The 243,793-nt window shown below is 39.7% G+C and overlaps 2 protein-coding genes and 1 long non-coding RNA gene across 5 annotated transcripts; 1 reads left to right on the forward strand and 2 right to left on the reverse strand.

Annotated features, from left to right (window-relative positions):
• Positions 1-76,194: 76,194 nt before the first annotated feature.
• Positions 76,195-178,814, reverse strand: PHEX (phosphate regulating endopeptidase X-linked). Its single transcript, XM_013183854.3, has 22 exons — positions 178,204-178,814; positions 173,905-173,973; positions 171,618-171,779; positions 157,034-157,120; positions 155,811-156,037; positions 152,586-152,654; positions 149,791-149,907; positions 146,815-146,898; positions 146,382-146,527; positions 139,737-139,830; positions 135,260-135,388; positions 132,293-132,394; positions 113,348-113,425; positions 111,493-111,596; positions 104,788-104,846; positions 92,956-93,010; positions 89,671-89,738; positions 88,802-88,932; positions 85,711-85,776; positions 85,480-85,584; positions 83,836-83,912; positions 76,195-80,321 (listed from the first exon to the last, which is right to left on the reverse strand). Exons 1-22 carry the CDS (start codon positions 178,313-178,315, stop codon positions 80,219-80,221), a joined length of 2,244 nt encoding a protein of 747 aa, XP_013039308.3. The 5' UTR covers positions 178,316-178,814; the 3' UTR covers positions 76,195-80,218.
• Positions 114,255-132,299, forward strand: LOC106037794 (uncharacterized). The gene is made up of 4 exons (XR_007157549.2): positions 114,255-115,179; positions 124,005-124,107; positions 124,417-124,503; positions 132,059-132,299. It is a non-coding gene; the product is annotated as an uncharacterized lncRNA (long non-coding RNA).
• A 15,333-nt stretch (positions 178,815-194,147) lies between the features above and the next one.
• On the reverse strand, positions 194,148-243,493 carry SMS (spermine synthase). Of its 3 annotated transcripts, none has more exons than XM_066980866.1 (11): positions 243,284-243,493; positions 228,238-228,358; positions 218,062-218,155; positions 217,231-217,295; positions 214,537-214,712; positions 212,545-212,701; positions 211,539-211,626; positions 210,406-210,520; positions 209,743-209,822; positions 199,985-200,100; positions 194,148-196,987 (listed from the first exon to the last, which is right to left on the reverse strand). In XM_066980866.1, exons 1-11 carry the CDS (start codon positions 243,333-243,335, stop codon positions 196,957-196,959), a joined length of 1,095 nt encoding a protein of 364 aa, XP_066836967.1. In that variant the 5' UTR covers positions 243,336-243,493; the 3' UTR covers positions 194,148-196,956. The 3 variants fall into 3 exon arrangements, with proteins under 3 accessions (XP_066836967.1, XP_066836957.1, XP_066836946.1); XM_066980856.1 differs by lacking the exon at positions 243,284-243,493 and adding an exon at positions 242,937-243,206; XM_066980845.1 differs by lacking the exon at positions 243,284-243,493 and adding an exon at positions 232,353-233,214.
• Positions 243,494-243,793: the final 300 nt, after the last annotated feature.

Here is a 243,793-nt window from a genome sequence, read left to right on the forward strand (position 1 = left end):
AATGGCAAATCATGCCTGACCAATCTGGTGGCCTTCTGTGATGGAGTAACTGCATCAGTCGACAAGGGAAGACCAACTGATGTCATCTACTTGGACTTCTGTAAGGCCTTTGACACTGTCCCACAGGACATTCCTAAATTGGAAAGATATGGATTTGAAGGGTGGACCAGCTGGTGAATAAGGGATTGATTCAATAGTCACACCCAGAGAATGGTGGTCAATGGTTCTATGTCCAAGTGGAAGCTGGTGACTAGCAGTGTCCCTCAGCAGTCTGTCTTGGGACTGGTGCTTTTCAATATCTTCATCATTGACATAGACGATGGGATTGAGTGCACTCTTAGTAAGTTTGCAGATGGCCCCAAGCTGAGTGGTACAGTTGATACAACAGAAGGAAGGGATGCCATCCAAAGGGACCTGGACAGGCTGGAGAAGTGAGCCCATGTGAGCCTAATGAGGTTCAACAAAGCCAAGTACAAGGTGCTGCACCTGGGTCAGGGCAATCCCAGACAGTAGTACAGACTGGGAGAAGAAATTGAGAGCAGCCCTGCAGAGAGAGATTTGGAGATTGTGGTGGATGAAAGGCTCGACATGAGCCAGCAGTGTGTGCTTGTAGCCTAGAAGGCCAATTGTGTGTTGGGCTGCATCAACAGAGGTGAGGCCAGCAGGTCAAGGGAGGTGACTGTGTCTTTCTGCTCTGCCCTCATGAGGCCCCACCTGGAGTACTGCATCCAGCTTTGGGGCCCCCAGCACAAGAAAGATGTGGACCAGTTAGAGTGAGTCCAGAGGAGGGCTACAAAGATGATGAGAGGGCTGGAGCACCTCTCCGATGAAGAAAGGCTGAGAGAGCTGGGTATGTTCAGCCTGGAGAAGAGAAGGCTCTGGGGAGACCTCATTGCGACCTTTCGATACTTAAAGGGGTCTTATAAAAAAGATAGAGAGCAACTCTTTACTCAGCTAGATAATGATAGGACAAGGGGGAATGGTCTTAAACTAAAAGGGAGGATAGACTTAGATTAGACAGTAGGAGAAAATTCTTCACTGTGTAGGTAGTGAGGCACCGGCACAGGTTTCCCAGGGAAGCTGTGGATGCCCCATCCCTGGAGGTGTTCAAGGCCAGGCTGGATGGGGCCCTGGGCAACCTGATATAGTGGGTGGTGTCCCTGCCTATGACGGGGGGGGTGGAGTTAGATGATCTTTAATGTTCCTCCCAACCCAAGCCATTCTATGATTCTACGATTCTACAATTCTATGATTCTTTACTTTGAAGCCCTTATGAATTAAAAGTTGTGGCATGTGGAGGATGCTCTTTTCCAAAGGTTTAGCTGTGTATAATTCTCAAAAAGCTTAACATGACTAGAAATGACCAAAATAAAGAGAATAAAGCTTCACTTGTAGCCTGTGAAAATGGCTGCATTCATCCCAAGAGATGGGGGTATGAGTCCTTCTTATCTATCTTCAGCTGCCTAAAAATGATGTCTCTGGGCTAAACAAGGGAGCTCTGCTCCCTGCCTAGCCGGAACAACGGACCTCCAGAAAACAGTGCCTCACTTCAGGGTCTGTCTGAGGACAGATTAATCACTTTCTTTCCTCTTATTAGCTACAAGGACAGTCCAGGTCACTCACTACACAGTGTTCATACGTAGACTTTGCAGGAATACCTTTACATAAGAAAAATATGACTCGGATGTACAGACTTTTTGATTATTGGACTACTGATTAACTGCAGTCTTAACTAGAGTTTAACTTAAATTTTAGCAGCTCCATAAAAGTGAGAATCTTTTGAACATCTCATTGAGTGTAATAATTAAATTCTAAATTACTGATACATTAGTAGAAAGCCAATCTGAAATATAAAGCCTGAAGGGGATTCTTATCTTCTGTCCAAGCCTGGTGGATTCTTGTAATTCTTCCACATCTTAAGGTACTGATGAAATTAAAAGAAAATTGCTATATACTTTCTGCCTGAGTTCTCTCTATATACAACTCATAAATAAGACTGCAGACACTAAGAGTTCTATCTAAATTGTTAGAATTCAAATATACATGATCCATAAACACGAAAATTAACCATTTAGAATGTTAAAGTAATCTTTATCCAAAATAGAAAAAAATGCAACAAAAACATACAGAGGAATAGTAGAATAGACAATTCTGAATATACCAGCAGTCTTCCAAATCTTTTTGAGAAGAAATCTTGATAATTCTACAGTCTTTTAATGGACTGAAAAATAGTCATACGCCAGTTCAGCGACTGAAGCATGTTTCAATATTCTCCATTATAAGAATGTTTAGCTTCTAGAAGCAAAATCTAACAGTTTAATGTAGCCAGTTCCTGTTAGTGGATATTAAAAATAGCAAGACATTGTTTGGGCTAGTCTTCTAAATCTATCTTCTGCTTTCTGCTGGAGAACTTGTAACTACTGCAACTAAATATATGAGCTTAGAATAAACCAGTCATTGAAAGGGGTAAATTTTTTTACCTTGATGGTGAAAAAGATTATTTGACTCCTTTTAGAGGCTTCCAAGGCTCCCTAGTAAATAGTACGATTGTGCAACATATAGGAAACCCAACAGCATTGATCTTAGAGGCAATATTACAGGTTTTTATGCCTTTCTAAATTTTACATATGTAAATACTTCCCCAAGAGTGTCTGCAAAGGAGTACAGTCTCTATGTCAGTCAAAAGTCAAATTTAAGCTTACCCACAGGTTTTCTCCCCTACAGCCCCCACCTGGATCAGCAGTACTGAAATGGTTTTGCCAAAGAGGGAGACAACAGAGGACCAGGCTGAAACGGCCAAGATGTGGAGGCATCAGCACCATACAGAGTTTGACAGGGCATCTTGGTGCCACTCACAGGCATGAAGACCTTGGTGCTCTGAGCTTTGCTTCCCCAGAGGCAGGCAGGTTGGCCCGTGAAGACAGGTTGTGGCTTGTGGCAGCAGCTGTGTTTTACTTTGCAAGATTCACACTGTGATTTTTCACTGAACATAAATAATGCTTTTGAATCACGGTCATTAGGGCACTGTAAAAGTGTTTGATATTTCCCCCTGTTGTACTTTTGCTTTAACTGCAAATAACTGACAGCAGCAATTTTGTTTCTCGGTACAGTCCTAACTTGATATAGAGTCCTTCGGATTAGTATCTCATCACTGCTCCCTCGACATTACAAAAAGAGAAGTCTTTATTGTATGTTTTATGGTGGTTGCGCTTTTGCTGAGCTTTCTATGTTTGTCCTATGGAGACTACTGGAAACAGCAGTCAAAATCCTTAGCAACTTTGCAGTTACTTTTCAGTGGAGCAGCAGCTTCAATGTTTTACATGCAGGGACCTAATATGAGCACAGAACAAAAATGGGAGACCCCCTCCTCACTAAAAAGAGGAATAACCCTGGATAGAGGGTTATCTCCCAGCCTTAGGAGAGAGTATACTTCAAAGCTGCCAGTCAGCTTTTCCCAGCCATACAGCTACCATATGACTCTCAGATTTTCAAAGTGATCACTATAAATCTAACGCAGCCATTCTGTATGTTTTGACATGTGATATACTTGCCGTAGCCCCAGGACAGGGAATGAAATTATATCCTCTGCCCAGCACCACAGATCTTCCCTCCCAGGAGCTCCCATTCAGTTGCACTTCCAGCATGCTAAATAACTGGGCTACTGCGTTTTAGAAGGAGGCTCCCAAATTGCAAAGCTCTTCCCAGCAAGTGCTGACACTGTTTTTTATGTGCAGGGATAGCTTTGTTACACCAGTCTTTTGGATACAATTCCTGCTTAGCTCTGCTGACCATCTGCTAGAAAAGGGCTTACCAAACTAAAAGGAATAATTGGTTTCTGTCTAAGAATTCTTTCTGCTCTACTCTGTTAAATATCTACATTGCAATGGTATTTTTTGAATTCAATTTTGAATTATTGATCAACCATTCCTGCATATGTTTCATGCAAAGGATTATTTTAGAACCACAGGGACAAGTGATTCCTTTGCTCCTGTTGGTGCTGAGCACTGGTATGTTACTGGAGTCAGTGCTGCTGACAGTCTCCCAGACTGCCTGAGTTCAATTTTGTTTTGTGAGCAAAGCCTCCCATAAGTGCCCCACTTCCAGCCTATAGTGCAGCTGGGCTTTGGGCACCCCACTGCCCCTGCGGGACCCCCTGTGCAGAGATATCCTAATGATAAGTCCCCTTATCCAGGAGCAGATGGGCCTAGGATTGTCTCTTTCCATCAGTCTCAACTACCATTTCATAAAATATTAATTGCCTCTTTCCTTACTGCAGTTTGGCCTGCAGCCTGGTGGTACAGAGCATCCTCTGGGAGAGGAAAGGTGGCTTGGCACACTCTCAGCCTGAGGATGGTATGGGATTCAGGTAATTTGTCTCCTTGGGTAGTGCTCTAACTTCCGCACTAGTGTGTAAAATGTGGTTGCCTGTTGTAGTGAAAGTGGCACAGGCTATATATGTGCTTGGTTCAATGCTATTGCCTGTTTCAAGTGTACCCCTCAAGGATGTAAACCATAGGCACCACTCTGCATCAGTTTCTGAAGGACGAACCAGCAGTAATTTTATAGATATTACAAGAAATCTGAAAGAGGTGAGGTTAGAAGAATCTTCTGGCTACGTTTCCCACAGCACTGTTCAGAATGCATTTTGTTTATGTAACTTGTGAAGAAAAAAATTATCTGCATGCTATTTGTATGAAGCATAACTCTTTTAGAAACTATGTGGTGAAGATGTCAGGCCAGAAATATTCCAACATATGTCAATCAATTGCAAACCTTTCTCACTCTTATCAAAGCATCCTAGAAATACTTCATTTTAAATACTTCGTAATGTATCCCGGCATGAAGAGCTGCACGAGGAAAAAATGGGAGGTATTACTAGTCATGGGTCCATTTATCATAGTAAGATTAATCTTTATGTTCTCAGGGTACACAGTCTGAACAGTGTGCAAGGCACCATTTAAATAGACCTCTACTAGCTTTCAAAAAATTGAAACTGCTGTCCCTGAGATGAAAGGTCTTATTCATAACTGCAGCTTCCCACATTAAAAATGAAAATGCCAGGCTGACATGTCATCTTAAATTAAGCAGCAGTAATGTTCAGACATGGCCAATCCATCTAATTTGAAGTCAAAGAAGAATTATTTTAATTTCCAAACTCATTTAGATTGTATCTAAAACAGAATTGTTTATTTTTCAAAGGATATGAAGCATATTACACTAATTCTGCCAGACTCATTACTTGGAAGAAGGACTAAAAGTTTCAGACATTAGGCAAATCCCCATTTCTTTTTGACATTTTAACAATTCTCCAGGTTTGCATTCAAGGCAGCAATCACATTTGCATTCTTCTGGTCAGCAGACAGTAAGTGAAGTTATCCCACATCTTTTATTATTGAGTGGTTTTATTACCTTGTACATGCAGGAGACTGCTTAGTTTAAAAATGGCTCTGTTAAAATCATCTGGTGATCCTCATTGGAACAGGATGGACTTGGTTTGTTGTTATTTCAGTAGCAGCAGCAGCAATAGTAGTAGTGTAGTTGTGTTGTAAGAATGGTTACCTGCTTTTCCCCATATTTAGCTTAGATGATAAGCCTGATAAGCCCCTGAACACTCTCTGTCTACTTCTGCCACTCAGAAGCCATGCTGCTATCACAGCCTCTGTCAGAGTTTGAACTGAAGGTTACCGAAGTTATACTGAGCGAGCAATGTAAGCCCAGGCAGAGGAAAGGATTAATTCAAGCCTGAAAGGTCTTTGTGAGCTGGGGAGGTATGTCAGGAAGGTGTTCAGGGCAGAAAAGGAGGTCCAGTAGGGAGACATTAAAGGGGAGCCCTGGCCCTGGAGGAGCAGGGAGGCAGGAAAGGAGTTGAGGAGGAATGGGGCAGTGGCGGTGCTGGCTGCTATTTGTGAGGAGGTACTGAAACCATGGGAAAAGTGGGGCTGCGGGTCCAGTTCCCTGCTCTACCAGCATGCAATGAAACAAGCATTAATGGCATCAGAACTTCAAAAGTTTTTCCCCCCCCCAAATCGAAGCCATTATTTACACTGGAATCCACTGATGGACAGATTTTGTTCAAAACTGTGTAAGAAAAATGATTTTGAAAACTCGGGTTCTGTCTCCAAAACACTTCAGAGAAAAAGACTTTGAAAAAGTAGAAGAATGAATTGAAATCTTGCTCTTTCTACCCACAGTGGAGAAAGACTGTCTGGAAGCTTCCTTCTCATGCTATTTCTGCATTTTTCTTTGAAGCCCTTAGGGTCTAAAACTGTAGCTCTATATAAGAGAAAATGAAAAACCTATCTGAATATATCTGCCATAAAAACAATAGGAATGCAGAAAAAAAAAGTGCCTCTGGCTATGAGAATCTGGAAAAAATGAGGAAGGCTACAGGGAGCTCTTTGAAAGGGTTGGTACTGGTGTTCTGTGGATCCCTGGAGGAGAGAGTGCTATATATCTGTGGAAGGAAACAAAGGAAAACATGCATATTGTGAATAGACTTACATGTACTAGCCAGAAAATTGTACCTCCATTTCAAGAGTTTTAACAGTCCACAAGAAGAGAGAGAGAGTCTAAAAACCATGACTACTCAAGGCTATTTGAACATAACCTTTCAGTCTTTTCTACTATTGCTCACAAGCTCCATACAAAGGCATATGTCCCCATATATTCTGCCTGTAGTTTAACTCACGTATGCTCAGTTAACACCTAACTGGTGTAGACAGCCCTCCATTCACTCAGAGGAATGAGGAGAGAGGAAACAGGAGCAGCAGATGTTGTTTTTATATAAGGCTTGCTGCAAAAGTACTTTTGCAGAAAGTAGATGATACAAGTTCTTGTTTATCCTCCCTCTGAAAAGTATTGAGACATACACTTATCTTAATTTACATGTATCTTAATTTGCTACAGGTATTGAGATGCTCCTATGGTGGGAAGAAAGGAACACTCCTGCCTTCTCATGTACAAATGTTAAGGATGCAAGCTATGCTGGAGAAGACCAAGACAACAGGGCAGGTATGCTCCTAAATTATTAGGAGTTGCATGAAAGAGGCAATTTCTAGCCTTTGATCCTAGTCTGGCAGGAACATCTGCATCTGGGAGGCAGGGTCTTGAGCCTGTTTGCACATGCTAGCCTCAGACATTTATCAAGACAGTGCCCACATTTAGAAATCTTTTTCACAGTTTCTGGCACTGCCCTCCTCTTAGTTTTCTCTTTGGACTGGTTGGATATTGTGAAGTTGGTTATTGTGAATCCCAAAAGAAATGTATTAACTCTGCCCATTAAGTGTGCAGGAAGCACACACTTAAGCTGACAGCATCACAAATTTCTGACATGGAGTACTGTAAGTTTAAGGCTCTGCAGCACTGAGTGTCGCAATGCTGAAGTCCTTTTTACAAATGGTTTAAATCAGTATTGAGCAGCCATTAAGTCTTCATGGATACATACTGAGCATAAATTTACATGCTTTTATCACCTCAGGTCCTTCAAAAGTGTTATCATGAAGCACAGTGTGACTGAGAGTTGCATTTGCCTCGTGGTTTAACAACAATAAGATAAACATAATCAGGATATCTCAAACTGATGTAATTTACTTAGTGGTACATCCCTTTATTTATTTATTTATTTTTTCCCCAGCTTCTATGTGAGTTTAATTTCGAATTGACATTTGGCCTTTTGTCTCTTTGTGGCAAAGCAACCGGAATAATATTTAATTACTGTTTTTGTGTTTAATCTATCATTTTATAAATAGACCAGAATCAAGTTCTGCAGTACTTTTTAAATAAGAAAATGCTCTCACAAAAATCATGTTAGCTTGAAGAAAACATTCATATCATCATCTCAGTGTTTCCTCAGTGACATAATTAGGTTCCATAAAACTTTCATGATTCATTCTTTGCAGCAAGAGAGAAGAAATATCTCCTCCCATTGGGGAGGGATAAAGATGTCCTCCCCTGACAAATCAATGTTGTTTGCACTCCTGCCTCTCTCTGAAGGGGTTGTTTTGTTTTGTTTTATTTTGTTTTGTTTTTCTGGAAGATAATGTTCAAAAACTGGTTGAGGAAATTATTTTATTTTGGCTGTAAGTGTGTCCTTAGATTTGTCACTTCCTCAAACCAATTTCCTTCAAACAGACCAAAAGCTCTCCTGGATACAGACAGCATTTTTCACATTAACTGTTTCTAGAGTCCCATTTTAATGCTTTTGGAAGCCTATTGCTACATTGGTAATGGATTTTCTCACTCTGCCAAGTTATCTGACAGCTAGTTGATAGCCAGTGATAAGCTAACATACATATGCTAGACAGGTGCCTGTGTGTGATTGAATTAGCATTGTCTGCATTTAAACTCTGTTTTTCACATACTTCGAGTACACAAGGAGGGAGCAATCAGCAATTACAGAACCTGAGATGTGAAACGCTACAATAGGTTCTCAGTTCCAAGATCTTCCTGAGTTGGCAGCATGTTTTAGGTTATCAAGGCTGATAAATATGGAAATTCTGCTGCCTGATTTCAGGTGACTCAATAGGTGCTATGTCTCTGAGACTTTGCAGTCTGAATTGAGTTTCTCACTAGATGCTGGCTATTCAGATAATTTTGGGGCATGAGAAACCATATTGTCAATGTCATAATGTGCTGCTGAAAGTCTTAGGGATTTTCAGAAACATATTAATTTGGCAATTCCTGATAGTAACCCAACCCCCTTAAAGTCACACTTTCCATATGTTTTCTACAGACCTACTGATCCTCATCCAGAACCTTTCCTTACCCCTTCCTGCCCTCATCTGTCACAACTCACCTTTGGAAAATATTGCATCTGACCATAAACAAAGTCAATTTCCAGAAAATTACTAGGTCTTGTTATCACAGAAAGCACTCTGCTGGGTTGCCAAAAGGGCACAGACCCTCAGGCCAACAAACAAAATACTTTACTGACAAAAAAAAATGGTGTGGGAGAGGATCATTACAGAAGATCAGAACCTGTGCTGACCCAGACACCCTTCAAGCTTTACCTGAAGTCCTTGTCTCCCTTCAGTTTTATGACTGTACATGTCCAAGATCCACTATTTTAAAGACACAGCTATTTTGAAGTACTTCTGAGAAAGTTTTAAGGATCTGGTCATTTTCTCTCTCACGACTGTTGGTCAACTACACCAGTTTTTCATGTTGTAAATTCATAGCAGAGTCTTTAAGAATACTAGTATGTGTTATGCTTCTTTGTTTACATAAATTTGTCTTGCATTTTGTGCCTTTTCCCCACCACCTTCTTTTCTGTCACATGCCAGCGTGTAAAGCTGTTTCCATCACTCAGTAGCATATTTATCTGATGCAGCAATAAAAGGATGTGCTACCGTCTTTTCAAACTGTCATCAGCTTAAAAGAAATGTCAACAGTGCCAAAGCCTGCGATGCTCATCACAGTGACACTTCAGGGGTACAATTAAATGACTAGATTAAGACCCACGTGGGTCAATTTTTTCATGCATTACAGCTAAACGAAGTTGAGTGTTGCAAATGGAAAATGCCTCTTACTAAGCACTTAACATAATCTCTTTCTGTTAGCTCAGACACCTACAGAGAGCACATACCTTGCATTAACTCGCTGAAGTACACTCCAAAGGTCCAGGAAAATATCACATAAAAGGGCCAGTGCATGGGTTTTTGTATCAGTGTGTAGAGGTAATTCTCAGCGCAGCTGTGTTGGGGAAACCTGGGGAGAAGGAAGGACGGAGATGGATTTTGGATGTCGGAAGAGAAACACCTAGTGATGCTATTCAGAACCCAAACTGTACCTCCTCAGCCCAGGTATTCTTTCTGCAAGCAATTCACAGAAAGCCCCAAAGAAAGTTACTGAGAGAAGCAAGATTTTACTCACCTGTGAAGGCCTAGTGGCAGTTTTTGTAAAGTTGGGTGAAATAGTGCAGGCACTGTTCTTACTTTAAATAATAATAATAATAATAATAAATAAATAAATAATAATAATAATAATAATAAAAAGACTCCCTTACATCTCCCAGGTGAAGAAAATCGTGAAATATAAGCACAGGTAGTAATGAAATCCAGGATGGGGAGAGGATTCAGGTGACTCTTATAAAGGTTTTGGCTGTTGAGAAGAGATCCTTGTCTCACACATTCGCTGCAGTAATGATAATGAGAGAGTCAGGAGGCTCGTTAGCTCTGAAGTTGCACACCTTAGATTTATAAGTCTAGGACATAGATTTTGAATTAGATATTCTAACAATATAAATTTCTGTATCCAAGAACAAATCTACAGGTGTAATATTTTTCTGCAAATGTATTATTCTTTATCCTCTTTTATTCTCTTTGACTGAGGTAGATACTTATTTGAGTATCTCACCTAAGGTTTGGTTGCACTCTGACATTTATAGCATTCTGGTTCATTTACCTTTGAGGTTTACAATCTACATGCAAATTTCCTTGTATGATAATGCAAGTGGCAGAAGGGAAAAGGGAGCGGGATCTTACTGTATGACAAGCAGTAAACTGTTATGGTAGTTGCAAACAATGGTGACTCAAAGCCAGCTGGAAGAAAGACATGAGAGCTGCCAAACATTAGCTGAAACTATTGTGGAAATTACTCTGTGTCTTCTGAGGAAGCTTTAAAGCATTGTGTCTAAAATAAAAAATCTGCCTTTTGAGAAAAAAAGGGGGAAAAAGGAAAAGAAGGCAAGCATATGGTGTTCCTCTTGGAGAATGTGACTTGGATTTAAATCTTACAGAGAAAAGTGAGATTTTTGAGGAAAAAGTAGTTATTTTATTTTATTTTATCTATTTTTTATTATTTTTTTTAATCTCGATTTTTTGGACTAGTTGAAGAAGCTGCATTGACAGCATGGAGAAAAAAGTAGCATCACTCCACCTTCAATAACTGAACGCATCCAGCACAGACAATATTCTTTGTACCAGTCCATGACTGTGTCTCAGGTCTATTGAGAAATGATCACTCCTAGGGCAAGAAATTATGAAGATACATTATACAGTCCAGTGCAACTATCAGTGCTGATTTTATATTGGCCAGCTGGGTACAAGCTATGACAGTACCGCACCACTTTTTTGGCATCCACAGCAGACCAGAGCTCTGTGAAAGAGAATGGCTGTTGGTTGCACCCAAACTAGATGAACCTGCACTATCTTAGGTGCAGCTGCACTGCACCAGCCTCCCATGTGGGCTACACCTTCATGTGAATAGCCTGAAATCAGCCTGGTGGATGGGAGCTTCTTTAGCACTGGGTTTTCTCTGGTAAATCAATGTGGCTCCCCAAAAGCAAGAGGGAAAGGAGTGGCAGGCCAGGCCCATAACCCTTGTCTCTGAGGACCTCGTGTCTCAGTCTAACAGATTACCTTTTGCAGCTCACTAAAACCACATCATTCTTACCAGACCATGGAAAAGAAGCACCTTGGCTCCTTTGTTTTCTGAAGGAATCTAGCATCCAGAGTGAGTCCATGTCCATGAATTTGTACCTATCATTTATTTGAATCAGAGCCCAAATGAGCATTTGCTATTACATGGTCTTTATGTGACTCTGTGAGGACAAAAGACATGTGGAGGGAGACAGGCGTAACAGAGATGGAAAGTAGTGACGCTAGTAAGAAGAGTGTGCCAACAGGAAACATCCTTCAAAATCACTGGTATGACTCCTTTCCACAAGGGGCAACCAATTAGTTAAAAATGCAAATTATTCATCATCAGAGAGCTAACGATATAATAAGCATTCTAAAAGCTGTTTGCTGACTTGGTAATCTTGGTGGGGAAGTGGATCATCTGCACCTTCCTGTAACCTAGCACACCGCCTGATTTTGAAATTTTCACCCGAAGTAGAAGTGGGAAAGACTTTTGGAATTTCTAGTTATAGTATCCAGATAAATAGGAGTAAATTAAAGTTAAGGTACTCTAAGATACATCACCTGCGTACAATAAAACTCAAATACTTGGATTTTAATTCCTGTTTCAGGAAATAATGCTATTTATTTCGATGTATTCCTAGAGAATACTTTCTCTCACTATTCATTTTCTAAAAGTAAACATAAATTAGGAAACGTAAAAATATGAAATATAATCGAAGTGTAAGAAAAAGTGTTAAGAAAGAGCAAATGACATACTGGAAAAGAAAACACTTTCTAGGTTATATCTGAATTGTAGGGCAGAGCTAAACAGTGTCCTTTAGCAATTTCTGCTTGTCCAGCTAAGGCCTGCTCATGATGGGAGGTCCCATTGGCTCAGGTAACAACGTATATACCATAGAAACCAGGATACAGGGGATCCATTTTTTTCTGCAGTTTTGGAATAACCTACTGAGAGTGCTGTCAACATTTTTCAGTCCTACACTCTCTGGAGTCCCAATGCCACATTTTATCCATTTTTAAGCACATATAGGAAGATATTTTATTTTATTTTATTTTATTTTATTTCAATTTTGAGATTAAAAAAGAAAAGAAACATCTGTAAAAACAAGTTTGGTCGATGGGAAACAGGGGGCTGTGTTTGCAACGTGGATGTGCTTGCTGGGATGCAAGTCCACCCCTGACATCCGTGGTTCATTTAGCTAATTCTGCAGAAACACCCCATGACCCCATTGCTAGATGCTCTCCTGGGAGACTTGGGTGGAAGAACCACTCTGCATCTGGCTGGGAAGATAACTCACCTTTATCTTGCCCCAAAGTCATTCTGTGCAAAGCTTGGACACATTTTTCCCATCAAGTTCTCTCCCATTGGGCTGAGCTCACTCAGAGCATGGCCACCAGGCAGGACCCTGAGCGCACAAGCTGCAGAAGAATCCTTGGGAAATCCTTTTGGGGTTTAAGCTCAAGCTCAGAGCCACCCTGCAGTCAAGACTCCTACGGTCTAACCATCCTACCAGCAGAAATATAGGCATGTAGAGGTTTTTACTGAGAGAGAAGATGGCACCAAGGCTTTTAGCTCTCTGAAGAGCAGGCAATGTGCCTATGGGCACATAGGTACAGAGTGTCAGTGGCACCTACAGCAAGGAAGTCTGATGCCTAAATGCTGTCACAAACGTAGTGTCCACTTACAAACAGTTGTACCACTGGCATACAGGGCAGGGTTAGTGCTCAACAGACCCCAGCTCTTGCATGCATCCGGAGTCAAATGGGAGGCCTAGAATAACACCCAGCTGTTTTCTCCTTGCGCCTTCACTCTCTGTTTGCCGTGGGTGAAAAGGAGCACCTCTCATTGCTCTGCACTGGCTACTGGCAAGCATGAAACATGAATTCCCGGGGGTTTTATTACATAAGAAGCACATCAGCAGAAATTAAGTTGCTCCTTGACAGAATCCATGGTGCTGAGTGTCACTTCTGATGGAACAACGATCGCCTCCATAAGCTTCATTTAAAAGTGACAGGAACTGATTGTGTGGGGACAGCAGGACATTCCAGCTGCTGCAGATTAGACAGGTCACCTTCAGCACAGTCTGTATGCCAACCTGAACAGACAGAAAAAAAGAAAGTGGATGATGAAGCACGGCAAATTTGCAAAACACTTAACCTGTATGCAATTATCATATATAGTGCCTCTAGCAGATCAGCTCTGCCACTTGCTGCTCTTACAAAACAGCAGAGCCATGCTGGAGATCACCACAGGACTATAGCTTCATGCAACTGGATTAAAATGTAGGATGCTGTGTAATTTTCTACAAACCTGACTATTTAATCGGTGCCACCAGAGAATACAATACTCCTCATTTCCTGAAGAAGTTGGAGAAACACAAACAAAATAAAAGAGCATTTCCTTTATAGGCAAAGATGATTTTTGAAAATATTAGGGGTGAATGGGTGGCACTGAATTTTTGCTGTAGTTTTTATATCAGCAGGCCTCTAAGATCATTAAATACTGATGGAATATACTTCCTATTGCACAGCCAAGATTACTAATAAATCAAAGCTGTAAGGGTTCAGAAAGTTGTAGTGATTAGAGTTTTTTATAAAACTGTTCTCTGAAGTAGTTGCTTTAAGGAAGAACAAGTGGCTTACCTGAACCATAAATCAATTTATTATTTTTTTATTTATTTAGTGTATGAATTAAAACAAATTGGGTGGAAATTGGATAGTAGTTCTTTTCCTGTTTTTCAAGGGGGGTTAAAGAGCACACCCTCTGATATTTCAGTTGCCTTTCTGTTTTCTCAAATGCCCTGTTTTTCAGCTGGAATGATTTATCTGTAGAGCATTCTTCATCTTGTATACAAAAAATACATAAGTGCATGACGCTTGTATTGGCTCTAAGTCTTCAGTCTGGAGACCTGTGAATTGCAGAAGTCCTGCAAATAAACTTCAGGTCTGAGTTATGTGTTTACAAACAACAGACATTTATTAGAATTATTCTTTCCTTCTTTTCCTCCATCTGAGTTGCCTACAGGCCTTTTTTCTTTCCTGACTATCTGTAGCCATTCTGGGACAGCTACGTAAATTACAGATGCCCTTTTGGTCCAGCTGCAATAGAAAACCCTGCCCTCCTAAGCTTTGATAAATGCCAGGAACTGAAATAACGCCTGTGTGGGGAATCCTTTTCCAGCTAGCACCTCCCACGTTGGTAGCCCCAAGGAGCACTGTGCAGGTGGTGCCCATTCCCGTATTTCCTTCCAGGAGGGGGGCACATTTCCAGAAGCCATCATGTTACATCGATCTTCTGGGGGGAACTGCAGCCCTGTGGACTGTTTTCTAAAGTTTGCTCCATCTGCAGCAAGTCTCATCATTTCTGTCAGAAGAATGCAGAGGAAATCTTCAGGGGGAATGTCACAAAAGAGAGTTTTGGCTCATAACTTCTTGTGCCCACAAAGGTCTTGGCCAGGACCTATACAGCAGAGCTGCATGCCTGCCCCACAGCTGAGATCTACTCATCCCATGTGTGAGCGCAACAGGTTGTGCAGAGCTTACTGAGCAATAAGTCCACGGAGCTGATCACACCTTGGCCTGTAGCCGTCACACATCTAACCAACATCCCATGGCTCTGCTGTTCATCATGAAGGCCCCCATCTGCTCCTCACACCTGGGGGTTGTCCTCTATTTTACAATTTTAATATCTTGAATTCTGTAGCTCCAAGCATTTCTTAAATGCAGTGCAAATGGCCTCAGACTTGACACAATAAAAATTGTTTTCTGTATGGTGATAAAGTGATGCCCCTAAGGAAAACAGAGATATTGCACCTCCCTCTGTCACAACAGATTCCGGGTGGATTGTGTATCCTTTGCATGAAAAATAAAAAATCCCACAAGTGGAATTACCACAAATGTCAGTTATACCAAGGAGGATACCCTCCAGCTATTCAGGTTTCCTGCATGAATTTTTCATTTGTTTCTGCTTGTTCCTCATTGTGGTGATGAGACACATATTTGGGCTTGCAGGCTAAAGGGCCCGGGCATCATCATTAAGCGGGCTTGCGAAGAAATGGTACATTTGCCAGATAATCACACTCAGGCTTAGCCTGGAAATCCCGCTGCAACTATTTAACATACACAAGGAGCTGGCAGAAGACTAGCTGGGTTTCATCTGAGGACTTTTGTCTCTTGAACCGTATGAAGCAGTGGCTGCCTCTGTGATAATTAATCTTCTATTCTCTTTTGTATGCCTGAATGTTTCATGTATTTATTCTCTTTCATAAGCTTCTTTGGCTGGCACATGAAATTGAGGAAAAGAGGGAGAATTATTCATTCCTATGGCCCAGATATGAAACTGAGTTTATGGGGGGTTCTGCCAGAGGGTTCACCAAGTTTAAGGACTCCTATGTGAATGCCTTATCACGGATGGGATTTCACTCTGCTTCAAGGTAGGTAAGTTTAGGGCTTTTTTTCAATCTTTTAAGCACTGCTATGTAGTATTTGTTTGGTTTCATTCCTGTCAGATAATTTATGAATTTTGGAGTCTTCAAACAGCAGAAAGTTAGCTCTTCTGCCAGTTTTACCATTCTGCTTCCTCCACCCAAAATAGATAACGTGTATGTCTCACACCCAGAAGTGTGGGTGTCAGTCTAGTGACAGCTCCTGGCCCACATACGAATTATCACTGGCGGCAGCTTTCAGGAGTATCCGAACGAGCTAAGCACCACCATATGACTCCTCCATCGCAAAACAAGTCCCTCCCTGCTATGCTGCTCTGCACAACACTGTGGTATCGATAAGAGTGCTGTGTGCCTGGCTGGTCTGTGCTTGAGACCAGAGCTCAGCTCCTATGGGCTTGCCTGCAGCTTTCTGTGCTTGAGGACCAGTGCCTATAAGGCACCTCCCTGTAAGGGGCAATGCCTATAGATTTTCTCTGGTGCTTTCCAAATCGTCTTCTGGAGCGCCATGTGCACCATGTAGTGAGAAACCTTTCACAGAAAGAGAAACTTCTGCTCAAGCCAATGTAGATATCAGTCCTTTACCTAGCAGTGAAGCCTTGCCTATTTTACAGGAAGAGCTGGAAGCTCTGGAGATTGCTTTTCTAGTCTAACAGATGAATTTCTGGGAGAATTAAAATAATAATAATAATAATAATAATCTATCAGGTCTCTAGCAGAATATCAGCTACTGCTATTGCAACCTCCAGGAAATGTACCAAACTTGCCATGGCTGCTTAGTACCGTCTCCAAGCCAGGTCCAGAGCTGCAATTATGTGGTCAGGTCTGGCCCCTGAGTAAGGTCCAGAATGGTATTTCTTCTGATGCTGACTTCTGTAGCTACAAAGTCTCTGCCCAACACCACCACTCTGAGTCATCTATGTGTCAAAAGCAAAAAGGGTATTGTATATATCTCATGGCAAAAGAGGTCCACCTCTTTTGTCACAAGCTTTCCTCCTGACACAGTTCCATCACGTTACAGGAAGATGGTGAGCACAAGCAGAAGTGAACCAGAAGTATTTGGTATGAGGAGACACATTGGGCAGACCAAAAGGCTAAGGAGCAATAGTCACTAGCAGGAATGAATCAGAAAAAAAAAAAACTTGGCAAAGTAAAAATCAATAGTCAATAGTGAGTCAACCAGCTGACACCAGTAAAGACCATATGGGGCTGAGGGATGATAGTCAGTAAGTATGTCTCCCCAGTAGTTTTTTGCAAAGACTCTTATTCTCCAGTCATAGTGGAGTGGATAATACCTTCACCATTTTTTCAATCAAAAATGGAAAAAGACAGCAGGTCACCTTTTATATTTATATTCATCTATCTCTTGCTCATGAATCCAATCAACCTCCCAGCAGCTTTAAGTTTTGATGGCCCCGGAGCAGAAGAAATACTTCCCTCGGTATTCTGATATGCTCTGAACTCTAGCTCAACTGTGCAATTACCTGCCTAGTGCAGTATCTCCCTGCCTATGTTAACAGTCAGATATTATCACAGTACCACCATATAACAATGCTATAAACATTTACTCTAATTTTGTAGCCAAGAAAGAGCAATGGTAATTTGCCATTGCAATAATGTTTGCAAAGTTTTCCTGAAAAATGATGGGCAGGAAAACAAGAATAATTAGAGCTAATGGAGACAAAAATCCACAGTTATAAAGATACATGGCACTTTAGAAAATTGATTTAGTACCTCTAGCCAAAAGCAGAAGGGAGAGCATAGCACATCCATTCGTTCATAATCTACTTATCATGAGTCTTCCTGATCAAATTGGTACCGGTATAACTCAGGGAAGTAATATAATTGATACCAGTGGTGCTCCACTGATACAAAGTCAGAATCAATTTCAAGATCTTTCTTTAAAAAATTTGAGTTACCTTGCTGCATGCTCCTTGGTAACACATAAAAATTTGTGAGAATTTTTAAATCTACACATGAATTAAATCACAGTGGGATGTGCAGCTCTTGTGTCAGGACTGGCTAAACCAGGAAAGTTTCCTTAGCGTTTGCTGTGAAAAAAAGAATCATATATAGGATAACAAATGTCCCTGCTAATTCTGCCACTCTGAAATCAGTATGTTTTCGTTTGAAAAGAGTGTTGTACTTTACATTTACAAAGTATCACTTGTTCATATACATTTTTAAAAAGAAAAAAATCAGTGTACTTGATCTCAGAAGGAAAATATAAGTTTGTTGACACACAATCAAAACTTTGAAAATATTTAATACAGACCTCAGTATTCAGGAATCTAATGAGGGCAAAATAAGGAATATAATTTAAGAGATTACATAATAGATGGCTAGTGGATATGCTGTGTTGAATCCACTCTGCACTCTTCCCTTGAACCAGAATTTCTGACTGGGTCCAGAACACCTTATGCTTTATCTGCAAACATGTATTGTTAAATGCTTAAAGTTTCATTCCAAAATACTTGAACATCTGCCTTCTTAACATTCTTTATTAGTCTGGGTGTTGCTACATATTTTCTACATATATGCACAATTTGGTATTTGACCCCATGAATGTTGTCTTAATTTATGCAACATATGGCTAAATTAGACAGCTATTTTCTAAACAAGCCCTCCCAAATGCTACAAAGGCCAGGAGGTTGGTAGTTCAAGCATTTTTTCATTGCATCAAGGGATTCCCTTTGCCAGAACAGTTCTCCATCTTTTTTACTGAAGTTCTCTGAGGAATAATAAATGGATTTATTGGCTGATAATAATGGATATCATGACTGGTACCCCTTGTGCATTTAAAAGCTGACATATACAACAATTTTTCTCCAATCAGAAAATGAAAACTGTTTTGCCTAAAAACATTCACTTAATAAGTATTTATGAATTTAGGGCATGCCTGTGTCATCTCTTTGAGCAGGAGCAGAAAATGCTGTTAAGCTTGGAGTTCAACAAGAAATTTTTGCATGTATATATTGCTTCTCCCATGGAGTTTTCAAAAATGTACTTGCCTTTGGTGATTTACAACAGAATTGTTTGTTTCTTTCTTTTAATGTCTCTCAGAAGATGTTTTTCTGTGTCATCCTTCTCGCAAGAGAAATTTGTCTTAAACTAAACATGCCTCATAGGGAGATTTGTCATCTCTAACGTCTCATCTTCTGCTGTCAAAGATAGCAAAAGCCAAGAAAAAGAAACTGGGAAGGAAGAGAGCTTTTTGGTCTTTTACCACTGAAAAACCACTAAGTTTGCTGTACAGGCTTAGGAGAACAAAGATAATTCAAGAAAAATTCATATGAATCCATTACTTGTGTATAATCCACATATTTCAAGGCAAGACTGAGAAACAACTTCTGTAAGAAGTCAGACTTGCAAATAAAACAAACTACAGTGAGTATACAGTTCTTAAAATGCAACTTTTTAAGGCTTCCATCATCTCCAACACAGTATTATGCCACTGTCTTGAAATTACATTGTTAATGTACATAAATGAGCACCATTAGGAAACTACACAGGAAAATGAAATAAAATTGCCTGGAGAAAATGACTGTAGTGACATCAAAATCCCTCTATTTATTTGTTCTATTTTATTTTTATTTTTCTTCTGAGAGATGTTATTTTTTTCCTCAAAGTACAAGCTGACTAGCTGTGGCGCTTTAACAACTGATGGGCAGCTCAGCTCCACCACGCTCTCTCACTCCCCCTTCTCAGAAGGACAGCTAGAGAAGATACAGTGAAAAAAAGGAAAGGTTCATGGGTTGAGATAAGGAGCAGTTAAATTAAAGGGAAAGATTAAAAAAAAAAAAAAAGGCAGTGCAGAAGAAAAAGAAAAAAAAAACAAATATTCTCTACTTCCCATCAGCAAGCAATGTTCAGCCATGTCTTGGGAAGCAGGGCCTGAAAATGCTTGGTGATTGCTTGGGAAGACAAATGCTTTCCTAACAAGAGCCCCCAGCAGTGTGGGGTGCTCTGAGGAAAGTTAGCTCTGTTCCAGCCAGACCCAGCATACTAGAAATAGCATGGGAATATTCCATGACCCTGATTCATCTAATTTTAATATGCTTAAGTGGTGTACCTGACTTTGAATTGAATCCCTTTTTCTCTCTATCCATCCACATATGTATTGGACTTCTTATGATCAATGGATAGGAGCCTAAAGTTTGGTAAACAGAAACTGTTTTTCAGTGTCTAAAACAAAGCTCTTTCACAGGAAAAAATATTCATCACAGTGCTGCAACTGTGTTGTCATTAGACATCTGTTGTAGTAATTGTCTATTGGGCTTGGTGGTCTTCTGGTTGTATATCAGACATTTGTCTGATGAACTGCCTCTGTCTTAGATCTGCAAACCATTATTTTCTCTCTTGGACTATGACACTGTTCTGGAAATGGAGTGGTATGTAGCTAGCAATGCAACGTAGTGATCCTTAACAGTCAGTTTCATCTTCACTATCAGTCTCCTGACATGAACTCAGGGCTCATTAAATAGTTGAGTGAATGACCTGCCAATCCTAAACTCATTCATGGCAGGCCTACTAACATATGCCAAGCTGTACCCTTAGCTGATCTGCAAGCACACTATAAGCCTGTCTGTATGGTTAAAATAGACAATCATGTCTTAGATGAAAGACAGTAACCCAAGAAGTGAGAACTGGTGATTTTCATACCTCCTGTCAGCTGTAGCTCACCACGTGAGCATCAATAGTAGTCTGAATTTATCAGCCTGTCTTTGCCCTTGATTTTGCTCACAGAGCTAGTTGATGTCTAGCACTGGGCATGGTACCATACATCTATGCAGCACATGGATGTACCTGTGGACTCTGTTATCTATTATATCTACTCTGCATATTTTCATTGTATTGTTTTTTTGCGTATATATTTTGTGTAGATACAGAAGTTCTGTGTAACTTGAAGATGACTAACTGTCCTAAATCTCACTTTCTGTGTCCAGCACCATAGACTCATTCAAATGGGAAAAGCAACACTGTTTAAGGGAAACTGCAACTGTATGTACAGAGTAAATAGGCAGATAATCAGGGAATGGACCTGAGTGTCAATATCTCTCTCCACCTCTATGTTCATCCCTTTTTATTACTGTCAGTTTTGATAAGAAATTGTAGAGGGAAAAAAAAAAAAAAAAGATAAATTCCAATAGTTTGTGCATACCCTCTCAGATTATTTTTTTTTCCTTTGTCACTTCCATAATAAGTAAACCATTTCTCCAGTGTAATCATTAGCTGATTTTCCTCCAGAGGCCATCAGTTGTGACAGAGCACACTGGTCTTTGCATTAGCACTTTTAAACAATACCCAAATGGTATCTTTCTGTTAAGAGTCAACTGCCCCAAATCCAATTTTTTCCCAAAATTTTAGAGACTTTAGGTCTTTAGTAGGTGATTTAAAACCCATTTGTGCAACATTAAACTGTATGGAAACTTTAAAATCAATAAATTAATGGCATTCAAAGGTCAATTTTTAAACAGAAATCAGTATCAAGCTATTCATATGGCTACGGGCTGTGCATGCAAGGAAGAATAACAGGTACAATAGCACTTGAAGAATGAAAGTGTATTTATCTCTTTATGTAAAACAAATACAATAACTTGCACGATATGATTGATTAGAACGATGGAGCTCAGAGTGGGTGTCTAATAGATGATGGATATACAAAATATGAAACTGAGAACAATTTTCGTGTTCATTTAACTTCTTTAAAGTGTTTTAAATGAGCATTAGAAACTAAATCAGGGAGAATTGTCAGGACTTGGTTGAATGATGCTCGCTCAACACTGATTATCTATCACTGGGCTACAGGTTATTTGTTGAACTAATGATCTAAAACATGAGCTAATCGAAAATAATATAAAACCAAAAGTGATCATAAAAGAATCTGATAGCAGTATGACAGACAAATCACTCAGTGGAAACAAAATAAGCATGACCTATGTGTATGAGGCATTAGGGGGGTTTTGCAGGCACAATTTGTCATTGGATTCCTGCTTCTCACAGATATTCATAATTAATGGTAAGCCATTTTCGGCTCCTGGAGTCTCTGGATAGAAAGTAAAATCTCAGATAAAATCTTCAAATTAAATAGAATTGGATTTAGCCACCACAAATCAGATTGAAGAGGATATCGTTGTTGTTGCTCTGTTCCCATTACAGCTGGTGATGTCACTGAAGCAGCAGAAGTGCCAGTAGGATAGAGCAGGAACATCAGCCAGTGCAGAGCAAGCAGTTGCTCCTCTAAGCCTCCCGTTGGATGTCCCATAAACCAGCAGGATGCTGCTGCTTCCTTTGCTTTCCAAGGACGCTGGCACAGCCACTCTTTGAAACGTAGGGAGGGTAGGGTTTTCCTTGCAATAGGCGAGAGGAAGATAGGAGCCGAGGCCTCAGGAAGGGCAGACAGACACATCTGTAATAAGGTAAAGACTTTCCACTCCTTCTCAAGGGCAAGTTGAAGCACCACAGCCTTGTGGATCTTAAGCCACCCAGAGCTGAAGTTCAAGCAAGCTTGACCTTGATATGAAATTCCAGACAGAAGTCACTCAAGGCATATTGCATATCCTCACGTCAGAGAAACCAAGCAAACGGCATCTCAGAATAGTTTTGGAGACTGAAAATCCCTTCTTCCTTTCTCTGAGCCAGTTCTTGGTAAACTAGATTGGCTGCTGCACCCCAGCAACCAGTAATACCCGTAGGACACTTGCAAAGGATTTTATTGAACAGGTCGAACAGGTCTGTTGACACATAATTGACTAGATTAATGATTTTTTCTTGTTTGATCTTCTGTGACAAAATTTCCTGTTTTGTCTTGGATACTTCTTTGGTGTTGTTTCTTTTTTTTTTTTTTCATAAGTTTTTTTTTTTTTTTCAGACTTGGTCATAAATCCTTCTTTTCTAACCGGTTGCAGAAAGAACAGAAAATATCTGCTTTTCTGGGGAAACAGTTCTAGAAAATAATTTGAGGAGAGGGATGGTGGAAAGACATAAAATTAAATACTTCAATAGCTTTTAAACTTCATTGTCATGCCGTTTAAAGTTTAAGTTTTCTTTTGGGTGTTTTTCAATCATGCTTATATTATCATTTTCACAAGAATCTCAATAAAAAATTATAGCTTGTAATTTGTTTTTCAAAGGCAATGCTTTTCCAAAAGCCCTCTTTCAGATGTATTCTTTAATTGGTAGAAAGGATAGATATCAGCAGGTTTCTAAAAGCATTTGACCTAATATTATTTGCTTAAAATAATAGCATTATCTGAAATAAAATGCAACTTTTCATAAACGGATTGCAAATGGACTGAATGATGCATCTCAAATTACAGGATTAACTGAAAAAAATTATCACCCAAAAGGATTACTATCCATCAGATCATCCACGGGTCTGTTTTTAGCTGAGTGTTAATATTCTCCTCTATGACATGGAAGAAAACATGAATCGTTGCTGGTAATGTTTTCAGATGGCACAAATATTAACAAATTGGGAAATAACTGTAAGCAGAAGTGAATTCTACAAGCTGATTTGTATCATGGTAATCTGGGTCCATATAGATGGAAGTCTTCCGTAAAGAAGAGCTGAGGGCCTGTGGAAAAATCTATGGGGTTGCAAAACGAGGTGCCAAAAAGAAAAGTTATGAGAACACGAATAAACCTGTCTTGAAAGTAAGATTGTATTGTCTGCAGTAAATAAGGTGTAGAATATATACTGAACAATAAAGGGAAAACAAAGTGCCAAAAACTATCCATAAGTAAGCACAGTCTATTTTAATCCACTGAATGAGACAGAGGTCTTGTGAAAAACTGTTCTGTTCCTTTAACATAACTTTACGGTTTAAACCCATCAGATATGGTAAATTATGAAAGAATCAATGTGTGGATATTTTCATGAATAAGACCCTATCTCTCTCTGACTGAAAAGGCTTAAAATATTGATTAATCACAAGTATTTGTACTGTTGTCATGCGCTACTAAGTTTGTTTCAGTTGACTAATTTCCCAAATTGTAGGTATTGATCCAAAACTGATACCTGAAGCTCATTATTCTTTACTGTTCTGTTTAAAATATTTTGATCTTTTACTCATAAAAAAGGAAACCACCACATTTAACACAGATAACCAGCCTCAGTGTGAAAAGCAAATCAGTCATGAGCAATGCATCCACCGAAAATTACTGGCTGAATTATTAGGTGGCTATTTACAACCATTGTATTGATTCAAGAGGAGTGTGTCTGGTTTTCAAATGATTCATTAACCAACAACTGGGATGAAAATGTAAGCTCTATAAATGAAAAAATTATCTAATAGAAGTGCATGCCTGCATGTGTGCAGATTTCTTTCTGCACCAAGGTTCCTGCGTCTTCAATAAGAAGAACTGATTTTAAATGAAGCAGCAAAACAGTTCATAACCTATTTCTGAATTATATGAATCATAAGGAATAATAGTGAAAGCTGTTCTGAGTTTTCAAGGAGAGACAAAGAATGAAAATTACCTAAGCCCTTTTAAAAGGAGAAAAATAAAGGTGTTAGCACTGAAAGGTTTGATTCGTCTTTCTTTTCAGATGAGTCTTGCATTTAGAGATCTTTTCACAGAAGACTATTGGCAGAAGGCAGAAGAGGAACAACGTGATCTGGGAGAAGTGTCCCTTATTGAATTATAATGAGTGTCAGGGACAGAAGATTGTAATCAAATAAATAGAAATATGCCAACAAGTTAAGGGGAGAGACTTAGATGATCTCTCTGTGTTCTCTTGTGTCTCCAAAGTATACAAGACAGGTGACCAATCTGATGAAGACATCTGAAATGCAAGGGTCATTCACATCACAGTTCACTCTGGGCTTCTACATATTTATATATATATATATATATATAGCCTATTCCTTTGCAAAATGAACGAGGAAAATGTACTTCCATTTGCGCAACACCAAAGATGCTCTCATGCTGAGCTCCACAAAGAAAATTAAATAGATGAAAACTCAAAGAGTTTGGGGCATGGATTTGCAGAAAGTTACACAAAATTCATCAATTTGACTTTAAACGTTACAGTGTTGAAATAAATAAATTAATTAATTAATTAAAAAAAAAAAAGAGGCAACAAATCTCTGGTAATAATCCATTCTTAAGAACTACCACACTATTCCAAAATATTTCCGTGTGGCACTCAGTTTGCTACCCCTGATGGGTGTCAAGCAGGATAAGGGTGTCAAGAGGAATAAGCTTGACTTCCTTCAACTCCCCAAAAGAAAGGGATAAATATACTGAAGCCCTTATTTCCCCTTATGGGTGTCAAATGAAAACAAACTAAAAAAAAGTAAAAAAAAATAGAACACTAATGTAGATGAGCCTGGTTTGTGCAGCTGCAGGTGCAAATGGCTCTGACTGCCCAACAGGAGCAAGGAGAGACACGTCAAAGAGATGTGCAAGAGTGTCCCTGAAGAGCTCTTAGCCTACTGTTAATAAACTCTTTCAGAAAGATTGTGCTCATAACTGATTTGAAAACTGACATTACGTAAATGTTTATTGCTCATTGTCAGCTTTGTATGACAAGCATGGTTGAAAAACGAGGGCCAAGAAAAGTGACCCTGGCAGGTGAAGGTTATGTAGATCAAAGGCGTGTACTGCAGCCAGAAGTGATGGGAGCTGAAATGGTGAATGCAGAAGATCACTGTCAAATATTTTGACTAAAAGCCATCACAGAGCTCCATAAATGCTATTAAAAATCTAGCTCCAAGTGTATAAGCCATTTTTAAACGTTCTACAGTCACTCAAGATCTCTAGAAAATATTACTCTGTATTTGAGGGATTTTTGTGTTTGTGGAGCATTGTTGCAATTATACCCTAGCAGCAAGTTTAAGCCAGCCATCCTAGTAAGCAAGGGTTTAGAAAATCTCTGCATGGAATGAAATCGCTCCCTAAGGAAAAGCACAACACACATTATGGCAAAGAAGTGCTTCAGTGTCATTAACATGCAGGTCTGTTCAACTCCTTAGACAAGCATTGCTGTATGTGTGTTTTCTTCCTCTCCACTGACTGCATCAAAATTCAGTTAAAGCATCGTGTTTTGCCAGCCAAGCTCAGCATAAAAGAAAACGATTGCCTTTTGTACAGCACAAAATTATAGAGATCAGATGCTGTAAATATTGTAATGCAACAATAAAGCTACAAGCACCAAGTACAGAGCATACTTTTAATGCTTATAAAATTATAGAGAGAGAGCTCAGTACTTTAATGGTAAGGAGAGGTGTGTTATAAAATAGATATATTTATAAAATATCAGCAGCGTAAAGAAAATTCCTCTTCTTTTTTTTTTTGTTGTTGTTTGTTTGTTTTTGTTTTTTTTTTCTTCCCCCTTCCTCTCCCCCCTTTTTGGTGTGTTAATCCATGGCATTAGGCAGTAAATTAAAATTACATTCATTATGCTTGTCAAAGTTATAAAAGTATAACTTGACCTGTAAAACTCTACTTATCCATTTATATTGGCTAGTATTTTTCTCTGATTAATGAACAAAATGTTATTAATCTGTTTATTTTCCTCATCAAAATACATGAAAAGCAAATATAATTTGCATTTGTATATGTATATTTGCAATGTTGTTTTGAAACATGCTATCAGAAGATATCTGATATTAAAAATATACATATATAGCTTTCCTTACAATGAACCATTACTTAATAAACACTAAATTCTTCACAGTGATGGAAAATCTTAAAATATGCACAAATATTACATTTTTCTTATCGGATTTAGCTGCAATGTGAAACATGGGACGTGAAATACCCTTTTACTTCTCCCTACCACTGGCCATGAGTTAGTAGGGGTAAAATGCTGTTGCTGACACTCTTGTTTGTGTTTGAAACACAAAGACCTTGGAGAGTGCAGGGAGCTGTTGCCCTGAGGTCTGGAAATGCTTTTATGTATCAGATGATACAGTAATATCATTATAGACTGCAAATTTATGGGTAAATTGTGATTTAATATTTCACTTCAATGGCAAAAAGGAAACACCAGTCCAGGATCAGGCAAACCTACTGGGGCACATTCAACCAGAAGCATTTTTCTTAAAATGCAACAGACAATTTGACTGCAAATTCACAGAAAGGCACTAAAGTATTCATGATCAGATATAGAACAGCATTTCCCATAGAGAGTCATTTAGACTTGAAGAATATGCATAGTGCAAATATATTTCCCATTTTATCTGGGCCTTCCCAGTTACTATGGTTAGAGGATAAGACATATCGTTTTGTGCAATAGAATTTTTTCTGTTTATTTCGAGTCATCTGAGTCCCTTGGATTTCTCTGCTTGATGCTGAGTTTTATCAAGTGTATTGTAGAATGGCATAGTGGGGACAGATCCAGGCTGCAAAATATCTGTAAACTGGGTTCAAATGTGAAAGCTAGGAATGGCTAAGCCTAAAATTTCTAGTAGTATTTCAAAAATTTTAGTATGATCTTATTTCTCTTTCTGCCCGAAAACTGAGAAGGAAACACAGAACAAACTTCTTGTTCTAAGGAGCATCCAAACTAAGAATTGAAAATGACCTTCACCCACCAATATATGTTAAAACAAGCCATTACATAATTTATAAGATAAGGAGCAAAATATGCAATGTAGACATTTTAAACTTCTATTCATCTGAACTCAGGTACTTAATTGTGTTTCTTTGAATGTAATGTCAGAGACTAAGCTCAGAATTAGCATTTCCATGCCTGTATAAGAAAAAAGTAGTCTGTATTTTCTTTTCAAGGCTTGAAACTAGTAGTTGAAAAAAGGACAGCAATTTAATGACAGCAATTAAGACTAAATCCTGCTCAGAGGTTTTGCAGCTCTATATAGAAGAATATAGTCCCCTCTGATTTCAAATAACTTACCAGGCCTGGCTAAAATTGAAAAGCTGAGGATCATCTGGTATAAGTGTGTTCCAGCAGCTTTTTGGTGGTGTATGAGAAATACATAATGGTACCAGTCCATTTTCTAATAGATCGTGGCTCTTAAACCATGACTGTGGTTTTATGCATAGAACACACTTGTCATAAAAACAACAGATTAAACTGTGTTCTCACCTTCTGTCAGCATGGAAACCCAGAGCCCAGACAGCCTCAGGACCGTGTAATGCAAGTGTCAGTGCATTGCCTGCTTGCAGCGTGCTAGATTCATTCCCTAGCATCTAGGAATGATCTGATGGCTGTCAGGATAAAGTGAAATGGAAAAGAAGCATTTTGTCAAATGCATGAAATGGAAAATAAGTGTGGAAAAACTTGAACAGTACGTCCTCTTCACTTGTCAATGCTTTTTCTGAGTAAAGAGTTACAGTAATGGGGGGGCTTCTTTGAGCTGACACTGATGTTCATCCAGGTGGGTGGTGAGAGATGTCCAAGGAGCTGATCTGGCCCCAGACTGAGCACTGCTTCATTTTGAGAGTTAGGACTCAGCTGGATGCTCTCCCAGTACCTGTCTGGTGCTGGGCTGTGCTCCAGTCATAAGCACAGAGCACGGAGCGCCAACACAAGAGGAAGGTGAAAACACAGCAGCCCCAGTTGCCAATTAGGCTGATTTACCCTGCTGTGGCTGTCACTTGTGGCCTCACCTGGAAGAAAGGAGACCTTTTCCCAGTTCATCTTTCTAGGCAGTTCTAGTGAGTTTATGCTAAATAAAATAATCCAGGAAACTGGAGCTGAAACCCAATGCTCCCCACCATTTTATTAGCCTCTTTTTTCTCTCAAAAATACTGTAGTTTTACACTAGCAGCTCAGAAAAGATGCCTGAAAATGATCCAAGTCAACACACACAGCTCTCCAGGACTTTAAATTACTAACTTTGTTGCTGTCAAAGAACAGGTTTTTCTCATCAGTAGGAAGAAGTCAACATAGTTTCATCCCATTTGGGGAGTAAGTAAAGTGAAATCCCCGCCCTGATGTAGTCCTTGGTTCCTTTTTCATGTTCTACACAGGACTTCAGGATTTCTGCCAGCAACAACAAGAACAAAATAACTGGGATTAAGCACCATTAACTTTATACTTAATGGCTGTTGTGTTTATTACTCAGTCTTCTCACACCAAAAATAATAAACGTTATAGGGGTAATTTTTCCAAGAATTAAAGTGATAAAAAGAAAATAAGCATGTGAACTTTTGAAGGATCATAAATACTGTTGGCTTTTAAAGCATTTTAAAGAAATATGTGTAGTTACTGTGTTTAAATCAACATAAATAAATCAGTAATGCAGAAAAATAGGTTACTTATGACATTCATTTTTCCAATGTATATTTAAGCCCTCAGGAAGATCCATTTTTTGTGTTCAGACCTCGCTGGTTCTTTGCAACTCTTTCTCTAATTTCCTGAAGACTGTGTTTCCACAGACATGGAACTATTCTGTAAAAATGATAAATCGGCCTGTTAGAGATATTCTGAAACTCTATTCTTCATGTCTATCTATAGCGCTGCAGTGCATGCTTCTTGGAAGCATTAATAGCTGCATTTCATTTTACTATATAAATATTTAAGGTTTGTAATTTCTCTGTTGCTGACAGTGCCAGTGCCAATGCAATGCAATGTTTCATTATCAGTTCCTAGTATACACATAATCTTGTCAGACTTTGTTTCCAATAAATACAGCATGATATATTTTGAATATTTGAATAGCTGAGTGCGTTCATATTGCTTTTAGTCATGACCTGCTTACAAATTCCCAGCTAAGAAGTACAGCTACATGGAACAATAACCTGCAAGTATTGTGCCAATATATTTTCATTAGTCAGTGACACTTAGCTGGGGAAGAAAAATAAATAAATATATAAATAAAACTTACATCCTTCAGAAACGAATCATCTTGGCTTATGGACCCCTACATGAGTATATGCCACATGCAGGACACATATTGTTAGTTTCAAATTTGTAAGTGGGTAGTTCAAATCTAATCTGTCCATTTCCATTCCTTGTTCAGTGACTTGCCAATCTCTCTCCATTTTTTTTTTTTAGTGAGTTTCCTCTTGCATGGATATCCAGGAGAAATGGGGAAATCAGTCTGAGAACAGGTTTCAGTTCATGAGTTCATGGTCTCATTTTGAACTGGCTATGAATTTTGTATTATTCTGCACCTTTCTAAAACCTGCAAGGTGCTTTATCAAATGTGAAGATAATTCGGGGGAAGGTCTCTCCTTTCATGCTAGATTACAGAAAGTGTAATTTTAGGTAATATGGGAGCACTTTGGGAGACTTCACCTGCTGCATAAGTACGTTCAGATCTACTGAATTACATACAATATATAGTATTGTGTGAATAAAACAATATTATGTGGGATGCACCAAGGATCTAATTCAGGGGAAAGGAAGCAAAAATGCAAGTAAAAAATTAGATTGTTATTCTCTAGGTAAAGCATCCTAAACTGTGATGAATAAGAGCTCTGTCTAACCTCACAAATCAGGGGTCCAAATCCAACTGCATCCTGCCTCCCACCCAGACAGCTGAGAGACTATCCCCTTCCTTTTCCCCTTGCCCACTGGGCACCCTGTGTAGCTCCTGTGCACCAGGAGCTGAGGGGACGCAGCCAGTGCAGCTGGCCCCACAAACCAAAGGGCTATCGTATACCATATGAGGTCATGCTCAGCAATAACAGCCAGGGTAAAAGAAGGAGGAAGGGGGGGATGTTCAGAGTGATTGTGTTTGTCTTCTGAAGAAGCTATTACTATGAGCCCTGCTTTCCTGGAGGTGGCTGAACACCTGCCTGACGATGGGAAGTAGTGAATTAATTACTTGTTTTGCCTTGCTTGTGCATGCGTCTTTTGCTTTACCTAGTAAACTGTCTTTATCTCACTCCATGAATTCTCACTTTTTTACTTTTCAGATTCTCTCCCCCATCTCACCTGGGGAGAGTGTGTGAAAGGTTGTGTGGCGCTTAGCTGCCTGATGGCTAAACCACAACAGTGATGATGAGGGAACACTGTCAATGAAAAAGGTTTCTGGCTTGCACCATGTTGAGGTTGTGAGGGACAACAATTAAGAAATATGTCCTACATGCTTCCTATGAGATGGGACTCCCAGAAGAAAAATAAATAAATCTGAATGCTATTTTTAAATTTCAGGATTTTGAACCCAAACACAGAATTGTTGAAGTGTGATTTGCACTTTTTAAATGCTGGGGATTTTGACCATGCTGTTCTTATGACAATGTCCTTTTTGAGAGTTTGTAGGAAAGTTTTTGAGAGTTTTTGAGAATTTTTGAGAGTTTGTCTTCATTATTGCCTCATCATTTTTTCAGTCATTCACTTTTTTTCATTTCATTTCATTTCATTTATTTATTTATTTATTTTCACCTGGCAATTTTCTTCACACGTATACTTTTCTCATTTTATAGAGTTTGTGGACAGTCTGGCAGTTTCAAGAAACTGGACTTACTGCTTGGGCAAGAGACAGTGGCCTGTTGCCCTGTAGCAGCTCTGGCAAGCACGTGCATTTCAGTTAAGTTGTTCATAGGGGGCCCAACAATTCAAGGAGGAATCTATCCCATTCTGTGTCTGAGCTACACTGTCCAGTCATGCATGGTCAGAAAATCTGACTCACTGGCAATATTAGCAGCCTATGAAAATGAATGCTTGTAGATCCGGCTCTAAGCACAGAGTAAGACTCTGTATACCCAAACTGTCCCTCCCGTACAGTCCTCCCACACTTCTATTTACCCACTAACTGGGTAGTTTGGCCTCAAGAATTACTGATTGGCTTCTGTTCATTCTTTTTTGACCTCTTAAATATGGCTGGCCTATGGAGAATTTGACAGTTTCACAAGAAAAAAATACAGAGATAGTTGTTTGCGAAACTGAAAAATTTAGAGAACTCCAAATTTAGACAACTCCAAATTTAGACTACAAGTAGATCCCGCTTAAATATCCTATGTCCTCAGGTAGGGGCATTTCCCAGCAATATACGTCTTCCACTTTCCATGCATTTAACAAACCACATCCCAGGGAACGGGTTATAAAGGAGGCTGTCATTAATGATAGGTGTATTTGAGCAATTGGAGAAGTGGACCCTACTGGAAGTACAGGCTAGTTAGGGTTTGGTCTCTGCGTAGCGCGTCATGGTTCATGGTCAGGGACCCATTAACACTGGAATGTGGGATACTCAGGCCCAAATCCCTCTCCATTCTCTGGAGTTAATATTGATTTCTGTACATTTCACAGATGAGATGAAACTCCTTTTTCCTAGGTGAAGTCTCTAACCACCGGTACCACCTCTTTGCTGCTGGGTTTTGTGCAAGAAAGGAACTATCTAGAGTTTGCACTGGATTGTTGGAGACAATCCATTGCCATGTATACCTAGAAGGAAATAAAAAGCCTCTCCCAGCACTGTAGAAGTCCTTTTAATAGCAAAGATTTCTAACTCTAAGATTATGTACTTTAGTACTTCATTCTCTTAGTACTGAAGTAGAGATCAGCCTAAAATACTAGGTTTGCAGTCAAATTTACAATGTTTACCAATATTATACAAAACTACCCCTGAAGCTCTGAATTACGCAAGCAATCTTTTTTTTATTATTATTATTTTTATTAAACTTTACATTGCATAAGCATCTGAAGTTCTGCAAGAACAACTTGCTTATCTTACTGAGAACAACTTACAACGGGGAAAATATCTGTTTTGCACTACATAACTCCCCAGGCAACACATAGAAGGAGGATGGGCAGAGCAAATGGAAAAAGAGTCCTTTGTGATGACTATTCACTTGCCATGTAGCCACCTGTAACACACACAAACACACAAAGAACATCATTTGCCCTTCAGAGCTCTCCTTCACCATCTGGAGGACCAAATTATGGTCCTTTCAGTCTGCTATGCAGCTTAGGTCCTCTCTGCTCTGAAACCAACTGGTCTCTTACAATGGTTTTTAAGTGGGTGTTGTGGGCTTTAGTAGGCAGGCTGCTGAATACAGATGCTGTCACATAGTAAGTGACAATGTCTCCTCTAAAGGGTCATACATGAGTTCCATTTAGATCTACTACAGTGAAAGGAGAAGCCCCTCATAATCATATTAATGTATTTTGCAATTATATCTCAGGTTTATCATATGTTTTGTTGAAACCCAAATTAGTCAGGAGTTATCCTCCAAATTCAATATCCTTTTAAAGGCTCTGTTGTCAGTTTGTACGTTCTTTGGAGAAAAAATAAAAAATGAAAAAATAAAAATGTGTGCATGTATCTCCCATCCAAAGAAAGATAAACTTTCTGTCCCAAGGAGCTTGACCTCTTGCCAGATGAATGTGAATGCAGGTAATGATGAATTAGGGAAGATGCACAGATGAAAGGAAATAGAGTAGAGATGGTGGTGAAGAATAAAAGGTGTGGAACTCTCAGAAAACCAATTCAACAAGGACTAATGTGTAATATGATGGGGAAAGGAGCACAGGTCTTATTTTCAACCTAGGACAGATGCTTTATTTTCACTTGCTGCATGTTTCAGTTGGTTAAAAAATTTATTGGCCATAGTATTTAATCCAAGCCTTTTTTGCTAACCAATGAAATTACACAAAGAGCTGAGTAACCTAACCTCTATGCATTTAAAAAGCCAACCCTGAACTCCTTCCTAGCTAAGGGAGGAGGTCACTTTCCCTTCAGAAATCCTGATCGCGTTTTTATAAATCATGAGTGAGTGTGTGGTGAAGCAGTGCCTCACATGGCAGACACCCACAGCTCAGAGGTGTCATCTTAATTCACCCCGAATCAAATAAAAAACTCATGCAAAAAATACCATAATAAGAAAATAAGATATGGGGGTGGACTCAGCCATTCGGTTGGCTTCAAATGCTGAATTAGGGAAATCATCTTTGTGCTTCATAGCCTTCAGGTTTAGTCACAGAGATATCATCATGATATTGAAGGTCTTTTTGTTAAATCCACACAACACTGCATAAATAGTGTCATGACATGCTGTTGTGGTTGACAACTGAGCTCAGGGAATGGTCTCATCACTTGCTTTACTGTGCCCAATCTGGAAATGTTCTCTGCAACCTCAGGGGATGGGATCTCCAGTCTTCCTATGTCTTCATCTAGGATTATAATGTTGCATTTCAAATCATCAAAAGCTCCCCTGCCTGAATGTATATATATTCCGAATCTGCATTTTCTTGGACTCAAGGATGTCCTGGTTCACCAGAAAGCAAACATAATTTTGAGTGTGAGCCTGTTTCAAGTTTAAACCCATCCCTGGTTCCTTCATAGCTTAACTCTAGGGGTGGCCTTGGGTGCAGATACAGCACACATACTATTCTGTAGAGTAGGAAAAGTTATTGGTAGGAGGGCAACAGAGTTCTGTTTTGACAAGTAGCATTTCAATGGTGTGAAACACCTTTTTGTGAACAGCGTTGTCTATGAAGCGCTGATATGAGAAGTGCAGCACCAACCAGCAACATTCACTCAAGTGCAGCAGTGCAGCAGCTGCCTAGGACAGATCTGATCATTAGTCAGAAATGCTGTATCAAGTACTAATCAATGTAATTAACATAGTTATTTGAACTTTTTGCTTACAAAGTAATTGTCAGGGTGACAAAGGAAAGCTTGTGAGAAAATTATGTAGAGAGCTATATCCTATAACTATAATTTAATTTAATAATTTAATTTAATAATAATAATTATAATTTTATTTTTTTTCCAAATGCAGTATTTATTGCTTTCAAGAGCCATTCTACATCACTGAAGTGGAAAACTGCCTATCACTGCCTCACTGGTCTCTGTGCAAGGCTGTATGCACAACAGGCTGATCTGGTCCTATCTCAGCATTGTGAAAATGGGAATTAGGGAATTTGCGAAATTTGAAAAGATTATAGGAGATGAGATATGAAATGAAGAAAGGATGTTTTCAAGCCAAAACCTACTCATTAACTGTTAGGAAGCTGGAGATAAAAAAGGCAGGCTGTGAGTTTTCTTGGCATTAAACTCTATAGATTATACCTGCTGTGTAAATGCTTTTCAAATTAATGGCAAGCCAAAAAGAACACATTTTTTAAAGGCTTTTTAAAGGACCCATGGATTCCAAACATGACTTCTACTTGTACATGCCATTCACTTGACAGTGCAGGTCTTTCACAATTTTTTGTTAATAATTTTTATAGACACAAACTCTTACATGTCTTTTAAAAATGGAGCACAGCTGGATTTGTGTATTTACATCTATCCTCTACGCACAGCTCAGGGTGAAGAACCTTTGTGTGCTGAAGCAGAAATCATGGGAATGCCTCTTTGTAAATTTAGCTCTTATCGTGAAGAATCTGAATGAACAATGTAGTGAGAGCTGGGTAGCATTCATATTCCTTTTCTGGTTGTTTGCCTTAAATTCCTGTGGAGATCTTAAGCAGCTCTACATCATCTTCTGTCCTTTAAACATCCACAGTAGTACCATTTTAATGGTCTCTGTGAATGTATGTGTTTCATTTAATGGAAACAAAATAATCTCTATAGCTGTGCCAGCTTTCCAGGTGCAGCCTGGAAGGAATAAAGGAGGACTGACTCCTTTTGCCACTTAGCAGACCACTGGATGTTGTTATCATACCCCAGAGTCAACATTGGGAATCACAGCTGCGCATCTTAACATATCTAATGAAGTGCAGATGGGAAAATTTACATGATAGTCTTAACCAAAGCAAAGAAAATAAACTAAAATTTCCAGTATTGATTTGCTGGTCATGCTGATGCAAAACCCCTGTAGAGTTTGGGCATGAGCTTTTTCAGCATGGGCTTTATACCTACTGGGGCTGATCCAAAGCTCTTTGCAGTGAACATTTCCTCCACTGACTTAAAAGGGGTTTGGATCAGGTCCATAATGAGTTATTGCTTAGGATATTCTATAGGTAGGATTAAAATTGTAGGAAAAAAAGGAAAAAGAAAAAAAAAAGGAAGGAAGAAAAGAAGGTATATTGCAAAAATCTGTCACTTGATTTCCTGCTATAAAATTCCCTATTTAATAAATAACATTGATTCAGGTGGCAAACAATTGCAGTCTAATCAAATCACTCATTCATAAAAAGAGTCCTTTTCATGTCACTCTGCAATGCCTGGGTTTCATTTTTAGGGGGTAGTGATAGTGGTGTGGTGCACTTTAGACTGTCTGCTGGAACTGACTGGGTTATGGGGACACACCAAGGCCTACATCATCACAGTGATCACCTGCATTTAATATACTGAACTGAATAGCTATAGCTCTGAATAAAACAGAAGATATGTCCAAACTCCAAAGGATCTCATTAGACAATGTGCTATATCTGGCCTAATTAATAGCATCTTACTTGTGAGGATAAGTTTCTCCTTTTTATATTTCTTTCAAGTTAATAGGATTAATATTACCATCCATATCATATCTAAACCCTTTTGAAAACATGTGAATATGGGACTCATTGCCTACTAACTATTGCTCTAGACAAATTAGAATCACATAGAAGACAGACCATAGTCAATGCACTTAACAATAATAGAGTGTGTCGGGCCACTGAAATATGCTTTTCAGGAACATTTAAGTTCCTGTATTTAACATTTCAACACTACAGAAATTCTCATCTAATCCTAGATTTATTCAGCATGAATGCAAACACATAGCCAGATAAGTCCTGAAAATACTCCACTGCTCTCTTACACAACCTGACATCCCAAACATTGTCACAAAATAGATATGCCTGCCAGAGTCTTACTGTGAGAGGAAAAGCCCTCACTGTTCAGAGTAGTTATTGCAAGTAGGTATTAAATTAACAGATAAAGTAGAGTCCTTTTTTCTCCCTTTCCTGCCTCTGCTTTTCCCACTCAGGAGGGTATGTGTGCTTAGGATGCAGACATTCAGCCTCACAGGTGGCACCAGGCACTATCTGCCTGACTTGAGGTAGCTCTAAACATAGACCTGAGGGATGAAACAGAAAAATTTGTTCCTCATTTTTTTTCTGTTAACCAGGAAAGGCAGCTTTCCCTACAGTGTGCCAGCTGCTCTGAAAGGTGCACTTTGGTACCTAGCCCTCTCACTTGGGGCATGAAAGAGTAGGTACCTAGTGCAGCACCTGGGAATTCAGTTAGGCTTAAACGTTAAGTGTTGCTGCTCTGAATATCACGTTACTTAATTCCTCCTTTGGGAACACCTATCTAAAAGTGTTGAATTTTTACTTCTGTGGTCTAGAAGGAAAGACACAGGTCTTCTTCACCGCTCATAGCAGTGACCAAATGGGAGGAGAAATCTCAAGTATTGCCTCTTTATGCTGAGCCAGTGATGTCCTCTTAGCTTGTGATAGGGTTTTGCAGTGCATTGCTTACAAAGAATTTTTGCTTAAATTCTGCTAATATGTCAAAAGAAGCTTTAAAATGGCATTCTTTCTTTGTAAGTGCTCTGCATACTTTTTGGGTTAGTTTTCAAATGGAAGTATCTAGCTTTGTCCCTACTGCCATTTCTGTTAGTTTAGCTGCAGATCTGAATATCAAGCAGTTATTCTGTTCCTTGTGCACCATCGGCAGTAGTACTGTTTCTCCACCTGTAACCTTGTTAACAAAACTATTGATGGGCATGAGTCAACATGGTAGTCAATTCTTTCCCAATCAGCTGAATTATTCCATTGGTTTTGCAGGAAAAGGGTGTGTTTGGTGGGGGAGCAAAAGGTTAGTTGTCAACTGAAAAAACAGGATACAGGCACTAAGCAGCAGATCCCCCAAGAGAAAAGGAATTTGACAACCTTGAATCCCTAAGAAAACTCCAAAAAGTACCCCAGGCTCAGAAAGATGTTATCAAGGGTTATACATTAGGGAAGCACTCCACTGTTTCCAAGGGAGTGACAGTGATCAGTTTAACAGCTAGTGGCTTCAGAAGAGACACAGTTCTAACCCTCAGCTGCAACCAATGCACTCACATGTATTGATGCTACCTGAAGAGACGCTCTGTAATTTACCCTGCTATCTGAGACAACGGAGTTTCATGTGTGCATTTAATATCATTAAATATCTATTAAATATCTATTTACTTGGTCCCAAAAATAAAAATAAAAAATAAGTGTGGAACAGTATCCAAAATTTAACAAAACAAGAAGCATATAAAAATGCTGTTTCTACCAATTTCATGAAAACTAGTGGCTGGCATATTTAGAGACACTGTAAACATCCCCATGGATGGAGAGTTGGCAATCCACACAACCTGCTGACCAGGCAGCAGAAAAGCCACACTGAACAGGTATGCTTGGGGGGCTCCAACAACCTCCAGCCACTCAAAGCTTAATTCTGCTCTCACAATGTACTAAATGTTAGAGCATGTTACTGCAGGTGCAATTGGAAGAACCCAGACCACATTTTTGCTGCTTCTTGTGGCAATAGGTACTATCTTTTGTGTTTATAAAAGAAATCTTGAAAAGCTTGGCAAAAATATCTGAGAGGTGTGATTTTTCCCATTCATCTCCATGGACTATTAATCCTGAAATCTAAAAGTGACAATTTAATTACCAGTGTTAATGATTTCAGTGCAAACAATTTTCATCAAAACATCCAGTCATTTGCTTGTCTGACAATCTCCAACTGCTTTATCCTTCTGTACATCTTATTTTTGCCAAAAAGTCTTCAACTTTCCAAAACTTCTATTTCTCCCACCTTCCATAACTCACAGCCTACTTGAGTTGGAAGGTACAGATTATAATATTTTTGATTTGCAACCAGTATTAATAGCCTAGGGTGACTGTGATGACTGTTGCATTCACTGATTTTTAGTCTGCCACACCAGAGCACAGCAGAAGCATGGTCTCAAATGATGGGATGCAGAGAGCTCTGGATATGAGGCTCTTCTCAGGGCAGTCTGCTAAGTGCTTTTTGCCATCTTATAGGCAAAGCATTTAGAAATTCATTTTACCCAGTATGAAATTTATAGTCTGCTAGGAATTTGCCTTTTTTTCCATCCAAATTTGCTATCTTTCATACACACATATAAACACACACGTACTCCCACACATGCCTGATTAATTTTGATATATTGTTCTCATAATGAAGAATTGCTCCCTGGGAACGATTTTCAGAAAAAAAAAAAAAAAGAAAAAAAAAAAAAAACAATGCAATAGTATTCCCAGAATTCTCTATTGCCAGCTATGGCTAGAACAGGAATCCGTCAAATAGACAGAAGCATCATCATTTTCCCCAAACATTGTCAAGTATGATCATCACATCAGCCTTTCATTTATCATCATCCAGAAACAAAGATTTACTCCAAATCCAGCCTTTTCCCATAAAAAATGAGTTATTTGCCCCTGTCAAATAGCTGTGGGAACATTAAAGCTGTTAGCATTTTCCTCCCTTAAACTCAGTGCATGTGACTTTACTTGAGGATATGACCCAGTATTTCAAACAGAGATGTGTTTCATCTTCATTGAAAAGAAATTAGTTAAGTTCAAAGTTAAAATAGTGGTTTCTTCAACATAATTCTGTGATGAAAATTTTGGCCTGAATTAAATGTCATTTATCACCATTAAACCAGAAAATGGAAAACACACAAGCTAATTAGATATTTTCTATAAAAATACTGCTATTGAGCAAGTAAAGTTAAAATGTTTTACTGTCATAGTGTGCCTATTTAAAATTAAGGTGAAATCAATGCTTATGATAACTCGAAGAACATTATGATTGTATTTCAAGCTTTTGGGAAATCATCCAAAAAATCTTCTTGTTTTAAAATATTTCTTCAATGTGTTCTTGTTAATGTAGAAATGGTTGAGTGTCCTGGAGTTATGGGATGTCAAGGCATAACTGAGTGATATGCTCCTTTTTTCTTGAATTGGATCAATGAACGGCAAATTCCTCTATTAAAAGCAGAAAAGAAAACAACAACAACAAAAGTAACTTCAACACACATTACTTTGAATTAATGAATTTCACCCTGAATTGAGACTCTTCCTCAGGTTCAGAAAGAGTCAAATAACACATAGCCCATCACTTTCAGCTGTTATATGGCTCAACATCCTTGGGTCACAAAATACTGTGAATTTCAGAAGTGAGCCACTCCGTTAGGATTTCTACTGAAAAAAAAAAAAAAAAAAAAAAAAGCAGCTTGGATCATTCATGCTAATCTGAGCAAAATCTCTAGCCTCGATTTATGACTGCTTCTGTTTGTTTACAATTTAAGACTTACAGAGAGATTATGTTGATGTTATATTGTTTCAGGCCAGCCACAAGCCTTGCTTTTACCCCCTTTCTCTTTCTCCCTCTTTACCTCACATGTGTGTCCACAGGATGACAGAAATACGTGTTGCTCATTACATCTGCTCTTATGCACTAAATCCTGCAAAGCTCAACCACTCTTCAAGAAATGCTGGTACAAGTCATGCACAGTTCCAGCCCCTCTGTCATGTCTCTAGTAGTCAACCAGAGGAGGCAGTAACAGTCAAGGGGATTTTCCCTTCATCTGTTAACATTTTCCTAGTAAGTTGTTTTATTCAAATCTGATTTTATTGCCTATTACAAGTGTGAAAACCTGGCTTCCCACAGGCTGGATGCAGCCCATGTCTCCATTACAAATGATATACACAGTATTAGTTCTGTTTTGTTGTTGTTCCCATTCCCCATTCCCAACCCCCTACTCCCATTACTGTCTTCTGAACATTTACTATTTATTACTCTTTTCCCTGAATCAAGGGTTGCTGGAAGCTTGGAAAAAACATTGTGTAAAATCCTCATGGTATGTTTCTTATTTTCTGCAACCTTTTCTTGGGCATATTCAGAAACAGATGAATGGTCTTTCAGTCTTACCCACCACGTCTATTCCCAAGCCACGGAATTATGTGTTAGTTCATTGCTCACAAAAGGTCTTTTTGGTCTGCAGCAAAGGAAAATTTCCTCACTCCCTGCTCTAGAGGTGTTACTAGACGTATCTATATGTAATGCAATATATAACTCGTCCTTGGACTAAAATGCCAAGCTGGTGTCAGAGGAGTCTATCTATATATTCTGTGTGTATTGGGAAAATGAATACATGAATGACTTTTTGAATGAATGATTTGTTTCATGGGAAAAGTGGGCAGAAGAATTAACTACGAAAATGGCACTTGGGCAGCAATAACATGTTAAACTGTAGGTGCCAGTGTGTATGACAAGAAATGTCACTAGATGCAAGGCAAGACATTTAGTAACAGAAGAAACTTTTGGAATTGGGAAACCCAGGTGACAAACATCCTTCCAAAGACAGTATGGCAAAATGCTGCAGAGAGCCTTAGGCTGTCAGAGATTTTATGGGAAAGGAGAAATGACCTGATAAGAGCTTATAAGCAATCATATTTCCTGTGTTTTGCTGGAAAGCACTGCTCCCATACTGTTCAGATGTGCTGTGACACCTTGTATAAAGTTACAGAATGAAAAAGAAGAGAAACCTCATTACCACTTTAAGCAGCACAGTCTCTGCAGGGGGCTCTTTGAGGCATCCTTCAGAAGCTTTTTTTTCTCAAAGGGGATTCCCACTGACACTGCATTTGGATAGTAACTGGTGGAGGTTAAATGACCTTCACAAGCCCAAAGGACTCTCCACTGATGCCAGTGCTACTCAGAGCCTAAACTCTTTGCCCCTATACACAGAAAGTCTACTTGTCCCTGCGATAGACTCAAGACCTTCCAGGTGATCTAGAAATGTGCACATTCAACCATGTTTTTATTGTAAAGACTGAATCTGGAGGTGAAAGTGGATTCCCTTGAAGGGGCCACATCTGCCAACATGGATAACATGGACCATTCACATTGCAGTTTCCATCTTTAGCTCTAATGTATACTGGTGGACCTCTGCTGCCCACGGTGGTTTCAGAGGGGAGTCGTGCAAGTCGGAAGACAGAATCACTTGAATAAGTCTCCTCTAAAGACTCCATCTCCTCAAAGCATCTACACCTCTCCAGGGAGTCATTCCATGGCCTGAAGATCACCTCTGACTGCCTGGCACACACAAGAACAAAATGTCAAATTATAATGATGACAAAAATATTAAAAAAAAAAAAAATCCAAGCATTGTGTTCTGGAGGTCAGGACTCTTGGACTAATAGGAGCAATTATAGGACAAGTTTGTAGTATCATACCATCACTGGCATTTTTATTCAAGGCAGAAAATATGGTTTGACTGCAACAATCACTGCCCTTGGAAGAGGACCCTAATTCTAGTGTGGAGAAAGCTCTGGCTGGATTTTGGCTCTGATACCTGCACAGCAATCCCAAGGGGCATAACCTCATCACAGTGCACCTTGGGCTGGAACATTCCCAGTGATTACCCACTGCAGTCAAAGAGCTTTGCTCTCCTGCAGGGAAGAGGCAGCATTAGACTCAGGGGATGATAGGTAAATAAACCCACATAGTTGGAAGAATAATCTCCCTATTCCGCTCAGCACTGGTAAAATCTTGACTGGAGTTTGATTGACCAATATTCAGCATACATCAGTAAGACTGCGGGCTCTCTTGGGAGGCTTTACTGAGCACTAGAAATGGTTGCCTTACATAAGATGCTCACATTTATTTGTTTCAAAACAGAAAAGGCTGAAGGGAGAGTTGTTTACTATTTTTGGCTATGCAGTCAAGATACAGGATCAAAGTAAAAAGGATTTATTTTTTTCCCCATCCCTAACAGGGATAGGAAAAGCAGCAGTGAGCTAAAAAAGCAGCAAGGGAAATTTAGGCTAGACTTCAGGTAATCCTTCCTGATGAAAAGGGCAGCTAACCAATCCACCACTGAAAGACTGTGAAGAGTAAGTTAGACAAACTGATTATGAAAGGCTAAAGATTCTTCCTGGGAAAAAGACAGAGAATAGGGAATGTCTTATGGCCCTGTTTTTTAAACTTCTATCAATTTTTGTGAATATCTCTGTCGGACTGCCCTTAGCTGCTTTAAAATGTTTTCTTTGGCAAGCCACAAAGCAAAATCCCAATGACAGTGTCAATCAGCAGAGACCATAGCTGCAGAAACTAGACATAGTGCTAGAAGATGCCCAAGTCTGGGACTTTACAGCAAAGGAATGACAACAACAACAAAAAACTTGTCCTGGGATTTAAAAACTTAATTTCTGAGCCTCAATTATTCTAAAAGAGTAGTTCATTTTTTTTGTTTGTTTTCCATTACACATATGTACAACTATTACAACTAAAAAGAAGGAACAAGCAAACAAGAGTGTTTTTGTGCTTTATACTATTATTGTGCTTGCACTCATGGGAAATACAGAGATGCTACAGTGACTGCAGTGCTGGACGGAAAAGGCCATTTATCCTGAAATTATCTGAGTCACCTGTCCTTGACCCTCTCTTGACCCTCTCTTTCCAGGAAATCTTGTCTGGCATTATGCATACCAGATTTTTAGCTGGCTATCTTTTATGTCTAGTAATTTCAGCTCATATTGAAGTCCTATATTCACTAATTCCAGGTTTCCCCAGGTTTTTCTTTGTACAAACGCCCGCCACCCCACCCCCCCTTTTTTTTTTTTATAATATTGCTCATATTATAAATTGTTTTCTGATTCACCATATAGCTTTCAGACAGCTCTAGAGAAAGAACAAAAGGTGGCTTATCAACATATTGACATTATCAACTCAAGTTCAACATGTTTCCAAATCACTATGCTTTGTTTTCTGAATGCTTTTAATTGCAGCTTTTGCTCTTTTGGAAGAGTGGGTTTTGCCTCCCTCCCTCCAAGGGGCAGCTCTATTTCTCCTAACACTTTGATTCTCTTCTCGTCTCCCCTGGCTATCTGAGTACCTACAGGATCTTTGTAACCATCCAATCCAGTCACCTCTCGTTTCTTAATGATGTTATCTCTCTGTCTCTGTCTCTCTATCCTCAGCGATTCAAGGACTAGGGCTATATCTATGAAGGTGTTCTGGAGCAGACTCAGCACCATACTCAGAGCCCCAGTCACTGAGTGTGCACCGTGGACCAGGTAGATCCATCGTAGCTTTACTCCATGGATGTTGGGTGCATCTAGAGCTGGACCAAAGACAAAGAGAAGTTTAGATCATTTTAATTTAGGATTTGGGGGAGCAGTGAGGGTCAGGAACACCCCCAGGTCCTTTAGCAACTCTAGCCACTAGCAAGTGATATGCCCTAACAGCCAGGAGAGCAAAGATGGGTTGGAGGGAGGGGCTTTGTCTCCTCCTATCCCATTCCCCTTAGGAGCATTTTCTTGCCATACTTCCTCAGAGACAAAGTTGATTCAGCCTCACCAAATGTACAGCTATGTTTCCTAGGCAATGTACCAATGGAAAGGAAACCTACAGTTCATTCTCACCATGCTCCTGCAAAGTCAAGCATTAGTTTTACCTATTTTTCTTCAAAAAAGTGGTGGCCTCTTTGCAGGCAAAACAGAAGACAAAGTAGCCAGAGGCATTTACGAAGCAGCCACAAGCTGTTCTTCACAGAGCACTCTTCAAGCAGTATGACTAGCAATGTGCTCTGTAGGCTTACAGTCTTTCCTATGAAAATTAGCATCAGCTGATAAACCTAAGCATTCAGCAATTGAATAAACCATAAGTAGTCTTCTCACTAGATATTATTCAAACTAGATGTACAATTCACATCAGCAAACCTACATGGAGGTGACAATAGTCACAGGAGGCTCATGCTGACCACTGAGGTCAAAGCAATGCACTTCAAATGTACACAGCACTGCACAGATGTTAAGCACTGTTATTAACATACTCCCCTTCTCCCCTCGTCTATCTCTGGAGCACCATGAAATGTATATTTTTGTAAGCTAATTAAACATGCTTCCCTGATAAGCATGGTTTTTAACTTATTTTTTCTTTTCCTCTTCGATGGGCAGGAAGGAATGAAGGAGCTAAGAAAGCCTCACACACAGTGATGTAATCAAGCATGGGAGAGAAAAATAAAACCCCTCCAGCACTGGGTGTCACCTAAGCAAAAGGTGAACAAGGCAGGTAGTTGATTAGCTGCTCCTGCGCTTCCTGGGCCGTCTTCCTCTCCTTAGATTCGTAACTTGACGGACTGTTAATTGCCCGCTTCCTCAAGAGGCAGTGCTAAAACCTGTCAAAGGAACTCGCTGTTTCTATTCTTAGCTTCCATATCTATTGCAGAAGGAGAGGGGTGGGCTTCTTCTGTTAGCCGAGACAAAAAAGATCCAGCTGCCTGCGGGTTGATAAAAGCAAAGCTGCAATTTCCATTTATTTTTGAGTTTCATATATGCTATGTTGGGCTGCTTCAGCTCCTTGTCACTGCAAGATGTGGCTTATATTAGGAAATCTCACTCTGGGGGGAGCAGCTGTAGGCAACAGGAGAGCTACCACCACTTTCTTTTTAGATCACTTCCAGGCAAGAAATAACCATCTCCTGGCAATCACAGCAGTTGTACGCCAGAAGCATACAACAGGACAAGAGATGGTGTGTTTTAGAGGGTTCAGACACGGGCATGACACTAAACTGAGGTGGTTGTTTTAGAGAGAGGAGGTGGGGATTTCTTCTTTCCTGCTTATCCGGATCAAGCTGTAGGAGAATATGAGCTGCAGGGGACAAGGCCATCGGTGCTCCCAGGGGGTTTCTGCTCCTGCACCCCCAGTCTAGCAGCACGGCTCTATGGAGGCAGCTGCTTACCTCCGCTGCGAAATTGTGCAACTGTCTCTCTAGCAGAGCAGATCCACGCAGCCCAGGAAAACTGACAGTGCAACTCTGAGTACTTGCAGGAGAGAAAGTCTGGGCCACACACTGTCAGAATATATGATGATAAAGTTGTCTAATGATCTTCATGGAGCTTGCCTATGACCCTATGCATTTGACAACCAGGAGGAAAAACTCCCTCTGCTCCAGCTTCCCGGAGGGCGGATGCAGGTCACACAAGAATGAAGACAGCTATTTCACACTTGGCTTGCAGAGGGCACAGTGTGCATGTCTGCAGAGAGGGGATCAGGGAGAGGAGGAGGAGGAAGGAAAACAGTGTGATGGGACCAGAATCTGTCCTTTAATCATTTACAACAGTGGCTGGAACTAAATACAATTTACTCTTTTTCTAATCTTTATAACGTCACAGAAAGATTGGAGCTTTTATCAATGGGTGATTTTGTTTTGTTTTGTTGTTTTTTTGTTTTGTTTGTAATTCTTAAGTCTTTTGTCCTCTCCCTTTGGCTCCATACAGTTTGACACTGCCTAGTTTATCTCTGAGTCCCAGGAAATCCCACAGACTGTCCTCCCTTTTAAAGTTTTGAGGTCGCTTCTTAAGAAATGAACAAACTAGATTCATTTGGCAATGACCACCCAAGGCACATTTGGAAGACAAAATCGAGATACACCTACCTCAGCTCACACATGCTGTCCCTGATTCTGCTGTACAGACCTTTAGGCTATAGTAAAAGACTAAAATTTATCCCAAGATTTTCTCAGATAGAGAATTGATGAGAATTATTTGTCACGTCTCTTGGTAAGCATGATTACAAGATATGATACTTGCTTGCATGAAACCAGAGTCATGCAAAGCAATCTGGGTGTGTGAAAACTGCCTGTTGGAGGTATTATATTTAGATGTATTCACAGCTCAGGTTTCCAAACTTTCCAGAAAGAAACAGAATTGATGTTCTGGTTTTGCTGAGGAAACAAGTTTTGAATCAAATAATCTATAAAGATTTCCCACAATTGCACTTATTGGAGAAAAAAATATATATTCAGAGGGGTGGAAGAACATTCTTAAAAAGTGATTGAAGGCAATGAATGGATGCAGATGCATGGTTTTATTCCTTTTCTGCTTTGGGCTCAAAAACACGACTTAATATGAGTATACTCAATCATACAGAAAGGTTCCCTGAGGATACAGAGCTTGTGAATGCATCTTTTTAAGTAGGTTATGGTCACCGCCCTGAGAACTGGTCACAGAATGGTTTCTTGCACACTTTGGCACAGGAAAAATAGCTCCAGGGGTGGTAAAGTTACTGACACTTATTCGATGTAGACAATGTTAGGAAGGCTGATGGACTTCTCCTTCCCAGGGCCTCTTCCACCTCCTGCAGAGTCTGGTAGCCCTGCTTCTATCGGGAACACCCTCACTGGGGCACGTATCCATCCCTGCAATGCTGTATTTACAGCTCAGTGTATCAAAGCCAACCCACATTAATTTTAATTCCTGTTACTATGCCAAGCTGTAAATTGAGGTGGTTCATGAATGATTCAGCTGGGGAGGCAGTTTCCAGGAGAGAGGCAAGGTGAACAGCTGTGACAACCAAAAGTCTCCGACTGTCCCAGGTTTATCTTATCCCTCCAGGGCAGTATTATTTACTCTGCCTACTGCAGTCCTGCAAAGAGAAAACATTACTGCTTTCCCACAGCTTCCTCAGCTTTTCTCCTCCCAGGAGCTACACAGAGCTGTCAGCTCACCGATTTTTGTCCTTAACCAGCTTCAGATGAAAGGAGAAAGGAAAGCTGAACAGCTTCAGCTGTAGCTTGCTGGTAAGAGAGCCCAAGGGAGAGAGCTCATCTCAGCACCTCTGGCAATAATTGGTAGGGACAGGGACAAGCGAGGGCAGAGAAAAGCAGCTGAATTTTCCCTGGGAAACCTCGCCAGGGTGGTATCACCAAGAGATTTTCCTGAAAGCTGGGGAGTAAGACATTGTCTTTCACTTTCTTAGTCAAGGAGCAGTAGTACACAGAAGAACTCGTGCTCTTTTCTCTCTATGGGGAGCATGAATAGAGGGAGGAGAAAATGTGGGACAAAGACGGGATGTTGCCTCATTGTTATATTATGTGGCTCGCAAGCTAGCTGCTCACTTCCACAAAGAATCAATCCCAAACTGCTTTGTAAAGATTTTATCCTTAAAAAATCTGCCTAAAGAAATCACAATGCCTCGTTTCCCAGTTTCCCAAATGCAAGAATCTCTGTCTTCCTCTGTATCCAAAAAAAGGAGGGCAGCTTCATCCCAGGCTGTGACGCACAGTGCTTGACAATTTGTGCAGGGCTCTTGGGGAGCCCTGCTACTCCCCTGGTAACTCAGTGCTTGCCTGTCTCCTAATCCCTGAAACATAAAGCAGACATCCTCATAGATACAGTGCTGGGAAAAGCTTTTGGCGCAGGGGATCCAAGAGTTCATTGGTGGTAGCAGGGACCAGTTCTCTACTAGTTGTCTGGAGCCCAGTAGCCTGGGGTTGTTCGTGGACTCTCCTTGGTTTCCTAAGCCTTAAGCAAAATGTGAGGCATAGGTAGGTACCCAAGGAGTGCCCCAAACTAAGTGCCTGACAAGGTCATGCTACTTCTGAGTCCGTTCTGCAGTATAGCAGGAGTCTTTAAAACCAGTGAAAAGCTGAGGGAAGCCTCAGAGTTTACTTAATTTGCATTGTATCAGTTTATAACTACCTCAGAGGGGAGCATATAGCCAGAATTGCTGTTTCTACCATTAAGATAACACTGGCTTTGCATAGTAATAAGGAAAGAGTGAAAGAAAAAAGAAAACAAAGTTATACAGTTGTGCTACGTCTCTTGCAGTTTAACAAAACAATCCCCTGTTTTGAGCTCACGAACATTTACTCTGCATATATTTTATGGACTTTGGATAACTCTTCTCAGTCAAAGGCTTTTTCAGCACATATGGGCTTCCAAATATAGTGAAACCAATTTGCTTTGAAAAGCAATAAATCTGCTAAAGGGAAGTTTTATTTTCCTTTAGGTATTGCACATCTTTTATGCACAGCAGGATCCCAAAACACAAAGCCCACCAATTGGAGACAGGGAGAGACAGCACACTAAAACTACTTAAAAACTCTGTGACATATTTTGAAATCTCAGAGGAGCCCAGCCTTGAACATCTTACAGCAGCTATTCCCAACTATTCAGGCTCCTGCCAGCACTTAAGCAAGAATGAGCAATCACCATTTTGCTGGCTGTATCTCTATTAAACAACAACAACAAAAATGTTTATACATCCAACAAGTTGTTTGTAGATGTTTCACAGACAGCACATTTGACATTGAATAAAGAAAATCAGGTCTGCCAAGAGTTCTGATGAGCAAGACTGTCAGAAACCTTCCACCACACCTTATGTGCTGCCCCCTTCACCCCTGCCTGCCCCCACATGAAGCTCTGCTCTCATGAAGAACTGAAGTTTGTTCTTTCTCTTGCTGCCATCTCCAGGAGCTAAAGCCCAAACCTGTAATCTGGGGACATCTGTGGTCTAGGTGTCACATCCAGTTGGCTGAGGACATCAAGAGCCAAAAAACCCTACAGTCTGAGAGGGAAGTCAGCAAAAGTTTACCAGTGGTAAACACAAGCAATGAGATCCTACTGGCAGGGTAAGGTACCTAAATGTAAGCATGGTCTGTTGTGTCAAGATGTGAGCTACATGACCAAACTCTAATTGTAACAGGTGAAGAGACAGATTCATGTCAAACTCCACAACATCAGCTCCTGGTTCCATCTGAGACACCAAAGGGTAGCCACAATGTCTGTGCAGGGCTGGCCAATGGGATGTGGGACTTAGGGGAGACCTCAGCACCGTGGAGGGAGGCAGGACATTACACCAGAATAACGCTGCCTCTGAGCAGCTGAACCTTGACCCTACTCATTCCAGTCTAAAAAGTCAAGGGAGTTCACCTACAGGAGACACCAACATGTGGCTTGAAGAGTAGTTCTCCTGTCTCAATTAGCTGTATTGACAATATGATCCACTGACTGTAATGGGACCATTGCTGCAAGGTTCTTATGTAGAGAGCTACATATTGATGTGTTAAATTGGTGCTGGATCTTGCCCTGAACATAGCCATGCATGTGAATTCCTAATCAATTCTGGAGCATAGGTGCCTCCATCCTCTTGGGAGCAGAGTGGATGTCCTCTGCAGAAGGTACATTTATAACTAAATATGGTCCAGTTTCCTTAAACTGGTGATGAGGATGGAGTAGATGCTCTTCTTCTGCAAAGTGGTTCTCATGCAGAGCCAGGCATGGAAAGGCCAAGAAAGGACAAGAAGATCCTTCCTGTCAACAATTGTGGTGAACGCTCCCATGGGAAAAAGGATCTGGTTCCTGATCTGGAATTGTGGGGTTGGGGCTTTCTTGATTTTGTTGGTTTGTTTGTCTTGCAGAGGAGGGGGCAGTTGGTTGTGGATTGGGGAAAAAAAAATAGAAAAAAGTCATCAGTTCCTGCAACTGGAGCCAATGTCTGACACTTTTTCTCCCCACGTGACTGTCTGAATTAATCTAGAGGGGCTAGAGAGCTTGGCTCTTACCCTGTATCAGCAGTAGCCCTGTCTTCAATGTGCTGCAGTGGAAAAAGAAGTTTTGCAGGCTACTCCTTTCCTGGCCTCACTGCATCCTGGTCCTGTGCATTCCGCATTCACAGTTACACAGTGAGGAGGAAAACCTGAGGGAGCTCATTGCTGCTTAAGGATCCCTATCTGAAGAGACTACCAGGATATGGAAAATGTGTGTTTGCTGGCAAGGGGATTTCCAAAGTAAGCAGTGCCCTAGTCCATAGGAGGACACAATATCCCCCATTATAAATAGAGCATAGCATGTAAGTAGGGCCCATGGAGTAATATTGCACCAAAGTAGTATCCTGCGAGGATATTCAAATATTTGAATTACTATATTCTGAGAACCACTCTATAGGATCTGGAAAAGCTTCTCCAACCACTGCATCATTCCAGGCCACAAAGATGGCTTTTATATCATTATCAAATGCTGACAGAAATGGCATCTGCCATGCAGGGTCTCCATGGATGAGGTCTGCACCACTTCCATCAGGGACAGGTCTGCCTGGATTGCTTCCAGGACATTAAAAATCCTCTAAATTTTAGCAACAGCTCTTGTCATCCACAGTATTTTGACCTGCCCTCATTGTGGGCAGATATTTTATTACTATTCAATAGCTGCCACAAGAAATCAAACTCTGTATATTAACAAGAGACTTACAGTAAGTTAAATATCAATGGAATAATAAAATGTAATGGATAATGATTTCTAGTTAACATAAGCACTTGTAATTTTATTGCTTGTTTTAATAAACAGTCCTCAAATAAATTTGTGAGGTGGGCTTGTACACTAAATACCCATTTTCTGCCTTCCCTCCGCTGCCCCATTTCTAAAAGCACTGTCTGGTGTCTGCTACATGGTGGCAAGCTCCTCTGCATATGGAAGCGAGTGCTCGCTAGTTATCACAGCCTGACATTCAGCAGCTTCGCTGATGTGTAGATAATGTCAGCCTGGAAAGGTGGCAGGCAGCATTTTGTCCAGCCTTCCCTGTGGTAAAGCAAAGATAAGCATCTCCAGCTGTCAGAAACCTTCTCCTTCCTCCTGTATGCAAAACTTACATCCCATTTGTGGCAGCTGAGAATGAGAGATATGCCCTTGGTTTAACATGCTTTGCAGTTAATCCTCTCCAAAGTGTATTCTAAAGCCAACTGCAGTAACTCAGTATATTAAGGGATTTGGTCAGTGACCGTATTTTAACGGCCATCAGATTGAGGGTGCACCTCTTTATATTCTAATTCTCCTGTGATACTTATGCATGCACTGCATGTACAAGCAAAAAGGCAGGGGGGGATTTAATAAATCCAGGGATCTGAGAGAAATCCAGAGCTGGCCAGGAATAAAACATCCAGAATTTCATTAATTTTAATATCATTAACCATCTCGATTTGCAGAATCAAGCTGTTTATACTTGTAACGAAGGAACTGATGTACGATGGTTAATATTTTAAGTGCTCTACTTTAAATAGCACATGATGATATAAGCTGGAACTGTAGTACCTGATCTGGACAGTGGCCTGACACAATGTGAAGTAGTGGGGTGTTGCAAGCCCAGAAACAAACAAACAAGCAAACAACAAAAACAACAACAACAAAATACCACCACCACCACCAAAAAAAAAAAAAAAAAGGGAAAAAAAAGAGAAGGAGAAAAGTCCTTGTCTTATTAGACATCAGAGAAACTAAAAAACTAAAGCAGCATGGCTGCTGCCGAACAGACCTTGGCATATTTGCTGCTTGCATTGCCCCAGCACCTGGCACTGCCCGGCCCACCCGTATGCAGCAGCTGGAAAGCAGCAGCTGGATTTTAAACTCTGCCAAGCACAGTTATGGTCAACAGCCCAAATGCACAGGGAGTTGCCATGCTGGTGCTTGGGCCTAGGTGGGCTGTGGGAGAAACAAATCCATGGAAAATCAGTGAGATGAAAGAAAGTGCATCTGACTTCCGGGTCTAAGAGCTGGTTGCTTGTGGTCACTACAATAGCTGGACGCTGATCACTCCTGAGTATTTCAGTGCAATCCGGCTACAAACGCAATGACTCTGAGCTTCTCCCCACGCCCACCCCACATCCTGGCATGTCAGTGGGAAGACCTTAAATCCCTTGGAGCAGAGGGACACATCTTTCATCTGAAGACCATCAAGTCTTACACCCAGCACTTCAGATGTGTCTCACCAGGGTTGAATCACCTCCACTGACCTGCTAGTGATTATCTGTCTAATGCAGCCCAGGGTGCTCTGATCCTTTTTGCCACAAGGGCATGTTGATGGTTCATGTCCAATTTGGTGGTCACTTTTTCCTGCAAAGCTGCGTCTTAGCCACTTGGCCCCCAGCATGTGCTGGTGCCTGGGGTTGTTCCTACCCAGCCACAGGACTTTGCATTTCCCCTTGCTGAACTTCATGAGGTTCCTGTCAGCCCATTTCTCCAGCCTGTCCAGGTTCCTCTTGGTGGCAGCATGGTCCTCTGGTGTATCAGCCACCTTGAAAGTAAATTTACAGTTCTGGGAAATTTACAGATGAACACCCATGGTATGAATTGCCTCGGGTGTGCAAGCATGGAGACCATGCCCTGAGTTTCTTCTGTGTAGCTTGCCTTAAACTGTTAATATCTGCTTTGCAAATACATGTCTGAAACTGTATTTCAGCTGAACTACCTGCTGTGTGGAATCTAACCGCTATTTTGTTGTGAGACCTGATGGATAAAGCAGAAGTCACACTCCTACCCCCAACACAAATGCTTGCCTCCCCCATCCTTATGTCTGCTCAGGCCCAACAAATATCAACTGTCTTACACTGCTTTTTCTACCGGTAGCCACCAACAGTCAGTATGAAAAAGAAATTAGTGGAAAAAAATCGTGTTGTGGTTTAACCCGGCTGGCAGCTAAGCACCACACAGCCATTCGCTCACCCTCCCCCCTCCCCCTCTGGGATGGGGAAGAGATATGAGAAACTGAAGACTCTGGTTTGAGGTAAAGACAGTTTATCAGGACAGATAATAATAATAATAATAATAATAATAATAATGTGTACAAAACAAGTGATGCACAATGCAATTGCTCACCACCTGCTGACTGATGCCCAGCCTATCCCCGAGCAGCCGGCCCCCCACCCCGGCCAGCCACCCCTATATATTGTTTAGCATGACATCAGATGGTATGGAATACCCCTTTGGCCAGTTTGGGTCAGCTGTCCTGGGTCTGTCCCCTCCCAGCTCCTGCTGCGCCCCCAGCCTGCCCGCTGGCAGGACAGAGAGAGAAGCTGAAAAGTCCTTGGCTTAGTGTAAGCACTGCTCTACAACAATTAAAACATCAGTGTGTTATCAACATTATTCTCATCCTAAATCCAAAACATAGCACCCTACCAGCTACTAGGAGGAAAATTAACTTTATCCTAGCTAAAAGCAGGACAACTCAGAATCTGATAATTTTAGGAATGTACTACTAATATGGGTGTATTTTTAAGGCAGCTACATTTGACTGAGTTCATGCAGCCAGAAAGGAAGGTAAATAAAAATACAGTTATTTTGTTGGCATTCTGACTGTCTGTTTTACCTTTCTGCAGGCAATAATGGGTTGGTTCTGCAGCAGGTTTTGCCTGAACACAGAGGATTTCAAATGAACTTTTACTGCAGAGGGAATAAGCAGGAATAATGGCAGGAAAACAAAACTGCAAATGTGTTTGGGGAAAAGCTAGGGAGAATGAGGAATCTCTAATCGCACCCCTGTCAGCTTGGTTGCTCACAGCTCAGGCGGCAGGACAGTGCTCTCTAGGTATAATGGAGGTCTATAAATAGCTGCATCATTATATAACTCAGCAGCAGTCTCATTCCGTTTCTAAATATAGGCTGCAGCAAAGGACAGTCTGGTGATATGTTGCTACTGATACCGATTAATAGCATGACTCACACTGCCCAGCTAATAAAAATGAAATGTGTGCCTTGGAGGGACCGTACTGGATAGGGCATATTTATAGGAGAAAAAGACCCCATATTAGATTTGATTCTGTAACCAGTGGAGGAGAAACTAAAATCTAAGTGATTTCATAATGCAGGGGAATATTACATTATGTTTCTCTACCAGAATAACTTCAAAGAAATGTGGAACTGTCATTAGTGAAATGTTTAATGTCTTGTGTTCTGTTCATAAAAATGTGTTTATTGCCTTTGAGTAATTAAAGCAGACTCATTTTGTGGTTCATAATAATCTTTCATTTTGCAGGTTAACTTGGCTGGCATTCAAGGAACAGGAGTTCAGAGGTGGTCACATTCACTCAAGACACAGCTGCAGAGTTCCCGTTGTCAACCAAGGTTGCACGTGAGGGACGGTTTTCTGTAACATATAAACATTCTTTATGTAAGAGCTTTGAGATCAATGCAGCAAATCACGTCCAACACACCCTTTGCCCTTCAAACTTTAATTGTCACAAATAGCAAGGCGTGTAGACACTTGTTCAGTCATGCTGCCTGTGTGCCCCTCTCATCCAGTCTGTGCAATCGATATTGCCATTTCTCACTCAAGGATTATACATCCACCTTTTGTGTTTCCCGTTTGGCTGCTGTCTCTGGTGACGCTCTTGCTGTTGTCTTCAGTTTGTTACTTGGGGAAGGCAAATGTCTCGCTCCAAGCTGTGATGGCTTTGATGGCAAGCTCTGCAGAGGAGTCCTCTTATAGCTCAGGATGTTGGTCTTTGCTCAGGAATGAAAGACAGCCTTCTGCAGCGAAGTGCAGCATCATTTTGTTCTATGGTCTTGATTGATCTATCCATGCTTTCACGTTTTCCTTTACAAACAGCTAGGTTGTCTTCCAGGGGCCTCCTTGTGAGGAGTAAAGGTCCTGAATTGATGTAACACCTGTTACTGGAAATAAATTGCTTGGGGAATTGAAATAACCCCTCTCCACCCTTTGCGTTGGCTGGGGACACAGGGAGGGCAGCTGGTCTCAGCGCTCAGTGGCGGTGGGGCTGCTCACTTGCTGCAGCACGGGCCTAGCGCTGTGCAGCTGCAGCCCCCAGCAGCCACAGGAGCCCTGCTGCTGCACCCCTGCTGCTCCTGCACATCTCTGAGGTGTCCCTTTGCCTCCCCTCTGTTGGCACTGGGGCCAGAAGGGCATTTCTGAAAGCATCCAGCTGGTGTTACTTCCCAGCAGCACTGGTATAACCCAGAGACAAAACCACACCGACCCCTGCCACAGCGGGAACCCGAGTGCTTTGGCCACTGCATCACCTGAAGCTTGAGCCTTCCCTGAGGTATTTTATGCACTGCTGTAAGGACAAAGATGCTGCTCACACCCGTTCTAGGAAGAGCCTCTTCACGCTCCAAGCTCTGCAGTTCAATAGTAAATCGACCATTTCCTCACAGCATCACATTGCATTTTGATGACAAGAGTCTTATTAGGTTTGCAAGGACCAGAGAAGGAGTGTCGTTAAGATCCCTTTTGCACAACTTCTCCGGCTTTTCCCAGTCTCTTTTTTTTCAAGCAGGTAGGTGTTCAATTTGCACCTCCAGCACCAGAATTGTCAGTAAATCCTAATTTAAACAATTTAGCTGAGTTTCCCAGCAAAACAATTTTTTTTTCCTCTTTTCCCTGAGGGTGTAGAGCTATGCTCCAGCTGCTTCCCTCTGACAGATTTACAGTAATAAAAATACATAAATAAATAAATAAAACCACGAACCTTTGGCTTTCAAACACAAATCTTTTGTGACAGATTAGACATGGAGGAATAACCTCCCCGGTCAGAGGAGTCAGGTATTTATCTGCAGGAGTGCACAGCACTATTCAGCAGAGACACGGTACCAGCAGCTTGATCTAGGTCATGTGAGTAACCTTAAAACCTTTAAAACCCAGGGAAATGTTAAAGCAAAGCTTGATGAGAATACACTTAGACGAGCTTTATCTGTCAGGAAGGTTTCTGCACCAAGAGTCTGGTCTCTGCCACACCGTCTCAGTGTCCCCACTGCCCCAAGCACCCATGTGCAACTGAGGCAGCATCATGGGCACTGGCAGCCTGAGGCTGCCAAATGCCCCACAGGATGTCTGAAACCACCAAAATATAGCTTGGGGGTCCTCTAGGCTCAAGAACTATCACAAATCTGAAAAACACTGCATGGTAAGGCAGGGCCAAAGAAGAAATCCAGGCACAGAAAGCACCTATCTGGCAAAAAGTTGCTCACATCAAGATTTTCTGTGAAGTGACATCTTACACTGGTGACACTTCCGCATGGGACAGTAGGAGGATACTGTCCCTAGATGCCTGTATCAGGTTTGGATGGGCCTGAAGAGTTTCTAACCCTGATGGATACCCAGGCAGAAGATGCCTGTGGTCTCTCTCACTCCCCTCTCCTTGTCTGTAAAACTACCAGCCATCGGCACCCACACCACCTTGGTGAAGCTGCTGAACTAATTTATAGACCCTTCTCCAGTTAATTACTTTGGAATGAGTAAGCAATCATTAAAACCCAGGCCTTTTATTGATAATTTGCAAGTGGAGGCAAAGGTTCAATCCTTGGAATTGATCATTTTTTACAGCCACTTTCCCCGCTGCCGTACAAAACATGGCATTTGGTGCTTGGATCATCTAGGTTAGAACTGCAGCTAGGAAGAAAATATGCCTCCCTGTGGTATGCTGTGAAGAAATCTTGTCTTTTCACAAAACAACTGCAAGAGGAAAGGAAAGGAAAAGAAGAAATATGCTGCCTAAAAATAATATGTTTGTGCTCCTGTGGAGAACGTAATGGTCTTGCATTATTAGCTGCAAGAAAAAAGGCTAAGGTGCAGGACAGCATGGTGATCCAAGCCTCATAAGCATGGACTGGAATATGCTGAATCTTCCAAGTTAATATACAAAGAGCTAGGCCAGAACAAAGAGATCCACAAAGCTAAAATAAATAAATAGATAGATAGATAGATAGATAGATAGATAGATAGATAGATAGATGGATAATCTGGCTTAGTAAAAACTAATCTACTGAAGCTGGAAACTGTATATCCACCTTGCCCATCCCTCTGTCTCACCAGCATCCAGCTCTGTCTCCAGATCCCCTCCAGGTGTGAAAGTCTCTCAGCTCCTGGCCTGTTTTTGCACCATGTGCCTGGAGCATGTCTGACCCCAAGGAGCCCAGAGCATAGGGGGTTAACACGGTGGGCTGACAGACAACATGACTGTACTATATTTTCATGTGACACAAATCCCTTGCATCCCCTTTTATCTGATTGAACACTGGAGTAGGAAAGTGTGGAAGAAAAGCAGACAGGAAATAAACAGTGGAGCTCGTTTGTGAGGATGCCTGAAAGGCTCTCAAAGGCTACAGGCACTGTGCCACTGCCAAAATGCGTGTTAGCTGTGTAACATGGGCAGGTCAAAGTGTTTTCATGTACTCTCACCTATCCTGCATGACTCTTCACACTGCAGTGATGGCAGCATCCCACCTGGGGTCATTACACCTCCAGTCATCCTTCTCCTGATGCCTCTCACCACTTACCCACTCTCTGCCTTGCTTACTCTGTGGATGGTCTCACACTGCCCTCCGCCCAGAACATCCCCCTGCAGCCCTCCAGCCAAACAACCGCCACTCCCAAACCCAGTCCCAGCAGGGTAGCAAATGGTGCCAAATATGAGTGAAGATAAGGGATGCCATGCAATCTAAAGCAATAGCTCTGAACATCACATTTTCCTTCTGTGCTTAAAAATGGAATTTCTCTTTTTTTGGCAAAGACAACAGCCTCGATGCTTCATGTACCAAAATTAATACAGTAGAGACCATGTGCTAAAAGGCTCTAACCAGACAAGCAACCTTAGAAAGGTAAAGCTGACCATTTTTCCTTCATGAGCAAACCATCACAGGTTTTGGAATGTGCACTTGAATGCTGGATTTAAAATATTTGATGTAATGAAATGAACTGTAAATGGGTGCCTCATTAAATGGATATATGCTATGCCAAATCCACTGCTAGATCTAAATTAATGTTTAGTTTATTGTAATAATAACAACAAAACCAGAAGCTCTAGCATACATTTGGGGTTTGGATGTACTAATGCTATAAAGATGCCGCTAGTGCTCGCACTGTAAGATGGTCCTACACTGTACAGACTATGCATTGAAGAGAGAAGAAAAAAGGAATAGTTAAGCAAAGATTTTTCACCTTTATTATATGGCTGAGGAAAAGAGGCACAGAGTGATTAGCTGGCTTGCCCATAGTACTACAGGGAGGTTGCTGCAAAGTCTAACCAGACCTAACAGGATCTGGTTGTCCCTGACCACTAACTGCACTAACTGCAGTAACTATCCCTGCTCTAACTGCACTGCCATCTTTCTTCAGTAATGCAAATAGTTTATTTTAAAAGTATATTTTCATTGGCATCCACTTAGTTAATGGACTCCCCAGTTCTCATAGCTCAGTCATACATAAAAGTTGAATGACCTTTGTTCTTCTGGCACAGATGAATATTATGGACACTACTACATAAGTACATTGATTTACAAAAAAACACTTAGTCTTCAGTATTTGAGGAGAACATTAAGAAAATATCACCATTAACTCTATGTGTTCTTATACTGTCCAGTGACAGGCATGTGCATCTGCACAATACTTCTGTAAAAAGCATGAGATTAAAAGCATCAGTAATCTCTCTGACATACAACAGAAATGTAATAATGCAGGGCACACTGTTCAAAATCCATCTGACTCCAAGTGACTACAGTCAGAAGTGCACACTCTGTAAAGACACTGCTACATTTTGCATTTGTTCCCTGGTGTTTTCCCTTTGCTGAGGAATTCTCCTTCATTGATGTGGACAGAGCACTCACTGCCTGCTCAACTTAATTGAGAAAAATCCCTTTAATAATAGACTGTAGCAGGATAAATCTTCTTTTGTGCCAGTTGCTTTGTTTACATAACCCTGCACTAACATTTCTGGTGCTTATGTATTTTATCAGAATATTCAATGGAGAATGAATGTAACATTGGGTGCAAGAATTGCAAATAAAGTAATGGTGCATTAATTATTACCTTTTGCCTAAGCTGCATCCAAGCTCCTTAATGATCATCTAGTTAAGTTGGGAGGATGACAAAAAAACGTGACTCACTGGGGTTTTATGAGCATCTGGTAAGGAAAGGAGTGGTGGCTGGGCATTGTGAATGAAGCAGCGGGAGAGGGACATGATGCTCTGTGTGGTCTGTCCTCCTATAAACCAATAGAGGGTAAAGCAACTGCTTCTCTGCAGCAACCCAGGAGCTGTCCCAGGAATAAACACACCCAGACCCTGTGTTATGTTGTGCAGACCCTATTTTATATTGCAGACAGAATCTTTTCCTGAGCCTGGAAAACAGCTCTCCAAGGGATTTCCTACTTTCTAAAGCCTATCCACGTGGACTCCACTAACAATCGTTGCTCTTCATAGATGAGTCCAAATCATGGCTGACACCAAAGTTGGTGTCAAGACTGTGTTGCTTTTCCATGGCGCCAGGTTTTCTTCCCATGCTTCTGTTTTTGTCCCCCGCATGCTCCTAAGTTGCAGGAGCAGTATCTGGTGTTGATGCCCAACAGTAGACTGACAGAGGATGGGCCTAGGAATGGTCTCTTCCCCTCCCACAGTGATTTTACCCCACCTCTACTTTCTCACATTAGCTGGCTACAGTATTTGTGAAACAAAATTAATGGCCCAGGTACAAGTGATTCCAAGTCTCATCCAGATAGCTGGTTTTGGCAGCACTCATTTTGAGCATCAGGGGTTCTGCTAACTGGTTTTCAGCTTCTAGCCCTCTCCAGGAGGAGCTAAGCCACTGTCATCTTGTTATATGTCCCATATACAGAGATCCCAGTGAGGTAAAAATATAGTTTTTCATCTCAGAAGAGATGCCATCTCTCTGTGGCTTCAGCAAAAAGGCACAAGTGACAGATGAAACAAATCTGGGCAGAACAGAGACAAGACAAGATGACAACAGAACTCGTTGTTTCTTCCATTTCCCAAACAGCTCTGAGAGCTTGTCGTGACCTATTTGCAGCACCTACCACACCGCAAGCAGAGAGTTCAGGGGCACCACTTATGCTCACAATATTAGTCAGATGAGAATAATTCTTGTCAGATTCTTGCCCTAAGTTTCATAGCCAATCTTCTATTTGCAGTAGACGTCTCTGCTTTCATGAAATTGTTTTTATTTTTTCCCTCTCACTAGTCATAATTGTACATAAATCTTTATCACAGATGTTTGCTACTCTAGTGAGACCACTTTCTGCAATGTAAAGAGCTGAGAAACACATAACATTGTTAGTCAAAAGGGCAGGAGAAAAAAAGATTTGAGATTTCTAACTTAATTTGAGCTATTCTGTGCTTGTGTTCTGTGATAACGTTAAAAGTAAAGTGTGGGTGGATACTGGTTTTATAGTGCATGAACATCTCCAGGCCCTCTTCCCAACAACACTGCAATAATTCACTTACTGTACAAGCTACCATGCAGAGAATGACATTATGTTCTAAACCTGGGGGGGGTGGGGGGGGGGAAAGAAAAAAAAAGTTAATAAGGAAATATGTTTTCTTCTCTTTGTGTCAAGGCTTGAAGGCCAATAGATTTTTTCAGAGAAGTCAAAAGTAATACATATCTCTTCAGTGTTTTGAAATCCAGCTCCACCGATGCTTTTTCTTTGTAACTGTGGCAAACACACTGCTTCCAGGGCTCCCATGACATTTTTCTTCTGTTGCAAGTGAGGTTGCTTCGTTATTTCTAATGGGAAAAAATAATTGCTGGGGGTATTGCACAGCTGGAGAAAAATCAGATGGTAGCATTTCTCTACCATCTTCAGAAAGCAATCTAATCATTCACATTTGCAGAAGGCTGGAGTTTTAGATTAACATGCACATCCAGAGAGGAACAGAGAGATCTTAGAGTCGGAGGGCAGTGCAGATCTGTATGAGGTAACACCAGTGAAGTGGAGACAAAAACTTTGTACCAAAGCTTCTTCCTCTTTAGATGTCATTTGGATTCCCCATGGTACCTGAGTCTTTTCTTTGGGTAATATGTGTTGCAGCGTGAGCCAGGACCATAGTGGCTGGGTGTCCACTACAATAAAGCTCATGCTGATTTTCAAGGTAGGATTCCCTGTGTGGGCAGTTTGCCGTCTGCCCATGCAGACTGTTGCAATTTTAGATCAGACTATCAGAATGGAGTGTGTGTGAATTTTAGTTGTAGCTAAACCATAAAATCAACTACTTTCTCTTTCAGTTGTTCTATGCATAGTGCATCCTCCAGTTTTTAGTGCCAACTAAAATGGTGCTAATTCAAGGTTATACTTTGAAATATGCATTTCTTCTTTAAAGCTTTTCCTCTTTTCCAGCTAGGTGGCATGACAGGGCCCACAAATCTCTTAATATTCTAGCCTTCACCACACAGCTTTTCCAAACAAGGTCATACAGAACAGATGAAAAACATATAATTAATAATTATCAAGACCTGCTGCTGTGTGGGCTTCAAGTCCCTGCTCAGAAATTAGAACCAAATGATTTCAGGCTTTAAAAAATGTAGTTAAAATATTCAGTGTACTTAAGTTAACTCCTCTGAGGCAGTGCACCAGCTCCATTAACTCCTGGCATGTGCTTTGTTCAATACTAACACCTACTGCACGCCTCAAATCACAGCAGTAGGACTTTGCACTTACCTCACCCCACACACAGGACGAAGTGTCTTTCCAGTTCCCCATGCCTTGTCTCCTTCACCCCCCATACACTACGGCCAGTTGATCTGGAACAAACGCATAGATTAGGCAAAGCAATACAAAAAGGGAAGAGATTTAGGGCAAATAACTGCAAAAATAAGTAGGGCAATCCTAGCCACATGAGGAATTCTGAAAATTGGTTTCAATTCAGATTGGAATAAGGGGGAGCTAATAGGCAACGTAAACCTTTATCTCAGTTATTTCTAAAGAACTTGATTGAAATGGTATAGGATGATGTTTAGTATCAGAGTCCAAAAGTTAGCCAGTGAATTGTTAAGTATGCACAGATTTTGAGACAAGGATGCACCTCAGCTAACTTTGTGCGTAATTCTGGCTATTGATTTGTCCCACATTCCCCTGGAAAACCCAGTAGTTTATAATTCTGTAAGGAACTATTTTCTAGGTAAAAGTGTGTAACAATTTAAGACTTGATAATTTATCAGTGAATTCCAGAAAGAAATTTACTTTGTGTTTGGAAACTTGAAAAATTGGAGTATATCCCATAAGAACGAGATGGACCAACACAGTTCTGGAGAAGCACTCCCTGGGAAACTCTGTCCTCTACATGGAAAGGAGGACCCATGCCTCTGATTTTATATGTTTGCTAACCAAATATCATGTTTGTCTTCTGCCCAGAGACAAGGTCTGTGTTTTGTTCAACAGTACTTCAAAGTCATCCACTTTCTCTTAGTAAAACAATAAATTAATGACTCTTAAATTGTGATATAAACACTTTCACCAAGAAAATAATTACTTATGTTCTTCTGAGGAATTATAAAAGGGAATCAGATTAAGAGCATTTATTACATAAATAAAAAGTAAGAGTGTATCCAAACATCTGTCACCAAACTGAATGTTTCTGCAACCCAGATCCATTTGTTAATTGTTCCTCTTTGCCTGGAATGCAGCTGTTTAAGTAATTTCTGAAGCAGCATCTCTGTCATTGACAGACATCTGTGCAGGATCAGTGATGTGCAGAAACTACTCTATTTATAGAGAGGCAATCATCCCTTTCTCTTCTTCCCTCCTTCCACCCACAGTTCTTTGCAGTGATATCAAGGGAGTCCCAAACCTGGTATTATTTCCTTTTCAGATGAAATACACCCATAAACTTTAGTCAAGAACAAGCAAGTCAAGTAGAGTAAGGATCTTTTTTTTTATTCTGAGAAATATCTTTAGATGCCGACTGTGGAGATTTCCTAATGCTAGAAAAGAGGCAGTATTTGTTGAAACAAAAAGAACAATAAAATAACATCTAACAAAGAGTATAACATCTATTATTTATCATAATAATCTGTCAGTAAAGGTCCAAAGTAAAGTGTGACTTTGGAGATGAAACAAAAAGAAGTAGCAATTATTTTTTAAAATATTTATTTATTTAATTATTTTCTTAGTGAAATAATTTTATTGAAATATAGCCTTTACATAAAACAATCTTTTTGGGGGGGTGGGGGGGGGGGGGTGGGGGGGGGGGGTGAGGGGAGAAAGCTTTAGTTCTTTCCAAATGCTCAGGCTTCTAAAAGAAAAAAATAAAAATCAGTATGTTTAACAGATGAAAAGCAGATATAATGTTTTGTGGAGAGTCCAGTTCTCCTTAATTATCCATGGCTTTCTATGGAGCTAGTATGCTCCAGTTCTACTGCAAACATATTGTTTCATAATCTTGTCACATAACAGTTCTTGTGTTCCAGCCCCAGAATAGCTGGATTTGATTGAGTGCTGCATAGGAAAAGGAGTAGGAAAGCTCTTGAGAAACTTTGTAATGAAACATATACTAATTATAGTATTATTTAAGAGCAAAATGTTTCAAAGTGTACTTTATTTTACACTTTGAGGGACTATTCAAATATTAAAGATCATATATTATTCATTTATGAAGAAAATGAGTTATTAGTCTGAAATGGAACATACACAGCAGGGTAGACATCTATGTCATGACATACTTCTTTATTACCCACTTTTGCCACTGAAGAAGGAGCTATGAATTTTAAAGCCTTCTAGCTAGTAACTGTTCTGTTTCCAACAAACCAGTGCTCAACAGGAGGTTTTACATAGGAAATGTCTTTAACACTTGACTCTACAGCTCCAATGTGAAAGTGAAATTAATTGTCGTTCTGCTTACCATTCTCTTCAGAGTAGTATTTTTACCCAACTTTCTACATTGCCTGAAATAAGAAAATCCCATACTCTTTGGTCCAGAATAGTGAAGGATCCTAGGATAACCTTGTGGAAATGTACTGTGTAGCATGGATCTCATGGCCTTCCTGAGCCTCAGCAAAGGACATTGCACAAAACTAGTTATTTTTTTCCCAAATATATTCAAAAGTTTAATTTACACCCGTGTTATTAATGTGATGAATTTTAATGTGCACAGTCTATGCTAACAGCCACAACTTTCAGAAGGAACATTTCAAAATAATATAAGAAAATTAAAATAATTGAGTGATATAATTTTTTTTTATAAACTGCTCTTCTACAAAATATCTTGGTTCAGTTATGTCAACGTTAGTGTTGGAAGTATGCAAAATATAGCCAGCTTATTAAAATGACCATTCTTTTACACAGCTGAAAACCTTTCTGCTCCACAGATGGGGCAACCTGTTGTGTTTTTCTTTCCTAACAATGATATCACAACATCTAAAAATGTTCCCTATGGGACCAGTTCACAACTAAGGCTACAGTAAAAGACAGCACACCACCTGACTTTTCTGTAGACTCCCTCCTTGTTATTTGTGCCAAACATTTTTGAGTCTCATGCAAACAGGCTCTATTCTACAGCTACTTCTGATCACCAAAACATCGAAACTGGACTTGCATAGCTAATCCCACCAAGATCTTACATCAACGCACAATAAAGAGTGATTCCTCTTTGCAACACTGACAAGATATCCAGCAAACTGACCGTTATTCCCCCAAGCTAAAAGATTACACAGCCCAATGTGAATTCTTGGGGGTAAAGTTGACTAAAAGTACTAAAAAAGCTTAGGCACTGCTTTGCAAAGTCTAAAGAGATAGGTTGACAAAGGCACTGCTCACAATTACTACCGCTCACAAGAGAGACAAATGCAGAGTCCCACCAGACACCTACTATCTTAAAAGCATTAATTACAACAAAATATTGAGGGCAGCTAGATTAAAATGTTGATATACCCCTAAGAAACTGCACAATTTCTTTTCTGCTTTGAGACAAGATTTGTCATTTTGCCAGGTCTGTTGGAGGGCTCTAAATTCACACAGCCAAAAGACAACTGCTTCAGGCTTAGTGATAGGCCAGTGTATTGAAGGGACATGGAAAGGAAACAAGGCCTTTAGCCACAAGCAGTGTTTTCAGACTCTGTCTTTGATACAGGATTACTGAAATACACTGGAAAAAAGTTACATGAAAGCTATGTCTATTTCACTACCTGTGCCCATGCTGTTGTTGCTGAATTTAATTTAATGGAGCTGGGCGCAGTATTAGGGTTTATGTAGCCCCCAGCTGGTATGCCCGCATGGCATAGCACATCACAGACAGAGTGCTGAGACCCAAAGTAGCATTGCCCCAGCAGAAAGAGCATCAAAAGCCATCTTGCAGGGAGGAGCTTGAGGCTGAACTCTGTGATAATGTGCTCACCTGCCTCAAACTTTTCCTTTTACTGAAGCTTTTCACAGCCACTGTGCTTGTCAGTGCCATACACAAATGAAATGCAAGATAATCAGGATGGAGATTAGTGGAAAACTGGCCAAGGGTTGCTTCCTAGATTCAGTCAAGCCTTTGCATCTTGGAGCAGACAGCTTCAGTTTTTAAAAGCAGATATGCAAAACTAAGACCACATTCATGTCCCCTGCAGCAGCCGGAGACTCTGCCCTTTGCCCCAGCCAGGCAGGGTTGTCTTTCTGGCAGGGAGCAGAGAGAACCTCATTTAAATGAGCTGCTTGGCTGCCCACGAACATCTGCTCCACAGCAGGCCAGGAAAGTGCCACACCACTTCCAAAGGCAACTGCGCTTGCATATGATGAAGGACAAAAATCTGGTTCAATGTGCTGTTCATGTGTACAGCTTTCTCTGGGCTTCATGTCTTTCCTCCTGAATGATGAGGCCACAGGTGTATTTGGAAGCCAGAGGGTAGATAAATGAATTTGCTGTCTCCTTTTTTTTTATTAAGTTTTTGTCAATTTTTCAAATTTACTTTATTTTTTCAACAATCCCAAGGAGGAGTTTACTAGCTGACCTTTCTTAGATGTGTTATTACATGTCTGGAAATAAATTATTAGAGCTTTCTGTTGTCTCTCTCTCTCTCTCTCTCTCTCTCTCTCTTTTTTTTTTTTTTTTGGTAGCAATTTGGAGTGTGGGGGCTGAGGGAGAAAAGTGATGTAGGTTTGCTGGACTGGCACAAACGTAACTGGGTCACAATTTATGACTCAGACCCTTCGTGGCAGATTGAACACTCTTGAAATGCTTAATGATTTATTGCTGATGTAAATTGTGATACTCAGTGTGCCATTAGCAAAGCCATTATCTCTGTCGTGAGAACTTAGGATCAATATATGTCAAGAGAGACAGAAACAATGTTGTGAGCTTGCTGATACAAATGGTTTTGGGAAGAAGCACTCTAGGGTGCCGTTTGACACAGCCCTTTGAGAATTTTGAGGACAGCATTTTTATGAGTGAAACTCCTCAAATCATGTGACTGTGTCCTGTCTTTATTAGCTATTTAATTATGTCCTGGCTACATCAGCTCCCTCCCTCAAAAAAAGAATTTTGTACGTAGCAACAAATCTGATTACCTAAAAAATTAGCTTTTGTAACATGACATGGACAGCCATATTCTACCTAAGACTATGCTGAGACATTATTTGTGAACATCAACATATGTTCTCAGAATTAATTGCTTTCATTCTGCAATTAAAGTAAATGTGTTTTGTGGAGAAATGCAGTACTAATTAGAGCTTTCTGCCAGAGAAGAGTATCAGCACCGTACATTCAGGTCACTGAGTACAGACTGAGTGCCGTACTGGACAGTCAAACCTTCAGACTAAAGCCACACTGAGCAACCCACTGACTACAGTCAGTTTGCCATAAATAGCTACACATGCTAATTATTCAGAGTCAGTTTAAAAATTACTATACTTTTGTAATAAAAATCAGTGTACTTCAGCTGAAAACACTAAAGATTAACTTCACCAAATAAACTGTCCTTTACGATTGTTCGCCCTGCTGTGTTTTTTGTTGTTGTTGTTTTTTTGTTCTGTTTTTCAGGAAGACCTATTTTGTAAGAAAGCACAGCTGAAAGAACCACTTTCCCTTTCTTGAAGGTACGTGTTAGATCTGGAGTTGAACTTCACTCAGTGCTCTGGAGCATTTGATATGGCATTTAGCACTGATTTCTTCTCTCTGGTGACCAGAGATAGATAGGACATGAGAAAACGGCATGAAGCTGCAACAGGGGATGTTCAGGCTGGGTGTTAGGAAAAGGTTCTTCACCAGGAGGGTGGTCAGGCACTGGGACTGGATCCCCAGGGCACTGGTCACAGAGCTGAGCCTGCCCGAGTTAAAGAAGCCTTTGAAAAATGCTCTCAGACACATGGTCTGATTTTTGGGTGGCCCTGTGTGAGCCAGGAGTTGGACTCGATAATCCTTTTGGATCATGCCAACTCAACTTTCTATGGCTCTATAATTCTATGGTTCTATTATTTGGTCAAGCTCACTCTGGAAACTGTTATAAGCCATGAAATGTTGTTTCCTCTAGTGAAGGGTGCTCAGCTTGCTCACTGGTAATTATATCCACATGGCATTCACAAGAATGTAATTATTTGGGATTCTCTGCAAGGATCTTAACAGCAGTACAGTCACTGTGCTTGGTCCCTGTATCAGTTCTTTCTGCTACCTGTTGCAAGGCTGCCTTACCTCATTGAACAAATCCCAAAGTGCTCTTGCATCTACACCTGCAACTAAAAAGTTGTCAGTATTCCCATACTAAAGTGACTGGGAAAAAAAAGTGTCTCTGATGGGGTCTCTAATTTACCCTCTTCTAGTTTCACACAGTGTACCTACTATAGAACTAACACTGTCAGAGACTCACAGGGTAATTCAATTTGGAAGGGAGCTCTGTAAGTCTCCAGTCCACCTCCCACATAAAGCAGGACCAGTTACAGCAGGTTGCATAGGGTCTCCAGTTGAGGCACGAATATCTCCCAGGATGGAGACTCCAAAACCTCCCTGGGCATTTAGGCCAGTGTTTGACCTCCCTCACAGTAGTCCCAAGTATCAACCCCTTAAGACCATCATTATTCACTGGTGACCAGATGAACACAGCACCATTGATTACAATCCTTTAAATCCAGCAGTCAAAAAAATTGTCCATCTACCTTGTTGCTTATAGTCCACCTAGCCAAAACATATTTCACTAATTTGTTTGTCAGAATACTATGTGAGATCACATCAAAGGCTTTGCTAAAATCAATATTGACAACATCCACATCTCTCTCTTCACTGAGAGTCAGTTACCTCATCATAGAAGGCAATCAGTTTTATCAGACACAATACAGCATTGGTAACTCCTTGTTAGTGGTTTCCAATCATCTTTCTGACATTCATGCACCTGTACAGGAATTCCAAGAGGATTTGCTCCATAAACTTTGCCATAACCTTCCAAAGCTGATATAGAACATCTGCACAGTAACATTGGCCAGCAATTTTGGTGTTTCTGGAGACATCTCAGCTGGTCCCATAGGCTTGTAGATATTGAGTTTTCCTGAGTGCTCGTTAAGTCTGTCTTCATCTACCCTTGTTATTGCTGCGCTCCCCCAGGCTTTGCAACTGGGTTCAGTGGGGTAGGAGGTCTGAATGCACCCTTCAGTAGCAAAAAAGGCAAAAAAAAGCATTGACTACATTGGGCTCTTCCATGTCCTTTGTCCCTCAATCTCTAGCTCTACACAGCAGCAGGCTCACAGTTTCTTTAGTTTTCCATTTGCAGTTCTGTAAGAGAAGTCCTTCCTCTTGTCCTTCAAATCCCTTGCTAATTTAAGCTCCAGCTGCTCTTCTGGTATCTCTATGTTTTCTTATATTACAGACAATTAGTTATATTCATCCCATTGGTAGGATGACAAACTCTAAGGAAGAACTCTCCAGAGTCATTTACATGAGGGAACTAGTCAAATGCACCTAAATCTTTCAGGATTTGGAAGCAGCACCCAGATGAAAGGGCATAATTTCCAGATGTCAACCCTACATGGAAAATTTCAAATCCTCAAAGAAAACAATTCATAGAGAATTCATCTTATGAAAGACATCAGAGAGGGAGAAAAATCACTGTTCTGTTTTGTTACTATGCATCTGAAGGCCTTTCCCAAACTCTGACTAGTGATATATATTTTTTATCTCACAAGGCACATTAACTACCAATTATATTATAAAATTCTGGCAGCACATTATAACTATTTTCACCTGGAAAACTTTTTTTTTTTTCCCCCATGGGGCACTTCTGTTAAGTGTGAGACATCACTGTTTGGAAAGATGAAAGACAGCTCTGAAAAAAAAAAATAAATCCATGATTGAGCACACACTCAAGGAATAAAGCACAAAGCTCTGTGCCCTTCAAATCCTTGCTCCCCAAGGCCTTCTTAGGAGAATCTTGGTGCAAACACAATTTGGAGTTATATTCCCATTTTATTTTGCAATGAAAACTGATGATGTTTCCAACATGCAAATATAAAAACCCTAGGGGAAGATAAAATGTATTCTTTCCTGGTCTTTTCTTTAAAGATTCCTGTTTGCTGCCAGGCATGAACCTTCATATTGCATGTGAACTATGCTGTAGCTCACGGAGGTTTCAACAAGTTCATGCCTTTGCTACCAGAAATTTTTCATAAAATACATCTGGTGTGAAAATGGCATGATGGGAGAAAAGCGATTATCAAAGAAGGTGCTGCCTGAACATCTGCCTGTTTTTTCAAGTGACTTTCTGGCCTGAGGCTGTCACTATAAAGCTAAGAGAAGAATTGGTATGAGCTGTCTTGCCAAATAATCTTCTGTTGCCTTTGAACTTTTTGCAGTGATGCCTAAGGGAAGAGTTACGGTTTCACTTCATCTTCCAGTAAAAAAAAAGCACACACCTAGTCACACATTTACATCTGCTACTTGCTGTATTAATGCCCAGTCACCCTGGCTTCTCCTTTAGCCCCTGCCTTCAGACAAACTGCGCTTTCCATGGTAGGGAACTGGGGCAACAGGTCTCCTCCAGCTTTGTTCCAACTTAAAATGGCAAAATGTGCATTGCTTTGAAATTGTCCATTATTGATTGTCATATGAAAGCCTCTTCTGAGATGCTATGGATGTTATCTTTATTTCCTACACTGTGAACTTTTCTTTTAGCTCTTGCAGTTTCTTCTCACATCAGCCTGAGAATCACCTTTCTGTTTCTCATTTTATGTGGTATTTTGCCTGATGTCCTCCTGGTTAATGATTATCTAAACGTGTTAGTCAAGGTCTGGGAGCACTGCCTGGCAAATGAAGAAGTTTTCATTGGGGCTAATTTTAAAACTTCCTGTATTCTTGCTGCATTTTTTGTCTAAAATCCCACCTGAGACCTGCTTTCATAACCCTTCCTCTCTTCTTCCAGCTTTCAAGAGCAGTCTTTAAACCCTTACTTTTAAACACTCATGAGCTCTATCATGGATTAGCCTCTGGTATCTCACTTAAAGTCATTCTGCTTGTGTGTCATCTTGACATGGAGAGCAGGGTTCTTCCAGTTCCTGTACTATGTAGTCATAGTTAATTCCTGCTAGGATTAATTGAAAATTGTTAAAAATATCACATATTTCAAAACCAACTATTTTCAGGACTAAATGTTCCTTCCAAATAGTTGTATTTGTTGGTGGTATCCACCCTCTGCAGAAGAACTAAGTCTTAGATACTCTTTGGGTGCCCTCTGAACTTGACATCCCTCATATACTCCTTCTGTCTTGCCAGATGGTTAGGATCGAGGTGCTCTGGAATTGCTGTATCCACCAGTGAGCTGGTTGTCATACTGAGGTTGGCGGAAGATAAACAGTATGTGTGTGGCCCCCATGCAGGCATAATCTCGCCCCTACCTAAACTAAACATTCCTCTTTGGCACTTCCAGTGCTTTTGTGCAATGAGAACACTTAAATAACATTGTGAACATCAATCCATGAAAAGTTAGGTCTGAAAAGTTTTGACACTGGAGGAAGGCTTAAAAAAAAAAAAAAAAAGCACCTAATTTTCTAAAAACACCTGTCTATACCTGTCTCCAAGTCTTTTGTGTGGAAATGTTATTCTCTGTAGAAAAAAGGAAGTGTGATTTTTCAAACACATAGAATTTCATAAATAAAATTATTCCCCAAAGGATAAAAGAAGGCACAACAGGACTTAGTCTTTGGTTCATTGATTTTAGGGCCATGAGGGACCATTATGATTATCAAGTCTGAGAATCTGAATAAGGCAGGCCAAAAAAATTTCAACATTAATTCCTCCATTAAGTTCCTCTTGTAGTTGAGCAATAGAAAAGGCTTTAGCCTGGCATCCAATTTGATCCATTAGCAAATGCCACTTGTTTCTCCAATTCCCACAAGTAATTCTCTCTCTCTCTCTCTCTCTCTCTCTCTCTCTCTCTCTCTTTTTTTTTCCTTTTCCCAAAGTATACTTAAAGCAATTTGAAATCTTTTAAAATGAGTGTTCAGTTTCCCATCATGGTTGGGCTATTTTTATACCTCCTAGAAGAGATCATTTGCTGTGAAGAGTAAGTACAAGTGCTCAAACTTGGCAAATTGATAAGGGAGGGACCCCTGTTACAGAGAACAAACCTACTCACTACCACTTGAACACAGGTTACCTATGAGAGCAGGAAAAAAAATTAAGGAACCGTTATTATTGGTAGGAAAGATGGTGCTAAACTTTGAACTAGAGTTCACTATCTAACACAGTGCAGAGCAAAAACGGTACATTATAGGGATAACTCCAGATTCCAGACATAAGGCACCACTTTCTCTCTGTTTATGGTCAATACTCACTCCTAGACCTACAAAAGAAAGCAGAGAGCAAAGCTGGACCTGGGCAACCCTAGGCAGCACATGAAGTCCCACATCTGAAGGTTTCTGTGGGCCCTTGCTCACAGGGAAGTGTCTGAAGCCTGGTTACTCCTTGGGCACAGCATTGGGAAGTGGCCCTGTGTTTGCACCATGGAGAAAGGTCCTGTGGGAGGTTGGCTGTGGTAGGGGCTACATGAGCCGGCAGTGCTCGTGCACCATATAGGGCAGGAAGGTTTGAGAGGAACCAGGCCTCAGCCCTGAGGTGGGATGGGAAGAAGGTGTTGCTGGTGCTTTTCCTGCAGGCCCTGAGGTGTGCGCCACTGGGGAGAGGTAGAAACCTCCCCATCACACTCCCCTATTGTTTTAAGGAATGCTGTCAGATCTCCCCCAGGTTCAGCTCCACTTTGAAGCTCATGGCCACCAACTGCAGGCTCACAATGGTGCAGAGAGGTGTCCACCAACAGCAGTGAATCTCCATGCTCCTTCCTTTGCTGCGTGTGCACAGCCTGTCTCAAAATGGTGGCACTGGAGGGTGGCTTTGCACCAGGGACAGTGAGCAAGGAGGGAGAAAGACAAGAACATCAGATCCTGAAATTTAGGGTAAAATTGCAGCAGAACTGCTAATCCCACTTTAAAGAATGGGCTCGAGTCTAATTACAATTTTTTTCCAATCCAATAGGAAAACCATTACACTGATGACAATTGTATTGGTGCAGCCATGGCAATCTTGAAAGCATTTAGGATATTTTGATTAAATGATACAGTGGGCAAAGACTGAAATTGCTTCTCTAGAAAAAGCCCAGCATGGATAAATTTTTAATTAAAATGAATTAATATGGCATTTTTATTTGGAAAATCACATGAAAGGGAAAAAATAAAATTGAGGGGTATGAGAAAGGGAAAACACCCCTTTGTTTTCTCTTCTGGCTGATTGTCACCACACTTTTAAAAATCCCTTTGCTTCCCTGTGTAATCAAGTTGATTAAAATCCTCTAAAGAAATAAAACAGCTGCACAAACCTTCAGAATCACACTCTCCGCTACTGTGTGTGCATTGTCTTCTTTTCAACAGCTTTGTTTTCAAATTATTCTTTTCCCTTCATTGCCTCTGAAAGCCTATTACTGGATTTATTAAAACAAAGCCGAATAAGCATGCTGAATACAGACATAGTGATTGCCTCAACACATGTTGTTCTTGCAAAGAGTACTGTGCTAGCAGGTCTGAACTGCTGTCTGTCGCTGAACTGAAAGCAGAACAAAGCAAAACCCAGCTGAACTAATGAAAGTGTTCACTAAACGAAGACTCCATATTTTGCCCTTTCATCACATGCTGCAGAGCTAAAATAATAATTATCACGCTGAAGTCAGACCATGACATTTCCCTTCAGCCCAGGCTAGGCTGCAAAACCTTCCCGAACCAGCTCTAAGATGACCTGACACCTTCTCCCCACCTCGGGCTAGGACCAGGCAGCTGCTACCTGCTGTTGCTGCAGCTGTGTCCTTCAGCCTCAGCCTGCCTGGGGTGTCTCAGGAAGGAGACACGCTGCTGCCCTCCCACTCCTGCTTGGGTTTCTTGTGCCTCGCTGCAGGAGGCAGAGGGGATGAGGGGAAGGTGGCGGGCAGGATGGAGGAGCACTGCAGACACACACTACACATATGGACACTGCATGCTGCACACGCACACTGCACATATGCACACCCCAAATGTGCATTGGACATGTGCACACTGCACATTGTGGCAGTCCACCTGGACAAGGCAGTGTGGGTGGCTCACCATGACCGGGGAACACTGCTGAGAACGGCGGCAGGGAGAGTTTGGTCCCTGCACGCTGCATGACATCTACAACATTTGAAAGGTAGCACCTAACAAAGCAGAGACATCTCTCATCCCAGCCAACACATTAAGTTTCCTGGATTTATTTTGAAGATGCAGTCTGGAAGGAGGTGTTGGCCTAATATTGGTGGGACAAGTTTTATTCTTGTCCTGCCTACTGACTTTGAGGTATTTACTTCAGCTCTCTGCAGCTGTGTTCCCTCATCTGGCAAATGAGATTAGTGCTAGCTAATGCCTTTGGAAACCACTCAGTGGACTATGAAGGAAAATTCCTGTGTAAGACACTAGATATTTTATTCTCAGTCTGACTTTCTCTCTCATCATGGAGACCAGAAAATCTCAATGCCCTATATAAGCTTACACTTAGATCGATAGGACATATCATGTTTACTTTCATAGATAAAGGTCTATTAAACTTTAAATTCAACTTGGTATCTTTCATGAAAAAAAAAAAAACTGCACAAATCTGAAACAGTGACAATGTAACTTTTAAAGTGTTTACAAAGATGAAAATATAATACCTGCAGGATAAGAGTAAACAGAGTCAGTCCTATGCAAACAATGGTGGACTGGGCCTCATTGTCTTAGAAGAATCCCAAAGACTAGTTTTTTTTTATTATTATTTTTATTTGTTCCTGGCAAGAAGAAAATGTGTCCCCCAAACAGCTTTAAATCAGTAAATTCTATGTGCTGTTATACAGATGGAGTAAAATGCTGGCCCCACTGATGCTAATGACAAATCACCCAATGAAGTCAGTGGGGTCAGAGTTTTACCCTGAGACTCTATTTATTTAAAAATAACTCATATTTCTGACATTTTTATATACACTTACATAACATAGACTTGCAGACTTCCTGTGCTGTGCCTATATATATTATCTTTTATAGCAGTGCCCTTGTACTAATGCTTTGTAAAATCTTTTCATGATTTACAGCACTAAAGAAAAGATTTTTTAATTTCTCTTCATCATACTATTCAGAGGTCACACTGTATGGTGCTCTTCCCTCTCCAGTGCAAACCACTGAAATCCCACTCTAGCAGAATGACATGCAAGCATATGCTTTGATTTTAAGTGTCTAATCAAGAGCAGACACAAAACATGCCAGTTTCTTTAAAATGCAGTGGCGCTGCATTGCTTTGCAGCATCGACCTATAAAGGCACCATATTTTCCTTTAAAATGCCATGATATGATATAAATTGATTAATTTTTAAGCCTGTTATATGTGTTTGGGGGACTAAAAGGATGCAGGAAAGTAGGAGGCAGTGGCAGAATTACAGATCCCCTAGAACCATCAGACAGCCCATCCAGTCTCCTGGACGATGCAGCGAGTTCCAGCCAATGTGGTGCTTAGCCCCCACCCAGGTACTGAGCTGCAACACCCATGTATGCATGCCCCAATGCCCAGTCACAAAGGCCAGCAGGGCTCCTGCACTCCCATTTTTCTCCCAGCAGGAATGATCTGGCAAGTTTGTGTACCATTTCCCAGCTCTGGTGGGTCAGCTGCTTCTTCTGCAAGAGTGATATTTTGATATTTTCAATTGCATGCAGTGACATATATTTATTTTCCATATTTGCTGTGTATGAGATTTTTGTTGCCGGTGGTTTTACACAAATACTTTCCTAGTGTTGAAGCAAGAGAATGTGACATCATATTTTTTCAGGTTCCTGTACCAAAATCTCTGCTACTCACATTTCAGAAGGGCACTATACATTGGCCATGCAAAACAACCAACACTATCATTATTCAAAGAAGTGTTGATATCCTGAGTAAACTTTGTGGTAGAAATAAAAAAAAAAAAAAAAAACCTTTTGAAATCCCCAGGCTTTTTTAAATAGGTCACTTTTCACGGGTTCAAAGCCTAGATAGGGATGTGATACATTTTTTAGGTACATTTTTGAAAATCTGCATTTAGGTTCACACCCACAGTTAATATATGCATCTGTGTATTTGTCTAACCTTGTACATAAAGCTCTTTCAGCTGTGATGCTTATGGATGATTAAAATTATATCATTATATCTGTTTCTTTGATGACAAATTAGTGTAACACATTATCTTGATTCTCAGTAACTTCCAGCTTTGATGTTATATTTAATAAAACATGGCGCTGTGTTGGAGAGTCCCTAGGGAATCTTTAATTTCTTTTCTTTTTTTTTTTTTTAATATATATTACTTTTTAAATGGGATTAAGTTGTCTGATCAGTGAGGCAGGCTCTTGCTGTAGCAGATAAACCCTGAATTCCTCAGGGCGATGTGCAGCCACTGTTAAAGCCTCTTTCCAAGACAGAGACAAGCTCAGCAAATCCCGCGAGAGTTGAGCAAAATATTTCCCTCATGCCGAGGCTGGTTTCACACTCCCACCCCAACATTTGCTCTGCTCATTCATCTTCTGCCGCACAAACACTACTTTTAGGTACACAGGTAGCTGTTCTCCCACCCCTTGTTATGACTCAGAGGCTTCACATTGGGGCAGTTCTTCTGCCTTCCCCCCTCCGCAGTTTCTGCACCATCCATCCCTCATCCACAGTAGCTTGTCCTATGTTTATTTTAATCGCCTCCAGCGGATTAGCAGGGGCAAGTGGAGCTTAATAAACTCTGGCTGGAGATGGCCCTTCTTTCGCTGTCAAACAATAACGGTAGCCTTGAGAACCTGGGGCCATGTCATTATGCTCTTTATTACATTTTATAAAGACTATATATTACAGAAGTAACATTGCAGAGTTGGACAGTTACAGGACAACCAGATTCTGCCATAGTGCATGCATACAAAAATTCTTCATCACTTTGGCTCTTATTGGCTAACACAATTGTCTTTGAAATACTCTGTTAACTTACCATACAAGAAGGAAAATTAAGAAGTAGAATAGAGAGAAATAAAAATCCAGATTAAAAAGACACAAACACAAAAGACCTTTTAACTCACTATGGTTTTGTCTCTTGAGTCGTCAGGTTTTTAATATTTATTTGGAGACAGATATATATATTACATTGCTGTAAGACAGACTTCTATGCTGTAATTTGTGAATAATACTCAGGAAAAAGTTACACATAAAACCACCTGTTTATTTCATAAATGCTTCAAACATTTAGTGTCATGATAGCATTCTTATGTGAAGAATGCTGAAGTCCCCTTGCACGAGGCTCAAGGCAGAGCTTTATAATGCAGCTGGGTTTTTTGGTCCTTTATCACCAGGCCCCAGCCTAGACATCATTGACATACCTAAGTGGTTTACACAGGTGAGTAGCACAACTGCCTTTTCAGAGATCCACTTGTGTAAAGCTACTCTTTCACAACAGGATCAGCAGAAATACTCACAGTGTACGAGGTGGTATTATGGCTTTCTCAGGGTCAGGGGAAAAAAAAAAAGTTTGCATAGTTTCAGGACCAGAAGAAGGGGACATGGGACAGGAGTAGGGGTTATTTCTCTATGTCTATACAGTAGAGAAAATCTCTTCAAATTCACACAGGTAAAATGTGTTGCTTTTTTTTCATATCTTTCCCCTCCTGACCACTGGAAGATAAGAAGATTACTGACCCAAGAGAAGGAAACATTTTACAATGTGCTTAAGGCAAAAAGAGTGTTGCAATAATTACTGGCAATTAAAAAAAATATATCAATATAGAAGTTCTAGGAGTAAAACATATATGATGAAGGAACTGTTTGCATAGATGCAGTAAGTGAACCTGATAGTAATACAGCAAGACATTACTAGCACAGACCAGGGAGGCACAGTGTGAAAACAAAGCAGGGCCAGGGAATCTGTTAAAATAGAGGCAATGTGAAGGGACCTCGCATATCATCACCATTTTTCTAGCTAGCTTAGGTGACCAAATTTTATGAATGTGCTTAGTTACCTTCTGCTTTGCCTTCCACCTGGCACCTAAATAGCTGATTCCAAAGTGAATTGTAAATTGTGCAATCAGCTCTTCGGTTGGTTGGAGGTAAGAAGCAGGCAGGTAAGGTGGGACTGGCTCCTTGTGCTAACACAAAGCTGTGCATGCTGCCGTATGCAAGACCTAAGCCCAAGGCAGCAAACACCTGAGTCAACAGCAAGATTGCCCAGACTCGGATACTACTGATGAACGTGCATGTCAGCAGCAAGGACTTCTGGTTTTCCTGGCAGTACATAGGCCTCTTCTCAACTTCTAAAAGTGGGGTCCAAAATCTGGCCATGCCCCCTCTTCGTTCCTTCCAGTGCATTGTCCACAAGCCCCACACCTCCCTGCAATGCCCCCAGCCCAGGACCCGTCCCGCTGCCCTCTGTAGGAGACGGGTGCCTGCCCTAGCAAGGATGAGATGGTTTCGCAGTGGTAGCTGTGATATTGGGAACATCCATGGCACAGTTCAAAAGTCTTTGGTATTAAACATGAAAGCCCTGAGCCTAGCAAGTGTGACATAAGGCATTTTAGAAGAAATCACTATCCAGTACAGAGTTAGACCCCCCCCCCCCAAAAAAAAATACAAAATGGCAGGATCTGTCCCACTGGAAAATAGCCATGAGAGAGAAATTCTTTCAAATGCATCTCTGACCCAAGAGATAAAATTAGAAAACTCCAAGCTGACTGTTGTGAAAACATTCTTGCCTAGGCCAGTAATTTAGAAAGTTTAGATAAGTGTTTGAGTCGCTGTTCTGACTTCTTTGAGGACAATGACCGTATTGGTACTACCTTTAATGAGGCCAGGATTTCACCCCTGAACTTTGTGCTGTTGATCCAAAACAGCCAACATCAAGTTGTCTCAGTACTTGTATGAGAACAGGAATGAAATCAGGACAGCACTCAATTTGTTGAGGAACTTTCCCATTAGTAGGCAAACCCTGTGCTCAAGAGCCATTTTGCTCAAGAGCCATTCCTACTTGTCTGAGGAAAGTTCTTATGAAAATACTGTCATCTAAATAGTTTGTGTGAAAAATATCTCCAGGAAAAAAATAAAAATGTTAGTGTCATCTCAAAAAATAAACTATGTTCCATAGAACTAAGAGCTGGCTCAAAGGAAGAAAAGTGCGTTTGCTCTTAAGAAAAAAATTGATTTTCTTCAGGGGAAAATTAAAAGAAAATCCTAGCCCCTAAAACATAATTTTCTGATTGTGGCAACAATGACTTAAGTTTAGGAATGACTTAAGTTTAGTTCCTTCACTCTGAAAGGTAGTTTGAGGATCTATTTTCTTTTATGAAGTATGTTTCCATAATGTCTCCCTTCTTTATAAAGAAACAGGAAACTAACCCCATTTGCAAAAACTTAGCCTCAGTTGAACCTTCATCCACCTTGACTGTTAGAAAATATTTGATCAATCCTTGTAAAAAAATGTATCTTACTAATATTTATATACTGATAAAATAAAACTTAAAAAAATTAATAGAAGAATCTATATTTTTTGTATATATATATATAATATATACACAGACATATAGATTTGCAGTAATTAAATCAATGTAAAGAAGCTCTCTCTCCATTTGAAATGATTCCACAATCCAAAAATGAATTAATGCACAGGGTATAAATAAATACCAGTTAAATATGTATCTTTCTGTTAGGGAAGAAAGGGCTATCTTAGTTTTCTTCCCCCTTTACTAATAATTTTGTGTTAAATATTTTCTGCTACTAAATTTTATTTTTTTTTATTTAATATCGTTAGAAATCAGATAAAAAACTCAACTGGCCTGTGTATATGCTGCATTTAAAAGTCCTCTACTTCTAAACTGATCTTTTGACCCAGAGAAGTCAAATGCTGCTGGCACTCTGTTTTTCAGTCACATGTTCTTCTTTCCTTAAAACTACAGGTAATCTTGCCCTGTTCAGAACATGAGGACAAACATGTACACTACTTATATTCTTCTGTAAATCTCAGACACTAACACATACTAAAATTAAAACTGCTGTAGTATTTCAGGCTTAAAAATAAATGTAGGTGAAACCATCTTCAGCACAACATAAAATTCAGCCCATGGGGAAAAAAACTGCCCACACTTTAAACAGGAATAAGTGCTGTAATAAATCTGGGTATCATGATGCTGGGAAATCCCTCTGCAAGCCTCTGTTTTTTCACCATACATTGATTTTTGTCATAAGCTGTTCTAAAATTAGAAAAGGACAGGATCTGACAAGTATCCTTTCTATTTAGTCCTAGCAGATGGAAACCATGAGGTGCTTTCTCAGCTTGAAGCTCTTCCAAAACCTAAGGCACTAATCTGGCATATTAAACCAAATTTATATAAAGTCTTGTGCCTTTACATCATGCAACATCATTTATGGCGTGCTGGGCAGTGACAGTTTAAGTTATGAAAATGCTGTATCACACAGCAGATCAGAGCTGGCTTTATAGCAGGTCTCATGAATTTCTTCATCCAAAAAGAACAAATTTTGTATGGGAGCATTCTGCATAGCACCCCTGCAGAGCAATAGATTAAAACTGGATTTTAGCATTTACCTCTTGCTCACATATAAATCAGGAATTAGAATTGATAATGGCAGTTACCCATCAATGGCAATGCAACTGCAGATGAACAGGAGTTTTATGGATAAAAGGAGTGTCCATATAGTTCATCCATATGGATGCATTAGAAGTAACACCTCTCCAGATTGCAGAACGTTATTCTGAAACTCTAGTGGTGGGCATGAGCTCAGATGCAGCAGTTCACATTGCAGACCCCTGTTGACAAAAGACCTGTGTGGGATGTCTACCACAGCCGGCAGGATTCTGCCCCTCGGTTCATATTCGTATTTACTGGGCAGCTGAAAGCCTTACGGAACTCTTCAAAGTTGCTCATGGCACCAATAACTCTGCAAAGAGAAAAGAAAAGTTCTCAATAGGCAGGTTATATTCTGTCAAACATCACAGACCTGTGAGTGTTTCAACATATTCACTTCGGGTTGAATTTTCAGGCTTCCCTTGTCATTTCTCCAGAAATAAAAAGTTCAGGAGAAACACTCCCATTTAAAGCTAATGTGAAGACAATCTTGTTTCATTCAATGCTTTGAGAAACGTCATACTTTGCTAGAAATTCAACTGAAAACAATTGCTTTTTAGCAGATACCATGTCATTCAGAACGATTTTCCAGTCTGAGCCTTGGCAGGAAAGGTGGGGGGACGTCAGCAGTAGCCTTGTGTGGTGGAACCCTTCTTCCAGCAGCTGCCAAACTGCTGCAGCCCAGCACACAGCAGTGTGTAAGCACACACAGGGGTTGTGCTGGAAGTGGTTTGATTTGGCTCATGCCAACCAGGTTCCCATAACAACACCCCCTACCCACACACACAAGCCACCTCCCCAAGACTTTGCAGCCTGAAGCTGGGGTGACAGACTGAGCCTCTCAGCCAGCTCAACCTTGGGCATCCCAGCCCTTTCGATATTTTGGAAATCCATTTTCTGAAGCTTCTGACCTGACCAGCTCCCAAGCTCTCTTGCTTCCACCCCAGATGGCATGATAGTGAAAAAGCAGCACTTCTCCTCCTCACACAAGCTAGACAATGTGTTTGAATCCTAGACCGGCACCTTCAGGTACACGGGAAGAGCTCCTGTGTGCAGTCATCTTTGGTTTCTTCTTCCATGTCTGTACTATTTCATGCTGTCAGAAATGATTATTTTACCATTGCTAGATTGGAATTGTGTTGTTTGCAGATTTTTCCTATGCTTTTAAGCATCTTGGAGTTTACTAACCTGAAATTTGAAATGGTATTAAAGTAAACAGCAGCCTGAGTTAAAAGCAGAAAGGTATCTACTGAGATATTAATTGTGTGTCTTTCTGCCCTCCTTCTTATGCAGTGGGAAGACATTTTTCTCCATTGCAGGCAATCAGCTTCTCAGCATAGCTCAGCATGGTAGAAAACATTCTTATTACATTGGTTAGACTTTCTGTGGGTAAGAGAATTTGCAGTCAGCTGGTGCAAAAATATCTAAAGGTCAGTTTTGTAGGGAGAATTACAAAATGTTGTTGGGCTTCAAATAAGATATACAGCTTTACCGTAGAAACATCACAAATACCTACTCAGGTGCTGGAACAGAAAGAGCTGGTCATGCTGGATTGCTACTTACGTTGGCGGGCATTCTGCCTGCCACACCGGGGAGTTCACTTTGAAATCGGCATTCAAAATAAGTGAACTCCCATGCTAATATGGAAGATCTGCCACTTAAATAAAACCAGAATCTAGTCAGCAAGAGATCTTTATGTGTCCATTAATATGACTTTTCTATGTACGGTTTGACATTGCCATGTTAACTGTGGAATCAGAATGGGCTGTCTGGATTTCAAATCACTGACCTACAGCAGAGACACCTTCCCTTGAATGGGTCACCGTGGGCTCTCTTGACTGTCAATAGAAAGGCGTACTTGCAGAGTTGAAGTAATCCAGCTTATTTATTTACAGAATGATATGATACGCATTCAAAATACCTATTCTTTTTTGACTGAGAAGAGAACTGGGGGTGACTAGCTCAGATGCACACACCTATGCTCAAGATGTGTGTTTTTCATTTTTATTATTTTATGATTACTTTTTATAATTACTTAGAAAAGTCTGTTTGGGATGTCTGGATAGCAAGTACTGTCATTTTGGAAAGTAGCTACATTGCTGCTATAATCATAATGGTCTTGGGACATAAATGAAACAAAGCTGGGGGAAACATAATATTATTCCAGTTGATATGACATGGAAGAAGAGACAAACCAAAATTTCTCTTAAGTTCTGAAACAGAAGATTGTTCTGGCTATCTCACATAAAAACTAAGAGAAAGATTTGTCTATATTTTCTAGACTCAAAATTCATCTAACCTTCTCTGTAATTGTCTTCCATAACCTGACTCCTTCAGCTCAATAAGAGTTTTTCCTCATGAATGCATTATCCTTAGGTTTCTCTGCATATTTTGTGTTTTGCACCTTCTCATAGAAATGTAGCAATGTGATGATTTTGTACATAGAGAAAGGTAAATAAATCTGAGGACTTTTAAAGCCAAGAAATGGTTGTTTTTATCAAAATGTGACGTGTGAGTTATAAAAAATATCACTCTGTAGGCTGAAGATCAGGTGGATACTGCAGTCTTCATTGTCATAAAGTATTTTTCAATTGTTAAAAGGCATGTAAATTTGTATATCATAGTTGTTTTACTCAAGCTGATGTGGCAAGTATTGCTAAGGTATGCTACTGCACGTTTAAGTGCAGAGTGCAGAAATCTACCAAGACCAGGCATATTCATCTGCATTGTTAGCTTACATTACATTTGTGCTATAATCTTTCCAGCTCCATTATTTCTTAACTCATTCTGGTTATAAGTACCCCAAGGTGTGCTATGCATACTGTGTTTATATGTCCAGATTTGGTATGGCTATGTCCAGGGAATATGTCAGAGTACCTGTACCCTTTGGTCCATGAAGCAACCTCACAGCTCCCCTGTGAAGACAGTGTTGCTATTTTTCCTTTATCAAGAGAGATAGATATGAGGCAAAGGGAGCTCATAACACCTAAATTTAGCCAAGGAAAATCCCAGCTTCCTCTTTAGTCAATAGAAAGTGGTAGGAAACACCATAAGATAACCTGACTGAGAGCAAATACACAATTCTTGGTGAAGTAAATGCAAATGGCATGAATCCCAGAAGAAACAAAAATTGCCCTTGGTTATGCAGACTCTGTGGAGATACAGAGAAATAAACATCGGCTTCTTAATTCTTACATAGTCTTTAAACCTTCCTCCTTTTCCAGTCTCTCCTTCTTGATGTTCAGTGGTTAAGAGAGCCTGGCAGAGGCCTCTTGGGCAAAGAGGTGGACATGCTGTTATGGCTGGACTACCACAGTTCCTTTAAGAATTGCGTCTTGGAGTTCAACTGAAGAGTTCAGTCTTGAACTGAACCGATGTGGCATGTTTTGCTTTGCTTTTCTACCTGTTCACTATTAGTATAATTCAAGGCACTCTCTTTAAAGCTTTAATGAACTCAGGCAGTTTGAATCAAGGACCCTCCTAATATTCATTGTTTTCCAAACTAGATTGTCATAGGAAAAAGAAAAAAAAAATGACAGATGAGACATTTCATATACTCAGGTCTTGATTATAGAACATCACAAGGATCACAGTATGTTCTGGTTCAACTGCTTTTGAGGGTAGATGCAAGTCCGTCATTTTTACAGAAGAGCATTTGTAACAGCAGAATATAAGCTAATAAGAACACTTGACTTTGAATCTAGGCCAAGACCATAGGCAAATTTTGTGTTTTTTTCTTAACTTCTCTTAACATGCTAAATTTCTGCTCTTGACTGCTGCAGTGATGATTCTGAATGTATACTAAGTAAATATATTATTTATACTACCTGAACATAGGAGGGCTGTGAGCTCCAGCATATATTTGTTCTCTTGCAGATTCTGATCTAAAGGAGTTGCATCTTACCTAATAAAAGATAAAAAGAAGAAATAGGCACATCATTTGGAATGACCTTGCAAGTTAAAGTAGAATGTAACATCACAGTTCTTAAGATGCTTGTTACGTATAGAATGTACAAAATGGAAAGACACCTCTAACTCCTATTTGGTTTCACCTTTGCTAGCTTGCAGCGTTCTCCTGATATATTCTCCTGTTTTTTGAAATCCCTTAATGGATCCAGTCCCCACCTGCTGTTTTTCTCCACCCACTCATTCCCTTCATCTAATCATAGCCGCTTTACCAGTTCTTTGTTTGATATGCTCTATAATTGTAGTTTGATTTTCAGCTTGTGCTGGAGCATCTCACACCTTAATAATTACCAAGGATATTTCTTGGTCTCAAAGCTATGTAATGTGTAAAAGGTACATATAATGATGTCTCCCATCTCTAAAATTGCAGCTGTATTACCTTACATTCGTTCCACATTGGAAAGGCAGTTTCTTTTGAAATGAAACATTTTTCGAGTTTCCATTAGTGTTCCCCAATTCACTATTCCTAACACAATGCTTGGCCCAATTGTAACTGACCACAAAACAGAGTAGAGAGAATATTTGCACAACTGAGTAATCCCTCTTATGCTGTATCCATTGCATGAAAAACCTCAATCTGTCAGTCCTTACCTTACCTAAGCCCGTGTTGAATATTTTCTATCAAAATCCTTTAAGCCAGACCACATATAAAATACATGTGCTTCAGTATAAACTACCAAAATGCAATCTTTTCATCAGTTAATATTGTCAAACTTAAGTGGTCATAGACCTGTACACTGCTACCTGTACCCTTGGCAGAGAAGTGCCAGGGTAGGTTTAAAACCAACGTTGGTTGCACTGGGTCCTGTTTGTTCAATTTTCGATGATTCATTCCTTCAGGTGGCTGATGCAATTTTATAGCTCTACTTTTACTCCTCATATAGGGAGTTTGTCCAGGTCTTTTATACAAATAAATCATTTCTGATTCTCTCCCTTGTTTTTTACAAAAACTCACATCTTCTATCAAAGTTTTACTACAGGGTGTCCAATGTACAGCAAACAAAGGTGAGAAAAAAAGAAGCAAATATTTTCTTCACCACTGCTTAGTTTCACCGAACAATCTGCTCAGTAACAAATGGTGGTGTTATATTTGCAACAGGAGTTTGTGGTGGATAAACTGCAGGTGGAAAACAGTCATAAAATTCTGCACACTTTAAGCACCAGAAAACTGGGATGCGAACATAGAAAGAGGTTATAGAATCAATATGTGCAAGACAAGTTTTGCAGTGGATGGAAGCAGGAAGAAGAAAGCAAGCTGCTGCGAGAACACTGTGCAAAAAAAAAAAAAAGAATAACTTCAGCATTTCTGGTACCATGGATAGGTGAATGAGAATGAAGAGAGAAAGAGAAAAGAAATACTAGTCTTGTGAAAATAAGTCTCTGTTTATATAATTAAAAGTATGGATTTGGTTGCTATGGATTGTTGAAACAAAGCAGCCTCATCTCTGTACTGTACCTTGTGCAGGTCAATAGATGGAGACTCAAAACACATTCATATTACTCACATGGGCATAACTCAGAAAGAAAAGCTGGTTGTGTGTGAAGTTAAGGCCTGGCAGTAAAGGTTCTTCTTCTCCTCCTCTCTTTTCTCTAATCCATCTCCTGTATGCCTGATAAGAAAGAGATAAAAAGTGTCTTTCAGTGACATGGAACCTAAACAGAACTGTCTTTCTCTCTCTCACTCTCTTTTTTTTTTTTTAGTAATACCATGTTCCAGACATTTTTCGTATACTTACTCTGAAAGCCTCTCGCAAACCTCCATTATCTGCAATGTTTTCTGCCAAAGTCCTCTTGCCATTCACCTGGCAGAATGAAAGCACTTCAGTCATTTGACCTGTTTCTGAACTTCCTTCTTGATCAACTTCAAGGGACAGGGAAAAAAATAAAGGAAGGCAAGGACAACCTCATCCAATTTCAGCCATCATATCTCTGGTTAAGAAAACTGGTTTTCGTTGTGAAAACTGTCAGTAAATAATCCTCTGTTATGAGTTATCCTGGCTCTTTGCCTAGATCTTTGTAGCAGAAAATGTAGTAGATAAAATGCACTCAAAAATCCTGTCCCTGATCTTTGATCTGAGAATCAATAATTTTCCCCTGAAGATTGTTTTTCTCTGGTTACATGTGAGATCCAGTAGCCCCCTTTGTAAACTTTTATCCAAAAGCTTATATTTGTTTCTCTACATAACTCTTTATATACTCCTGGGATGCTAAAATGACTTTTAAGTCAAAACATAGAAGAGCATAATTAAAAATAACCATCAGAGACAGAATTGAAATTGATAGTATATTCAGTGCTCTAAAAATATCTGTGAAGGAGATTCATGTTGCTTTTCCCCAATATTGATTACAAGAGCAAGAGCGATGGAAACAAGAATATGTTGTGAGAAGCAGTGCTATCAGAACTTTCTGAAAAAGCCAGTCTCCTGGTATTACAAAGTGCAATATCATCATGGAGAAATCCTCATTTCTGCAAGTACAGCGTTATCTCTGATCACCCAGCTGATAGGGTCTTAGTGCTACCAGACGGTATTTGTAATTAAGCAGTTTTACTCTCTGTTATGCCTAAAATGAACAATGTAATGAGCACAGTTTTGAGCTGAGCTCTGAAGACCAATGCTGACTGGCAAATCTTCCAATGCCATGCTCTCCCATGGCATGGCGGATGAGCATAGGAGGGTCTGGGTTCAGGACCCACTTTATTTTCAGGTTGGTATAAAAGGAAAAAATGGGGTAGAAAAGGTAAAAGGGCTCAGGAGATACACAGGCACATGCACACAGTCCCACCACTGAGTGTAGATGAGCACCCAGGTCAGACCCAAGGAATCTTGCTTGACACCTAGCAAGGGCGTAACAAGGAGAAATGGGAGCAGTAGAGGAAAGAGCAGACCCTTTCCTACCTGTCCTTCCTCCCTTCAGAAGTCCAGAGATGGAGATAGGAGGGAGGTTGTCAGGAGAAAAGTTGCTGGGACACCAGGGAACATCCATATGTATTGACTGGCTTTTTTTTCCAGCCTATATCTTCACACATTTTACTTGTGGTTATCTTGTGAAGTAGACTGATTTAGAGAATGAAATGAGAGTAAGCTTGCAGTGGCATGTGAGCCATAGGTCATTTTAATAAGTGGAAGAAGTCCTTCCGCTGATCTCAGGAAGCTCTGGGTCAGGTATCTGAGACTAGTGGGTGCAGACAGGTCATGACAGGGCTCAGAGACCACGATAAGCCCTTTGTTTGATCAGTTGAAGCTGAAGCTATTTCTATATACACTTTTTCTTTCATTACCTTGCTTTTCTGGAGACATTTTTATTGTAAACTAAATGAGAAAGAGGAAGAGTAAATAGGTTTCTTGATCCATGTAAAATATTCGTACAGGAATAAAAATACCTGCAGAATGTATGAATATTGATGTAAATGACAGGGGAAGAAAAAGCTCTTTGCATGCATAGCTCTTCATACAGAAGCTATGAAATACATCAGAAAATACTAAGATTATTCTTCTATCCTCTAAATAGTGCTTTAGGTTATCCCACAGAAATAGAAGGCAAAAGCCTCACATGACAAGGCTGCAGATAACAGGATCTCTTCATAAGCCCATCCACCAGCTTCAAAGATGGTAACTGTACTGGAAGGGATAACTCAGATCTACCCCATTTCAAGAGACACCATAGAAAGTAAAGTGGATGGTGGAACCATTGGCGGGAACATTGGAATGACTCTGTTTGTTTCTTAGGGAAGGTTTTAATGACCTTCCGTAAGTGACATTTTTGTATTGATAGTTCTTGTCCTATAGACATTCAGGAACAAGCCTGAGAATTGGTATTTGCAAATTACTTTGTATGAATTACTTTATATCTGAGTTGTTGAACTTCAGATTGGACTACAATATGGTCTTGTTATCTCTGAGACAAATATAAACAGCCTGAAGAAAGTATTGCAATTATTGCTAAGCATTCAATGCAACTTCTCTGTTCTAGAAAGGCAAAGAATTTATTGTAATTCTGCTTCTAAAAAGGTAAGTAGAGGTGGCGAAATTGAGTAGGGGGTTGGGTATGTGTTTTGTCCTGAATATTAAGATTAAAATCATGTCCTGACCAACATCACCAGAATTTTAGCTATTGACTTTTGAAGACCTGGGTTTTATCCTATTTATTCTCTGTTTGGGACACTTACATAAAGTACACATTTTCAGAGAAGCCTATAGCTCTGATAGACAATGAAACAGAAACAATTGCCTTGCACTTTCTTTCTCAGTTGTTTTCTATGAGCTACTGCTATCATACTCCCTTCATTTGGGATACAAATTTGGTCTGTGTGCACATATGGAAAAAATAGCAAGAGTTGAATGTGAAATAAAGTAGGGTTCATGCATCTGTTTTCATGGCTGTAATAAATATCAAGTATAATTGCTAAAGGAATGCACAAAACATGTTATTATATTCTTCTTTTTAAAAACAGTGGCTGCTCAGATTTCATTACTGACCTCACCTTCAGAAGACATTTAACATGCTCACGGTAATTGACCAGCCCTGCTGAGTGGCTCCATCCTCTTCTTCTGTTTCCAATATGATATGATGGGGAGAAGAAGTTTAACCCTGTCACCAGGGTATGGGTACTGGTATTTGACTGGACTAATCAAATCTGACAGACAATTTTAATCACAATTATTCATTTCAGAAGATGATTCGTTGTGAGAAATGAAGGCGGTAGCCTAATATCCCAATATATTGGGATTTATGAAAAGATAGATTAAAAAACAAAACAACAACAACAAAAAAAAACAAACACACTCCTAATATACCAGTGCTTTCAATCACTTCTGTTTTACATACATGTAAGCCAGCTCTCTTCCAGTAGTAACTGCTGTATTGATTAATCATGCATTTTGTCTTCTCTTTAAATTTTTCTTCAGAGCCATTTGTCCACCATGGGTCTAAATTTCCATTTTTGTCATATTTCCGACCTTAAAAAAGAAAAAAAAAGAAAGAAAACAAACATTTCAAAAGGAAAAGAAAAACAAAACAATAACAAAACAATAGCAAAATGAAACGAACAAAACCCATAATTTTCCAGTTCAGGAATGTAGCACTTCCATAGAAGTTAGAGGTAAATGTACTCATGGAAGTGTGTGAACAAAATACTTAATATCAGCAGACAAAATCTTTACCTCAGTCAACTCAGTAGTAAAAAGCTCACATTCATTTTATAATTATGTAATGTAAGAGGGATACAAGCTTTCTTGTGAATATAATTGTATTTTTCATCCTCAGCCTATATGTCTTTGATTCTGCAAACCTGGTGACAACTAATTTATTACTTGACAAGAAAAAAAATAAAAAAACCTGTGTCATAGAAACTTCTGAAGTTTACATTTTTTTTGTCTTGGAGCAAAACCAGAACATTAGAACTACATTCATATAAACAAGAAAAATATATATGTCCCATTTCCCAGGTTGGTGGTTTAAGCAATGGAGACCAGACCACAACTCCTTGGCCAGGTTCTTACCTTCCCATTATAGAACTGAATAAAACTTTAGGGAATTTGACACCTCGAACAAGACAGAGCCCTTCAATTTTCTTCACACAATTCAGCATCGTTAAGGAAATAAACAATAAAAGAGCTAAAGTACACACACGTCATCTTTCTAATCTGTCAACTGTAAGGAAAATAAAAGTTATCAACATACAGACAAACACTCACCATTATTATCAAACCCATGAGTAAACTCGTGGCCAACAATTACTCCTATAGCACCGTAGCTTAATGACCTGTAACACAAAGAAGCAGTGTTCTCAGAAAGCGTCTACACACAAAAATCAAAGAACAGAAGACAGAAGATCAAACCAATTTGTACCTCAGGAAAGATCATTATTAAAATTGGGAGAGGCTGGGGGGGGGCTGGGACACAAAATCATAAGGTACAATTTTGACTTAAGGTTTTTGAAAGTCTGAAGGTTAAATCCTTACTTGTTTAAAAACAATCCTCAATATAAAATTTCAAAAAGCATTGTTGTGGCTCACTCTTTTAACCAAATCATTTATTAGCATTATCTGAGCTCCAGAATGTCTCCTGCAGCTGATTTTATTATGTATATTTTAACCAAGAACAGGAAAAAGTTATAGATAGTATTATTCTCTTATAGTCGTGAAAAAAGCATAGATCAAAGGCTGCAGTGGGCTTCTGTAATGCCAGGTCCAATCATTCTTCACTGGCATGCAACAAACAGACTTGCAAATGACTCTGTAATGCAAAGCATTTAACAGATCTCCTTTGAGTTTTCAAAATAAAGGTCAGACAATTTCCTTGCACCTGCACAGGGATAGGGCATGATCTGCAGTAACATAAATGCACTGGAGAACCAGAATAGACAGAAATATTTTGTATTCTTGATTGACAATAAATGATATTCTCCCTGTTATACCCGAATAAACATGCACCTGGGAGAAATAGGGATGAAAGTTTCAGTACGAAATGCAATGGGTATGGGGGGGAGGGGTGGGTGTTATCTGCTAAATGCATCTTTCATTTGTTAAGTTGTTCCTTGTGATTTTAATTATTTCAGTTATTGAGATGCCATATTTCAAAGTAGCTTAGAGTATTTTCAACAGATTGTATTGAAACAGGAGAAAGGCTGAGGGTTTTGAAGTAACATGTTATTACTGGACCTAATGATCCATAGCACACTAATTGCTCATCTCAGTCATACCCAAAAAGTATGATATGATTTAATTTCCCCTTCTCCCATGGCAATTCTTCACTTTGGATTTCTTTCTTTTTTTTTTTTTTTTTTCATTTCCTGAAAGGTAACTTACATGATTTACATGTGATATTGCTTTTTTTGCTTTTTTCTTTCTTTTTTTTTTTCTTTTTTTCCCCACTACTATTGCAAACCATTAAAAGATGTTGGTTAAAATTGTATATTTCTGCAATGAAAATATCACCCTTTTGTGTGGCAAATTTCTAATCTTGTGTAACAAATATTGGTAATTATCCATACTTAATGTACTATATTAGACTTGTTTTCTACATCTGAAGTAAAGTGGTTACACAGGATCTTTTAAAGAATAGCGTGCAACTTATAAAGAGTTCAAGAAGAACCAATGAGATCTATTACTAAATGCATCTTATTAATGATAGGTAGCAGAGAAAGCAGGCTGGTTCCCGGGCATACCCAGGTCTTTCCCCAGCTCCAAAAGACCTGTGCGGAAGTTTGGCATGAATTTTGTCCTTTCCTTCTATGAACCCCCTACAGCATTTTGTCCTGCTCAACAACCACTTTGCCAGAAATGCTCCCAGGTCTGCTCGTGCTCTTCTCTTTTGGGACACAGCTAGACACAAATGGAGAGGATTAGATCAAGCCCAACGGGTACCATATTGGAGAGGAATGTTCTGGGACTGGGGAGGCTCTGAGGACAGCAAGGAAGCTACTGACTCAGCCTGATGTCTCTATTTCAATAAATCTGGCATTGAAGACTCATAACTATGAATAATGGCATTTGGATGGTATTTTATTTCACGTACTGAGATGTAAAGTGACAACTTCCCTTTATGCAAATAGATGCAGCTGTTTTATAGTCGTTATGCTGGAACTGGACACTAGAACTGCACTAAATGTTAAATATTTGCTAAATCAGTTTTCCAGCAAGTGCTGATGATTTTTTGATGATTTTTCTGTTCCAGTGCCATGTACTGTTTCTTTTAAGCAGACAGAAAACAGATCCAGAATATTTCAAGGACAAAAGCAATCTGTTGTCTGATATAAAACAGCTACATTTGTTTACTAAATTTCATTTTGATACGTACTCAAGCAAAACCAATTTAAGCTAAGGTAACCTTTAAAGAAGAGAAATGAGCAAAGTACAAATCTTTGAAAGAACCATAATTTTATCACTATGGCAGAAGGTCAGGGCACGGAGAAACCTCTTCAGCAAGTAAAGCTGGAAAATGATCTGCAACAACCACAGCAGAAAATAAGTTCTCCTTAACCAGAAAGGACTTTTCTGTATCCCCAGTTACCACCTAGAAAGTCACGTGCCTCGGCAGAATTCTTTTTGAATGGAAATTCATTCGTTCCTAAATTGAATGCATCTCTCTACACGTACTGCCAAATTTCTTGTTTACAGGGACACATCCAGACTGGAAGATGGGAAACCAAAAATATTTTAAAAGTTTGATTTTATTTTTTCACAAATATTTATTAAGGACATGTTTCACTTGTAATTGACTTTCTATAACTACAAAATAACTTTCAGAAACTGGTGTCAGAGACTTTTCCTGGTCTGAACCTGTCCTAAAATAGAAAGATATTGAACTGCATAGAAGCAGTCATCTTTCAAAATTAAATATATGTGACCTGTAATTACTCTTCCTTGTCTATAGTAGCACATAAACCTGCTCAGACAATCACTCTTGCACATAGAGGTATTCTCATGCACCTCAACAAGCAGACCCACTGTTAATCTTAGATTTTAGCATAAAATGAGAAAAAAAAAAAAAAAGATAATGAATGGCTTCTCAGTATATTCATTTCTGTTCAAGGTGTGTTGGTCAGCTGATTTACAATTGCTTTTAATACTTGCCATATGCACACTGCTGCATCTGCGTACTATAGCATTGAACCACTTCCACTAAGGTGCACTTAATTAGCAATTCCTGTGAAAAATCAGTCATCAGTTTAAGACAACAGCAACACCCATACTGCTCCCCAGGGTAAGAAAAGTTATCACAAAAAGCAGTAGTTTTCAGATATTTTTTTTTAAAACTATTGCAAAATCAGGACACAGCAGGGAAAAACAAGGCAACCCAAAGGCTGAGCTTACCCTACACAGTGACAAGACAGCATTACTGTGAACTACTTGTTGGCTGTCTTTAGCAGTATAGCCTTTTTTCTCTATGCCCTCTTCTTTGTCTGTATGTATTTCTAACACCTTTACTTTCTATTCCTTGCTTTCACGTGTAAGAGGTTCCCCTGATGCAGTACCTACCTAGGATACTCTGTTCCCCAAAAGAAAGGCTTTTGCAGTTCTCCTGCTGGGAATCCTGTAATAGCAAAAAATGACAATCGTGAGATCCCTAGATAAATATAGCTGAATTACAAAGTAAGTCACTAGGCCCAACAGTCACCTTTTTTGTTTAGTTTCAGAAGATTTTGCTAGGCAAGCTTTCCCTCAGGTGGTACTTTCAGAATATGACAGAGAGGATCTTTGAGAAGAAGTGGAGATCTCTCTCTTTCAGGACCCCAATGAAAACCAGATGCTGCATTGCAAGAACTTGATTTTCTTCCATGGCTATATGTGCATATATGTGTGTTTGTGTATTTGTTCCCATGAATAAACAGCTAGCATTTCTCATGATAAAGAAAAAAACTACTTGATTGCTCTCGGATGCACTGGCAGATCAACATTGAACATATAGGCAAAAACCGACAAGAATTATGAAATTGTTGGTTTAGTGAAGCTTCAGTACAGCAAGAGACATACGAAAGTGATATAATGTAAACCTAATTGTAGTCTGTGAAATCAAAGGTAAAGGAACATACTTAGGCACTTCAGTAAGGAGCTGTAGACAGTAAAGAGCTGTAGAGCCAGTCTAGCTACAGGAATTACCTGGCTGCTGGTAAACTAACCAGCAGCCAAAACACACTAACAGTGTAGGCACTCCAGTGAATGGCGATCTACTGACGTTACACAAAGAAGCCAAAATAGTTTCTTCATCAAAGTCACGGGTCTATTTCTAATTCCTGGATGACATTTCACTGCCGTGATTCTGAAGACAATGGAGCAGGCCATGTTAGCAGTGTAACAACCCAAATAGTTGCCAAACAGACACCTATACCAAAAGTTTTCAAATGCTGGTGAAAACTGTAGTTCGTCTGGGTCCAAACGCAGAGTTTGGTGACTCACATGAAGAATTCCTATTTACAAAACATGGGCTTACGTCTGCTTTGAATGTTACCCCACATGGACTTCTCCTTGTCAGTGAGGAAATGGTTTCCTCTGATGATTCACTTGCTTTCCCGGGAATCTCTGCTTCACCTTACAAGGCTCTCTGCAAGAAATCACCTGGCCACTCAGATCAAAACAAACAAAAAATGCATTCACTTGATTTTGACCATCTTCAATTTTTCACTGATAAATAGGACATAGATTTTCCAATAAATTTTCGGGCAAAATTTTTCCTTTCCTTCCAAAGTCATTAAATACAATATCCTGAGGGTAATTCACATCAGATGATGTAGCAAGTGTTATGTCCTCCTGACTGCTTTTTTTCACTGTTTTATCCTGGCTGCCTTGAATGCCTATTTGCAATTAGTTTAACAAAAAAAGTATGGATTGCAAACTTATTTTCTGAGTACTTTTTTCTCCTACTTCTGCAGATGCTGTTTTGTCCTTTCAAGCTTGTTATCAATTGCTTTCCCAGTGCTACAAAACACAATTGTACCAATGTCAAGGACAAAGTTTTCCTGATCTAATTCTATTTGCCTCCCAGCACACACAGAAAAGTATTGAGTGTTTATGGTTTGTGTTTTTAAACATCTCACAGTAATGGTACACTGACGCATCCTGTTGAAAATTGTTTGCTAGTACACTGAGTTCTTCCTAAAAAAAGTCTGATAAGTTTACAGAGGAACAAATCCATCCATTAGCGCCCGGTCCAAAATATACAGAGGCCAACAGAATTATCCCTGGGCTGGACTGTGGCACATTGATGTAAGTAAATGGCACTCCCCCATTCCACATTAGAGCATGCAATGTTCCAGCAGGTTGGTTCACATGACACCTGAACCTTCAGTGTCCTGTTCACATGCATTTTGTGACTGCTATATGTTGTAATCAACTTTGTGTGCTAAGCACCATAAGGTACTAAGAGTTGGAAATCTACCCTGAACTACATTGCATGCTTCCTTCCAAGTTCAAAACTTCAGAAAAGACTTTTGGACATGCCAAAGATATCATTTAATAAAATAAATGTTAGGGTCGACTAACCCTGAATGATCCTTTCCCCCAGCAGCAGATGAGAGGAACTGTGGACAGAATGAAGAAATCATGTCTAGTGGTCACACAACCCTGGCATACAGCCATGTAGCTGCTAGCACACCGAGATGCTATCAAGATCTTGTAAGCAGAAGAAATTACTTTGCTTATGTGTGCGCTTCTATAGTGAATTTGCACTTGTCTGTGCTCCAGTAGAGGTATACATGCATTTTTTTCAGTAAACTAGATGCAAAGATTCACTCAGGTTCACCCATCTAAGTAATATAATCTAAAGTTGCCTTCATGTGACAGTGCTGAAACAGTCAGGTGTGAGTTAAGCCATGAGATAAAGTTACCACTCATTATGTGAAAGAATGGGAAGAAGCTCCAACCATGAGTCAATTCAACAGGTTGAAAATTATTTTACTCTAAGTCAGGATCCATTTTAGATAAGACATGCCAAATAATGGAGCTTGTTTAAAGAGTGATTTCTGCTTGTGCTGTGTGAAACACCTTTGTAGTTCAAATGCACCAAAGCAAGCTTAGGAAGTATTTTCAGGCCAAAGTGAGTCACTGATCTAAGACCCATTTATGGAAAACTCATGGAACCCAATAGGGTGTTTTTGTTCAATAAAATTATTATCTAGTTTTAAAAGTGATTCCTGAGCAGCTAATAAAGTGGAGGTGTCCTATCCTCCAGAGATTAGTGATACTAAATGATGAAGGGTGCTTGCCCAGTATTGCAACAGTACTAGGATACAAGGAACAGCTTTGGAGCTGGCAACACAGGGCATCCCTCTAGAAACAATGTCTCCCTAAGGCAAGTGTCAAAAAGATTGTCCTTGGAGGAAACAAGGAAAACAATGTCCTAGACCTAGAATCTTCTCGAAATTATAACATGAGATAGATCACCTGACAGTTTCTTATTCTGTGCTGTTTTGAATCCCCTGAGTTAGGCAATTCCCTTCTGAAGCCTGTTTCTTGCTTGCTTGCTTGGCATATTGCACCTAAAAGAATTAATGACAAAACTCAGAGAGCTCATAGTAGGCTGCAGAAGCAATAAATACTAATAAGATTATTTATATGCCACTGGAGTTCAAGCGAGAAAAGCACTGATCTGGAGAAGTAAGTCAGGCAGACTTCAGTTTCACATCTTAAAGAATGGATACAGGCAATGAGTAGGTACTTACAGCTAGCACTTCACCACAAATTTAGCCTTTAGTGCATCTTTACATTCTTCCTCCCTCTACATGGTCCAAGAAGAGGGATATAGGCTGAAAACCTCTCTGTCAGTTATGTGTACAGTTTACCGCTAGTGCTGGCTTGGAACCATACTCATCAGCAGCACACAGAAAGAAAACTGTGCTCTCTTATTACAGACCCCCAGACAAATCCCTTTGCCATAGGTATGACCTGGACTTGCTGAATCTGCCTGGCCTACTTTCTTATGTCCTACCTACTTTTGTAGCAACATTGCAAGACTGCAACATCATTCTGAGATGGACACTGGTGTAAGATGACATGAGAGCACTGGAGATTTGTGGACATCTGAGTTCAAGCTATCAGAGAACAGCATTAGTACTGTACATCCAAGCATTTTAGAGAAGGCAAGATGTATGAGCTGGGTCATCCTCCAGATGGACTTTGTGCCACTGATCACAACCCTTTAAAGCCCAGCAGCTATGATCACAGCCTTCTGAGTCCAGCAGTTCCACCAGTTTTCAGTCTGCTTATGAATGTCTGCTTATGTAGTCTTTACTTCATCAATTTGTCTTTGAGAATATTGTAGGAGACAGTGTGGAAAGTCTTGCTCAAGTCAAGATAAATCACATGCACAGCTCTCCCCTCATCCCCAAGATGATGATAGAAGGTTATTGGGTTAGTGAAGGAAATGGTTTCCTGGATCTCTACTTTAAACCCCATCACATACACAGGGACTGAAGTGAGGCTAGCCAGCCTGTAGCTCCCTGACTCTTGTCCTTTTTGAAGACAGGAGTGACATTTGCTTTCTTCCAGTCCTCAGCAACCTCCCCACAACCTTTCAAAAATAAATAGGAGTGGCCTTGAAATGGCATCAGCCATCTCCTTCAGCTAACAAGTTTGCCTTATCAGATCATGGACTTGTGTCTGTCCAGTTCTGTTTATATATTTCACAATCTGCTCATCCTCCAATGAGGATAAGACTGTTTGCTCTAGACTTTCCCTTTGATCTCAAGGGCCTGGGATTTCTGAAAGTCTGTTTTACCAGTAAAGACTAAAGCAAAGAAGGCATTGAGTACCTCAGTCTTCATAGTGTCATTTGTCACCAGGTCCCCTGAGACATTCAGCAGTGTGTCCACATTTTCCCTAGACTTTCTGTTGATGCTAATACACCTGCAGAAACCTTTCTGATAGCCCTTCACATCCTGCACCAGGTTCATCTCCAGGTAGTCTTTGACTTTCCTGACCCCTACGCCCACACTCTTGGACAGTGACTTTTTGCTGAACTTTCCATCTTACTGCTCTGGAACACAGGAGCATTTCAACCAGTGATGCACATCTGGCTTACTTTAAATATTTCACTCTGAATTTATGCTGATCTTGAAGCTCTGACAGCACTCTTCACCTGCAGAGAACTACTTTTAACTTAATTGAAAGCATCCAGCTTCATTTTATCCATTGCATCAATTTTAAGCCTCTTTCCCCAGCAAGATGCTATGAAATTTGTTGGAGTGTATTTCAAGTTTGAAACACATTTTTTTTCTTTTTTTTTTTTTTGCTTTTTTTTCCCTCTCTCTCTCTCTTTTTTTTCTTTTCTCTTTTTAGTTTTACAGTGGCTTTACTGCAATTAATGAATCAATTTACCAGCTGATACCATGTTATTATACACATTTTGCAGATGAACACCCTGAAACTCAGGGGAATAAAGCTACTTTTCCAGAGAGACACAAACAATGACATTTCATCTAATAGTTCACTGTAACTATGTAAACTAATAATGGATGAAGTAAACAAAAAACAGGTGAGATGCCTGAACATGTCATAAGGAAACTTGGAGTTCAAATCTCAATATGAATTCTAATTCCGTAGTTCATTTACATTGCATGATATTTTTAACTAAGACAAGATCTAGTAAAGCCTCATTCAAAGTCAGTGCATTTACAATTTCCAATAATTAGCTGGTTTGTTTAAAGCAACTTCTGACAGGCTAGTGAATCCACCACATAAATAGCAGATGTGGGAGACATCTGTGCTAAGCTGTGTGACTTACAGGGTACTCTGCTGATTGTCGTACTGGCTATTTACAGATGTCTTTAAAAAATGCAACCTGTTTTCAAGTGTCATTGAACCAATTCATATTTAGAATTTTAAATGGATAAGACATAAGCAGAAGACTAATTTCTGGTCAGTAAGCAAAGGATTTTGAATTCATGTAAGAAATTAAACTTGAAAACTATGAGGATGTTGTTTAGTTATCTAAAAGCTGCGTGAAGGGCAGGATACATTTCTTTAAAATGGCTCTATAGACTTTAAGTTGTTTGGATAACTGAATCTCTTCCCAGTGCCATTTGAGGTGCCTTTGCATGTCCTGCCTGGGACATGAAGTGCCACTCCCAATGGAATGAGTTCTCCTGTCTCCAGGGTCTCAGATCTGCAAGATATGACGATGTACTAGATGCTGCAAAGAATCCCAGACAGCTTTGATCTACCTATATGAAGGCAATTAGGATCACTCTGTCGTAACATTGACCTGAACCCTACACCTTATTTCAAGTTCTATCCTGCAGACAATAAGGATGGAAAATATAAATTGTGTGAGGCACAGTAACTGTTTCAGACTGTGCACGAATACAAAGCTTAACTTTCTGAGTCGTAGTGAATACATTAATTAACAGATAAAGAGAAATTATGGTCTTAAAGCAGAGGACTCAGCAACTTTTGGTTCAATTCTTGGCTCAGTTTCCATTTCACCTTACAAAAGAGGGTCTTTGCTGCTCATGAAACAGAGAGAACCTCAGTGGGGCACAGTGAGGAGAAATGCATGATGGTTTGTGACAAGCTAATGAATAAGTGTGCTGAGGGATTAAGAAACATGTTTTTACAATAAATTTTAAGCTTTATTTTCTGAAGACAACAACTCTCTAGATTCCCCAGATAAAAGGAAAAGCACACGGAAAAAATCCTCCTATTTTAAACATTTATACATAAGAATTTTAGGAAGAAGAAATAGAAAAATGTGTGTAAGGATCATGTATCATCTCACCTATAACTGTAAGTAAATAAAAGAGAATACTGTCCATTAGTAAATAGGAAAAAATGAAAACGAGTGCTCACTTAAGAACACTTAAAGCTTACTTAATAACAGGGCTCAGAAAGTATTCAGTCCAAATCTGTTATGTTCATTAACCTCCTGGAAACTAATGGAGCACTTGAAACTACTTCATCAATAACCTTCCAATTAGTCCAGTTCTTAAGGGAAGAGAAAGTGCTGCTACGAGGAGTCCCCTGGTCCTTCCCCAGCCACGGCACCATGTGCTGTTTGCCAGTGCTTGCCTGGCTCCTGGTGAGATAAGAGTTCTCCTTTTCAACTCACAGCATCAGCCAGCTGCCAGCATCAATATCTGCATGCCACTTTCTGTAAAGATGATACTTACTGCCTAATATAAGCTCTCATCTGTAGTTTTCTCTATGGATGCTAATTCGAACATAATATTAAAATTCTATTTTAGATTATATCTTCTTCCTGTAGCATGTAATGAAGCCGCTCTCAAAAGAGGCCTCTTGACTTTCTAGAGAACTGCAGTACAAGCAAAAATGACTTAGAAGAAGCATAGGTATAAACTTACAGAGATAACATCAACAGGAGTTAATTATCCAATACATCTATTCAAGCTCATACCTCATTGAGTGTGTTGCTTATAGTTGCCTCAGTTCACTGTAAATCCACTTTTCATTACTGTTCACAACCCACAGATGTTACTTTTTTGACATATTCTAGAGGCAAATATATTGACACTTGGAAAGAAAATTAAACACACCAAATGTCTAATGAGCAGTTCCCTTCTACCCTTCACACATTCAAGGGCCAATATTTTAGTGTTGTAATGAAATAAAACCTTTTCTTGAAGAGAATTATGCTAGCATACTTTGTTCATCACTTGTATCTATTTTCATCACGTACTTGTTGGCTGCTCTAGAGCTCATTAAAATAAAGTCTCTTTTGGAAAGTGTTTTTGTATTCCAGTGATCATAATTTAAAAAGATGGTATTCATGCTGCTTAGGTTATATGAAGTGTGCTTAGACACATATGTAGCATCTAAAGACAATTATATGTACCTGTTATCCTTGTTAAGTACCTATAATTGAACAAAAATTGACTAGCAAATACTAAGAAAAATCCAATTAGAATTTAAAAGTGATTAATAACCATTGTAAAGATGCATGGTTGTTAATCTAAGATGCTTTGAAGCATGGAAAAAAAAAGAAAAAACAGGAAATAAATAAAACTAAAGTATAGAGATCATCAGGAGCCAACTTTAATAAGATAAATTTTATACACCATAATTAATAAATTTGCTTTTTGCAGCACATCTTACCTTGATACTTACTTCTTTTTTGGAAAAATTAACAGAATTGTTGTCCATTTGAGCAATTGATAATTTACTAATGAAAATTAAATGAAGTAATAGCAGCCATAAAGGATGTTTGCACTGAAGCAGAGCAGAATTCATTACAATATATGCACATTGAAGTTTTGCTTTATTCTCCCAAATCCAGCCATTTTTTTAATCATCTAGTTTCTATTGTCTATTAATTTTCACTTTTAGTGAAGAAAAGTCTTTTCTTGCAAGCAATTCAGTAGTCAAGATGCCACTAAAAACAGTAACGAATTTCCCTTATATGAAGATTGCATGGACTTGCATGGAGATTCTAGCAATTTCTTGTTTAACACTTAAGCGAGCAATACAGACTACAGTGACAGGAGAATTTATAGACCTTTCACTGGGAGAATGCCAGAGACTTCCCTGTGCTATGGGTGCAGAAAGAAAAGGCATCTTCCTAAAGTTAAGAAGTGATCAAGGACCACCATGTTCCCCTCCACTTCTGCAGGTACCTGATGACAACTCCTTTTCAGAGTCCACAGATCAAGGCACAGATGATGCCTTTTCTCTAAATTGTTTCATGAAACCTTCAGTGACTAATCGAGTTTGGAGTTGCTGTGGTTAAGCTGATAATATCACACAGTACATTTCTGTTTCCAAATTGAGTGTTCTTAATTTTTAGAATCAACTTTAAAACCAAGTCTTTTCCCGCTAATGTAGCAGCTGCTTTCCAGAAAGAATTTGCTTTATACATTTTAGAATTCAGTTTTCCCAAATACTCCTTCTTAGTAAATGCATTTACCAAGAGAATAAATAGATGGGCCTTGAACACACTAAATTCTAGTTTGTGTACTGAAGAGCAAGAACAATCAAGAAGATAAAGAGCCGACCTAACCCATTCTCCTCTCTGTAGCAGTGACCTGTAGATATCAGTGGAAAGAGCATTGGGCATCTATCTGTGAGGTAGTTCTTCCATTAATACAACTTTTGACCTTCCAGCAATCAGTAGATGAGGGACATGTCCTCTTGAAACAGAGTTTATCCTCCTGGATCTAAAACTATGCCTTTGTTCAAGACAGAACACCCTCTTTTTCTGATCATCTGCTAACAGAGTGACCAGCACAGATCCTTTGGTAACACACCCCTCCAACTATTCTGAAAACAATGAATTTGTTCCTATCTCCTTTTCTCATCTCTGATTAGTCATTAATTTCTGAAAGGATATTCTTTCCTGTCTCCTGACAAATTCCAATTAATAGTATTGGGAAAGAACTTCATGAAAAGTGTTCCACGGAAATAAACGTAACATATCAAGTTCACTTACATGCTGAATTACAAAAAAAAAAAACAAAACAAAAAAAAAAAACTATTAGACTAAGGAAGCGTGATTTTTTTTTTTCTAAAAGAGAGCAAAGAACAAGTCACTTTGACTCTTCCCCATTATTTCACATATTTACTCATTCTTGTCTTTGTTATGGTCAGTTTTCTTCACATAGGTGCTAGAATACTGCATATAATTATATCCCTCTGGATGCTCTTCGAGAAAAAAAGATCTGACATTTGCCATACCCATTCTTCCCATGCCATGGATGGTGCAAGTGATAACATACCAAGGCTGGTTGGTTGGCAACTTCTAAGTTCCTTTGGAATATCTGAGTGAATATTATCTGGTGCTTATATTTGTTCCAATACACTTTATGAATTTCTTCTAAAGCATCTTCTATTAACACTATGTGTGAGACACTTCTTGGGACTTAATTTCCATAAGAAAAAGCTTGAGGATAAGAACCTTCCAAACTCTTCCAACACAGAGAATTGTATTATTTTTATGTCTTAAAGACTGTCCTTTTTCAGTGTATTTGGAAAAAAAAAAAAAAGTTTTATTATTAGTTCTTATATTCTTAGAAAGTTGCTCCTCCAATCTGTGTGGGCTTGTTATACCACAACTTTACATTTAACCTTCTAGAGCTCATGCTCATTTTTATTCTCAAATTACGTTCTTATTTGTAGAATTTTGACATTCTGTTTTGTAGAACTTTTTTTCTGTTGTTTAACTACACCTTTGAAAAGGACACACGTTTTGTAGCACATCCCCAGCCCCTGCAGAACTTGCTGTGATTACTACTGAAAACATAGCTATAGAGCAGTAAGGCAATAATTCCTGTGTGTGAGATTTGCCCAGAGATACAGCCCACAGCAGGAGTATGCTTGGGATTGCAAAGTTTGGTCTAACACGGTACAGTTCGTTCCCAGCAGCATTACTGGGAACTCAGTAGCAATATGACAAATATTTATCAGCAGCTTCAGACCTGAGCACGTTCCCTGCACATGTCACAGGGGCCACATTCCCTGCAAAGCACATTGATGGAAGTCAGCAATGGAAGATCATTTTGTGCTGTGCCTTTCATCAAGCCTCTTCTCCTTTTGCACATCATTTTGAGTGTGAGGTTACATGTGTAACTCTCTCACTCACAGGTAGAACAGGATTTTGTTCAGAAAGAACCACCTAAACCCTTTTGCTCTTAGGAGCTTGCTTGTCTTAAAAGGACAGTGAGCAGCACTATCCAAATTTCTAGGTCAAATGCCAGCAATACAAGACGGTCAGCAGTTGAGATACAAAACACAACCGCCCCTATACCCATGACGGATAGGTTACATTTGACAGCCCTCTGCTTCGTGACACTTAGACACAGTGAGTGCACAATTCAGCTTCAGTAGCTCCAGCCTCTCCATTGCAGCTTTCTCTAATGTGCCCTGGCGGAGAGGCTAGGAGAGCTGAATGCAGCTGGAACTTGAAAAGACCCAATATTAAAGAAGATGTAACAGCAACAGCTCTCATTTTGCACTGACTGAGCTTCCTCTCTGTCCACACAATACATCTGAAAGAGCAGCGGGGGCCTGTGCTCAGTTTAGTGGGAAAACCAGATGTCGTTTTTCAGATGTACTTTAGAGCTCTGATCAACCTGGTGAAACCTGCCTCAAGCATACACTCCAACGATCAACAAAAATGTGGCTGCTTAATGATGGCAGATTTCTAATTAAAGTGGAGCAGTCTAGCTCTAGAACTAATTTTAGTCAAAAGACCCACCTAATTATCATACTTGCTTTACAAATGAGCTCACTTAGATACAAAAGAATTTAGATTTGGTGGCAAGAAATTATTTACAGAAATAGGCAAGAGCAGATACCAGCAGACCCAGATCGCCTGTCCTCTGCTGTAACCTCTTCAGCGGGAAACATTCATTCTGGGCCTTTCAAAAATTGTTTTTCTATTCGATCAAAAGGGATTCAGGAGAAAGCGGGGGAGTCACTCAGTGATTTTTGACAAGCCTGTCTCTGGGGACCCAGATCACAGAGGTTGCAGCACTCAGCCTTCCAGGCCCTGGCGGCATAAAACTGGAATGGCTGATTTAACTTGCAAAGCTAATAGCAATGAAGAGAAGTGTCAGGGCAAAGATAACACTATTATCCACAGAAATACTGGTATAGACTTTTAAAACCAGTTAGAAATTTTGCATGCAAAGTCCCATTAAAGCAATTGGAGCAAACATCCAAACCCATACGTATCTTTGGAAAATCTCAACAATTTTACCAAACCAGGATTTATACTCACTAGAAACAACAAGGAACTAAAATTAGTGCAAGACAGGTGGCACTCTACATACAAGAAAATTTCATCACACTATACAGGCAAGAGTTTTAAGTTACCTACAGATACCGCTTCTTGTCCTTGTAAGGTATTGAACAAATCTGCCGGACACCATTTTTATTTTATTTTTTAAGTCACAATCTCCTATAACCATGGTTTTTGCTACATATCTATTAATACTAGCAAACTGAATTGCTGTCACTTAAAGTGTTAGTGCATATTTATGGGGGTATATGTGCACATGTTTTTGCTACAGCAAACAGAAAATAGAAACAGTAGTATAAACTTTAGTAAAAGTGATTTAAGCTAACATTTTTGTTCATATTTGCAATGGACAGACTACACACAAGCAGTTACTGCAACTCAGTTTACTCAGGGTAATTCACTAAGCAACAGTAATTCAGATTTGTTGGAGCCCTTGCTTTTCCAGAACTATCCTCTAACTAAAATGCCTCACAGATAAATTATGTTTAAGTTATGTTTGCAGTTCTGATTTTCTTCTCCCCAATATACAGTCACACACACACAAACTGTACAGATATTTTCTGAAGCTTAATGTAACATTTGCCAAACAGACATTTTAAAAACAGGCTCAGAAGTCAGATACTCACTGATTTGATTGGTAGATGCACTATAAAAAGCATTGACAGTAGTTGGGCTGGTAAACCACCTGTAGTAAGAGCAAAAGCAATCATCTGTCAGTACACTAAAACAACTTTATGAATAGAATAAGCAAAGATTAAAAGTTCACTCAGTGGAAAGAAAAATGTAAAAGACCGAGGATACATTAAATTATTTCTCCAGTTCAGCTCACAGTTTCTGGAACATCGAAGTCTATTGTTTAATGGCTTTACTTTAAGTGCACTTACTCAATGATTGTTCAACAAGAGTGATTGTTAAGTTTCCTATTACCTAATCTGTTGTATTTCTAAGTGACATTAGTGCTTGTGAGGTCTTCCAAGCTGACAAACTGAAGTCCTGACTTCACCCAACAGAGGTGCAACACTGATAGCAGCTGTGAAAACTCTATAAGATTTTATTATACCTGTCTTTCAACCATGTGCAGAGAAACTCCCTCTTGAAACTAGAGAGCATTTTGAAATGACTGAAGTGGCTTCAGACTCTTTGCTGAACAGGCACTTGTATGATTAGGATGATGTTAACAACATGGGTAGGTCCTTTCTGGGAACCTAAATTTGAAATAAACAGCTTCACACTCTGTACTCTACTCAGTGAGCATCAGTGTGCCCATAAACAAATGGACATCCTTAAAGCAAAACAAATTTTACAAGGAATATTACCATTTCTTCTCGTGTTTAGATTTCTCATACTTCCAGGAACCTAGATTTGAAGTGCAAATAGGATTTATGAATCTCCTTAGCCTAAGCTCATCTATATTGGCAGTGGTTTCACCCATACGAGTGGAAAAATCTCAATAAGTTTCAGCAAGATCCAAAACCCCTCTGAGGAAATTCTGACTTCAGTGAGTTCAAGATTTCACCTTATGCTTTTATAATGAACTGAGAAAAAATTGAAGTAATTAATAAAGATGATGAGAATTTGTAGCTAATTCATAATAAATTAGAAACAACTGTAATAAGCATCCAAAAAAGGAAAATCCTGATTTCTTTAGCAACACATTACTCAGAAGCTTTATAAATCCTGAAAGCAATAAAAATAATGCAATTGCTTTGGAAAATTCCTTTCAAAGAGAAAAGATAGCAACTGCAAAACAAGGAGTAAGACAAAGGAAGATCTATCAGAACATGGAAAATGTGTGATGCCGGTGACATTCAAGAGCATGATTTGTGTTTTAAAATAGCATCATCAAATGAAGGAGTTATCTGCAGAGCCTGACTGTTGTTCTGACAGTTGATGTCCTCACATAGACCATGTAACAAAGGGGAGAGGTTTATGATGGCAGCATTCTGTCTTTTATCAATAAGTTTATCTGCTTCTCTCATGTTCAAAGCTGAACAGCTTATTTTATAATGCAGTAACTAGAAAAAGTAACCAAGGAAAGCCAAGAGTGATGTCTTGTAAATGTCTAAACCATCCATCATATTATACTCTCTAATTGCCACAGATAATTCTCCCACTTTTGTTTATTAGGAGATGCTGAATGGGAGGAGTAGGGGGAGGTTGTTTATTTTGGTGTTTTCTGTTTCCTCTGTAATAAAGGCATGAAATGCAAGAGATAACATAGTGAGATAATGGAAAACTGAAGAAAGAATGCTTATGGTGAAGGGATAAAGAAAAAAAATTAGGGGCTCTAATTGACCACATTTTATTTTCACATTTGTTGACATCACTGATGAGCAGAAATATTTTGAAGGATTCAAGCCAGCCACTTGTGCAGTGATACTGCTCTCCCAGCTTAGCAGTAGCTCTGAAGGACTCTGTCTCAAGGAGACAACCCTGGAGGGACCCACTTGAAATGCTCAACACTATAATTTGGATTTTACTGGAAGTTTGAATAGACACATAGCATTGCAACTTCTACCTCACCCTGTGGGTTTGCTCCACTTAAAACATCCTTTCTATTCTCTTGAACAGCAACTTCTAAGCATGAAAAAGGCTTCCAAACAACAAACAACTCCCTTTTTACAAATCCTTCTTACAGTGTGTGTCTTGCAGGGCTCCCTCATTTCCAGGCACAGGATTAAAGGCCTGAGGCAGATAACTTACACTTCAAAACAGACTAATGTACTTTGCTCTCTTCCCCATCCTCTTTGCTGTTGCGCTCCCGGGGCCACACTGAGCTCACTGCAACCAGCTCTTGATGGGAAACACCACAAGCAGTGGTTAAAGAGTTCCTCAAGTACAATCAATGCCTCTCTAACAGCACAAGTTTTCACCTCTTTTTCTGGGTGAGGAGCTAACCATAGCGATGCACGTATTTGTCATAACAGAAACACCTCATTTGGCCTGAGAGCAACCAACACCGCACCACTGCTGGCCACACTTTCATGCCTAAGAAGTTACCTCATTGCTTGTAGACAAGCTGCTGAGTCTCATTACAACCTCTCTGTCCTGTTGCTACTCCTTTCTTCATGATCTACCACTGCAACAGCAGAGCCCATCTTGTCTTCTGAGCTTAGTATAAACCAGACACCAATAGCAGTCTCAATTTTCTCATTGTAAAACTGAACTATGTTCTTTCTAAGTCACTTTTTCACAACAAGGCCTCAAGAAAAACCCAGTGTGAAATTTGTTATACTTTTAAGCAGATAGAAAGAGAAGACTTAGTAGCTGTAACAAGGAGTCACAAAGAAAAGAGTTTTCTGGTGACAAGCAGTGTATACTGCTGAATTTTATATTTGACATTTAGAGACTCTGGCAAGGAGCATATTTGCACTCCAGCATTTTGTTGTACCATTGCAAGCCACTCTCAGAAAGATTTAGAAAGCATTTTCCACAAAAGAACAGAAATAACTGAGACTGCTTCTATTCAGACTAGATGAACAACTTCACCTCACATTTGTCAGCCTCTTTCAGTGAGTGCCTTGAAATGATTGAGTCTTCAGTGACAGACCTTAACTAATAATATATCAAATTACTATATGAAGAGCTATAATAAATAGCTGTCAATGTTAAATTTTAAGGTGAAGCAAATTTAGAAATAGCTCTCACATTCCTGTTTGAAGTCTGGTTGGTCATTTGCTCTAGATCTGGTTACAATGTCAGTGTATTTGACTCACTATCAGGACAGAAAAAAAAAAAGAAAAAAAAAGAAAAAAAAGACAAGCATAACAAAATCTAAGCTCCCTTTAATTACAGACTAAATAATAAAACTAGAATTGTTTCTTCTGTTTCTATTTCTTAGTAGCATGTGAAAGAGGAATAGCTGAGTGTAAAACGTTACCTATCAACTACTGCAGCAGTCAAAACATAAAGCTGTGGACTTGATACTTTTAAGTTTGATATCTCTTGCAAAGAAAATCTTGTACTGAGATAACAAGTGAGGCAGATGCTCTAATAGGTTTGTGTTACAGCTATCTCCACCATATCTTACTTCCTGAGTTAAAAGCATAGTGTGTTACAACGGCAGTCATGAAAAGTGTTGACTGGGAATGATTACAATACAAGGAAAAGCTTATTTCTTTAATTCTCCACAAAGCATGAACTGAAGTTACAATTTGTTCTCTCAACTTTTTGAGTTAGAGGAAACACTTAGATGGAGCAGAACTTGATGTGCAGCGTCCCAAGTAAAAATTGTGTTTTTGTTGTTGTTGTTGTTGTTGTTTGAAGACTGCAAAGTGCACCTCCTGTGGCTGTGGTGACTGCAGGGGAACCAGGCCCCTGGGGACCCCAGTATCAAGTCACAGCTCCTCGGCACCATCTGGGTGCGAAAGGTTTCCAGGTGCATTCCTCCCATCCATGGCGTGATCAGCATCGCACATGATGCCCTCCCTACTCCTTTTCACAGAATCATAGAATCACAAAAGGGTTGGAAGGGACCTTAAAGATCACCCAGTTCCGATACCTGCCAGGGACACCTCCCACCAGACCAGGTTGCCCAAAGCCCCATCCAGCCTGGCCTTGAATAACTCCAGGGATGGGGCATCCACAGCTTCTCTGGGAAACCTGTTCCAGTGCCTCACTACCCTCACAGTGAAGAATTTCATCCCGATATCTAATCTAAATCTACCCTCTTTTATTTTAAAGCCATTACCCCTTGTCATATCACAACACTCCCTTTTTGCTGTAAACCAGACAACAGCTAGGTCAGGAGGGAGCAAAACACAGGACAATGAATTTTGATAAATACTCCTGGTTTGGGGGATTGTTTCTGTTTCTTAGATTACAAAACCATTGAATCCCCAGAATAACTATTTCCACTTTCTTATCCACATTCCTCTTGCTTTATCAAACTCCTTTGTCTTGTACCTCTCAGCTCCTCTGTCCCCTGATAGTGTTTCCCTGGTGTTTCAAGTGAACTAGCACATTGTTTTTCCATATAGTTGACTATGCTGATGAAAGTGAGTCCAGATTGAAATAATATTGCTGAGAAATCTGCACCATCTGCTAAATGAATATAGTGTTTCACATTTGGGAGTAATATTACAGTACTATGTGATAACTTATTTTCTTATATACTTGTTTTCTTATTTATCTTTATCAGTCCACAGCATGGACCATCTTTTAATATATATCTCTAAATATAAATATTTTGCTAGAAGCTACTGAACTAAAGAAAAGTAAAAACAAAGAAAATGGAAACAAACCCCCAAGGGTAATTCTCTATTAACACAGTGCCAAGCTTCAGTGTAGGCCAATGATCTGTGGAGTTCAGTGACAGATAAAAGTTTAAAAAAAATAAAAAATAAAAAAAATAAACAGAGAAAGAAAAGAAAGAAAGAAAAAAGAGAAGTAAAAGCCTCAGAATGCAGTGTTCTGATAGCCAAAATGTGGCAAACACTAATGCATTTAAGACCATCCTTGACATGCCTCAGACTGGTGGGAATTATTTGTATATTATAATAAATTAAAACACAGGATGGTATTTTTACTACAGGTGACAATGGCTTTCTGTGCCTTGGTAGTCCTCAGCTGACACAGCAACAGTGGCCAGTGTAAGGGATACCACCTTCAGATCCCTTTTCTATCCCTGAGCAGGTGCAGAGGCAGAATAATCCCCCAAGAGGAAAAACCATGGCTGAGGGCTCAGACAGGTTTACCCCCAGCCCCGCAGGGAACAGAGCATATAGTTGTGCTGACAGAGAAAAGATATTGAAAATCAGGTTGGGATGCCCCAAGCCAGACTGTTCCCCAGTGAGCTGCGCAGAGTGAAGCTGGAAGGGTCTGTCCCCTGCCCTATAAGTATGCACACATGGGGACAGTAAACCCACCAGAGGTTCCCATCTCCTCTCTTATGCAGCAGCCAGTACAGAAGGGGTCATTTTTTCCTTTTTACTCCACCTCCTGTGGATGAGCTACTTTGTGACCACATATGGACACTAGACCTGTTTATCTTCCTATTTTTTTAAGCAAAGGAAAGTGCAAAAGCAGACTGGAATAGATCTACTTAAGGGCAAGACAAAGGTGATGAGGAGACTGCTGTTAAGTAATCCTCAAGATAAAAGGACAAAGACAAGGAAGAGAAAGTAGTCAATCTTGTAGTGGTCAGTAGGGTAAAACCTTCAAGTTTTTGAAGTGTACCCACATGAAGTGACAGTTCTCAGAGGTGACAGCCCTTGAGGTGTGTATTCAGGGACTACCTGCCCATTAATTTCCCTGCAGGGGGTATTTTCATTCCTGCCAGCAGTCTACTTAGTCTGTGTTAGTGCTGCCTCAACTTTGCTCACAGGATGAGGGCTGCTGATTACAATTTCTGTGGAGAGGCAAGCATTATGTTTCACTGGGATTAACCATTGCAATGTCAGAAAAAGGTGTAATGAGCTTAGGTTAACTCATCATTAAAATGAAGCTATAAATAACCCCCTGAAAATATGCAGCCAAACTATGAAATTCTAACCAAGCACGGGCTGCAACTGCCCTGCTGGCACCCTCTTCCTACCTCACGGACAATGCAGAGCCATCCTTGAAACAAGGTACAGTTCAGTATGAGAAGGAATTTCTGGAACCATAAGGAAATAGCATCACAGGAGCTAAGCAGCAGCACTGATTTCAAAGGCTCTGTGCAGAAGGAGTCATTTTTAAGTAGCGTGATTAGAGTAATTAAGTTCTGTTTAGGTTATAATTTGCATTTTAAGGATTTGATTACCCACCAGTAAGAAAAGAGACTGATTCTTTTATGTATTTGATGACTATATGTGACACAATATGTACTCTCAGGTTTACAAATAAAATATAACATATGTAAATTAAATCATGTCTTAGGCTGTATCACTGCAATCAACAGCAGGTAACTAACAACGCTTATTGCTATCATTAATAATATTATCTCTTGATAATGGCTCCATTAATAGAAAAAGTATTTCATAAATCTCTGCTGTATCATTCCAAATTCTAACTGTGACCAAGAGACATAATCCAGTTTCAATTGAGATTCAACTAGTTCTTTTTTTTTTCATTAGATTAAAAGTTTAAACTGCCAGAATATGTTTATTGTGCATCGGAACAGGGGTACCTAGAACTTAATGAAAAGAGTATTTTTAAGATAAAAATATCCCCAGGAGTTCCTGAATAACTGTGGGTTTTTTTGTTGTTGTTTTGTTTTGTTGCCCATAGGCTTTTTTATTATAAAATGTTGCTGTGTGTATAATTCTATTACAACATAAATTGTATAAATTAAATAATGTAATTTAAAACATTGTTAAAAGATTATGAAAATTTGTCTTTTGTCTACTCACTCTGTTTTTGGAACTTCTTTTCTAAGCCAGTAGAAATCAGACTGGGCTGCGTATTTGCGAGTTTGTAATACATTGCCAAAATAGTCACTTTCTGTAAATTTCAGCTGTATAGGTAAAGCACAGATATTTTTAAAACATGTCCAAGGAATAAAAATGATAATAAAATAAATAAAACAAAATAAAATAAAATAAAATAAAATAAAATAAAATAAAATAAAATAAAATGCTGACATAAAACAATCAGAACTTTTAATTTAAACAAAATAACTGCATAATTTTTTTAGTCATTATCAAACTAAGTAAAATTTCCGCATTTGGTAGGAGGAATAAATATTTTTTAATAAGTATTGATGTAAGTTAAAAAATGAAGGGTGAAAGGATCTTTGCAAGGGGCTGGTGGAAAGCTCTTGCCTGTGCAGAGAGAAACTGAGGAATTCAGAAGTACCCAAAGAGAAATTGTAGACTGCATGTTTCTATGGCTATTGTTAAGGCAGACTCTTTTCCATATGGAAATAGGTCTATCCCTGTTTCTAAAAGTCCATTTTAAAACTGCTTTCAAAACTGTAACAAAGCCTCTTGTTTTTCAGCTTGCTTTGCATTTCATTATAAATACTTTGTACTATGTGCCCTTGGAGGATTCTGCTGCCATTTTTTACCATTCCTCACATTAAACACAGATGTATGGCTCCACATTCCCATATGCCTCCAAATCTATTAGCAACACTCCCCACAACCAAACATGCAAGAAAAAGGGATGTTAATGTTTTATAAATCCAGATTATATCCCTGCCAAGAGTTTCAAGTAATCCCAGGATTTGTGAGTTACATTTCAGATTATATTTCAGATCACAAAATTATAAAAAGAATATAAGAAAAGTTATATTTCAAATTTAACTGGGTTTTGCCACTGTGATTAACAAGAGGTTTTTGCTAGACATTACCGTTATCTGGGCAAGTAACTTCATACCCTGAGTGGTAAAGTTGGTCACTTCCTTCATCTCGTTACACTGGATTCACAGCACTGTCTCGTGCCACTCTTCCATGAACAAGGAAGGAGTAAGCTTGTAGAGCTAGTTCTTCAAAGGTTTCTCAATTAATCATGCCTCCTTTTAGTGTACTTTCCTGTTTTCTGGCATAGTGACTCTATCACTACTTGGATTTTAATGGTTCAGGATCGAATTTGTGGTTCTACTTTGCCCGCGACTTGCAGTAATACAATTTTCCACATACACGCCACAGTTACCCCTTTGAAAAATAACAAAATATCTTATTCTTTATCATCTTCTTTCCTGCTGTAGTTAGGCTGAATGGATACCATGTCAGGAAGGAAGCCTCCACAGTATCCTTGTCCAGCATCTGTAACAGTAGGGCTGTACAGTGGTTAGGGCCTCCAGGTATGATGAGAAACAAGCATAAATAAAATTTGTAGCCTGGAGAAAGGGGGTAGAGTCTATACAGGCATCATCAATTGTGATAATTCAGAGGAAATATGCATTCGTTTTTCTGGAGGCCATTACTTTGAGGAGAAATGGTTTTGTTTTCTTCTGTTTTTATATGTAAATAAAAAAAATATATCTGGTACTTTTAACCTTAAAAATGTTTAATAGCGGGCAGGTTCTTTGCATCCAGGCCAATTTCACTCCCAGCAGGCCTGGAGGCCATCTCACTTAGACATGTTAACATTGACACTTTAGACACTAGAGCTAGCATACTTAATTCAATGTTTAAAAATAAGCAGGCAAGCAGAACTCCAGATGCGGGTAAAACTAAGGAGCTTTGGTTTTAGACAAGGGTGAAACAAAGCAAAGAATGGTCACAATATGTAAAAGAAGAAAGATACAAGTCTAACACTTACTGTTTTGATGTCTTCATTAATATATGTGTCATTCATTATAAACTGGGGATAACCCACTTTTGCCATAACTGCTTTTGCCTTTGAAAAAGAAAAAAAGAAAAAGAAAATAAAACATTGGCAGACATAACCATTGCTCAATGTATGACACTTTTTTCCCCATTCTTTTCTCACTACATATTATTATGCCTCCCTGAAGGCATCCTAATTCAATTTCAAACCAACTTGCCTACAAGGTAAATTTGGTGCCACAAATGAGTTTCACATCACAGTGTGGAGGGTCTAGATTCTGTTGCCAGATTATCACGGTTGGTCTGTTGACACCTGCAGAGTTTTTACAGAATTACAGCAATGTGAGTACGAAAATCTTTCCTACCAATTTTTGAGATAATCAAATGGTCAAATGGTTCCTTTTATAATGTTTTCCAAAAGACACCAGGAAATGACCCATTTTGCTATGGCACGGTACACATCCAACTGTTAAATTGATTTAGTTCAGACATATGGCTGACCCTGCATCCCTGAAAGGGCAAACTGTCGTGTTTCCATTGAGGGTCACTTCCATTTACACTTGAGGCCAGGTGCACACTTTTCTGAAGGACACTGTACTTCCCTAAAACCCCATAGCTGACCTTTATATTGTTCTCCACTTTTATCCCTTTGCTTCACAGTCTTTCCCCTTTCCCTAAAATTTAAAGGTGTTAAATAAGACACTTCACTTTCCATTGACTTTGTTTTTTTGTTTTTCAGTCATGAACTGGTCCCATTGTTTATGTGAAATCATTGTAAACGTGCTGGTGTGGATTGATAGTAACTGTAGATGAGTATTGCCACTTCATAAATCATAGTATGAGGATATAAACAACCTTAGCAATGTCCTCATAAAAAACAGCAGCAGGCCACCCAGACACCCAGCATCACTGTGGAAACAACACATTTCAAAAAGAAAAGCAAGAGGATACAAAAGGAAAGGGTGACATAGAAAGAAGTAAAATATGACAAAGCCTTAGAATAACTTAAAGCCATGATGGACCAGGGTAGCACAAAGATCGTACTTTGTATGTTTTTGGGAAGCTGAACATAACTTCTCCTTAAGCTTTTGGAATTATCCTCATGCCTCAAAAATAACTCTTCTGGAAATACTGTCCTTCAAACGGAAATGTTTAAATCCAAGTGTATATTGCAAGATATGAGATGCAACAAATTGATGGGCCTTTGAACCGACTACAGCCATACCAACCCTACATTCTGTCTGCCAGCAGACCCCAGACCTCTCTGGAGGCCCCCTGATTTCTATTTCTCTCTTGCTGCATGGGGTGTTTGTTCAAGGGAAGGTTCCCCTTCCTCCACAGTAAAATCCTTGCCCTCTTCTCCCCCTCCACAGCATCTCAAACAACAGGGCTTTGTATGAAGATCACAGACAGCAAGAACTGAAATTGTTATTCCACAACTGTAAGAAGGAAGCTGATAGGGGATTGCCTTAGTTTAACCAAAATTATTTTGTCTCCTCTTTTATTTTTCAAGAAGAAAGACCTCTTTGCTACTCGAAACTCCTTCTATTTTTCAATCTCATTTCCAACCCAAAGTCATAATCCTCCATTTGTGACATCACAATTAATTGCAGTTGAGATAATTATGATGTCTCAAATAGAAAATTACAACTTCAGGTGGGAAATTAGCAGCAGGAGCAGATGAACTCTTAAGCAAGAAAGATCCCATTGTCATGCAAATATCCCTAGTGGGGGGAGAAAAAAAAAAAAAGACAAGTGCTGAAGAGGAAATATGAAGTGAGCCAAATTAACTCTCAACAGAATGTTCTCTCAGTTTTCCAGAAGGTACAGCAGCCTTTCAAGATATCAAGATATTTCAAATGCCTGGGGAGAAAAAAAGGAAAGGGAGCGGAGCACAGTTCATCTGCAAGTTTGTATGTAATCAAGAGCATCTATTTTTTGTTGCTCATGGTGCTGTCAGGTCCAGCTGACTGAACTTTTTCAGGGGACTGGAAAATTTCCTTTTCTATTTCCAGTGCTTCAGTCCTAGTTGTTACCCTGCTCTAGATAAAGTGGAGTAAAACTCATCAGATTTAGTTTCTACTCAGTCAGCTGCTTAAGCAAGTTCAGTGAATCTCAAATGATCTGCATGTGTTCCAGCCATCATCTGAATTGCTTAAAGTAGCCTCTGTGTTGAATTTACTTAATTGAGTCCCTTAACACTTTAGATTTTATATCTATTTAATCAACTTACATGATAGAGTAATTCCTTTAAAAGCAATTTATACTGCAACTTGCAAAAATCCAACAATGATTTTTAAAGAAAAAGCAAGGATTTACTGTGTTAGTACAATGTCATTTCACTCATGATTTAGCTAGTACAGTGTCAATCAAAAATTGTTGATCATATTTTAGCACATAAAAGAACTTTTTTTTTTTTTTTTAGCTACATTATATACTTTAAAAACACTCTTACCTCCTAGGCTGCCTTCCAAATGAAAGCAAAAAGCATTCACACCTCACTGGCTGTAAATGCAGAAGACTACAAAGCCAGCCCAGGTCTAGCAGTGCTTCTTTGCTGAAAGGTGTGGAACATGGGCCCTGTCCTCAGACCCACAGTGTTAGCTGTGTGGTCAGGACCACAATATGCCCATCTCCTCTTCACCACATGGACATTTTGGGGTAATTGTGGAATATCTGCCACATCCATCTCAGTCTCTTCCAAGCAACCCAGTGAGAGCAGCATCATGGAAATGACAGTTTTCGGCCCTTTTAAGCCCCACTCCTTAAGCAAATGTCTCCAACAGTGAGGATGATTCCTTTTCCAGGCTGCTTACTAGCAGATCTGATATAGGCTGACTGAAATATCATGTCCATAACTATTATTTAATATTAATTTTATATTTGAGTCATATTTAAATTTGTTAGTCTTGTCATGGCTCTGCTGCATTAGAAACAGAAGATGGGAAGAGTTCTCCTAACTGGACTACCTCAGAACTGCTGGGCTCACTTATCAGGTTACACAGATTCTTGCTCTGAGCCTTTGACAACTGATGTAATGAGCTTTTGATTTCCATGCATTGAGGAAAAACGGTCAGATGCTTCTGAGATATTTCACAGTACAGGCTACATAGAATGCTAGTAAATAACAGAATTTGTCTCAGAATATTTTGAAAGTAAACTCAAAATGTAATGCTGCTCTTAGTGCTTTAATGTTTTAACAATTTGTTTTAACAAATTCTTACCACAACATGAGCGTTGTAGAAGTCTGAGCAAATAGGAAAGACAACTATATACTCCTTAATAAATAAACACTAACTAAAGGTAGATCTTACGAGCATTGCTAGTAATTCTGGTGACTTCTTAAATGTTCCACCAATCAACTAGGATAACAAAGATTCAGAAAAGCAGGCTTTGTTACTACAACACCAAGTTACTTTGCAGGAAGCCAAAAGGCTGTGGCACACCTGTAAAGCCCCTGATGCTGACAGTGAAGGAAGCGGGACTCCTGGTGGAGGGGGCAGTGGAGGGGGCAGCTTCCTACAACCAAAGCAAAACCCATGAGAGGATGTAGGAAGCTCTGTGAAGACCCTGGGAATTGCTTCACCAGGTTTTCTCCCAACAGCTTTGCAACAGGTCCAAGCCCTTTCAGCTGAGCCCAGGACACAGCCCAACTTACAGAATCATAGAGTCATTAAGGTTGGAAAAGACCTCCAAGATCATCTGGTCCAACCATCCCAAACTTATCTACCACTGTCCAAATCATCCCAACTTATCTATACAGCAGACAAGTTTGAAAGCATCTTGTTATGAGCAGGTTTCTAAATTTGTACATTGGAAGTTTCTTGCTTCATTTTATACCTTTTATTTTCACTTGAGTAATATTTAAATGGCAGTTTGAAGACTCCTTATTCATAAAGCACAAGAAAGAAGAAAGCTCTCCTAAGACTGGCATGCTCTTTGATAATCGAGTCAGTATTTTCCCCTTGATAAAAGTATGTTTAAAGGACCAGCCTTCCAGGAGGCATGCACACCCATATGGGCGAAGCAAATGAAATGTGACAAATGTACAGGAACCAACAATGTGATAATTGCACATGAATCCATTGTAAATGCACCATGCACAACTTCTTATAGTTTAAAGGCTCATTTAATTTATCTAATTTGCATATTAAGTAACCATTTGTACAGGAAGAAAAGGAACGATGGTGTATTTCCCCTAGCCACAGTATTCAATATTCAGACTGGCTTAGGCTGTCAGGTAAATGAAGAAAAATCATCTTCATGAGCTTCCTCTCCTGCCACTGAAAGTGAGAGGCTCTGGCAGGGGGTGACACAGAGCAACAGCAAACTTTAGAGTAAACTGTGATAACTGTTTTCTATCCAAGCAGCCAGAGAGAACAGGCTCCAGGGCAGAGGACCTGGTGTGCAACTGCTCCCTCTGCCACTGGTTAGGCCAGGAAGCTTCACCGCTGACTTCCACAGGGTTGGGATTTTATCATACGTATGTCCTTCTCTTTCTGTCATGAGAGCTTTGTATGTTGTTTTACTACAGAGACAAAATAATAAAAGGCCTTTCACTCTTGATTTAACTTGATAAGGTGGAAACAAACACATGCATTTAAATGTTACAAGGCATCATCAGTCAAGTCAAATTCTCACTTGACACCCAAATGTAGCACATGAGGTTTCCAAGAGCCTTTTTTGCCCATTATAGCCAGATCTGGATACTTTGTAGGCTTGCTAGCGAAACCAAGTACTGACATATTGTATTCACTGTTAAATAAATAAATAAAAATCTCTATATATCCCACACCCAACAAAGTTTTATGAGTCTGACATAGATCTTCTGTATATCAACTAGACTCACAATGACTTTGTGAAGATCATTTTCAAGCTTCTAAAAATAATAAAAAAATAATAATACAATTACAGTTCACTGAAAAATTAGCATGAAATACATTTTGAAAGCTAAAATCATTCACGGCAAAGTAATGTTCCATTTAATTACAAAGATTAATTCAGCCTTTATGTACGTGTCTGGTCTTTTCATTTTTCATTGAAAACAGATGATTCAAGAGCCATCTGGTAAAACTGCTGCATAAATATCACTGCATCTATTTAGGTTTTATGTATAGAAAAACTGGGAAAAAAGTAATGGATCTTGGAAAATCATTGAAAAGTTTCATCACAGGGCTAAAGCCAACTCCTACAGATATCAGTAGGAAGTGACGCATTATCTTGAGTAGGACCTGGACTGGGCCCACCTTAAAAATGTATTTTATTTACACTGCAGAGGCTACATCAAATGTCAGGGATTTGCACATCATAAACTGCAATCCAATGTGAAGTAGCAACTCAGGCATGAACTCTTGGCCTGAAACAATAATTTTAAGAGTACTTGATCTGCACTCAACTGACAGTTATACATACTTCAGAATATAGCTAATCATCAAATTATTTATTTATAAACTTTGCTTTAACTTTCCTCCTACATTTGTGTATCACAATGCAACCTATGTAGACTGTGCCTATCAAACATACTTTCCAAGATTTTTAGAGCTAGTGATACATATAATAAACAACTCTGATACCACTCCACACTCCATCACTGTGTGATGTTCCCCACCCATATTTCAATAATCATTTTGGAAGTTTTAAATTAATCTGTTGTGACGATGGAAAATGCAGCTATGGCTTCATTCTTGTAATAGCTTGAGTTCAGGAGGTAGAAAAAAATCTATCAAGTGACTTACATGAATAATCACACCCAGCAACAAAACGGATTTTAAAGATTATGGCATCAAATACACTTACAGCACTGTGGTTTGAAAAGTAGCTGAGTCCATTTAACAACTATTTACTACCAAATGAGAAAAAAAAAAAAGTCCTAGTCCTTGCCTTGCTCCTCCCATCACTGTCCATGATTCTGCTCATGCTGCTGGCAACCACAGGCTCTGTGAGCTGTCTCAGGTCCTTGCTGCATCTTTCTGCAAGATTATTTAGATCATTATCACAGAAGAAATCGACCTTTTTTCTTTTTTTTTTTTTTCTCCAAATATTTTTCTGCCAGATCAGTGAGCTGAATCACTACACAGAGAGCCAGCAAGTGCTGGAACTAGTGCAAGACAAGTGCTGGGAACACATGATGTGGGAAAGAAGAAAAGGAACCGCACTAGGATTATGTGTTACATTACTTTACCCCTTCCTCTGAATCATCTTTTGAAACCAAAGCCTCATTCAAAGAAAATTTCCTGACAAGAAATTATTACCTAGTACACATGGGGACCATAATATACTTTACCATCCAAAGGAAAGGAGGGGAAATGGGACACAAAATTTTCTAAGCAAACAGTTAGTTGGAATTATATTATTACTCTTAATATCCAATAACTGTTACTAACCATAAAGTTACACCTAGAAGTTTATTAGGACAGCCAAACATAGAAAAGAGTCAGAAAAAAAAAAATACATCACAGTGACTCTTTCCTGTCCTAAATCCCTTTTGGTTCTGGATCTCTGAAAGGCAAAGAACTTGAATGTTCAAGCATTCTAAAACTAATTTCATTGGAATTAAATTTTCAGTTTAAACTAATCCTGCATTGATTTTTTAGCAACAGAACCAAGCTAAATAACAGAAAGTCTGAAAGAGTACATCTTCTATAAACATACAAATCCACTGTGATATTTTCACAAACATAACTCCTTAGTACAATGTAGCAGTATAATTATTATACCTACTCATAATTTCACCTACCAGCTTGGTTCCAAACTCATTCTGCTGCCATGGATGCTTTAATTTTACTAAGAAAAAGAATTCTTTTGTCCATTTTGTTTTAATTCCATTTTCCATTTGTAACCTCTGCATAACAATTATCATGATTTCATTATTTTATGCATAGAACACTATATATGACAGGCATGAATGCTGTCTTCCATGAACAGAACCTCAGCTCTGTAAATTAAACACATTTCTTTTTGGCACACAGCAAATATCTTCCTCTATGCTTATACAATACATAAATAATTAGATGTATCTCTTTCATAATTTTGAATGAGAGCTTAGTTTGACTCCAGTGAATCAACAGAATATCCAATTATACAATCAAAACCTTAAACCAGTTTGTTACTTCCACAAGTGACCAAAAAAAAAAAAAAAAACGAACAGAAAAAAAAATCATTGGTGAACAAGAATTTTGAAAATGCAAAGGCTACAGAAGGTAGATTTCTTGATGTTGTTTCTCCAACAACTCCAATAAAAGACTTCTGTTTACAGGCAGAAAGTTGTGGAGGACTGGGGAGAAGGCTGAGGTGGGGGGAATACTTCCAAAGAGATCTCAATTAGCAGTTAATGATGGTCATTATACAGCTTACACCCACATGAGGCAATGAATACATATGGACAAAATTTTAACCAAAACATGCTTCAAACAAAAATAAAATAATTATTGTCTTCAAGAGAGATGAGCAATGCCAAAGCTAAGTATGCTTTAAAATTTTACTCTAATTTTATATACCAAGCAGAGCACGTTGCATACCAGAGTACTTTCTGGCTTTAAATCTGAAATACTTTCTACAGTTTAAGAGTAGGTATCACCAGAAATAGTTTGTGGTTGCAGCCTGATTGGCCACTGGCCTTCATTTACCCAACCCTTTGACTTGGCTTCCCAATACAGAAAATTGGAATAATGATACTTACTTCATGCATCAAGCACAGTAAGTGCATTTTGGTTTTCTTTTAATCCAGGAGAAAAAAAAAATTAAAAAAATGAAAAAAAAAAAAGGCAGGATAAAGAATACTCCAAATTGAACATAGAAACAAACAAAAAAATAGATTTCTTTCATTATCTCTTCAGATTTTCAGTTCTGCTTTTCTACATCACTTTATTTTCTTTGTCTTTTTCTTTTAAATGAGTACAGACTAACACTGTGATTCAACCTGAGCAAGACAGAAAGGGCTCCTCCCAAGAACTTTGGTGACGTGGCTACAGTGGGCACCCTCAGGTGCATCTTTCCTAGCACCCTGATAATCACAGGCAGCACTGTGATGTTTTCTCACGGTAGCTGATGTCTGTGCCTGGCCTCCCCATGGTGGGTTGACTTGCTGCAGTGCTGCACATCTGGGAAGTGCTGCTAGGTGGAATAGGGACAAGGAGCAAAAGGCATGGTTTCGGACTGTACCAACTCCTAGACAGCTTTTAGGCATGATTCAGGGGACAACACACATCAGGAACCACTCCTGACAGTATCATTGAGGTTGCACCAGGTTCAATTACCTTCACAGTCACCCAACACTATCCCAGACAGTTATGCCTCCTTGCTTGTCACCTCATATCACATTCTGGGAAAGACAACACATCCTTTAGATCTATAAAAACATTACCTCAGTAATCTTCAGCTTGGCCTTCATTTTATTTCAGACTTTCTGAGCTTGGAAAAACCCAGGAGGTTTATGTCTTGGGGACACCACATGGGCCCAAAGGTGACCTAGACAGGTGCTGTGTAATATGAGTGCAACCAGTTTCTGTCACACAAATTTATAGCCACATGATTTCAGTATAAGGAGATTTAAGTACAAGGACTTCCAATCACGCACAATTAGACCAGGGCAGGCTAATTCCCACAAAAGAATCAGGGGAAAATACCTCATGTCAGTACCTCTCCATATTAGCACAACTGAGCTATGTAGCAAAGGAACTATTTAACAGCAAATCATCACTGTACAAAGCTCCTAAGTCAGTTTTAAAAGTCTCTGGGTTTTCAGTGGAGTAGGGATCATGCTTGTGGACCACAAGAAAGGATGGTGCACAGATATGCACACTGACTCAGCCTGTGCTATGTCCAACTGCAGCATCATGTCACCATGCCAGCAGTGACAGGTCCACTCTGGCACAGGGATTTTGGCTGTGTCCCTCTAACACACCTTAAGATCACTTAGGGTGTGAATTCAATAATGCATGTGCAGCCAGCCGGGAGCTCCTCCAGCTGCATTTCAAACAAGCCAGAAGCAAAAGCGTTCTGGTCTGGAAGCATTTGCAATGCCACAAAGAAAGAGACACCTTTGACCAGGATTTGGCACATTAGCAAGCTGCAGAAATTACGTTGCATTTTTTGTAGAAACTCCCTGGACTCGATTCACTGCTCACCCCCTGAGCTCCTCATCAGCCAACCTGAACTCCTGCTGTCATGCCACTTCTTGCTAGAAACACACCCACCCAACAGAAAAAGCTTTTCTGCTGCTTTTGTTTTAGCTCTGAGGAAACAGCAGTTTTACCAAAAAAACACTGTGCTGCCTGGCAAAATAAAAGTCCCCAAGGCCCCAGTATGCTGAAGAGATCTCGGGCACTGAGTGCTGTAACACCCTCCTTGAGAGAGGCAGCCCAGGGGCAGGGAAGCCCTCTCCCCATCACGGCTGTAGGGGAGATGAGTTACCACACTGCTTCTTTTGGCAGTTTTACTCAGCAAAACACTTTATAACCTGTTCCAGAGGGGGACAACTTCTGACCTTAGCCTCTGCGTGCACGAGTTTATATGCATTTAATATTTTCAAGGTTATCTTTGCTTAGCAAAGGGTGCAGACCTACTTTTTTATTAATGAATAATATGCAAAAAATTCTCTTTCCATTTCTAGCCACAAATGAGCATCAGACCAAGTCTACACACATCCGAGACCAGACATGGCAGAGACTCATTCCTACATTACTCTAGGTCCCCAGACCCCATTTCAGTTTTAAACACAAACATTGTTTGCTTTATATTTAACTCAATTCCAATTACGTGTTTAATTCCAAATTGATGCAGCTCACCCCTTTCCCAGAAGAATGAGCACAAGACACTGCACAGTATCTTTCATGAAGGAGGGCAGCTAAGGAAGCCTTTATTTTCAGTGAAGCATCCTGGCTTCTGAAAAGCCAGTAAGGGAGCAAATTCCTGGGTCCAATGACCTCCTTGTTATAAAACTCCTCTAGAAGTAATCTCCAGCAACACCACTACCTGAAGCATTTTGAAGATCCATTTAACATTTCACAACTTCGCTTCCATGATCAGTGCAATACCTGAGCCAGCTAAAGTGCTGCTAAGACTCAACAAGAAGGCAGCTTTCCTCTCTGAGGCTCAGGCAGGCATATATAGGACATGTAAGTCACCACAGCCAGGAAAGATAGGAAAGACAGGTAGATACCTAAGCTTGCCTTTGGACTCATTGTCCAAGCAAGACAAGGATATCGCATGCCTCAAGAATCTATTACTGGTCAGCTGGAGGACTATAACTCCTTTGTAACTGTTCCTCTACAGAAGGCAATTTTGCTTGGTAAAGCAACAAAGCCAATGAAAGTTAAAGCTAAAATTGTCCAAGACTTCCAGGGGTGATGGAAGATTTCCTGACTTTTGGAAGAATTAAGCTGCCTTTTAGCACACATATGCTTTCAGGTTGCATTTCTGCCACAAAATCTCCAGATTCACCCCAGTCCCTGAACATCAGAAGATGGGTCCATCCACCTCTGTCTCCCTCCCTCCGTTTCAAGCATGAGATTTGTCACAGATGTTTTGATGTCACACACCCATTCGGGTCTTATGCAGTTGTGGCGGAGTCTGAAAAATGACAGCTGAGAGATCAGGGTTAAATACAGTTTCCTCTCTCTTCACCTGTTTTCCACTATCTGTTTGCACAGTGCTCAGTTTATTAATGGAACTGACATCCCTGCACAACTGAGTGAGCAGTAGCAGCAGCCACATAACAAGGGAGAAGCTGACAGCAGCGATCTAACCCCAGAGGTAAGAGATAAGCAAACATGCCATGGCTATTAGTTTCAACTCTGGCCAAGGGAGAAGAACATCTCCTGTGGTTACTGAATAGAAAAGCCCAGTCCTCCTGAAAAGGTTAAATTAAATTTTGGATGTGAGAGAGATTATTCTTTGAGTGTGAAAATCAAAGTTTGTGATGAGAAATAAACATTTGACTTCTAAAATAGAAAGTGTTGTTTGATGATCTGATGCAAAGTGAGGGTTTATTTTTATTCAGGGAAAAGCATGGAACACTTTTACATGGAAATGAAAGTGTCATTCATTCTCTTTATCTTCCAGGTGAAAAACACTACACTGAATATTAGCATTTTCCAAATATCTGTCTCAGGGATGGTGAGATATTCTACTGTCCATATTCCAGACTAGGTAAGTACAGCAAGCTTTCCAAATCCCCTGCAGCATTTCTGAGCTACGCTATTTCACCTCCTGCTCCCTATCGAGTTCTCCCTTTCTCTTCACATGTCCATGTTTAAGTTAGGATAAAGATGAGTTACACCATGAAGGTAAGCTCCTGGTGATATATTTAATGCCCAAGAGAGCTGCAGAATGTGACTCTGACTATTCTGAACTCCAAACCATGTTTCAGCTGAATCAGAGACTTGCTCACTGCTCCCTGCAATGAAACTGCTACAGTACAGGCAGAACCCTAACTTTTCACATCAAAACACTACCCCAGACAGAGACTACCCTCATTTCAGGAAGTTAACTTCTACAAGGGAGTAGTATGGCCAGGGATGAACTGGCATTAAGTAGAAGTATGCTTTCTCATTTAAAAATGACAAATTTATTGCAAAAAGATCTGAATAAAACTTTCTATTAAAAACATCAAATTTGGAAGTAAGAACCTGCCTCCCTTGGCTTTTGAACAGAAATAAAGTGTCTAAATGCAATTAGAGCCTTTGGAAAGTTCTCCCTTTTACTAGTTCTTCTGAAGCAAGTCTGGCAGCTTGTGAGTGCTCTGAAGCAGTCTTACTCTTTGTGAAGTTCTCTGAAATCCTTGAAACAAAAATATAAAGTCGTCTTAAAAGAACCAGTGAAAGGTGTCTTGGGATCTTCGGTTTTGGAACTTCCCCCTCCTTACAATTGTCATTCTGTCAGTCTTGTGCTGGTCTTTCTTCCAGAAAAAGCTCACTTGAGATGTGGGAGGCACTGAGACTCAGGACTGGTTGCTTTGTGATGTTCTTGCATTGTTTTATATAGGTTCGCTTCACAGACCCCACAAGGTACAGAAACACATATTTCTTTCTGCACAGCACCTACTGACCATTCTCAAGATTGGAAGCTTTGTCATCTTTGTGCCAAATTGGCATGGCATTAGGCAAGATTAATTTCAGTTCCTGGAGCTGTGGTGTCTGGCCTCTGCCTGGATATGCCTAAGATGTTAATGAAAAGTTATTTTTCAGAACTGTATCTAGTGAATGTCTTGAGCAGTCTGTTTGAATACTCCCATACTCCCTGCATGTAATTCACAGAATCACAGAATGGCCAAGGTTGGAAGGGACCCCTGGAAATCACCTGGTGCAACCCCCCTGCCGAGCAGGTTCACCTAGGGTACATTGTACAGGATGGCATCCAGGTGGGGTTTGAATATCTCTAGAGAAAGAGACTCCACAGCCTCTCTGGGCAACCTGTTACAGTGCTCTGTCACCCTCAGTAAAGAAATGCCCTCTCATATTAAGCTGGAACTTCCTGTGTTAATGCGCCTTCATGTGCCAGGGTTATATGCAAAGACATATGGGCATAATTAGGCAATTAGATGATTCTCTGTTTTCCCCAGTACAAGAATGTAGGAGGAGCAAAAGACATTTTCCAGATAAACAAAAGGAGGTGCTTCCCCACACAGAGCACAGTGAGGCAGTGGAAATCATTTTCATGGAAAGCTGTGGATGATAAAAATTGTCATGGGTTCAAAAAAGTCACTAGACAAACTCACAAGAGAAAAAACTGGAAAAATACAAAGACACCAATTCTGGCTCAGGAAGCAGCTGAGCTGCAGATTGTCAGAGGCTGGGAGAGGATGGCAGAAAAGTATCCCTTTATGCTTGCCCTGTCCTTATGTTCATCTCTAAACATCTGCTACTGTTTGGCCACTGTCCGAACTAGACGTTGGGCCTCTGGTCTGAGCAGTATGGCCATCATGTTCTTAGCGAAATCACCCAAATGTGAAGAGAAAATGACCACAGAGAACAGGGAAAGATGGCGGGGGCTCAGCTAATTGACCAGAGGGCTGGATACAGCCAGCAAGTTCCAGATGAGATGCGAATGGCTTCAGTGGGATAACTGATGGACACCTACCTCATCTAAAGTACCTATACATTGTTGAATCAGGGCTTGTGCAGATGGCTCTTGAATTCCTCGGGGCTATTGGTCTTAATTGCATTACGTTGTCTAGGGAGGTTTGCTGTAGCTCTCTGAAGCAGGAGAACAAACCCTGTAGGCTAAGCTAAGGTGCCTAACACTTCCTGAGAGAGACATAAATAGCTAAGCACTGTCCTTACATTTTCCTGTGTTTCTCTTGCCTCGGTCTTCAGACAGAGCGAGATGCAAAGAGAACAAATGTTGCGTATATGACTTCCTTAGAGAGAAATAAAGCCAAGCAGCAGGCAAGTTCAGTAGGCAAAAAATGATTGCACAGTGACCTTGGGATTTGTGCTCCATGACCTAAAGAGGTTAATAATGTTACAGAAAAATCTTATTACAGAAAAACAAGCTTTTTTTTGGCTTGTCATCTATGCTTTAAAAATAGTATTGCAAAGCAAAAAAGATAACTTCCTACAATACAGCCTACTTTACAAGATTTGCAAACTTTCAGAGAACAAGCTTTTGTGTAAAAGTCTCTTTTTCAAGCCTCCAGTTAAACTCAAGCACAAAGGGCATTTCAGGAAGGAAAAAAGTGATTAATAAAATAATGGCTCCTGCACAAGATAGGAAATAATTTTACATCTCAGTGACGATCTTCCAATGAATTATCCTCTGAAGAGCAGCAGAAATAAATTACCATTTTAAAGATGGGAGCACTGATCACAGGAGCCAAGTCAATGGAATTTCAGTAGTGGGTTTCCTCTTGTCCCTGTGGACCACCATTACAAACCATAGTTGTCCATACCATTTGGCTGACAAAGTGGACTGCAATCTGCACCCTCTTTGTCAGGGAGACAAAAGCCTCCCCTCTCTCCCTCACATCCTCATTTGCCATCCTTCTTAGAGGCTGCAGGGTGGCTGGGCAGCTGTTGAGGCATCTTTCTGCAGAGCTTCTGCAACTTGCAGACCATGTACCTGAAGACTGTGGCCAGACACACCTTGCACTCATTTGAATATTTTATCTGCTCTTCAAATGAGGGCAAAATTTAAGGCCTTACAATAGGGAGAGGAAAAAAAGACAAGAATAGGAACATGCTTTCTTTTTCTTTTTCTTTTTCTTTTCCTTTTTCTTTTTCTTTTCCTTTTCCTTTTCCTTTTTCTCTTTCTCTTTCTCTTTCTCTTTCTTTTTCTCTTTCTCTTTCTCTTTCTTTTTCTTTTTCTTTTTCTTTTTCTTTTTCTTTTTCTTTTTCTTTTTCTTTTTCTTTTTCTTTTTCTTTTTCTTTTTCTTTTTCTTTTTCTTTTTCTTTTTCTTTTTCTTTTTCTTTTTCTTTTTCTTTTTCTTTTTCTTTTTCTTTTTCTTTTTCTTTTTCTTTTTCTTTTTCTTTTTCTTTTTCTTTTTCTTTTTCTTTTTCTTTTCCTTTTTCTTTTCTTTTTTTTCCTTTTCCTTTTCCTTTTCCTTTTTCTCTTTCTCTTTCTCTTTCTCTTTCTTTTTCTTTTTCTTTTTCTTTTCCTTTTTCTTTTCCTTTTCCTTTTCCTTTTACTTTTTTTCCCTTTTCCTTTTTCTTTTCCTTTTTCTTTTCCTTTTTCTTTTTTTCCCTTTTCCTTTTTCTTTTCCTTTTTCTTTCTTTTTTCCTTTTTCTTTTCCTTTTTCTTTTCCATTCCTTTTCTTTTTTTTCTTTCTTTCTCTCTTTCTTGCTTTCTCTCTCTTTCTCTCTTTCTTTCTTTCTCTCTTCCTCTCCTTCTCTCTTTCTCACCTTCTTTTCCCTTTCTTTCTCTCTTTCTTAAATCGGAGATCTCCATCGAAAATTCGGGAAGTTAACAGGCATAATTTAAGCAAATTTCTGGTGATAGTCAACTACAGATCAATAAAGTAATGCTTGCACAGGGTGGAGGAGGCAGGACAGGGCATAAAGCAGAGCATCACAGCAGAGTGCCAAACTGTCCTCTGCGATGCAGAGCTCCTTTAGAAGCAGCATGAGCTCCATCCAGAGAATTAGGTGAGAACTGCACGTGAAGACAGACCATGGCACCTAAGCCTGTCAAAATCTGATTTTGTAAGACTGGCTTTCAGATGGTCTGGTTTAAATCCATGTTTCAATCATCTAAATACAGGAATGGAGGGGGACAGGAGAGAGGGAAATTACCAGCTACTTTCTCATTATATTGCTCTAATACAGACAGAAAGCCAAACATTAACTCCAGAGTTTACAGGGACTGAAAAGATGATTCTCAGAAATCAAGCATTATAAGAAAAATGTTCTTTATGTCACATGGCTGTGTTGGTTTGATCCTCTTAATACATTTTAGGTTTATCAAATTAGAGTGAACAAGTAGTGCTAGGTGTCCTTTCTGAACAACTTAAAACAACAGAACAGACACACAGAGTTATAGGCAAGAAACATTACAGTGATCAGATGGAGCTGACAGGCTGCCTAAAGCAAAATCCAAGCATCAATTCCTACAGAAGACCTTAAGTCCTTCAGAGGTTGATGGTCCCTTTGATTGCAAAGTATTAGGTGACAGCAAGGTGTACAGGTGACCTCAAGATGTACTTGAGGCAAGTACACGAGCAAGGTGGGGATCAGTCAGACAACAGGTAGCAGACACCATGTAAGACTGTATTGTGAGAGAATTTGTGGTTAATTCTCTTTAAAGCCTGCCAAGTCATTTGCATTAGAGTGTTGTCATCTGAAGATACAATCACAGAAGAGACATCTGAGTAGAGATGTTCATTCAGGAAGGTTTACTGTGCAGACATCCAGATCCTGCATTTGATCTTGTTCCTCTTTCAGGAAATTGCCAAAAAGTTTGCTAATGACACAATTATTTCTGAAGTTAAATAAAGGGCTAATTACAAAATAAACTGTTCACACGAAGTAGGCCCAGTAAACAAACAAACAAACAAACAAACAAAAACAAACAAACAAAACAAAACAAACAAACAAACAAAAAACACTAGGCTTCTACAGTTCTTCTCTTTCCAAAGCATTTAAGAACAAAATGAGATTAAAAATATGGAGGCAATGCTAAGTATATGGACCACTGCCCTTTCCATATAACATACAGTTTTCCTGTAGAACTTCAGGCATCAACTCTACTCTGCCTCACCACAAGGGACAATGTGCCCAGGTGGCTACAGAAGTCTGAGAGTGAGAAAAATAGGATGGTATTTTTGGCCTCAGCTCTGTCACTGGGCCAAGCTACTCTTGTGCTTTGGTATCTCATCCATAAACTGGGAATGAGGCCCAATCTCCTTTGACAGCTACTGAAGAAAACATGATAAAAGGCCACGACATTCTTTATCTCACTAATAGCTCCCTTTCTTTACTTAATGGATAATAGAAATGATCAGGTGCCATCTTCTGTTCTGGAAACAGAAACAAGGAGAAGATGCTTGCACAGGACTTGAAATTCATTTCAAAGAAGAATATCCTACTCTAACAAAAAAAATTCCACGGAGGGTTTATTAACCACAGAAAACTAGAACAGATGTTTTATGTGTTACTGGGCTCGGTCCAGCAATAATTGGCCAAAATGCTACAGTTTGCCTATATTAAAGCAGATCAAAGCAGAGGGTCCTTTCTGAAAGAAAGTGCCTTTTGTCCGAAAGAAAGTGCCTCCAGCACCCCACTATGCTCTGTCATAATGCTGGGTTCTACTTTGCTCCGAAACAAAGAGTAAACCTAAGAAGCCCCCCAGGATCAGACAGTTTGCTCTTCTTCAATTCAAGAACAAAGCTTCTTCCTAACTTTTGAAATCCATGGCATTTGCATTGTCTTCAAGACGCGGATAAAAACTGTCAAACTGACAGAGAAAAGTCTCTTTTATAGTTCTATATAATGAAGCAATACTGTTGTTTTTTTAAACAGCACAACAACCCCTAGTCCAACATTCCTGTTGACTTTACTGTTTTGTTAAGGGATAAGTATTAAAAAAGTGACCACATAATATTCTGGGCTCATGACATTTTAAAAAGTAACAGATTTTGAAGGTTTTGTTGTATGATATATCATAGATTTCCACAGTGAATTATCTGTCTATACATGTAATGAATACATTTCTTAAATAAAAAAATGCCCATCCAAATGTTCTAGCACAAATCCAATACCAATCATTAGCAATAAAAGAGTATTTAATAAACATGCATAAGGTTCATGTTTGGAAATCTACCAAAATGCCATTCCAGGTTACTGCAATTTCTAAGTCATTATGTAGCACTTATAAGCCTGACCTTGTTTCTACCTCAGTAAACGATAAAATTGTTGCTCAAGTCAGTGATAATGGATTTAAACCATTTGCTATGCATAGTAGCATGGCATATAGTAATATTTTTATTGTACAGCTTGAATTTAGTTTGTCATGCACTGTTCAGACCAAACTCACCTCATTAGCTTCAGAAACTTAACTGAGATGCCTAAACTGGGAGCAAGTGCTGTAAGCTTCCTAAATATGTCAATGGAGGGGAAATGGGCATCTCCACCCACAAAAGATTTAACCTAACTTCTGAACACAGCCTTCCCTAAATTGGGAAGAGAGATCTCTTTAGGGAGTTTATTAGTTTGTGGTAAAGCTTGTATTGTTTCTCTGCTGGAAGAAAGGTAGACAATTTTTAACAAAAAGTTTAAGCCGATTGTTTGCTGGAAAATAAACATATGACTTGTATATGGCTGTAAAAGTATATAGAAACATCTCTATTAAGGAAATAAATAGAAAATCTTCCTGCTCATAGTCTACATCAAATTTGTCAAATATCTAAATTAAAGATCATTATGCTTCTATGGGTATTTCTAGTAAACAAACAAACATCACATCCACTAAGAAATAATAATTGTAACCCATATATCATCAGGTTAGCAAGAAATAACCTGCCTCTTACTATCCTTTGCTTGCTATAGAGTTTATTGGTCCATTTATGCAGCTCAGTTTCATTTGTGCATCTGTGAAGGGCATTGCTGTAAAAAAATGTAAATAGACTGTATATGGAATTTAAAATTTTCCACCAATAAAATGTCTGAATTGCCTTTTCTACAGAATTGGCAAAAAAAAACCAACTTTGAACTCCATGTTTGTTTTTAAACCAAAACAATGCTATTTTCATTCAATCACAGTGAGAAGGAACAGTGAAGCTGCATTTGCATGTCACATTATTCAGAGAGGAAATTTACTAATTCACTGATATCCCATTGCCTTCACAAATAAGGATGCAGTCCTACACATTTCCCTTCTCTGCCTCATTTATGCCTCTTCCAGCTGCTGCTCTGGGGCAGAGCTCTGGGTTTAGACAAGCTCCCTTGCTGTGTATCTCATGCCATAAGTACATGAGGAGTCCAAAAAGGAGCTTTCAGTACCTCCTACCTTCACCTTTACCTCCTGCATTTTATGGTCACACCACCTGAAAGTAATCATGACAGGTAATGCCCACCTTGACCATAACACTTCATAACTAGCATTGCCCTATCAGGAGATGGCTGTTCAGCTGGTGTGGTTACCATGTTCCTGGAAGGTGGCTTCCAATGTAAGCCTTCCACCATGACTTTGGAGAAGGTGAGAAATGTGGACGCTTCCACACCGAGCACCCTCAGCTGTCCCACATGTTTTGGACACTGTTTTCTGTTTGTAGGTTGGTGAACCCCTGACACCCCAGTCAAAGCTGAAGTCCTTATCAAGAAAAGCACTGCACAAGTGAATCTGAAATGAGCTCACGGTCTACATCAGCCAGAGATGGACCGGGAAAGATGGAGGCAAGGGGAGGAAGAACAAGGCAAAGCAGGTAAGGCCCACGACATTGTGTTCTCACTCAAGTCAAATCTTCACTCTGGCAGGATTTTACCCACCCACCATTTATATTTGTTACCTTCTCGTAAGCTTTTCTTTTTGTTTCAGAGTCCATCCAGTCATTTTCCTTTTCCAACATGTCGATAAAAGCCCAGCGTATTCCTTCAGTCAACTCCTCCATCTGGAAAACAGTTAGCAAACCCATCCCCAGTAAGCTATGGCATGGCAGGATCATTATAAGAAAAGTTTCAATGCATGATGGATTTGGTAAGACCATGAATGATTCCAAATCATACAGTAACTGCTCGTGCTTCTTGAAGATTGATTTCTTTTTTTTTTTTTCTTTTCCTTCTCGTTTCCTTTCCTTCAGTTGTACCAGACAACTTGTTCATTGCTGATCCTTTCATGTCACAACTGTGAGAATGCCTGCCTTAAAACCGTAAAAAAAAACACTGAGAGAATTGCAGTGATTTGTGGAGATTTTTGTCTCCTTGATCCTAGATCACTAATCCATACAGAAGAGCCAGGTGCAAAGCATTTGCACAGATAAAGCCTTTTCTGCAGAGAGCATCTGTAGCCTTGCTTGGTTTATGTCACTGAGATGCTCCTTATTAATACTGCCAAAGAACTGAATTTGGGCTGACAGTATCACGATCCAAATACAAAGCAGCATCCAAATATTCAGCCAGCAAGCTGTGCTTGTGAAGTACTCTTACCCTTTGTGTACTGCAGGGATAGAGGCCATGGCTCACAAGACTGAGCAGCCCTTACTGCTTCTCTGGTCCTGAACTTCCAGTGACAGCCTGCATCTGTACAAAGCTATGAAGTCCACAACCATTTTAGCTTGGCTGCTTCTTTACGGCTTCAGTACAAACGGTGGTTTGGCACATATACAAAGCCCCAGGCGTATCACAAGCAAGTGAAATAATAATAATTGAAGTGTTCAATGAGTATAAACATTAAGAAAACCCTGAAATGAAGAGAACAAGGAGTCTTGCGGCTAAGAGATGCATTGCGTTGGTCTAAAGAGCAGAAATATGCTCACACCTGTGCATTTGTCTGGCAGTGCAGACCAGAAAGGTAAAGGCAATGAGCTGCTTCTATTTGTATCAATAGATGAACCTTGTGACAGATGACCACGGAGAATACTGTGAGCATCAGGCATTTTGGATGATCCAGTAGTTGTCAGAGGACTTTAGCACAGTCCAAACCAGAGATGAGACAGTACAAGACATGACAGATAATCATTGTATGAAGACTTACTGGATCTTTTTGTTATCAGTTATGTTACATTTAAAAATAATGAAAATATCAAGTACCAGAATTTTATATAATTTTATTCCAGTGGTTAATAAATGAATGTTGTTATTATTATCCATTTTATGTCTGGTAGCTTTGAAAAGTCATTAAAGATGGGGACTAAACTCCAGAAAGTAATGTTACCTTCAGCTGAATTGTCATTTATGTATCAGATGCATATTTTAATCTGGAACAGATCTTTATTTGTGGTGGAGCCAGATAAAATGCAGCAATGCTCCTTTGATTATTCATTCTACCTTTTTCACCAAAAAAAAAAAATCTTATTTTTTTTTATTTTTAGAGACAGTATGGGACAACCGGAACTGTTCTAGCATTAAATATGACTAAACAGTCAACATTCACAGAAAACTGCATTCCAGGGAATAGAGTAACTTAAAGGTATTGATGACAGAGCACCAACTCAATTAACTTAGTGCACTAATGAGGTGAATTCCCTGTATTTGGAGGTTACAAGTTCAAACTCAAGCTCTACAGCTGGGCCCTGGTGTATAGTTAGGCTTTATGCACCAGCTGTATCTGCAGGGGGCAGGAGGAGAAACCTATTCCTGCTATCAAAGTTATTACTGAAACTGCTCAGGCATAGCTGTAAGAAACACTGCAGGCACTCTGGGTTAGAAACAGAGCTATATTTAGACACAAATAATGTCTTTCTTGATAAAAGGAAGAGAGAAGGATCTAAGGTATGAAACAACAGTCACAAAACATGGAGGAAAAAATCCATATTATATATAACTCAGAATTACCTTCTCATACACATATTCTATGAGTCAGGGAAAAAAAAAAGGAAAAGAAAAAATAAAGAAATAAACTTTTATAAATAAGAGTGCTTCTCTCAAAGGCTTTCTAAATACCTAAGAAAGAAAAACAGAACTGAAAATCAGTGAAATGAAAATGATAACAAAAATGATCAACTAGAAAAGCACACTTCTAAATGGATTGCAACAAATTTCACCTGCATCCAATTTTATCTCCTATAAGCCTGAATCTTGTGATTTATACTAAAAAGTATGTATGAATGTCTTGCTACGGGTGTTACTGTGAATTTAGACTTGATAGTTTTTCAGAGACTTGGTCTGAAAGGAATTTGCATACTAAGAAAGGTTTTAATAAGGTCACATTTCAATAGATAACCACTCTCCAATGGCTCATCTCCCAATAAAGTGTGTAATCTTACAGTCCTTCACACAGACGTCATACTATCTTATATCCCAGAAATATGTTTGCCACTAAATTGCCAAATAACACATTACAAACTCAATAAAGAATTAGGGAACTGGAAAGCTGGATCTCAGAGAGGAAACTCCAGATGAGAGCAAGCAACAAAAGAAATGCAGAACCTGAGAGGGAAACACATGTAAAATATTTGTAGAAGACCAGTCAGAATGTTGGTCTGTCTAAAATGGAGTCCCTCCCTGAGAAAGCAGTTGAACTAAACAGGGTCAAGCAGACAAACCAAACTGACCCAGGGCTGTGCAAGGCCATTGCAGAGCTGTTGTTCCTACACAGGATGCTGTTTCATGTGTTTCTTTAATGGTTGTACCTCTCTTGTACTAGGAGCTAAGTTTAATAATTAAATTAGTTAATTTTAAACTACCTACTGTTACAAAATCAATGGCTGGAAAAGCAGATACTGGAAAACTCTATGAAAAAATTATGCATTGAAAATAAGTCATAAATGATTGTGCAGGGAAATTAATCATTTGAATATGCTATTAAGAGGACTCACCATCTCTTTCTTGTCTTCTTGAAAATGGGCATTCACAAACATCTTACCAACAACGTAAGGGAGTGCACTTTCAACAAAGTCCACACATTTATCCCACTGAGGCAGCAAAGATGTTGTTCCATGGATCACCTGTTGGCAAGTGCATGCAGGAAGTCATAAAATCATATTGTTTATAGAACATCCACATACATCCACATACAGTATATTTTAAAGTATATTTGTCAAATAGCTACAAAAAAAAAAAAGAAACAGTAATATTTTACAGTTAATTCCATTTTAATCTAGTGCTGTGAAAAATCTTTTCAACCCCACAAAGTAGCTGTGAAGTTTTAAATTTAATACAATGGTAATGACTTAGACTAAACTGAGAGGATTTGTTATGAAAAGGTTCTCACAAGTGCTCATTTTAGATTAATCTTGGTAGTCTTCTTGTTTTCAGTAGAGAGACACCTCCCTCTAGAAAATGCCTGCTCTGACATTTCTCCTGAAAAAGTTTCTCTGTCTTCACCAGTTAGCTGGGAAGCCTAAGGAGATCATCCTCATGGAAATAAGGTCAGTCCTTATGAAACACCTCCTACCTCAGGGTAGTGAAGGACTCTCCACTTAACTGTGCTAACTAATATCTAACACTGCTGGGTATGAGTCCACGCCTTTTTGCCATTTACTTGTCTGCTTACTCCTGCCACAGCCTTACTCCTACTTATCACAACACGAAATAAATCTTTGCATCCCAGAGTATTTTCAGGAGAAAACCTGTTTGAATCATCAAGAACACTGAGTACATGTTTGTCCCCCCAAAATCCCCCTCCATGTTATGGCAGAAAGGTATTGTTAGAGCAGCATGTGTATTTTACTAAAGGAATGGTGGTTAAACAGAGATTTCAAGGCTCTGGTGAAGTTTCTGCACCACTGTATACAAGCTTCAAAAGAGAAATAGTCAAGAACAGTCAATGAACAAATAATCAAGGCAAAGTGAAGCATAAGCACATTGTAACTTTGGTTTGCATTGCTGAATGTTGTTACTGTGGACACTTGGCAGATAACATTACTTTTTCTTGTCAAGGTAGGAGTTCATTAAAAAAAAAAAAAGTACACATTCAACACAAAATACAAGATGTGTCCATGTAAGCAAATAGCAAATGCAGTGCTGATTATTTTATTATTTTGTTTTATTTTATTTTATTTTATTTTATTTTATTTTATTTTATTTTATTTTATTTTTTCAGATTCGAAGAGTTCTCTTTCTACTTCAGGAACTTACTAGGCTTGCTCTACAGAGAATAAGCAAAATTCCAGTCCAGTAGTTAACACCTGTCATTTGTGTAATAGTGGAATACAGTCAACACCAGGCCAGGTCAGGCAGGATAGGATTTTGTCCTCTCAAAGATTACACAAGCCTCCAAGCACTGACCTTGCATTTATTCGGCCTCTCCTTTTCGCCTATTCTCTCTTCCTTTGAGCCCAAGATCAAATTCATAGCACATAGCACAACTGAAGGGGTTGGATTTGCTGTTTTCTCAACAGGAAAAGATTTCATTGGAAAATTCCAGATTGGCTTAACCCTCAGCTATTGACGGTCATCTATTTTGGAAGTTGAAAGATTGATTTTCTCCATCATATTGTCTGTAATTAAGCTTAATCAATGACTCATACTTAAATACACCAGAGAGTTGCATTTTCAAATGCTTTTTATTAATACTGTATGTGCACTAATAGATTTTCAATGACAGAAAGAACACTGCATCTGTAAGAAAGTGACATCAGGCAAACCGATACATAATAAGGTAACGGTTTCCTATACAGAGCTAAATTTGAAAATAAACTCCTTTTCCAAACCCTTCAACCCTCATACATGATACATTTTAATAAATAAATAAATAATAAAAAGAAAGGGAAAAAAAAATATCTCCGTGCAAAACCATAACGGAGCTTTTTCATGATGCAGGGGAAAAGGGGAGTCACAGTATTAGTCATCAGAGCTTGAAATTCTTTCCAAAAGCTCTGACTACACATCAACCACAGAAAGAGCCAGGAGACAGAGCTGGCTTTTAGTGTGTGATACATTATTACAACATAATAATCATTATTATTTTGAGGGAGGCTTGACTGTAAAGAGGACAAAAAGGCAGCACAGGCTCGGAGACCAATAAAACCAGAGCTGAGAGGAATAGATTATATCTCACAGCTGTTTTATTGATATTTATGCTACAGCAGCCACCTAGAGCTCCCTCAAAATTGTCCTCCTAATATTGTCTCACTCTAAAATGCAGTACTCCAGGTAGTAACAATGACTTTAAATAGCAGGTTTCAAGCCCTCCCAGGCAGCTCAGCGCTCCGCAACAGAGGTAATTGAGCTCTTCCCCAGGAGCCACTGCATATTTGCTAGAGCTCAAATAGCCAGAGCAGAGGAGCTGCTGATGTTTGCTGATTTTGTAATCAAAACACTTTCTCTAGAGTCAGCAGGTTTGTCCTATTTTTCAAACTGAAGTTTTTCGAAGTTTCATCACTTCTTTTCTCCTTTCTTTGCAAAATGCCTTCCAGTTTAAGTGTCTCGATGTCAAGATTTGTATAAATAAGATGTAAAAAACACCAGTAAAAATAAGAACCTGGTGGCATAACACTACACTTACAATGGGTGAGGCTAACAAGAAATGAATGAACAAATAAAACGCAACCTTCACTTTAGGGGTCAGTGATTCATCTCATGGTCATGTCTTTGTATGAAGTATTAAACTTTTTCTTCATTTATCAGGCAAGAGGTTAGTGGGTTCTTTTTATGATCCCAAAGGACCCATGTGGCTTTAGTCCTGCAGCCTCTGACTGGACCAGTCTGCTAAACAATAGCTTTGCCTTGGACTCCATTTCTCCCATCATTTCTGCTGACCTGTGAAAACTGTTTCCCTGAGCTGTTCAGTGCACTTAACCACAACTGTTAACTATTAGCTCTTGCTGTTCACTGCACTTAACTAACTCCCCATGTCCAGATCCCTGGGGCAGATAATGCAAACAAGCTGCTGGCTTACTCCCTTTACTGTGCTGCTCTTAAATTTTCACAACCACTTACTTGAAACCTTTAAGACATTATTTTTAATAAGCTTTGAACCAACTTGAATTAGACTTCTCCCTAAGCTTCTGGAGAAAGCACCCTGAGAAGTGACAGCAGCTAGCTAGCATATCCAAAAGCACAGTATCTAAAGCTTAATGTTTCTTTCCAGGAATTTTCCTGACCATAATATAATTCAATGTTATGCTGCAGACTGGTGAATGGTCAGCAATCTGTTCTACCTGGCTAGCAAGAAATTGTCCTCACAAGGGGACACCCCCGCAAACTGGTCCCTGTGGTTCTGACAGGCAGTTTCTCACATTTTTGCATAAAGAAAATGGCATCTCTAACAATACTGATTCTGGAGCATAAGACAGTGCCTTTTCTGCATAGCTTCATCAAGCTATTGGAGTTTACTTTTAGATGTGTGATCAACTCGTAGCTACTCCAGTACTACTCAGGAAGGCATTTTGGGTGCTTTGGTTAGGCACCTGCATGCCTTGACATGGAGGACAGAACACCCACACCTCCTGCGCCAGATGATAGGCATCAAAGTGACAGCCTCCTCTAGTCAGGATGTCACCAAGCAGCTAATTTGCATAACAACAAACAAAAATTTCACCTTCTAAACTAACATGAACAAATATACTAAAAGGAGAAGATACAGCAACTTTCGGTCACAGTTTCATCTTTGGTTTCCTTAAAGAACCCTCACACTGCCCACATGAATATCAGGGTGGATTTCCATTCAGGATCCACTTAATCAAACATATGTTTTACTTAAATGCTCATATTAATTAACAGATAATTAGCTCTGCTCTCATAGCTTATGACAGCAATTAATGCACACATTTGAGACTTCCACAGCCCTGAGTTGGAAGTCACCTGATCTTCTCTGTGAAAATGACTAATGTATATACGTTAGAGCTCACAGAAAGCTGACATTACAGCATGACAAAGTTTTGAGCAAGCTCAGAAAAACAAAACAAAACAAAACAAAAAAAACACTAAGTCTTCAAGTTTTGTTTTAGCAGAACTATTTTCATGTATATATAAAAAGTATGTTTTTTTCAAAAACCTAGATTTTGGCCAAATAAGTTTGACACTTTGCAGGTCACAACCATGGCACAAAATTTAATAACTTTCCAGGTTTCAGTTTCCTGTGTAAGGAAAACTAGCTTTTAAAGAGGAGGTCTCAAAAACTCCTTAACGTACTCTAAAAGATACTTTTCCTTAGTGTCATACACAAGAATATGTATGGCTTAATTATTTTAGATGGAATCTCCTACAAGAAGTTTAATCAATACATTTACCCAGCATGGAAAATATGTCATGTTCTGCAAAGGTATAAGCAACAAAAAATAGCATCTATAATGGAAACAATTAGTGCCAGCACTAGTGCCATTGTAAATTCTATCAAACACTTTAACTTACCCGAGAAAATTCCAGCCACCGATACTGAAAACGTCTACTGAGGTTAAATAACCTTGAATAAACCATCCTCCACACCAGATAGTTGGCAAGAGTCCTGTTAAATCAGACATATTTTTATCAGACCTCTAAATGCATATGATGTAATGCAAAGCACTCACAGAAATATTGCCACAATATTCAGACTGAATGGTGGAAATTTCACCTTGAAAATTAATGAGTGATGACCAAATTGATAAATCCTTACTACATCTATAGTAATCTGTTGGATTGCGGCCAGTTAGTATGTAATTGCACAGTGGTAACCATGTTCTAGAGGGTATATTTATTGAGCCCATCACCTATTATGCCATGTTTAGGTAATGTTTTTTTCAAAGGGCAGTTTTCGTTTTCTGTAAAAGTAGCAAGAACAGTGTCATAATAATAGTTGCATGAAAATTCTGTACATAGATTTAAAAAAAAATCAGATTTTTCTTTTGTAAATCAGAGTGTTATCTCTCCTTATTAGTTGGGAAGATAAATTAGTAGGGAAGATAAACCATAGAATAGAAAAGATAATGATCCATTCCTCTGTACTAAAGATTATCTCTATTTCATATTTGTGCCTTTCATTAGAAGTTATCAAGATGGTAAAAGAACAATTCTTACTACTCACAGTTATTAAACTATTACCACCCATATTTTGCGGATGGGTAACTGACATACCAAAACAGGAAGTCTCAGTAACAAGAATCTCATAAGAACTGAGGGCTAGAGATCCTGGAAGAACTTGTTCAAACTTCTCTGCAGACCTGACATCTATGACCCTCTTTGTAAAACTTCAAGCACTTGACTAGGGTATTTATCTAGACTAGACTGAGCTATCTCTATGCTCAGCAGTGGTTGTATGAGGTGAAAGTGCACTGCAAATATCCAATTCAATCTCAAATAGTCTCAAAACAAGTCCATTAATGGCCTAAGTGTATTATCCTTGTGTTATAGATGACATTTTTCAATAATAGTCATTACCCTAAAGCTACAGACACACAAAAGTTGTTTGTTGTACACAGGGATATACATAACATCGTGGGCACACCACAGACTTCTCCATAAGGAGGAAATTTTTTCCTTTGTACCAGAAGATGCTGTGATGCCTGAACAACTCCCTCTTCTATAAAAAGCCAATTTCTTCAACTTTTAGTTTCCGTAGAGATGGAGCCACTAGCTGTTCCTGCAGTGTCACTCGGTTAGCTTTATTGACAGATGCTACCCATACCATCCCCTCTTCCAAATCCCACATTTTGTGGGAGTGTTGTCTCCACACCAGCATCACCTGAGCCATAACTTGAGTTTTGCCTCTAACCAAGCTCCTGTCAAGCTTCCAGCTCAAGATACGTGGTTGCTGCAAGCTCAAGCTCTTGGCCCCTCAGCTGCAGAGCTGATAGTGATGTGAGGATGGAGATGTTTAAGACAAGTTAAAGTGACATATTGTCAATTTGTGACTGAGCACGTTACAACTCAGCCACTCTGGCTATGCACACACATCCAAGCGGGACACCACACCAAGAGCAGATGAGTGGCTGTGTGCTCTCGACAGGCTGTCAGAGGCCTGCAGTGGGGACAACTCTGGCCAGGCACAGAGGCTGGCAGCTGAGGAAGGCAGGGACTCTGCAGTGCCACTGGTTTCAGTTGTCCTCAGAGCTGCTCCCTCTAAACTGAAGCCAGCATGAGCTTGGGTGCAATTGTACATCCATGACAGTCTGGGCAAAGTCTCTTATTTTAAGTCTGCCCATCTTCAGAGGTTAGAAATACAGTCAACTGTACACACATAAAAACCTGAGGGTTTAATCTCAAGCTAGCTGTCACCACAAAGGCAGATGTCTTATACTCGCTAGTTTTTGTGGCTAGTAGCAACGTCTTTAGGGGACTAGAGAATTGCTACAATTTTTATACATCCTGCCTTTTATACTTCAACATCATCTTTCACACTGTGGAGAGAGGCTTCTACAAAGCATTAAAGGAAAGTCTTTCTCCCACTTCATTTCCAAGGCACCCAGGTCTGAATTATCCCATGCAACTTGGGGTGTAATTTTAGATATGCCACATAACCCCGGTCATGAGCCCTCTTTCAGGATACAGGTATATCATACAATATATATAAATCCCCATTATATTCATCAAATATATCTGAAAAAAGCTTTTTAGCATGAATAATGTAAATTTATAGCACTGTACACATCACAGCAGACAAAAGATCTAGCTCTGATTGGATGATTAAATCATTTTGACAGAATGTTTAGGGTCACTAAAAACTTATTCCAATCTATGAAACAATACCGGAAAGTATAGATTTTCCCATTAACATATTTTTGACAATGTAGAATTTCCTCACTTAACGGCAATTAAAGTGCCCTGAAAGAATACAGCTCTCATTTATTTTGTAAGTGACCAGAACCCCGCCAGCTCCACAAGCACCTGCCTCCTGTATTTAAGCAGCACTGAACAGCATCCCTGCTCCTCCAGTAACTACTGCAAATTCCCTCACTGTTTTACAAAGTAATTCTGTGGATCTAAAATAGCATTTCTGCTGGTCCTATCTATTAAAAGGTCTAAAGACATCATTTCTATTAAAGTTCATCAGTAAAAAAAAAAAAAAAAAAAAAAAAAAAAAAATCAGCTAAATAGACAGCTATCATAAACCAATTATATGTTATAATTCAGTACATAATTGATGCAAAAAAATAATTCTTCCTTCCGCAAACTTCTTCTTCTCATTTGGAGGAGTTTCTCTTTACATTCAAGATGAGGAACCTCTGTCAAATCAATAGTGAAGGAAAGACTGTAAAGGATAAGTCTTGAAAAGGTGACATTCAAAGACACGAATATCAGTGTGAATTCAAAAACATTTGTATTAGTCATAAATGATGAAGGCAGGTGTCAGTTTCAGGAAATAGCCCACAATTAATTGAGATTTGTTTTAATTTGAGAGAGAAAAAAAAGGCTGACACCTCCTAAAACTAAGCTCTCTGATGAGATTGTAACAATTCCTGATTGCTATCACAGTAGCATCCACTGATGCATAAAATGCAATAAAATAGGAAGGTTTAACTTCAAAGCCCAAGGGAATGTATATTTATGGGGGATGGGGGTAGACCTTTTCTTTTTTTGTTGTTGTTGTTTTTTTCATGGTTGTTGTTGTTCTTGTTGTTTTTGTAGATGTTTGTTTGTTTGGAGAGGGGGAGGGAGGGGAAGGAGGCTGATAATTTCATTTTATTTCAATCTGTTTACTTATTTGGGTGATGACTGTTTTATCTTTTTAGCTAACTGTATGAATTTAAAATCAATTGATTGCCTTCATTCAGGTTAAAAATAATAGTTTTTGGTTATGAAATGCCTCAGTTATGAGTTTTGGTTATGAAATGCCTCACCTATTTTGCGGTGATTTTCATCCAAATTTCACAAATAATGTCACTGAGGTTCAGGGAAATTAACCTCCTCACATGGAGTAAAATCCAATACAAAAATAAACCGCAGAACTCTCTGCACTTCCGATGAGACCAGAGCATTTTTTGTTGTAATCTTTGGGAAGACTGCAGTACATAGTCCCTTATTTTATCTTCAAAACAACTGTTACAGAAAGAAGTGTCAACTAACTGTTTCTTAACCAATATTACCATTGCTGTGATACACACTCCAAAAGGAAGTGGTAGAGAGCTTGCTTGCTGGGACAGTTAAAATTATACCAGCATTTATAAATATCTGCTGAAGAAGGCTCCACCCTATCTGGGAATAAAGTAGGTTGCTCATGTAAAATTCTGTGAGTTTGTAATATTTTAATCAATAGACACAGTGTCAATTAAAAAAGATAGATTTAATAAGAGATAATGGCAAATTAATTGACATTTTAAGAAAAATATATCTTTCACAAGTTTTGAGAACTGTTTGGAAATTGTATTCATAATTGGGTTGTGAATCAAATTAAAAGAATTGAAAAACATCCATCTATAGCTGGAGGCACAATTTCTCATTAAATTATTGTAGCTTAGCTCTCTAACTAATTTTTCAGGGGCAGCTGAAGACCAGAAAGGAGATCTAGTTCCCCCATCGCTCTCTAAAGAAAATTCCTCTTTATGCTGCAGGAATTACCATGTACTTCTCTATTAATTGTCCCACACCGCAAAAATGCAGTAAAATGAGACAACAGAAAGTAGCTATTTATTCTGACAACAATAAGAATGGTAAAGCTGCTTCCTACAGCAGCTGCAGACATCTCCGTAATGAGGACACATTTTACTATATCCTATTCATCACTCTCCTCTAAGGCACCAGCACACAGATAACAGGGATGGGAAATAAGCTTGCTACAGAGACCCATGCCCTAGGCTGGACCCACAGCAGTGCCCTGCTTTGGGAATTTCAGACAGTCCCCATTATGTTCCAGCCACACCACAGCACACATTTCAAGCTACACAGAGTAACTTGACTACATTCAGCAGGGTTGTTACTAAATAAATAAATAAATAAATGCCTTATTCTATTAAATTCACACTACACTGCCAATATGCTATTTTCTAGTAACATTGCTGTGTGAATGATTTCGCAATTCAAGACTGTTGAGCAGGTTCTCCAAAATAACAGTTTATAATAGGATTTTGAGTCCATACAAGTTGTCACCTCCATCACTAAGAATTGTTTCTGTAGCTAGGCTTAATTTTCACTCCATTCTTCCCTCCACCCGAAAGAAATTTCACCAAGTAGTTTGCCAGATCACTGGGGCATGAACCTTCATTTTGTGCCATGTTTGAATAGCACCCGTGCCAGCAGGTTGCCCACCTGGGAAGTAGACACAAGGGCACTGGAATAACAGTGTAAGTCAGGGATAGGAGGTTGGTAACTGAGGAGAATATGAACTCAGAGAAAGTGCCTGTCTCTCCAAATGACACTGACTCTCCTGAAATAATCAGAAGTTAATTCACATTTTAATCACTGATGCAAGTCTAAATGTTTTGAATGCTTTACTAGGAAACTGATTCATGGAAATATTTACTATATAAAAAAAATAATGTTTTTTCCATTAATTTAACCTTTTAAACATCATATGGAAATGACAAATGAGATTACCCGTAAGAAAATATCCTTGTTAAGCTTTTGGATTTTACTGCACAGGAACATGTTAAGACCTTGTTGTTAGCAGTTTGCATTTAGATGATTTCTGATTTTCTCAGACCAGATAACAAAGTTGCTTCTGGAGCAAACTATGACATTTTAGATAATGAATATTATTACCTAATATATAAACATAAACTTTGTTATCATGCAGTGACTCTTTGGATGGATTTTATGTATAAGAATTTGTTGAAGTCTTCTTGGGTTGAGTTTAGCACTGTATTTGACATTTCTAACATTTTATGATGCAATTTTTCTTAAGGAAAACTTAGAGAAACTGAGCAGAAAACACTTATAGTGTTGGCTCACACAAACCATTATCAGCTATAAGATAAACAGCCTGAATATATCAGGAGTCAAAGACTGCTTTTGCCTGTCCCCTCAACCTTTGGGAATCAGGAAGCTGGTTTTGAACTTTGCTGAAGACGGGCATTGAAGTTCTTTCTGGTCACTACTCCAGCCTCTCTCTGCCATGATACACACACTGGTTTAACTTCTCTAACACTCATTGATAGGTTTTTCTTGAAATTAAATTAAAATCCTAATGAAAAAAGCATCCAGGTATTTACTGTGTAGTGGTTACATTTGCATGTAAGTGTATTTGTACACAAGGAATAAGTAATTCTCTGTTGTCTTGCTACATGTGTCTCTTCTAAATCACCTCTTATCCTCACTGGCATACCCAACTTTATGAAATACAAAGGATGGACAACCCAAACCATTTAGAAGACTTTCTTCAGCAGACTAAAATTCATGGTTCACTAATGATATTTCTGAATTTTATAAAGTAAGAATGTTTGACAATCTGTAGGCAGAACAAATGATCACCTTCACGTTTCTTATTGTTTGATCTTCTTATTACTTTTACAGATACTGTGAATTTACATAAGCATTCTGTCATTGGAGGCACAGAGCAGTGATATAAGAACAATGCTTCCAAATTATTCTTTTTTTCTGAAATGCACATTTGGTTGTGGCCATACTGTACAATCAACTAGGAATTATTTTTAGAGATGAAAGCCTGGCAATGGTTTTTAAAAGTTTAGCAACACATCTGAGTGGAGAGTGAGAGCAAACTATCACAGAGACAACTTAGATGTTATCAACAAAAATGCTTCAAAATAGAATATCTCTACATACCCTTTATTCATCACATTGCCTGAACCTGTCTTGCTTCCGATGCAGAGCACATCCATTGTGAGCTGTCTGCATTTTTCTAGAGGTATAAATGATTTCACAAGATACAAGACCCTATACAGGTAAGAGAGGCTGAACGGATCTGGAAAGGATCTGCTGAACTTTACTGCAACGTGTTCTGAGTAAAAAGATGCTTGAAACTATTTTTTTCTGCTGCACTCAAAGTAATACCTATATCCTCCTTCAGAAAAAAACAAGATCTTTTTCCTAGAGTCTTGATTCCAAGAACCTCTGAAGCACCTGAAAATCCCAGGAAAAGCCCAGTATTCAATGCCCCATCATAAATATGGGTGAAACCATCCTTACTTTTTCCTTTCATTTTCAAGTATCCTGAATAAATCTTTGAAGTACTGGGGAACACGGATAATCACATTTTCTGAAGGACCTATGTCTTTGAGCTCAGGGTAGAGTCTGGTGTCAATCACTTTCTTGATGTATCCCAGCCAGTCAAACTGAAATGACAAAAAGAAGGCTGGTTAAAGCAGTTTATCAAGGAAGATGGTTTATTAATTAACTTCCACCTTTTAGATTAATGGTTTCAAAGCTTTACTTACTAAAAATTTAAAAACTATTGTAGTCTGTCTTTACATGTTTGCAGACCTCGCATAATTGTGTTTAAAAGAACATACAAACATTCCTAATAATATTCCTTTAACATGCTGTCTTTCCACACTAGAACAGTTTTTAATTACATAGGTCAGAAACTAAAACATTAGCTTTGTTTTTTTCCACAACCAACCTGTGGAATCATGGCACTAAGCTCCGATATGTTCATTTTATTGTACATCACCTCGCTTGTTCGATTTTCATATGGAATCATGATCTGGGAAATAAAAAAAAAAAAAAAAGAAGACAACAAGATGGTGAAAATCAGGCTCATCTTCCAAGGATGTGCTCTTATATCACTACTGTCCACCATAATCTCAGTGCAGAAGTATCTCACCACCCCTTTTACAAGTGTTCATGACATTAACTTCCCTTTCTGAGGATGGCATTACCTAGGAGAACTGGAATATGGTTCATTGTCAGCTTAAATCATTACTGGGAAATTTGATGAGCTGAATGTCTTCTTTGAACACAGTAGACCAATTTTAGTTCTGATTATAACAAGAAAATATATGTGGATTCATTAGAGGCAAAAGCACACTTAGACCTTTAATATTTATTCATCTTATCATCTCAGAAAGAAGCCAGCTCCAAACTATATTGTTTAAAGGGTCAAATCTGAGATGGGTATGCTGGAAGCATATCTCATCTCTTGGATTTGAACATGTGCCCTGCTATGGCCTGATTCCATCTGAGGGAAAAGCCAGACACACACCGGTTTCTCCCCATTTACCAAGTGTCCTGATTTCCACAGCAGAAAACCTGAGCATATAGGCCAGACATGAGCTAAAACATTCACCAAACCAATCTCTCATCTAATTGACCACAGGAGCCAGACCTCAGGATCCTCTGCAGTATCAAATCCAAGGATGTAGCAGAAGAAATACTAAATACAAAGTAAGTTCGTTTATAATTGACAAGGTACGGCCAGATTCCAAGATGGCAGCCTGTTATCTTAGCAGAGAAACAAGCCAAGTACAAGATAAAGTTTAAAATTTTGTCACTGTTCAGGAGAAACAAGAATTCCTGATGCCAATTTCAGCCCCACTCTAAGGTAAATCCTGTACAACAGGCTGTTTGCTGCAGAGCTTAAACAGGACAAAGATTGATGCCAGACTAACCAGACAGCTGGAAGTTCTCCAACCAAAATTCTACAGTAAATGTCTGTGGTTTTACTGTTGCTCAAGCTCAAGCCATACAGAAAAAAAAAAAAACAAAAACAAAAAAAAAACTTTCTTCTCCCTTTCTGCAAGTTTCATTTATCCGACAAATCTTTAAACTCTTCTTGAACCCATTTGCTCCCTTCCTCTCAAAATTTTTCCTCTTCCTCCAGTAATTCAGATCTACTCAAAAACTTCCTTGTACACAACAAGATCTCTTGAAGCGTACCATTCCTCCCTAAATCCAACACATTTTCCCTTTATTCTTGTTGTCTCTCTTCCTGAACACACAAGTTCTTCGTTATGTATGTTCACTAAAAAAGGTGTATAGAGGAACATGGGATATAGTAAAAGCCAAAGTGACAAACACGACTAGCTCCTTCAAAATCACGGTAAGATGTTTATGTGATTAATTGTGCTCATTATGGATCATGTAACAATTCCCGTCCCTGGACTCGTGACTAATATCTGAATATATTTTAGGAATTATTCATACTAAAGGAATATTAGGTGACTGTGAGCAAACATGGCTTGTTGGATAAAGGCATGCATTACTAATCCTGAAGGCTATTACATGATCCATGTCATCTTTTATGGCAACTTCACATATCCTGTTCGTGGATTACAGCTCTGTAAGACACTTGCCAAATAAAACATTAGAACTACCAGAGGTAGCAATGCATCTTATCACATCACCAATAAATAGAACAAACAGTTCCTGTTTCTCAAGTCAACTGGATCGCAATGAAGTATCTGCTCATTATTCCAACCAGGCTAGGTAATTGAAACAGAATATTTGCCTTTATTTAGAGATTTAACAAAATTTCATCTCTGCTTTCAGCTGAGAGATAGAAACACTGATTTACTGCTGTTTGGATGGCTCTCAGTTCTGCACACAGACACACACACACCAAAAAGACATATCACTGCCTTTCCTCCTGGTGTAGACAGCAATAGCAGTACCCAGGGAAAAGTCATTTTCTACTGCCACCTCTTCTGAGAAAGAGGCTTCTCTATTAACAGCAGAACCAGCATTTCACAGAGGACAGTGGGAGATAGAGTTTCTTTTCCATGGTGATATGAAGAAATCCTCAGTTCTCTTGGAAGTTCAGTAAATCAGTGCCAAGTCTATACCCCTAACTTTTGCTGGTTTCCCAACACTGAGGGAAACTCTTCTCTCTAGCTCTGGAAAAAGCAGAAATGTTAGCAGACTTGCAGCTCCCAGGAGCAGGACTCCTGCAGCAGCCACGCTAGAGGAGATACAGGGAAGCAGAAATGTTTCTTCAGCCTGCAAGAGTCATAAAGTCTAAACTGAACTCCACAGGGGGCCAAAAATGTCACCAACTAAATCAATCAGACCTGAGTGCCAGATTTAAATCTGCTTAATTTTGCTAAGTCCAGTTGGTCCCATAAATGAAAACTCATGGAGTTTCTTGTCCCTTCTTCCAGGGAACCCCAAGAAAGCAGCTCAGGAGCTTACTGTGGCACTGCTATGACCAGCCATCCATTTACTAACTACTAAGTGCCACTATACTAACTCACTCTTGTGCTGCTTTTAGACTTCCTCAGAGAATGAGACAGTCTACTCCTTGAATATATGGTAATGTATTCACAACACAGCTGCACAACAGGGACTCAAATTCTGCCCAAGTTCAAAATTAAGAAATATTAACAATTTAAATGACCAAGGGCAATTGGCTAAGGGTTTTATTTGTTTGTTTGTTTTTTTGTTTCTATTTTTTATTCAACCTGCCCCGAGAATAAAATATTCTATTTAACAATTTACTAGGCAGGAAGACTGTTCATTCTTTTTTTGTCAAGTTCTTCCCCTTTCCTTCTCCTTCCAACAAACAGTATTGCTAAGGTGGTTGATATAATGACTTTCCATTTTGAAACAGGACTGCACTTTGTTTTTAAAGCTATCTTCAATACCACATAAAATTACCTACCTCAGCTATTTTAACTTCCAGCTTTAGAACTGACTTCATATCAGACTCGGCTCGTGAAGCATTTGCACCCAGAAGCACTGCTGTATCAACCATGAACTGCAAAAAGGCATCTCGGTACTGAAAAAAAAAAAAAAAAAAGGAAATTATCACTGGATTTCCACTTCAACAGAGTTGCAGCAGTAGGTCACAAAATGCCCAGCTATAGCAGGGAGTAGAATACTTTGCATTTTCATGCCCTTGCAACCAAAGTTATAATTTCCTTACCTCAAGTGCCCACTTTCACTGAAGAGAAGAGGGGAAATAACACGATAAACATACTGTGCATGAGAGACTGAGATACCTGCTGTGGTACACAACTCTGAATCTCTGTGTAAATCTCAGGAAATGCAAATGACACTTCTGGATTACATTGAAAACACAAATCTTATAATGGGAGTAGACAATGTGTATGTGTGTACACAAATATTTTTTTCACAATTTCATACAGTAATCAGCACAGAACTGAAGAAGTGCTTATAAACAAGTGCAAGCTTCGTGGCTAAGAAGACTGGGAGAAAGACTCTTCACTGACCTCTCTCCTCTATTTCTGCCACAGCACTGCAACGCATGTTACTACCACAATGCTCTGCTCTCCCCAGCTCTTCTAAAAAAAGCACATTTTAGTCTAGTGTGTATACACAGATGTTAGCACAAAACACTGTATGTAATGGTACTGTTGTGATTTTTGTGCTACCTCTCCCCAGGCATCATCTTTCAGAGGTCCTCAGATTGGTCCTCATCAGCTCCTGCTGGCCCATAGTCCTCCAAAAGAAAATACATTTCCCAATACATCACCACCTTTAATCTTTGAATAGACACAGTTATTTGGATCCCGGCATCATCTAGTTGGATGGATGTGGCTAAAAAAGCTCACTAGCTTCTCACAGAACTTAAAAGGGAAGCAAAACTCTAAGACCTTAATCATAAGCGATTTGTCCACTATGACAATCCAAGTGCTTGTTTTCTGTGAGCTGTCAGCTGCATGTGCCGGATGCTGCCCACAGTCTTTCGTCAAAGGAGGGTGAAAGAGATGTTGCCATTGTCAAGTATCGATACATATGGCAAACCTCATCAGTTCATGACTGCTGTCCACAGAAAAGAAGCAAGAAAACTTGTTGATAAACTGTAGCAGAGTACTGAGAAATCATGAAGAGAGTGGGAAGAAGAGTTAATGAATCACTGAGAACCGCAGAGGGACTCTTGTTCCCTGTATTTAATAAATACAGGTTAATTTGATGATAGTCATCTGTAATGGCGCTTGAAATGAGCTCAGCCTTCTGGCCTAATTGAACCCAAGACGCTGGCCTGGAGGGCAGCTCACCAATGTAGTAGTATCGGGGTTCCACTTTGTTGAAACAGTCCCGAGCTTCTAGTCGCTTTGTCCATGGTCTGGGAATTCCTGGGGCCTCCCCTGCAATGGACTGGGGGACTCCTCTTGCCACCAGGTCAGGTGAAGGCTAAGGCAAGGGTAGCTGTAGCAGCTGCTAATGAATACTGTCAGCTGTCCTTGAACGCAGTGTGCCTGCAGACTTTCTTTTAGCTGACCCCTGACTGGGGAGAGTCAAGCACCCTTTTAGTCCACACCACAGAGAGGCCTATACTAGAGCCAAGCTCCTCAAGGCACAACTCCCACAAGCAATCAACAGATGCACCAGTTCACAAGGAAGAGGTGAGCGAACTCTGTCTGGCATACTCATCCTTAGATATGGTGGTCACATGCTATAGGACATGGTCCCCAGGCACTGCTGGTGTAACTGCCTTTTTGTTGAGCTCCTGGACCCAGATGGTGGACGCAGATCTGCAAGTCTCAAACTGCAGGCAGTGCCTGCAGCCTCTTGATGAGGCACATGGTCTTCTAGAATGTGTACTTTCAGCATGTTTGCAGACAGTATGAGACTGGGGGAGGTGGGGGAGAAGGTTTGAATGATGCATCATATGGTTGTGTTGCCACTCAGAGGGACCTTGTTAGGCTGGAGAGATGGGCCAACAGGAATCTAGTGAAGCTCTGCAAGGGGAAATGCCAAGTCCTGCATTGGGTGAGAAATAACTCCAAGCACAAACACAGGCTGGGGGCCAACTGACTAGGAAGCAGTTTTTCTGAAAAGCTCAGGAAGTCCTGGTGGACACCAAGATGAACATGAGCCAGCAACGTGTCTTTGCAGCAAAGAAGGCTAACAGTATCCTGTGCTGTATTAGGCAGATTGCTGTCAACAGGTTGAAGGAGGTGAACCTTCCCCTCTACTCAGCACTGGTGAGGCCACATTTAAGTGCTGGGCCCAGTCCTGAGTTACCCAGTACAAAAGAAACATAGCTGTACTGGATTGGGTCCATCACATGGCAACAAAGCAGACAAAGGGCCCAGAGCATCTGACATAAAAGAGGCTGAAAGAGCTGGGACTGAGCAGCCTGGACAAGAGAAAGCTAAGGGAGATCCTATCTATGTGTATAGATATCTGATGTGGGGAGTAAAGATGACAGAGCAGAGCTGACACTACTCAGAGGAAATGTCTTCAGAGGTCCCTTCCAAGGTGAAAGAAAAGCGAGGGGGCCCCCAAATCTCATTAAAAGCTTCACTGGAAATCTTTGCAAGAGTGTTGTTGGTGGTGGTGTTTTCTGATAGGAAATACCTTGAAAAATCTAAATTCAAAAAAAAACACTTTTTTTTTTTTCAGTTTGGAGCTCCATGGAGCAAAATCCACAATGACAAAAACTGAGGGAAAAAATGGACATTTTGAGTTTCAGTTAATGCTACTTACAGATTTAGCTTCTGTGGTGTTTTCTAGGTAATCCTCTCGAGATGAAAGAGAGAGGCTTGCTTGATCTAGCTGTTAAAAATAACAAGAAAAAGCATTAAATAATTAAATTCATCAGAATTCAAAGATAGCCATATTAGCAACCTTGAAAGAGTTCATGTTTTTCTGGCAATTACAGTGGGTGTGTGTAAATATCGATTACATAATACATTGCTGAAGACCAGCCTGAGTTCCACATAATTAAAAAATAAAAAATAAAAAACAGAAAAATGCTGACAGACATAACTAAATTCACATTAGCGTGATCTGGAAAGCCTCAGATGCCCCCTGCAATATTTGAGCTATCTACAATATTTGAGCTATCAAAGTATCACCTACCATGACTTAAGTGTTTATGGCTCCTTTAGCAAGTGGGGTAATGCAAAAGGAGTGGGTCTACAGGATCAAACACTCAGTGCTGGCAGTGATTCATGCTGTACATATTTCAGGGGCAATAGAGCCAACTTTGGACGTACTAGTCTAGTGTGTGGACCAAATGTCCATTAGCTGCTGGAGCATGTCCACTGCTGTGTGCCTGGAAAGCATCATTAGCCTTCTTTGACAAAAAACATGGTTGTGCATTTGAGCTTCACCCTAGAGCAGTATTGAGTCCTGTAATGAGTATTTGGCTTTTTGAACAGAGGTACAACTGGATTCCATCCACAGAAATCATTACATGCACGCATGTATACACGAGAAATTTCTAAACCACTCTTGAAAGTTCAATGAGATCTGCACTTCGTCTTTTGAATGAAATGACTACATGGGAGTGCTTGCATAATGTTTCAAGTTCTTAACTAGGCAAAATTCACAGTCAAGCAGTATTCTTAAAATCACTGCTGGAAACTGAGAGTTCACAAAACATTTCAATGTGATCAAAACAAATTAGGATATAGAAGCCAAATCTGAAAACATAATTCATCCAGTTTCTGAACTCTGCATAAGATACTCGTGGGAACGGAAAGAATGGAAAAACAAAAACAAAAACAAAAAAAAAGTTTTGTCATTCTAAAATTATTATTTTGATGTTGTATTTGTTTTTGAAAAGATAAGAAAAGAAGAGAGATTGTACCTATTCATACTACTTCACACAAGCCCTTTTTACTTTAAATCCTACAGCATTTATATTTCACATTTTCTACATGTATAAAACTGACCTACGTAAATGCAAATAGAATCTCAAATGGGTGAATAAACATCATCTTGTCCTCAAGATGTGATTTCCTCAAGCTTTAAAATATACCAAAACCATAATAAAACAAATCCTCCCCTGAAAGCAGAGTAGCTGTGACGTTCAGTGCAATTCTGATTCTTTGAAAAAGAGTATCACCTTTTTTCTGCATATTGAAGAAAAAAAAAATCACTACATACAACAGATATTGGTCTATTTCAGTTATGTGACTGTTGCTTTAAGTGCTCAGCCAAATTTTCCTGGTTTAAGAGTCAGATTTGATAATCCACTGAAAATAAGAAAGACAAATATGAGATAGAAACAAAAAAGTTAACCAACATTTTTAGTCCAAATTTAATATATATATATATATATATATTGAATACTGAACAAAGTTTAATTTGGAGCTTCCCCTCTTTTCCTGATCTATTTATGATTTTGCAATGCTGAACAAAGAATTTTGCAATAGAGCCATTTTCACAAGCAGATTGAAATACTCTTTGGTACAGCCACACTCCTGGGAATTTGTTAAAACATTAACAAATTAGAATACTGGCTGATGCATTCTGCAGATCAAGTTTGTAATCAAATTAACAACAACAGAATCCTCCAAGGAATAATATGTTATTCATAGGATGTAGTGCTTCAGTTATTTAGATACCTAATTTTTATGTGCCACTAAGCATACTGAGTGAAGATACTACTAGGTACAATTCATTTCCAAGGGATCAGCAATATAGATGTATCCAAGCCTTCCACTGGCGGGTGACTTGGCCTAGGAGATTATGGTAGGAGTATGACAGGAGATAGCTAAATATTTCCTCTTTTGATTCCACCGTTTCAGTTCTTTTAAACGAATCTCCAGCCAAAGCAATCTTGACAGGATCCAAACAGCATCTTAGCAGAATGACATCCTTAATACTTGAACTCTTGATCTGCTATTGCCTTGACTGTTCAGGAAAACTCCCTAGAGACAGGGAAAAGTTACTGCTGAATTTCATACCAGTCAAACACCTCAAACAAATGGCATTCCAAAGAGCTGATTCGGAATAAACATCCACTTCAGAATCACTGAAGTTGGTTCTGTCCAACTCTCGTCCAAGCCCCAAATGCAATGTATTCTTGAAAGCATCCCTACAGCTAGCCAGGATGTCAGCAATGTAAGGACCATAAATATTATTTTGCTGTGATGAATGGTGTCATAGTTTTTTTCCTTGTTCCTTCTCTCTTGCCTTCATAAATTACATTCTCATGGCAGTGGAGAGCTGGCCTACTCTGGTTACTCATCTCTACTTCCTAAACAACAACAACGCATTTGGCCCAGGCACTTGATCTTGCCATGATGACATCTCACAGTAACCATTACAATTCTCTCTGGAGTTTTGTCAGACTACAGCTAGGCATTTTTTTTTAATTATTTTATTATTTTTTTTCCTTCTCACTAATCTAAACTGTTGTGTAATGCCATGCATTGTTAGTGAACTTTATGCTTTGGTGCAAAACGAAAGAATTTCAGTAAACTGTTATTCTGTATTTCAGGTTTAGAAGTGTTTGGGATACATTTTTTGTTTTAAGGTGCTGCATAAGCACAAGATAACATGTTTCCACCTCAAGAAAAATATCTCAAGTTCAAAATATCTGTGACCAATTCATCATTCCTCATCTTCACAGACAAAAAGCATTCTTCATACAACTGATAGTGTTATAAGCAGCACTCAGAACAAGATATCCACCACTCTTATTTTCATACAAGTGGACCCTGGACATTAGTCCACTGGGAACATGCTTAATCTTTTTTGCTATTTGAAAGGAGAAAATGTCCTGTGTACATATATTTTTCAACAGCATGTGATACCCAATAGTTTCTACATTCCCGGAATTGGCACCCTGGTACACCTGTAAGTTAGTAGATAAAAGCAACAATAGTTAAATGTAAGCATTTGGCTTGTATGCGTGTTTTAAAAAATGAGATCACAAAATACCATGCAGAGTAACCTAATAGATATGCTATTCTGTACCTTCAGGATGTACCGGTTGGAAATTTTGTCATCAGCAGCCACATATAAACGGATGAAGACAGAGTTACTGTATTGACCACGAAGGGTTGCCAGAGTCTGGACTAAGCTAAACCTCCTCTCCGACCACAGCCCCTCAGGTCCAATGTTGGATTCCAGCACAGGCCAGTGGAAAGGGGAGTGCCTCAGTATGCTTAGCAGTGGTTTCACATCGGCTTTTTCAATTTTTTCTGAAATGTCAAAGTGTGACAACTGTTACATTCCAGACAACTCAAATCCAGCAGCACCACGGGAGATGCAAGGATTTATCAGTGCTGATTGATTTCTAGGCAGGACAAGGGCATTGCTGAACCCCAGCACCTCTGCTCTGCCTGTGAACACAGAGGCACAGCAGTCCTACACCAGTTTATATGAATCAAGTTAAAAAAGAGGCATATCACTGCCTTTTTAAAAAGACAAAGGCCTGGAATTAAGCATATTTTAATATACTGCCCACAATCAAAGCCAGAGGGGTCAGCAGCTGGGCACCGCAGCTGCAGGGCAGCTGCCCAAACTGCTGAGCCTGCCCCAGGAAACCATGTCTGAAGGAGAGTGAGAAGGACAAAGGGCACTTTAATGGACAAAGTCCACTCCCTCCCAACTCATCTTTCACCCATCCAGTTGCATAAAGTTTGTGCTGTGTCCCAGTTAGTGCACATCAACCGTACAGCAAGTGACAAGCTCAAGGAAAGCACTGCCCAAAAGTGGCTGCAGGGTTCCCCCCCTAAACCCACTTGGCACCCAGCTAACTCACAGATTCAGAGCTCAGGGCTGCCTGAGTCCATCCCTGTGGAAGTGTTTTGATCACAGGGATTTAGAGAAAGCTGGAGGGTGCTGAGCAGCAGACTCTCAAAAGTGTCGTAGGAGAATTTCATCAGAGGGCTCCTCTGATACACCAGGCATTACCCCTGCCCCCCTTGGCAGGGTTTTAGCATCCTTTTGCACACATAAGGATCCTTTCACAGAGCCCTGATGAATAGAGGTCTCTGTAAATGTGCTTCCTTGTTCCTTGATGTACCATTGCTTTGACTTCAGGAACAAGCAGAGGACCCCCTGCATTCAGGTTGAATGCAAGTCAGCAAAACCTGTGAGTCTGCACAAAGCTTCATGGAGTCCAGTGGAGAGCAAAAAAGTCTGCCTTTATAAACATGGCTAACACATCGGTGTCCCAAAATCAGACCACTTACTCTCATTCATACAGGATGCATAAAGGATCTTGGCCTTCTGTACAGCTTCACTGTCCTGTCTTTTGCTGATTGGTTTCTCAAGTAATGCTGGAAAAAGAAATGGCATTTTTTTAATACCTTGGAAATTGTGGGCACGGTCTGTTTGCCCGTCTCAACATTTGCTTCAGTCATAGCACTTAGTTAATTGAGGATGAGGCTTCACATGTATTTTCTTAGGCAAGAACACAGGCATGAGAGATATTTTCACTTTTTCCCACCTCCACACAGGATATACATACTTTTTAAAGGACTACTATAAAGACAAGTTACCGACACTGTTCTTTGCTCACAAAGAACCACCTCAGCAAACAGAAGTGACAGGAAATCAGGGGAGGCGGGTGGGAGCTAGCACACAGGGCAGAGACTGAGGAGTTTTTTTTAAGTGACTGACCTCCTGGTGTTGGCATGCTGTGAGACTGGAGTCTAAAAGAGAAGGTGGTAGGACCCCAGGAGCAAGACTCTTGGGGTTTATTTCCACCAGCTCTGCCACTGCTGAAAGCAAGCAGCAGAGAGCTGCCCTTTTGTCCATCAAACACACACAGCCTCAGCCTTGTGAATGACACAGAAGGCCAAGTGTGGAACCACTATTTGAAAAGCTGTGTTACATGGCTCCCTCACACCACAGTTGCTCACCCGTCTTGTTCTGGAAAACCAAACTTATTTTCCTAAGTTGTCATCTCTCTGCACAAACATTGTGCTCATCACATTATGTAAGGAAATGAAATATCATGCAGAATGCATCTGAACCTCAGCAGTCCACACTCAGCTGCCTCAAGCCATTTATCCAAGCTTTAAACCAGCCATGATGTTGTTGCAGACATATGTACTGTGGCTAGATGCAGATCAGCTTAGCTCCAGCAACATCCATCAGATCGGGTGCAGCACAGCAAGAGCACTTCTGTGACTAAGAGAAGCAGGGTAGTACTTAAGCACAGCACAGAAAATGGGCTAGAAAACCCTGTTGGACCTAATGTAGTTTTGTGAGACCCAAACAGGTCATGCCCAATATTACCTTACTGTTACTGGAACCATTGGAAAGATTGGTTTTGCTGGAGCCATCCCAAATGCCTCCTGATGGGTGCTCAGCCAGAGCTAAGAAGCCTTAAAAAATTCAAGAGTAATTTTCCTATAGCATAGTCCCCAGTCAGTATCCCTCTGGGCTTCAGGAGAGTTTATGAGCAAAGGCACAGTGCAGATTGGCCCTACGAGCTGCTGTGCCTGCCTGAGTTAAGAAGCATGTCCCCCACATAAAGTAGAACAAAGTGCAGTGCAGGAGTCCCAGGTCTGCCAAAGTCTGCAGTTGGCCAGTGGCACCTCATAACACTTGCCACGGTAAAACCAAACCTCTTCTACATGGAGCTTATTCAAGAACCTGCCATGCTTCACCTTTCAGATGCTTCTCACCCATGTCCAGGGCACCTACACTCAGGGGACCATACTGCTTACTTCAAAAAGGTATTAGTCAAAGAGTATCCCAGTGATGAGCAAATGCCACTTGGTCTATTCCTCCAAAATCCCTTTTCTCCTTGGGAAAAAAAAAAGAAAAGTAAAAAAAAAAGAAAAAAAAAAGACTTAAAAATTTGCTTGGATCTTTAAGAAACTGAGAAATGTGTTGAGATCGTTCCCTTCTAGCTATGGATAAGATAAGAATTTCACTTAAAAATAAATAAATAAAAGCTGCTGGACAGGATTCCCAACAGTTTTGGTTTCAAGTCCTCAAGTTCTTAATATTTCTCAGTTTCTTAAACACAATATCATCCCAATCATTGACACATATCTCCAGTAAGCACAGTTCTTAGCAGAATAATCAGCCCTGTTCGTGTTTTAAGAATGACATTTTAAGAGAAACTATAAATGAAACCTACATAAAACTAAGGATGAAAAAACACACTCCCATTAATGCTGTTGTAAGAACTTCTTTTCCTTGCCAGTGAGCTGCACAGCCGTGAAATTTTGAAGCTAATAAAATTCAATAGCTAAAGCCCAGCTAAAGCTCAAGAGAGATACAGAGGATGACATCCAATAAAATAAAATAAACTCTTGGAATACACCTGCATAATATCCTGCTAATATGAGACCTGGTGTTTTCCCATCAAATCACCTTGTTATGTGACAGAATGAAGCTGTAACTCCTGCACTTTTGCAAAGGGTAAGGTAGGGAAGATGCTGCCATTCTGAGCAGAAGTATGAAGAAAATTCTTGGTTCCAATGATGCCAAATCCAGTTGTCAAAGATGAAAACCTTATTAAGAAGGTTGAATCCTCTATTTGGACACTGAAATGAGGGATGTGGTCCATGTGTGCTCTTCAGACTACATAAGTTCTTCAGTGCTAGCCTCAAGCTTCCAGAAAGATTTAGAAGCTCAGATCTGGAGCACTGGTCAGATCCATTTGCTTTCTGCACTAGCTGATATACAATCCAAACACAAGCTTCAGAAATTCTCTGTCTGTTTAACACACAAATATTTACAGCTACTTTACGTGTCCTTGAATATTCAAGTTCTTCTTAAACAAAAAGAGTGAGAAAAGGCAAAAGGTAGTACATGCTAATCAAAAACATGGGTAATCAGTTAGTTTATCTACAAGTTGGGGTGTCAGTGGAAGGAAAGTCACTGCTGTGGTAGTAACCAATGTATACACATCAAACTATCTATAAAGCAAGGTCAGGTGCCTCAAGTAGCCTGGCCATAACAGCAGGCTGCAGCAGGGCAGAGCTCAGAGCCTCTGCTCCCTGAGGACCTCCACGAGCTGCACAGACCCACCTCAGGACCATCCTGCCCCCTCACCAGCCTGGGGAGGCACTCTCTGAACACTGCTCTAGTTCTTGACTTGCAACATGGCATTTCAGGATCTCATCTGCACTATGACAAATGCCAGTCAGTAACCCACAGGGAGCAAATCCAGCCCCTCTGTCAAAGTTCAACACTTAACTATAGCTGGCTGGGAGAACCACATTTCCACCTTGAAAAATTTATATGGCTTCAGATATTTTCTGCTTGCACACCAGAATGACAGAAGCATCCAAGTGGTCTTCCAAGGGATAGGAAAAGAAAGACCACCACAGATCAGTTAATGTTCAGGCTAATGAGATACCCACAGAAAAAGCACAAGACCTCCATTCCCTACTGTCTTTCCAAGCACCTGCTCTTTCCCCTCACTAGAGGAACATATGGGCTTGTACAAATCCACTGAGGAACTCAGTCAAATGATTTTCTCTTAAGCCCACTGGCTGGAAGTAGAAACTCTGTCCCACTTAGGGAAAGTCAGTGTTTCGACTAAAGCAGTTCACTCAGCACTGAGAAGGACGTTGAGTTTGTTCTTGAGGTGTTTTTGTTGTCGCTGCTGTTTTTGTTGGTTTTGGTTTTGGTTTGTTTTTCTGAAATCAGATAATTTTCTGAATGAAAAAATAACTTGTTTAAAAATGAAAAGCACCAACTTCCTAAAGCAATCTTCCATTTTAGGACTCCAAATATTAACTGAATTTGACTTGAGTCTATAGGCAGTTTCAATACACTAATTATATATATATATATCCTTCACCAGATTTTCTGATTATGAAAGAAATTTTATCCACCTTCCATCAGCACATTTTAGTTTCATCTTTAGATGGGAGTTTTTAGGAATGGATCCCTTGCACAAGACTGTGAAACGCACAGCACTCCAACAGTACTAAAGAACTTGAAATAATAGTTCATTTGCTAGCTCTCAGTTAACTGTTATAGTGATAAAGATGGAATAGCAATCTAGCCAAAGAGACTAGAAAAGCAAAACATATAAGGTCATTTACATTACTCTGAAAGAGCACAGGATCATAATTACCGGCAATGACAATTTAACAACAACTTGCTATTACTGACTTACATTACCAGCCTGCCACAAGTGCAAAGCACAATGTCATAGCTGAAAACCACCATGACAAACAAAATGAACCAACATAGCTTAAACCACCATGAAGACAAAGCCTGTGATCACCTGTCCCTAGCCAAATATAAAGTACAAGTTTGAATGGCTGTTCTAGCAAAGCAGATCTTGTTCTTCCATCACACCTTTTGTTTCCTTCACTTTTAAATTAATTCCAAAGTTATTCTGTTAGGAATAAAAGGGGTCTCAGCCTGTGCTGTTGATCTTAGCACCTCATTGTCTGTGTTTCTGTATGCACAGAATGCTCAGAGGCAAGATTTATATCTGTCTTCACATAAAAGCTAGTTATGGCAAATGTAAAAACCTATTGGTAATTCTGCTCCACAGCGCTGAAACAACATAACTCATCTCATTGAGCAACTATCTCTTGCACAGTCAGAAACTGGTTAAAGCTGTTCATGCTATCCCAAGCTTTCTGAGGTCGCAAATTGCTCCACCATTCATTTTCTTCTACCGAGGGGCTGAGGGCAGGGAGGTTCCTGTAGCAAACCAAAGTTCCTCTGCTCGTGGCAGTCTAGGTCAGGCAGGCTTACATCATCGCCCTCCCTGGCCCTTGTGCAAAATACAAAGACAGAATCACCAACAGAAAGCATGCCATGACTGGGAATGATCCTCAGTTGCCTGAACTGAAGATGCTCAGGCAGGCAGTCAAGGAAAAAAGCCACAGCTGGGGTGGGGTGTTGGGTTTGGGAGGGCAGGAAGGAAGGTCTTTATTAGGTTTCCTTCAGACAGTGCTTTTCCAGGACAAGAGGGCTAAAAAAGGCCAACTTCCTGTGGTTCTCTACCCTACAGTAAATAGCAATCATCTACTGTCGAAAGTGAGAGCAAGGCACTTTACAAAGTAAGCTTTGCTATTTTGTGTGTGTGCATGTATATTTAACTACATGCTATTCTAAAGTGACTAAGAATAATTTTGTGGCTAAATGTTACCTTTAATCTCACTTTCCATTTCTAGCCCTTGTTGATTTTCCTGCCTACTGTCTTACAGAGCTTTGCTTTGGTTTTTGACCACCGTATTTTATTTACAGTATTGAGAAATCCTTTTCCACCTTCTGACTTGGAGCGCAGGAAAAAGAAGTTGTACAGATTTGTAGGGAAAAGTAACATGCATACCATTTATTCAGATTAGAAATAAAGATTCAAGTTATGAGGGTTCTGGTCTGCAGACTGTATATATTGTGTGCTATCAGACAGTTTTCTACATACACAGTGTCTCACAGGAATGAAATTCAAGTTTATTTCTCGTTCTACAGAGACAACATAAGGTTTTACTGCACTCTCCAGCCATAGATATGGAGAATACATAGTGCTAGTGAAGATAGTAGCAGTTTTTTTCCATTCATTTTTGTCCTTATCCTTTTACAAACATCTGCTGTATGTGGAAAATGCAAACTGAAGTGTTTGTACAGTGATATCTGATGATTTGAAATATATTATCATGCTCTGTACCTAGAAGAAAAAGAACTGTATGTGTGAGTATTCCAGTGGGAATACTTTAAATAAAATAATAATAATAATAATTTATACAAAAACCCCAAAGGGCCATCCCATTTCCTGGAAAGTTTTAACCCTGGAGGAGTGAAAGGCTGGAAGGAAACAAGTAATTCAGCATGAACTCCCAGGACAATGCTAGAGAAAACAGCAGTCTTGGGCTGCAAAAACAGAGAAGTATCAAAGTGGGGAAATAATCTTATTGTCCTACATGGGCTGGCAAGACAGACTGGAACACTGCGTGCCCTTCTGCTGTCCAGATTTTATAAACAATTTTGAACATTTGGACAGGGTGCAGAAAAACATCACAGCCATTTTTTTCTTTGTGTGGAGAGGCTTGAGAACTGGGGAGGAAAAAAACAAACAAAAAAAAATGCAGTGAGAGAATTGAAGAGCTTGATTTATTTAGTTTCATGAAAGATTACAGAAAGCTGATGGGATTACAGTATGAAACTACCTCACCATTAGAAAATGCTTGGTGCCAGAGAGATCTTCAGTCTACTGAAAAGAGGCAAAAGAAAAAGCAGACATTGGAAGATGTAGACAAATTCAGCAGTGACAGTGATTAACCACTGCAGCCAAGCAAGTAGCAGAGATAGTGGCTTCTCTGCCCCTTAACATCTTCAAGACTTGATGTTTTGGGGGAAGATACGCTTTAGCTTAATGTGAATTATGCTTTATCCCAGTGCAAGCTATTGAGCTTCGTATATGGGTAATGTAATTGGCTGTGATACTAAAAGGTCACAGGAGATAATCTAATGGTTGCTCCTGGCATTGCATTCTGTACATTTAGGATAAGGATTTCCAAGCACTCTCAGACATGTGACAGCAAGGAGGTGCAGCCATTATCTACTGTTGCAGATAAAGTGAGGCACAGAAGATTAATTCCTCCATATCTAATTCATGTCAGAGTCTTACTGACTTGAACAGTGCTGCTTTATGAGCATAAAGCTTGCTAAACTTGATTCAAAGACTTGAAGAGTCTGATCTTTTGAATATGCTGAAAGCTCCTCTGCCCCTTTAATGTCAGTGACAGTGGGAGTTGCTCAGCATTGGCCAGAAGATGCTCAATAGTACAACTGAAAACAATTTGCAATGCATTGTTTTCAGTGCAGATCCAGAAAGCAGCCCGAGACTGTAACCATTCACTGGGCCAAAGGAAGAAAAAGCTTGTCCTTCAAGTATGCCACAGTAAGTCTCTGTGAAAATCTCATGCAACAGCATGCTCTTCCTTTGGTTTTGGTAGCAGTAACCAGAACACATATTTGCTGCAGATTGCATGTTTATCATTCCCTAAAACACAATGATCTTCAGTTTCTTAGACCAAAATGCAGGAACTCTGCTTGTGGAAAAGGAGTTTGCTTGCCTGTAAACAAAGAAAGTGGACTTCTCTTTCAGTTCCTGAGCAATAAAGACTGTGTTCTTCACCTTCTCCTTAATATCCGTCTACAGCTAAAAGCGTCAGGTTTCTAAACTGATGAAAAGAGTAGTTAAAGAAGCTGTTCACCCTCTTCAGCTATCAGTCACAAGCTTTGTTTCCTCTCCAGGTTCTGTGCTACCTCTGTGAAGAAGCAAAATCCAAGTTATCTTTTAGACATATGCAGCATATCCTCTGATGCTAGCAGTAGAACGTTTTAATGATCTGAGGAATTTCAGCCTAAAAGTAGAGAAAAAGGGGTATTTCATCACTGTTACCTTTTGAAAGCAACTTTTGCCCCCATAATCCACAGGGGCAACACAGGTGGTCATTTTGTTTCAGTGGGAGATGAGTGCGCATATGGGTACACATGGCAAATGCTTGGCAGTTTCACGCTGGGCACACTCAAACTAATCACATAGCACTTGTGTGTAAAATGTTGTTCCTTAAGCTCTGACATACTTACGGTTAATCTAATGTTCATTAAGTATGTCTAACTCTTAATCCCATACTTACTTCACACAAAAAAGCTATGTCAAAAGAGTCCTTGAAAAGCAACTGTAATCCAAGCGGTACCTGTGCTGCCAGGGGCATTTATTGAGGACTCCACCTGTGTCATAACGGCACTGCCCTTCTTCAAACTCCTAGTGCATTGGGTTTCAGAAACCAGGTTTATTGCAGTTTACAGAGTGATCTTGGACAGAAATGATTTTTCCAGGATGTGAGGGGGCGCACAGAAACCTTCAAAGCCACACTGCTGTTATGGAAATCACAGCTAGAAAAATGTAATGTCTTAATTACAGTAATGTGAGCTTGCATGTTCCAAGAGTGGTTATCTGAGAATGGTTTGGAGTCAGCTGACTTTCATTCAGAGTATCTAGTTTCCAGATCCCTTTTTTCACAGCCTGGAGTTAAGTGAAGGAGGGTTAGTCTTATGGATGGAGGCCTACAAGGGCACAATGTTCTACCTCAAAATAAAATCAGTGGCCACAGCATCCAAAATTATGCACAATACTGTTATGATTGCTTGTCCAGTGGTAACTTCCCTGGCTTGCTACATGAAACTATGAGAATAATAGACTACAACAAAAACAATCCAGGTTATGAACTCTTCAAAAAGGAAAATCTGGTACATATATATATATTATTCTCATCAGTCTGGAAACCTGACCCCTACAGCTGGAGAGGTGAAGAGCCTTTATATCAAGTTATAAAAAAATAACTTATAATCTGTAAAATACAGTTCTACAAAAATTTCATCAACTAGCATATTTCAAAGCTGTACATATTTCCTGGAAACAAGACAAATACAGTCGAGCCCATATTATAATATTCTTAGAGTTATATCTCAGCACACTCTCCTGCAAAGACAGACATCTCTTGCTCCAGAAAGCAGTGTTTAATGTTTCAGTAAAACTTTATCTTGAAAAAGGATCCTTGGTTCTCTTGGCAGGTTTACTAGCACAGGCCACACTCCTGTGCTAATGCACCTGCCTTGCTCATATTTTAGATCTGCTTTGAATATCAAAGCCTCGGGAGAAGAGCTGAGCAACCTCTTGCCTGCGTGGAAAACACTGCAGATGCAAGCCTTAAGGGTAAAGAAGCCCAAGCATTGCTGCCTTCTGGCACCATCGTAATCCAACAGCAAATACATAATTTCAGGGCCTCATTAAATTCCTTTTTGCCTTTAAAATACAAGTTTTTTCTGAGAATATCCACTACTATACATCTTCAGCATATGCTACACCTTTCCTCTTCTAACAATTGATAGACAGCAATATTTGTTTATTTGTTTTTTGAAGCTCCATCAGTGTTTTTTTTTGTTTGTTTGTTTTTGTTTGTTTGTTTGTTGTTTTTTTAACTACCAGTTCTGTTAGTTGTTCTCTAGCACTTCTTACTATTTCAGGTGTTTGGTGGACTGTCTGATGTGTAGTTTGCAGTCCCCATCCCCAACAAACTCTTTTTAAAAAGTGAGCTGCAAATGATTGGTTTTTAAATGAAAGTTTGCTTTCAGGATTCCAAAAGAAGAAAATAGACTGTTTAAATATGTAATTTTCACTCCAACACAACTAAAAAAAAATTCTCACCACTGTACTTAGATACTTTTTAAAGAATATACCATCACTCTACTAACTCTAAGGCTCTTCTTCCTTTTCTTGCTGGTGGCTTTCAGAGGTTTGGAAGGGAAGCTGTCAGAGCCTAATGCAGTACCAAAAAAATATTTTAATACATTTCATAAACACCTATTTCAATTTCTAATGTATTATGGTTCAGATTCCTTCATTGTTCCTCTACTGTCCTCAAATGTAAATGGAAAAAACAAATTAGCATCAAAAGTTTTCAGAAATCTTGAAATGCTTAAGTCAATGACTGCCTTAATAAAGCCTTTTCCTTTGAGTCTAAAAGAAAGTAAGAAAAAAGAAAGGTGGCTTTCCCCATTTGCTGGGGAGGGATTAATGGAAATAACACAACAGGCACCGATGACCTTCCTTCACAAATATTCTGATATTTAATTTTTTTTTCTTTTCAATGAGCAAATGTGGCCATGCAAGAATAACTTCATTTTTGAATTTGAATGATTCAGGAGCATAGTTTTATCTTACATGTAGTTAAAATACAGATATATGAAAGTAAGTCACTTTACTTGTAAATACATAGGTAAAAATATATACACTCCAGCAAATCTGGAGAGCATTGTTTGTCAAAACAGAAGCAAAAGTGTTAATTATGAACTAATTAAAACCCATTGTTCAACCTGAACCAACTGGAGATCCAAGTTGAAATGCATTTGGTCTCCCATATCTTGAGATTTCCTAACTACTGGCTTGTATGGATTTCTGGGGTGGCCTTCCTTTCACCTCTACTGTGAGAATTATTTTACTTTATATGCAATTGCATGCTCTTTGGGGAGGAACTGGAGTCCTATGTGCCACCCAGAAATTGAATACTTTAACTACCTGGCTATTAAAATCATTTAGAAGAACATTTAATGGCTTTGAAGGTTAAATATTTCATATTAAATGTTAGTTTCAACAGGAGAGACAGAAAAAGAGCCACTGTTTCAGATTCTACCATTTCACAATTAAGTTGTTATCCTGAGTTGAAAGATCTGGATCCATATCCCTCCACACCCATTGCTAAGATAATCTCCCCAGTTTCTTACTCCACAAGGAGGTGCAAGGGAAATATGGTAAAGTTATTTCTCAAATTAATCTTAATTGTGTAAATTGTCTTGAATCAGCTTATATCATTTTTGAGAGAAGACTAATCAACCTTTCTTCACCTTCTTTCCTCTCCCTAGGAAAACCACACTCTGTACTGATGCAAATTACATAGCTAATCAGTACAATTTTTTCTCTTCTGTTGCCTATAGTGAATCTTCTGAATTTCACGAAAGCACATATTATTTTCAATTTCATGTATTTTGTATTCTCTCCTCAGTCAGCCTTCCATTACCTTCTCACCTTCTTTCCATCACTTTCCCCATTATAAATAATAAGGTTACCAGAATCATGTTACTGTAAGGACTCCCAATAATCACTCCAAGCATATTTCATCAAGGCAAATTCCTTATTCATGAAAACTAGGAAATAATGCAGAGTTCTAGACACAACTCATGTTGTCCTACCATCTGCTGTATCCTCTCTTCATTGGAAGGCTGAAGCATCCAAAATGCCAATGAATGTGGCTATTGATCCCTATTGATCCCTTTTGGAAGACCTTTTGCTGGCTTGCACAGTCTCAGGTATGCCCTAAATATAACAATTTCCATGTTTTTAAAACATTAACATCTATTTTTTAATAAAAATTCTTTTTTTTTTTCCCTGTAGCTCCAGGAGCTCATTCCTCGGAATTGTCTCTGTGGAGCTGATGCCTTAATCAGGACTGTCTTTTTTTGAAAAACTGTTTTCCCACCCACCCAACTCCTACCCAACCTCCCCTCCCCCTCCCCCCTTTTTTTTTTGGAATGGCATTTAGTGATGATCAACACATCATTAATCAATTCAGGCAAACATCTTTCATATATGATACAACTAGTGTCCATCAGTCTACTTCTTAATGGCAATGTCCATCTCACTATGGTTAGACTAGTGACTCTTGAAAATAACTTGTTCATAATTATTAATTCCTCTGACACTGATAGAACATTTAATCATTGTGAATTAGTTTTTCATTAATGAGAATATAATTAATATGCATGTCCACAAGAATTCACAAAGGTTTAGTAATTAATCAATTCATATATTTTCTAGTTGCTAAGCAGCACAAATCAAGTAAACCAAACAAATGTTCCCAAACACCAAATTCATGAAAGGATGTTGTATTTTTACAAATAAATTCAATCAATATATTGACATTTTAGGTTTTACTCAACCCCCAGCCCAAGAAGAAATTCCCTCCATCCATTTTTCTGAATATTGATTTTGGCAATATGTAAGTTCTTATGGAAATGGCAGCTGAACAGCTGTGCTTACATTAATGCTTCCTAATGCTGCCCAGTGCCCTAATAGACAGCACATTTCCTAAATGAAAATGTTGTTTGTTTCCGTAATTTCAACATTTTGTAAATTCTTTGAGTTTGTGTATAAAAAAGATAAGCACACCATGTGAGTTCCTCCAAAAGTCAGCTAATCTAAATGTACACAAACTGTAACAAAAACAAAAGTCATCTTACAGTGATGTGAGAGTTCATAAAACTAATTTCAATAATAAACCTCAAACAATCTTTTAAGCAATACTCCGTCCAACTACCCACCCCAAAACACACACATATCCACCAGCACAATAGTTTAAACTACATTTAAACCAGAAGATTGTAAGAGCCCCAACTGTTACAGTGCAGAAGGAGCTCTGTGCTAAATGCCAGCATTAAGATTTATTTCATTATATTAATACTTTCAACATGTACTTGCACATTTTTTCTGTTAGTCATGAAATGGAAAATCAGATGTCACAGCTTGATACATTTTTTTACAGTACAAACACCTCTGTCTGCAAGATTTCCAAAGTACAGTCCTACAGTTATTTTGGAATTTGGTATCTGCAGATATGAACATACCATCCTACTTCAGGTTACAGCCAAAAGACAGATTCCCTGCAAACCCAGGGGAATATTGTACCATGCATGGAGCAGCAGTGAGGTATAAACCCCACTCCTGCTCCAGCGCAGAACTTGCAGAGAGATGCCATTCAGGTCTCCCAAGAAGGGAGACATTGTGGGAATTCTGTGGCTCAGCTGCTGTGCTGCCTTAAAACCTCACTTAGGAACCAAAATGATCTCCTTTCTGTCCTCATGGTTTCCCAAAATCACCCAGTTCAGATACAGCTTTCATTCTGAGCAGCCACAAAGCCTTTAGAAAGTCTTGGCTACTCCACCTCTGATCCAGGTACTTCATTTTACCAAAAAGTAGTTGCCCAGAGAGATTTACTTGACTTGGGCCACTTCTGCCTTTTCTTACGCTCGGATGAATAAGTCATTATAAGAAAGATCTGGACTATTACAAAAATGTTTGGACCACTGAAAAGAGATCTATTTGCAGATGAAGAGACTAAGAAAAAAGAGTAAGCACTGTTACTGTCTGCTGCTCGCTTGTTATCCAGGAAGAGCTATCCAACAAGAGGCTATTGGAAGGAATAACATAAATACCCTCTCTATTTTTTTTTTAACAGTTGGTATTCTTCCTCTTATTCAGGACAGCTCTCAACCAGCTACCTCTTAAAAAAAAAATCACAAGACAGGTCCACTGAGACAGAACACCAGCAGTGAGCATCAGTGGCGACACTACAGACTTCATGGGCCACATCCAAGTCCTGACCAAGAGTCTGTCAATGTGTGTAAGAAGAGAGGCCAACTCTACCAACTCTATAATATAATGACTATAATATGTTACTCTATAATATAATACTCTATAATATAATGAAGTAACTCAAGCTAAAACACAAACACATATAGAGGCTGAAGTTACACCTTGTTACTTTGGCCACCAATACTGACTTCTACCATTTACTTTTTTCCTTTTTTTTTTTTTTTAATTACCAAGAATATATTTTGGAGAAATTATTAAATAAAATGATAATGATGAGATAACAAACGTTATATTAAATCAACTACTCTGCACCACCTGATGTTTCACATCTTTTCTCTTTTCTATGCTAAAGAGCAGTTCTTGCTGCCTGTTAAAGTAATTATCAGGCACTTCATTACACTCTTTTTTTGATATGGAGTTTCCATTAAGCAAATACTTCTCATTCAGATGTTTCTTTCTTTGTCTTGTGTTTTCCTAGCTAAGGATTAGCCACTTCAAAAGGGAATGCAGTAAGAAAACCACATAAAAATGTGGCTTAGCGTGATGTCCTTGATTAGGCACGGTAAAAGGAGGAAATTAAGAATGAGAATCACAGCTTGCTACTCTGTATTTAATTAGATCTGGCTTATATGTGGCTAAGGTTCATGAAGGATGTGCAGTTTTCTAACACAGCCTTATTCTGGCAGCAGAACAATTAGAATGCAAAGTGTAACTTAAAACAGGCTCTAGCAATATTTCTTCCTTAGGTTGTGACATCTTCAGCAGATTTTAAAACAGCAGTCATCAGATTATATCCTATGCTGAAATTCCAAAATCATACTCTGAAACTGCCTGCACCTTTCAAAATACTTAATGATGGGGAAATTGAATACAGTGTAACTGAAGAAGAAAAGTGGAAAAGGGCTTTGATGACTACAAACATGCGCATACAAAAACTAATAGAGAAATAAATGCTACATTTACGCACAACATCCTAAAGATGATCTCTGTTCTGTGGTGAACAAACAGGAGGCTAATAGGTGAACTAATAGGTCAATAGCATGCCTAAGGTGTGTTACGCTCAGGAACACTGACAGCATGTGTGACATGGTTTTAGTGAAGATGATAAAATTCTAGCAGTTTTTTCCTCCCTAGCAATAATTGTAACCCTTTTTTCCCAGTTGGTCTGCAGAGCTTCCTGGTGAGGAGGCCTTGCTGCAGAGTATAGTGCTAAGTCAAATAACATACAGATTAAAATACCTGTCTTCCTACACACTTCCACACCAGGCTATTTTTTCTGCAGACACACATCCTCAAACAGTCTTCTCTTTCACTGATGATAGTTCAGGTACTGCAACAGAAACCTAAATGGCAACTTGAAGGAAACAGGGAACCCAAACAGCCATCTCCGGAAGGCTACAAATTGCCTCCTGCCAAGAGCTAGCTAACTATACTGGAAAATATCACTGTTTTTGCCTTCTTATATTCCTTTCCTGCAATCGTCTGCTGTCAGAGACAGAGTGCTGTCCTAGGCTGATGCTTGTCTGGATCTGGGACAGATATTTTTCAACGTGCATGCTGTACTCCTGCACTCTGGTCTACCGGTCTACGGCAAGGAAAAGGTGGTTCAACCCCTGCCACCTTTTCCTTTGGTATAAGAAGTATCCTTTTGTCTCATGGTTCTTAAATTGTAGAGTCAAAAGTAATTGTTTGCTTCTTCCCAAATTCTGTTTCTGTTATACATCATTTTCTCTCAATGTTATTGTCAATAAAAACAACAAAAATACATATAAAAGAGAACAGGAAGTTGTCCTGTTGGATATCCTGCAATAATCAGAAAAGAGTGTGGAGTCTTTACTCATTTCAGCATCAGCCACTTAACAAGCAACACCGAAAAGTCAACTAAATACTTTCAGAAATGTCATATTTACCCTTTAGTTTGAGGTCCACATTGTGCCGCAGCCAAGGATAAACACCGTAGTTTGACATGTCTTCAGGAATAGGGTGATTATATATCCAGCCATCACATGCAAATCGATAAAAGTTCTCGCAAGGATCTACAGACTGATTTATCTTGCCTAAGATGGCAGCAGCTGTAAGAATAAATAAATAAATAAATAAATAAATAAATAAAGAGATACCACATAAATTTTATGGAACATTTTTACCTAAATAAAGAATGCCTACATGAGAAGCAGAAAAAGAATGAAATATCTGTGCAATGAATGCTCTTGAGTGTTGTAAGAGCAATGACCACTGAACCTACTGGAACATGACCTTCTGGAGCCAGATACCTGAACAAAGACTGTCCTTTGTTGCCATGACAGAATTAAATCCCTGAGGAATATAATATCAATACATATCAAACAGACTGTTAACTTACCAAAAATTATGCACTGTTTACCTTCAGCTGAATAGCTGCAAGTTCAGATCTGCCATTCAATGGAAGAGATAACTAGTATATTCAGCTCAGTTTTGTGACTGCCTTCCCCAGCAGTATTGCAGGTGAGACCAGTTAGAGACAGATCAGTCTGACAAGTTTGATAAAATAACTTTTGCATGTATAATCAAATGATCATGCATTATAGAGATTCTGGCATAAGTCTACATGAGTAAAATAACAGAGAATATGGAGATAATGTACATCTTTTGGCTAAACGACCATGTGCTTTGAGGCTTATCCAAATAACTGATTAAATTTCTTAGCAGGAAATCTGATAACTTTTACAGAATTTATGGTACAATTTCTATTATCCAGTATTTTTACTTAGAATAGCTCTTCCTAAGATATTTCTGTTTCAGCTGAAGTTCCATCCTAATGTTAGAAACTCTCAAATTGAGTACATTGAAGACATTTTGGTCCTTGGCAATTTTCTATGACTCCTGAAAAGCTGTTCTTCAAGGCAGAGCTCAATCCCTACCCAGTACACCCTCAGCTAAAACACTCAGGTCCTGTAGGTGTCCAAGTCTGCCTTGGTGTAAAATACCACATTCTGCAGAGTCTACAAAAAAATCTATGTTACTTCATGTGCACAAGAAAGCCGATTCCAACTCAAACTTGTAAAATGACTTTTTTTTTTTCCGTCCTGAAGCTCAAGATGAAGTCCACACACTTCACACATATTTTTTTTTCTTTTTTCTTTTTCTTTCTTTTTTTGAGGAGGTGGGGGGAGTGTGGGTGGTGGAGTGTTATTTGTTTGTTTGTTTTGATTAGTCATCCTACTTAGATATATGCAATCTTCCAAAAATTAGCTATGGACAGCATTGCCCAGGGTGGCTGAGAGTACAGTCAGCACAGCACAGATGGAAGCCAAGTGACATGAAGTGTCAGGGCAATCTTGACATCTACAGATTTTTCACAGTATATATTTAGTCCACAGAATTTTGCCCATATTTCAAAACAAGACAAACATCTCACTGTATTATCTTAATGGTTCAGAATGGAAATAAATATTCGTAGAAGTTCACATGATGTCCACTTCGTTTCTGTTGAAATGGCTCTAGGGCCAGATTTCCAGACATGGTAACAATAGTTTGATCTTTGATCTTGTTACATTCAATGAAAGACTCTCATTGATTTAGTGGGAGAAAAACTGTCAAAATGACAAGGACAAAATGGGTCTCTTAGGTGCTACCAAACTGGATCTCTTTAGCTCTCATTTCATACTAATAGATGTCCAAGCTTTGTAAGGATTATCACATGTATCTCTGTGTGGGGAAAAGAGCCTGCCAATATGAAAATATGGTTACAGATTTTGAGTCATAGTTTCCACGTTACAGGTGTGCACATCTGTGTACGATCTGGCCCTAAAGTACCTCTGTGCAGAATTCATTTGCCAATTTTCTGATTACTGGAAGGAACAAACCAAATACACCTGAAGGTTGAGTCACCCACTATTTGGTTCCTCTATTTAAAAAAATAAATAAATAAACCCTACAGGAAACTTTGAGTTAACCTGGATAGAATAGAGATAAAATGATTAAAAATATGAAGTTGAATTGCAGAAAATAAACAGATCTATAGTAATTTAGACCTTGACTCTTTTTTTCAAGTTTTTTTGTTTGTTTGTTTTGTTTTGTTTTGTTTTGTTGTATAACTGTCATTGGTCATGAACTTTATGAGTGAAAAGAACTGTGGAAAAAAATAAAATGGTATAAACATCTCATTAACATACTGTGATAATGATATATAATAGATGAGAGAAAATTGTTGCTTACCAGCTTCAGTGCATTCTGAAGTCAAACAGTATTGTTGCTTCGGGTGAAACTTTATAAGACCTTGGCTAACTGCAAAATGGAAAACCATAATGAGACCATTTGTCATGAATTTTGACCATTTGAGCCAAATATTGTGTACCTGATCATTCAAATGTCAGTTTAAGCTCTGGCCCTAATGCATCTCTGGCTGCATTGATTTAGAACACTTATAATGTGCATTAAGTAAATACTGCAACTCCTAAAAAATTATTTTCCCCTCCTGTACGTGCTTCCACCTCTCTTTCCTCCGTCTTTGCTCTTGGGCAGCATGGAACAAGAACTGTCTGTCTCTCATAGTACATTTGCACAACACCTGGAGCAACAGCACTCCACTTAGGAATGGTGAGCACCACCACGATACAAAAAATCCATCCCTCTTTCTGTCCTCCTCCAGAGATATACCTTTCCCAGCTGGCAGCTTACCATGGAGCTACCTAGCCATCTTCTGCAGGGCTTTCCATGCTGCACCTCCTCCTGCAGCAGTGCTGCACTGTCTGGCCCCCCCCAGCACCCATGGGACACCTTCAGCATCCCCTAGTCTGGAATAACTTAGAGGGCAACAAATGGAGTAATAACCCTGGTTTATAAGCCACAGAGCATCTTCTGTGTGAACTGGCCCCCAAAGGTACTGGAATTTTATTTGCTTCCAAAAATCGCACTGACAAGACCTATGAAATTCTCAGCTAATTTTGGTTATCTTTCAAAAATATGCATTACCATTGCCACCAAAACTTAAGTATAGGAATCACTAATTTCAGACCCTGCTGTCAGGCAGCAAATAAGCAGACATTTAATGCTTGGGATGAGGATGGGAAAGAGTCCCAAGGGGCAGATGAAATAAGATTCAGTAGATGTGCTTAGTAGACTTAAACATCTCACAACTTCCATTATCTTATTAACTCAGTCCATGGCAAAACCAAAAATAAAAACCAAACCAAAGAGTAAGAGGGTATCATGGGTATTTCAAGGTATCATAACTTTAACTGTGCTGCTGATGATAAAGCAATTTCTCCTGTGGTATTAAATTGTTCAAAAAGACATGAAGATGTGAAATAGGATTTCAGCACTGGAAAACTTTACAGTTAAAAACAAATAATAATTAAAAAAAAAAAAAACAAACTTAAAGCTAGAAATTAATATTAAGATTGTTCATATCATCCAAATTCACAGTTTTAGTGACAGCTAAGGATAGAGCAGTCTGGATTTCACTCAGACTTTCTTAGAAACTAAGACTGTAAAACTATTTCTAGACTACTTTACCAAAACTTGCATTGACTCAGTGAAATACATCTTAAAAACTACTACTAGTTAATTTGACAATTAGCCAAGAAAGGCACTAGAGTTTGACACATAAAAAAACTGTAAATGGAACTTTGAAGTACAGTAGGAAATAGAGAAGCGCAGATCTACAGAATACAGTTTTGAGCTTCTCTATTTTATTTTACAAATAATGGATAACGTGCTTATTACTGAATTGTTTTTCAAAAGCATTTTACTCCTCCCATTCATGGAGATTTGCTTTCTCCCTCTTTAAAGTTAGCTTTTAAGAACTCATCCAGGTCTTGAAGACTTGCTAGATTTTTCTCTTAACAAAGCAGAAAAAGGAAGGATATTTCCAGACAACCTTTAATTGTTTTGCACTTGATGAAAACTGAGGGAGAATGAAAACAAGGCAGTAAAGCTAAAAAATCCAAAGCAGACATCATGGTTCTTATACTTGTAAACAAAGAAAAATATAGTTTCAAATGTCTTTGTTCTATTTACAAATTTCTCATCAGAGCAAATTTTTTAAAAATTTAAATAAAATTTACCTGCTTTTGTTCTCTTGATTTTTTTTTCTTTTCCCTGTATTATAAGAATCAATCATTACATTACTACCTACAGTTGTGATGTTAACCTACACATTTTACTTACACTTGTGCTGGCCCTGGGAGGGGCAAAACCCCACTACAGAGATGAAAATGTTGGTCTGTCTGCTTTACTGCTGCCAGGCCATGAGGCAGGCTGCACTACCTGCCTCCATCAGTAGCCTACCTTCTTCCACCACGGCCTACCTTCTTCTACCCTACTCTTATTCAGGGCAGGGGGCATTTTTGCTTTTAATCTTGCCTGAGAAATGGTGAAATTGGAGGAAATCTTTTTTGTGTGTGTGATTTCAGAACCACAGCTCCTCACGAGGTGCCACCATGACCAAGTGGCACGGTGATGGCACAGCTTGCCCGGAGGACCCGGTCCTCCCCAGCCCTCACCTCCACAGTGGCTCTGCAGCATCCAAGGAGAGCCATACGCAGTGGGAAAACATGAAACACCCTCCTGCCTGCGCTACAGACATACAGAAAACAGCAGGAAAGTGTCAGAGAGCCCTGACCTGTGCTTTGATGCCAAAGCTACAAGCAAATAACGTTCAATAAAAACGCATCATTCTCCTAGATAGAGTCAAGAGAACTCTAAGAAGAACATAAAAGAGAAGTAGGAGAAAGTTATGTTACACTTCTCAGACTGAAAAAAATGAAGGGGAATTGTTTCAGGTCCACCAAAAACACCAAGTTTTTGCAGATTAAATAAAAATTCAAGAAAAAAAAGGTCATCTTCAGATGCCTGAAATGTTTCACATGACCATTAATAGTGGCTTCCTTTTCTACAGTTTTACAAACCTGAAAAAGAGTTAAACTCAAACTTACAAAAAAAAAAAAGTGTCAAAATGAAACACTAGAAGATTTCATTGACAAACTGTTAAAACAGAACAGTTCAATTCTTTTCCATCATTCCTTTTGGTTGAAATCTTCAGACAATTTCAAAACAAAACCTTAAAAACATTTTGGTTGACCCAAGGCCAGTATTTTTATTTTCTTAGCTATTATGCCAATGAAAATTCTTATGCTGAATCCCCGGTTACAGAAAAGGTCTCGGCACACTTACAAAGCTGTCTATAAAAATTATCTGTTCTTGAATTTTCATGTCTGGTCTATGGGCAAAAGACATCTCCAACAAGCCATGTTGTTAAAATTTCTATTGCTTTCTACAAGAAATAAATATACAAACAGACAACTGCTAAAAAAGAAATAAGGTCTCTCCATTACTGTCTGGTGTTTGGTATCATATTAATTAAGAGAAAAACATTATTTTTTATATAGAATCAATATTTTAGGCTACCAAAATGAGGATCCAATCTTCCTCACATTTATAAAGGGTTTTATTGAACTAAGTGGCATTCTTTCTATACACAATAGTTACTTAAGTGTGTTTGTAGAATTTATTCTACACCAGAAAAATACTGAGTGAGAGCCTGCTGCTTCAAATATTCTATAGAAAACTTAACACCATTTTCTCCGTTGTGATTACTAATGAAGCATACCTTGCACACAGCATCATAAAAGATTGGAGGGAAGCAAAAGATAGTCTTAGAGGTTAAGTTCCCTCAAGTCCATGGAAATTGGTGTTGATTAAAGAAATGAAAAGTTTGTCTAAATTGTTCTAAAAAGGATCTCTCTGCAACCTTTTACAAAATATTGCTTTCTATTCACTGTCTGGCGGTTTCTGGGTGCATTTTTAGGTGTAGATATATGCTTCCATGCGATATTCCAAGAAAAGTCATCTATAAATGATTCCAAATCCCAGAGAGAAAAATCTATTTCCTTCTCTATTTTGTCCAGTTACAGCTAATAAATCTGATCAAAATGTTTTAGTTTAATCCCGGGTGCACCTCTTATGATTTTTGCAAAGACACCTTTGCAGTTCATCATAGAAAAACAGAAACATCTAAATAATGTGCAAGCGTATGCATTATTGAAGCTTTCTACAGGAATTTTAGTCGAGCCCTAATGAAAACCAAATGAAGGATAACCCAAAAGACTGCATAAAATGTGTGCACTACAGATTGATTTTCAGGAAACAGAGAATTTTAGTCCACATTGGTCACAAACTGCCAGTTTGCAATGTCTTACCAATATGCATAATTTTACCCTTTTCTCCCCATTCTGTGAAAGAATCCAACTCTAGCTAGAACACATCGAACTGAGTATTCAAATTTAAATTCAGCTTTCAAAAGTTACATGGGCTCACATTGCAGCTTCTAGCTCTAGTGTTCCCCATAACAAATCTCTTTGCTGATGCATTTCCATTTTACGGTAAAAATAAAACAAGGAAAAAGAAGAGGAGACTGGGATTGTCACCAAAACATAGCGTACAGCACAAACACCCACACCAGGCGGGCAGGCTCAGGAGGGCTATGTTCACCCTCGCCTAGACATTCTCACTTACCCAAGAAAAGTGCAGTGCCAAGCGCAATGGTGCCAGCCACGAACACACCAAGGGCAATCCGAGTGGCTTTGTTGGTTGCTCTCCTGGTCTCTGATACTGTCTCCCCTTCCATCAGGATGGGATGGGATGTGCTCACTCTCAATGAAGTCTGGTTTTGCTCCACTGCAGTTTTATCAGGAGCTCAACTACTCAGAAGCTGCATCCATCAGCTCTCCTCCTCCTCTCTTCTATTTAGAACTTCAGGTTTCTGTCGTGAACCATTTCCTAGGCACTTCCTGCTCTCTCCCTCTCCAAGGAAAATCAAGCACTCATATAAAAAGCTGTCTTCTGCACTTCCCTCTAACCAGACCTAGGGAAGGCAAGCAGTGACCACTCTACTTACAGCTCCTGCTGCCTGTAAAGTCTCTACGAGCCAATCGCTCAGCAGTCCCCTTTATCAAGAGTTCAGAGCACAAGGATTTCACAATGTTGCTGAACAGACGTTTTAGTTATTCTAACATAGTTGTAAAGCTGTTACAATCAAAGCAGGATTTCTGACAACTTTTACAAGCACGAGACTGATGGAAGGTTTTCGTTTTCTCTTGCGCTTGTTTTACAAACCTAATTATTTGCTGACTGAAGTTCCCTCTTCTTAAACCATTGCTACTGCATCATTTGATTTTTACCAGAAGCAATATTCACCCAGTGGGCAAATTCCTTTTTAAAGCTTCCTAAGAGCTCTTAGAATATCATGTAGCATTTTATTTTGGGAATTTGGTATGTGATACTTTGTGCCAAAAATCACAGTCATGCAGCACAAGGCAATAATCAGCACAACCTACAGAATAGTGCTGTTTTAAGAGCTGGATTTTATTTTATTTTCCAGGCAAGATATTTCAGTATTGCTCATATGCAGTGAATTATAGGAGAGGATCCTTTGCTTCCAACTCAAGTACCACTATGAACTTAGTGCAAAGTATCTATTTGGCACTTCCAAGATGGAGATGAGTAAAAGGAAACAAACAAACAGACAAACAAACAAAAAAAAAAACTTATTTGTATGGATTTCTCAATTTCAGGCTGAGACTTGACGATCCTCTCTCTAGGTAGCAAGGTTTCCCTGTTCAATCCATAAGAAAGTTCATCATTTCAGAGTGAATTCTCTGACATGGCTGTGACATTCAGCCCTCTGAAGTGCTCTTAGTTCCTCCAGAGACAGACTCTCATGTAAAACATAAGGATGCAGGGAGAGGCAGTGCCATGTCCAAGCTCCCAACGGTTTATGTGTCTAAGTCACTTCTATGCTGAGTTTTTATCTCATCCCCCTCCAACCCTGATTAAAAAAAAAAAAAAATTGCAAAAGGAGAGAAGACAGACAAAGGGTATGTGATGATGGTTACCAGTCTGGAGACCAAATTGTTTCTCCTTATGAGTGATTTATCCAAGTTGTCCTGGATCCCAGATGGGCATAAAGGGAAAACCCACTCCTTCCATATGAAGAAGTGGATTTTGAAGGTCCTGCAACCCTCTCAATAGCTGGGATAGGGTAATACAAGGAAAGCACCCCCATTGCTGACCCTGTCCCCCTTTGCCAATAAGACCTAGAAGGGTATTTTCATCTCCTCTCAGTGAAGACAAGGAAAAAGCATTTTTTTCTTTTCACCTGCTTATTTGTCTCTTATTTATCCCACAATTCATGATGTCCAACAGCTGAGGAAGAAGAGGGAAATGATGATGACATGGAACCAGGAGGACCATATACCACTTCCCCAGGGGTGTTTAAGGAAAGGCTGGATGTGGTACTTACGGACACGGTTCAGTGAGTGATATTGGGGGCAGAGGGATGGTTGGACCAGATGATCTTGGAGGTCTTTTCCAACCTTAATGATTCTATGATACCTTCCCGTACAAGAGTTCCCTTTCATGAATGAATGACTCCAAGGGCATGAGCAGATCCCTGGTTTCAAATGATCACTGGCACAACTCTGTCACCAGCACAGACTTGAGAATGTATGTTTAAGCAACATCGATGCTATTGAGTCCTCATATAGAAATCACTAGGGGTCTCAAAGGGCAGGGAGTTGACACAGAAAATGCATGGACACGCTGTGATCTCACCATTTGATCAAATTTGCCCATGACACAAACATTAAGTAAACCTCAAAAGGAAGCTCTTGGCAAGGATTTGTGTTTGTATGAGTTTTCCTTCCACATCAGTACTGAACAAATGATGGTGCAAATACTGAACGTTTAATAGACCTATGAATACCTTCTGTCAGCTTTATATCCTTTCAACTGACCAACACTAAACGAGCATATCCCTAACTCACTTGAATTCCCCCACAATTTATAACTTAAAAGTTTGGCTCCCTTGGGGTTAATTATTTACAGCCTAGCATGTGTGAATACCGTGTTCTATTAGTGTTTCACTGACAGCGTTTCACTTTCAAGATAAGATCTCGGCACTGATCCTGTCGGAGTTTAAGAGGCGTTTGGACTGTTCACTTAGCCATATGGTATGAATTTTTGGGTGGACCTGTGTGATGCCAGGAATTGGACTCGATGATCCTCCTGGGTCCCTTCCTACTTGAGTATTCTATAATTCTCTTTCTAGGACAACACCAGGCAAGAAACAAGGAATAGCTTTCAGCAGTGCAAAGCAGCAGTGATTTATTTCCCAGCTCTCCTTGGGAAGATTGCAGAGGGAAAATGGAAAAGGGAGACTGGGAAGCAGATTAGAGGTAGAGTCTGGACAATTCAGACCCTTTTCCAAAGAGGAACCTTAGCCAAAGCAATGCTGAGGGCTATGGGAGCATGGAGGTATCCCAACAAGAACCAGCCGGCTACAAGTACAGGATGCCTCTGGAGAGTCAGTCCCAGGCAGCATGCGATCCTTCCGGCAAGGGACTCACAAATCAGCTGCCAGCACATGAATGACTCCTCTATGCTGGGGTTTGTGGGCTTATTTACACTGTGGCATCATGTAAGTGTCCTTCCCTGTGTTTAGGAGAGCCTGGTTGTAGTCAGTAATTTATTTTGGTTTCTCCAGCATGTAAGGAAATACAAAATTAGAGCTAAAACTCAAACAGCTGCAGGCAACAGCTGCAAAGGTTCATTTCTGGCAGTAGTTGAAAAGTATATGGAGCACATGTGAATCAGCTTCTGATACTGCTGATCAGTAACAGAAGTTCAATGTTGCACTTGAGACACTTTCCTGATGGATTTCGTTGCCCTGTTCATCATAACTCCAGCAGCAATTTGGCAGGTACCCAGTACCTGCCATGCTTGCAACTGCTAGAGTGGCTAATAGCACTCCTGGCTACCACAGTCCAATAAGATATTTAATGAGACTGTGCACAGACTCTGTTAAGTGTTCATAAAACACTGAATGGACATAGGAAAAAGATCTAGTACTTAAATGCAACACACTCTGAATTAGAATCATAGGATCATTACTATTCTTTCACTCAGAATTGCCTCTGACTGAGACCCCGCTCAAACAATGGGATCACTCTGGCACTTGCAACAGCGCTAGGACAATGTACAAACATTTCCACCCAAATCCATACGTAAAAGAGCTGGCAAGCCGTCTGGTACATGTTCCAGGCTGAACCACAGCAAAAACGTCCCAGCTTCTAGAAGAATTCTGTCTACATGTGTAAGCGTGCATGCACACATGCATACGGATGCACACTCACAAATACAAGTACTCATGCATTACCTTTCTGTTTTACAAGCAGACACAATCCTCACTTCCATAGACTACACCAGTCAGGCAAGAGTTCTGATCAGAGCTGAAACTGATAGCACTATGTCAACTTCTCTCCATGCAGCTTAGTTTAAAGTAAGTTCCCATTTCTTGAGGTTTGATTATCAGATACCTTTGATAAACTTGCCAAACCCCACATTTTGCCTAGTTTTCACTGGAAACAGTCAAAACCAGAATTATGTATGCTGTCACTGAACACCCAGAACAACAAAACAGCCTGAGGTTGACATGTATTCAGCTCAAGCTCACTGAAAGTCTTGCTCGGGCTCATTGGAAAACATTTTGTCTTTCTTGCACTTAGGTAAACTTTAAATCATATTAAAACAACTGCTGATACTTTTTATGGAGACAGAAAAATCAGTTCAGATTTCAAGGCAACAAAGGACAAAATAACACACGTAGAACACATAGGATCACACCAATATGTTAGTTACAGAAGGCATTTCCTCACGCTGTCCTCGTGGTGCACAATTGACTTGCCAGTGAGAGGCAACAGACGGGTTACCGCAGAGGAATAAGTTAAGCTTGAGAGACGCAGTTCACAATCAGCGCATCGCAGCTTTGATAATGCCCTGTAAGGCATTTTTAGCTCACGGTGACATGAGGCATACTGCTGCTACCACGCTGCTGAAGGCAGAACCACCAGGCAGATACAGCATGGGTGGCTTCAGCAGAAAAGCACTTAAGAGTCTGTGAAGTTACAGGTGCACTTGGAGGCATACGCTTTGTTGAATGAGATTAATCTGCACAGGTCAGAGCAGAGGCTGTGTTTCATTTCATTTCATTTAAAGTGTTCCACCATGGAGACTTGAACTGTGTTTCTTTTTAAGCTATGCAGCTGTTGTAGCCAGGATTGGCTGATTGGGCTCTAAGTACACACAATGTGCTTGAGAAAAACGCAACATATTGCATTTGAAGACAGTCTTTAGATCTCTGAATCTTGTAAATGGTACTCTCTTAGCTACAGAACTCCTAAAATTTCTGTGCTGCAGCCAACAGCAGCTGTGCTGTGGTGCAAACTGGTCCTTTTTTCATGTCACAGAGACAGCTGGAAATAAATAACTCCATTGTTTTCCACTGGTACAGCCACATCATAGAAAGCCTCAATTAATGACCCCTATCCTCACAGCTGCACTCAGAGCCAATGCAGCGCCACCAGGCCTTGCAGGGCTCTGAACATTGCTGGTGGTAAACTTTTCCATAAATACCCTCCATACAATTTCAAATGTGGAGAGAGCATACTGCAAAGCAGAAAACGTTTTCCTCCTACACTTCTAACTTCCCAAATATTTTTTATCATTATTATTTTTATTCCGAGTAGGCTTAGCTTTTCTCCTTACTCCAAGAAGAACTTGTCCCTGCTGCAGAAAACACTTTTGTCTCTGACCAAAAGGTGCTTGTATCCATCCCAAACAGCAACTCACCACGAAAGCCAATGTCTGGGATGATTAGAGTTAAACCACTCAAGTTTGCAAGCCTTCTTAGAGCTGCTTTTGAAAAAACACTTTAATGAAAAAATGCATATGCTCTCAAACAGAAAGGAGAACTGCTTTAGGTCTTCCGTCAATTTTTCTTCAAGAAGTGGATTGAAGTATAGCTAAATAAAACACCACTTCTCATAGAGGCCACGTTCACACCATTATAAGTGTGTTTACAGATGGCCGTCTCTTCTGCATACTCTCCTCCTCATCTGTCATTCCACGGTACAGATTAAATATGGGGCCATATCCACTGCTCATGCTAACATGGATTTTAGAAAGGCATGGTAGTTGGGAATTAAAAACATATAAAATAATTCTGGAGCACCTCAGAACAAATTTTTGACTTTGTTCATCTGAACTATCTGTGAATGTAGGCTGTATAGCACTGAAAAAGACATTGCTGGGAAATGTGATACTTCCAATGGCCATGGCTGTAGATGCAGGGGTGTAGACAGGACATGACTCTCTATTGTTTCTTTAAAATATTGCATTAGAACTGCCAGAGCTTTAACCATTTCCTTTGCTCAGTCCAGATGTTTGGTCACACAGCCTTCAATACAAAGGTTATTTATATGAGCAGTGGAAGTAAGGAAGCCTGGCTTCCAACAAGTTTGTGCCTCATGGGTGAATCCTCAGGTGTGTAATGGGACATATATTCACCAACATGTGCAATCAAAAGAGGAGAGCCACCAGACCCATATGTGGCTGCTTTCAGCATCTACTCAGAGGATAGATAGACAGGACAGACTCCCCTGTGCTGACCAAGGGCCATACTCACTCTGAGGCCTTAGTAGCAGAAAAAACAGGCCTTTTTATCTGGGAAAAAAGTTGTCAGAATTGAGCTTCCTTGAGCCCAAATCCCCTCTGTCAAATTTGTTTGGAATTGGCTGGCAAGGTCAAAGGTTACTGAGCAAGGCTGGGAGATGAAGGGTAAAGAAATTCAGGGAAAGCACAACTGCATAGGCTCTGCTCTCAGAGTAAAAGCAGCTGGCTAAAAAAACTGTTCTTCCAGACATTGCTACAACCAGTTCAGAAGCTTCCTGAAATTAGTTTTATTTTACTGTATTTTACTTAAGTGGATTCTTTTTCCTCTCCCTCATCTCAAATGGAGATTACAATTAACTGTGCATAGTTAAAAGCCAGGAAAATCCCACATTAAATATGATGTCCTAAATCCAACATCCCATGATAATGAGACTTTGTGCCTCTTGCCCAGTGGAGGTATTCTAGCAATTTGTCTAGACTTGTAGCAGTCTTGGTGCTACTTCATTGATTACGTCCGTGTCCAATAATGACATTCAACAGCACCTCAGCAGGGCATTTGATCAAGCTCTTGTGAAAGGGGAGGCCAAAATTGTCCCAGGTTGAAACCACCACATAAGACCCATGGGACAGAAATCCAGGCCAAATGTTTGTTTTCCCCAAGTCACAGAAATCCTCAAGAACAAGTTAGGAGCCAAATATAATTATCTTTACAAACCAAACTGCTATGTTCCTGACAACCCTTTCCTGAAGTTTCCAACATCTCTATTTAAAATAAAGCTTTGTGCTATTTTATTGGTGCCTTTTTTTTTTTTTTCCTATTGACACAAGGCCATAAAACACAGATTTCTCACTGCCTTATACTATTATGGATTTATATCCAGACCTGATTAAAAATAAATTTTTCAGTAAAATTTGTGGACACTCACATGGACCTTTTGCTGTATACTTCTCAAAGTTAGTGCTTGATATTTTCACTGCATTTGAAATGAAGAGTATTAGCTTCAAGCTCATTGCAAGGCTTGGGTAGTGGATTTATCTAGGACCAAAGAAAAGCATGTGGTGGACTTCTTCCTTTGCGACTCATCTGCATACTCTGGAGTAGGAAAGTAGGTGTTCTGGATTGCTGCTTTTCAAATTCTAGTATCACAACAAATTTCCATGAGGAGAGCACAGATCTGGAAGGGGCATAAGCAAAAATGTCAAGTGTTATTTCTGCTCTGAGCAGAATGACTTAGGAAAAACACTCATACCTCCATATGTAAAAGGCAAAATGGAATAGAAATTTAGCAGTAAAGCTAAAATAACATTAGAACACGTGGTTTAAGCTCATAAGGGAATCCAAAGACTTGGGACTGTTACAGTGCTTAAGACATCCACAATTTTGCCATCTTAGCCTTTAGCAGCCAAAAGAAGTACAAATGCAAAATAATGAAAATTTGAAGGGAAGCTCTGACAAAGAAATGTGTTGATCTGCAGCTGCTGAGACCCTGCTCTGTTACAAGAGACAGTAGGTTGAAAAAGTCATTGGCAATACAAAGTTGTTGCATTTATCTACACCGGAGATAAAAATGAAAGGCAAAACACGATCTTAAGAGGAATCACATGTGTTTTCAGATTAATTTCATAAAATCTTCTATGGCTTGCTGTTTTTGTTTTACCCATCTATTTTTTTCACTACTATCTGGGGATAAAAGTAACTATATGACCATATTTTTAATTACATAAAATATTGAATGGAAAACATCCTCTGTTGTATGAATCTGCAGGTACAGTAAACAATTTTAAGCTATTACAATGTATTTTGTTCAGTATGACATAAAATATATCTTAGGGTGTCTGAAGTTCAGATGTACTTGATTACCATTTGTTCACAACTGTATGCTTGAGGAAGGCCAGATTTCTGCCACTCACTGGAAAAATGATTCACCTGCTATCACTAGACAGCCAAGCAGGTGCTGAGAAGCCAGATCACAAGCATCATCCAGAACTAGCCTATATTCCTCCACTCTCACAAATAACACGTTAGGTACAGAGAAGCACATCTGATAGACAAAGGAAATCACCTTGGCTTGCTTCACTGCAGCTCACCACCTTCCTTGCAGCCAGAGCTCACTGTGCAGTACAAAGGTGCTTGCCTGTGTAATAATCATTTCACACAGCACTCCTTCTGGGTACAGATCTAAAACCACATTGCTATTTTATTTTTGGTACCAGAAAAAAAAATAATAATAGAGTTTGTGTTTATTTAAGAACATAGCAATGTAGATCAATAGCTGACGCTGCAAGAATTGGGTGTTGGCTACACTCTTTAAAACCAGCTGCTGGCTAGGAAGTGCTCCTAGTCTTTGAGTGGAACTATCATTACCATTTTTAAACTAACCTCAGAAAACCCCTGTTTTCAAAATCAGTCCATTTACCTGAAATGAAGTGGGAGAGTTAAATGACTAACAGACAGAAATTTATTTGAAAGTTTTAAAGGTATGAATGTTAACAAGCAATTAAAAACAATGCACACACCCACAAAACCACAAAAGCTACATACAGAGTATTGACACAAGTTACAGATAAAGCTCTATAATTTCAATTAGGCTAGAAAAGCACATGGTTTGTGCTGGATTACCTTTCAGCTGCCCCCAAAAATCTGACTTATTTGAATATTCCCGAATGACAAATGGTTCGGTAGAGATGATTAAAGAGGAAAACAATAACAAGAAAAACAAGGAGCAGCTCCCTTAACGATTCCTCCCCCGTGTTTCTAAAGCAGGTACACAGTACGGTGCTACAGCCTTCATTTTGAACATTTTTCCCTCGTTCCCCACCTTCTTCTGACCTGTTTCCACCCACCCCCATCACCAGTTCCCACGCCTGCACAACACGCAGGTCTGTCAGCACAAGCGTTTGTCTGGCAACACGATGAACCAGAGAGGTTTACTTCCAACACAGATTGATTTTTCATCCTTTCATTTCAGCAGAGCAGCTGAAGTGAGATCAGCTCCCCATCTCCCTTTAATGTCTCTTCTGGCTCATTTTCTAATCTAAAGAAGCGCTGCAAGTCTCACAGCAGAGGAGCTAATGCAGGGTGAGAATGAGAGAAAATGGCTGGGACCATTCACGGAGCACAGCTAGCAGAAGAAATGCCCTCACAGCAACCCCTTCACATGAGCTGTATTCTCAAGGGAAGTGGATCAAGTAAATTTTAGGAAAAAAAAAAAAAAAAAAAAGAAAATTCAGTCAAGAAAGTCTGAAATATTTTTTATTTTTGAGAAGTTCTGTCCAAATAAGCTCTTTCTAGAAAGTCTGTGGCCACCCAGACTGAGTGCCCGCTCAAAAAATGAGGCAGTTCAGGTCTCCGGATGCACAGAGTGCCTGAGCCTATTGCTGCCATCTGAGGGCGGCAGAGACACTGTGTGTGTGAGGTGTGAGCAGGTGGATGACCTGCTCAGCCTGGTGGCAGAGCTCAAGGAGGAGGTGGAGAGGTTGAGGGCCATCACGGAGTGTGAGCGGGAACTAGACCTGTGGGGCAACTCCCTGCAAGGCCTGAAGGAAAGGCACCAGGGCGAGACACCCCAAACAGTGCTGGACCCCCTGCCCTGCCGAGCAGAGGGAGGGGACCTAGGAGATGAGGAGGAATGGAAACAGGTCCCTGCTCGACGTCGCAGGCAACCCCCCTCCCTACTGGCCCTGCCTTCCCAGGTGCCCATATACAACAGGTTTGAGGCCCTGGAGCTTGAGAGACTGGTGGGTGAGGATGAGGTGAACAGCCTACCCAGGAGGATGCCTAAGGTGAGGAAGTCAACTCCACACCTCAGGACTGCCTCCACTAAGAAAGAAGGTTAGAGGTGTGCCGGGGGAACAATGTCAGGGTCTGGGGAGGAGGCAATGGCCCAGCTGAAGTGCATCTACACTAATGCACGCAGCATGGGCAACAAACAGGAAAAGCTGGAAGCCATCATGCAACAGGCTAGCTACGACTTGGTTGCCATCACTGAAACGTGGTGGGACTACTCCCATGACTGGAGTGCTGCAATGACAGCCTATAGGCTCTTCAGAAGGGACAGTGCTGTGGCTCTCTATATTAGAGAGTGTTTTGATGTTGTGGAACTCAAGGCTGAGACTGGGAATGATAAGGTTGAGTCCCTATGGGTTAAGATCGGCAGGAAGGACAACAAGGCAAGCATCCTGGTGGGGGTCTGTTACAGACCGCCAAACCAAGATGAGGAGATGGATGAGGAATTCTACAGACAGCTGGCAAAAGTTGTGAAATCGTCAGCTCTTGTCCTCGTGGGGGACTTCAACTTCCCAGACACATCCTGGAAATGCAATACAGCTCAGAGGAAGCAGTCTAGGAGGTTTCTGGAGAGCGCAGAAGATAGTTTCCTGATGCAGCTGGTTAGAGAGCCTACCAGGGGAGGTGCCCCGCTGGACCTTCTGTTCATAGTGACGGACTGGTGGGAGATGTGGTGGTCAGGAGCTGTCTTAGGCAGAGTGACCGTGAAATAGTAGAGTTCTCTATTCTTGGCGAAGTCAGGAGGGGGATCAGTAAAATTGCTGTCTTGGACTTCCGGAGGGCTGACTGAGCTGTTCAAAACACTGGTTGGCAGAGTCCCTTGGGAGGAGGTTCTGGAGGGCAGAGGAGTCCAGGAAGGCTGGGCACTCCTCAAGAAGGAAATCTGAATGGCTCAGGAGCGGTCTGTCCCTACGTGCCCAAAGACGGGCTGGCGTGGAAGAAGACTGGCCTGGCTGAACAGAATTGTGGCTAGAGCTTAGGAAAAAAAAGGGGGTTTATAATCTTTGGAAAAGAGGGCAGGCCACTCAGAAGGATTATAAGGATGTTGTAAGGATGTGTAGGGACAAAATTAGAAAGGCCTAAGCTCACCTGGAGCTCAATCTGGCTACTGCTGTTAAAGACAACAGAAAATGTTTTTATAAATACATCAACACCAAAAGGAGGACTAAGGAGAATCTTCATCCTTTACTGGATGCAGGGGGAAACTTAGTGACGAGAGATGAGGAAAAGGCTGAGGTGCTTAATGCCTTCTTAGCCTTAGTCTTTAGCGGCAAGACCAGTTGTTCTCTAGATACCCAGTACCCTGAGTTGGTGGAAGGGGATGGGGAGCAGGATGTGGCCCTCACAATCCACGAGGAAATGGTTGGCGACCTGCTACAGCACTTAGATGTACACAAGTCCATGGGGCCGGATGGGATCCACCCGAGGGTACTGAGAGAACTGGCAGAGGAGCTGGCCAAGCCGCTTTCCACCATTTATCAGCAGTCCTGGCTATCAGGGGAGGTCCCAGTAGACTGGCGGCTAGCAAATGTGATGCCCGTCTACAAGAAGGGCTGGAAGGTAGACGCAGGAAACTATAGGCATGTTAGTTTGACCTCAGTGCCAGGGAAGCTCATGGAGCAGATTGTCTTGAGTGTCATCACGCGGCACTTGCAGGGCAAGCAGGCAATCAGGCCCAGTCACCATGGGTTTATGAAAGGCAGGTGCTGCTTGACGAACCTGATCTCCTTCTATGACAAAGTGACGCGCTTGGTGGATGAGGGAAAGGCTGTGGATGTGGTCTACCTTGACTTCAGTAAGGCTTTTGACACCATTTTCCACAGCATTCTCCTTGAGAAACTGGCTGCTCTTGGCTTGGACTGGCATACACTTTGTTGGGTTAGAAACTGGCTGGGTAGCCAGGCCCAAAGAGTTGTGGTGAATGGAGTTAAATCCAGTTGCAGGCCAGGCACTAGTGGAGTCCCCCAGGGCTCAGTACTAGGGCCAGTTCTCTTTAATATCTTTATCAATGATCTGGATGAGGGGATCGAGTGCACCCTCAGTAAGTTTGCAGATGACACCAAGCTAAGTGCGTGTGTCGATCTGCTCGAGGGTAGGAAGGCTCTGCAGGAGGATCTGGATAGTCTGGACCGATGGGCTGAGGTCAACTGTATGAAGTTCAACAAGGCCAAGTGCCGGGTCCTGCACCTGGGGCGCAACCCCAAGCAGAGCTACAGTCTGGGAGATGAGTGGTTGGAAAGCTGCCTGGCAGAGAAGGACCTGGCAGTACTGGTTGATAGTCGGCTGAATATGAGCCAGCAGTGTGCCCAGGTGGCCAAGAAGGCCAACAGCATCCTGGCTTGTATAAGAAAGTGTGGCCAGCAGGGCTAGGGAAGTGATTGTCCCCCTTTACAGGAGACCATCTCCTGTACCTATGCAATCCACCCAACACCTAGAAGGGAGGCTTCTGGGTAAGCACAGCACCTCGAAGTTGTGGTAGTCCAATTTACCAAGTGCTCCTAGACTACTCTGGTCTTGCTGCCCAAACAGCACACAAACGGCACCCACAGCAAGCAAAGCATGTGGTCTGTGCTTAAAAGGGACTGGGCCCGGCTGCATGCACACAGGCTGGGGACGGACAGGCACAGTGACAATCCCTTCTACATGCTGGTGGCTTTGGGTCGTACTCAGAGGCAAGCTCCCACATCTCAGGTACAGTCAGGGCTCTACACCAGCAGCAAGGCACCTCTACAGTCAGACTACTTTTTGTCAGAATATCAAAGGGGAGTGCTGGAATGTGGTGCTAGCACACGATGGTTGGCACTATCAGACATGCAAGCGACAGCCTGGAGTTTTGACAGTCAGTGTACATGTGAGGATGAGCAAGTTGCTTGATAACCCTGAGTGCACCCCACCCCCTGTGCACGCTACGATTATGGCCTAGCGTGGGTCAGCCTTCTGCTTCTGAGGCACCTTCAGCAGTTCCTGGCCTACACTCCATACAATGTCTGAACAACAGAAAAGCACACACAATGGCAGCACAGGATCATGCTGCCTGTGCATTACAACCATCAGCTCTCCAGGAAATGTGGATGTCTTCCCTGAGCTCATGTAGCTGCCGAGGCAAAGCCCTAGATGAGACAGATGGTAAGCATGGAAAGTGTCCCCGAAGCTCACGGCCAGCAGATCTGCAGACATTGCTGGTGCTGGATGCAGCAGCACCTGCTGGCTGCAGCTGCATGTTAGCTATATGGCCACAAGCTACCCATTCGGTGTTTGTCATTTTATTTATTCTGCTTATGAGGCAGCATGTTGGAGCTACATTGGCTCTGCTTTCTTTAACACTGCCTAATCTTGACTGCAGTCTTAAGCACACTCAGCCATTTCTTCTTTTCACATAGCCAGAGGTGTTCCCAGCCACCACACAGGTAAAGGCACAAAGGACTTCACTATGTAGGACAAGATCAGGAAAAAAAAAAAAAAAGTAGACTTGAGATACATTTTAAGTATAACTTCTTAAGGCACAGGACTGTCTCAAAACCAACGACAGAAGCTGAGCAGACATCTTCCCTTTCCCTAGTATTTAACTGTTACATATATACTAAGAACATTTTAAAGGCAGCAGGAACTTTTTTTTTAAAAAAAGAAAAAACACAATACAGGTAAAATCTTCAAAAAGGATGTTATCCTCTTAAAAATAGAAGTTAACACACATTCCTTTAATTATTCTCTCAGTCTTCACTGGTGTTTTTTAAACAATGAAGCAACAAAAACTTGTTACCTGTTAAATTCGTCTGCAGTCCTCCTTTCACCCCAAATAACTAACCAGTGGCTGTAAAACATCATCAAAAATACATAGGCGTTACAAGAGAAGCCAATCATTAGGAAGTAATCTCCCAGGATGTGAAGCTGAGAGCAGAACCTGGACAAGGCATGGAATAATATATATATATTTTTTTGTTTTTTTTTTTAAACAAGCAGAATCACTAGTTTTGATAATTAACTGAAGAATAAAGTTAAATAGGGAAATGTTAGATAACATTAGCAGCTACCAGAACCAAAAAAGCTTCACAGAGCTATATATACTCAGCATTGTTAGTCTCATCTGCTATAACTATTGTTTTAAAATCCCACTGATGCTTATCTTTGTATATACAAAGATTATTCAGACACTAAGATGTTTCTATTATACATCAATAAAATACTTTTGTCTTTGGGTCTTTCAAAGTAAACCGTACTAATAGTGCTCCACAGGCAATATGGCACAATCTGCTGTGCATTTGTTACTGAGGTCATTAAACTTATTATCATTTCAAACAACATACAATGAAGTTGTCATGGCACTTCGAAGTCGGAAGAAAAACCCTATAATTGTGATAGCGGCGTCTTTTTATTTTTTGTTTCCTTTTCATACCATTACTGGTTCAGATTGGTTTTCCCAATTCCATAAGCTAAGTTAGCAGAGATGCCACTGGTAAGCTTCTACCTCCCACACTCATGACGACAACCCATGACAGTTAAATCCCCCAGTTCCCCTTCCTTTGGGCTTCATTAATTTTGTATTTATCTACTTGGGTAATTAGTCTACAGTGCACTCTCCCTTATTCTGAGTAGTTAGTTTCCTTTTGATCACCATTCCATTTCCAACAGTATTATTCTCTTTCTCCCAGAGTACTTAGGAGCCACCTTGTAATCGTTCCTTAGTAGAAATAAGATATAAAAACAAAGAAATAAACCACATTCCACATTTCAAATCTCTCTTCCTTCTTTCTCTGATACTTACAGAGGATAGACTAGGCAGTGCAACTGGCACACGTGCTCCCCAGCCTCCTGCCGTTATCTTGTCCTGTCCTGTTTCTGCTTCCTTCTTCTCACTCACTACCCCAACCACTTTCCATCTTACCTGCTCTTGCTCCTGCATCCTTTCTTCCCTTGACATAACCATTTCTGCAACACTGCACAGGCGTACTTTTTATCATGCTTCCAGTTACAAAGCACATTTTGCCCTTTTTCCTCCCTTTCTACTTTCTCTATTTCTTTCTCTGAAGCTCAAGTTCACTGAAATCCTGAAGTAAAGATTAACTGTTCCACATTTCAAAAAGGCACCCCTATATTGCTGCGCTATTAATCACTCATGCACTCAATTCTGTTGCTGCTACTTCTCTCCCTTGCTCCTTAGGCATTTCCTTCAACAATTCCAACTACCCTTTTTTTCCTCTGTAGGTGAGGTTTGTCAACCTCTTCCCATTACCCTCAGGCAACATCACATTGCATCCCCTGTTCTTAAATTAAAATAAGAAACTGAGTGCTCTTCTCCCTCTCACTTGTCCCAACGCCTTATTCCTTCTAGAGAGCTGTCAACACTTCAAACCCTAAATGGTAAAAATAAAAAAGCAAGAGACACCTAACCATCTTCCCTGTTGTGCATGTAGACACCCTAAAATGACTCTTTATCCTATCCTCAAAGTCTGTACGTGAGACTTTTTCTTAAAAAGTTACTTCTTCCCCTTTTTCCTAACTAACAAGCTATTTGGTACTGCTGTAATTAAGACAGATGTAAATATTTCTCCTTCCCAGTTAGCTGGAATTTATGTATATTTCTCTATGATCTTTATTTGAAGTCACTTTGTCTGACATTATTAATCTTTTTGAATCACACCCCAACGTAACTTCAATCTGCCCATCCTGTTCATGCTCTTCTCTCTCCCTTCCTAATCCTCCGTTCCAAAGCTTGCACCATTCCTCACATCTTCTTTCTTACCAACCTGTCTTTGCTTTGTGCCACACAATACATCGAGCTGCCACCCAAAGCCAACTTGCCACTTCAGCAGAAAAACTAAGGAGCATATTACAGACCTCCAAAGAATTCACATCTACAGTATTCCACAATAAAATTAAGTTCTTCTAGTCAAAGATTACTGAAGTCTCAAGTGATCTTCCCCACTGCAAACAACACTGTGCATACTACAGAGAATCTTATCTGAACATATATTATGTGGAAAATAAATGAATTTATTAATCTGTGAGAGACAGAAAAGATACTCAATAAAAGGACCAGTAAGAACCTTTATGTTTGTTAGGTGACAAATGGAGAAGAAAAGGAGGTACAATGTAAAGCATCACACCCATTAACTTTGCCATTTTAACACTAAATCTACAATGTATTTAAGAATTCACACACAAGGAATAATAATGTAACTTTATTTTAACATGTGCGCTGCACTGATGCAGTAGATACAACGCCAGAAGGTCTTCTCTTTGCACAAACTACTACCAATCGATTTTTAAATATTTAAATCACATTTCCAGGTGGAAGCAGCATTTAGTGCAAAGAACAATTAAGAAAACCTTAATGTTAACCATATCTTGGGAAATGTTTGCATACATAGGTGCAGCAATCACAGCTGTTTTCTAACTGGCCTTAAACATGGAAAACTGATCAGCTATTGCAGTTTGCATTTGAAAATTTGAACACAAAGCAATTTGTTTTCCTTAAAAAAAAAACCCACTACTGCAACAAATAAATAGACTGACAGTGTGTACATACTTGTTCAGAATCAATTCAGCAACTTTAAAAAAATTTAAAAAATGATAATGTTCAGGGATTGCTGAATTGCTTTATACTACTTCTATCACTTTTAAAATCCTACATTAAAAAGTTAACACAAAGAAACAAAAGAATCCTCCAAGCCTCTTTTTATACTTTATCGGTTGAAAAGGAAAGATTTGCAAGCACTGCTGCCTCTGCCAACACTTAATTCAGGTCCCCTGGTCATTCCAGATTACAGAACATCCCTGCACACCCAGCACCTCTGTATTCAGGCAGCATCAATGCTGAGTGCCAGCCATGGTGCAGCAAGCCAGCAAGAGTATTAAATCATCTTCCAGTTCACAAGTTTCTTTGCTAAAAACAACCACCCCCACGTGTTGTGACTGACTTCTAGATCTATCAAGCTTGCTCAGGGAAACATATGCTGTGAGCCCCATCTTACGAATGCCTGTGTGCTTAATACCACCTACACTGTAATCACACTAAGGATCAACGGGAATATTCATGCTTGCAAAGTTAAGGGTACACATAACTGCTTGTATGACATCTGCATTTGTTTGCACCTGTAAAATATACCAATTGTGGTCCTGTATCATAAATGATGGGTTACTATTAGGTCATAGGCAATTATATCAAGGTATTTTCTGGGATGGATACAATAGGGTTAAAACATTTAAGGAAATGCAAGACACTTTTCTCTGCCCCTGTTCAGAAGGAGGCTCTGCTCTGTAACAGGGATACACGGGCTGTAGGCCATGGAAGAACTGCGTCCCATGTGTAACGAGGAATCAGCAGTAACAGGAATCACTTTAAGCCATAAGAGGAAAGAACACTTCTCTTTGACTCTCCAAACTAAAAGCAGTTTAACAGCACAACTGTACATATAAAAATAATTCTACTCCAAATGAAGGGCAAATTTTTACAAGTTTTCCATTATCACTCAAATTCTACATAGGTTACTGAGAATTCATCAACAGTTTATGTACATGGGACACGTAAAACTCTTCTTTATGTATGGTTTAAGAATACAGATCTTAGGAGTGTATTTTTTTTCATTAACATTAATATTTTGGTTTTGTGGGAGGAAAAATAAATCAACTCCCTACAACAAAACAAAAAAAATGTGAAGACTTAAGTGTTGAAGGAAAAAAAAAATCACATCATTGTGGTTCAGGATTAGAGTGTTTTGGGATAGTGCACTTTTTATTCTATCTTGGTAATGTACAGAAGCATACAGAGCAGTTATATCCTTCCTACCTCCTCTGATGTGAAATCTTTTAAATGTTAAAACAAAGTTTTAGTCAGTACATAAGCACATTCTTACAAAAATATAGCTTTTCAGACAACACGATAAACAGTTTAAGAAAAATGTTTTCTCTTTCAGAACAAAACTACAATGTAACCTAGCTTCCACTGATAATTAAATTGCAAGTGGTAATTCAGCAAGAACCTCACACAACATGGTCAGTCTAGACCAATACAACCAGGCCATACCCTACTGAAGTATGCCTATTTGCCCCCAAACATTCAAGAAATACTGGTGCACATGAATCTAGAACACATCCACATTTCTTTTCCCTGTTAAACAACCTTTCTTTCTTCAAGAACCTAGTGCTTACGAAAACCCAGCTTTAATTTCCATGCTGAAAGAGTTCAAAGTACCTCTATAAACTACTGTTAAATCCACATCAAAATCTCAAAATCTAAGTAATCAATAGGGTAGCAGCTAAAGATGTCCATGAGGTGAAAGGTCAAAGACTCTTTTCTCCTGTGGAAGAGATTACAGGAATATCATGAATGATTGAAACTACAGTAAATAAAATTTAAAATTAGTTTTCTTCCCTTTGCAGTGAAGAATCTGTTGTATCCTTTCAGAAGTTGTTTTTGTTTTTCCTCCACCCCCCTCCACTTTTTTTTTTTTTAAGTTATGCCCATCTTCTGTATATGGAAGCACTGCAGCGTTCAATTTTAAGTATCAAAGAAAAAACTCCATCCTTGAAAAGCACCATCAATTAAAAAAATATCTGGCGGAAAACAATCAAACAAACAAAAACTCCATGGACCACCCTCAGGGATGAAATGCTCAAGATGTCTTTTTTAATCAGTTTGTGAAGATCTACAAAAACTAAAAAGGATCACATTCTAAAGGTTCAGTGCATTCAGCAGCTATATAGTTTTGCTGCTTACTCATCTTTAAGTTGACTTTCAAAAATAACACCCTAGCTCATCAAAATATACATTTTCCATTTGCTTTTAAATTAAAATAATAATAAAAAACATTTAAAGAATTCACGATCAATAGCATGACTAAGTTTCAGGATCATCTACAGCATATAATTTAAAGGTTCAAGATGCCAATATGCAGCACGTGGCAGGCCTATATGCTCCATGCAGCATGTACATTTAGGATAATCTTGAATAATCTTGATGTTCAGACTTCAGTTTATTTCTTCCAAATAGTGTAGAATACCCACCTGGAGAAAATGAGCAGTCAAGGAAAAAAAAAGTAGGTAGTACATAGTTAAAGTGGAAGTAATTCTTTTCACTTGTACTTTAATTCTGAAAACTTCTCATAGCTCATAAAGATGGGGTAGGCAAAAATCTCAAAAGTGAAATCTCCCTGGATCCTCTTTTTTGCTCATCAGTTTAAAAGAGCACCCCATTTCCACCAAAACTGAAATCCTTTGCAAACCCGTGATCCTAATCCCTGCTTCAGATTTTCAGGCTGTACATTTTGCATTGCAACCACTGAACAAACTACAGAATTACTTCGGGAAGAACAATTAAAACTCCAGCTCTTCAATCAGGAGTTCACCAAGCTGGGATACCTCTTGCTCATTTTCTTGATAGCAATCTTGAATAGGAAAGTGACATCCAGCTGACAAATTTGTGAGGCCCTAACACCGACAAGATCAGACACACCAGTAATACTGAGATGTTCAACAGCTGAACACGAGGTGTCCGAGTATCTTACTGGGCAATCATTTAACTGTCTACTGGATCTTGAATGCCTCAACAGGGGTTCTGCTGAATGCTCACTTGAACAGATGAATCTAAATTTTGGCTAGGTTTTTCCTCTATAAGCTTCTATGGTGTTGGCTTCAAATACTGTTCAAAAAGCAGAACTTCATCACCCAGACTGAGCTAGAAGCAATCACCACAGAGCAACTAGCAGCTGTGCGAGTACTCTCTTTGCTACTCCTCCGGTGGCAGACAGACCCAGCTTCAGCAGGGGTCAGAGCTACATTATTCTAGCAGCTTCAAAGGAGCAGACAGGAAGATGAGACATGGACATCACCTTTTTTAGAGCTACAGCAACTGCTGCAGAGTAAGTCACGGTTTTCTGGAATTTAAAACTTAGCATAACCAAAATAAACTCACATAAAGATATATGCTCTTCTGTTTACACAGTGAGGTCACACATGCTCCAGATGGGAGCCTGCATGTTCATCACAGTGTCCTGGTGGAGACCTCAGGGACAAATATGCTTTCCTTAAAATGGAGAGTTGACTTTTATGTCAATAGCTACTTGAATTTCAGATGAACCCCAAAACAACAGTAGTAAATACCAGAAATTCAAGCAGCTGTTACACACAGCTACTATTCTGGAAGTAGGGAAAACAAGCAACAATAAAATATGGTAACCTTGCTTTAGCATTTTGGCTGCATTCAGGTACCCATAAAGCTAACTTTTGGTCAGATTATGAAAATGAGCATTTGCATAAGTCAAAAGACTCATACAATTGCTCAAGAGATTTCAGGCACTAAATGAACATCACACAGGTCACTTTCTGAAGAAAGAAATAAAACCCTTATTTTTTAATTGGTTCTAGTAATTCTACTGTAAATTACCACATCTCTGTCATCTGTGAAATATCACACAGGTATAATCTTCTATTGAGATTCATCCTTTCTATTTCGAAATCTAAGTTTCAAAAAAGGTGATAACCTGTACTCAAAATGCAGATAAAGGGATATCAGAAGTCCAAAACCAAATTTATAGTCAGAGTTGAGTGTGTGTATTATATATACATATATATAAATATCTTCCTTTGGGCTAATCTGAAATCATTAAATTACTTTTTTAATATTCTTGTATCTACACTGCTATATCATCAGGTTCTTAATTCAGTCAGAAAAAGCAAACTAAAAGAGCCTGCCTCATTTCTCTAAGAACTATTCACTTTCAAGCTGTTATACCTATTTAATGGTCAGGTTTTTTTCTGATAAAAATATTTCTTGTCTGTGAGCTTACATACTAGAAATAAGTGCATTTTTCAAAGGAAAGAAGTACTATTTTCTACTTAATTCATTTACAGGCACTTTGCATATTTAAGGCCTGCAGTTGTGAAGGCAAAAGGATCTTAATTTATCTGAGGTTGTAAACTACAAGGGTAAGTATCTTCATATATGGTTTATTTCACTGTTTCCTTTTTGTCTTGAAAATGTTAAGATCAAATCTAAGTTTCACTGGAGACATGAAAAAAATGAGAAACAGGAGCGTGTTACAGTCAGTATGGTGACCAGAACAGCAAGCTACAGTATTAAACAGTATTGAGATTTGAGACAGTGAAGAAAGGCAAAATGAACACATGAAATAGAAGAAAGGCTGTGGCAGAGTTTCACTGACTTAATATATTATGAATAAGCAGATCCTGGAAAAACTTCTTGTATCAGAAAATGGACAGCCACAAACAGGCATTACTCCACAGAAGTATTTCCTGGGAGATCACAAACAAGTGGTGTGTAAGACCCAAAGCAAATGGAACCAGAAGAGGGCACATCAAAGTGCCCCTCTAGAGCTCATGGCTTGAAGCCGTAACTTCCAGCTCCTTGTATAACTTGCCTGTCAGCACAAAATGAAGAATTTCTGAAGAGTTATTTTTAGGAATGAGGATGTTGCAGAGAAATGTGCATACCTCCCTCCCCCCACTTGGAATATTTTTTCAATATCATTAATTAATAATGGTTGTTAGGAATCTGCTTTTTTCTATTAAAATCTACTTTGAGATATATATTTGGTGTCAGTTTGTTATGGGTTTTGCACAGGGTTGGGGAAGAGATGGGTGGTTTTTTTTTGTTGTCGTTTTGTTTTGGTTTTGTAAGGAAAACCAAAACGAAACGATACAGTCTCATCAGAACTCCCATGCAGCATTACCCTCATCATACAGTTTACTCTACACTGCATAAGCAATATACTCGGCAACACTCCAAAACATGAAGAAAAACATAGCCTGCTCTTCAAAGGTGCTGATCATTTCACTACCTGTGAATTTATGGCATCTTTAAAATATAATTCCTGCAACTATCTTCAAAAATAAAAGTGCAGTTTTTTCATAGCAAACAAACTATATTAATAGCATTTAAGTCAGAAGTGCTTTCTTGCATTCAAATTCATTACCTCCAAGCAGTCTAGGCTTGCTCAATTTATTAAAACACACTCTCTACACTTTTTCAGTCTTTAAGGATACAATTCCATGTAGGAGGGAACGCACACGATCTCTTTTGAAAACTCCACAGGACAATAAAGCCTGCTAAGCTGTTCTTCATAAAGAGTCAAGGCATCGGTCAGATTGATACAGTTTCCCTAAAGAAAAAAGAAAAGGCCTTGTTATAATAAAAGAAGCAAAATTGCAGATGAATGTATAAGCTGACATCAATGCAAGGCTCCCATATACTTCAAAACATGCGGTTCTTAACATTTAATATTTACAAGGTGGATATTGAACAGCTTGTCTTCATTCTGCATACAGCAAACAACAATTTTTAACTTTTCAAGAAAGAATAAATATAGAGGGGATTATCTATATTCTCATTAGCAGAAGTAACCGTTACATTAGGATTTCCAATTAAAGTAGACCACCGTGTGTTGTTTACCTTTAACATCTACTCAATAACCATTTTCTTTGTGATCGCTTACATGTATCTGTAAACAGTATTACAACATCCAGATTTTCTCAATTATTTAACATTGCCTAGGTCTTAAAACATTAAAAGGCACTATAAAATCCCATAATCTATTCATTTTAAACCAATTCTTCTAAAGAGCAGTATGACAAAACAAATCAAATTGTGCAGAAGTTCTGTGGCTGTGGGTCACAGTCTTGAGCTGCTGCATATTACTCCTGAAACAGAACTGCTTCCTATACTTTTTTTTCTTGGACCCACGTAATATCTCATGTAAGAAAATACCAGTAATACCCTTTTCTGACCAAAACAAAAACTAGTGCTTATGTGATTTTCTCTAACAGTGCAAGTGCAACTATGGAATATCAGACACGCCGAAGTCACAGCATTCCTTCCCAGACAGACAAATAAGTATTATGTAAACAAATCAAATAATACTTGGAATACAAATACATGTCAAAGATTACAAATGGCAAGGAACAGGAAAAAAAAAATCTCCTGGTTATAAGCACGAACTTGACCAAGGCTTAGTGTTAACAAGCAAGTCATGACAACATTTACCTGTAATGCTGATACAGAAAGAGATCACATTTAATCAGAGGTGTGATTATCCATACCCAGAATGGAGTTGAAGATTTAGAGCTAAGAGTGAGTCCACAGAACACCAACAGACTGAACAAACACACACTAGACAAAGTAATACCGCAGTCGTGCAAATTTTATTAAAAATCTTCTTGTTGAGTTTCTTGCCTCCCCTCCAAAACCCAAGTACTGTACTTGAGCCTTCTAATTCGAGAGCACATAGCAGCAGAGAGAATTATTATTTAAGCATTATGATTCACTGAAAGTTGGCTGAACATATGAACTGAATATTGAAACACACACATATATATGATGACTTTGTCTCTCTTACAGCTACAGCTTATTCAATATTTCAAGACCTGTAACTCAAAACAAAGGTCACGTTCTCTTACGATCCCAGGAACAAAGGATTCATTCAACACTTTCAAAATACTTGCACCTCACATGCATAAGTCACTCCGCTAACACAGTGCAAAACTTAGCTCCAAGAGATCGGTCTTTATTTAAGAAATCTGCATTTTACTGTTTAACTTCTGTTTCTCAGTGCTCCCAGATGTTTAAAAATGGTCCTAAAATAATTAAGTGCACACAAACACCACTGAAAGTTAATTCTCGTGAAGTGAGGAACTCACTAAGTTTGACGAACACACATGCTCCTATAAATGGGGCAGAGGCTGAAACAAGACAAGATCTTATTAAAACCCATATGCCTCAACAGCTCCCATCAACATTGTTCTTTTACATATAACAACATCAGATGACAGCCAGAAATAAAGCATGTAATGCACATTCTGACTTTGGGATTTAAACTGTTTTTTCTACTTCTTTGCTTGTAGTATTATTTTTTCAATATAATGCATTTAAACTTTCATACTTCCAGAATAAATGAAAAGACACTTTATCTCACTGTTCTTTCTCTGATTTTTTTTTCAGCACACGCAAATTTTCACAAGTGGAAAAAGAAAACAAAATTTAAAAAAAAATACTATGCATAGCATTTTTTAAGAAAATATATTCTTTCAAGTTCTTTTTCAAAAAACTTGCATAAAGCATGTTTTTAATTACAATTTTGACCATAGATATGGACATGACGTGCCACGTGGTTATTTGGTAAAGGAAGATGGCACGCTTTTGCTTTATAACACTTGGTTTTGGACAGGTTTAATGATCTCCTTAAGGTTTCAGAAAACAGAAGAGATTTGTAAAAAGGTAAGATTTGAGCACTAACTCAGCACAACTGCTCAAAGCACAACAGACTACTGAAACGCTTATTTAGTAACCTATTATTATCCAGGGGACTGCAGCAGTTATTTCGTTCAGCCGCCCTTTACAAACATATAATTTTGTTTCAACATCAGGCTGAATGGAAGAGAAAGGAAAAAAAACAACCTGTGTGTGCAATTTGAGTCATAAATAGAAAATACTGCTAGATAATTTATGGAGCATACCACCGTTATGGAGGAAGTTTAATAGGATACACAATGAGATACAAGTATCTATACTCAGTTTCCCAGCCTGCTGTTTCAGTATTTCATTCTTTCTCCCTTCTTCAGCATCAGACAAATCACTGCAAACAGTGTGACAAACAAATTACAGAACAATGAAACTTGCCAATAAGCAGTTTTTATTTAGTTTTTACTTTTTCAAACCCATTTCCCAAATTCCCAATCTCCTCATAAAGATCTTACATAAAGTTAAAGATACCTTAACCTGTCCTTCAGGACACACACCACAGGACAATGTAACTCTGCAGAGTCACTTTTCTTTTTTGTAATTATTCAAATTTAACTCAACAAAAAGCTATAAAAATTCCAAAAAATAAAGCCTATAAAACTTAGATTAGCTTATTTCAGTAATGAGAAAAAGTATCCAAAAAAATCACCATTATTAATACCTTTTATTAACACCTTTCAACCAAGACTACAGTTTTAAGATCAGCGTAAATCACGTTTAGATGGTCTTGCGTCACTAACACATGACACAGGGAACCATGCCCAGAATGCAACACAGTGATCAGTCAGATAACCCACAAAGTTCCCTGCATAACAAAAATAGTTAACTGGTAGAGAAATGCATTTTGTGTTCTAAACAGCCACTACATACTCAAATAATAACTAATACCGACCACTGTTCAAAAAAAATTCAAAACTGATGAGTCCCCAAATATTCTTTTTTTAAATGGAGATGAGCAAATCAAACTTTTTCCTCCCACACTGTTCAGTCCATTTTTAACATATAGAAAAAAATACCAAATTCCTCTCCCTGCCCCCCTGGTTAATCTTTGTTCCATATCAGACAATTTGGCAGAGAAGAAATGGGGGAATGCTAGTGTTGTTGCTTTTTTTTTTTCTTTTTAATCCTTAACAAGTATCCCTTTGACACTGAAGTATTTGAAGTAGTTTTAAACATTGAGATTAACGGATCTCATTAACTTGCTCATGACTGATGATTCCTGAACTGTTTCACAGTCTTTGCATTCAGAGTCTGCTCAATGCTTGTACACATTTTGACAGCTCATGTCTGTCTCCCAATACCAAATTATTCTTCACTTTCACAAGGCATAAATTCTGGAGCACAATGGTTTGAGTTTCTACAACACAACACAAAACAATTTAAATAACAAATACATTGCTGGGCAGACAATAAAAAACTATTCCTTAAAATAATTAGCCCTATTAATTCCAGTTAACCTTAAAACATTACCTGTAAAGGGGATGTGTTCATCAAATAGTTCAGCTCAATTTAGGCCACTATGCTTCCTCTGACCTTAAGATAGTAAACCAGTGATTTGAAAGCAGGTGGCGGGGTCCCTCTCCGTACCTGCCCATTTCTTTGAAATCATTTTTACACACTTACTCTACATGTCATTGCTACTGGAAATTTTGCCTGTCACAATACGGTACAGAAGGTTAATTTTTAATTTAACATTTATATTTTTATTTTGCAATGTCAAAGGACAGAGTTGAACGTGGCCAAGGTTTCTTCCTCACTTCAGAGTGACTAAGAAGCAAGGAGATACACGGAGCATGAAAGTCCTAGCATCAAACCTAGGCTTGAGTTTTGGATGACAGGGACAGCTTTTAAGGAGATAACAGAGGCAAACCTGACTGCAGATATCTCCACTGACCAAGTGACCAATTAGTTTAAAACTAAATTCTCAGTAACCCAGGGAAAAGCCTGCCCCTTAAAAACTTCCAAACTGTCAAGAAATCACACAGGCGCACACAGAGACATGCACACGTTCCTCCAGTCTCCTTTCATGTTTCAGACCAGGAGAACCCTGTTCCCTCTTTGGAAGTGATAATTAACCCACACAGGAGCCAAAAAAGGATTTTAACTATGGAGCAACGTAACCATGGTCTGGACACTCAGAGGGCAGGGCCACGTTGTATTAGAGAGTGGCCAAGATGCAACAGCTTGGCAAGTGGCTGGGCGTGCGGGGGAAATCTGATCTCTCGCACCGGTGGTTAGTGCTGTTTGCTCGAATGAAACCTGTGAGTGGTCTGAGAATGTTTCCACCTCGTCTGGCAGAGACGACCCAGACGAGGAAGGAGTAAATTCCCATACAGAGGTATTTTTAAAGGTTCCACTTCTTAAACAGGCTGAAAATGATAGCTTGCTCAACCTCAAAGGATTAGATCAGCAGAGCAAAAATTTAGCACAGAAAAAGGCATTTCCATAGCCACACGTACTCCACTAGCACATACTGACAACCTTACAGTCAGTCTCAGCACCTTGCAGAACACAGTGTCACAGTGGCTGGACAATCCTGGAGTGCTATGTGGAGGGCACAGGATCGGTGACAGTTCAGCAAAAAAACAGACATACCACACTAGTATTTACAAGTAAGTATTTCATGGAAGTTAGAAAATCACTTGGGCAACCTAAAAGTTATACTAGCTTTTAGAAGGTGTAACAGCATAAAAATGTATGCGTTCAAAAACAAGACACTGGAAAGGTCCAGCAGGGATGAAACCGGACCTTGGGATACACCGTGTTCTGATATACTCACTAACTCAGACTTCTCTCCCTTTTGCAGTTTGAGAACTTGCTTCCCTTGGAGAATACAATGATGAGGGCTTCACAGACCCCTATTACAGCACTGAACACTTTGAAGCACCAGCTTCAGAAGGAGAAGGAAAAACAGAAATATAGCAAGCCATGAGATTTTTAAGCATCAGCGTAGTGGGATTAAGTTTATATGCAGACACAGGGCTGCAAGTTCTGTAGGTTAAGGCCTCTGACTCTTTGTACACTGGAAAACCCAGGTCCTACACAGACTGCAAGACTCCCAAGATGGATGACATGGTTAAAAAGCAAGGACATAAAGAGCAAGGCCACTATTTGCACAAGTGTTCTCATTATTATTACTATTGGTGGATGTGTAGAGAAATTACATTTTTCTGTAAGTGGCATTTTTCACCAAGATATTTAAGCACAGACTTATAGCAACAGAGAATGCAATCCTTAAATTGTCCTTTCTACCTCTCCAGAGCCGAAACAAGCTAAAAAGTCACTCCTTCATCCTAAAATCGGGCACATCTGTTCTTGCATCCCCTAGGAATAGAAATAAGTAACCTGGAAAGCCTTTCCGCAGCTACGGTCTCTCTGCAATGTTAGTTACCGGTCTCCACCTAGTGGTGAAAGGATCTTCTGCATTTTGAGGATCAGCATGGCATCCCCAAGGGAACAATTAGGTTATGTGTGTTAGAATAGCATGTGGGGAAAAAAAAAAAAAAGCTGCAACTAAAATTATTTCAATAATCTCAAAAAAAAGTGTGTATAAATACTGCTGTATTGCACTGCTGATTGCCAAGCATATGAAAATACCAATCGTGTCCTGCTCAGAAATAAGTAGCTAAAAATAAAAACAGCCCCACACCTTAACTTTTACATCCCACTTCTCCTTTATACAGTTGTTGAAATCAACCTTTGCCAAAGTTTTTTGAAAAAAAAAAAGTATTTAAAATTAAGTCTTATTAATTTTCTCCATACTGTGTAACATCATGTTTCGGTTAACTGTTGCTTTCAGAACTCCAATCTGACATGCTCCTGGAATTACCAAAGCATTCCTCAAAATTTTTGCAAGCTTTTCTAGCTGCTTGGCTGTTTCTGGCAAGATCTCAAGTAAAGTCAGGCACACAGGTCTGGGAAAAAGTCATACATGGCACATCACACAAGTAAGAATTATTAGCATCACCAAAACTCAATTTATGATTGGTAAATGTTGTAGTACATACTACGAGCATAATTGTCTGGGGGTTAGGTGGGGGAGACAACTGACAAGCACGTATACTAGTTAAGCTGTGCAAAAATGTCTTATTTACAGTTAAAATGTGAGGTGCAAGCAGAAGTCATCCTACCACAAGCAAGTGTGATTTTGTAAAAGAAGTGTTAACAAATCAGACAGTGACATATAAGTTTTTGCTCTCGGCTTGACATTACTGCAATTCTGTATACATCAGCATTAACCACTTTTAATAAGCATTCCCAGAAAGAGTTTTGCTTTTGAAGAAACTTGAGGCAATGTAAAAAATTTTTGTCTCTGCATACAAACACTGAACAGGTAACTGCAAATTCTGGGTCCAGGAACGCTCTGAGGTCAGAGTCCACACCCCATTCTTAATACACTTTGGTCTCAATCATGATAAAGGATGTGGATCAGAGGAATATGTCAACATCAGCAAATTTACTCAAAATTTTTTTTTGTTGGTAATGCACATACCATCCGAAAAACACAGTGTCTGCATTAAGACCTGCAACATCTAATCAAAAACAAATTAGCCTGCCAATATTCTTTATTGAATAAACTCTGCAGAAGGAGACAAGACTCACAGCCAGTGAGCACAGCAATGGCACCATCCATTTTGTCATCTGCAGATGAAAAGAGAAGCCATCACACCATCTGCACAATGCAATTAAGTAAAAACCAGGTGTTTTTTGCACTTAAACTTCGATGAATTTGGATTTTAAGTCAATCAAAAATACCATTATGTAATTATTTGTATATTAGTATTTTTTTTCTAGTTAATGCATGTGAAATTATCAAATTTTAACAATTAAAAAACAGGAAAAAAATCTGAAAGTTCAGAGCTACATCACAGGGCCACAACAAAAGACTCAATTCTCAATTACACTGCAAACAGTCCACAGAACTCTAGGGGAAAGTATTACTGAATGGGAACAGAAAGCTACGGCTAAAGTGCACAACTATTTTCTTATAGCAGTTATAGCCTGCCATCATTACTTGTATTGCTTCCATGTTACCAACCTACTACCAATTGTTTTCATTTCCCAAACATCCCCAGCTATTCTGAAGACTGTTTTTCAGCCTGCACTTCTGGACTGTAGAACACTGCAGTTAGACATGTCTAGACTCTGCCTGTTGATAGGTTTCTTGAGTGATACCTGCAGTGGTTTGCTCCTTCTGATAGCATAAATACACCTTTTTGTCGTCTGCTGTAAAACACCCCAAAATCAGTTTATGTTCTTGAAGGGTAACATTTTCCAAAACTTGTTCACAGCTCAATGAACAGGTGATGAGCATTTCCGTTTATTTTTGCCAGCAGTGGTATTTAGAGAGTCAGGCAGCAACACAATACTCGAGGCTGTCAATTTGTGAACAGTGTTTTACTTTTGGATAAAGCATTTCCTGAGCACTTAAATAAGTAACATTCTAACAAGATGCACAAGGTAACCTCTATAAGCAAAACTGTCAGAAGACAGGCTGCAAACTACAGAGGACAAGATCCAAATGGTAGTACAACATAATGCCAAGACAGAAAAAGCAACTACAGCTAACTTGCCAGTAACCAATAAGACAGTGTAACTTTTGCAGCACCTTTCCTATGAGGCATCTCCTCCTCACAGGGAAGGTCAGGCCGTAACAGTTAGGTGGACATTCCCTCAGTCACTTCTCTTGATGATATTAAACATATTTTCTGTTTTAAAGAACCAAAAAGCACTTCAAGAAAGCGGGTGGGGGAATGACACACAAAGTTTTGGGTTTTAAAAACACAGCTCGCTCAAAAGGCTTCTGATTTCTTCAGCAAGTAAAATAGAGCCTACTACCTAAGGCAGGCACCCTGGAAGTTAACAGCTGGAACAAAAGTAACTTAAATAGACAACATTAATACACAGAGCTAAAAATGCCTGTCATTTAACAACTAACACATCAGTGTTCTCAGTGTGTCACTGTGGTTGGCTACTAAAGTCAGCAGCAGTCATGTCTGAACTTCTGCCCACAGTCTAACCCAGTCTAGCCCAGCCACGGCTGCCCCAGTCCCAACCTCTACTGGTTTCAGCTTGATGCAGGACAACCGCCTCCATGCTCCCTGGCTGCAGCATGGCCGTCACACCAGCATAAGCTTCCTCCAGGATTCCTTCTGCAAAATCTGACAGACAGCTGTCCACAGACATCCATTTTCATATCCACTACTAAAGACATATGTATAAAGAAATATACAGTTTCACTGTGTATGTCACAGGTAGCGAAACTGCACCACGAGTGCTTGGTCTGTCTAAAAGATGTAGTCTCTTTTCAATACCAACACCTGTCCAGAGTATTTCCACTATTAACAATAAAAAAGCCATTAAGATTTACAGCATGATAGGACTGTTTTAGTTGTATCTTATTTCAACCACAAGATAATTTACCTCGCCCACAAAACCACTGCATTTCAACATTAAGCACCACGGTAAAGTTGCCAAAAAAATACCCCTCGTTCTGTGACTCAAACTTCTCAAAAACCCATCCAATTTAAGAGCAAACCAATTCCTTTGCACACCTCTGAAAGCTAGCTCTGACGGGAACGTTAAACGAGTGTTCAAACGCATAGTTTTAGCAGAGTTATTTCAGAGCTTAACGAGATATTTCAAAATACTGTACTTAGATGCTACACACTAGTTAAAGTACAGGCATGACACAGAAGAAATACAACTTCAGAGGCATTTCAGTCATCCGTCTGCTGGATGTTTGTCATGTTTCTGTGCAATTGCTCACAGCTTTGTGGCACTCTATATTCAGAATTACATTTAGAAAATATCTTCAGAGGAAAGCTTTACCACAATTACATTATACCTGAGGTGGCTATACTGTAGCAAGTATATAGGTTTTAAATTATATTTAAATGGAATTGGATTAGAAACTTGATACACAAAAAAAACCCTTATTTGAACTGTATAAAACATTTCATAAAACACCAACCATTATAACAAGTAGATTAAAACAAAATCTGCTTTCCAGAAGTCAAACCAGTGATTTGCATTAGAAGTGGATAGAAAGCAAGAAGAGAGTATTTACTCCCAACTGACTCATTTTCTCATCCCATTGCACCTATGTCAAATTCTTACACCTTTATGAATGACACAGATTTTCATATCTTACACTATACTACTGAAGATACTAGCTTAAAAACCATGTCTATCTTTAGGAAGTACACCTGCTCTGCTTTTCTGAGAACTGCTTACAACTAAAATATTATGCAGTATGCCTTGCTGATTCTTGAAATTATGTTTTTAAGTTCAAAGACGGATACTCTACAATTTCAGTTGAAAATGAAAAAAGACAAGTCAGTTTGGAAAGCCCAAATTTCATGCAAAAGTCCCAAACAAATTATTAAAAGGAAAAAAAAACCCAGCTTGCTATTAGATTTTAAGTTAGCTTTTTTCTTTTTTTTTTTTTTTTTTAAGTACCTAATTGCAATACATATACAGCAATACTTTACATTAGATATCATACCTGTGTGAAATATTTTCCATCTTGCTTCAGGACCTTCATTGAGAGGTCAAGAATCAACCGCAAAAATTCCCACGTGGAATCTGCGTATAGAGTATGATTAAAAAACAACCCACTCCCCATCACTGGCTTGTTTACTATTATGCAGTCAAGAGTTGCAACATGTCTACCATTTCAAAAAAGTAGCTGTCCTGCAGTTTTAAAACACAAAGAAACAAACCACCATGAAAAGAAAAACAATCAAACCCCACCCCATACACAACGGTAATGATGGTGGAATTGAGTATCTCTGGTTTTCTTCAGAATGATTACCCTATGTTTTTTCTTTATTTTTTTTTAATTAAAATTTTAATTAACTTGGAGGGTTGGGGAGTATGAGCTATTGGAATGTAAACTCCCCAAGAGTTACATGAGTTCATATAAGCGCCCAGTTTAGAATTTAGTTTTTAGAATAAAAACATTCTATGCACTTGTTAATTTTTTCTAATATTAAAGAAAAAAATCAAAAGGAACAAATGTGCTATTGTCATTCTCTGCCGCTCAGATTACTATTAAAAAAAGGAAGAATCAAAGTACTTTTTATGCAAATTGCCAATTATTATGCAGTAGAGGGGCTGAAATGGAGAAAATATTCAGAAGTTTAAGAAGATAAATTAGAAAATTAACCTTCTTCGGGAGATGTGGAGATTGGAACAGCTGTCAGATCATTAATTACATAATCAAACATCCTTCCTTCTTTGGCATACCTCTTCAGTACGGGAATACAGTCTTCAATTAGAACCTAAAAGAATAAAGTACTGTAATTAGTCCCCAAAATACGCTAGAACTGACCAGGGAAAGAGAAAAAACATGAATACACAAAAAATAAGCAGGGAAAAAAAATACAAAATAAACTAAGGATTTAACTTCAGGCTCCATTTTCTACTTTTTACATCATGTAAAGAAAACAAATAGTTGCAGGAATTGTGAGAAGTGCAAGGCACCACAGGACTGAATTTCCTAGCTCTGACTGTTGGGTGACCACTGTTCTGAAGAACAGTGACATTTCAGTCCCCCAACACACTAGTAAAATGAGGTATTTGTATGAAGGACCACTGACTCATGCGAAGTAGCATGTGACCTCTCTGTTAACTTTCTGCATGCATTTTTAAACTCACACCTGTAAACTAGTGTTTATGAAAACCTTAAGGAGCAGTGATGAAAATGGAAAAAGGCTACCAGTGAAGATGTCGGACCACACCTGGGCCAGTTTGTAAGCTCTGTCAGATGTAACATGTAAAATCCTTAACCACAGGGCTGCATGCATTTATCTATTTATTAGTACACTAGGAATGTAATGGTAAGAAATTTTGTCTGCAAATTAAAAACAATTTTAAAAAAATGTATTACAAATTTAGATATTCTCAGTAGTGGAGGGAAACCTAACAATACACATTTCTTCTCCTTTTTGTCAATTTAAGAATTTATGTTTAACATTGCATCCTTACCATTATTTCCTCTTCATTTGAGAAGTTATGGCAATAAATATTCTCATATTTCATATTCCTTAAGGGATATAAATAATTATTTTAAAAGTGGAAACTGAAAGTATTTTGAAGCTAATGTGTACTTCCAATACAAACCCCACTGACAGCAATTAAAATTTAGAAATATCATTAAAAATGGAAACAAATCCTTCCCAAAATTAAGAAAAAAAATCAAAAGGCTTTTGCTCAAAAAAACTTTCCCACACCAGACTTCCAACCTAGAGGTAATTACATTTGAAGTATTACTTTCGATGAAAGCAAAGTAAAAATTACCTGATAGCACTCTCCTTTCAGATTGTCTAAGACATCTCCGCATGTTTTACGCATGTATTTTTTACACCCGTCAATCACCATTTGGTCAATGTTTGAAGATAGTTAAGGCATTCTACATTCCAGAAATAACACACGTAACAGTTTCCTTTTCTTCAGAAGTAAATTCTCAAAAAGGTGAAATTTACAAAGGGATAGTAAGATGTATATTTTAGCTACACATAACAGTAGCCAAACTTACATATTTGTCCCCAGTTCAGTTAGAGGTTCAAGAAGTGTGCTTTTTTTTTTTTTTAAAAAAAGTAGTATTTCTGGCTTCTTAGGTTACTATTACTGCTCAAGCTTGAAATTTGAACAATAGGATGGCAAAAAAAAAAAAAAGCATAAAGCTAAAGTAGATTAAGACTACATTTTTAAAACAACCATTTTTGTTTCTAGCAAGGGGAGCCCAAAACCTAGGATGATCAACATTTCAAATGGCTAACAGTGGTTTATATTACAAACTATTTCAACTACAGAACGTTAAATAATTGGTTTATATCAGTATTTTTGAGACAGGGAAAGAGTTGGTCATTCTGCCAACAACACAATTCACCAAGCAATGACATTCCTATTGCTAACTTGCTTTGCTTCTAGGAATTTTTCTATAGCTTTCTTAAGAGAAAAAAAAAAAACATGAAGGCAAAAGCCGCTGGAGAAAAAAAGACTTGATGGACTTGTCTTCTGTGGTAACAAAACATACCAGTCTGATGACAGAAGTGTTCCTTTCCAGTCCTGTGTAAAGTGCTACTCAATAATTATTGTATTGGTTGGGAAGTTGAAAGCACACACGATAGATGGAGAAAAATGTAGTGATTGTCTCCCTCTATGCTCACAAAATATAAATTTCAATTTAGACCCTATCACCTCATGCAAATTAGAGCCTGATGGTTGTGCTTAATGCTAAGATGTCAGAGAAAATGCAGACCGCACAATGTTGAAAAGAACAATCAGTCATTTGTCAAAGGATATCTCTACCATAGTAACCATCTTTGGCTTCAGTTTGACTATCTCGTATAGTATACCCCCATCACCACCTCCTAGGATTAGCACTTCTTTGCCAGCATAGTTTTCCTTTCCACTGCCCATTATGGCTTGGGTATATGCCAGGTCGCTCTCTGCCAGATCTGAATGGAAGGAAGAGAAAGAGTTGGACAAAAGCATCTTTAATTCTTCTCATTAATACAGCTGATATCATGCAGACCAAGAGCATCTACACAAACAACCCAGCTCTCTGAGACACATATCAGGTACTACAGAGGCCAGTGATTTAACAGAGGTAATGAAACCATCCCATACAGGATTTCTGCAGTTCTCAATGAAAACCCAACAATGGCTACATCCGCATTAGCAAATACTATGTGCCAAGAGAAGCACATTTGCAGAGCAAAACAGTTGGTACTTAAGACTTGATGTCCATGCTTGACACACGTCCATGGGTTTTTACCTCAGAGTAGTGCAGCAAGAGACAATCAGGAGACTTCTGGAAGCACACTCTGGACCCTAACTAAAAAGACCAATGTAGATGCACCCCTGTGGATCCCTGCGCAGAAGCATAAGCATGACCATTAATACCTAACTGCTGAAGGGCCCCAAAGCATGACTTCTGATGACTTGTTTGCCATTAGCTTCAAACCAGGCAATAACTTTCCTCAGCTGTAATAACAGATCTGAGCTACAAGAGCAAAGCAATGATGTGCTGCTGCACAAAACATACCCTAGTATTATGCCTGCCAATCAGCACTTAGTTTATAATTGCACAATAAAAGAATGACATAGAGCAATATTTTAAAATCCTATGGAAGGTAAATACGTAATGGCATACTTCCCTTTCTATGAGGCATGCTGTGACAGTGTTCAAATAAAACCTCATTTCCATATGAAGCTCAGACGAAAATTTCTGGCCAGAAGTATGGAATACCTAATTTGGCGATTCAGATACAATACTAACTGAATTAGAGAATACTTTGCTGATGACTTGAGTATTAACACTCGCAGCTGCCATCTGCACACAGAATTCCGTAAGTCCCCTTGACAGCTGCAGAAAGCTAAATTGAATGCTTAGACGTATTTCTGGTGATTTCAAAAAGCTACAGGCAAAATTCTTAATTACTCTGCTATTAGCCTCAAATTAGCTATCCTAACCTCAGACAGGAACAACCCCATCTACCTCAGTCAGTACTTTTCAACATAAATATTAAGGGACTTTACAAAACATACTCCTTTACACCTAGGTTTTCTAGTAAATAGCATCCTTACACAGTTTACAAGAACAGTAGCATATGTTCTCCAAGGTTCACTTTCAATCATACATAGATCAGCAGAGTACTACACAAAAAGAACCCCCCGTGAAGGTTGGGTCACCCTTTATTATTAACTGAGAGTTCAGCTGAGTGTTTTCGAGAAGAAAGAGGCAGAAGAAGTTCAACAACATAGCAGCTAAATGAGTTAAGATACAGCTGTTACGGTTGATCTCACCGAGAAGGTAATTCCATCATCAAAGTTAAAGAAGACAGCAGCGGGATTACCCCGCACACACACACACCAGTTTCCACTTCTGGATACTCCTTGAGAATTCCATTGTGTTTTGAAGACGGATAATGTAGTTTGGTTTATTGTCAGAGAGGTTACTCAAGATGCTGCTCTTGCAACAAACAGGTAAAAGATCAAATGAATGAAGGGGTTAGTAAGCTGTGGTAGAGAACGCACTAACTTCAATTCTCCTGTGCTACTTTCCGCCGCAAGAAAGAAACTTTGGAAAAAGAAAAAAAGATCTTGTTTGTACTCTGGATTTTACATCTGGTCAGCATTTGTAATTTAAATGCATAGATGTACATGCATATATGGAGCTTCCTATTTCAGAACCATGACCCTCAGTAATCTGTTAAAACTGTGACAAAGCAACAGAGAAAACGTTTCCTATTAGTTCACGCCAAAGATCCTCCAGTGAGACAGTACTTACTAACATCCCCACTGAGGATAAGAATATTCCCAAACTGTTTTGAATGTAGAATTTTAATATTCTGAAAAGGTGAATCTTCATCATAAACAACTTCATCTATGTCATACTCCACCAAGCGTCCATCAGCTGTGGGCCAATACCTATCAATGGCACCTCCTCTCAAAATGGCTGGCAATCTGCAAAAAAATAAGAAGGAGAAGAGGAATCGCAGAACATTTGATAATGTTTCTCTATTTCTTTTTAACAACCTGTGGATTATACTTAATAAATAGAAAGTATCTACAAGAGTAAACGAGGATTTGTAAGATCAAATGCTCAAGGAATTTAAGAAACCTATTAGACATGTTAAATATACATAACTTGCTAATGCACCGATGAAATATCAGTGGTCATTCTTCATGTACAACAAAGTTCACAATGTGCATATGAATGTACCTCTACCCTACGAGAGGGGATTTACTTATCACAGTAGTTTCTGCAGAATAATCAGTGCACAACTAGTAATTGATACAATACAAAAGCATAATTCTGACAAAAAAAAATGACAAAACGTCTTTCCACCTTCAGCTCAGCTAAGAATGCTATTTCTTTGAAATTAGAGAGCCTCACCCTTCTAAAGTTGTACTGAGAGACATTTTAAATGCATATGCATACACAGAAGTGAACTACTACAGTGTTTCAAGCTGAGCCAAGTCTGCAGTGTTTAAGCACAATCCTTGATATCCACATATGTAAAATCTCAACTGATAGTTTGCATTACTTTTTTTATGTGGTTCAAGCACCTGGGCAAGCAGGCTGTTTTGTTTTTTCTTTTTAATTCCAATACAAGTATTATTCAAATCAGTATTACACCTGAAGACAAAATATACTTGAAATGCAAGCGACTGATCAAACTGATTGAATTCCACTTTATGCAAAACATGCAGGCATGCAGTTCATCAAATGTCCCGCACATACACTCCAGAAATTTAAGTTTTTTCCAGGTGAGGGTGCAGGAGAAAACCAGACAGACAAGCTTCCTGCAAATTCACTAGTGATTGTCAATGAACGTATAAGAAATATTTTGTACCCTCACTAAACCACACGATGGCAGCACATGCTGACAACAAGAGCTTCTATTCACAAGGTCAAGGAAAAAGGCAGAAAGGATTTGCAGCAGCAGTAATTCCAGTAGAGCTGATGTGTGAAGCAAACACCAGAAGAATGCAAAGCAAATTTAAAAAAAGTTGAGGCATGTGTTACAAGATCCATTCCATATCCATTGTTCTAAGAGGTTCATCTTCCTATACTAAAGTAACCACATGAATCTAGATCACCTCAGACTTTTTCCTGACCCATGTTTAACAAGTTCCTATCGCAGGGATTCCACAAACTCCTAACATAGTATTTCAGCATTAAAATGTCCTCCAAGAAAGTGTTTCCTTCATACACACATACACAAAATGATTTGCATTTGCACACTGTGCTCCAGGTTAAGGCTTTACCAGGACAAAGTAAAGCAAAGCAACTACCTCTCTGTGTTTTACACACAATGCAAAATATAATATGCAATGTATAGCAACAGTTTCAAATCACTATCACTTTAAATGTAGTCTCCTATAACCTTCAGAATCATCTTCTGCAGCACTGCTTAGTTGTTCTCCCATTTTGTAGTTTGCTTCTTGTCTTTAAGGTATATCTTGTTGATTTTACACTGCTGCATCACCTAGTAAGTTCATGTCTACGGCAAATGCTCCCTCTGCTCCAAGGTGCTAGTCACTGTGAAGACACTGAAGTGAGCTGTGCCCTTTCCAGACCCCTGGGGAACACTGGTGTGAACGTTTTCTCCGCACTAGTCAAAAACCCACTGTTAACAATCCCCTCAGTTTGATATATAATCTTGTATTTAAGCAAACCAAACTGAGGGAAGATTGCAAAGCACAACATGTTATTATCTTCCTTCAGTGACACATACAAAAAATTGCTACAAAGCATTTGTATCTTCTTGGAGGGCCACAAGCACACATATACATTCCCACTGGGGCTTTGGCTGCCCATACTCAAGGCCATCTCCGTGGGGTAAAGCTGGCTAACCCTGCTCCGGCTGCTGGGACAGACCCATGTGTGACAGAGCTGTGGAAGGGCCTCCTCCACACGCCAGGGGCCTGCACTTCAGCTCTGGCCCCTGCCCTTGCCGTGCTGCAGCTGGGCCTGGGCCTGCCCACATCTTTCGCCATTCCTGACACACAGCTTAGCCACGGAGCTGCCTCAGCACCCTGGCCCTGCCTGGCAGCCACAGGGCTGTGACTGGCCCTGGCCATCACCTGCCCTGCTTGGCCTGTTCAGGAGCTGTGGAACGGGGCCTGGTAACGTCCATGCCTGTCCTGCTGCCACCCTCGGCTCCCCAGCTCTTCCAGAGCAACCTGCTCTTGCTTTCTGTTTGCCTTTTCTCACACCGCTTCATACAACTGTTGTGGAAAATAGTAAAAGAAATAATCCTTGCCCGAAGTAACAACACTGAAGATCAAGCTTAACATAATGAGAAATCTGACAGCATCTTCAATAAAACAATTTTAAAATATTAGGAGAAAAAATATGCACAAATTCTTACTTCAGGCTACTTATTCACAGCTGTATAGCAAACTATAATTTGTTTATTATCTTTAGCAACTAAGCAACCAAGAGACACATATGGAAATATACATGTGAACTTACCGTTTTACCCTTTTTATGTTGCCATGAAATAATTCTTTCATTCTTTCTTCTACTTTGTCTAGAAGCTGAAAAAAATAGCAAATGAGAGGTGGAATTTATAGAAGTGATCACTTGATGTAAAACATCTGTTAAATGAGACTAGTTGGAAGGCAATAAAAAGCAGCACCTGCAGTAAAAGATTTTGCAATATAACATTAGAAGTCCATGAATAATTAGCCTTAGCTAATTGCCTTAGCTTCATTACTAGCAAGAATGTGCATACCGTAGCAGCTGTCATCATTATATTTAACTGTCCTCCAGGTTAACAGCCAGACCTTTAAGATGCAACCCAAAGGGGGAGCACAAGAATCCTGGAAGGTTTCATTATCCCCAAATATCTCAGCTCTGAAGCTTTCATGTTGGATAAGAAGAAATGATTTCTCCCTGGGGAAGAAGTTTTAAAATAAAGGCTCACCATTTCCTACATTAGAGAAGGAAATCCTACACTAGTACACCACGTTGTGGGTTAAGCATCCCTTCTCTCTCACTGCCCTGAGTACAGGAAAGGAACTGAGCCCGAACTGAGTCCTAACTGAGGCTGTTAGGTCTTTACAACTTTCACAGCAAAGAATTTGAGACTCAGGACATGCACGTGCGCGTGAGTGGTCATATTCATATAGCACTACTATTCCTTGTCTGTAAGCACTAGGTTTGAACAAACTTAGATATTTTAAAACATTTTATGAAGATATAGATATAGATTAGATCTATTAATCTAGATATAGATTTTGATAGACCTGGAGAAAAGAAGTGGCTGCCTATGCAGTTTGGTAAGCATAGTAAGGTTCATACCCGATCAGTTTCCTCTCTTCCTTTTGTTTGATCATTGTAGCTCTGCAGATCCACCAACACTAATCCATGAGGGTAAATTCTCAAATTGGCAAAACTACAAGACAAGGAGAGACAGTGATGATGATTTTGTTTACTAACAAAAATGACAGGGAGAAAAGAAAGTTTGAAGTGACTTGTATTAAATTAAGAATGACCATTTCCAGCGGTTTGTCAGCTGCTGATAGTTCCAGCTCCATTCTTCCTCTAGAAGTCACTAAGCAGTAAATGGAAAGTTTCAAGGGCATGCCGATTACTACATAACTAATCAGCAGGCAGCAAGTTAATGAACATGGTGTTTAAACCAGAACAGCCACTACATGAGGGGGAAGTACACTGACTACTGCTCTCAGCTCTTTGAATAAGGCCTGCTTGGGCAAGTGGGGCTTTCTTTAAAATTGAAAACAAAGCTCAAGAAAATAACTGGGAATGTTCCCTCCCCTCTACCTTCCTTCTCATTTTTTGGTGTCTTTTTTAAAAATTTATAGCAATTGCTCACAGAGACACTGTTGACATTCAAAGCTGAATAAAAATGTACACACCAGAAACAATAAACCTCCTGAAGCAAGCATGGCTTTGACTGACAAATTGCAGCAGCAAATCCTCATTGATGAGTGCAGATGCAAGCACAGACAAAACTAATGCTGTATGCTGTGTTTCTTACAGCAACCAATAACTTGGAAGTCCTTCTGGAACTTGCAACGAACAAAAGATAAGTACTTATGGGAAGGACACATGAAAAGAGAAACAGAAACTATATCCTTCTCAGTCCTGGGGAGGGGAGAAGACAAAAAGAAACAGAAAGGCTACAAGTACACAAAGGAAGTAAAGGGATGGGAGGCACACACTGAAGTAAAGAGGACAGAGGAGGGGATGGGAACAGTAAGAGCGGAGCAAAGAAAGAAGGGTATTGAGGGATGGAGGCTCATTAGCACAACACTGAGAAACTCCAGGTAAAGCTACAGACACTTCTCTGAATGCCCCTTTATTTGCATGTCTGCTCCTATCACCCCACTCAGTCTCAAAGGCAAATAACAAACCAACTCCTTCTTCTGTTAAGGCAAAAAGTTCGGATGACCTCCTCCCCCCCCTCCACCATTCCCGTCTTTTATTTGGCGTTTCCACAGCTTCTTTATTAAACTGTGAGCCCCAAAGCCTACACCACTTCTCATGTGTTAGTGGGAGCTTTGGGCAGCAAACACAACCACAGCTGCAGCCAGACAAGAAATTCGTAATATTCTGTAGGTGTTACCTGAATATTACAATTTTTTTGGTAACTGCAAAGTGATCAAATGATGAAACTGCCTGAAGTGACGCAAGAATAAAAGCACAGTCACTGCACCGCTGAAGGACACAACTGGCTTTGGATATCAGTGAACTGTATCTGTGGTTTGTTCAAAGGTAACAGATGAACCAGGGTGCCACACACTTCTCTTTGAAAGACAAGCCTGAGAAGTCTCTGACTTTCCTCCAGATTTTACGTATAGGTCTTGCCTACAGAAACGTATTTCTATACAGTACACACATTTCCACCATGATTTCCCCGCCTAACTACCTGCATATTGGCACCAACTTTTAGTGACCTTACCTACATTTCAGCACTTGTCCACTAGGTGTCTTCCCCACAAGTATTTTTAATTAGGCACTAGAAAACGCCTGTTCTGCAATGGCCATTAAACTAAACCACCGAATAACCATAAAGTATGTACTCCCCCCAAAACCATTACCAGGAAATTACTCCTGCATAAGAAATTACTCCTGCATAGAATATCCTAATGAAAGAATGAAAATAGTCAAGGAGTAAACGCAGGTCTTTCTGTTTGTGTTGTTTTTGTTGTTGTTGTTTTTAACTACCAGCTAGAGTTCTGCCATGTAAGAGACCAGGTTTATGAGCTAATCAGAAGAACAGCAGTGTAAGTATTTTCAGTATTCAAACATTCCTGGGGCAGCTTTTTATTTCTATCATACAGGCTATATATGAAAGTGTTCAGGGAAAACTGGATACACTCATTCTACTGTACTGACTGTATTACTGTACTACTGTACTGTGTCCCACCCACTGGTGGCTTATACAGTTCAGTACTTTTCACACTGGGCCACTTCAGGCTATGCACAGAAATTGCAACATCTTGCAATTTAAGCTGGTGTTCTCATCAGTACCACCAGGACACAGCTACTAAAATTAAAGAAAGGGCAGGAACACCCCTTCTTGCCCCCAAGTCTCTACTGGTCTTTTGAGTTTTTAAGCACTTCTCCCCGTGACTTTACACCCCACTGAACCAAAGGGATTCAAATTACTTGCTTGCTTCTCCTAATTTCTCTTTGTGCTTGGTACAGACCAGCTACTGCAAAGGACAGCTCTGGTGAAAATCCTACCATCTATACTCAATGCACACAGCGAGCAAGTATCCAGCTGGTATGTCTCAGTGAAGTAGGACAATTTTTTAAATGAATGCTTCCCTTGAGAAGTCCATCTACCTAGTCCATCCACTGTGTTTCCCATTTTATCCATTCCTATCTGGTAAATTCCGTCTACTTCCAGAGGTGCTCCTCAGAATTACTTCCTAATAGCCCAAAAAAACCTGGGACAACTTCTGAGCTATAAATTCTTGCTCAGCCTTTAAGAGCATGCGATGAAGGAGTTGTCCTTGCAAGAATAAGGTTACAGTTCATGTGTATTTCCTGCAACACACAGAGGGCGCTAAGCAAAACTGGAGAAGCGAGCAGAGAGCACGGGGGACTCCAGAGGGTTCTGGATACAACCACTCACAGCTTCTGGGGAAGCCAAGAGAGCTGCTCCATGCCCTCAGAACTGTGGCACCAGGGACAGATGGGTCCTTACAGCTCATTAGATGGCACTGCTATTAAGCCTTCTGAATCTGGCACGATACCAGAAAGCTTCACACTGCTGGAAAAATCTTTCTACTAGTCTATTTCCATACTTCAGGGGTTGCTATTTACACAAACAAAAGCAACAAGCCAATAACAAATTTCTTGTCCCATGACTTGAGTTCCCTTTCCTAAAAAAAAATCAAAAAAAATCACATGGTTGTTATAAGATTTGACAGTTGGCATTGTCTTAACTTCCCCTGTGCCTGCGTGAAAAGTTTCCTCAGTATGTAATATTACTGGCTGTTTTGGGGTCTTTTTTGAGGGGTAGGAGGCAAGGAGAGGCAGAGAGGAGGGTTGCCCTAAAAAGCACACCTGCACACCTTCTGACTTATCCTGTATGATAGCATGAGGGTGCAGAGACAAAAATGCTGCAGAACCATCAATTCATTGGGTCCAACTGTTACTTCTACTGAAAGAATGGGGTCCTGACACCTTGAAAGTAGAGACAGAAGGCAGAGAGCAGACTAGAGCAGTGCAGTGGTCAGTAATTCAAGTTCTGAAAGTCCGGCTGATAATCTCTGCCCTCACACAGTAAATTTATGTTGAACAACCTGGAATTAAATTTGAGAACCCTCAAAGGAACTGATACATATCCAGGTTGGTTATAGATTTGTTAGAAATCACCTGGCTGGAAATCCAATGCCCAAAGTAAGTTCAAAAGCCAGTAGGGACTAAAACACACCATCATTAAACAGTGCAAGCGTGCATTCAGAAAAGTGACCAGATCAGTGGTATTAAGGCAGTACCAGCAGGCCAAGGCTGAACCCACAGACTTCCTAGCTTAAGTCAGCAGACAGCAAAGGCTACTTTAGCTTTAGTTACAATTGTCTACTGAGCGAAATGTGTGAACGAAGGCTTTCAGCAGCACCTCTTATGATAATACTGGGGGACATAATGTCAAAGAACCATGATAATAAAGTTTCAGTTTCCTACCCATAAAAATATAGCAAAGATTACTTCACAATCCAAATGATAAATGAGCTGCAAAAATTCACGTTTACATCACAAGAATTCCCTCCTGCTTCTTGTTTCACAGAAAAAAAAATAACTCCCAGTTTTGAAATAAAATACCTACCACCTTTGGTGTGTGCTTGCATGTACTGTCATAAAAGCAGTGAGGAAAAAGCTCAAAAATAAGGAGGGATCCTCTCCTTTCCATTGGGAAAGGAAATCTGCACATGAAAAGCAGCCCTCACTGTAACAAGGTTCTACTGTTGCATCTCCATGTGTCTTCTACAGCGGTACCCGGGCTTTTTGTGCTTGCATGCAAACCCATCATGATTACAGAAACACTTTTACTGGGTCTTCACAGTACTGGATCTTGCCACCCACAACAACTGGGAACATCACATGTTAAGAAATACTACATTGCTATGTTTGCACAAATTAAGAAATAATTGTTTTAAACAAGAAAGGTTTTGGACAAACGTCTGAACTTAAAAAGAAGTAGAAGCAGGGAAATCAAACTATTTTAAGCCAAAATGTATGCCCTGCCTTAGCTCCTTGTATCGAGGAGTAGGACATGCTGCAATCCTACATATTTGGGAAAGGATTTTTTTTTCCCTAGGAATCAAAACTGGATAAACAGACTGGTACCTAGAGCAGCCCTCTTCATTCCATCAAAGCTTTTATCTGCTGAAAGACTAACTTGAAGTCCTGACATAATAGTTCAAGTATTTGAAGAATAACTTGCCAAGAAAGTTGCCACCTGTCAAATTAGTCATGAGGGAGGAAATGAAAACCTGTTTATACTAGGAAATTCCAAAACCAAAAAAAAAAAAATGACTATCTTAATAAAGCCTACTTTTTTGTTGTTGTTAAATGCTCTTCATTTTAATTACTAAGTACTTAAGGGACCTTAAGGAACTAAGCAACCAGTTTTTCACTGCACGACTATTCTTGTTCTCTTTTTACAAAAGGAAATTAACGCAATGAAAGCTCTCATAGTTCTAAACTGTTGCTGATTCCTAGCAACTGCTTCCGACTCTTCGGCCCGTTTTTGCACTCTGGCTAATTCAATTAATAAACCACAACATTTTCATCTGACACAGCGCTGAGGAATGCCCATCCTGCTCCTTTGAAATATGCTGACTAGCATACAGTGGTTAGCAAAACACTAAGGTGGGAAACAAAAAAGTGAAAATGCTCATCCCTCCCATTGTGGTGTTAACATATTCAATATCGTCATCTCAGTGACAAAAAAAAACACCTTCAAATGGCTAAATCCTGCACTGCTGCAAACAGTGAAGTCGAATGCCGGTAGGATTACATTTCTCTACACAAGAATTCAGACAGAATAGAGAAGCTTAAGATAGATGCACAAATACGAGAGGTCAAAGCCTTTGAAAACACGATCTTGTACCGTAGAAACACTGGCTCTAGATTTCCCATTTTGTGAGTTTTTAAAGAGCTTTTAGGCAGAACATGACATAAGAGGGATCAGGGAAGCATTAGAGTGGATGGATGTGGGTGAGGAAGACTGAAGAACAATACAGAGAAAAATCCTAATAGCTGTACATGTACACAGAAGAGTACTCATTTATGAGCAGTGAGGCTACCACAATACAGTATCAGCTTCAATGATCTTCTAACTTCGGCTTTTATTATTTTAAACCTTAAGATGTAACAGGCCCTGTAACTCTGTACCATAAAGTACTATGTACATTAGGCAAAATGAAGACTTCACATAGTTTTTTTTTTAAACTGTCCAGTCCAAACTCGAGCAACACTTCTATGAAAGCAGGCTATTTAAGGGGCCCGTAAAAAGGTGTATGCAGTTTTTGCCAGTGTTCTGAAAACATACATCTCAGGAAAACAAAACTGCTGAGGTCCCTGAGCTCACAGAACAGTAGCTAGTACATGCTACCATTCCCCAGTGCAGCACTTGCTCACTGGAGCTGGCAAAGCACAGAAAAGCTCATTCATTCACTACAGACAATGACTTGATTTGCTGAAGTGAGAGATTTCCTGCCCAGCTCTGGAGCGTGAACGGATATTTCATTCATACTTGTGTTTGACAACCTGATTAGTAAAATATTTTCAGTTGAACTTCCTTTGATTAGTTTGCTCTGCATGTTTTCATCCCCTCTCTCCCTCCCCAAGAGTACATCACTAAGCTAATGGACCAGGTAAAGTTGCCAAACATGACTTTTGCTTACTTAACTTCAGACAAAGAACAACATGGAGCTGTTGCTTTGGTAATGACAACAGGAAAGCATGGCTTAATCCCTAAATCAGCTCCAATCCATTCAACAACTGCAGCCCTCCACAGAGCTGTTCACACACAGTATCTTTGTCGAAGTTTTGTCAACAGCCAGGCCTACAATTTAACAACCTGTGACACAGGGCACCCTACAGGCTATTGGGGTTATCTGCACAGGCTTCAGATAGTAATATATGGCTAAGCAACATCTACAATCTCAACTCAAACATTTGCTTTACTTAGGATTAGTACCCAGCTTGTTATAACAGCTGTGCATCTATCTTGCAGGGGCTCAGACATCTTCGGCTGGTTTGAAAATGTGTTTGTATGTGCATACTCACAAAACCCCAAATCCCATACAGCACTGACTAATGCATCTGTTATCTGTGAGCTAGCTAGTCCCCCTCCACTTGTTGTGGAGGTTTTCTAATCTAACCAGCCATATCCACCATGCCTACCAGAAAAGTGCATGTCAAAACTGCAACTTCAGACATGGTACCTCATCATAATTTTTGTTCTGCTTTTCCACTACAAACTACTTAATTTCCAGGAGTACTCTGTTTTGGAGGGAAGGAAAGCCTCTACTCCCATGTTAATTTCTCACTAGTTGTATCAGATACTGTTTTCTCTTGTTTTTGACTAGCATAAAAAAGCTTACAATAGTTTCAGGTCTCCAAATTAAAAAGCAGACAAAATCACTAGTACTGAAACAAAGCCCATTTGTTTAGCATCATTTGGTTAGCATCAAAGCTTCGGTATGTGTACCCGTACCAATTCATTTCGCCCTTTGTGAAACTGTCAATTGGCTTGTGTTTTTGACCTGTCAAGGCTCCTGGCTTGTATTTACACCCTCACTTGTTTCAGTTAACTCTAACTGCATCACATGACATTAACAGAAATAGGCTGTTTGAGACTGCCACAGAAAAAGTATACACCATTTCCATGAGGGAACTAAAACCACATGACTCAAGGAAACAGAACTGCTGAGGTCCCAAACCTCAGAGAGTGCTCCTGCCTGTGTTACTGTATGAAAGTCAATGTTTGTTCAATAGGACTGGCAAAGCATAGGAAAAAGTGCTTTCATGCCCCTACAGACAATGAGTTAACTAGCTAAAATGTGTAACTTCTAGGGAAAGTAAGTCTAGAATACAGCATAGTCCAGATTGCATTTAATATACCAGAAGAAAGCAATAACCACTCTTTATTAGTTTACATTTAGCATTGCACTAGAGAAAACTTCACATTTCAAGTGGCTATCTTCTCTTTAGGAGCTCTTCTGCACAGTGTTGTTCTTCCTTCTTCAGTTTTGAGAGGCTGCCTCACAAAATTCAATACCTTATGTTCAGGATGATCTCTTGGATTACTCATCTGGAAATAGCCAAGCCTCTAAGACCTGTGCTATATGAAAATAAGTTCTCAAAGTTCTAAAAATCAGTGTTAAGCATCTTCATTAGGAAATATACTTTTGAACTGACAACATTTGTACCCAATTTAACATTAAGCTCATAATAGTCATTTGATATGCAAACCAAACCCAACTAAAACTTTGACAACAATCATTTCCATTGGAGAACCCATATACATTTTGGATTAGTGTATTCTGTGCTTCACTGTATGTATCACAAGGGAGAACAATTAAAGGCAAGTTTGTTGCACCTGCATATTTATAGGGAGAAGGGGCAAATTCTATATGTGACTGCTAAAACCAACATGTTGAATGGGGACTGGCAGAGCAAGTCAGCCTATATACAATTCAGGAAAGAAAAGCAGTGCTACAGTAGAAGAAAATCTTTTCATGTCTTACTTGGACACCTTAGTATTTACAGTATCTGAAGTGACAAGGGCTCTCAAGTCACTGGATAAGTATGTTGTATCATGAAGTTGACTGTATGCATTGCATGTCCTGAAGCTCGGCATGAGGGGTGTACAAGAGAGAAAAATGATACTTGATACAACTACATGACAGAAGCAGCTCAAACTGTAGAGCTTCATTGACATTGTCTTTTGGGAGTAGTCTCTGGGATAAAACTAGCCTCAGGATCCTGCCAGCTTTTTCATGGACAAGCTGTTGGTGTAGCCCTAAAAAAGTCCAAGAAGCAAGCCAGGAGTCCACAACAGCATGGACGTCTGAGGGACTGCGATTGCTCCCCAGCTCTTTTACTTAGCACAGTAAACAATACCAAGGGTTATCTAGAACCAAGACAACATAACAAACCATCCCTTTTTTCACTACAGGGAGGCCACTAGGCCCATCTCCCCATCTTCACCTTCTCACAGTAATAAGAGCATAGCCAACTACCCTCTGGTGCAAAAGCTTAAAGTTGCATTTGGCAACAGTAAAAAGCTAGATGATTCAAGAAGCACTGCTGCTGGCAAGCACTTGATAACAGTACAAAACACGGGGAAGAATCTGCTTAGAAGTTGCTATGAGTGGTTCAATCAGTAAAGCTCATGTATTCCATGTGGTTTTCAAGAAACTGCATCCTGTTTTCCCCAGTCCTTTCCCCTGATTCCCCTGTAGTAATCTACTTGAGAAATGAGAAGTTCTGAAAAGCTTCTAGAGAACTGAGCATAGGTAGCTTTTCTTTATTTATTCAATCTCCCCAATACACTGAAATCCCAAGCTCATACTCAGAGCAACAATGATATACCACAAGGGCTATGCTTTACCACAGAAAATGTTAAGTTGACCAACTTTTTTCTGTTGCCAAGAGCACACTACACCAACGCTCAGGTTTTTTTTCCCCCAGTGAATCGTCATAAAGAAGCTGTTAAAGTATGGACTGGATCAGCAGACAGTGAGGTGGATCAAAAGCTGTCTGAATGGCTAGAACCAGAGGGTGGTGGTCAGTGGTGCAATGTGTAGTCGGAAGCCAGTAACAAGTGGAGTACCACAGGGGCTGGGGGGGTGTCAATACTGGGTCTCTTCCAGTTTAACATATTCATTAACAATCTCAACAATTCAGGTAGAGCACACCCTCAGTAAATTTGTGGATGGCATGAAACTGAAGGGAGTGGCTGACTCACCAGAGGGCCACAGTGCCATCCAGAGGGACATAGACAGGCTGGACACATGGGCTGACAATCTCACAAAGTTCAACAAGAAATGCAGAGTCTGGCATCCAGGGAGGAACAACCACAGGGACCAGTACATGCTGGTGGCCACCCAGCTGGAAAGCAGCCCTGCAGAAAAGAACCTGGGGGCCCTACTGGACACCAAGCTGAATATGAGTCAGCAATGCGCCCTTGCTGCAAAGAAGGCTAACAGTGTCCTGAGCTGCATTAGGTAAAGTAACCAACAAACCAACAACCAAAAACACTAACAGGTCAGGAGAAGTGCTCCTTCCACTCTATTCAGCATTTGTGAGGATGCACCTGGAGTACTACCTACAGTTCTGGGCTACTCAGTACAAGAGGGACATGGGCATATTGGAGAATCCAACAGAGGGTGACAAAGATGAGGAGACTGAAGCACCTATGAGGAGAAGCTGAGAGAACTGGGACTGTTCAGCCTGGAGACAAGGAGGCTTGGGGGGGAGGTACACGGAAACTCAGTGTCCATAAATACCTGAAGGGAGGATACAAAGAGGATGGAGGCAGGCTCTTTTCAGTGGTACCTAGTGCCAGAGTCACTAGAGGCAATGGGCACAAGCTGAAGCACAAGACATTACCTCTGCACATCAGGAAGCACTCAACTGTACAGGTCACCAAACAAGGACAGGTTGCCCAGAGAGGCTGGTGAGGTTCCAGGTTGTGGAGGTTCCCTCTCTGGAAATACTCAAAAGCCACCTGGGCATAGCACTGGGCAGCCTGCTCAGGGTGCCCCTGCTTGGGCAGGGGGCTGGACCAATTTAATTGCTGACAGCCATATCACAAGATGACATGGACAAGATTCTCAGCAGTACTCTGCTTTATTTTAGTCACTTCATACACAAAGATGGTAAAAACAGTTTGCCCTGCCAGCACCCTGCAATATGATATAATACAGGGAGAAAAATATTTGTAAGGAGGACAGATAGGAAGTTTATAGGGAGAAAAAAACTCACCTGCCATTTTTTTGGATGTAGGTTGCTAAATAACCATGATCTTCCCAGTTATGAACTGTTTCTGTCATTCCCTGCTCCTGAAAAACGGGCTGTAGAGCTTTAAGAACGGCATTGCAATCAGCTGCAAGATAGAAAAAAAGTCAATAAAGATTTTCCACATCAACCATTTTTTCTTTTTTAAGAAAACTGAACAGTTTTTTTGCTGGCAGCCTGGAGTATTTCTTTGAGCTGTGTGAACAATAGCTTTCAGGTTTACAGTTGATCTTGTGCAAGGTTGAAAAAAAACCTTATTATGTACCTTTCAACTCCTGTGCCTCTCCACCTCCCTAACCCATTAAGTTATTTTCCAGTTGATGGAGATTCCAACAAAATTCTTTTAACTCAGTCTTTGTCTCTGAGCAGAGAGGTCTACAACTGGTCTACAACTGACATAATGAGTACTTTTACTATGTCTGTTATTGGTCACCAACTTTACCACAATCCAAGCCAGGCCTTATTCATATAATTACTTCTGTTATGAAGAAAAAAAACACACCCCAAAACCAAAAATAAACAACAATCCCACAAATAAACCCCAACACTGAGAAGACGTTTGGTAATTTCCTTGGCTTAAAGCACTGAAAACAAAACAGGGCAAGCTGCCCTGCCCAGACAGTGGTCATTTTCCCTTCCGTCCCTTTGTCAACTGAAGACTCATTTCCAAGTGGAGAGGAAAGTCAAGAGTTCTCAATACCACACACAGCTGAATCTCATCCTGCAGTAGTATTAAAAGTAACTGCCAGTATACAGTAACATGGAAGCAAAGATGCTTTTGTTTCCACCTTGACATATGTCAAAGCATAAAATTTCTTTCCTGGGGAAATGACCCAGAAGACTCTTAATGCATTTTAGTGTGGGAACAGTAGTATCAATAAGATGCACGAAATTCCAGAATTTACTGGATATTAAGTGCCTGCTAAGTTTAAGTGTTTCTGGGATCATTTCTTTGAAAATTGATTTAGCTTCCAACAGTGACTTAGAAAAGCTACAGAATGAAGGAGAACAAAGTTCATGCTGCCACTTCAACAGCACCTACTTCAGCATACACCAATCTTCAACTTAATAACCAATTGCCGGGATTGGGTTTGTGAGCCATTCTCACCAAGAAGTGGTCAGGCCATTCTGACAGATGCCCATCCATGTCACAAATAGAGCAGGAGCCCAAGGAAGGAAAGTCCTTTTTCCAACACCTAGGACAAAGCAGACTCCCAGATGAAGTCTTCAAAATGCTATGGAAAAGTACTCTTGCCCAGAAGTGCACAAAAATCCAACTGGAAATAACCAAAGAAATCTCCAAAAGCAAGCTGAAACTTTGTCCATGCAGATACTTCTGTCAGTATGCTGACTTCAGAAGTGTCAGGTTTAGCATAAACTATTTTAGTCCTAATAAAGATTATTTGGAAGAAAACGTTAAGGTCCATTCGAACAAGCATCCCAAGAACAAGTCATAAGACTTGCCAGTTGATATGGGAATTAACTACATGAGTTAATCAACGATTCTGGTAAAGCTGCACCTACCAGAACTAGAACAAAACTAGCAAGACACTCACACCAGCAAGTGTCTGTGAAGGCCTGTGCACTATTAAGCTATAAGACGTTCCAGTGAGGCAAGTATAATCATTTTTGTTTCACATACATACAAGACTAGGCTATTACAGTCATGCAATTTAGTAAGGATCTAGAATTACTCACAGAAGTCACCTGGCACAGCCACTTGGATGCAGTTTATAACTAAATGCTTCCAGTCATGACGCATTGTTCCCCCCGCCCGTCTATTCAAGAGCTATTCTATGGTAATATTCTATGGTAATCATTGTTTTATTCCCTGCTCCCAAATGCATATACCTTGAAAACCAGTAAGCATAGCCTGCAGACACAATCAGCAATAGCTTCCAAGATGTTTCTGATTTGTACAAGCTTCAAGCAAAAGAAAAACATACCAAGTCATGTAAAATTTTTCTCATCTAGCATAAGCAGACAACTCCAGTCAACTAAACTCAGTTTGATAACTTGAAGCCTATGTTTACCCACCTGTAAAGCCTGCAATTACCCCTGTATGTTTTAAACCAGAAAGACTGAAATAGGGGGGAAAAAAGCATTTATTTTAATTTTCTCTACGCAAAGAGAAGAACCCAGTTCCCCAATATCTTGTGAAGAACACTTATTACGTGTGGAAAGACCCTGCTTCTTACTGCTGATATTGCCTAACTTCATGTTCCAAGATATTTACCTTCCATCTTCTACACCTCACTCATTAACTCTCCACATTGTAATTTTGTAATTTATTGTTAATTAGAATAAAAAACAAGTTCTGTTCAACAGCAGTGAATAATTTAATTGCTGCCACTCTGCAGCACCTCTTCCTCAGTCAGTAGGAAGCACTGTTGATGATTTTGAGCCTCATGGACAGAACACCCACAAGGTCCACTATCAACACGAACGTTTTTCTCCCCTATGCTGCTGTAAAATCTACATTATTTGTACCAGTAAGTTTTTGTACTTGCACAATTCAACTTTAAACTTCCAGTTCCCAGCACTCATCAGCCCCCTTATTTTGGGGAAGACAAGAGCAGCTGCTTCAAGGCTAATATATTCACAAAACTTTTTGGCACTTTAGACACATGGTCCCCTCTCCTTGCTTGCCATTTGCTTCCTTTCACTACTCCTTTATTTTCTGCCTCATCTTTTGAGAAACCCACACTCCTTTCCTTCCCTCAGTTCTTATGTCATTACCGAAGTAATGCTGTTGGACAATAATGCTGTTTATGTTTGTCATACCCTTCCAGACCAGTAAATCAGCATGAAACCCACTCTGAACTGGTATGCAACTAACTCCCAAACCACTTCACTTCTGCAGCTCTTGCAAGACATTGAAGAAATAAGATGGAAAGGTAGTTCCCTGGAAGAACTGAAGTGTTCCTATCACATTTAGCCTACCAGCTTCCAACAATTTCAGCGACTGCTATTAGGTGCGCCTTGGCAGAGACCGTAGGATAAGTCATCACAGATACTTTTCTATTCCATGAAGATACCAATCCCTCAACTAGCTGCTCGCTCATCACTCTACAACAGATTTCTTTGCTAAGCAGCCAGGCAAGAGATTGACTGCACTCTTTCTATTATGCGATTAGTTTCAGGAAATTAAAATAACAATGCATACTTTCATCAGTCTCCCTTTCGTTATACCACACAAGGTTTGCCTCGGAGGGCTAATTAGTTCTCTGAAGTTGGGAGACTCCTTTGAAGGCATCAGTGGTTGCTTGAAGGCATCACGAAGATTCAGGAATCTCAAGATCTCACCCAAATCCCCTTGCCACCACCTCACTCCAAGCTCAGATATGCTATGTCAAGTGTTGATAGATGAAAAGGGCAATGGCAATAAAAACAGCAGAACATCTTTGAATCTACATCAAAATGTTAATTCAAGAAGGCTGTCAGGTGGTTTTAGTTGTTTTTCCACACTTTCAAAAAGCAAACTCAAGTTACCAAGTGTGAAATATTATTTTAAGTATTTGGTATTTGCCAGAAGCAATGAAAAGGCCCAGAGTTTCAACTCCAGAGAGCAGAAGCCAGAACATCATGCAGAAGATTCAATATACATATTTCTCAAAACAGTTAGTGACCAGTCAGTTCAAGCCACGCAGTCTTGGCAACCCAGTAAACTCCAAGAAGAGATGCTTTGGAACAGTTGCAGACATTCCTCTGGAGTTTTAGCAGCCAAAAAGCCATTAACTGATAGCCATCTGTCAATATGAGGGCAGCTCAAAGTCCACAGTTCCTGTAAGCATCCAGGCTGGCCTCATGCATAACATCAGCCAGTTTCATCCAGATACTCCAACTCTGATCTCAGTAATCTGTTATTGGACCAGACTATCTCTAAAAATATTCTGTTTCAAGACCTCTTCATACCAAAGGATTTACAAAAATCTTTAAGTTATGGGAACAGATTAGATCTCATTTGAGAACATCCACCCCACTTCCAGCTTCAAATTTTTCTAACCCTGATTTTGAGCCCTTTCCTCTAGCAAGGAAGAATGTAACACAACCAGAAGAGTAGGATGCATTAAAGCACTTACATATGCCTTGGCACTTCTGCTGCATTTTTCCCTTGGTAGCTACACTTTTAATAGAGAAAGGTGAAGAGAAATCAAATGAAATGAAGTACTTGATTAAGAATTCATTAAGAGTTAGCACACATTCAAAATGGGTAAATATTCTGAGAGTCATAGAGCAGCCTCAATGACTGGCACCTTGTTTCTGTTCAGAGCCATGCATATTCACCACTTCAAGTAATTGTGCTGGGCAAGTCTGAAATTTTTTTGAAGTCTAAAACTCGCAAGAAACTTTAGGCTCCAGTGCCTGTATTTCAGAGGTTTTAGGGTTTTTTTAGACACTAAAACAAATGTAAAAGAAAAATTACAGTTGGAGTGCCAACCCCTCCCTTATTTCTCATCCTCAGCCTCACCCTACTAGGGCTCCTCCACCCTCAGCATGAGAATATACAGCAGTACATAATAGTTTGCAGACAACTAGTTAGCACTTAGTCACCGACCCTTACAGGGCAATTTTTTAATGTTTTCAAGTTTTAATTAAAAGCTGTACTCCTTTCATCCTGGTTAAAAGCATCTTCCTGCATGGAAACATGAGAGCAGAGCACACTAATGCTCGAAATATGCTATCCAGAGAGATTCACACAAACATCACAGGCTTAGCTAAGAGCTCAGAACAAACGTTGCCTAAATTGGTCCTTTTGACTCAGAAATGAGTAAATAAACCCACCCCTCACTTGTAAGTGAAAGGGCCCCCTCCAAATAACTCCCCAAAGTTGGTTTTCATGAATCCCCAGGACAAATAAGCTAGCTTTTGCTTGATGTGTTAACAGGTACTTATGAAAAGCAACCATCTCCCACAGTACTAAGTTTTGAGACTGTTCTACACAAGTTAAAAGCAACCTGCTCCCTCCCTCCTCCCCACATACACCCCACAGCTACTAACCACCTTTTCCCCAGAGCATCCAGTTGGTTAGGGACTCAACCCAAGACGTTTTCCTTCTGTTGACGGATACCAATCTAAGAGCTCACTGCCACCAAACAGGGCACTCCCACCCCTTCTCATTTCTACATTCCTGCCTCTCTTTCATACTAACATTGGTGTCACCTCATGCACCAGACTCAACACATTTTAAGAGAATGCCGCTATAAGAAGGAGGGACAGGGAAAATTGAGTAAGTACATTTCACAGGTGGTCTGACTTTTCTACCAAAAAAGAACAAAACAACATCCCACTGGGGCACAGTCAGGACATCCACTACCACCAAATGGCAGAGGTTGGAAGGAAGGTACCGCAGAGGATCATCTCGCCCAGGCCCCTGCTCAGAGCAGGGTCTGTGGCAGCAGGTTGCTCAGGGCCACACCAGTCACGTTTGGGCTACCTCCATGGGAAACCTGTTCTAGTGTTCAACCAACCTCACAGTAATTTAAAAAAAGTCACATTCAGCAAGAATTCAGTCAGAAGCAACAGTAGAGTGATCATGAACATCCGTTCATTGACTTCTGCAAGCAGTGCAAAGTGCATGTGTATACAGAAACAGAAGCATCATTGCCAGAGATGCAGCCTGTTGACCTTCTGTTATTCAAAGGTCAGTAACACCTTCTCTCACTCTCCCTTTTGAAACCTTGCAAGAAGTGGTTTGACTTTTTCCTTTGTTTTTCAACTCCTTCACTAAAGGGGAGTAAGATTTTTTTTTTTCTAATCTCCTTTAAGGTGATACTCAAAGAAATCTTTAAGATTTCAGCCATGACAGGTCTATGAGCTCCAGCCACTTCGGTAACAGGAAAGCTACACTAGAAAAATTACTCCTTCACTCTCCCCTCTATTCAAAGCTTTTTGTATTAGGATAACCCAAAATTTAATCAACTATACATATAAAACTAAAAGTGATCTTGTGTATTAAATATCCCAGTGGGGTTTTTTGTGAATATGGAGTTCCTGAAGGCTTCTGTAGCCTCAGTCTCAACAACACATTTGGACATCACTAAGGCTTAAGCCTAAATCTGTGCTTCACAGGTGCATAAAATCTCAGTTATTGGATGTCAATGTTAGTGAGCTGGATTAAAATTAATCCAGTATTAACTGGATGACCTATTATCAAATTGCAGAATAACAGTAACATCATATCTCAAAGTAATACTAGTAAGCACATACCTTGCAAAATGGACCTTACAGTCACTGTCTTGGCACTTATGTTTAACACTTTCACAATTGTTTACCTTAATCATTTGAAATTCAACAATGAGAATGGCATGTTGGCTCCACTATCCAGGAGAATTGAAAAGGTACAGTGCTTCCAGTGGTAGCATTTGAGAGTCAATGTTTAATTTCCACTGAGGTTTTTTTTAAAAAGGCAAAACTTTTTTGAGAAGTCGTAAAATTCTGCTAGAAGGACAGATTTAGAAGGACAAGAATTATTACAGTACATTCAGTCACAAAACACCATGACAGAGTTTAATTAGTGAGAACAGAACATAAGATTTATTGGACTATATATCACAGCACTCCCACCCTTTATCTCAAACTCCCGTGAAATTTCAAACACATCATTTAAATGAGGAAGTAAGGAACGTTAACAAGGTTGCACTGTTTATTCCTCATCATGCAAGATCTGTTACAAATGCTTTCCTAGGAACAGCAATCCTTCCATCAAGGAGATTTTCTTACTATAACAGGACCTCTGCTGCATAACAAACCTGCACCAGCAGCAGAGCACCATTAAAATAAAAAAGGATTCTAATACACAATTATTTTTTGTCACTCCAAGTGAATATCACATTTCAGGTATCAATGGTCATTCTACATCTATTTTGTGCCTTGGTGTTAAGAACTATGCTGTTTAGTGCTTTTAGAATACACCAGAAGCATACAATCCAGGTAGCGGATACACCACTATCCTACAGAGGTGTTTTTTTTTTTTTAACATATTCTCACTAGAGAGAACACCAAAGTAAAGGGGCAGAATGAAAAGACCAAGAAACATTAAAGAACATACTTGTTGCACGAAATATACTTTTCTGCTTTACTCCCTCCCTCCCCCTTCTTACCAGGACAGCAAGCCTTCAGACAAGCCAAACTGCAAAGTCAAGCATCAAAATAAAGTTAACTTCTCATAGGTACAGGCATCTTTATTAAAAAGCAGACAGAATTGCCTGTACAGTGCATGCCATTTTTCTATTAAGACAAACTCTGCATGTAATAATTTGTTGCAGTTTTAGAACTGAATATAAGCATAACTTAATCTCAATTAAATTAACCCAAAGGTTTAGAAATCCAAATACACTACAGAGTTGCAGTTATCTCAGAGCATTCAAGTCCATGTTATAGCATCTTAATATTGATAAAACAAATCTATGTGACCTTTCAGCCTGTAGCTGGGTTTAACATACTTTTTCTTTAGTTTCTTTACCAGCTGCTCCATAAGCAGCTGTTTGCACACAGCAACTTGGAAGTGACCTACCTGGCTGTAAACAAATGTGACTTGAGACAGCCAAAGACCAGAACTTAACTAGAAGCTCTTGCTAGTGCCACACTAAAATGCTATGGAAGGAAAGAAAAAAGGGGGGAGGAGGGAGTTCCACAGAAGAACTGCTTGTGTGATGTGCAAGAATCCAATCACAGCAATGAAAGAATGCTTTAATGTAAAGATAGCCAATAAACCAATACAAGCATTAAGTTTGTTTTCTTACTTAAAGCAACCACCTAGCACACATGAAGTTATTAGCTGTACTACCAAGCCTTTTCAAGCACAGATTTAGTCACTGCAGAAAGAACAAGAAAACACTACCAATATAGAGCTTACTCACACTTGAAAACTAACTTTAGGTGTGGATATTGAAGTGCTTATTAATGTATTTTTATAACCATGTGCCATGCATTAATTTCCCCATCACCCAGTCAGACCAAAGGGGCACTCCCCAATTAATATATTCTTGACTTTTCAGAGAAGATCAGACCCTCACTGCAGGCCATTTTGCTTTTTAAGATCACGCAGTGGTAGGGTAGAATGAATCCTACTGACCAGCTGAGGATGTAAGTATCTTGCGGATTGTTACAAATGCAGCCACACACTTTAGCAGAGATTAGATCGGGCAGACTGACTCAAAGAAGGCTTAAAACAGGTCACTTAAGCAAAGCAGCTCAGCCTTGTTACAAACATTTACTAACTTTATTTTGCTGGTCTCCACAATTTTGTCCCCCAGAACCTCTATGCACTTGCTCACCTGATGAATGACAGGTAGAGCTTAGAAGCAGCTTAGAAGAACACCAGGTACATGCAGCCTCCACATGATGCCACAATCCTGTGGAGATCTCTAGGAGCAAGTATCTACTCTCCACAACAGTCCCCTTAAAAACATTTATCAGTGCAAAACAATAAGCAATCAAGCATAGCAGACGCTGGTCTGCAGGAAAGCTCAATCTTCCCAGTCACCATTGGTAGAATACCAAAGAAAGGAAAAGAAACCTTTCACTGTAACAATGGCTGCCTACAACGGAGCCAGGAAAGTCAAGGTTAACACACTCGCAGCATGTCTGAAACCAAAACTACTTGAGGGGAAGAATGAAGACAACCACCACCTTCCAGAACCTACCTTGATTATATTTGCATAAGCATTTGATTATCATCTCTGACATAACTGAGGAAAGAGTTACTCAGCAAATCAAGCATTACAAACAAGTTTTCCTGGCTTACTCACTGCTTGTAGATTCATCAATATCCAAGAGCTCACTTCTGATGGCTCCCACACCACAATGCACTGATGAATTTTAAAGAGAACACCACAGAGAACGTATCGATGGCTTTTGCCTCATTTGATTTTGGCAAAGCTTCTAGAAGCCCTTGAGGAAACACTTCCAGCCAGCTATTAGAGAGGAACGTCTTTCAGTTCAGCCGGGTGAGTCCTACAGGAACATTCCCACTAGGGAAAAGAGTTTAAGACCAAATTCTGGCAACCTGGACAACTCCAAAGCAAAAGCTATTCGAGCACAGTCCCCCCAGAGAAAAAAAGAAGGGAGGATAAAAGCAGCAAAGAACTGCTGGGTCACTCTACCTTCTGCAGGTACAGAGATCACATGTAGATTTAAAGAATGCTAGAAACAGTCTCTTCAATTCACTCTGACATTGACGAATGACTTTCTGGATTTTTCAGAAAAATGCATACTTTAAAAGGGGTTTTGCTATTCCTGGAATCTAATTACATCTAACTGATAGTTAACTTTTTAATTACTAATCTTCTGGAACAACACTGAACTGTTCATCCAAAACCCTGTAGTCCTGTGGTAGCTCTAGAAGAAACATTTACAGGCCTAACAAGCAGCATCTGACATTCTGAAAAGTCACACTGCTCTGTTTAGTTTCCCCTACACTGTTATTTCACCCTGTAATGGTATTACAGGTTTTTCCACTTCGTATAAATTCACTATTTTTCAATACAGATGAAGCCTTTGCACACCAACAGACTTGAAATATACAAAACTCATTACATGAAATATTTGTCACACTGCTCTGGACAACACACTGGAAGCATCTTTCATCTTTTAAATGTTTAAGACTCTCAACCCAGCCTCTCCCAAGGCTTGCTGCTTGGTCAAGTTTAATTTTGCATGGGAAGGCTGCATTTCATTAAACCTCTTGTAATGCTGTATCCCAACAGATCATCAGTGCTGAGCAGCACCTGAAGACAGAAGCCAAAGGCAATTGCAAGCCAACATTCTCACACATTACATCTGGCACACCACCTTTGCACACAGCATGTTTACGTGCTCAGAAAGCTTCCTTCATCTGACACATGGCCTGAACCTTAACATCAACAAGTGTGGTTTTAACACCTCCGCTCCACTAGCTTCATTTGTCTCTCCCAGTCATGTGTAAACTCAAGTCCATCAACTGGTATATAAAGACTGTTCACATTTTAAACAATATTATCACCTGTTGAAACACCCTCAAGCCTGAAAGACCATTTTGTAGAGTTACTTGAAACATCTTATAAACTGGACTTTTTCAGAACAATACGACCAATTATTTTTTATATATTTAAGGATGTCAAACACTGCAGTACATAAAGCAGTATTATTCAAACAGCTGTAAAAAAAATGGATGTGAGGACTGTTGAGTCTCTACACCCCCTAGACCATATATATTCAGGCTTCACCTGATGGCATTTCTTTATGCATAAAAATGGGCTGGAAGTCTAAGACGTAGCATTACCAGCAGAGTTAATAGCACCTTCTTACACTGTAATGGATGCTTCAGCCAAGACAGCTTCATGTATTTTAACTAATTTGTAAAGCAGTTAGCGCCTCTGCTTTAAAAAAGTGCCTCAAAAATAAAACACACACACAACCCACCCTTTTTGTAAATGAAGCTCATCTTCAGTAAGTACAATTACAGAGCAAAACACTAATCAAAGAACAAAATTTGCTAGTCAAATACAATACCCATGGTGCCAGTTCAGGTATGCACAAGAAAGCTGTTAGTAAATAATTCACCTCTTAATATATCACCCACATCTAAAATGTTAGTGGATGTGAAGTGCTGCAGCTATTAGCCTTTTTTATTATTATTTAAATGCATTCCTGCTGATGACAGGCTTAACACTTCTCAGGAATTTTTTTTCCACATGCACTTTCAAAATTAAGCAATTGATCCCATGGACAGGAACAAAGCTACAGGCAGAAGACCTAAAAAGGAGGCTCAGCCTGCAGGTAATACTCTCTTCTTTCCATCTCCATAAAAAACACTAACTTGAAGAAAAAACAGAACACATACACGCACATGTCCACTTACCCCTTTTCTTAGAGATCCAAGTGTTGCCTTACCTGCAGTACAGCCCTGTAACTCCCAGTGTGAGCAAATCCACACAGCAGTTTCACTAGTTTCTTTCATTAACGGCATCAGCTCTGGTAATCTCTGCTTTCCCCCCAACAACTCACTCATCTACGCCCTGCCCTCAGTCTTGCCAGCACATCTGTTCGTGCAGCTGTATAATGAACTGCATAATCCCCTGTGCCCCAAGCAATAATCCCAAACACTAAAATGTAAAACTCAAGTTAGTTTTCCAACAAGCTCTTACCTTTTCAAAGCAACTTCCCAAAGCAAGTAACAAAGAACAAGTCTGAATGGAGTCTCCATGTATCTTTCCCTCTCATTAAAAGATCTTGAAAAACATTAAGGATTTCTATATTCAACAGCACAGAAAACTAAGCTTCTATGACACCCTCATGCATGGATGAAAACACTCCCATGTATGAGCAGATTTACATTATGTAGTAATCTAAACTCAATTCTGTTCAGGTATAAGACCTCAAGCATTACATACTTTCATAATGAAGCCGTTAAACTAAGTAACTCTAGTCCCAAATTCCTCATTTCTGATGAACTAACCAATTAATAAGAATGTCATTAGCCCAGAAGTAAAAGGCACGACTAAAGCCTTCTCTGCCCCAATTAAGGAAGGTGAATGAACAGTGTCCTTTTTCATAAAGGAGGGGTTTGTTAAAACAGTCTTTGTGCATTTCAGGATAAGGAACACTATGCTGTCTGCCTGCTGAAGCTGTCTGGTTATCTGTTCAGGGAGCCACAGATAAAATACTTCTGCCCAACAGATCAAGCCCCACAGTTCCTACTTTAATGAGCTTGAGGAGCCAACCATAAAGTCAGGTTGCATTAGCCAGCTGACAAGGATTCAGTCCTACTTATACCTAACGCTTTTTTTTTTTTGAGATGAAGATGCATCATTAGATGAGGTGTAATTACAAAGACATAATCATGAAGACAGTCAAAACAGCCTTTTTTATTCTAATTTGTAGATTTTGTAGTACATTACTAAATCTAGCAGTTTTCTTTTAGCTTTCAGGAGATTGAGGTACATGCTTTCATTCAAGCAACCCCATTCCCAAAGCAGTGTTTTTCCTCACCCTTCCCACCACCCCCAAACTGAAAACAACACAAAAGGAAATCCCACTTTCTCCTTTTTTACTTCTACAACCATGCTTCCATTACTGGCAGCACTCAATAAGTCCAACTACCAACCTCACAGAAGGGAGGTCAGCAAATATTAAAAAAAGCCTAATATTCCAATTATTCATTCTCAAGATACTTGTTGGGTACACACTTTTATTCTGAAGAATGAACTGAACATGGACCACAGTCCCATATCCTGAGCAAACTGAACTGCCTAAAGACAACAGGGCTGCCATTGAAGGTTTTTGGCACATGACAAGCAAATAAGCCCATAGGGATCACCCATCAGAACGCACACCATTCTACGGCATAAGCAGTCGCTAGCTAATAGCTGCACAAGTATTAACATGTGATAAAATCCTACCTGAGATCCAAACTCTGCCTGAGGTCCTACAGAGCTGCATCCCCTCCAAGTCCTTTCACTGATACCCAACTACAGCTTTCCTCAGGACCCTCAGAAGATTGAGGATTAAAACAAGTTACACGCAAGAGGATTAATAAGGAGAGATTCCTATAAAGTGTTAACAACTCAGAAAGACTATCCCATATTTTACAGTCATGTTCAGTCCTGATACTAGACAATACCAGCAGTCTTTCTTCCTTTCAGGAATAGGAAAATACTGGATAGATACTATACTGGGTGTTAAACAAACACTCAAACATTATATTCAAATAACTTCAACTATCATACATAACAACCCTTGTATATAACCTGGCACAGGCTGCCCAGAGAAGCTGTGGATGCCCCATCCCTGGAAGTGTTCAAGGCCAGGCTGGGTGGGGCTTTGGGCAACCTGGTCTGGTGGGTGGCATCCCTGCCCATGCCAGGCAGGCTGGTACTGGGTGATCTTTGAGGTCCCTTCCGACCCAAACCATTCAATCATATGCAGGTTCTTACTTGAAGACACCATGACCATGTATACTTACTGCAAGATGCATTATAATGGAATATGAATGAACTATTGAAAAATACTTGCTCTCAGAGGGTAAAGTCTTGCTTTTCTACAAGCTAGGAGTCAACAGCTGTATTAGAACCTACGAAAAATAACTCACCAAGAACTGAGCACAGATAATGTTTCAAGGAACAAAGAGTGTGCATCAACCAAGAAGTTAGCAGATTATGCATTTTCTAGAATACAAGAATGCTACAGCTTCAGCTGAGATGTAGTGGTAGTATTACCCTTACAAGATAATAGAAGGTTCAAAACCACACATCTGATTATAATAAGCCATTTCAGAACATTCAGAAGTTTTACTAAGTAAGTTAGAAAAAAATAGTTGATGTTCCATGATTTTGCATTAGAATTTAAGTCCTTTACCACAAGTTTACATTCACCAATCTTTCTCTACAGACAACTCTTTATGGCTTGGCCACAAGCATTAGACAAAAGGAAAATGCCACACGAAACGTACACTACAGCCAACTTCAGAGCTGTCATGGGCTCTGAAAAGTTCTTTGCCTCTCACTACAAATGTCTATTGTGCTGAAACAAATGCAATGAGAAAAAGCTTCTTCCTTCCTTTGGTCTGCACAGCGACACTTCTGCATCCATCCTAATTGGTGAAAGATGCAAGCACTGTCTTCAAAAGAAAACGGAAATGGAGTGAGAAGTGTTTAAAATCATTATCATGGTCTCTATTTAATTAATGGTATAGTTTTAAATATCATAGAGCAGTTAATACAACTCTGGTTTGTTTTCAGTACACCTAGTCCTACACCTTCCTCTGACGTTTCTGACTCCTCTGCAGATGCCAGCACTGCAATGTATGAGAGCTGTGTGCACCAAGCAGGCAAACAGATCACTGCACTGGGGCTGGGGAAGAACAGGAGGTTCCACAAAACTGGATTTTAGACTGGCTTAGCTTCTTGGTTCTGTTCATACTGTTGGACATGGTGCTTAGGGACACGGCTTAGTGGGTGACATTGGTGGTAGGGGGATGGTTGGACCAGATGATTCTGAAAGTCTTTTCCAACCTGAATGATTCTAAGGAAAATGGCAGGACGACGTACGGCATGCTGGTGTCTGCTTACCATGAGTGACCAAGCTGCACTTTAAGACCTCACCATAAAACCACCTAGAAGACTTTCACCTTGAAGCATATTTGCATATTCTAAAGCAAACTGCTTTGAGAACAACTCCATTCACATCCTCCCCCCTCTCTGCTCTCAGTGTCTCCCTGAGGCTCCAACACAGCAACATCACGAAGGGCACAGTGCGCAACAAAGCCCTGGGGACAGAAAAACCCCTCTTCCCACTCAACCTATCGACAGATTTTCTTTGTAGATGCGGAGAACTGCCTTCACTCCTACCTCCCTGCGAAAACAAACAAAAAACACATAATAAATGGAAGTGTTGCGTGGGGGGTGACCAGGCAGCAAGTGGACGGAGGGGGGGGTGTCTCACCACCACCCCTGCCCGCGCTCGGCCCCCAGCAGGGCTCCCCCCGAACGAGGAGGCCTTTTCACCCATTTTGCCTGCCGAGAAACGTGGTGGCTTCCTCCTGGTTCTCGGCTCCACCGTGCCCCCTACAGCCAGCCAGCCGCGGAGCGACGCTGCCTTTCGTTTCCAACGACTCCCCTCACGCCTCTGCTGCGGGATTAAGGACGAACCCCCCCGCCCCCCCCCCCCCCATGCCTTTCACCCACCCTTTCCCACCCTCACGGGGCTCCACCGCCACCCTAAGGCCTCCATCTCCACCCCAAGCGGCACCCCGGCGGCCGGGGGCCCTGCCCGAGGCAGGAGGCGAAGGCGGGCCCGGCGGAGGCCGCGGCGGGGCCGCACCGCGCAGGCAGCCCGGGGGCGGTGATGGCGGCGGCGGGCGGGGGAGAGACGAGGGCACCTGCGCGGCGGGGGACGGAGCGGGGCTGCCGCAGCCGAGCCGAGCCTCGGGGCCCGGCGGGAGGGCGAGCACCGCCGCTCCCACCGGGGCTACCCCCCCGGGGACGGGGAGAAAGGTGTGCGGGAAGGGTCCCCTCAGAGCCCTTGCGGGTACCTGTGGCGCCGAGCGTGAAGTCCAGAGTGCTGTGCCGCGCTGCTGCTGCCATAGTGAGGTAGAGCCCTGTGCCATGCCTGGAGGAGGAGGCGGCGGCGCGGCAAACGCGGCGGGGCAGCCTATATGGGCGCGGGGGCTGCGGCGGCGCCGCGGGGGTGGGCGCGCACCGGGCGGGGCTCGGGAGGCCGGGGCGGGGCGGGACGAGATGGCGGCGCCGCGGCCGTTAGCGGGAGGGAGGGGGCGCGACGGGACGGGACGGGGCGGGAGGGGAGGAAAGGGGAGGCGGCTCTTGGCCGAGATGGCGGCCGCGGCTGGGCCCCGCGACGGGAGATGGCGGCGGCTTGTCGGGAGCCGCGGTGGCTCCCCGAGCCGGAGCCCGCGGCCCCTCAGCGGTGGCGGTGCCGGTGCCCGCCTCTCTGAGGCTCCCACTCTGGGCCTCCGCACGCCGTCCTGCTGGGGCTAGTCGTTACGGATGGGGAAAAACAAAATAAAAAATAAAAACCAGTCTCG

This window comes from Anser cygnoides, chromosome 1 (assembly GCF_040182565.1).
Source record: "Anser cygnoides isolate HZ-2024a breed goose chromosome 1, Taihu_goose_T2T_genome, whole genome shotgun sequence".
Lineage (NCBI taxonomy): Eukaryota > Metazoa > Chordata > Aves > Anseriformes > Anatidae > Anser > Anser cygnoides.

What these genes read in the sequence shown, in the direction of transcription:
- PHEX (XM_013183854.3), bottom strand. Translation starts at nt 178,315, where the DNA reads ATGGAAGGGGAGACAGTATCAGAGACCAGGAGAGCAACCAACAAAGCC. An exon ending in CCAACCGGTACATCCTGAAG is followed by an intron (nt 152,655 to 155,810) that starts GTACAGAATAGC and finishes TATTTTTAACAG; the next exon opens with CTAGATCAAGCAAGCCTCTC. An exon ending in TTAGTGCCATGATTCCACAG is followed by an intron (nt 146,528 to 146,814) that starts GTTGGTTGTGGA and finishes TTGTCATTTCAG; the next exon opens with TTTGACTGGCTGGGATACAT.
- SMS (XM_066980845.1), bottom strand. Translation starts at nt 232,503, where the DNA reads ATGACTCTCAGAATATTTACCCATTTTGAATGTGTGCTAACTCTTAAT. An exon ending in GAAGAGAGGAAACTGATCGG is followed by an intron (nt 217,296 to 218,061) that starts GTATGAACCTTA and finishes TATTTTTTTCAG; the next exon opens with CTTCTAGACAAAGTAGAAGA. An exon ending in CTCCACATCTCCCGAAGAAG is followed by an intron (nt 209,823 to 210,405) that starts GTTAATTTTCTA and finishes CTCTATACGCAG; the next exon opens with ATTCCACGTGGGAATTTTTG.